The sequence below is a fragment of the Anthonomus grandis genome, chromosome 3 (genome assembly GCF_022605725.1).
Source record: "Anthonomus grandis grandis chromosome 3, icAntGran1.3, whole genome shotgun sequence".
Classification (NCBI taxonomy): domain Eukaryota; kingdom Metazoa; phylum Arthropoda; class Insecta; order Coleoptera; family Curculionidae; genus Anthonomus; species Anthonomus grandis.
Genome location: NC_065548.1, coordinates 443,865 through 732,222, shown reverse-complemented (window position 1 = coordinate 732,222; position 288,358 = coordinate 443,865). Strand labels below are relative to the sequence as shown.

At 33.2% G+C, this 288,358-nt stretch overlaps 11 protein-coding genes and 2 long non-coding RNA genes across 15 annotated transcripts in view; 8 read left to right on the top strand and 5 right to left on the bottom strand.

Moving 5' to 3' along the window:
- LOC126734495 (uncharacterized) overlaps positions 1-1,691 on the top strand; it is a 1,930-nt gene extending 239 nt beyond the window's left edge. Inside the window, exon 2 of the mRNA XM_050438150.1 lies at positions 1,250-1,691. Within this exon, the coding sequence (XP_050294107.1) occupies positions 1,250-1,549 (300 nt within the window). The 3' untranslated portion in view covers positions 1,550-1,691. The remainder of the gene's footprint in view (positions 1-1,249) is intronic.
- A 1,637-nt stretch (positions 1,692-3,328) lies between these two features.
- On the bottom strand, positions 3,329-7,836 carry LOC126734384 (exosome complex exonuclease RRP44). The gene is made up of 2 exons (XM_050437987.1): positions 6,214-7,836; positions 3,329-4,854 (listed from the first exon to the last, which is right to left on the bottom strand). The coding sequence occupies exons 1-2, from the start codon at positions 7,623-7,625 to the stop codon at positions 3,414-3,416; spliced, it is 2,853 nt and encodes a 950-aa protein (XP_050293944.1). The 5' UTR covers positions 7,626-7,836; the 3' UTR covers positions 3,329-3,413.
- An 819-nt stretch (positions 7,837-8,655) lies between these two features.
- On the top strand, positions 8,656-38,943 carry LOC126733861 (nuclear factor NF-kappa-B p105 subunit). Of its 2 annotated transcripts, none has more exons than XM_050437282.1 (15): positions 8,656-8,986; positions 18,343-18,522; positions 18,581-18,717; positions 18,775-18,941; positions 19,002-19,143; positions 19,203-19,341; positions 19,399-19,503; positions 19,564-19,678; positions 24,250-24,444; positions 28,182-28,508; positions 33,810-34,022; positions 34,075-34,391; positions 37,518-37,801; positions 37,863-38,165; positions 38,693-38,943. In XM_050437282.1, the coding sequence occupies exons 2-15, from the start codon at positions 18,345-18,347 to the stop codon at positions 38,810-38,812; spliced, it is 2,742 nt and encodes a 913-aa protein (XP_050293239.1). In that variant the 5' UTR covers positions 8,656-8,986; positions 18,343-18,344; the 3' UTR covers positions 38,813-38,943. The 2 variants fall into 2 exon arrangements, with proteins under 2 accessions (XP_050293239.1, XP_050293237.1); XM_050437280.1 differs by lacking the exon at positions 8,656-8,986 and adding an exon at positions 9,003-9,168.
- A 1,562-nt stretch (positions 38,944-40,505) lies between these two features.
- LOC126734713 (guanine nucleotide exchange factor subunit Rich) lies at positions 40,506-105,380 on the bottom strand. Of its 2 annotated transcripts, XM_050438431.1 has the most exons (22): positions 105,103-105,380; positions 104,929-105,036; positions 104,727-104,879; positions 104,485-104,668; positions 104,293-104,426; positions 104,140-104,231; positions 101,010-101,283; positions 99,150-99,320; positions 98,867-99,091; positions 93,356-93,716; positions 87,998-88,284; positions 80,466-80,613; positions 80,303-80,412; positions 80,109-80,240; positions 72,197-72,436; positions 72,027-72,141; positions 65,342-65,627; positions 65,217-65,282; positions 57,542-57,807; positions 45,574-46,084; positions 45,330-45,518; positions 40,506-40,984 (listed from the first exon to the last, which is right to left on the bottom strand). In XM_050438431.1, the coding sequence occupies exons 1-22, from the start codon at positions 105,244-105,246 to the stop codon at positions 40,660-40,662; spliced, it is 4,521 nt and encodes a 1,506-aa protein (XP_050294388.1). In that variant the 5' UTR covers positions 105,247-105,380; the 3' UTR covers positions 40,506-40,659. The 2 variants fall into 2 exon arrangements, with proteins under 2 accessions (XP_050294388.1, XP_050294389.1); XM_050438432.1 differs by lacking the exon at positions 65,217-65,282 and having other exon boundaries at positions 105,103-105,379.
- Positions 69,479-71,472, bottom strand: LOC126734716 (uncharacterized). The gene is made up of 5 exons (XM_050438436.1): positions 70,264-71,472; positions 70,151-70,210; positions 70,017-70,091; positions 69,813-69,914; positions 69,479-69,755 (listed from the first exon to the last, which is right to left on the bottom strand). Exons 1-5 carry the CDS (start codon positions 70,298-70,300, stop codon positions 69,520-69,522), a joined length of 510 nt encoding a protein of 169 aa, XP_050294393.1. The 5' UTR covers positions 70,301-71,472; the 3' UTR covers positions 69,479-69,519.
- Positions 105,381-107,067: 1,687 nt separating the features above from the next.
- LOC126734715 (cytochrome P450 9e2-like) lies at positions 107,068-114,574 on the top strand. Its single transcript, XM_050438435.1, has 7 exons — positions 107,068-107,435; positions 107,494-107,660; positions 113,038-113,203; positions 113,258-113,423; positions 113,474-113,675; positions 113,725-113,967; positions 114,025-114,574. The coding sequence occupies exons 1-7, from the start codon at positions 107,233-107,235 to the stop codon at positions 114,453-114,455; spliced, it is 1,578 nt and encodes a 525-aa protein (XP_050294392.1). The 5' UTR covers positions 107,068-107,232; the 3' UTR covers positions 114,456-114,574.
- Positions 114,575-118,277: 3,703 nt separating this feature from the next.
- LOC126734714 (protein CBFA2T3) lies at positions 118,278-191,009 on the top strand. The gene is made up of 12 exons (XM_050438433.1): positions 118,278-118,301; positions 140,696-140,777; positions 169,854-170,026; positions 173,253-173,444; positions 184,256-184,402; positions 184,491-184,627; positions 184,691-184,942; positions 189,568-189,721; positions 189,783-189,924; positions 189,982-190,073; positions 190,133-190,240; positions 190,818-191,009. The coding sequence occupies exons 1-12, from the start codon at positions 118,293-118,295 to the stop codon at positions 190,917-190,919; spliced, it is 1,590 nt and encodes a 529-aa protein (XP_050294390.1). The 5' UTR covers positions 118,278-118,292; the 3' UTR covers positions 190,920-191,009.
- Positions 191,010-191,671: 662 nt separating this feature from the next.
- LOC126734359 (uncharacterized) lies at positions 191,672-192,462 on the top strand. Its single transcript, XR_007660032.1, has 2 exons — positions 191,672-192,095; positions 192,285-192,462. It is a non-coding gene; the product is annotated as an uncharacterized LOC126734359 (long non-coding RNA).
- Positions 192,463-192,824: 362 nt separating this feature from the next.
- LOC126733918 (DNA damage-binding protein 1) lies at positions 192,825-239,229 on the top strand. Its single transcript, XM_050437385.1, has 17 exons — positions 192,825-193,181; positions 193,248-193,396; positions 193,452-193,717; positions 193,772-194,060; positions 194,120-194,273; positions 194,701-195,033; positions 203,308-203,465; positions 203,525-203,703; positions 204,771-204,937; positions 204,996-205,311; positions 221,971-222,094; positions 223,028-223,187; positions 223,244-223,408; positions 231,264-231,605; positions 234,508-234,783; positions 238,779-239,005; positions 239,067-239,229. Exons 1-17 carry the CDS (start codon positions 193,121-193,123, stop codon positions 239,118-239,120), a joined length of 3,420 nt encoding a protein of 1,139 aa, XP_050293342.1. The 5' UTR covers positions 192,825-193,120; the 3' UTR covers positions 239,121-239,229.
- Positions 228,421-230,503, top strand: LOC126733920 (uncharacterized). The gene is made up of 3 exons (XR_007659903.1): positions 228,421-228,931; positions 229,262-229,548; positions 229,804-230,503. It is a non-coding gene; the product is annotated as an uncharacterized LOC126733920 (long non-coding RNA).
- Positions 239,228-240,489, bottom strand: LOC126733919 (complex I intermediate-associated protein 30, mitochondrial). Its single transcript, XM_050437387.1, has 4 exons — positions 240,070-240,489; positions 239,775-240,019; positions 239,536-239,721; positions 239,228-239,478 (listed from the first exon to the last, which is right to left on the bottom strand). Exons 1-4 carry the CDS (start codon positions 240,293-240,295, stop codon positions 239,257-239,259), a joined length of 879 nt encoding a protein of 292 aa, XP_050293344.1. The 5' UTR covers positions 240,296-240,489; the 3' UTR covers positions 239,228-239,256.
- A 508-nt stretch (positions 240,490-240,997) lies between these two features.
- Positions 240,998-245,529, top strand: LOC126734505 (ribosome production factor 2 homolog). The gene is made up of 3 exons (XM_050438164.1): positions 240,998-241,187; positions 241,257-241,888; positions 244,226-245,529. Exons 1-3 carry the CDS (start codon positions 241,165-241,167, stop codon positions 244,477-244,479), a joined length of 909 nt encoding a protein of 302 aa, XP_050294121.1. The 5' UTR covers positions 240,998-241,164; the 3' UTR covers positions 244,480-245,529.
- Positions 245,530-256,933: 11,404 nt separating this feature from the next.
- On the bottom strand, positions 256,934-285,350 carry LOC126733745 (protein artichoke). Its single transcript, XM_050437135.1, has 14 exons — positions 285,048-285,350; positions 275,554-275,805; positions 275,235-275,495; positions 272,509-272,608; positions 272,164-272,453; positions 271,962-272,108; positions 269,408-269,937; positions 264,986-265,580; positions 264,257-264,897; positions 262,174-262,466; positions 261,830-262,117; positions 259,969-260,284; positions 259,734-259,915; positions 256,934-257,315 (listed from the first exon to the last, which is right to left on the bottom strand). The coding sequence occupies exons 1-14, from the start codon at positions 285,066-285,068 to the stop codon at positions 257,200-257,202; spliced, it is 4,032 nt and encodes a 1,343-aa protein (XP_050293092.1). The 5' UTR covers positions 285,069-285,350; the 3' UTR covers positions 256,934-257,199.
- Positions 285,351-288,358: the final 3,008 nt, after the last annotated feature.

Genomic DNA, 288,358 nt, shown 5'->3' with positions numbered 1-288,358 from the left:
TTTAGGGAACACTGTATGTCAAATTTCAAAATAAACCTCCCATAGGGAAACAGTGAAAACATTTTAATTCTATTCTTTTGAATAAAGGATTATGCTTACTCACTGTTGCCCCTGATGTTAAATAAGAAAATGCGCTGGAGACTTTTCCATGCATTTCCTGAATGCCTTTAAAGACCAGGGCCTTTTCATAAAGACGGAGATCACAGAAGCAGTAATTTCTTGTGTAAAGGAATAATTGTTACCGATTTTTATTAATAAAAATATCCTAGATTTCACTAAAAACAAAGCTATTTTCTTAAGTTGTTCTTTGAATGATTGATATTGCTGATGTAGAATTTTTTTTTGATATAGCCAAGGCATTTGATTCTATGGATCATAAAGTATTTCTTTAGAAATTAAAAAGGTACTGGTTCAGGCTTCAGAGGTTCTTTTTTTTGTTCTGAGATTTTCATAGAAGTCTCTGGGAGCTGAATCTATTGCTATAGAAGTAACTAGGTTCCAATATCACCATATTATAAATGAATGACTAAAATGCTAAAAGTGAAGACATTGAAGTAGCCAACAATAACATTCAACGCAGCAAACTATAGTTGCTAATGTAAAATGTTTATTACTGACAAACTTGACTCGGTACAAATTTGAAATTTTTGTACAAATATTTTCTGGACCATTTGATTGGATATCTATTTTGGCATTTCTCAAAATATGTACAAAAAGTTTAGAAAAAAAATTTGAAAACTTGCAATTGGAAAAAAAAAAAATATTCATAACTCACGTTGCTTTTTATCTCTGTCTGTCTTTACACTTATTGCATTCCTACTACTTTTGCTGTGTTATTAAATTTCCAGTACCTCATCAATCATCTTGTCAAAATTTATTATTCTCTTTATGTAGACTACGTACTACACATAAGAATGATAGCAGAGGTTTTGATATTTGTAATACCTCCCTTACAAAAATTAAAAAACACCTAATACCAATCTTTACTCCTTGTACTCCTATATTAATCTGTCCTCGCATTACTGTTTAATCCCCCAATATATTACCTTGTTATATTTTCATAAATATTGTTAATTTTTGTGTTCGTAAATAAGCGAATTATTGTTACCTGCTTAATACCTACCTAAAATTTATTCTCCTGCTTTGTAATTGGGGCCTTTCTGTTAAGGAGGGTAATAAATATGTATTGAAACGCCCCCTATGTTATAACAAATTGCCCAAAAACTATTACTATACAATAAAATTTCAGATAATAGCAATTCTGTTGCTTCCCAACCCATCTAGGAGTGATCCGTTGACCCTAGTGAGGGATTTGGTGCAGTTCAATGTGGCCGGACATCCGGTTTTGCACAAAGAGGTGGAGTGGCCCTTCGATCCGGAAGTGGGTATCAGACGTTCCAGACAGTATCAGGAATTGAACGGACCATTGGGCGAATGGGCCATAGAACGATTGGGCTTGGGTATAGACGGTTACGATCGCGAAAGATTGGCGAAACAACGTGCCCGAGACGAGGGACATTTGAACGGGATCGATTATTTGACACCTTAATTTTTTTTATTTATCGTTCTGTTCCTAGAGATAGTTTAGGTCATTTTGTATATATTTATATATATTTTTCAAGCATTTAGGTTAAGTAGAGGTTTAGTAGGTTAAGTATGTAGTTTGGTACTAATAAAGTCATTTATTATTATTTGAGGTTATTCTTAATATTATTTTTAGGGATCTTGTTTAGATCAAAACTAATTTTTTCAGTTTTCCATGGCCTAATGGAGCCACTGGTTTTATGGTACAATAAACCCAAATAAAGAATCTTAGGGTTTCATTGCTTTTGTGCTTTTTATGGGTATTAAATGCAATCACATATGTGAGCAAGTTATGGACAGTTTTTGGAATTTTCATGAAATAAAATCATCCTGGAATAAAATTTTTTTTTTTCAAAATTTTGATTTTTTTTTTCAAAAATCCTGAAATAGGTGTCCAATCAATTTAAATGGAGAATCTGTATACGAATTTTCAAAAGTGTAGGTTGAGTAGTTTTTGAGTTATGGACAGTTTTTGGAATTTTCATGAAATAAAATCATCCTGAGATAAATTTTTTTTTCAAAATTTTGATTTTTTTTTGAAAAACGCTGAAATAGGTGTCTAATCAATTTAAATGGAGAATCTGTATACAAATTTTCAAAAGTGTAGGTTGAGTAGTTTTTGAGTTATGGACAGTTTTTGGAATTTTCATGAAATAGAATCATCCTGGAATAAAATTTTTATTTTGCAAAATTTTGATTTTTTTTTTGAAAAATCCTGAAATAGGTGTCCAATCAATTTAAATGGAGAATCTGTATACGAATTTTCAAAAGTGTAGATTGAGTAGTTTTTGAGTTATGGACAGTTTTTGGAATTTTCATGAAATAAAATTTTTTTTTTTCAAAATTTTGAATATTTTTTGAAAAACGCTGAAATAGGTGTCCAATTAATTTAAATGGAGAATCTGTATACGAATTTTCAAAAGTGTAGGTTGAGTAGTTTTTGAGTTACGGACAGTTTTTGGAATTTTCATGTAATAAAATCATCCTGAAATAAAAATTTTTTTTTCAAAATTTTGATTTTTTTTTGAAAAATCCTGAAATAGGTGTCCAATCAATTTAAATGGAGAATCTGTAAACGAATTTTCAAAAATGTAGGTTGAGTAGTTTTTGAGTTATGGACAGTTTTTGGAATTTTCATGTAATAAAATCATCCTGAAATAAAAATTTTTTTTTCAAAATTTTGATTTTTTTTTTGAAAAATCCTGAAATAGGTGTCCAATCAATTTAAATGGAGAATCTGTATACGAATTTTCAAAAGTGTAGATTGAGTAGTTTTTGAGTTATGGACAGTTTTTGGAATTTTCATGAAATAAAATTTTTTTTTTTCAAAATTTTGAATATTTTTTGAAAAACGCTGAAATAGGTGTCCAATTAATTTAAATGGAGAATCTGTATACGAATTTTCAAAAGTGTAGGTTGAGTAGTTTTTGAGTTACGGACAGTTTTTGGAATTTTCATGAAATCAAATCATCCTGGAATAAAATTTTTGTTTTCAAAGTTTGATTATTTTTTGAAAAACGTTGAAATAGGTATCCAATCCCAATCAATTTAAATGGAGTATTTGTATACGAACTTTTAAACGCCTATGTTAAGTAATGAATTTAGTCTTGTATTGGAATTACTTACTATAATACAGTATTATTCAGGTAGCACGGATGAACATATGTGAATGTTACTTTCTATGTAATATTTTGTTGTTGCATAAACGTTTGTTTATAATTTAGTAAAAGTAAACACAAACACCTTTTGTCTTATCATATAAAACTTTTATTAAACATCAATAACTCTCTGTACAAAACCTCCCCCAACAAAGTTGAAAAATATTATTATTATTTCCTACTCTTTTTGCTCTTCTTGCTTTGCTCCTTTTTCTTCCTCTTCTCGTTGGGCGTGGCAACAATATCGCTTGCCTCCATGGCCTCCTCCAAAGGAGGAACACTAAAACCTTCGATCACCGGCTTCACCAGTTGCACCACAAACTTCTCGTGTTGCACATTGGTCGAGTCCAAATGGAGCCTTATGGTCACCGGGTCAAAAGTGTAAAAAACCACATCGCCAGCCCGTTGGGTCTGTCGCTCCTCGTCGTATTCGAAAATGCTCGTTTCCCCCTTTTTCACCAAATACAACGTGCATTCCAGACCGTATTTCGGTATTAATATTTGCAACGCGTTCTTTCTCACATACAAAATGTAACCCTCTTCGTCATTTAATTTCCCTTTGAAGAACAAGTGGGTGTTGAAGGCGACCGAGGCCCTGCCGGCGTACTGCGCCATCCGGTTCCTATAATTCAAATTCTGACATAAATCGGCCGACTTCTGTTTATCCAGCAAGTCTGGATAAGTGCTGTCGGCACCGCAGCTGACCGCCAGCAACCTATGCACGATTATGTCGGCGTAACGTCTTATAGGTGACGTGAAATGGGTGTACAACGGTACCGCCAACCCGTAATGGAAGTAATCGTCTTTTTGCAAGGTACCGCTAGGGAAATAAACCGCTTGCAACATGCACCTGGTGGCCAACATCCTTAACATGGTGTTCAAATAAGGGTTCTTATCGCTAGTGGCCTTATCCAGGGACTCCGCCAGATTCTTGCCGCTGTCTATTAAGATTTCATAACCCAAATGCCGTGCGGCCTTCACTAGAGGGTCGAAATTGGCCGCCGGTGGTGTCGGGTGTCTCCTCAACATCGCACAATCCGGGAAATCCTCCAGGATCTTCTCGGCCACACTAATGTTCGCCAACAACATAAACTCCTCCACCATCGAGTTGGTCTCGTACATCTTTTTCACTTCCACATCCAGCGGTTCCATCGTTTCCGAATCCATCAGAATCTTCACTTCCGTCGAGGCGAGCACCAAAGCGCCCTTCTCCAAGCGTCTCTTCTTCAAAATCTTCGCCAATTCATTCAAATTCCTCAAGGATTCCGCTATCGAGTCACGTTTGCTCTGGTCGTCGATCGTTATTTGGGCTTCCTCGTACGTCATCGCCCGACGGGACTTGATGATACTTTTGTGGAACCTGGTGCTCAAGATGTTCGCCTCCAGGTCCATTTCCCATATGCACGAAAACGCGAAACGTTCCTCGCCGCCTCTTAAAGAGCACAAATTGGAACTTAACAGTTCCGGTACCATGTCGATCCGTTTGCCGACCAAATAAACTGTCGTCGCTCTGGATGAGGCTTCTAAGTCTATGGCGGTACCCGGTCTGATAAAGTGGGATACGTCGGCGATATGGACTCCCACTTCCAGTTTGGTACCATCGTCGATTAACCTGGAAAAAAAACACTATTTTGGCAAGTAATAAAAAAGAAATTTTTTGTAAATAAATTCCTGGCTTTTGGCAAAAATTATGTTAGAATTATGGAAAATTTGGCAGTGAGGGGGAATTTTTTAATGATCTTATCCCAATAGCCCCCATTTTTGGAGGTATTTTTACCTTTAATTTTTATTCATATTTGCCAGATTAGAGATTACACCTTATTGGCCTATAATTGCTTATATCTTCTTTGTCCCCACATTTAAATATTGGTGTTACAAACTAAGGTCTCAAATTGTATAGGAACTTTTCCAGTTTTGAAGATTAAATTAATTATATAAACTATAGGATTCAAGAGGTATCCCCTTGAAGGAGCTTGACTCAGTCAAGGATTTGGGTGTCTTTCTGGACCCGAGTCTTACTTTCTTCCACCACTTCGAAAATACTGTAAATAGAGCTAATAAACTGCTTGGTTTTATCAAAAGATCTTGCAAAGACTTTACTAATGTGTCAGCATTGAAGACACTATATATTTGCCTGGTGAGATCTCTTCTCGAATTCTCCAATATTGTTTGGTCACCTCATTTTCTGATTCACATTGAGAGGCTTGAAAATATCCAGCACAAGTTTATCAGGTTTGCCAGATATACTCTTATGAAGTCAGGCCTGGATCTTACCTGTTCAGAGACCATGTCCTACCTGAGCATAAACTCCTTATCAAGTAGAAGGCAGTTCTTTGATGTTTGCTTTGCGTTTAAGGTTCTGAATGGTATTGTTAGAAGTCCGGAATGTCTGTGCCTTTTCTCTTTGCATGTATCTTCTTACACAACACAAGGTCAGGCGCTTCTCCACATTCCCTTTTGCAGAACATCCTATTTACTAAACAGTCCTATAAATAGAATAGCTTCTACAGTGAATAGATTTGCAAAAGATCTTGATTTTTTCAGTACATCTTTAAATAAATTTAAGTCGTCAGCTAGGGCAACTATCTTGGGATAGTGCCCTACTCCCACTCATTGGATTAGGTTTAGCACAGTATTGTTTATTAGTATTATAGTTTTTACTTAAGACTACTGTTAATTATTAATAAGTACTTGAAATGTTATATACGTTGATGAATAAATAAATAAATAAATAAATAAAAAAAGAGATACACATGCAGTTCCTTTATTATTTTAGTGCTTAGTTTATCTAGACCAGGGGAGCAACCATTTTTCAAGCTTTTTATATTATAATTTAAACAAATATATTTATTTATTTCGATACAGATTTACAGCAATAACATTACAAGGTACTTACAACTTAATTTTCACCTAATACTAAACATATTTTGCCGACAAATTTTTAAATAAACATTCTATATTAAAAACTTACCGGCAATGCAAAGCATCGTCAATATCAGTACAGCCAGGAGGATCCACTGAACAAATATCGATCCCCCTTAGGTCAACTCGCTTCTTTTCATCCTCCTCGGTAATAACCCAAGGCAACTGTGGTAAACACGCCAGCACATCCTCACTAAACTGACTATGGGGCACATCGTGCTCCAATAAAACCACTTCGTTCTCAGTATCTTGACTCCCAATACGTCCCAGAGCACGTACGAAATGTCCGTGGGGGTAACGAGAGTTCCTCGGCCAAGAATCGATCGTCACAATCAGCTTTTGAGTTCTTAGAAATTCCGCTTGTCTCGTTTCGATTCGCACTTTCGGTATTGAGCGGTTTGCCGGTACGAATATCTGATATAACCCTTCTGAGCCCCCCTGTAAAATGCCACAGTACTGTTTCCACTTGCGCCTAATTATTCCTACAACCCGTCCTGTTGGTTGGACTTCGCCAGTGCCCTTTAGCCCTTTTTCTTTCTCTTCTAAATCGTCAACAGTGGAGTCGTCCTCGAGTACAATCTCACTAGGGCTGACCCAGTTGTCCTGTTCAAAGATCTCAACAGCCACAATATCACCGTCAACAGCCCTATTCAATCCACTTCTGCCTTGCAATAAAACAGGATCTTTAAAGCTCTCGATATTCACGAAACCTTCCAGGAAATTATCTCTGGAAGCCCTAAAGGTGCCTTGATGCAAGGTTCCTTCTTTAATCGCTTTTAAAAGCTGCCCAGTTGATAAATGTGCTGGAAAAAGGTCTTTTGAATCATCATTTGTGTGGTAATCTTTGCGTGACAGTTTATCCTCTAGTACCGAACTGTTTTCTAAATTTTGGACATATTCAGTTATGGTGCAAGTAGGGATTCCTTCAGAAAGAGCCAATTGCTTATTTTTATTATCATCTGTGATAAGAACAAACTTTTTGTCAGGTAAATGATTGATGTACCAAGAAGTTGCTTTTCGTATGCACCGGTCATTATGATCATTTATTAACTCACCCTCCTCCTCTGGCAAATAACAATCCTTATGGTGGTCATTGATAAAAACATAAAAGTGCCTGCTAGGGTTCTCCAAAATGGCATTTAATCTCTTATAGATTGGTAAGCTTCGGTGCTTCACCTCATTGAAAACTGTATGCAAAATAATCACATTGGCAATCACCGGCTCCTCCAGCACGTCCATTTGGTCCAAGACAATATTCGTATCGAGGATAATAAAGTGGTTCCCGTTAAATAGGGTACATTTGTTCACGTGCGAGACGGACAAGTAACTGGAAGACTCCGCGGGACATTTGGGGCACTCTGGAATTCCGCACGATATATCGTCCCGTATATAATGTTCCCGCACATTTTTCAAGAAGTTTCCGATTTTATTTTTTTTTATAAATGACTTTGTTGTAAACATTTTTATAATAAATTAAATGTTTGTTTATTTTTTTTGAGTGTTATTAAACATGTAACGCGGTGTTATAAAGTGAGGTTAAGCATAAGTCAACCTAACCTACGATAATGGCCGTGTCGTAGATTTGACACTTTGAGCATTTCGTACCGCAACGTTGCTTAATTGCCCTATATTTTCGGAGTTGGATTATCTATGAGTTATTTTTTTGTCTCAAAAGCCTTATGATTTAATTCCTGATAACGACCACAGTTAACCTAACATAACGCCAGTGTCAAGAATTTCTATTCGATATAGGCAACACAGTGTTGCCAAATGGTTGTAGGGGGTTAATATGTGCCAGAATTTTTTTAGGTTAAGTGTTTAAAATTTAATAATAATTTTTATACTAGACTTGTAGCAGTAAAGGTGATTGACTTAGTTGTCATGATGAAATTCTATAAAGTCATGGCATCTAGAGTTTAATTTCTTGTAACAATAGTTTTTGAAGTAAAACTTCTTTACGAACGGTAATTGAGAAGGAGATATGAGTTAGTGAAGATAGAGAGAGAGAGAGAGATACGGTTTGTATATTGCTATAGGAGCAAAAGAGAGCCGTGTGCGCCCTAATTTTTTTTCTTTCTTCCTCTCATAGACAGTGATATTTTTCAGTCAGTACTCAGTAGTTCGTTTGCGAGTTTGCTAGCGTTACACGAACGCTGATTTCTTGATTATTTCGCAATTTGTTGTCTTGAATACTTTTATAAATAAATTTTTGTACATATTTTGTTAATTTGCGGGTGAATAATAAGAAATTATAGCAGGAAATAATCGTGTGGTCGTAAACACACTAATTTTTTTTAAATAAAAAGTTGCAAAATAAATATTACACATAACTTAGCTTTCAATTTTTTACATTTGACAACGTTGCGGTTGAATATGCTGTCTCCACTACAAGGTTAGTAAAGATTTGCGATTTCACACGAGCCAGTGACCTTAGATCAAAGTGAAATGTCAATGTCAAATTAAAATTGCCTAAGTTGAAGGAGAAACAAAACAATAATAAAAAAAAAACATTAAAATTTCGTTTACTTTGCAGGTTATAATGTCTAGTTTTAAATAAGATAAAAATATATTTTTTGATAATCTTTAATATTTCCCAATGGAAAAACTAATCACCGAGTGATAAGATAAGACCCGGTTGTCTTAATATTTATTTTAACAATACCGTGACATGAATAATAAGGTGACGACAGTGCGCAACAAAATTAATTCGGGGAATTTTCTGCGATCTCTTCACCTCCCACGGTCCCTCGCCCGTTTTTTATTGTCAGGGGGAAGTACCGAACTGGGAAAACCACCAGTTTAATCAACCCACTTTACTGCAGGTTAGTATTGGCCTTTGTCTGATTAGTGATTTCATTGCGTTGTGTGTATTAGTAAGGATTCTGTAGTGTAGTGCGGTTTATCTGATAAAAGCAAGGTGCAGCCATAACATTAGATATGCTGGAAGCAAAAATATTGTTTGATCCTATTGATAGTAATGCCACTGTTAAACCTGTTTTACCTAGTAAGTAAATACAATGATAAATCAATTTGAACTACTGTGATATTCCTTCAGTTAACTGCAAGGCCAAAAAGGTACTTTGTTTGCTTTATTGGTTATTATCTTCCTCCCCAACTGTGACTGCAACATGCAAACAACATGCACTTATTAATCATAATTAATATTCTATAAATGTATCATTGAAAAAAAATCATAAAATAACCTAAAAAATCTGAAATAAATGATAGTTTATAAACTTTAAAACCATTATTACAAAAATGGTTTTAGATCAGTAAGAGTCACTTTACACAGTGCTGAGGATGTTCGAAGAGTTTTGAGAAGCAGAAGAAATTTGGACAGGTCTCTGAAGGTTTTTATTGACAATGATTTAACCTCTCAACAGCGTCAATACCTAAACAATTTAAAAAATGAATTAAAGAATCGACAACAAAATGGTGAACAAAATCTGTCCATTAAATATGTTAATGGTGTACCCAAAATTACATCAAAAAATTAGCTGGATCGTTCGATGATTTTCTGGTTTATTTTCAAAATGTTAGGGGCCTCAGAACCAAATTGGACTCTCTCCTGATGAATGCTTCTTACTCCCAATATGGTATAATTGTATTGAATGAGACCTGGTTAACCAACAACTTCTCTGACAACGAGTTACATTTATATGATTACAATATTTATAGAAAGGACAGATCTACTGAGACTAGTGCTTACTCAAGAGGTGGTGGCGTACTTACAGGTGTCCATAAAACTATCAGGAGTTCATTGCTTGAGTCTGACCCTCATATGGAGCATCTGTTTGTCTTGGTTGGCTCAGGGGAGCAACAAGTTATTGTGGGCACTGGATATTTTCCTCCCAGGGCAGCTCTACAGTGTTATGTTGCATTTAGTGAATCTCTGGACAAGCTATGTGATGATCTTCTCCATTGTAGGCTATGCATTCTTGGTGATTTTAACTTGACTCATGCTGCCTGGTCTGTCGAAGGACTCAGTTCTGTTGGCACTGCTGGGCAACCTGCATCACCCAACAAAGTGGAAGCCATTGAAGCCGTCTCAGTTATGTACTCTTATCACAACTTATACCAGGTCAATACTATTAGAAATGTAACCAACTGTATGCTGGACCTGATCTTCAGTGAGGACCAGAATCTAGACATTTCCTTGGCTGAGGCAGCTATCGTAATACCTGACAGGTACCACCCACCCTTATCTTTTACTCTTGCAGTGACTTGGGCTAGGAGTGGTGAGATTATTGGGAAGGGTTTTTCCCATACTATTTCTTATCTACATAAATGATCTGGCCTTTTCACAGGGGGGCTCTGTTAGCACTGTTCTGTTTGCTGACGACACAACTTACTATCAAAGTTATCACCCTTCAAATATCATTAATTTAGATCTCCAGACCCCGGAGAATAACCTCTTTCAATGGTTCTTGGCAAATCATCTTTCTCTCAATAGTTCAAAGTCACAAACACTTAATTTTACTTTGCGGCACAATACATTGACTGAGCATCCTGCTTTTGGAAGCTGTTCAGATGAGGCTAAGTTTCTTGGTGTTCACCTTGATCCAGGATTGATTTGGGAACAACATATAGTCAAACTGTCTAGTAAACTGTCCAGTCTGTTATTCCTCTTTAGAAATCTAGCGGGAATTACTTCCTTGCAGGTCTTGCTTACAGCATATCATAGTAGTTTTCACTCACAGCTAACTTATGCCATACTGACATGGGGTCATTCCTGCCATATAGATAAAGTATTTGGGCTGCAGAGAAAGTGTATTTGTATTGTGACTGGTCAGGGTTACCGAGATGACTGTAGGGAATCTTTTCGGAAGCTTAAAATATTAACTTTGCCGTCCGTGTACATTATGCAGTGCCTGTTGCGTGTTCACCAAAATCTGGATCACTATAGAACCCACCTACATTTTCATAATTATGAAACTAGGAATTGTAATGAGCTAGTGCCTGAGTTTAGCCAGCTTGAGAGATCAAGAAATGGAACCAGATACTTTGCACCAAAATTTTATAATTGTCTTCCAACAAACATTAAATCTCTTAGCCTTCCGCAGTTTAAAAAACAAATAAAAATGCATCTTTTGAGGGGTGCATTCTACTCATTTGAGGAGTACTTCTCATCCCAATTTTAATTTTAATCTTATATGTTAATATTGTCTTAATAAGAATGTATGTTAAGTGTTTTAGGTTTAGTGCAAATATTGTGATTAGATGTTATATTTTATCTGCTTTTGGGCAAAACTTGTTAATTTGTATTTTATCTTTTATCTTTATTTGTAAGTAAGTGACTTGACTTGTAATAATGGATTGTATGTATATTATTATTAATAAATACTACTACTACTACTACTACTACTACTACTATAGAGACTTTAGCTCAGTGGATTTTAATTTGGTTTCAACCTTTCTTTCAAGCTTTGATTGGGACATTTTATTCTTAAACAGTTCTGTTAATGAAATGATTAATATTTTTTATGAAATAATTTATTTGTGCATTGATCTTTATGTTCCTTTGAAAAAATATTCAACTAAAAAATTTCCGATTTGGTTTTCCAACAGAACTTAAAACTATGATTATTGAAAAGAAAAAATTGCATAAGCAATATATGAACACCAAATTGAACTCTGATTATGTTAAGTTTTGTAATATTAGGGCTAGATGTAAATCCTTAAAAAGACAGTGTTATGATGATTATATTTATGCTACAGAGCTTTCCCTGAATAGCAGCTTGAGAAACTTTTGGAAGTTTGTGCGCTCCAGAAAGGGCAGCTCTGCAATTCCCAGTGTGATTTCTTACAATGGTACTACCTGCTCTTCAGGTGAGGGAATTGTGAACTTATTTGCAGAATATTTTTCAGAAATGTACACTGACAAACAACGCATTATTCCTCAAGATTTGACTTCTAACCATTTTCAACTCTCTAGTCTTAAAATATCAATTTCAGATATCTACACCGAACTGTCCAGACTGGATGTGACTAAGGGTCCTGGACCTGATGGTTTACCACCAGTTTTTCTAAGGCAGTGTAGTTTTTTATTGGCGAGACCTCTATTTATTATTTTCAACTTGTCTTTAACTTCCGGTATTTTTCCAGACTACTGGAAGACCAGTTTTATCACACCTATCCCTAAAGCTGGAGACAGCTCTCAGGTTCAGAATTATAGACCAATCAGTATTCTTAGTACAATTCCTAAATTGTTTGAGAAGTTTGTTTGTGTTGTCCTTACATCTTTTCTTCAGGGCCAATTATTAGATGAACAATTTGGTTTTATTGCAGGACGTTCTACGGAACTGAATATTCTATCCTTTACTGATTTTCTGTCTGAGTCCTTGGAGAGGGGGTATCGAGTGCACTCTTTGTATACCGACTTCTCCAAGGCTTTCGACAGAGTTAATCACAGGCTTTTGATCTTTAAGTTGAAAAGATCAGGGATTGGGGGTCCACTGCTGAAATGGCTTGAGTCCTACCTGGTGTGTCGAACGCAGCTCGTTAGAGTTCTGGGCTTTGAGTCTCGGGAGATTTTGGTGTCCCACAAGGATCCCACTTAGGGCCTTTGTTATTTAACCTCTACATTAATGATATATCAACATGCTTTCAGTACAGCTTCTTTTTTCTTTTTGCAGATGATTTAAAATTCTTCCTTAGAGTCTCATCTCTGGAGGACTGTTTCAGACTCCAATCGGATTTGGATGGGCTTGTTGATTGGTGTACAACAAATGGTATGGATCTAAATGCTGGAAAGTGTTACTCAATGTCCTTTAAAAGAAATAGAGACCCCGTAAACCACTCCTATTTTGTTGGTAACACCATATTGAAATCTGTCTCTCATATTAAGGATTTAGGTGTGACACTGGATAGCCCTTTAAGTTATATTCCGCACATTTCGGGGGCAGTTACCAAGTCTCTGCAGATGCTTGGATTTATCAAGAGGTGCTCAAGGGACTTTTATAATATTTCATCTATTTGTTTGCTCTATTGTGCACTTGTGCGTCCTCATCTAGAATACAGTTCCTGTGTTTGGTCTCCATACTATAATAATCGTATTCATAAGATTGAAAGTGTACAACATAAATTCTTAAGATATATTGCCTTTAAGCAAAATGGAGTACCTATAAATTATCAGGATGAGTTTGACTATCAAGCCTCATTGAATTTGAGAAGTCTTGAAACTCGTCGTAGACATAAAGATTTGAAAGTATTTTACAACATCCTTCAATCTCAAAGCTTTTGTCCTGCACTTCTTAATAAAATAGGTCTTTATGTTAGAAGTCAACAAGCCACATGAGTCTGCATTCTAACCTAACAGTTGCTATGCGGGATTTGCATCGCAAGAAGCATGAAAACTATACTCAGTGTGGGTCTCACCATTCTGACGCTGAATACTTGTCACCAAATACAAATACTTTCAGTAATTCTGCACTAAAGCTGCTTAACTACAATGTGCAAAGCTTAAACAATAAAGTTCTGGAGCTCGAGGTTCTGCTGGCTACACTATCTCCTGACATTCTCACAATTACTGAACATTGGCAAAAAAACCAGGACATAACACTTGTAAAGATACATGGGTATAACCTCTCAAGTTACTATGGTCGCTCTTGTTCAAAAGGAGGTGGCACTGCTATATTTTATAAAGATGATCTCAGTGATCATGTTAAAGTAGAGGAAGTAAACAGTCTACAGACTGGCACAGAAAAAGACTTTGAATTTTGCATTTCTAAAATTGTTATTAATAGCAATAATTCCATAATAGTTGTTTGTGTCTACAGATCACCTAGTGGTAACAACCAATTTTTTCTCCACAATCTTGCTAACCTACTTGATGAGATGTATAATAAAAAAATTTCTTTTATTATTTCAGGAGACTTTAACTTTAACTTTAGTAATCCTGATGACCATGGCGTGATGGCCTTGCTTGGACTAATACCTTACATTAACTCCAACACTAGAATCACTGCTCACTGTGCCTCTCAGTTGGATAACATCTTTACAAATATGAACTCAAGTGTTGTCATATCTTCTGAAGTCTCTGTTTCTAATCTGTCTGATCATTATCCTTAAATTTTTGTCTTTAAGAGACAGATGGAGGTTCCCCAATGTGGTATGGTTGTGAAGCAACGAAAATTCTCAACACACAACATGAATCGATTTTACAATATGCTGATGTCGGAGGCATGGGAGGAGGTCTATTCTGCTGAAGGAGTTAAAGGAAAATATAATACTTTCTTTCGTATTCTCTTCTATTATTTTGATTTGGCTTTTCCAATATGTACGACTAGGTTGAAAAATAAGAAGCCAACCTGGATTACACCAGAGATAAAAAGATATTCAAACTACATAAAAGATCTCTATGTTTGGTACAAATATACTAATTCTAGGGAACACTACGTTACATACAAACATGAAAGGAAACAATATCGACGTTACATCTCCTCTTATAAAAAGTCTATAAATAATAACAAAATCCAAAATTCAAAAAACAAGATAAAATCAGCATGGTTAATCATAAAATCTGAGTCAGGTAAAAATAAAACTAACAACAATATTGTTTTAAGGGAAGATGGTCAGTCCATTGAAAACCCAGCTTTAGTCACCGAATTATTTGCTAAACATTTTACCCTTGACCATCAACAAAGCTGTAACTCCAATATACATGACTTGCATAATGATTATCCAACCATATTTCTTAATCCCGTTAATTCTCAGGATATCTTTAAGATATTGATGAACCTTCCAAATAAATTTTCCTCGGGCTTGGATGAAATTCCGGTATTCGTCTTAAAGTTTGTTGGGATTCACTTAGCCGGACCCATTTCCAATGTGATTAATGAGAGTCTTTCTACCCAAATTTTTCCTTTTGCTCTTAAGCGGGCAAAAGTAGTGCCTGTTTTTAAGAAGGGAGAAAAAACGAATATTGCCAACTATCGGCCAGTATCCGTATTACCATCCATATCGAAGGTATTTGAAAGGGTTATCTATCAAATAGTTATGAATTATTTAACTCACCATCAAATAATAAATAAACACCAACACGGATTCGTTCCCAAAAGATCGACGGAAATGGCCATTTATAGTGCAATACAATATATTATGGAGAATCTTGAGAGAAAGGCCAGTGTAGCTGGACTGTATTTCGATTTGTCTAAGGCGTTTGACACGGTTGACCATTCTTTACTGCTGGACATCCTGGAACGGTATGGCATCAGGGGTGCAGCATCTAAATTACTCAGTTCATATCTAGAGCAAAGAGAACAAATAGTTTGTGTGACACATTCCGGCTCACCAACGTTTTCCCGCCCCCAAATTATAGGAAGAGGTGTGCCTCAGGGCTCAATCTTGGGACCTGTGCTCTTCCTATTATATGTCAATGGCTTGCCTGAGCTGTTCCCTTCTGATATGATTTGTCAATTCGCCGACGACACATCAGTTATAGTTGCCAGAAAGACAGTGGCAGATCTTTCACGGGGCTGCTCATCCGCAGTGGAGCGCATGAGGACCTGGTGTCTGGACAGTAAGTTGTCTTTGAACTCTGGTAAAACGGGGTTGATTAATTTTTCGAAGGCCAATATTGTCTCAGAATCTCTACTTGTGTGGTCTGGTGGGCAGTCAATCCCTGTAGCCAATAGTATTAAATTCTTAGGAATACACATTGACCCCAATTTAAATTGGGAGAAACATATTAAAAACCTTTATTCCAGATTAGCTAGCTTGTGCGGATTGATTAGAAGATTAAGGGATGTAGTGTCTGAGGTATCTCTTCGCCTATTTTATTTCGGACAGGTACAATCGATCTTACAATATGGTATCTGTTTCTGGGGATCTGCAAGAGGAGCTCTAGATATATTTAGAATGCAAAAGCGTATCATTCGTTGTTTATTGGGCATGACCTACAGAACTTCCTGTAGACCTTACTTCTGCAAACTAAAAATACTCACCCTTCCCTCCTTATACTTTTCTTCCTTGGTGTTATTTGTGAAGAGACACAAACATTTTTTGTTTGTTGAGAATAGGGTAATGTACGCTGAGGATGTGACTATGATTACACGACATAGAAGCGATCTCCGCATTCCATTGCATAATTCAGCTTACTATGAAAGAGGTTCTCATTATATGGCCATCAGGGCTTATAGAATGCTACCTGCTGATATTAGAAGCATTGAATCTACAGTCCAATTTAAAAAAGCTGTTTACCACTGGTTGCAGATTAAATGTTTTTATAATTTTACTTTTGGATAATAATTTTAACTTGTGTTAGATATTTAGAATATTTATTTTAAATTTTGTTATTTTGTTTATATAAGTATATTGCCTCTATGAATTCTAGATAAGAAAAATTAATGTACCCTATGGGAGCTAGATCCTCCTTTGTATGACGTTGCTTTATATATGATTTTGTTGGCAAATAAAGGATATTATTATTATTATTATTATGTTCCACCTAGGTCAACAAGGCAAGTTACTTCTTTTTACAGCCAAACACACCGCACAAATTATGGTCACAATTCTTTTCTGGCAAGGACTGTTAGGCTGGCTAATCAGTATTCTGATGTAATTGATTGCTTTGAGGGGCGCACAGGGTTCATTAAGAAATTAAATCTTATTAATTGATAATGCTGTCTTAAACTAGAACTATAAGGTGTTGCGAATTGTGATGGTAATTGTTCCTTTGTGTTAACTATAAGTATTGTCTTTTTTTTTTCTCTGAACTGATTGTTCCAAGTTATGGGTAATCTTTATATTCTAAGCTTTAATTGTATGTTGGGTTAGGTTAGTTTAATCATCCAATTATTATTCTTATATTTTTTTTGTAATATTGGGCCTCATTTTGCGATTTATCTAGGGCTTTTGATTGTGTGGAGCATAATATTCTTCTTCAAAAGCTCAACCACTACAAATTTTGTTCGAGAAGTCTGTCACTGCTACAGTCCTACTTGAGTGACCGAAGTCAGTTTGTTTGTTTTGGGAGATGTAGGTCTCAGAGTTTGTCGATTGAGCATGGAGTGCCTCAGAGATCCGTTCTCGGGCCTATCCTGTTTCTTATATTTGTTAATGACCTACCAACTTGTCACCCTGACTGCACTTTCTATTTGTATGCTGATGATACTACATCCCTGTGTACTGATACGAGTTGCGCAAACATTTCGCTCAAGGCTCAAGAATCTTGTTCTCAGTTTAGAGACTGGGCCGTTTCCAATAGATTGTGCTTAAATGAGTCCAAAACTCAAAATATAATTTTTTCCCTTCGGGACGTTGATTCCCAGCAACAATCTTTAGGTGTGTCTGTGGATTTTCTGGGTGTTAGATTGGATAGTGGTTTGACGTGGCAAGGTCACATAGATGAATTGTCAACCAAATTATCAAGGTGTACTTTCCTGATTCGCAATTTGTCTGGGTCTGTCTCCGCAGGTACTCTCAGGACAGCTTACTTTGGATATTTTCACTCTCTAATGACGTATAACTTACTAAACTGGGGTCATTCAGCGCATATGCCCAGGATTTTTGCATTGCAACGTCGATGTCTGCGAGTGATTGCGCAGATTGGATACAGGGATTGTTGTAGGGTCCACTTCAGGCTTCTGAGAGTTCTCACCTTACCAAGTGCCTTCATACTTCTGTGCCTTGTGTTCATTAGGGAAAACCTACCCAGGTTTGCGACTCATGCTAGCACTCACAGTCATGACACCAGAAATAGCGGCTCCTTGGTGGCACCATTTAGGAGACTCGAGCGTACCCGTAATGGCGTGTCTTATTATGGAATTAAGTTCTTTAATGTCCTGCCGGTCTCCGTTAAGGATTTGCCTCTTAATGCTTATAAGACAAAGGTAAAACATTTTTTAGTCACCAATGCTTTTTATTCATTTGAGGAATTCCTGAGCTCAAATTTCAGTGCTATTGCATAGGCTGGGTCTCTTGACTTTTAGTGTTAAGTGTTTTTAAGCATTACTTTTTAGGCTTATATGTGTTTTATTTTTGTTCTTAGGTAAAACGAATTTTACAGTTTAATACTTTTATTTGGAGTTATATTTTTGACTGACTTGTGTAAAAGCTTTATACTTTTTGGCATGAATAAATAAATAAATAAAGCCCGGTGATATATTAAATAAATAAATAAATAACCTAAAAAATCTGAAATAAATGATAGTTTATAAACTTTAAAACCATTATCTAGATATGGCTATGTATCCTACACCGCCATCAAGCAGTGGAGACTCACCGCAGCCAATATATTTTGTAGCTTCACCCACCTCTAACAGTTTCTCAGTGGCTTCACCTGAAATGAACCATTATGTCCAAACTCATATTTTACCAATGGACACCGCCAATGTTAATAATGTAGATGTAAAACATGGTGAGACTATAAAAACTGATTCACCTAAACTATTTAAAGTGTTCTTATCCATTTACAGCTCCATATTTACGTTTTATTGAAGAGCCCATTAATAAATTCCGCTTTCGGTATAAGTCTGAAATGGCCGGGACACATGGCAGCCTCTGCGGTATGAACTCTGATAAATCTCGGAAGCAGACTTATCCCACCGTTGAAGTGAGAAGTTTTATGTTTTTTATTAAATTCTTAAAAAAATTTTTATGGGTATTTTAGTTGGTCAACTGTCCGCAGAAAGCAATAGTCAGATGCTCAATTTACCAATATAATATTGAGGAGAATTTTAAGCCCCATCCTCATCGGTTGATTATGAAGAGGGGCAGGGAGGAGCATGATGACCCTCACGATTTACAGGTGGGTCCGGAGGAGGGATACGTTGCAACGTGAGTGCATTTTTTTTTTTTAGTTATGCTTATTGGAAAAAAATTAAATTCTTTCTTTAGATTTCATAGTATGGGCATCATACACACTGCCCGCAAAAACATTGTGTCAGAACTGGTAAAAAAGAAGAGTCTGTTAAAAAAAGAACATATTGCGACCATCGAGGGTCAAATAAGGGAACTGACTGCTAAAGAGCTCATGGAGGTAAAAAAAAATCTCCATCATATTTATTACACTTATTAATTAATTATTGTAAATTCTAGATCAAAACTTTGGCAGAACAAGAGAGCAAGTCAATTAACTTAAATATTGTTTGCTTAAGGTTTGATGCTTATATAGAAACGAATGGCATAAAAAACCAGTTGTGCCCTCCGATATACAGTACTGGCATTAATAACCTTAGTAAGCATAAATTATTTAAACAATTAAAATTATTAATTATAATAATTTTCTTTGTAGAATGTGCCTTAACGGGCGATTTGAAAATAGTGAGAATGGACCACTGTACCAGTCCAGCCAAAGGGGGCAAAGAAATCTTTTTGCTGGTCGAAAGAGTGACCAAAAGTAAGTGTTATTTTATATAATCTTTAACTTTCAATAGTAAGATGTTGTTTTTTTCCTCAGAAAATATAAAAATTCGATTCTTTGAACTTGGCGAGGATGATGAGAGTGAGGTGTGGGAGGGTTGGGGCAAATTTACCGAGCTGGATGTGCATCATCAGTACGCCATTGTTTTTAAGTGAGTGTAACTTTTTTTAATAGGCTTTTTATTGTGTTTTCATGCAGTTGAAGCCATTCTTTACTTATTCTAGGCAAAGTCTTTGAATAAAAAAATTATTATTAAAGGGATTTGAATAAAATTTTATAGAAATGTTAAGAAAAGTTCCAGTATTAATTTAAAACCAAAATCAAGTAAATCGGTTTATTAAACCGCGAGTTATAGACTATTGAATCTAAAATATTTTTTTTTAAATTTTGCTATATAGAGATGCCACTTACAAAAATTTTAATAAAAAAATTATTTTTAGAGGCATTTGAATGAAATTTCGTAAATACATTAAGGAAAGCCTCAGTATCCATTCAAGACTACGTTGTTGTAAATCCGTTTATTAAAAAGCAAGTTATAGATCAATGAACCCAAAACTATTTTTCGCGTTAGAGTAGAACATCAATTAGAAAAACTTGAATAAAACTGTCTGAAAAGTCTTGCTGACATACAAAAAACATATGCAATAATGCGTTTCTGTGCCCTAAAAACATCCATAGCGTCAATAGATGACCCCAAAAATAAAATATGTTTCTATATTTTATTTTACCATAATTCAATATTGACTGAATGTAAGCCACATAGTACAATTTAATGGTATTAATGAATAAATTGTATCTGTTATACTGAATACTGTTTAGTCTGGAAATTAGTGTCTTGCAATGCTGATTCCAATTTAGCAATGGATCAACATGCATGCCAAGAAACTTTCAAAAAATATTCCACTATTGGAATTGTTTTATTGACTCCCTTGACGTATAAAGATTCATTAAATTGGACTTTATTAAAGTGTATGAAGTTTCTATAAGTTACTCATGCACCAATTCTGCATTTCATTCACCATTCATGAACAAGCATCCCATAGACATCGTTATCAAAGGAATTTAAATGAAATTTAATAGAAATGTCAAGGAAGGTTCTAGAATCAATTCAATAAGACCAAATCAAGTAAATTGATTCATTAAAACCAAATTTATAGGTCAGTGAACGCAAAACAATTTTTTTAGTTTTATTACACTGGAATCTCAATTACGAAAGTTTGTATCAAATATTTGTTAGTAATGGAATTTGAATGAAATTTTGTAGAGATGTTAAGCAAAGTCCCAGTATTTTTTTAAGACCAGAATCAAGTAAATCAGTTCATTAAAATGCGAGTTATACTAGTGATATACTATAGTGAACCTAAAACAATTTTTTTAGTCTTTTTATACCGAGACGTCACCTACTAAAACCTGAATAAAAAATGTATTATTAAAGGGATTTAAATGAAATTTTATAGCAATGTTGAGAAATGTCTCAGAATTAATTTAAAACCCATATCAAGTAAATCGGAGGATTAAAACGTAAGTTATAGATCAATGAACCAAAAACAATTGTTCCAGTGTTGATGTACTGAAGTCATTTGTATCAAGATTCTGGAATAAAATGAAGACAAGGAAACGTTTACGTGGAATCTAATTCCTTGTATAATAATAATAATAATAATAATAATAAGACATTTTTTAGTCACCAAGAAATTACAGCAATTCAGTGGCGGCTCGTGGTAAAAATTTTAGGGTGTTCTGCAATTATTATTAGCAAAAAAAAGTGAATTATTTTTATACTCTTATATTACTTATATTTCACCTACTACCTATTTTTTATAAATTAAGTTTATTCTTCGTTTTTTCCTGGTGGTAAACTTTGTTATAACTTTTTCATTAAAATTGTTAATTTTAGAGTTAAACTTTTTTTCAATAGGTAGCATGGAAAGTGCTGTTAAACGATCTTCGGTCATTGAATTTCTAAGAAATGTTTTAACTCTTTTTAATGTTGAAAAACATTTCTCCGCCTTTGATGTCGTCATGGGAGTAGTTACCACAATTTCCAATAATTTTTTTGTCTCCTTCAACGTATCTCCTAGATTGTTGGTTACTAAAAATTTTAAAAGAGGTAGTGCGCCATTTAATGTCCTGCAATCATATCTTGAATATAGAACAGATAGTTCAGTTCGTAAACGTTCTTTATCAAGCATGGGATAAAAGGTACATACGGAAGTGAGCTTATCTTCAGGAAATTTGCCACAATATTCTCCAAAGCATTCGGAAAAGAAAAGTGATGCAACTACTAGATGTTCTTTAAATTGAAAACTATCTTTTGCGCAATTTATAATAATATCACAAACTTCTAAAGCAGAAATCCGGTGATCAAATTGTCTCTTATTTGGGCGTTTCCGTTTGTTTTCTGGTGGCTCATCGCTAATTATATTTGTTGCCTCACTAATAATGTTATCAATATTATTTCGAACTTGAATGATACTGCGTTCAAAATTTTCAACAGCGTTTCTTACTAGAGTAGGTTCGATTTTTCTTTGTTGTAATTGATTGAATAGGATATCTACGTGTGGCATTACATGATGGATAAAAGTCAGCCAAAAATTGAAAATAGGATCATTCAATGCACGATGAATAGAAGCGGCCGCACTACAAACTGTGTTATTGGAAAATTGATCTTCTATTTTATGCATACAATCAATGAGAGAGGCTCTATTTTCATACACAACATTAATGGTTCGTATATTAAAATTCCATCGGGTGTTAGAGCCATGAGGGATTCTTTTGTTCACAATTTTATTCAATACTTCTACTCGTTGAATTATTAAAAAATCCCGAAATGTCTTGTAAATTTCCAAAAAATACACGTACTTGCCTATTTGCAGAAGCAGCTTTAGACATAATCAAGTTTAACTGGTGGGCATAGCAGTGTACATAGTGAGCAAAAGGATACTTTTTTTTTATTAATGCTTGAACGCCTGCAGTGTGGCCACTCATCACTGCTGCTCCATCGTAGCTTTGAGCAATCAGTTTGTTGGGTGAATTTGGAATTAAAGGCTCAATAACGGTTAGAATTGCTTTACTAAGTGTTTCTGCATCATATTTTTCAGGAATTAAGTAGTTCCAAAATCGTTCAATTGGTTCACCATCGCAAACATATCTAAAAATAACAACCATTTGAGACTTTGCAGCAACGTCCGTTGTTTCATCCGCCATGATTGCCAGAAATGGCGAATGATTAATTTCTTCAATTATTTGTTCATGACAGGCTTTAAGCATACACTGTAATAAATCATTCTGTATTTCTTTGGAGGTGCCTTTAAATACGGAAGAATTCTTTAGATGATCACTTAGAGTTGCGTCTAATTCAGCAGAAAAGTTGATTTTGATAAATTTTGATAAAATGTATCTATTTTTTGAGACATTTTCATTATGTTTTTGTATATTTAACCAATACGCAGAATCTAATTGTGTCATTATATTAGATGATCCTAATAACGCCAATTCCATACAATTATGAAGATGGCTTTTAGAGTTTTCATGCCTTTTTATTTTCAAACTCAAATGTTCTAGATCGGTGATCCCTATTTCCGTCCAAGCTTTATCGCCACCAAAAAGTAGGCAGGGAGAACAGTATAAAGAATTCTTTTTGTTACAGCCACAAATCCATTCATTTTTTAAATAAATGTCTTCATTAAATTTACGCGTATAACTTTTTCCTCTACTTACACCAGCTTTTTCAATAATAATGTCTGTCAATGGTCTACCTTTTGCTTTTAACTCAAGTTTTTCTTCATAAGAATGTTGAGAAAATCTCTTCACATTAATTAAATTTAACACCACTTCCATAGTTAATAAATAATTATATAATTATTGTCGATTCAACAAAAACAAAATCCGTACACGAACAAAATACAAAATCACACACACACCGTATTGTTTTCAAGTTCAACTCGCCGCGCCGCGCCGAAACTACCAAAAACTGCCAAGCCGCGAAAAAAAAACCCGATCTCAAGTCTCAAATTGCATTTTCCGCCTAGAGCTGGAATAAATGCAGCGAATTATCGGGTTGTTTCAGCGTACCGCGGGTGTGCGAAGGAGCGCGTAGAGCACGATCGTGTGGACCAGATGATTATTTCGAATCGTCGACCGGGACGACGGTACTTTACTTTACTCGGCTGCTGTTGAGTCGCTGATGCACTGGAGGTGCTGGCGCTTCGGCTGTGATGACGCGAGAGGGTTTGCGCTTTGTTTAATTGATAAAATAGGTGTAAAAAATATGCGGGACGGAGATTTTTTCTTTTTTTTTGGGGTTTTGGTTTATAGATCATTATCTTAATAGATTATTTAATTTTCTTTGGAGCTCTGCAGCACTGCAGCACACATAGACCAGCCGCCACTGCAGCAATTAAACACAAAGAATAAAACTAATAAATAGGTGTATTAATATTAAAAAAATTTCAAATATTACAAAATTCCACTAAATATTGAGTATTTCGTCATTTTCCAATAACAAAAAAAAAATCGAAGAGTTTGTAACTAAATAAAAAGCTAATAATGCAAGGTGACCAACAGGCCATAATATGCATACCAACTTATAAAAAAAAACTGTTGCATTCCAGCGCTTGAGAATTTTTTTGCATCATTTTTAAAGAAGCTTTTAAATGTAAAGCACGCTATATGAAGGATCTCTAAACTTTTAGAGAGTTACACACTTTAAACTTTTTGCAGGACTCCTGCTTATGACCGGGATCCAAACATCACCCAACCGGTGGTGGTTTACATGGAATTGATGCGACCGTCTGATAACGCGCGTAGCGAGTGGAAAGAGTTTCGCTACGTGCCGAATAACGAGTTTAAACCGGGAGTGAAACGGCCGAGACCCTCGAATTACGGCAGCTCGTCTTCCTGTTATAGTAGCGGCAGGTGAGCACGATAGTTTCAGTTTTTTTTTTAAGAGAAAATGCGCTTTTAACCTAAACAACTAGTTTACATTTTCTGTACGTACATAATACGCCATAATAGACGGAGAGGCAAAGCCAAAAAAAGTCTCTGAATTTATTAAGCCTGGTTTTTTCTCAGGTGATTGTAATCATAATTTACAATAAAATGCTACGGTCAGTCAAGCGAATATTAGAACAGGTGCCTCAGGTGCGCGGTCAAACATGTCGTGATCACCGACATAATAAAATCGATTTCTTAAGGCTGAAACTTTATGAACTTTTGTTTTTTTTTATATGTAAATCAAAATTATGATAGTCAGTCAACGTCCTATAGGGACACAGGTGGTCAGTCAGCTGTGATGTGCGTAACGAGATTTATAAGGGTGCAATTCGTGTATTAAGCTTGAAAATTTTTTAGCCACTACTACTGACTATATTATTAATAAATAAAATGGTCAGTCAACCATTCCATAGAACAACGCCCGTCAGTCAGTGAATAAGAAATTTTTTTTTTCGCTCTCTGTAGATTTTACACGCGGCAACTCGTCTTTTATTTATAATTTACTTAGAATGAAATAACATGATCATACGACATTTATTTTATTAAGGCACCGTGTCGCAGTTGTTTTTAATAATCCCTAAAATAAAATTCATTCGAATTTTAACCAATAAGATTTTAAATTTTTCCACATGATCGAGCAACTAAAAAACTGTACAAAACAACCAAAAATTGAATTTTTGCCTCTTAGGGCCTTTCTCTCGTCCCGCGTCACATAAAGGGTGATTCAAATTGAGTTTCCACATTACAATTTTTTTTTTTTGAAACGCTACTGAATTTGTCAACGGCAACGTGACATTTCTAACGTCAAAATATAAACAAAACAGTCATGGAGCAATATACGACCGAACAACGTGTTAAAATTATCCAAGCCTATTATGAAAACGGCCGATCAAGGAAAAATACATTTCGTGCTTTACGTGAATTTTTTGGCGCACAAAATCGGCCTTGTGAGAAGACAATTTGGAATTTGGTACGAAAATTCGAGCAAACTGGATCCGTCGCTAACATCAAAACTCCTAGGCATGCTCGTAGAGGTCGGTCGGAACACAATATTGCTATTGTTGCCGAAAGTGTGAACGAAAATCCAAGAACATCGATTCGTCATCGATCGCAGCAACTGGACCTTACATATTCCACTACACAGCGGATTTTAACAAAAGATTTGCAGTTACACCCATACCGAGTCCAAATAACGCAGGAATTGAAGCCTAGGGACCATCAACAGCGCCGTGTATTTGCCGAATGGATAAGAGAACAAGGGGCAAATTTTCCAATGAAAATAATCTTTAGCTATGAGGCACATTTCCATCTTGGGGGCTTCGTAAATACTCACAATTGCCGTATTTGGGGATTAGAAAATCCAAGACAGATTGTTGAAGTGAAATGCATCCTCAAAAGGTGACTGTTTGGTGTGCCTTTTGGTCCGGAGGCGTAATTGGTCCATTTTTCTTCGAGGATCATGCGGAGAACGCTGTTACGGTTAATGGTGTTCGCTATCGGAACATCATAACAGAATTTTTCTCGGAACAGTTGGAAGATATGGACATCGAAGATCTCTGGTTTCAACAGGACGGTGCCACCTGTCACACATCAGGAGAAACGATCCAAGTACTGCGCGGCAAGTTTCCAGGTCGCGTTATTTCACGTAACGGTGATATCAATTGGCCGCCGCGATCCTGTGATTTAACTCCCTTAGATTATTTTCTATGGGGGTATTTTAAGAGCAAAGTCTACAAGAATAACCCGAACACCATTGCGGAGCTGAAACAAGAGATTAGACGCGAAATTACCAACATAGGTCCTGATTTGTGCCACAGAGTAGTCGAAAATTTCTCCAAACGGATTACGTCATGCCACATGAGTCATTTACATGATGTCATCTTTCATACATAATTGTAATTAACTACCTTCAAGGGGAAAATAAATATTTTTCTATAATTTTCAATTTCATCTTTTTTTTTTAATATTTTTAATGTGGAAGCTCAATTTGAATCACCCTTTATAATATAATGTAGAACGAGCGAGAGATTTTTTTTTTCCCCCACCACGAAAGATCGTTTATTTCGGAATTTAATAAAAACAAAATCTAACGTCTGTTCCGCGAAGAGCGTCAGTTTAGATTCGTCCGTGTAGTAAAGTGTTTCAAAATGAGCGAAATTTGTTTATTCTGTTTGAAAAAAGCAACAGCCGTTGACATTGTTCACGGAAGAGACATTAAATAAGTGCAAAGCGATTCTAAAAATTCGTAAGCAACATAGTTTAAGTTATGAAGGTGTAAATTTGCCGTTAACTCCAGGGCGAATTGACTGCTACCATTTGACTTGCTATAGGAAGTTTACAGTTTTACAGTTTTAGATGGCAAAATACATAAAAATATCAATGAAAATTTAACCTGCGAAGCACACGAAGAGGCTGATACTAAAATAATTTTTCATGTTTGTAAAATCGTACAAGACGTAAACGTTTTAATTAGGTGTTCGGATACAGACATTCTCGTTATTATGCTAGGAAGCATGGAAAATTTGTCAAGTTCGTCGACAATTTGGATAGAAGCTGGGACTGGAAATCATCAAAGGATGATCAATGTCAGTAAAATGCACGAAAAATTAGGAAATTCTGTTTGCAATGCTCTTCCGGGACTACACGCTTTGACTGGATGTGATTTCAACCCGGCATTTTACAAGAAAGGCAAAAAAAAGCCTCTGCAATTATTGATGCAAAGTGAAGATTTTCAAAAAACATTCGCTGACCTTGGACTTGTAATTTTTTTAGATTCAGAGTCTGATACATCCGAACTCGACGTATCAGATCACGACAGTGATGAGTTTGAAGATTCCGATGAGCAATTATTCGATGATAATAATTATTAAATTATTCCATTTTTGTATAGTTCATGAAATAAAGAAATATGTTATTTGAAAATGTGCCATGTTAAAATAAATAATCGCGCTGAATTTTAATAATATAAATAAAAAAACGAGTTGCCGCATGAAAACGTCTATAGAGAGCGAAAACATTTAATTTCTTACCCACTGACTGACGGACTGATTCTATGGAATGGTTGACTGACCGTTTTATTTATTAAAAATATGGTCAGTAGTAATTGCTAAAAAAAATTCAAGCTTAATAAACCAATTGAACTCTTATAAACCTCGCTACGTACATCACAGCTGACTGACCAGCTGTGTCCCTATAGGACGTTGACTGACTATTATAATTTTGACGTACATATAAAAAAACAAAAGTTCATAAAGTTTCAGCCTTAAGAAATCGATTTTATTATGTCGGTGATCACGACATGTTTGACCGCGCACCTGAGGCACATGTTCTAACATCCGCTTGACTGACCAGAGCATTTTATTGAAAATTATGATTACAATCACCTGACAAAAAACCAGGCTTAATAAATTCAGAGACTTTTTTTGGCTCCGCCTTTTGGACTATAAGATTACATTTTCTAAGCAAAGAGACCCTATCACTTTTCTTTACGAAATAAACAATGGAGCAATTGGTGTCAAAACAGAGTTAAGAATTTCTGACTTAAGTAATCCCACCTTCTGTGACGTGCAACGCTTTTTATTTTGTATGAAGTTTATTTAAAACGTACTGTGTTGTTTGGGAAAACTGTTCAATTACCTTAAAAACAAATTAAATTTCAGTCTAAAGAGCAACGAATTGCCGACCACGGTACGCACCGTCGCTCAAACCACCGCAGAAACTTCGAATAGTTTCTTTTCGCCGTCAGTGGCGAACAGTTGGAACCAGGTGGAGCTGATCACGAACGAGCAGTTGCATTTGGCGATGCAGGACGTCGACTCGGACGAGTTCAAGATGGTTTACGAGCTGCTGCAGACCGAATTACCGCCGACGATCGATTTGGGGAGTAACGCGACCGACGGTTACCAGGGAATCACGCAGCAGTTTGAAAAGATGCGCGTTGCTAAAGACGCCAAGAAAATACCGAAATTAAGCGGGGGAGCTACTGGGTAAGTGTAAATTAAATGACTACATGCAAAATTTATTTATCTACACAGAACCGCAATGTCTAGGGATATTTTGAATAAATTTGTATATATATTTTTTAATATGATCTTTTTTTTTAAATTTATTTGCAAGTTTAAGAGTAGTTTATAAGGTAATAAAAAAACCCAAAAAATTTTAAATAATTTATATTTTTTCTAAAAAAATGCAAAAAAATTAAAGTTGTTGAGAAACTAGGTTTTACAAAAATTTAATTCTTAATTTTAAATTAACAAAAAATAAACAAAAACAATATTCAATAACTTGTATGACCTCCACGACTGTTCACAACTGCTTGACATCGTCTGGGCATGCTTAGAATTAAATGATCAATATCATCTTGGGGTATCTCATTCCAGGCTTCTTGAAGTGTCAGAAACAAAGTTCTTCTATTGTCTCTTGGTCTTTCCATACGAAGAACTCTTCTTTGAAGCATATCCCACATGTGTTCAATGGGGTTTAGGTCCGGGGATTGAGGTGGCCATGGTAAGACATCGATATTATTCATTTCTAGAAACTCTCTAGCAACCCTTGAAGTGTGTGGTCTGGCATTGTCGTGCATGTAAACAAAGGTTTGACCAATTGCTGCTGCATACGGAATAACAACAGGTGCCAGTATCTGATCCACGTATAATCTGCCAGTTAAAAAGTTTTCTAATAAAATGAGGTCTGTTCTTCCTCCAATACTAATGCCTCCCCAAACCATGATGGTTCCGCCACGAAAAGAATGCACTTCCTGGACATTGCACAGGCGGTTTGCGTTTCCAGGCTCTCTCCACATGCGAACTCTTCTTGAGTCGGGGTAAATTCCAAACCGAGACTCATCAGTGAACAGCACATTTGCCCAACTTTCATTTTGCCACAACAAATGTTCTTCCGCCCACAAAAGTCGTACTCCTCGATTACCCCAGGACAACGGTTGCACCCTTAAAGGCCGACGACTACGTAGGTTGTTTTCATGCAAACGTCGGCGTACAGTATCGGCTGAAACCTCAACGTTATGCACTTGCTGTAGCATGATTTGCAATTCTGGTGCTGTTACAGTGGGGCGTCTTCGAGCATTTAAGTGTAAAAAGCGGTCCTGTAGAGGGGTTGTAATACGTAAGCGACCTCTATGCCTTTCCGCCACATCGCCTTCTTCTCGATACCGTGCATATAAGCGTGAAATTACGCTTTGAGTAGTGCCCATGTTCACTGCAACCTGTGCTTGCGTCATACCACCATCTAAAAGGCCCACCGCTCGTATCATTTCTTCTCTCGTTAAATGTCTGCGCTGCATGGTTAGCAAGAACTATACTGAGCTCTATGAACAAACTTTTTTCCAAAAAAACGCAAACACTTTTTTTTGGTAAAAGAATTCAAGACAATAAATAACGATATGTGTATTTGTTTATTTATTTGAGATAAATAAATTAAGTAGAAAAATGTACAGTGTGGTTTAAGCAGTCTAAAATAAGGATAAAGTCTAGATATTTTTATATTTATAGCAAGTAAATAAAATTTTAACAAATTAAAAAAAAAATTAAGAAAATTCTAAATTATCCCTAGACATTGCGGTTGTGTGTATTTCAATATACGACAAAGCCAGTTTTACAAAAACAATAATAGATAATATAATAATACAAATATAAAGATCCTTTAAAATGTCAAAGCATCAAAATAAAGCCGTCTGACTTTAAGATTAGGGATATTAAATTGGACCCTGATAGCATTACAGTTGATGTAATAATTACGAAAAATATTACTTTAGCTCTATAAGCAAGGGATCTTAAGAATCTTCTCTGTAGTCTGTACAGTCTCAAGGGGTTTAATATGAGAATCATAAGGGGACCAAATTACAGACGCAGACTCAAGCAAGGAACGTACCAAAGAGTAATAAAGTAATTTGAAACAGTAGGGTGAAAGTTGTACACTATTTCTAGTGACAAAACCAAGACAAATGTGTGGCTAAAAAGTTAGCTTGGTATCGAAAAGAACACCCACATCTTTAACTATATCAACTGACTTGAGTTCGTTATTGTTAATTGTGTATTGATAATTAATAATTTTATTCGAGCGACACACACACTTCTTTACATTCAGTTCCAGACTATTGCTATTACACCACTCAAATCTCTTATGAACAAGTTAAAAAAGATCGGTCCAATATGCGAACGCCTGAAGATACTTCAATACCATTAGAAATATAATTATTTATCCTGACCAACTGTATGTGTGTCACAGTCAAAAAACTGTGACAAAATTCGATCAGAGTTTTACCAAGGCACATAGCCCCAAACTTCCTAACCAGATGTTCATGACCAATCGTATCAGAGGCCTTTGAGAAGTCTGTATACACCCTATCGACCTGTACAGGCCTTTCAAAAGCACCAATCAAATCATACTGGTAAGTCAACAGGTTAGTCACCGTAGATCTACCCTGAGAAAAACCATGCTGATGATTACTAAGCAGTCGCCTACAGAATGAATATACACACCTCTATAGTTACAAATATCAGTTCTATCGGCATTTTTATGAATTGGTGTTGAAAAGCTTATCTTCCAGTAATCAGGTAATTTGCCTGATGTCAAGCAAAGATTGAAAAGGTGATGCAGAGGCTTACTCAGAGTGCACACACAGTTTTTAAGGAAAACAGATGGGATATCAGCCAAAAGAATTTTTGTAAGGAAGTCGTTAAAGTTCATCAAATGTGTCCAACAAAGAAAAAGAGATGCGATTTAAATCCAGACTGTAATCAAACTTATAGTCGGGAGCCTTGCTGATAGATTTTCTGGATGGACTTTTAAAATACCTAGCAAATAAATTTACAATATTTTGACTATTACCAGTAACCTCGGCTTCCATATGCATGCTATTGGGGTATGAATCAGACCTACGCAATTTATTGAAGGACCATGAAAAATTTCAGTATTTAATCTTTCAATATATGACCTAAAACATTCATCACAAAGAGTTTTGCATTTATTCCCCAAATTTATAAAATTTACAAAAAATTAAAATTTAGAGATAAGTTACTTTCCTGATCAATGGAAAACTTCAATGGGAAAACCTTTGCCTAAAATGTCTACTCCTACAACTCTTAATGACATTCGCATTATAAGTATTTTGCCTGCCGTTTCGAAAATTTTTGAAAGAATTCTTTATAATCAGATATATAACTATTGCTTATCTAATGAAATAATACCAAATTCACAATGTGGGTTTAGGAAACATTTTAACACTTCGGTAGCACTTTGTAATGTAACTGATGACTTATTTAGAGCTTGTGATAAAAACATGCATACCGTTTTAGTGCTGTTGGATTATTCTAAGGCGATTGACACCATTAACCATAATTTGTTGTGCGCTAAGCTTAAGTATTACGGTTTTAATAATAACTCCTATTTGCTCTAATAGATATCAAACGATTTTTTCCGATAACAGAAAGTCTGAACAAGTAAGTATTAGTTGTGGAGTACCGCAGGGTTCTATTTTGGGTCCTTTGCTTTTTATAATGTATACCTCAGATGTTTTAAAATCGCTTAAATATTGTAAGCTTCAGGCATTTGCTGATGATACGCAAATTTATTATTGTTTTGATTACAGCGACTATAAAGAGGCCGAATCACTCATAAATGAAGACCTGCAAGCACTAGGCTTAAACTCAAAAAATCACAATTTAAAATTAAATCCTAATAAGTCCCAGCTTATGATATTTGGTAACAAAAATCAAAAAGAGTTTTTAAAATCTAATATAAATATTAATTTCGATAATACAAGATTGGAATTTGTAAACAACGGTAAAAACTTGGGGGTTATTTTGGATGAACAATTAAGATTTAAGGAACACCTTAAAAAAATTTTTCAAAGAACTTTTATGTCCCTGAAAACATTGTATAATAACCGCCATATGTTAAATGTAAAGTTAAGAAAACAATTATGTGAATCCCTTGTACTGTCTCATTTTAATTATGCTGACGTAGTTTATGGGTTTTGTCTAGATTTGGAAAGTCGGGTAAGAATTCAAAGGGTCCAAAATGCTTGCGTTCGATTTGTTTATGGACTCCGAAAATTTGACCATGTATCTTATTTATATAGAGATATTAGATGGCTTAAAATGGATATGCGCAGGATATTACATTTTGCAGTGTTTTTATTGAAAATAATTAATGACACATCTTCCCCTGTCTCCCTTAAAGAAAGACTAATTTTTCGGGACACTGTTCATGGTTTAAATATAAGGTTTTCTAAAAGAATTACGGTTCCACTTCATCATAGTGCCATGTTTCAGAGGTCATATTCTTATAATGCGGCAAATATTTTTAATAAAGTACCAACAAACCTAATTAATTTATCAATTCAATCTTTTAAAATAAAATTCAAGGAACATCTATTTAATTTGCAAACCAATGGAGATTTTTTTTAGTGGCTTTTGTTATTTGTGCAATTTTTCTGGCAAATTGAATGTTTGTTATGCAAGTTTCTTCTAGTTTCTTCTAATTGTAATATTTAATTAATAATTTATTGTAATTTACTAATTAATTTGCCTAAGATAATTTTTTTTTTAACTACCTAATTTATTTACTGATGGTAAAGTATAGCTTCTGGTTCAGTAGAGTAGCTCTTTAAAGCTAGACTGCGCCAGTGGTTTATGCTACTTTTTTTTTAATAATATTTTTTTTTTCAGCTTTTTAATAATGTTTTTTTTCTCAGCCATGTTTATGTAATTTTAAAAATAAAAGGCATATTTATTTATTTATTTATTTATTTATTCTCTTGAAATGTTAAAATAAAAGAATTGTTTTTTTTTTAATCGGAATCGGAACTTCTATCTCATGCTTGATAATTTTTAATATGATTAAATACATGGAATTCATATTTTAATAATTAGAATAAAGATAATGTCTAATTTAGTCAACTTCTTAATTAGAGATACTGTTTTGGAAAATTACCTTTTTTTTGTCTTTAACACAATCTGAACTTATTATTGATAAGATTAACTTTAAAAATGTATGAAATAACTCAATATTAAAATATTTTTTTTTAAAGGACCATAATTTTCATTTTATACCTGTTTCAACTTTCCACCACAGTTCAAAACCCATTTTTCACAAACGTCTTTCCTTTTTACAAGAAGCCTAAACATTCTAACTTGTGATTGCGTCCTAAAATACCGCAACTAACTTATTGACAACTAACTTATCGCCTACTGGGCCTGAATTTTTATAAAATAATTGTACTATTGCCCAAAAATGTCGCAAACACTAAATTCCCAAGACCATTTCAGTAAACACCTGGCAAAATTCCTGAAGGAACAAGAAATGGAAAACTTCAACGAGACCATCATCAAAATGGAAGTGCTGTACGAGGACCTAAAGAAAGCGGAAAGGACTTACACCGAACTGCGGTCTTTTATTAAAACAAAAGACGCGGACAAACGGGTGGCGAACGTGTTGGAACATCATTTCGCCAACAACGACCCGAACATCCGGAAAAACAAGTGAGTAAATACTATTATACTGTCGAAAAAAAAAACAATCGAATTTCTTTAGTGCCCTCCACGTGTTCATCAGCCTTAACGGTAAAGAGGAGGTCACGTTTTTCCTGAAGATGTTCGTTTTGGCGAAACGGTGCGACCTGGCGAACGTGGTGAACGCGGACCAGCTGACGCCCCTACAAATCGCCGTTTTATGCCGGAACGAGGAGTTTATCAGTTATTTGATCCACTGTAACGTCGACATGGGCAAACAGGATCCGAACGGACGGACGGCCCTACATTTGGCCGTTAAGGCGAAGGTTTCGCCGAAGATTTTCGAGTTGTTACTCGCCGGGGAGAATGGCAGGAAATGCGTGGACGTTGAGGATTACGGTAAGGGTTTTTAATTGAAGAATTTTAATAGAAATTCACCTTTTTTACAATCATAAGTATGTGTATTGTGTTTTCAGTCGAAGTCGTTTTTTACTGCTTTTAGACAAAGTGAACGTAATTGCAAAATATTGAATTAAAAGTTTATTACTAAAGGGATTTGAATGAAATTTCATAGAAATGCTAAGAAAAGTCCCAGTATTCATTCAAGACCAAAATCAAGTGAATTGTAGTGTTAGAACGCGAGTTATAGGCCAGTGAACCCAAAACATTTTTTTTAGTTCTACCGTACTGGGACGTCACTCACAAAATATTGAATTAAAAGTTTATTACTAAAGGGATTTGAATGAAATTTCATAGAAATGTTAAAAAATGTCCCAGAATTCATTTAAGACCAAAATCAAGTAAATCGTAGTATTAGAACGCGAGTTATAGGCCAGTGAACCTAAAACATTTTGTCTAATTCAACTGTACTGGGACGTCACTCACAAAATATTGAATTAAAAGTTTATTACTAAAGGGATTTGAATGAAATTTCATAGAAATGTTAAGAAAAGTCCCAGTATTCATTCAAGACCAAAATCGACTGAATTGGTTCATTAAAATGCGAATTATAGTCCAGTGAACCCAAAACAATTTTTCTAGTTCTACTCTCCTGGGACGTCACTCACAAAATATTGAATTAAAATTTTATTACTAAAGGGATTTGAATGAAATTTTATAGAAATATTAAGAAACATCCCAGTATTCATTCAAGACCAAAATCAACTGAATTGGTCCATTAAAACATGAGTTATAGTCCAGTGAACCCAAAACAATTTGTCTAATTCTACTGTACTGGGATGTCACTCACAAAATATTGAATTAAAAGTTTATTACTAAAGGGATTTGAATGAAATTTCATAGAAATGTTAAGAAAAGTCCCAGTATTCATTCAAGACCAAAATCAAGTGAATTGGTTCATTAAAATGCGAGTTATAGTCCAGTGAACCCAAAACAATTTGTCTAATTCTACTGTACTGGGAGGTCACTCACAAAATATGGAATTAAAAGTTTATTACTAAAGGGATTTGAATGAAATTTCATAGAAATGTTAAGAAAAGTCCCAGTATTCATTCAAGACCAAAACCAAGTGAATTGGTTCATTAAAATGCGAGTTATAGTCCAGTGAACCCAAAACAATTTGTCTAATTCTACTGTACTGGGAGGTCACTCACAAAATATGGAATTAAAAGTTTATTACTGAAGGGATTTGAATGAAATTTCATAGAAATGTTAAGAAAAGTCCCAGTATTCATTCAAGACCAAAATCAAGTGAATTGTAGTGTTAGAACGCGAGTTATAGGCCAGTGAACCTAAAACATTTTTTCTAGTTCTATTGTACTGAGACGTCACTTACAAAATATTGAATAAAAAATTTATTACTAAATGAATTTGAATGAAATTTTATAGAAATGTTAAGAAAAGTCCCAGTATTCATTCAAGATCAAAATCAAGTGAATTGTAGTATTAAAACGCGAGTTATAGGCCAGTGAACCTAAAACATTTTTTCTAGTTCTATTGTACTGGGACGTCACTCACAAAATATTGAATTAAAAGTTTATTACTTAAGGGATTTGAATGAAATTTCATAGAAATGTTAAGAGAAGTCCCAGTATTCATTCAAGACCAAAATCAACTGAATTGGTTCATTAAAATGTAAATTATAGTCCAGTGAACCCAAAACAATTCTTATAATACTACTGTACTGGGACGTCATTCACAAAATATTGAATTAAAAGTTTATTACTTAAGGGATTTGAATGAAATTTCATAGAAATGTTAAAAAAAGTCCCAGAATTCATTTAAGACCAAAATCAAGGGAATTGGTTCATTAAAATGCGAATTATAGTCCAGTGAACCCAAAACAATTCTTATAATTCTACTGTACTGGGACGTCACTCACAAAATATTGAATTAAAAGTTTATTACTAAAGGGATTTGAATGAAATTTCATAGAAATGTTAAAAAATGTCCCAGAATTCATTTAAGACCAAAATCAAGTAAATCGTAGTATTAGAACGCGAGTTATAGGCCAGTGAACCTAAAACATTTTGTCTAATTCAACTGTACTGGGACGTCACTCACAAAATATTGAATTAAAAGTTTATTACTAAAGGGATTTGAATGAAATTTCATAGAAATGTTAAGAAAAGTCCCAGTATTCATTCAAGACCAAAACCAAGTGAATTGGTTCATTAAAATGCGAGTTATAGTCCAGTGAACCCAAAACAATTTGTCTAATTCTACTGTACTGGGAGGTCACTCACAAAATATGGAATTAAAAGTTTATTACTAAAGGGATTTGAATGAAATTTCATAGAAATGTTAAGAAAAGTCCCAGTATTCATTCAAGACCAAAATCAAATGAATTGGTTCATTAAAATGCGAATTATAGTCCAGTGAATCCAAAACAATTTTTCTAATTCTACTGTACTGGGACGTCACTCACAAAATATTGAATTAAAAGTTTATTACTAAAGGGATTTGAATGAAATTTCATAGAAATGTTAAGAGAAGTCCCAGTATTCATTCAAGACCAAAATCACGTGAATTGGTTGATTAAAACGCGAGTTATAAATCAGTGAACCTAAAACAATTTTTCTAGTTCTACTATACTGGGATGCAAACTACAAAAACTGGAATAAAAATTGAATTATCAATGTAATTTGAATGAAAATTCATAGAAATGGTAAAGAAAATTTCAATATTAATTTAAAACCAAAATTAAATAAATTAGTTTAGTAAAATACAAGTTATAGACCAGCGAAGCCAAAACAGTTTTTCTAGTTTTGTTATATTGGGACATCACCTACAAAAACCTGAATAAAAAATTTATTATTAAAGGGATTTGAATGAAATTTTATAGAAGTGTTAAAAAAAGACCCAGAATTAATTTAAAACCAAAATCGAGTAAATTGAAGCATTAAAACCTGAGTTATAGATCAGTAAATCAAAAACAATTTGTCTAGTTCTGCTTTACTGGGGGGACATTATCTATAAAAACTTATATATAATAAAAAATTTACTATTAATGTAATTTGAATAAAATTTCATATCATCAATTGTTTATTGTTCTAAAAACAACAGACGGCCTCACTCCCCTAAACTACGCCCTAGAAACGGCCAACATGGTCGCCGTGAAGTTCATGTGCCACTACGGTGCGAACGTGAACAAGAAACATCAGAAAAACGGATTCACCCCGTTAAGGATCGCCATAGAAAACCAAATTGCACCCGCGGTCCAAGTGATCCTGAACCACTCCGGGTTCAGGATGGATTTGCAGAACGATTTCCAGAACGTTTCGCCCTTCCATGCGGCCACCATGAAAGACGATAACGACGAAATCATCGATCTTTTAACCAAATATATGGTAAAGCAACGAATCTGCTTTTTTATTCCCTCTTACATCATTTTAATCGTTATAATTCTAGAGTGACCACGGAATTCCATTGGAATTAAAAAAGGAAGAAGAGGACATCGACGAGGATTCCGACGACGAAATGGAAGAGATCGACTGTAAACCGGACTTGATCCCGATAGCGAAACCGGAAGAGGTTTATCGGGGCATAAAGAAATTAACGCCAAAGTGTTTGGACGAGGTGGCGCGTATTTTGGATGAAAACGAGAAGTATTTACCGTTGGCCGAACTGTTGGATCTCGGCCATTTGATTTGTGCCGGTTTGATTTCGCATAAGGGCGGCATCAGTAAGAATTTGTTGCAATACGCCATTGAGGTAAATTAACAAAACGTTTTTTGAGGTTTTTATTCAGTTTTTTTGTAAATTTATTATTTCTCAAAAACATTTTTCTATAACGTTGAATAAATATGTATTTAAAATATATGATGTGTTGCTTGGTAGTTCTTGAATCATGTCTCTACCTAGAAGAGTAAATGAATGATCCTTTTTTTTATAAATCCTTAACATGAAAATAGTAAAAAACACAATTTGCTATTTTTCAAAAACTATTGATTTAAAAAAAATATTTGTATATAAAAGTTGGAGAATCCTATGGCGTATATGGCAGTCTTTAAATCTGGAGGAATAATCCAAATTTTTGTTAATTTTTGAAAGTAGAATAATCCAGTGGCATACATAACAGTCTTTAAGTCTACCTCCCTTCCTAAAATAGCAAATGAGTTCTCCAAATTTTTGTAAAACGTTGAAAACATTACAAACTACCAGAACCCTTAAGAATTTATCATTGCTGAAACGTTATCGGCCTTCTCCTATATTTTTCTAATTTATTTCTTTTTTTGTAGAGGGATAACGTCAGTATATTCGTCATCAGGAATTTCCTGGAAAATCTGGACGAAACGGGAGCGGTGGCAATCATGGATCGCATGGCTCAAGAGATCTATTATCAGAACGCTTTGAACTGATTTTTTTGAAAATTCCCTATTGGTACAAATGTTTGTTAATTAGTGTATGTTATTCTTTAAGAAATCCGTATTGTGTCTTTTACGTTCGATTTATATCATAGGTTTATTTTTAATATATTTTATATTCTTAATTCTTGTAGTAGTTTATTTTTGGTCCCCACATTTCGTAATATTTAACAGATTTTTTATTTTATCTTCCTTTTTTTTACTTCAAGCCTTTTTTTTTTAAGCCAAAACTTCTGGTAGAATGTCCCGTTTTGCAGTGAAATATGAATCAGAACTACACAATTTTTAAGTAAAATCTGTATTGTGACGAATTCATAATGCGTTACTTATTTTGTTGGGTATTACGTCACCTATGGTAAAAACCGATTATGGTGCAAACATTATTTATAATAATGAACATTTAATAACTGAGAAAAAGTGATTTTATTAAAAATATCTTATTACAAAATAATTATCTTAACCCTCGCCGTACCGAATATGGGTCTTCGATGACCCGAAACTTAAAAATCCTGAAATATCTTTTGCTCACTGAAAAATAACGAACGAAAACACGATCTGTATTTCCAATTTATTGCTTTGTTGTTCAGTTTACTGTCGAACGTTACTATGAGAGGGTTTTGGGTATATGTATTTAGAATAAAAAGTTGTAGTTGTTTATTTTTATAATAAACGTAAAGCAAAATATAGAAACTTTTACTATCATCGCCATATTTTTTTAAATAAAAATTTTACAAAAAAAAAGGGTCAATTTTGACCCAGTTCTGGAATCCAAAAAAATATTATTATATTGGGACGGCTAGGGTTAAAGAATTTTTGGTAAATTGCTTGAGAGAGTTTGATCATACGCATATAAAAATGAATCAACCAATTTTTACGACAAATCTTATTTTACCGTTTATTCCAGGGTTTTCTGATAAGATCAAAAGAATTGCTAAAAAATTTAACACACTATTTTTAATTTAATCGTTTTAGGCATATTTTTCATGTTACCATTTATTGTTATCGAAGATTCTATAAAGATCTATTCTTGAAACAGTAATGATTGGTTGTTCTCGGTTAATTTATTTAATTGTTACTTAACTGATGGAACATATGTTTTAATTTTAGTTTTTTAAACTGGATAGGTTAAGAGATAAAGAGTAGCTTTTAGCTAATCTTCGTCTGTTCAGGCGAATACTGTAATTTGCTGGGTTTGTTAAATGAAGACGATTTATGATCATTAAATTTAAACAAAGGGCGGACGAGAGATTAAAAAAGATAAGTATATAAGAAACGTTGGTTCAAATTATGTATTTTTATTAAATAAGTAGATTTTCTCATAGTTGTCGATTTCAATACTCATCATAAAGTTAGGCACGAATGGTACGATATTGAAAAGATGAAACGAGCTTAAAGATGGATAGATTAAACTTGAGATCCTGAGTATATAAAAAAAATCTATTGTACCTCAAGTTTATTGAACCCACATTCAATTAAATATAACGAAAGGTATTGTTAGAAGATTTAAGTTTATATTTCTTTTAAATGCGTGAATAAGTCTATTTTCTTCTTCTTTTCAATTTGTATTTTGATTTTTACTATAAGTGACGTAATACCCAACAAAATAAGTAATTCACGCAATTTTTACTGGACCATTTATTGCATTCTAGGTTGCTTTTCTGCAATTATACCAATAAAATTTCAAATACCACAGTTACGTTTTTTATTTTTTTTTTTAATAAGAACTTTCTATACAAAATATTTAAAATACTATAGTACACAACAAAAAAAAAAACGAGTATTTTCAATTATTAATTGGAGAATTACACTTGACGGTTTAGTCTTAAAAAAGTAAAAGTCACTTAAGATAGAACGCAGCCGGTGCTTTCGTTGGGTAACAGGGACTCCTCTAGGTCCGCACCGACCGACCCCGCACTTCCCTTTTCGCCACCCTTCTTAACCTCACTTATTTCGTGGTTATTCGTTTGTTTAGCGTTCGGCGCTTGTTCCGGTTGACTCTGACTAGATTTGCGCGAACGCGGGTTTTGTACCGCTTTCGTCAATAACGTCGACTGGACCGCTTGCTGGTACTCGATGATTTGCTGATGTTGGATTTTCGTTTCGAGGATTCTTGTCAGGACGGAAATTTGATTCTGGATGGCCAACATGAAGGCCTTGTAACCCAAACTGGAAAAAAATAAATGGGTTTTATGGATTGTTTTTTTTATGAAATAGTATGTTTCTTAGGCCGATATTGGAACATCGTTACGGGTTACAGATTGCGTGAATATTGGTAAAAAACTAGTTTTCAAAAAGAAATTTTCCATTATAAAAGTTGGACAATTCAGTGGCGTACATGATCGGCTTTGAATCATGTCTCTATCTGGAATAGTAAATGAATTATTCAGAATTTTGCAAATTGTTGAAAACATAAAAATGGCAAAATATTAATAATTTGCTATTTCTCAAAAAAAAACTTGTTTAAGAGGTAAACGAGGCAGCGGTTTGCATAAAAGTCATAGTAAATTCAAAAGCATAGAAATTAATTGTCAAGATTTTGTAAATTGTAAAACGTGAAAATGACAAAAAAAATTGAAAAATTACTCTTTTTTAAAAACTATTGATTAAAAAAAAAAAAAAAAATTCTCGTATAAAAGTTGCACGATCCAAGTTCCTCTATCTAGAATAGTAAATGACTTTTAGGTTTTTTGTAAATTCCCGAAAAAAATTAAAATGAGCTGTTTTTCAAAAACTATTAATTCTTCAAAAAGTGTTATTCTTATATGAAAGTTGGACAATTCAGTGGCGTACATGACCGTCTTTGAATCATGTCTCTATCTGGAATAGCAAACGAATTAACGAAATTTTTATAAATGATCAGAAACATGAATGGCAGATTTATATTCGAAAAACCTTTTGAGAAAGTAACTTTTATTAATATTTTTTTCCGGTTAAATCAATTATGCACATCTTAATCTGTATGGACTTCAGTTTCTCCAATCATTCTAATGGCCTCTTTAAAGCCTTGACCAATATACAGAGTGATTGACGTATATAGAAAACGAAACGTAGCATTTTTCTAAATACTTGATAACCATGTTACCAGACAATGCTCTATCGGTTTTAAATATTTTCAACACTGCAGCGTTGTCGCTAATATAAAGGGTGTTTTTTTTAGAGGCGGAGAAGTTTAAATTGAAATTAAACACAAAATATTTTATTGATATGAACGAATTTGCTTTTATATTAAAGAATTTTTTTTTGGCATTAATATTTAAAAATTATTTCATGCTGGCGCGTACGTGGCGTAATCTAGAGGTCCAATTTTCACATACTCTTTCCAGTACTGCAGGCCGTATTTCGGCAATCACGCGTTGTATGTTGGCTTCCAAGTGCTCAAGTGTTTCGGGTTTATCAGCGTAGACATGCGACTTAACATAGCCCCAAAGAAAATAATCTAATGGCGTCAAGTAGCACGATCGAGCTGGCCAGTTTACAGGTCCATTCCTTGAAATTATTCGTTGCTCGAATGTCTCTTGCAGTAAATTAATTGTTTAGCGCGCTGTATGGCACGTGGCACTGTCCTGCTGACACCACATTTCTGCAACGGCTTCCAATACAGGCATAAAAAAGTTAGTTATCATGTTTTTGTATCGCTCACCGTTTACTGTAACGTTCTGAGCATCAGCATTTCTAAAGACATAAGGACCAATGATTCCACCGGCCCATAAAGCGCACCAAACGGTTAGTTTTTCTGGATGTAACGGTTTTTCGCCAATAGCTCGTGGATTCTCATCCCCCCAAATTCGGCAATTCTGCTTATTTACATAGCCATTTAACCAAAAGTGTGCTTCATCACTGAACAAAATTTTCATATGAAATCGTGGATCAACAGCAATCTTTCCTTCCGTCCATTCAGCTAATGTACGGCGCAAAAGATGATCCTTGGGTTTCAACTCCTGGACTTTTATATGCTCGCAATCCGAGATCTTTGCGTAAAATTTTCCATAAAGTGGATGGACTTAAGTTCACTTGTTAAGAACGACGACAAATTGACACATTTAAATCATTATCATCACTATGCTGCACAGCAGCTATCGTTTGTTGCGTGCCCACTGTCGGGCGTCTTACGCGATGCGTATTGTCGACTAGAGTAAAAGTATTGCGAAAACGATCAACAGTTTCTCGAATTAAAATCTCTCTGAAGGACGATTATGAGCACCATAAAACTCACGTAATGCCCGATGTGTGTCTCGAATAGAACCATGTCTTGCAAAATAAATTTGAACAATTTGGAAACGTTTCTGCGGCGTGAGTCTGTTCATGATGAATTGCCAAACCAAACTAATCTAAAAATAACCCAGAACTGTCAGGTCGGCTGTCATAAAAAACAGTGTTGCCAAATGAAAGTTCTCCGCCTCTAAAAAAAAACACCCTTTAGAAAAATGGCAACACCTTTGACTTTTAAATAGAACACCCCATACACTTTTAGATATTTTGATTCCCCACTTCATTTAATCGAGTCTCTTTTAATCATAATTATCTTTAGCGGTTTTCGAGAAAATAACAAATTTTGCGAGTATTTTGGTTAAAAAACAAAGGATTACTAATCGTTTATTTCTCAACCATTTAAGTTCCTAAAAAGCTCAAATAACTAAACATCACTATAAGGGATCAGTTTGATTAACTTTCCATAGCATGATTTAAACAGCTTAATACAGAGTCTTCGATAATTAAATTATTATATTTCATTTACTAAAATGGCAAAAAGTCCATTTTTTTAAATTCAACACCGTATATTTTATCTTATATTCAAATGTTGACAGATATAACACCTTTAATTTAATATAAGATATTCCTATATCTAAGTAGCCGCGTTTTAGAACTAAATACTTATTTTCATGAAATTTGATCATTTTAAACATTTCGAAAATGTCACGACGGTATAAAAAATGACAGTTTTTCAAAAAATATACAGGGTTTTGAAAAAAAAAAATTTTGGAGGGTCGATTTTTTTTTTCAAAATTTCACAAAAGGCTCATATCTCAAAAACCAGCAGAGATAAAATTCTGAAAATTTCTGCATATATTCCAAAGATAATATCTCTAGACACCTATTTCAACGTTTTGTAAAAAACTAATGGATTTTTGAAAAAAAAAATTATTTTTGAAAATATCTATACATAATTCTGGAATAATTTGACTTAACCCTTATTTCAGGGTTTTTCAAAAACTTAACAGGATTGCGAGAAGATAAATATTTTTGAAAAAATCGTTTTTTTTTGCAAAAATTGTACAAAATGGTCATATTTCAAAAACCGGTTCAAATAAAATTTTTAAAATTTCATATATATTCCTGGAACAATTTGACTAAATATCTATTTCAACGTTTTTCAAAAAATCGACAAGGGTTTGAGAAAAAACAATTTTTGGAAAAGTCGATTTCATTTTTCAAAAATTGCATAAAATGCCCATGAATCAGAAACCACTGAAAAAAAATTTTTAAATGTTCTTGAAATAATTTAACTGAACACCAATTTCAGGATCATTTCAAAAATTTCCTATAATAACACTTTTTTGTTACTTTTACCTATAACTAAAGTATTTTGTAGTATAAATAAGCTTTTTTTAACCATTGGCTGTATATTTAGATACAATATGATAAATTTTCTACAGGTTCCTTTTTTTTAATTAAGTTTATTATGAAACATAACGGTAATACTATAATTAAAAATGTCACTATTGTTTATTAAACCATTGTGACATTGTCATAGCTAACTAAGTAATTTACAAAATAAAAATGTTTAAAATAATCAAACTTCATGAAAGTAAATATTTAGTTCTAAAACGGGACTACTTAAGTATAGCAATATGTTATATTAAATTAAAATAGTCTTTTAAAGTGATGCTTAAAATTTGAATTTTTTAGGACCTTAAAGAGCTGAGATATAAACAATGAGTTATCTCTTGGTTTTTAACAAAAAAAACACGCAAAATTATTTTTTTCTCCCGAAAACCGCTAGAGATCTTCAAAATGAAGCAGAGAATCAAAATATCTAAAAATATATAGGGCGTTCCATTAAAAAAATCAAAGGTGTTTCAGTTTTTCTATATAAGCGGCAACGCTGCAATGCTGAAAATATTTTTATACCGATAAAACATTGTCTGTTACCATGGCTACCAAATTTTCAGAAAAACGCTACGTTACGTTTCCCATCATCTATGACAAAAGATCCTGTACATCAGTCAATTTTTTTGCGGCGTCCTTCTTTATGTGCTGTGTTTTTCTGTTTACTCTTTGACAAGTAAATAATTTCGTTAAATATGTTTATAGTAGGTCATTTCATAATCCTTTTTATTTGTTGTCCTGAAGATGGTCTAATAGACCGAAAGCGCTTAGCGGATTTTAAAAATTAGATTGACATAAAAAAACGTTGTCTTATTTCATTCTTATAATTGCCTCTCTAAAGCCTTGACGAATACCCTAGTTTGAAACATAATTGTTCATTAATCATTGAAACGAAAAATATTACCACTCGTTATTGGTCCAATAATTCAAGATGAGGAGGCCCTGCCTCAATCTAGACACGCTCTCGATCGACTGCTCGTGAGATTTCGCCGCGTTTACGGTACGCAGAACCGCCATCGCGTCCCTCAGTAGCACGGAAATCAGCAGGGACCACTCTAGACAACTCGCCTCCATAAACAATTGCAACAAATACCTACAAATTTATTATTAAACAATTAATAATACTTAATATTCAAATAATAATATACCTTAACTGTATCTCAGCCCTGTGAGAACCCTTACTATCAGAATTATTCAACTGTTCGAGAATTTGCGTGGAGGGCACCTCCCAGTTCTCCATAGTGACCACGCTGCCCTCCCCACTCACCAAATCCCTCTCGTCTCCGCCCCATACCGAACTCACGCCACTCACCAAAGAACCGTCCGCCATTACGGGCCGAGTGTGCGCCTGTAACGTGGTACTCGGTAACCCCGTGACGGAACCGAAAAACGGTTCAGTCTGCGTAGGATGACGATCGTCGTTCGGCGGGAGTTTTTCGTCCGGCAACTCCATCAATTCGTCGGCGGCGATTTGACTGGACTGTTCGGGGGTGATCGGATGGGCGGCGAGATGGTGGGGCGGGCCGCCCTGGAAACTCATGTAACCGCTGTCGCCCACGCGGCTTGAGGGCGGCAGCGGCCCCGGGGGGTTAAAGTTGAACACGTCGATTTTTAGGTTCTGCAGTTGGTCTTCGAAGTGGTTCGTGGGCGACTGGGGCTCTGCGAAATTTTAAAACGCTGTTAATGTTATAGGATTATAGCGTTGATTGAATATCCTTTATTATCAATCAACGATTATAGTCCATTTCTTAATTCGTAGGAGCACACGAAAGGGTCGATAGCCATAAAACGGTCGTAAACCATTGGCGTTCCACTTGTCAAGTACATTAAGACCTGCACTGGGATTCTAAAATCACGACTCGACACGATTACTCGATATGACTGATTCTAAATAAAATTTTCAATCGTGAGTGTCTTGCGGATTGCCTAGTTTTTAACGATTTGTGGACGACACGCTTGGATATATCGTATACACCAGACGATATACCTTCTTCCTTTTTTAATACGTGCATAATGTAGCAGCATCCTTTTTTAAACGTATTTGTTTCATTTATTGTTTACCAATAGTCATACCAGGCATTTTTAGTTATTATATATATTATCTATGATACCAGGTATTCATTAGTATATCAAGAAGCTTTCTTAAACACAACAACTAATAGATTTAATTTGACCCTATTTACCACAACCTTCTGTTAATAATAGAGGCAGAGGAAATAGAGTTACCATTGAATGGACAGTTTTAGTACATATATCAAGATTTTATGCCACATATTATTACCAAAGAAGCATTGGCCAAGATTTTAAATTTGAAATTAGCGAAACTATTATTGACAATCACCTTGCTGACCGATTCATTAATTTTTCAAATATAAGATAGATTAGAAAAATTATTAAATTAACATTTATAGAGAGATCCAATTTCCTTGGTGTTCTAGGTCCTATTGATTGCACACATGTTGCCATATTAAAACGTTTAAACATACCAAAAGTGGATGAACACAACAAGCTTTTGTGATTTTCCATGAATTCAATTATGATTTTCCAATGGATAGTGATGGTTTTAAACGACAATTTTTTATTTTAAAGAAATAATATAGGCATATATTTAAATAAAAAAACACGAAGGAGAAAAAAATTAACAAAATAAATGAAAACTCTGGTGTTTATCAATAGAAAAGACAATTGACGCTTCCATCTGTCAAATATTAGGGAAAATAACAAATATATCCCAAGAAACCTAAATCAAATCGAATAAAACGAGTTTAGCCGACGATTGAAATTTAGAATCACCCTTGTCGTCACGACTGGGTCGCGATCGAATTCGAAGTCGTGATCGTATCGAGATCGAGTCGTGATTTTAGAATCCCAGCCCTGAATGTTTTCATTTGTTGGGTTTATTTAATAGTGCAAGAAATAGGCCAATTTTAGCCATAAATTCTTTGAATTACTTAAGTACCTAATGAACAAGTTCTTTTTAACCCTTATAAGTAGATATTGTCTAGGTAGGTAAATATGGAGGTATAAGTATTATAGGTACCTAAATTGTGCAATCTTAAATGCAAACAGGTAATTATATTTTATGGTATACAGTGTAGATATATCCTAAAAACTTAATTTATTTTTCAGTATTGTTGCGCATTTGTTGTAAGAATGTCAAAGTTTAGCCCCGTAGTGTATAAAGGTGTTTTAGATTTTAAAGCAAGGACTATAGTACTAAACGTACATGATGCACTTGTGCATCAAACGTCTCTATACCCTATTTCAGAAGTGTGTAGAGCAATAAAACCTCATTAGGTATGCAAAAGTGGTACCTGGTGATCCACCAATATTTTATGCCACTACCTTAGTTGGGTATTAGTTTCAATGTAAAATTCTTTCTTTTCGTTAATTGCAGGTAGTGCCACCCGGTTTTGGGTCAATTTATGAGTTTTGCCCATTGTTACCCACTGATAAACATTGAAAACGGTTCGCCAAAGGCGTGCAACTGGGACTTGTTTTTTACCTTATAATTAATGTACTTAAATGCTATTTTATTTTAGAAAGTTACTTTTGTTTAAATGGAATAATATATTTTTTTCACAAATTTATTGAACATAATATGTAGAGTAAAACAGTTGAAAATGTCACTTTTGGATCTGGCACTTTTTGAACAGTGTATACCAATTTTAAATTATAATAGATTGTAGTCTTCTTCGTCATCTGACGAACTGTCATCACCTCTTGACATTATAATTAAAGGATCGGCTGTCTGATCGATGAGGTTGTCAAGATCCCACATTTTGTCCTCTTGCTTAATTACATGCTGGACTGCTTTTCGCCAATTCTCTGGTGTCGCTTCCGTAATGGCTTGATCAAACAGTAGCTTACTTTTACCTGCGCCCATATCAGTTCTATTATATTTTTCGGCTATATCTTCCACGGCGTATTTCATGAAACGAGTTTTGTGTAAGTTTGCTATTGCCAGCAGTTCTTTTTTTATCAAATTTGCTTCAAACGCAATACCTTTTGCAGTCAGCCAATCGATAATTTCTTGCTTTCTCCAACTTGAAGTTGGCGTCTTCTCTATTCGCCGTGAATGATAGCTTGCGTTATCCATAACCACCACCGAATTAGCCGGAAGAAATTTTATCATTTCACCAAAATAGTCCTCGAAAACGTCTGAGTTCATGTCTTCATGGTAATCTCCTGTGCGAGTCGACTCAAAGGTTAGCAGACCTTCTTTTAAAAATCCCTCTTCGCTTCCAATATGTGTGATTATAAGTCTTTTTCATTTTCCCGAAGGTACTTTAATACCCGTAGACAGGCCTTCTATGAAAGCTTGGCGAGCACTGGTTATATTTTTGTCTTGCCACATTTTTTGGACTATATAACCTTCGTTAATCCACGTCTCATCAAGATAAAAAACTTTCTTTTGCTCCCTGCGGTACTGCTTGATACTTCTCAAGTATTGTCGTCTCCAACAAACAATTTCGTCGCTCTCCAGTAAAAGTGCTTTGCGGTTATGCTTTTCCCAGGCAAAATCCATATTTTTTAAAGTTTTCCATAAAAGTTTTCTACTTATCAACGGAATACTGTCATCTCGGCCAAGCTCCATTAAAATTTTGTCTAGGGTGGGTATTTCCTTTTTAAAATAAAAAGAGTGAACTTTTCTTCGAATTATACATTTAGCATTTTCATCAAGGACTTTTGTAGGTCGTCCTGGCTTTTGCTTGGGAGATTCCACTTGACCTGCTACTTTTCTTTCCCGCAACAATTTGAAAATGGTGGACTTTCCAATTCCACTCATTCGAGAACATTTTTCAACAATTTCTTGCACAGTAAAACTAGGGTAATCGTGTTTTATGCAATCATGTACATTTAAAATAATAACTTTTTCACTCAGCGATAGTGGAGAATTTTTAGTACATTTTTTTGTTGGACTGAATACCTCCATTTTTTTAAATATTGGGATAATAATATTGTGATTACACTACAGCGTAGCAGTGACTACTAACGTTTAAAATATGATTTAAAAGTATTTATAGTCTGTATATATTACCTGACCCCATTTTTGCATGTTACAAAGCGTTAAAAGATAGGTATCTATACAAAAGGATTAAAAGTATTTATTTAGTATTTAATCTCTTTCAAAATAAAGGCGTTTAATCCGTGAAAATTAAATTCATAAATATTATAAGTACCTGCGCCTATGAACTACCACGAAATGTAGCCAAACAGAACGGAATTCCCCAGTTTATTGCTCTATACACTTCTGAAATAGAGTATAAGTACTGTTAGAAATCTAGTTTCTACATGTGCCAATATGACAGGCATAAGTAAAGCAACCATTTACAGACTTCTTAGTGACAGAAAAAGTGAAAACCGTGAGAACTTGCCTAAGAAGAGTGTAAAGAAAACTGCCGGTAGGAAGCCGATAGCAGTTGATGAGACAGCAAAGCATATCATCAGGAGGACAGTACATTAACTTTATTTTAAGAATGAAATCCCAACTATCGACAAAATTTTGACACTTATAAAAGAAGACAAAAATGTACCAGAAATGGGAAGAAAAAAATTATGGAAAATTTTACACGAATTACATTTTTTTTGGCAAAAGCAAAATAGAAAATCTATTTTAATAGATAAAGAAGAAATAGTCTGTCTGAGAAGAAAGTATTTAAGGCAAATTAAGGAGTATCGAAAGGAAGGAAGAAACATTTATTATTTGGATGAAACCTGGCTTAACGAAAGACACACCGTGAGCAAGTGCTGGCAGGATAAAAATGTTGGAAGCTCCCGTCAGGCTTTTTTAGAAGGTTCATCGACTGGCTTGAAGTCTCCTTCTGGTAAGGGCCACAGATTGTTTTTACACTTATCCGGCGAAATTTAATTATCGCGTAGGAATATGTATTTCCAACTTCGAAAGACCGTAAAACCAAAATTGTTACGAAAAGGTGCGAAATTTACCTTAATTGGTGTTCTCTGTCGCCAAAAATTCGGGCGACTATATCCGCTCTCCGTTCCACCGTTGATTGAAGAGGCCTGAAGATACGCATATTTACGGGCAAAAACGTGACCCAAAAAGCGCGCGGCGGGTAGATGGCGCCACGCTCAAACGCGCGCGGAAATCTTTTTGCCGTTTGTGTCTCATTATTGTTTAGCGGAGCTCGCTAGCATCGTCTAAGGGAGTTTTTGCATGTTTGGCGTATTATTTTGTATTATTATTGTTTTGAATTATGTCAAATTCAAGCAAAATTAACGAGTGTGCTTATCGGGGATGTACTAATACTAGGAAGAGAAAAAACAATTCTCTTAGGTTTTTGAAAATTCTTTTAGTTTTTTTAAATGGGAAACTGAAAAATACCAGCAAACGAGAGAAAAAAAAACTTCTAAGAAGCCGCATAGCAAAATACGTATCGTATCTAATCAATGATTGAAAATTAAATCTTGCCTCTTCAGTCAATGTTTAAACAAATAAAATAAAAAATATTGATAAAGATTGTTTAAATAATCTTTATATGTAAATACTTTTACTACCATTTATTTATGATTATTTCGTTATGTAAAATTTTCTGCTAAAAATATATACGAGCCCCGTCTTATTTCAGTTGGCCCGCTTAGTAAAAAATGAATTTATTATTCTTTTATCGCATCTTTATTCCACAATATTACAATACCAAAAAGTATCTCATATAAACATTATGTGTTATATCTAAAATTAGAAGAACTAGCAAGAAATTTGGGATAGTTTTAATCAGGGGTAGTATCAGAACTTAATAAACCCCATGCCTCAAAGAATTGCGACTGTTTTAAAAAATAAATATATGTTCAATATAAATGAGTTTACTTTCCCATTTTGTTGTGTTTATAGAGTAAGTAAAGCTTATTATTTGTTTAAAACTATATAACACTATAAAATTTGTCTTTTTTTTTTTTGGTGTTTAAACAGAAATTATTAAGAATTTTCAATTGGGCCAACTGAAGTGGGACGGGGCTCGTATAATATGAACAATGTAATTACATGGCGATTTTTCATAATGCCCAATGCCCGGGCAATTTAAGAAATATGATGCTATTTATCAAACCAGAATATTAACCCAAAAATAATCCAATTTTACCATTTTCTTTGGTTGGATATATAGGGTTGGACTGTTTTTGGGTTATGTATGCTGCTTAAGTATTTTTGAAATCAATTATTTTCTTGGGTATTGGTAATTGTTAAAACATAAAATTTATCTTGCTTCTGTTAACATATAATTTTAATAACGTTTCGGTCTTCATATTCTTGACCTTTATCAAATCTACAATAGACATTTTTAGATTTAAAAAAAATACATTTAAAAGTTTTCAGCTAAAAACTTACCCTATAAAACATAAAAGTCAATCTAAAGGTGAGTAACATATACAGGGTGTTCCGTTGATCATGTTACAAACTTCTATGGCAGATAGAAAACGTCAAAAGAAAAACAAAAGTTCCGGAAAAGCTTCCTCAGGGAGCTAGAGCTGTTTGAAAATAACCTTTAAAAACTAGTTTTTTTTTAATAGCTCCGGAACTACTTTAGCTATCGCAACCAATTTTGGGAGGTAAATTATTGTTAGTACGTTTATTCTTTTGAACCTACTAAATAAAAAAAAAATATTTATCAGGGGCTTCAGAATCAGGATAGTATTTGGTAAATTTGGGCCCATTTCTTTAAGACTTTAATTTCTGTCCCAACATGGTTTGGACATTAGATTATGATGTTCCTATACTTTTTACATAAAAAAAGGTGCTCTTAGTAAAAGTCGGTAAATATCACCGTTTTTGTGGAAATTGACTAAAACCAAACTATGATGCTGTATCTTGAATTAATTATTTTAATAATAATAATGCTAATTCATTGCCACTGTCAGTATTTTTTACATGATATTAATTCCCTTTTTATTACGGTTAAGTAATGGATTACACTTTTGCTGAATACGCCGATATGCTTTTAATTTATGAGGAAGTTCGATGTAATGGCAGAGCTGCTTCTGGACTATATGAAGAGTGGTTTCCCGAAAGGCGAATCCCAGCTCACACACTTTTTGAAAGGGTCAATCAACGGCTCAGGGAGACTGGCTCTGTTAAAATAAAACGCCAAGATAATGGCGCGCAAAGGAACATCCGAATCCCGGATTTTGAGGAAGAAGTGCTTCAGCGATTTGAAGATAACCCATCAGTAAATACGCGAGCAGTTGCTGATGCGATGCATGTAAATCATGTTAGGGTATGGAACGTTGTTAATGAACAGCTCCTTCGGCCCTACCACCTGCAAAAGGTGGAATCATTAGGACCCAATGATTTTAGGCCCCGCGTGAATTTTTGCCAGTGGTTTCTTGACCGGTGTACAGAAGAACCTCAATTTCCAAAATATGTCCTTTTTACTGACGAGGCTTTATTTACAAAAGAAGGCATTTTTAATTCTAAGAATAATCACGTGTGAAGTGAGGAAAACCCTTGGTGGATGATGAATACCCATGGTATTCATTTTAGCCGCTATCAACATAAGTTTTCGGTCATTTGTGGGCCGGCATTGTTGGAGAACGCTTAATTGGTCCAATTATGTTGCCTCCTCGTTTAACGGGAAATATTTATTTAATTTTTTTAAGAAATGTACTGCCAGAACTATTAGATGATCTGCCCCTAAATATACGACAGAACTTATGGCTACAACACGATGGAGCGCCAGCTCATTTTCCACTTATTGTCCGCGAGCTTATAAATGAAAATTTTGGAAGGGGCTGGATTGGCCGCGGAGGCCCTGTCACCTGGCCAGCGCGCTCACCAGATTTGACACCCTTAGATTTTTTTCTTTGGGGGCATATGAAAAGTCTCGTATATGAAACTCCAGTCGAGTCAAAAGAAGACCTGGTGGCCAGAATTTCCGCAGCCGCTGAAGTTATCCAAACCACGCCTGATATTTTTAACCACGTCAACCTTAATATGGCGCGTAGATACAATAAATGTATCGATCGTGGCGGCCGGCATTTTGAGCAATTAATATTTTAAGTTTATTTTTGTAATACCAATTTTTAATAAAATTTGTTTACGTTTCTAAAATTGTTAATTTGTTGGTTTTTTAGTACACTTAAAATCATTTAAACATTTTATGCCTCAAGGTAATTAAAGTGACAGTTAATTAATTTGAGTACCAATTTAATAAAGTGGCTACCTTAACTTTTTTTAAACATTTGTTTTATATTTACGCCAGATTTTTTTTTTTAATTGTTTATTAATAATAATAGATAATTCATTTTTGTATCTCATAACTTGCTTTTCGCCAATTTTCACAAAAACGGTGATATTTATCATTTACCGACTTTTACTAAGAGCACCTTTTTTATGTAAAAAGCATAGGAACATCATAATCTAATACCCAAACGGGCAGAAATTAAAGTCTTAAAGAAATGGGCCCAAATTTACCAAATACTCCCCTGATTCTGAAGCCCCTGGTAAATATTTTTTTTATTTAGTAGGTTTAAAAGAATAAACGTACTAACAATAATTTACCTCCCAAAATTGGTTGCAGTAGCTAAAGTAGTTCCAGAGCTATTAAAAAAAAACTAGTTTTTAAAGGTTATTTTCAAAGAGCTCTAGCTCCCTGAGGAAGCTTTTCCGGACCCATGTTTATATGAACTTTTGTTTTTCTTTTGACGTTTTCTATCTGCCATAGAAGTTTGTAACATGATGAACGGAACACCCTGTATATGTTTTTAAGGTTAATTTTTTTTCAAGGTATTTTTTTTTAATTTATAAGCCGTAGGCCCAAAAGCTTAAAACACTTTACCATATGAATATTTTTGCACCTTGTATAAAAAATAACAGCCTCTGGTTCTGCCGAAATGTAGGCAAACTCTATAATATACTGTACTTTTAAAAATAACAAATTTATATTACTTATTAGATTTTATACTTAAAAATTAGAAAAAAAAACAAAATATGAAACTAAACCTTTCAATATTTTCTCCCAAATTTATACTATGGAATATGCGAATATGTCCTCAAACAGAAATAGCGCAATACGAAAACTCCCATTTCTCTGCGATATTATGTCTGGTAATTTTTAATACCAAGGCTGCCAAGGGAGTTTCATCATTCCTACGTATGGGGGCGCCACCTCTTAGCTTCTTAATTGCTAGATAAAGCAAAGAACGGCTGGCTGCCGCGGTCACGAAATTTTATACAGTATTTGCGCATCTTTTCCCGTTTCAATCAACGGTTCCACATATATTTTTGTTGGTGGGGAGCGCCAAATGGTACTGCATACCATGAAAGCCTGGTTGACCCAGGCGCAATAAGAATAGGCAAATAACAAATTATAAATAGATTGACGCGATCGCATACATACAATTATTTCCCAAACTATTGCAACAATAAAACAAACATAAATAAACTAAAGAGTATAAGGATAATAAATACAGGTCATATTTGTACGGAACACAGATTAATAATTACACATATTGGGAGCTATAAAGGATTTTTAAATGGCGGTCTGTTTGAATTCGAATCGAAGTCAACTAAGGATCACCAGGAAGAAATGAATGCTGATGTTTTTGATTTTTCCGAAATGATCAAGTCAATTATCGAAAATTCAATTATTGTTATGGACAATGCCAGCTACCATTCAAGATTAATAGAAAAATTACCATCATCCTGCTGGCGAAAAGGGGAAATAAAAAACTGGCTTACCGAAAAAGAAATACCTTTTGGAGATGACGCGGTAAAAGCAGCGCTTCTGACAATAGTTGCAGAAAATAAATCAAAATATAAAAGACACTTTGTTGACGAAATGGCAAAACAACACAATATAACTGTACTTCGTTTGCCACCTTACCATTGTGAATTAAATCCTATAGAGTTAATTTGGGCTCAAGTAAAAGGATTTGTGGCTAGAAATAATAAAACGATGTGAGAGAACTTTTGAAAGCAGCAGTGGATAACGTTACCCAAGAAAACTGGAGCAATGCTGTGAATCATGCTATAAAAGAAGAAGAAAAGATGTGGACCCTCGATAATCTTCTAGAAGAAACTGTCGAACCCTTAGTTATAACAGTGAGAATGTCTGTTTCGGATGAAAGCGATGAGTAACGAATGTGATTTATAAATTGATTTTTTTTGTATATTTCGTAAATATTTTTAATGTAATATTTGTAAATATGGTTAATAAATTAAAAGAAACTTATATTTATGTGCCTTTCTTATAAATGACAAGATATGTCTAGAGAGTTGCATTTTTTATTGGTTGGTATTAAAAAAATGAAATTTTACAACAATTTTTTAAACATTTAAAAAACAATCAAATTGCGGTATTAATCAAATTTTTATATTTCATTTTATTTACCATAGTTTTATAATGAGGCTTTTCCGCTTTTAAGAAATGTTTCTTGTTAATTTAATAAATATAGGTTATACCTACCAACCATACTTTTTCTAAAAATCTTTATCTAATAGATAATAGATAAAATCCAACATTATTTATAAAGTTTTCATAACAGATAATTATTTAACTTAAAAATTAAAATCAATATCCATAGTCGGGACGACACTGGCAACCCGTTTGTCATAAAAATTAACTCGAAACCATTGTTCCGAATTTTACGACCTATTGTATTTGAGACCATACAGGACTTGTCCACTTAAAATTGGTAAAAACAGCCTGGTTTATCATTTTGTTACATGTAGAAAAATGGAAGACTCTATATTTATGCTACTTCTGCATAAATAATGAGGCACTGTGCTCTCACCAAAAAGGAAATAGAGTATAGGATTTCTCACGGAAATCAATTGGGTTTAGAACCCATAAATTTATTTCTGGTTATACACTATCGCGAAAAGAAGGGTTGTATTTTTTTTGGTTGCTTTTATAATGTAATAATTTGGTATTGTGTGAAGATAATACTGATCGCCATCTAGTGTAAAGTGGGTTAAGGACCTTGTAAAAAAATAAGAACTCCTAGATGACGTTAGCGGCTTTTTGCTTTGAATTTTAAGCAATTTACTGAAATCAGGCTATTTCTTTCTCTCTATCTCTCACTGATTCACGTGATTTTTCTATCTGTCTGTCACTTACGCCATGCTCAAGGATCAACTTTTTACATATTGGCATTTTCGATACCAGGTTGTTGTTGCCATAGTTTTTCCTATAATTTAAATACTTTACCTTTTGGGATTAGATTGATTTCCGTACTCGCTACAACTTAAAACTAAGCAAGGCAACGTTGTATTAATTGGCAAATCTTGTAAAACTGGATCTACGTGGGATTATCTAGTTAGGTTAACTAGTTCAATTACTCGAGGTTTGGATTTGACCTCATGGCGCCACTAACCATGTAATGTGAAAAATTACTTTAATCCACTCCGACATCTTGAGGTAAGCTTGACGTTCCCGGCATATTCTCTCATGAAATAGTTTATAATAATCACGTATAGAGACAGATAATATACAATAATATCCCTATTCAGCGTACACTATTGGGGCTTTTGATACTAATTCGTTTTTAGTGGTGCTCAGGTAAATCTGGAGAAAATTAAGTTTTTATGAAGCCATTACCTTGGAAATCATTTTTTTTTGACCACAAGTTTATAAAGATGAAAATTGTTGGTAAAGTGTACAGACACATGTCCTCTGAATGTGCCAATGTTTATTTCATTCGTGAAACACCAGTAGTTTTGGAGAAATTTGACTTTATGCGGAAGCGAGAAATTCCCTGGACCAGGAGTTTATGGGAAAAAAGATAAGAATATTCTTAAAAGATGTTTGGACAGAGAAAAGGCCTTTCTTTCTCAATAATTTAATGTACGAAGGATCCTTGAACACTCTTTGAGTTAGAGGTAATTTTGTCCACGATAGTCATAAAAGTCAAATCGCAACTCAAGATTTTTATTCTTTAGCGGACGTTTTTTCCCACAACATAAAACCACATAATGAAATATATACATGAAAAATATTTTCATGATTTGTTTACAATAATCTAAAAGAGATCCCGAGGATGAATTTGAGGATAAAACCGTGATTCAGGGTCAAGGATTTAGATAGTCAGAGCAGTTTTAGTTGGAGTTTGTGTTGTCTTCTGCTAATTTTACGTTATATTACAATACAAGATTAAACTTACTAGAGAAACTCTCTCTCGGTGACAAGACGGTCGGATTTGGGTACGGCCAGGCGAACTCCTCGTGTAGCTGCTTCATCGCCGCAACGAAATCGTCAATTCTGGCCGCCCGGTCCCGCTCTTTGCCCAACCAGGCGACCAGGTGGAAATCCAAATGGGCGGCAAAATAACCCAAATCGGTCAGACGTCTGTTGGACAACAATCGACGCGCGTGTTTCTGCAGGATGACGTCGATGAAGAACTCTTCGGCCGTATTACTCGGCGAGTTCCTAAAAAGAAAATGCTGTATGTTTCTTATACGACATTCCGCGCGGATGAAAATCTGGACCGTCACCACTTTAGGAACCCAAAACAGGAATTAAACGCGTACAAATTGAACAAGAAAGTTTATATCGAAGGCTTTTATAATTATGATCTGTGAGTGTACTGACACTATACAAAGTGGATATACAGGCAGAGAAAAACAAACCACCGAGAAGCGACAAAACCCGCATTTACCGTTGATTTTCTGGGGTCCAATTTTGGTGCCCTTGAGCGGGCTTAAATGACTAGCGCTACATATAAAGTAACGGAGAAAAATCGTTTTGGCACTTTAATAGTTCCGTACACGGAGAGAAATACGACAATTAATAGATTAAAAATTTTATTGGGAATTTGAAATGAAAACTATTACATTATTTTACTGTTGGTATAGTGAAGTTACCTAAACTATACCGGGTGACACAGGAAAAAGGGAACACGCAACAACTTTTTTATTTTTCAAGATAAACAAATGTATGAAAAAATATACTGGATGTCCCATTTAAAATAAGAAAGTTCTTGTCATTTTCGGTTCAACCGTTTGGTAATTAACATACCAAATTTCATTTGTTTATCTTGAAAAATAAAAAAGTTATTGCGTGTTCCCTTTTTCCTGTGTCATCCGGTATAGTGCCAACTATAAAAATTACCATTTAGGATAAATAATGAAAAAACAAAAAATCTTCTAAAAAAACTTTCATTTTTTGAGGAAATAATATTGGCTCATTGTATAATGAAACACAAAAATACATTGGCAACAATTAAATTAAACCTAGGTACATTCATACATTCCGCAAAATTTTTAGTTTTCAAACATTTTTATCTTTATTTGTTTTTAAGACCCTATTATTATATTTAATGGTGTAAAATATTTTCAATATTTTCAACCTATTTTCAACCATAAAAAATTTTAAGATAAAGGTTTTTGGAAAATGTGCACAAGGGTATTCATAATTAATAGTTTTCATTATGTTAAATAAATTGTTAGTTATTCCCTGGTTTATGCACATTTTCTCAAAATTACAATTGAATATTTCCTTTAATTTAAATATATATTATGAAATAAACCCTTCTGGCGGAGATTGTAAGCCACCAAAATTACATATACTGGAATTATAAGCCTTAAAATGAAGAAATAATCTATTTATATCAATTTCATCACACATTTTGCCGAAATTGGTGCAGGTATCACAGTTAATATGAACTTCAAGTGCTCTTTTCATAATATAGCCACAAACATACCGAAAGGCATTTTCTGTGGGAATATGGTCGGCCTTATAACCAGAGAAAAACAAACCACCTGAACCACCAAAAAAAACCACCACACGTGGTTTGTTTTTCTCTGATATTACCGGACTAACCGACGGCTGGCAAGGGACCGGCAATAAGACAGGTATACCAAATAAGCTCGCACATGCGTAAGAAAAATCGGTCCCGGCTTTGTCCCTTCTCGGTGGTTTGTTTTTCTCTGATACAGGCATGTGCCACCTAGTTGGATCAATGGATCTTTGCGTTCACGTCACTAAACACAATTGTTTCTCATCCGCTCTCTCTAATTTCTAATTTAGACAAATCAAATGAGAAAGAGCACAGAACGTAAGTCTTCAAAATACTCGACCCACGGTCGGAGCGACAGTTATGAGTTAGACAAGGACAAACATCCGATCGCATGTCTATGATAAATTTTCAACATCATTGGCTCCCCATCGGGTTTTAAAATCGATTATTTCCTTTCGGGAGGGTGCCCGTTTTCGCAAAAATGTACTAAATATAATACATTTTTTATATAGAAGTATACAATATATAATATATGTTTTATGTTTAGATATTAAAAAAATTACTTGTTTTCTTCTAATGACGAAAGGAAACCACGGCTTGTAAATAAAACAAATTTTAATTTAGAATTTTCTGTAATAACATGTTTGTTTATGTTCTCGACTTTGCTTTGCCTTGCCAAAGAGTTTTAGAGAAATTTGATTTGTTTTGTTTTCTTATTTACTGTTCATCGTTGTGTTTTGTGTTTGGTTGAAGCTCTATTGAAATAGTTTTTTGCCAAACCTTTTTCTGTTTTACAAACAGTTCTTTTGAGAACTTATTTGGTGCCATTCGGTATTTAACCTAACATTCGAATGCCTGGAAAACGCTTGAATTCTCAAGCTCGTATGCTTGTTGGAAATTTAATCTCGTACTTTACGTCTGAAAGAGATAATAAGGGACCCCTAATTTCCTTGAATGCTATCCAAGAGGTAAATATTATTTTAATTTTTGATTAATAATTAGGAAATGTCTACCACACTATACTATATACTATATACTAAATAGACTTAAAAAATTTAATTATTATGAAATATGCTATAATGAGGATGGGTAAACATAGCCTTATAATAAAAAATATAAGTTATAGTAATAATGAACATTATAAATATAGTTAATTTTTTTTATTTTAGTAAATAAATATTTGAACTTTGCAGAGAGTTGCTGATGCTTTGAAGATAAGCCTTCGAACAGTATCAAGCATAAAAATTTCCAAAGACCGAAATGAGTTGCCCTCAACATCAGGCAAGGACCGGCCACGGAGGAAGGAAAAGACTCAAGATCTTAATGAATTTACAAAAATGGATGTTCGTAGTACATTGTATGACATGTATGCACAACATTATTACACTGCATCATTTTATAGCTAAACATTTTATTTTATCTTTTCAGAAAAACAAGTTACAATTCATATGCTAAAGGAAGAGCTACATCGAAAAGAAATTCTTCACATTAGTTATGGAAGCCTTCGAACACTCCTCGTTAACCTGGGATTTAAATACCTTAAGGATGATAACAGACGTGCATTAATGGAGACAACCAATATATCTTCAATGAGGGCAGCTTTTTTCAGAAAATATATGGAAAACAAAAACTCACCATTTGCACGTCAACTTCTGTTTTTGGATGAAACTTGGATCTTTTCTAAAGGCAGCAAGATGAGATCATGGGGGATTAAGAGTGTTCGTAAGCCAGGTGGTTTTGATGGAAAACGTTTTATTGTGTTGCATGCTGGACATAGTGGAGGATTTATTAAAAATGCCAGTTTAATTTTTGCCTCTAAATCGAAAACATTGGATTATCATGGAGAAATGAACCACGAACTATTTACGAAGTGGGTTGAAAATCAGTTGATCCCAAATCTAGAGGAACCTTCATTAATTATAATGGATAATGCTCCGTACCATTCTGTCCAGCTAGAAAAACAACCTTCATCTTCATGGAAAAAACAAGAAATTGCTGAGTGGTTAGTGAAAAATAATATACCATACAATAGACAAATGTTTAAGCCTGAGTTATTAAGCATAGCAAAAATGTACAAAAGGCCAAAGCAATATAAAATAGATAAAATATTGCAAGAAAATGGACATGAAGTTTTAAGATTGCCACCCTATCATTGTCAATTTAATGCGATTGAGATGATTTAGGCTGATGCCAAAAATTTTTACAATACCCATATTGGTGAAAATGGGCATAAAGATGAAAATGTACTGGATATGTGGAAAAAATCATTAGAGAAATGTACACCAGAAGTATGGAACGCTAAGGTTTGCCACACTGAAAAAATAATCAAGGACTGGTATGATAGGGAAGTCATTATTGAAGAGATACCCCAAATTCTGATTAGTTTAAACAGTGAAACTAGCTCAGAAGATAGTGACAGTGATTATTCATAACTGAATTTTCTATCTTAAACTTTGATATTTTTTTGTTCAATGAGAAAAAACTTGTTTTGAAAAAATGTTTTGGTGTAAGAATATTTGGGTTACGGTATAATATACGGGTTGCTCCATTTCTTTTAGCATATTATCATAATAAGTATCTCTTATTAACTAAATCTCTTGTTTGTAAAAAAAAAGAAAAATTTGAATGGAGGTACAAAAGATTCATTTTTTGTTTTTTTTTGTCAATAACTTGTTTTTAGAAATAGGACTGCAATAAAATAAATAATAATGGTTTAAAAGGCTCATGAAAACATTATAATTATGTCTCAAACCTTTATACAAAGTGTTAAAGCTTTTCATGAGCTTTAAAGGAATAAAGTTCATGGAAATTTATCGTTATATAATATGTATACTGTCTATTTTCGATGAAAATCTTTCTTTATTAAAAATTGTTATTAATATTTTATCGTGAAGTAAAAAAAAATCTTATGATAACTTTTATGAGGTCCTAAAAGACACTGTGTATGAAGTACCTTATGTCAAAAACTTAATTAAAAAAGTACCTATTGCATTTATAAGTAGAAAAGACGTGAGTAATTTAAAGAAATATTCTACCAGTAATAAAGAACAGCAGGTTGAAATAGACAGCAAATAGCTATAAATAAATTAGCTGCCCTAAAAGTGACAATATACTAAAAACAAATTTCAAAGAATCGCAGATTTCATCTCTGGCGAAAATCGCCGCCACGGAAATTGGGCATAAAAACCTATTTTTTTTTTAAGTTTAAAAATTAAATGCCGCCGCCACTGATGCTGGTTTGACAACTAATTGATTCATATAAACATCAACCTTGAACATGTGATGACGTAAACGCAAAGATCCATTGATTCAACTATAGGCACAAAAACTCTTTACCCAAAAAGGCTGGGTATCCTGTATGACGCACAGATGCGTCACAGACAATTATTGATGTTTCTCTTGAAAAAGGTTAGAGATGCACATATAATACCATATATATTTTTTAAATTATTTTCTTTTTACTGGTGATGTGAGCAATTAAAAAATAAGCCAAAAACAATTGGAAACTTTGGTTAGAATAATCTTCTAAATAATATCAAATACAGTGCGAACGTAAAGGTTGGAATAAATTCATTTAAAATTCAGGGGTATGTTCAAAAAAAAAACGCTCGGACATGTCGATTTTTATTTTTAACTGCGGGTTTTCTTACTATAATTTTATGTATACAGGGTGGCCCAAAAATAAGTTACGGTCATCAACGTAATTTTTTTTAAATGTAAACACCTATTTTTTATTTTAAATTTAGGTTCTACATCAAATTCTAAGTACATTTCATGTACCATGTCCTATACCTAAACTCGACCGTTGACGATTGAACACAATAAAAGGCTATTTTTGGAAGAGTTATTTATATCAAGCAAGAATACATAAAAATATTTTAATTAATTTATTAAGTGTTGAAAATGGCTGCCACGAACCTCTTGGCAATATCCCAGTCGATGCCGAAATTCTTATAAAACGTTATCGATAACAGAAAGTTCTATCAATCTTATTTCTTCCGTCATTCTAATTTTTAAGTCGTCAATGTTGTTTGGCCGATTAACATAAACTTTGGACTTAAGATACCCCCACAAAAAAAAAATCTAAAGGAGTCAGATCCGGCGATCTGGCCGGCCATTCAATTGCACCCCTCCGACCAATCCAACGTCCAGGGAAAACGGTATCCAGGTACTGGCGCACGGGACGAGTGTAATGGGCTGGAGCTCCATCTTGCTGATACCATAAGGAATTATCTAATATATCCGGGTCTTCTGGATCGGGGTATAAAGTGGCAAGGCATGGAACCAAGTCATTTTCTAAAAACTCTAAATACCTCTCACCATTCAAGTATCCTTCAAAGAAAAAGGGCCCTATAACCCTGTTTTCAATCACCCCCGCCCAAACATTTACTTTTTGAGGGACTTGGCTGTGGCACTCCATCATCCAGTGCGGATTTTCAGTAGCCCAATATCGGCAGTTTTACCGGTTTACACTACCATGAAGACAAAACGTTGCCTCATCAGAAAATACAATTTTTTTTGAAAATTGTGGATTAGCATGGCACAAGTCCATAAGTCTCTCACAAAGTTCTAAACGCCTATCTGGGTCATCTTCATTTAGTTCATGAACCAATTGAACTTTGTAAGGGTGCCATTTATTTATACCTAAATACTTAACGACGGATGTCTGGGATATCTGATTTTCTAACGCAATATTGCGAGTCGTTTTATGGCAATCTTCTTCAACTGCCAACAAAACATTTAGTTGCTTCTCTTCTGATATACTTGACCGACCTTTCGTATAATTATCCCTGACATGACCCAAATCCCGATATTTCTGTTCTATTTTACTGACAGTACTTTGAGATATACGTGGCCTATCAGGATACTTGGCATGATAAATTTCACAGACTTCCATCTGAGTGCGCATCTTGTTTCCATAACCAATCATCATCAAAATTTCTATTCGCTCTCGCTCACTAAGACGTACCATTTTTTGAAATTTTAATTTTATCTTTTGATAAACTTAACACAAGCAAAACTTTGCTTAGGCATCTAAATCAAACTAAATTCACTCAAAATTATTTGATGTCAACAAATTGTGACAAGTTAACAATCAAAAACACCAACCACAAATGTAAATAACCAAACAATAACTGATAGGTTGCTTGATATAAATAACTCTTCCAAAAATAGCCTTTTATTGTGTTCAATCGTCAACGGTCAAGTTTAGGTATAGGACATGGTACATGAAATGTACTTAGAATTTGATGTAGAACCTAAATCTAAAATAAAAAATAGGTGTTTACATTTTAAAAAATTACGTTGATGACCGTAACTTATTTTTGGGCCACCCTGTATACATAAAATTATAGTATGAAAACCCGCAGTTAAAAGTAAAAATCGACATGTCCGAGCGTTTTTTTTTTGAACATACCCCTGAATTTTAAATGAATTTATTCCAACCTTTACGTTCGCACTGTATATACTAATAAGAAGTGTGCAATTTTTCATATACTCATATGGCAGCTCCGTTAGGATGGTTAGATCCAAGTCTTGATGAGTTAACACGATTATTGTCGGTTGCGGTATTGCCACACCTCGATTGTGGAATAAAGAAAAATATTCGTTAAGTTAAATACAGGATATTACAACATTCGGTGCAAATATTTTAAGGGCGTATTATTGAAGTCAAAATAAGATTTTTTTCCTATAAACATGTGTCCTAAGATGCTCCTCCTGAGAACTACAGCCGAGACAATTTTCTTTTCAATTCAATTCAATAACCGTATATTCATCATAAAAACAAAATTACGTTTATGGTATTAAAATCAGCCAAATATTTATTTATTGGTTTCTAACCAAATTGAAATTAGGTTCCTAAAATTACTCTGGAAAACCCTTAAATTTTCGGTAAACATCTTTTTTATTAAGACCACTTGTGTAAATTTGACGAGGCACAAAAAGACTCTTTATAAAGTTCATAATAGCGTTTCTCGTTGAGTTAGTAAATAATAACCGTGTCAAGTAATCCTTTAGACCCTCGATATAAACCTAATCCTAAACCGGCACAAATAAGAAGCAAAATATCACAACAGACTCTCGGTAATAAACTACTCACAATCTAAAAACGTTCCACCAGTGTGAGGAAAACGGTATGAGGCTACTAAAGCGCGTTCTAGAAAAACTTTTTTTTTTTAAATTTAATTACAAAAGAACAATGGCAACAACAAAAAAATCTCTTACCGATTATTGTCGTTCTTCGGCGGAATGACGTTGGGCGCCGACTTCTTCCGGTTGGACTTGGGCGACACTTCCGGTAAAACGTTCATTTTCTCCACAGTTCCACCGCCTTTTTCCGGCAGTTTCGGGGATACGGTGGTGCTGTAGGAACGAACCCGAGAGCCTCCCTGTACGTTTCCCAAAATCAGCGAGATTTCCTCGGCGTTCGGACTGACCGGGGGCGTTTGTTTGTTGGTAAGTTTGCTCGGAAGTACGAAGGAATTCCGGGGTGATTCCACGTCGTTCGGATCTTATGAAAAATACCTTGTTTGTGAATAATGCGAATTAAGGTGACCTCAATACCGTCGTTATCGTCCGGCAGTAGTATATACAGGGTGTAAATAAATAGATGCGAAAAAATTCAAGGACTGATTCTTGGGTAAATTTTAAGAAAAAAAACTTTATATGAACGTATGTCCTAAAAGGCGTAACTTTTGAGATATCGGATGGCAAAGATTGAAGAAAAATACATGTTACTTTTGTAATACCTTTAAAACCCTTGTAGATATTTTAGTAAGATTTGGTATGCATTTTCTATGCGTTAAAAGGCATTTTTTGAGGCTCACTAATTTTTTTTATTTGTACCACTTGTGACGTTCGTGTAATCGCTAAAAAAAATAAAATCCATATACCTAAATGTATTACGTGTTTATTATTAATGTTTAGATGTGATTCTAATGTTTGTTTTAAGCCAAATGAAAGAAAAATAAATTAAATAATTATCATAAATGTTGAAAATGACCACCCCCTCTGCCGTTATGCAAGAGTCTATACGTCGCCGCATTTGTCGACGAATCCGTTAAAAAATTGCGGGAGAATTTTGAATTACGTCTCAAGTCATCAATATCCAGTATTGGAATCCTGAACACCAAAGTTTTTAAATGACCCCATGTGGTAAAATTTAGTGGATTCGTATCTGGTGACCGAGGTGGACCGGCCAAAACTGAGGAATGAAATTATGATTGTCTCGCTGGAAAAATTAGCTTCGTTGGTAAACATAATCTGCCTTAAAAACTCAGGGTTTTGCTCAATGACTTCTAACATCCATCGAGAAAATTCAAGACGCCTCTCGTGGTAATAGAGCCTGGACCCGTTGTACGTGATATGGATAAAATAATTGATCCTTTAAAATAGTCCATATGATGACATGTAGCTGCAGACCAATTTTTCTAGTACTGGTGTCGGGTTGTTCATCAATTATTAAATTAAGTACTGCTTGGTTGAAAAGTACCAGTTTCTTGTAGTCTTTGATGAAGGCGTGCAAATAATGTATGATGAGGTGCCATTCGTTGAGCGTACATTTCGGATGCTCCTTCTAGATGCTTACAATGAATTTCCGTTAGCAAGACGATAAACAAAAAGCATATCGGTCATTTCTGCATTTGAATTATTTGCCATTTTGATGAAATGGATCAAAATTGCACAAAGAAGTTTCTACTTTAGAGGAGGCAAGAACTAACAATCATCAGCAGGCATTTAACAGGTTAATACAGATTAATAAGTTAATACATTATTTGAAAGGTTAAGTAAACAGTGGTGTATCATATTTTTCATCAAAAATATTTACTTTAAACCTTACACGAACATCATTGATACAAATAAAAAAAAAATAGTGAGCCTCAGAAAATGCCTTTTGATGCATAGAAAATGCATACAAAATATTAATAAATACAGGTATTGTAAAAAACATATACTTTTTTTCAATCTTTACCGCCCGCTATCTGCAAAGTTAGGACTTTTAGAACATACGTTCATATAAAGTTTTTTTCTTAAAATGTACCCAAGAATCAGCTCTTGAATTTTTTTGCATCTACTTATTTACACCCTGTATACAGTGCCGAACGATAACGACGGTATTGTTGTGTTTACATTCATCCTAGTGTTAAGATAGCCTATTCATCTTTTCTTTCCAATCTATCTTGGATAAATGATAAAATCAGTGATGAAATCATTATTAAATGTTTATTACTTGGACGGAAAATAATGGAAAGGATCATCTGCTGAGAAATAGCGTAAGTGCGGAACATTCGGATCTTTTAGATACACTAAATTTTAATGGACTTATGCAAAGTGAGAAATTATAACAATAGAATCAAAATTACTCTATAATATTGACTATATTAGAAATATTATGAAGTGTTTTACACCCGCAGTCAAAGAGGATAGTCATCGCCCCACCCTGGAATATTTACTTCATTTAGAATCTATGAAATTTCTTAAAAATCAAATTTTAATGAAATTAATTATTAATAAATTATCCAAAATTCCGTGGAATAATATACTGATTAGTAATAATATTGATAATAATTTGAAGACATTTTGTTTATCAAACTAACGGATACCCACATTACTTTTCAATGCCAATAATTAAAGCAGTCTGAGAAAATAATAAATTTCATAAAAAATTTAAAATTTATCAACATCCTAACGATTTAATGACATTTAAACTAGTTATCTAAAGCTATAATTAGAAGTGATTTTGACAACTATATACACCACATAGAAAGTGAAATACCAACAAATTATAAATTATTTTGGAAACTTGTATCGGGTAAATAAGGTATCTGATTACTTTAAGGGCCGGTTGTATAAACAACACACTTTGAACTGTAGTTTATTGTTGAACTGCAGTTCAAAGTAAAAAAGTTATTGTATCAATAATATTTGACACTGATCTAAGTTCAAATTCGAAGTTCAAGTGAACGCCCACTTGCCGCCGTTCAAGAAGCCGAACTTTCGTTCAAGTGATTTTCTAACCTCACATTCACAAGTTTTGTGCTTTGTTTATCTCCTTCTCATTATTATTGGGTTTATAAAAATGAATGAATTTAACGACGAAGTTATTACTGATGATGAAGATTTTTTGGGTCTTGTGAATGCTGTAATGAATCCTAGAATGCCACGGACATTCAGAGAACGTCCTGATCATTTTACTAAATGGACAGATAATTAGTGAATGTGTTTCTCCCACAATCTCTTTCACAACCAGAAGGTAAAATTAGTATGTTTTTATTTATTTTACTACGTATTATGATATAGGTACTTATTATATTTTTAAGGAATCACGCTCTATCGGCTTCAGAAATGGTACTCCTAACTTGAAGGTTTTTTGCAGCAGGGTGCATTTTGCAAGCAGCTGGAGATTTTTCTGGTGTGGACAAATCTACAGCAAGCAGAGTTATTAATAAAGTGTCCCGGGCAATTGCACATATGCATGAAACCTACATATATCACTACCCGATGAAGAAATAAATAATGTTCGACAGGGTTTTTTCAACATTAGCAGATTCCCAAAATGTATTGGGGCTTTGGATTGTACCCACGTAAAAATCCAATCTCCTGGTGGAGAAGAACCAGAAACCGAAAAGGTTATTTTTCTTTTAATATACAAGCAATATGCGACTCACAACTAAAAATTTGGGACAATGTGTGCAGATGGCCTGGGTCTGCTCATGACGCAAATATATTTAGGAACTCAACAGTACGAGCTCGATTTGAAAATGGTGATTTTGGCGAAAATTTATTAATGGGTGATAGTGGATATGGTAACTTTCACTTTCTAACGCAACCATTCCTGTAGAACATTTATTCAACGAAGCACAAATAAGAACGAGAGACCCAATAGAGAGATGCTTTGGTGTATTAAAACGTCGATTCCCAATATAAGCATTAGGAATTAAATTAAATGTGCAAAAAGTGGAAGCAAAAGTTGTCTCATGTGCAGTGCTTCATAATATTGCATGCATGTTGAGAGATGACGTTCCCCTTGTAAATGAAGAAGTTGAAGCGGCTCTTGAATTAGAAAATATCCCTATACCTGTGGTACAGCCAGGTGTTGAGAATATAGCCCTAAATAATGTGGTTCGGCAAGCTTTGATAACTGAGTATTTTCAGCCTTTGTTAGATAATGTAGCACATGAGTAGAACTCAAAATTGCAATAAAAACTTTTTTTTACGGTTTTTATTACTTTGACACCCACCACAAATGCATTTTTAATTTTGCATTTCCACACATAAAATTAACAAGAATTGGTTAAATTTTAAAAACATTTTTTTATTTTATAAATAAAATACAACTTATTTTACAAATACATATTTTTAAATTTTAAAAACAGACATCATTCATTATTAGCAGATAGCAGCTAATCTTCTTTCAGTTGAAGGATCTCCAGCTCTAGTTCAGCTTTCTTAGCTTGAATAAGAATTCTTTCATCACTCTCCTTTGTTTCTAGTGCCATTTGATGTTTGTGGCGTTCCTTTATCATCATTTCTACTCTCAAAAGATGTTCTTTTTCAAGGTATTGTGTCTCCTTGGAGACTAATTCAGCTTTATTTGCAGCCCAAGAAATATTTTTATTTGACAGAACATTTTTATTTTCTTAAAATTAAAATAAATTTAAATAATTTGAAATATAATAATTATTACAAAATTTACCCTTATTAGCACGAGCCTTCTTCATAATGGTTTTCAATGGCTTCGATTTCGGAGTGCGAAGCTTTTCTGAAGTTATTTTGTTCCAGTTGGTAGGTAAAGCAGCTAAAATAAGAATAGTCAGAATAGAAGAAAGCGTCATCTAAACATATTGTTTATTAATACTAATAATTGAAACATAAGTATAGGGATGGCGTTTACCTATACCTGACAATAAACTATATTCCTCATTAGAATCTTTGCCATCTTCCTCCATTTGCTTTATGTCTTCATTAGGTAACTCTATTGAAAAAAAAATCATTGATAGACGCTATTAATTAAAAACAACGATAAAGTCTTACCTGAATCAGAAATATTAAAACGAGATCCCTCAGGAGTTTCCATCTGCATGTTGCCATATTCTGAAACAAATACAACTTTTAATTGAATTATTATTAATTTTTCTAAAACTTACTACTATCTCCATCAAATTCTGAATCAAAGCCTGTCATCTGAGTACCTATAATTTTTTTAACTTTTAAATTATTTTAGGTATTACAGGCCCTCCTCCAGTTTCTCGTAGGTATGTTTTTTCATCAGCAAATTTTTGTTTTAACCTTTTTTTTTGATTTTCATACTTGCCACGAAGAACTTTTGCATCTCTGAAAGGCTCTCCACAAATGCTATTAAATTCATTTGATAGACGCTCCCAAGCTTTCTGCTTTAAATCGTTGTTCATTTTGTCAGTCTTTCGACGTTCAATTGTGCCCTTATATTTTTGTACAAGGCTCATTAATATGCCAACCTCCTTTTTACTGAAATTAACAGTTCTTTTCTTACAAGAATCCATTTATAAAATATTCCACCACCAAACAAGAATCTACAAATAATAAATACAAAAACTAAATACTGTACCCAATAAAATAAAAGCAATACCTACTACAATAAAATTCGAAAGTATTTAACGGCTTGCAAAAATATCAATTTGTACTTACCTATAGGTATATAAAATCAAGTTTAATTAGTAGTACCAGCCACACCAAGTAGAAAATACACTTTTTATAAAAAAATAAACAAAAACAAAACAAACCTCTCCTTTTAGGTTATGTTAAATGTCAAAAATAAAAAATAAACCAAAAGTAACTAAATATTTGTAGTGCCAACCTAAACTAACCTCAGTTCAGCTGAACTAAAGTTCAGTTTACATTGAACAACAGAATATCGAATGAACGCAGTTCACATTTTGATCGGCGTTCCGTTGAACCTAAGATCAAAATTGATTTATACAACCGGCCCTAAATCTGTTCTTCTAGTTGGAGCCAACCAAAAAAATCAATTAGTAACTGTTGTAACAATAATAACGTTAAAAACAATGTATGTTTCCTGCAATTTGAATTGCAAAATGTACTCAGTGTAATACATGAGTCGGATCATAGAAAGGGTGCGGGCTCTGATGGCATTCCTTCCATATTTGGTAAAAATTCTACTAATAAACTTTCGAATCTTTTATGTTTTATTATATAACGTATCGCGTTTTAAGGGCCCGTTCCCGGACGCCTGGAAAATGTCTAATGTAATTCCAATTTTTAATGAGTGGACAAAGAAATATTATTTAATGTGTAGATAACCGTATTCAGGTTCACTTTGTATACACCGATTTCAGCAAAGGATTTGATAAAGTCGATCGTTCAATAATGCAAGAAAAATTAGCTCGTGTTGTTCTGAATTGGGTCGCATCTTATTTTACTAACAGAAGTCGTTGCGTTAATCTTATAAGCTCATAGTACACGTTATGTCTGGGGTGCCTCAAGGGTGACATTGAGGAGCTTCTATTTTTTATCATTTACATAAATAATATTTCTCAATGTTTTTGATTTATGCAGACGATCTATAAATCAATCAATCCACGAGTGCCATCTCATTCAGGAAATGATAATAATAATAGTTTATTTTTAAATACCGATTAGATAAGATTATAAAATTGATAGCGTTTTTCTTAAAAAGAATTATACTAAAAGTTATTGAAAAAACATTTTTTTTGTACAGTTTTTCATACTCATATAGGTTATAAGTGGCTTTGTAATGTATAACTAAGTTACATTTTTATTTCTTCATTATATAGTAAATTATCACAGTTATTAAATAATTACTGCTAAAAAAAATATGTGTAAATATTATTAGTGGGTACTGTACTGGGTTTTATCTGTTCGTAGCCTTAAGATAAATAAATAAACTCACCGATGGCTCTCAGGAACCGCACCAGATCCTTGGCCAGTTCCCATTTTGACTGATCCAGAGCGGTGTTCAGTAATAGGGTGGCGTACTGCCTGCTTACCGAGGAAGTCTCTAAATTCTATTAAAAATTGTATGTTTGTGGCACGGATGTTAAATATTTATAAGAAAGTCACCTGTAAAATAATGAGGTAAGAGGCGGCGGTGTCCAGTTGCCCCTTGGCCATACACTCCTGGAACAGGTTCTTCGGAGGACCTGCAGCCGAGAACAAATAGGGCCAGAGGGCGATTTCCGTTTTCCTCGCGCACTGCACCACCGTTTGCAAATAAACCGGAAATTCCGCGATGAATTCGATGACGCTGGGCAATTGGGCGTCCGGGATCGGCTCTTTACTAGTAGCTTCCTCTTCTAACACCTTTAAATAAAAATTGCCACATTACCACTAAAATAGTAAATTCGTACAAGCAGTAATCGTTTGTTGTCTCTGCCAGAAATTTTAGTTAGTTTTAAGCTAAATAATCACATCACTTATTTATACACGGTTTTTAGACGATGTTCTATTTCTTACAGAAACATGGCTCAATGAAGATATTTCTAATAATATGCTGTAAGTCCTTGAACTTACTTTTTTTTGGGGTGGTGGTTTGTGCGCTTATGTTAAACATAGAATTTCTGCAAAGACCTTGAAAACATTCGAATAAATCCACAGCTTGAATATCTAATTTTAAATATAAAAAAATGGAAAATCAACCTTTGGGATGTAAGCTTTTTGTAAACCTCTTAACATAAATATAAATAATATAATTACTAACTTTAATAATTTATTATTAATATCTACCCCTGTTCTGTTCTTGTCGTCACCTCAATTTCACTTTATTGATTAGTTTAATACTTAGTTTGATTTAGTTTAGTTCTATTCTTAAGTGCATACAAAGTATCGCTTCTTGCTGTTAATATTTTTTTGTTTTACATAATAAATGTTGAGATTTGCCTTATTTCCTCGCCTCTCCCTATATTATTTCCTTACTTGCTATTCTTTACTTTTACTACAAACCTGGTACATACCCAAATAATACGTTACACGCAAATACCGAAAAGACTGACGCGGGGAATCGAGGTGATAAACACTCGGTACTAGATCGTCTTACTGTTAATAACCATTTTTACGACCAGTGTTCGCGCGGCCTTCCGCAAAAACCTCCTGTCTTATCTTGATCCTGACTGACCCCTAGGTAAGTCTTTTTACTTTTAATTTAATTCAATCACTTTTATATTTTTCGTGCTAAGTCAGCAGGCTGTGGTGTAAAACCGTCCAAAGGTACATGAACCATCGCAACCTATAAATTTTACAGTCTATAGGGCCTCAATTCATTAGAACCCTTTTCTAATCAATGGCACCCTATTAAACAACCCCAATTTTGACCATGTCATTATCATGGGTGATCTAAGTACAATTTTTGAAATCTAAATAATCCGATATCTGAATGCTTTGAATCATACTCTCTCACCCAAATATTGAATGAACCAACCAGAATAATAGAGCACTGTAATTCCCTTATTGACCCCATTGTGAGCCATCCTGAATTTGAATATTCTCTACTAGCAAGTATCTGATTATGTATTGTTTTTTTTTTTTAGAGATTAAACTAAAATCCTTTAAGTCTCCGCTTAACCGTTTTAAAAATGTTGTCATTCAACACTTTCAAACTGACCTATAGGAGGCTGACTGGAGTTTAAAATTGTACAAACACATACAGGGTGATTTTCAACCTATGCGCATAAACTTGGGAAATGGTAGGTGAAGATCAATAATGAGTAATAATGAGAAAAAAATGTATTAAAATATTTTTGGTTTCCGAAATAAAGTTAAACAAATGTCAACAGAACGTGTATCAGACGAACTTATTTTGTTTATTAATAACTGATAGTAAACAAGTCATAATGTTTGGAATCTTTAGCAGTACTTAGTTTGTTGGTGGCTGTTTTCGATCGTTATTTTCACACGAACAAAATAAAAGCGTCAAATGTGATGGCGCACATTTTTACAAACGAAGAACTTGTCGACATGGTTTTGGTTTACGGAGAAACGCATCTGAATGCAGTGGCAGCAGCTGATCTATATGCCCAAAGATTTCCCCGGAGACGTGGGGCTTTCTTACGTGTTATTCAGCGGGGTAGAGAAACTGGCAATTTGCGGCCGCGGCCTGGACAAGATGGAGGAGCTATTAGACCTAGGCACATTCTAAATCTGGAGGAGGATATTTTAGAAGTTATCGAACAACCTGGAAGTAGCACTAGGACAATTGCAGCGCGATTTGGAATATCGCAATCTACAAGTTGGCAAATTTTAAGGCACGAATTGCTGTACCCGTTTCATGTGCAGAGGGTACAAGCCCTACTTCCAAGAGATTTGCCGCTTCGAGTACACTTTTGTGAGTGGTTGTTACATCACCAGCAGTTAAGCCCAAACTTTACCATGAACATTTTAGTGACGGATGAGGCAAATTTTACGCGCAATGGAATTTCCAACTTTTATAACACTCATTACGGGGCTTTGGAAAATCTGCATATTACACGGAGAACATACTTTCAACAACGTTTTTCGTAATAATTTACCAGTGCTCCTTGAAAATGTGAATCTCAACGTTAGGCAGAACATGTGGTTTCTTCATGATGGTGCTCCACCACATTTTTCACGACCAGTGCGACAACATTTAGATCGTGTGTTTCCCGGACGATGGATAGACCGTGATGGTCCAGTTGGGTGGCCTCCTCGCTCGCCTGACCTTAATCCATTAGACTTTTATTTGTGGGGCCATATGAAAACAATGGTGTATGTAAACGAAGTTGATACTGAGCAAGAGCTACGACATCGCATAAACGCTGCCAGTGACGCAATTCGCCTACAGCTTGGTTTGGCCCGTGCATGGATTCGACCAGCTCAAGTCTGTATCGAAAATAATGGAAACAACTTCGAACAGTTGCTTTAAATTAATCACGTTAAAAAATACACGTTTTTTATTTTAAAAAATATGGATATCTCCAAAACTAAAACTATTTTACTACATTTTTTTTTCATTATTACTCATCAGCTATCATTTTCTAAGTTTATGCGCATAGGTTGAAAATCACCCCGTATTATTGATGAAAAAATTTACATTTTTAACTAAACGCTAATAGGTTTATTCCAATGAAAAAAATTCGAATTACAAAAAAACCTTCCCTTAGTAATGAAGTAAAAATAGCACAAAAAAAACGTTTGCTTGCAAAAAAAAAGTCATAGATTAAATATAACTATATCTAACTAGAGTTATATTTAATCTTAGTGCCAGAGTCAATCAAATACAGATCGAGCAGTTTATAATCAATGTCGTAGCAATCTACTTAAAACTGTAAAGAGATCTAAAAAAGAATATATTAATTTCCTGTGTTCTCAAAATAATTCTGCTAAAATACGGCAAACATTTCTTTTAATTTTGAATTTTCTTCAATTTAAGTTATTGGTTCAATAAAAACAATTTCTAAAGGGACTGATGATATATCAATTTCTATAGACCTTATATTTGCATATTTTGCATTTGCATTGCTATTATTTTGCATAATCTATGATTGATAAAAAATAAGGTATTGATAAAAAAAATTTCCTGACTATTGGAAAACTGTTATTGAGATGTCATTAAAAAACGTTGCCAATCCATCTTCTTTATCTGATCTACTTATAATTACTATTTTATCAACACTCTCCAAAATTTTCGAGATTGCAATTGAGATCAGTGTATATTCTTCTGAAACTGAATATAACATAATACTGAAGAACCGGTGCATTTTTTTTAAATAACATTATCGAGACAAATAATAAAAGACTCGCCAGCCTTTTAATTTTATTGAATTATTCTAACACTTTTGACATCTTATGCTCTAAATTTCCCTACTATGGTTGTAATAAGTTCTCTGTATATATTATTTCATCTTTTCTAAATAATCGTTTTTGAACAAAAAAAAATTATTATTACGAGTTTTTGCTAATGTCTAAGTATTCGGCCCGGTGTTCAACAGAGCTTCATCTTGTCGCCTTTGCCTTTTTTATAATTTATTTTTATTACACCGGCAATATTCTGTTGTCTCCAAATTATTGTACAGCTACAATTTTGTTGAGGCCACGTAACTTGTTTATAACTTTAATACATCCAAACAACAGAGCGTGTCAATCGAGATTTAGAAACTGTTAGATCATTATCTTACGAGTACAACCTATAACTTAACTCAAGTAATTTTAATCAATGGTGTGTAGAAAATTTTTTGAACCTTAATGTTAAAAAATGTAATGTCCTTTCACCGGAAAAAAGTTCCTTATAGTATTACATATACATTAGGCGGATGTTTGCTGGAATCTGTAGACACTTTTAATGATTTCGGCGTTATTTTTGACCATCAATTGACTTTTAATGCTCATGTCGATAACATCACGATGAAGGGTTTTAGAATGCTAGGTTTTATTGGGAGACTTTATATTAGAACCATAAAATGTTTATACAATAGTTTATTTCGTAGTGTTTTAGAATACAACTTTATTGTCTGGTCACCATTTTATAACATACATATTAATCGTATAGAAAGAGTTCAAAATAAGTTTCGCAAATTTTTACTTTATAAACATAGGTTCCCTTACGAAACATTAGATGTCAGCTAGTTGGGCTGCAAACTTTGAAAATTAGACGAAATAATGCCAGAATCTATTTTTTGTTTAAATTACTTAACGGTAAAATATATAGTTCTTATGTTTTAAATAGGATATTATTAAAAGTCCCAAATAGGGTTACACCTCAAAGGATCCTTTTCTATGAACGATCTCACCGTACCAATTATGGATTTAGAGGGGTAACAGACCAACTAATAAAATTGTATAATACGCACTATAGTTCGTATGATCTATTTACGGGAGAGTCTTGATGTAATAGTTTTAAAAATAAGGTTATAAGAGAAGCAGGGAGATAAGTTAGATAATATATGTAGCTACTTTATTTTCTTGCTTTTTTGTATGATTTATAAGCTTATTGCATATTATTTGTGTGTTTTTTTTTTTTAAATTTACATGTAATTACCTGTTAAGGTGTTTGTAATTGAATATATAAATAAATAAATACAAAATTTTATGTATCACAAACAAAAAAAATAACACATGATTAAAATATTATTATCTTTTAAAAATTTAGATTAACATTTTTATAAGGCATTTTATATAAAATATCCGCAAAATGTCTACATTTAAAACAATGTCAATTAAAAGATCATTTCTAAAATTTCCTGCTTAAGATTTTGCGGTCGAATAAGCAGCACCAATATTTTTTTTAATTGTCATGTTTTTTTTTTCATGCAATTTTCTTCATAAATTTGATTTAAAACGTTTGAATTGAGGTTACTCTGGCTATAGAACCAGGAAAAATGCATTTTCCTTCGAATTTTATCTGAAATATGTAAGGTCCTTCAAAGGACATGCCAGAAATGATCACGTCAGCAATTTCAATATACCGAATTCATTTCTCTTTCTGTGAATGACTTAGACATTTATCAAGTTCAAAGTTCTCCTAAGCTTTTTAACTTTGGACCATATTTCCAAAGAAGTGCCTAATCCCAAAATTATATGATGCCCAGACCCGAATTCCCTTAGCTCGTTTAGTGGGCTGTGTTGCGGTCGAATAAGCAACATCAATAATTTTTTTTTTTATTTTCTTCCTTTTTTTAATGAATTTGATTCAACATGCTTAAATGGAGATTATTCTCAAATGTGAAAATGCATTTTCCTTTTAAATTGCTGTAAAAAAAATTGAAAAATGGAAAAACAAATTTCTTGGTGCTGAATATTCGACCGAAAAACCGCTCAAAAATTGAATAAACGCAAACGAATTTTTCGATGGAATTTCAAAGGAAAATAATTTTTTTCAGGTTCTAGCGTGAGAATAATTGCAATTGGAATATTTTAAATCAAATTTACAAACAAAATTGCCTTAGAAAAGTAAGGAAAATTAAAGAAAAATAATTATTGATTCTGATTATTCGACCGCAAAATCCAGCAAAAATACAATAAAAAAAAATATTTTTTTTGAAAAAATGTAAAAGAAAAATCCACTTTTTTATGTTCTACAGCGAGGATAATTTGAATTTGGATTAAATTCATTAAGAAAATTTAAAAAAAAAAAACAATTTTTGATGCTGCTTATTCGACCTCAAAATCAACTAAAAAGTAAAATAAAAGAAAACGGTTTTTTCGATGAAATTTGAAGAAAAATTCATAGAAAAAATAAAATTGTTAAAAAAAATTATTAGTGCTGCTTGTTAGACCGCAAAATCGAGCAAGAGTAAAATTAAAGAAAACTATTTTTTTTTTGATGAAATTAAAAGATGAAAATCAATATTTTCAGGTTCGAAATGAGTATAATCTCAATTTGAGTCAAATTTATAAACAAAATTCGTAAATACAATTCTTGGTCGGTTTTGCGGTCTCAGGCCGTCTCGGTGCTAACATTTACATGCTCATAACTGTCTTCCTGATCCATTGCTATCTATAAAAATTGGTAGTAATAAAGCCTATTCTATGACCATTAGAACAAGTATAGCTGCCCCAATCTAACAATAACTCTAACGCCATTTAGAGACTTAAATACATTAACTGATGTTCATTTCAAATAAAGATTCGTTTCATTTAAATCTTAATCGATTTTGCGGTCGAATAAGCAGCACCAATAATTTTTTTATAATTTTTCAATTTTTTTCCAAGGCATTTTTTATGAATTTTAGACAAAACGTTCAAATTGAGATTATCCTTGCACAAGAACAAATTTCATTAAAAAAAAATAGTTTTTTTTAAATTTTCTGCTTAATGGATTTTGTGGTCGAATAAGCAGCACCAATAATATATTTCTTTATTTTCCTCTTTTTTCTAATGCATTTTTTTTTATACATCTGGTTCAAAATATTCAATTTGTCTCCTTTCAAAATCCTCGCTGTAAAACCTGAAAAAGTGGATTTTGCTGTCAAATTTTACCGAAAAATTCGTATTTTTTAATTTTATTCTTGGACCATTTTGCGGTCGAATAAGCAGCACCAATAATTTTTAAAAAAAAATTTTTTCATGCAATTTTCTTTATGAATTTGATCTAAAACGTTCGAATTGAGATTACTCTGGCTATACAACCAGGAAAAATGTATGTTTCCTTCGAATTTTATCTGAAATATGTAAGGTCCTTCAAAGGACATGCAAGGAATAAACTCGTCAGCAATTTCAATATACCTGACTCATTTCTCTTTCTGTGAATGAGTTAGACATTTGTCAAGTTCAAAGTTCTCCTAAGCTTTTTAACTCTGGACCACATTTCCAAATAAGTGCCTAATCCCCTGCTGCATGTATTTTACGGTGAATATCAATAGCAATTTCACCAGAAGCTCTAAGAAACATTCCAGAAATACTTCTTCAAGCTTCGAAAAATTCAAACATTGGTAGAACCTTGTTTCTTTCTTTGCTTTTTCAATTTTTATGAAATTGTTCAGAAACTGAATCATACAACAGATTATTTCCTCTATATATTTCTTTTTACTTCTCAATATGGGGTATGTAACCTTTAAGAACGTGTTTCCCATATAAATTTTATCGAAAAATTCATGTTATTTTACTTTTTTCTTGGACGATTTTGCGGTCGAATAAACAGCACCATTTTTTTTTTAATTTTCCTATTTTTTCTAAAATAATTTTTTATTAATCATTTCAATTAAGATGATAGATTCTTATTACATTGTTTTTTTTTTTGTTTAATTAGTTTCTAAGTAACCCTTAGGGTTAGATTTTTATTAAAAATGTCTATAAACATATAAGTTCTCTATTTAAAAAAAGTCTTTATTATTATTACATATAGGGGTATGTCCGTGCAAGTTTTTATTGGGAAATTAATTCTAAAAAAATATTTTGTCCATGTATGCCGGACTTACTATCTTTGATAGATGACGTATTAAAAAAAATGACACACACAAGTAAAGGCAACACTGCTTTATGACGTTTGTCAAACAAATGACAGAAATCTACTCTATTTACTTACCTCATGTAAAAGCAGTTCTAACGAGTGCGGAAAGTACGGTAGACCCATGCAACTCCGAGCGATCTCCCATGCGTGGTAACCCAAATTCCTCCTGATAAGTTGCCTCAAAATTTGATGTAAATACACTTGACTCTAAAAGACAAAACACTCCCCAATAGCTGCTCAATAACCGCCACTTTAAACCGTCAACTTACCGTACGCTGTAGGACACTAAACGGTAACGAAAACGGCGAGTTTAAGTCGGTCGTGTATAAAACCGTGTCGTTTTCCGCTCCCAGTATGATGGCGTCCTCGAATAGAATTGCTAAAATTTCAAAGTATTAAAATCTCTTGAATTTGTTTGTTTTAATTGCTTGCCTAATGGGTAAATTTTCAGTTGGAATGGAAGCATGATCCTCTTGGACATAAAACTGTGGGGTTTGTCGCCGTCCCTGGGGTACAGGGGGAGCCACACGCGCATACCGTGGGAGCCGCAGAAGAGCCACAAGGCTTCGGTCAAGTGGGCCTAGAAAAGTTGATGTTCTTTTACATTTTTGAAATTTAGTCGAGGAATGTATGTACCTACAAGTTTTTAAATGTCTACAACGTGTAGCTTTTGAGATATGGACGATTTATGAACAAACAAACTTTTTCCAGGATTTTTTTTTTGGAAAATATTGAAATAGGTGTTCAATCAATTTAGTCAAAGAATACGTATACAAATTTTTAAATATCTGTGTAATGTATCGTTTTTGATTTATGGATAATTTATGAGAGTTTAATAAATTACCAAATGATATAAAAGTTTGTAATAGTGTTAACCTCTTCAAAAGGCTACTAAGGAAATACGTCTTAATAAAATATTAATGTTAGTATAACCACAAAAAAGTAATTTTTCCCGATTATGACAGATTTTTATTTTCTGTAAATAGGTAATATGTAAGTGATTGTTTTGTACTCTTAATTATACTGTAAAATTGTCTTTAATTTTAAATATTTAATTTGTATGCATCCATATGCTAGGTCATGGTCTGACGCACTAGGGTGGTGTGTTTCTATGTTGCCGGGATGTCGTCATTGTCCTGGTGACCTGGATAAAACGTGCAGCCATGGAAACAGCGCACACAGGCGAAATTCGAGGAAAAGCCGGCCATAAATCGGAAATACCAACTTCCCAATTAAGGCCTATTCTGAGTATAATTCAATTATCTAGTTACCTGGGTATAATAAACAATTACCCTTTTGTTTTTCGTCTTGTCACTTGCAGAAATATTTTAGTTGAAAGTTGATGTTCGTGGAGACTATTTCATTGTGATTCAAAAGCGCCTGTAAAAAGTAGTAATTTAAATTTAGTTTTTCGGCAAAGTGTGGGTGAAAACTTTGTAAAGCAGCAATGGAGCCTATTGCTAGTGGTAAGTAGAATATTAAAAATTATATTAATTAAAAATATTTCTTTACTTTTTTTTATTACTGATTTTTTGAAAAGTTAACAGTTAATTTTTTTTTAAAATTTAAATTTCTGATCTTCTGCTAAATTAAAAGTATGATTTCGCGTAATTTCCCGAATTTAAATGAGTTTTAAATTATTGCTTAATAAGTCCTTTGTAAGATCCAATCTTAAGTTGCTGCGATAATTTGCGATCTTGACGAAAAAATATCTTTAAAGATTTGTAGTCCGGGTCCAAATTCGTATAAAATGCTAGTCCAAAACGCAAGAAATAATTTTCTGCTACTAACTTGAAGAATAAATTAATTTTTATAAAATAAAACATCATTTAATAGAAAATTTAATATAGAAATAAAAAATTGCCATATGGGTTTAAAATTCAATATGGCAACCAATTTTAAATGGCAAAATCTTATGAAAAATAATTAACAAAATTACTTATTATTTCAGGGACAGCAACAAAATCTGCTTGGTTTAAAAGAAGCCAACTGGTCAGTTGGTTAGGAATTTGTCAGTCCAAGAAAAGAATGGAGCAGTGCCGTTATTTGGCAGAAAAAATGACCTCTACCATGCGAGTTGAACACTTGTCAAAAGAGTCTTCAAAAGTCATATATAAATTCATCGAGAAATATGACACAAAATGGTCATCAGCATCAAGAAATAAAACTGCATTTGAAAATAAAAATCGAGATTGGTTAAATATTGAGTTGGAATTTTCTTCTGCAATGAATGAAGCTCAACCAGCCGAAATGCAGGATACAACTCTATCGAGTAGAGGAAGGCCATTCACATTTAAGTGACCGATCAAAAAGAAGAAGAACTGAACAGATGCGAGCAGATCGAAGCCCTGAAGAACTAACATTTGCTGCTCAAATGAAGTTTAGGTCCGAAGGTAAACTGGATAAAGCAGATGTGTTAAAAAATGTTGCATTCTCATCACCAACCCGTGCATCAAAATATAAAAAATCTCTTGAAAAAAAAAAAGGAAAAAACCATTTTCAGCGGACGAAGCCTTATCGCTTTTTGTAGAGGCGAAATTGACAAAATTTCAATACAATCTTATAAGAAATTCGGCAAAAAGCCATAGGTCAACGCTTTATCCTAATTATGAGTCAATAACTGCCGCAAAAAAAAGGTGCTACCCAGAAAACCTAAACATTTCTGAGGATGTTGCTGAAGTGCCTCTTCAAAGTTTGCTGGATCATACATCTTTAAGGTTATTTGAGTCCCTAAAAGAAGTTTTAAATTCTTTAAACCAAGAAAAATATAATAATTTAAATTTAATTTGCAAATGGGGGTGTGACGGGAGTTCTGGGATGAGTTAATACAAACAGCAGTTTGCAGAGTCCAATATTTCAGATGCTAATATCTTTTTAACATCAATGGTACCAATTCAGCTCATTAACGGTGATCCGAAATCAAAAGATAAGTTTGTAATCTGGGAAAATCCCAGAACTTTCTCCACACGATTCTGTAGACCTCTTAGAGTCCAGTTTAGGCATGAAACAACAGAGTTATCAGTGAGAGAAAAGCAATATTTTGACCAACAAATTTCAGATTTGCAACCAACAAAGCTTGATATTCAAGGAAACAATGTATTTTTAAAACACATTTTATATTTTACAATGATAGATGGCAAATTGTGTAATGCTGTTACTAAAAATACTTCAACTCAGAGATGCTATTTGTGTAATCTAACATCCAAAAATTTTAACAATATCGATAGGGTTTTAAAACAGAAAATTGCTGACGAATCTAGATTTCAATTTGGTTTGTCATCTTTACATGCTTGGATTCGTTTTTTTGAGTGTTTGCTGCATCTATCTTATAAGATGGAATTTAAGCAATGGCAAGCGCGAGGCCAGGAAAACAAAGAAAAACTTGCAAATGCCAAAAAACGAATCCAAGACTTATTTTTTAAAGAAATGGGACTATTGGTTGACCGACCAAAACCTGGTTTTGGAAGTACTAATGACGGCAACACTGCTCGCCGTTTTTTTGAGAATGCTGCTAAAGCTTCGGAAATTACAGGCATTAATCAAGATTTGATATTTAGATTCAGAGTAATTTTATTAACAATTTCTAGTGGTTTTCATATTAAAATCGATAGTTTTAAGGATTACTGTCATGATACGGCCAGAAAATTTGTAGAATTGTATCCGTGGTACAATATGCCAACTTCCGTGCATAAAATCTTAATGCACAGTTCTGATATAATATCATATTTTTTCCAATGGGGTTCCAATTGGGCAACTTGGCGAAGAAGCCCAGGAATCAAGAAATAAAGATATTAAAAGATTCAGAGAATTTCATGCACGGAAGTTTTCAAGAAAACAAAACATGGAAGATATATTTTGTAATCTCTTAATATCTTCTGATCCTTTAATCTCCAATATGAAAAAATCATCTGCTAAAAAGCTTAAACAGTACCCTTTAGAAGTTTTGGCATTTTTTGATGAACCAACAATTTCTGCTGATAAAAGTGATAGTGAAGATATTGATTGATTTCAATTATTATTAAGATAGGTTAGGCTTTACTATTATTACAAAGTTATTGTTAAGTAAGCTCTGTATATACTTTACATACTTAAATATATTACTCTTAACATGTATTTTAATTGCTTATTTTTGCACACAAAGCAAAGGTTACTTATAAAATTAAATAGCACAAAAACAAACAAATCACAACTTTATTTAGTAATTTATAATAAGAAATTTTATTAAACTCAGGTACTTATATTATCAAAAGTCTCAACATTTTGAATTTTATTTCAAAAATTTTCCGTATTATGAATTTTAAACTCTTAACTGAAAAATTGTTGAAATAATAACATTCTGACATTTTTTTAAGGAAATGCGTACTTACGCAGCGCCTCTGTAATGCAATAAATGAACCCAAGGGGGGCGGGGGGGATTTAAAAAAATGTTTAAAATGAACGTGTTATCTTAGTTTTAACATTTTCTTATAATTAAATATGTTTGTGGTTCATATCAGCACTACTACTATTTATGGCCGGCTTTTACTATTTATTTTCGCCTGTGTGCAGCGTAGGACCGCACTATTTTGAGGTTTGTTGTCACAGCAGTAAGAAACAAGTTTTCGACAAATAAACATACGCAATAGAGTAAAATGCGTTCGCACAGGAACTTCTGATCGGTTTCAAATCAAAAGTTTGATGTTCTTACACAAATTTCTGATCGTCATCTGATAGTCAGACTTGTTTTCGGATTTATTTCAAGCAAAGTGTCAGAGAATTCGTGTAGCCAGTCAATGCCGATCTTCGGAATATGAACATAACCTCTAAATTGTTGTTTGTATTTTGTCGTTATGTATACTCCTTGATATTCGTTTTGAAAATTGTATTTTAAATTGTTGGATTAGTCTAAAAATAAACATTAGGGAAATAAGTGATTTTGAATCGTCGGAAGAATCTGATCAGAATTTTGTTGATTCCGACACAGACTTTTAAAGAAGATTTAATTGAAGAAAGGATAAAGCCCAAAAATCAAAACTATTTTGATGAAACCGTGCCCAATTTAATAGAATAGAATTTCTGGACTATTTTAGAGTAAATCTTGAAGTAGCAAATAATCACACAACCTTAAACTATATTAATAATATACAGCTATTTCAAGGTTGTAGTATAATTTTTTTTTGTTTATGTTTGATTTATTTTCCCATTTCCCATTGGCATTAAAAAGTGAGGTTATTTTTCTTCTCCACTCAACCCGTATTTGATGTTCGCACAGACGGTTTCAAATCGATCAGAAGTTGTAATATTTTACGCATGCTCATCAAGAATGGTTTGGAAACAGTTTCAAACTTGTAAGAAATTTGCAGTGAGAACAAACCTTTGGAGTCAACAAAGCCGCAACCCGACCCAAGCGCAACCAAATCAAAACATCAAACATCGATTGTGGAATTACGTGTGTGTGTGTGTATGGATGTAAATTAAACTAAACAAGTTTTGTATTTTATATTTAATTTTGATATGTCATGTAGCATTTTTTTTCTAAATAAAGATTATTATTATTATTATTATTAAAAATGCTGATATATGTATGTTACAAAAATTAATATTTTCTTTCCAGGTTTTCGAGATGTAATATGTATATTTATATTTATAAAAAAAAAAAATTTTGCAATTAGTTTTTAATGCGAAGCATTTCATCCATTTTTCAAGTTATCAACGTGTGATATTTAACCATTTGTTAAGTAAATAAAACCAACCATTTTTTTTCTTCTTAAAAAAAATATCGGTTCAGGAAATTTCCGCTTATGATAGACACAGCAGACTACTTTTAGTCCACTTTAAGCAAGGTTCCATTATAAATGGGTACATCTTGTCCGAGGATTTTACATGTGTTTAAGCCGGGACTTCAAAATTCGTTCATTACATGCGAGTTTCCATTATAAGCGAGTTCATTATAAATGGATTATACTGTATATACAGGGTGTTTCACTTTTTTGTAGCAGGACTTTAACAGTATTTAGAAAAATTAATTTTAAGGTAGGTTTCTCATATAAATATTGATCGTCAAACTTTTTGTTTCTGAGATACAGGGCGTCAAAGTTTCCCAAAAAAAAAAGTTTTTATTTTTTAATATCCGAACTATCAAAGATATTGAAATTAAAATTGGTATAAACAATTCTAGGATGAAGGGTCATAATCGTAAATAATGTCATGTTTCTACGTTGGCCAGTGGCGGAGATATGACTAATTAATAATGTTAATGTGACTAAAAAAGTAGCACGCCACTGGATTAAGTCGATTAAACGATCATTTCTAAATAGTGCATTTAATTGTAAACAAAAATGCCCTCTTGATATTTTTTCGTATCTGACTCCGTTTTCTCCTCAAATTGGGTTCTAAAAATCACACTTCAAAAGATTTGAAGATAAATTTATTTCAACAGTCTAATAAATCGCAACATAGAACAATACCACAAATACTTATAACTTATTTATAACAAACAACAGATTACAAGAACACAACAAACAATTAACAAATTTAAAGAAGGTGTTCGAAATGTGAACCATTTTCTGCAATACATAATTCACATCGACGAATAACCGAACGTGAAATGTTATTTATATTAATTTATTTTAATAATTTGAATAGTGTGCCATAAAATAAAAATAGTGTCATAAAATGTAAATGTCATATTAGTATTATCGTGTCAAATTGCAATTGCGTTCTCAAAAAGTGTTATTTGTTTATTTCCTCTTATCGTTTTTGTGTCAAAATGCCATTTATGTTTTCAAATCAAGAGTTAGCGGATATCCACTTTATTTATGGGGTTGCAAATGGCAACTCCGCAGAAGCAGCCCGGGAATATATGCGCAGATATCCGATTAGAAGGCATCCACATCCTTCTGTATTTGTAAGAGTCCATCGACAAATTATTGAGAATGGTTTAGGCAATGTACGAGGAAATGAAAATAATGGAAATTTTCGAATAGAGAGAAATAGGCAACAAATTTTGCGTGAGTTCAACAGAGATCCTACAACAAGTATTAGAAGAGTTTCCGCTGGTTTAGGAATTTCAGCTTCCTGTGTTTACCGAGTGTTAAGACGGGATCATATAGATGTCCTTATCATTTGCAGCCTGTTCAGGGATTACAACCAGGACATGAAGAACAAAGAACTGCATTTTGTTGTTGGATTCTTAATGCAGCTAATAATACTCCAGGTTTTTTAAATAACGTGTTGTGGAGCGATGAGTCGTGCCTCACTCGGCGTGGAGTGGTCAATTTCCATAATCAGCACATTTGGGCGCATAAAAAGCCACATGGAATTCGACCAAGAAACTTCCACCACGGGTAAATGCTGCAGCCTTCTTGGAATTTTTAGAACGGGAGCATGCGAATATGTGGGAAGATATTCCTTTAAATTTAAGGAGACGGAGTTGGTTCCAGCTTGACGGTTGTCCTGCGCATTATGGGAGAATTGTGCGAAACTGGTTGGATACCCATTATCCAGAAAGGTGGATGGCTCGTGGAGGGCCAGTAGCGTGGCCTCCACGATCCCCAGACTTAAACCCCTTAGACTTTTCAGTATGGGGATTTTTAAAAGAAAGAGTGTATGCGACACCTGTTCCAACAAGGGATGACCTTATAAATAGAATTAGGATTGCTTGTAATGAAATAGTACCATTTTTAAATAACATTTCACGTTCGGTTATTCGTCGATGTGAATTATGTATTGCAGAAAATGGTTCACATTTCGAACCAAAGAACTCTCAACGCCATCAACCCCAACATCATCAAAAGATGCAATAACAAGATCCAGAAGAACACCATTACTGTTTCTGATTTAGTTTACCAAATATAATAAATTGTTAAAAGAAATAAATGACTTGAGAGCATTTGAACAATCGCTGCCGCACATAGGGTTTATTACATAACTAGGAATGTTAAAGTCAAATGTTAATGGTAAATGTTAAAGTTAATGATACTTACTTTATCCTGTCGCCTCCTGGCTGGTACCCACACGTTCTCCACACACCCGGCCAACACGGTCGGCATAAGACACGCGTACTTATCGCCGTTTCGCATTTCTCGCTGCACCAGAAAGAGACGCCCGCTCACATTCAGTACCATACTCTCGGCCGTCTTTAGACTCGCGCTTTTTACACTCGCCGCCTCGGTCCTCAGTGACGTCAAAGTGACCGATACTATGCAGGCGGGATGTACGGCCAACGCGGACACGTCTATCGCTTGCAGTTTTGTTAAGGACACGTCACCGACTGGAACAAAATTGACTTAAAAAATATAAATGCACAAAGCCATCTGTACTATTTTTATTGACTTTAATAATTATTAATTTCGTTCATTTTTGTTACTTTTTTGACGTTTTTATATCAAATTATTGGGAAAAAGAAATCGCATTTTAAAAGTCGTTGTTTCCAATAATGTGCTATTTAAAAGAATAATGTAAAAGTCATAAAATGCAATGAAAACTATTTTTCCATGATTACTTCATTAAAAATTAAAACATTCAACGCAATCATCCTATTTGTTTTCAGAATATTATTTTCTATTGAAATACGTAATAATATACGAATTGTCCCATTTAAAATAACAGGGCTAGTGTCACTTCCTACTAAACTGGAAGTGATGGAAAACAATAGAATATGTCAAAAAATGCTCTCATAACTATTCTATCGATATACAAAATTTCATTTGTTTATCTTGAAAAATAAAAAAGTTATTAAGTGCTTTCTGTTTTCTATGTCACTCGATAAATAAAAGAGTATAATCTGAAATACTAGAAGTAAGATAAAGAGACAAGATTAAAGTTATAAGTATATATAAAAACTAAAAAAAAAAACAAACAAAACATTGAAAAAACACACATAAAATTAAATTATATCATGATAAAAGTAACACTTAATTTCCAAGTTATTATACATTTTTTTATGTTTGTTGTATGTTTTTTAGTCAAGGTACCTCTCGAAATGCACAAGCTCAAATTAACGCTAACTAAAAACCCTTTCAAAAAACCTGTCATTTTTAGAGCTTTTATAGTTTTTGTGAATCATTGTAAGATTATAAGTCAATGTAAAAATTTGCTGCCGATCCTACTTTACAAAACAATCGAACAGCCCTCTTTTTTGTAAAACGAAATCTGGGTAAATAAGTTGATTATTGGTAAATCCTTAAAATTAGATGCTATATCTGAAGTGCGACTCTATTTTATTCGTTCCTGACCACAAGATGTTGTCAATCATCCGCAAACAACGTCATCCATCCATTTATGCTGATATGAGCACAAAAATCATTAATGTAAATTAAGAACAGTTAAAGTCTGCCCAACCAATCTGTAGCTAAGCGGTATCGGTGCGGGGAACGTGGTTGTAGACTAGACCCGCCTCATTTCATTCATGAAATGGCTAGTGACGTGCGAAATTTTATAAACCGATTACACAGATTTGAATGTATTAAATATTAAAAAATATGGTTTGGTTTTAATTTTAAAATAGGTATTTGTAAGTAAGATATTAATTTGGAAATTAAGGTCTTCTAAAATATTTTATTTGTAAATATGTAATAAAAAAATGACAGACAAGATTAGGGAAGTTTGAGATAGAAGTAAAGTAAAGAAAACACAAAATTTGTAATACACCTACTTAGTTTATTCACTAAAAATAAGAGTGCCGTACTCGATGCCTGGATATCGCGAGGGAAAGAGGACGGCAGATAATCCCAATTATGCTGTTTAAACATTAAATTTACTATATAATATGTATAATTTAAATTATTATTTAAATAAGTATAATCAATTTGTACCTGTTGAAGATATATTGCTAACCACTCCAGTAACAGTCTCACTCTGCCAGCATTTTTTAAACGTTAGGTCATTGTCTATCCAAGTTTCATCTAAATAGGCAATATTGCGACCTTCGGCTTGGTGTTTTTTTATTTCTCTTAGGTATTTATACCTTAAAGATGTTATTTTTGGAAATTTTTTTTCTTCTGGCAATTTTTGCAACAGCTTTTTGCTAGTAGGCACAACTTTAAACCCATATAAATTCGATTTATTAGGTGTTTAACTATTTGAAAATGAAAGTTGTCGTCTTGTTCCACCTTCGTCATTCGCGGTCTTTTTTTGCCGGGACTAGAAAGCATTTTGTTGGGGTCCGTCCGCATTCTTTCTTCATCTTCTTTGTGAATTTTTTTCACCATTGAAATGCTTACGCCAGTATATTGAGATACTCTTTCAAGTTTGCGCTTTACTGGTAGATTAACGAAGTTATTAGTAGCTTCTTCATTGCAAACCCTAAGAATTTGTACAAGAAGTATATAATCCTGATATTCGATTTTTTTTAGTCGTCGTTCCAATTCATATTACTTATATTTATAGACATTTTATATTCAAAATAACCAACATTAACTTTAAATCTTTTTTGTTTGTAAAGCAATCGAGCTTGGCTTTATTTCATTGAATATGATTTTTATTTATTACAACATTAGGTACATAATTTTTGAAATTTAGTGTCGCATAAATTATGATTTTATTTTAATGTTTTTTTTTTCATAACTGTGCTTAGGCTTTATAATTCTCTTATTATCATTTTACTTACCTATAAACATTCGCAATCACTTCCCTTACCTGGCTATGAATAAAGTTATTCATTTTAACGTAAATAACACAAAAACTGTTAAAAATTATGAACTTTAACAACAAAGAAACAAATAACACAAAACAACAACAAAACAGCAACAACAATAATAGCAAATAAACTAAACTATGCTACACTACTTAAAAGTCATAGGTCAGAAATTAAGTAGGTACCTAAAAATACAGCAATAAAAACAGTTTAATAGCTCAAAAGTATTAATATACGCCGCCGCCACTGAATCCGCAAGAAATCGATATTATTCCGAAAATTACACAAAACCTGGTAGGATGCGATCCAATAAGATAGAGAAAGACAGAGAGCTGCATAAAAATAATAAATTAATGGCCGCGATGTCATCAACCAATCACCTGTCCCCAAACAGCGAGATGCTTCCGCGAAAGCACGACGTTGCCGGCTTTGTAAGTTTTATTAGGAATTTCGGATAAATGTTAGTCAATATTGGATTTTATAATATGCAAAACATTAGCAAATAGAACTAAAAAATACTGCATTACATTATTTATTATCTTTTTTATGATTAAATAGCTTAATTTTACCATTATATTTACTTTTCATTCAATACTATTTCATTTTTGCAATAAGACGTGACAACGCTTCAAAATTTCGCCCGCATTCTTTTCGTAGACACAGATCCGATGGTCAAACTGTAGTAGTGGTCCAAGTATTAAGTCCTGTGGACTGAAGCCAGCTCAATCTGTTCGTCCTAAAGCCTTAATGTAAACACGTTTTGAGCAGTATTTCATTATTTTAGTAATCAAATGCTTTGGATAAATCGCAAAATACCGCCGCCACTATCTCTCATTGATTTAAGTCAAGACACAGTTTATGAAGAAAATTGCATAACAATCACTTTTCTTTTCTTAAAATCGAAACTGGTTGATATACCAACTATGCTATGCACTCGCCTGTCACTGTTTATTAGGCACTCGCGCCTAATAAACTCTATTGGAATTGAAGTTTTGGGAATTTCCCTATTGCATTTTAGGAGTCTTATTAAGGGTTTGTAGGATTTTGTTTTTTTCTTAGCTAATTTTGCATTGTTAATTGTTCAGATTTTGAGAGATTATTATTACTACTTGTAAAAACAGTTTAATTAAGGTGGTATTAAGATTAAGTCTAATAATTATTATTAGACTTAATTAATTAGTGGTTAGGTAGTCTAGCTTTTATTTCTTTTTCATAATTATATATATTTTTTGTAATGGGGTTGATCACGTGTATTGATTAAATAACTAAATAAATTAAATAAATAAATCATTTGTGACTTTGACATTCTGAATTGAACAAGTTTCTCAAAAAGAGAGAGTCGGCATTAATGATATAGGGCGATAACACGATGGATTATCAGTGCTAGCGCCCTTAAAAAGAGGTTTCACCCGAGCAGTTGGCAGACTTTAATAAATGTAGCAAGAATCTGATGTACGCGGTCACGTAATTTGCTAAAAAATTTTATAGAAAGATTATTGATTCCTGATGACTTTTTATTTTTTGGAAGGAATTTGCCACTGAGATGTTCTTACGATAACTTGAGAATATCTCAGTGGCGTGAAATCTGTGACACCAACTTATCTGGTATTGAGCAATAAAAATTATTAATTTCCTCAGACTTTTCATTCTTGCCTCTCAAGCCGTTCGTTAATAATGTTCCAAAATTTTCTACTCTTATTTTTTTTGCATTATAAATTCTGATTAAAATAGAATATCTGAAATAGTATACTAGGTGGTGCGTCGCCGAGCGGAACATGTAAATTTTTAAGGAGGTCAATTAATGGCAATTATGGCTTCCCTGTACATTTTACAGAAAAAATGTAAGATAACTTTTTGAAGAGACCAATCTGGCAAACCCTCGTGCAAAGTTTCAAAATATTTTAATAAGCGAATCTTGAATTATTCAATTAAATGTAATTGCAAAATTACCAAATTTTCGGTTCAGGTAAAATCAGACACCAGCAATCAATTTGTTATAAATAAGGCTTTGTCAAATCTGACGTACAGCCGAATACAAGAATTGTGTTTTTTTTCATTTTCTTCAATCTCACAACCATACATTCAAAGTAAGACACGTTAACATTACTATTTTACCTAAACTTTTATTTAATATAACGATGAAGTTATATTAAGTATTTATATCTATTTTTTCGTCGATTGAATAATTCATACTTGTTTTCAAATATCGATTGTCACTGATTTATTGACACTTTTCCTCACGTCAGTGACAATATTCATTTTACTGGTGGCCGTTTGGTTTTACCTGATCCGAAAATTTGGTAATTTTGCAATTACATTTAATTGAATAATTCAAGATTCGCTCATTAAAATTTTTTGAAACTTTGCACGAGGGTTTGCCAGATTGGTCTCTTCAAAAAGTTATTTTACATTTTTTCTGTAAAATGTACAGGAAAGCCAATAAATTGACCCCCTTAAAATTTACATGGGTTTTCCTATGTTCCGCTCGGCGACGCACCACCCGGTATATTTGATTAGGCTTACATTTGTGATTTTTAATTTAATTTTAAATGACAATGCCCTGATATAGGGCGAAACACGTGTAATCAACTTCATACACCCCTTTGCCTTTTATTTTATTCTGTATTTACTAAGCCACTTAGAGAACAAGGACTATTTTGGCGAAATTGACTTTATACTAAACTTACTGATCGTTACACTAACTTACTGTTATCATTTTGGCGCAATAACCAAATGGATATTTGAGCGTCCGACCCGAAAGTGACCAACTGATCCCCCAAGATGTTGATCAACAAAATGGGCGCCTGGACGGACACGATTTTGGCGAACTTATTGTCCAATTTCGCCTCTTTCGAGTAAAACCTCAACTCGTCCGAGTTGTCCACTATACTGTAACACCCCAAGACTATATAGTCCCGCCACCAGAGCAATCCGCCCGCGACTATAAAGTCTTTTTCTTGGCTCTCGTTGCCGAACAGTTTCCAACGTCTGGTTTGCATCGAGTAGTGGGCCAGACCGGTACGACCTGCTATCGCTAGATTTTGCCCTTCTACATCTATGGCCGAGTACTACAATAGAAAATCCATGTGACTAAAGCTATTTTTACGAAATATTAATAAATTAAATTCCAAGTCTATTTACACCTGTACTAAGCAACATCTGATTTTCTTTTATAGTCACTAATAAAAAAAAAGCAGAAAAAACAACGCTACATTATACAAGTTACATGTATGTATATGTGGTAACTAGTTTAGTAATTTTAACTTTTAATTCATTTGTATCATATGTTGTTGTTTTTTTTGCGTTTTTCTTTTTTATTAGCGAATACACCAGAAGAACTGATGATGCCTCGTACAGGCGAGACACGTATAATCCTTTGGCCTTATATTCCAATATATTTATGACCTTGACTGTTTTAGGCTCTGCATTCACCATTTCTTTAAAGCTAAGTTTTAACACCCAATAAAATTTAAATTTAATGACGGATTTTTATGAAGATTGGTGATAACGAAGCTGGGTCTTTCCTTTATCTCCCTCTATTAGCAAATCCGCCAAAATTCAATTCAAACCAAATTCACCAGTTGGTAATTTGTCTATAAAACCTAGAAATATTAACATGAAAATTGATGAAGATAAACGTAGATGTTCCTTCTGCCATCCAGTATCAAAAAATAAATCAAAAATTTGTCTTCACTTACAAATTTAAACTAAATAGCACTGTAGTGGAATATGGTAAATTTAATAATAATGAATTTAAGAATAGTAAATTTAAGAATAATGATAAATTTTCACTATCAAAAACTTAGCCAAATTTTAAGTTTAAAATCATATTAACAGGGTGAAAGTGCCTCCATTCTTCATAGACAATTTTCATGTAAATAGAAACCGTTTAATTAGCAAACAATAGGCTTGTTTTCAATTTGCTTGAAATCTTTGGATTCATAGAGAACTAATATGATCATTCTTTAATTAAACATAAGAATTGAGAAAATAGAGTTTGTTATGTAGGCAGCTGTTAATATCCCAATGAGATTAACAGTCAACTAAGTAGGAATCATTTAATTAAAAACTTAATTATTTTAAGTGATTTAGAGATCCATAGAGAAGGCGCTAAGTAAATTGGTAATTTTCAGTCATGTGGGTCCTTTGATTGTCCTTTATGATTGTTTTTTGCTATTTTTTTCCAGTATTTGTTGTCTTGTTTCCAGGCATATTAAATTTTTACATTTTATTCTAGGAATTTTGTAAAAAAATGTTTTATTAAAGTCAAATCTATTGTATTTTACCCCTTATTAACAAATCAGTTCAAATGTAATTGGTTAGCAATATTAACTGGGAAAACTTACTTAGAATACGCGCATTCACCATATCTTCAAAGCCAAATTTCAATAGTCTATAAAATTTTGATTTATTAATGGATTTTCATGAAAATTGATGACAATTGAACTGAATCCTCCTTTTACCAACAACTATCAATAAAATAACCAAAATTCAATGGTAAGGGCATCTTAACTATGTCAAACTAACTCGAGTTTAATCGCAACTAATTTTTAACACCCTATAAATCCTAAACTTATTAACCAATTGTTATGAAAATTACGGATAATGATGCTGGATCCTTCCTTTATTGCCACCTATTAACAAACCAGGCAAAATTTAACTCTAAAGCCATATCAACAGTGTACAACTAACTTGAGGTTATCGTCTTCAGCATTTTTTCACCTGCCTATAAAACCCAAACGTATTAATAAATATTCAAGAAAATTGGTGATAATGACAGTCATCCACTAATAATAAATTAGCTAAAATTTGACTTCAAAAATGAGTAAAACTATTATCGAGCACGTGACTCACCATTTATCCAAAGCCAATTTTCAACACCCTAAAGAACTTAAATTTATTAATGGATTTTTATGAAAATTCGTGATAATGGAGCTGAACTTCCCCTTATTGCTTACTATTAACACTGAAACCAAAACTGAACTCCAAGGTCTCCTTAAGAATGTAAAACAAACTTGGGGTATCTGCCGTCACCATTTTTTTCAAAGCCAACTTTAAGAAGCCTGTAAAATTTAAACTAATTAATCGATTTTCGTGAAAATTGGTGATAGAGGAGGTGGGTCCTTATTACTATTAACAAACAAACCAAAAAATAACTTTAGGGCCATTTTAAGAATGTGTAACCAATTGAAAGTGCGTGCTTTCGCCATTTCTTCAAAGTTTTAACAGCCTTTAAGACTTAGATTTATTAATGAATTTTCATAAAAATTGGCGACAATTAAGCTGAATCCTTCCTTTTCCAGTAACTATCAATAAATCAACAAAAATTCAACTCTAAGGGAATATTGACTATATAAAACTAACTCGAGTTTAAGACCTTCACCATTTTTTTACGACTTATTTTCAACAGCCTATAATTCTTAAACTTATAATCAATTTTCATGAAAATGTTTGACAATGAGGGCAGATGTTCCTTGCATTAACCGCTATCAACAGATCAGCCAAAATTTGACTTACGTTATAATTGTCGCTTACTGAATTTGTGCGATAACAAACTAATTGTTTTTATTCTTGGAGGTTATTGATTCAACTCTTAGTAAGTTTAGCAAAAATGAAAATTGCACGGAACCGGGGCACACGGTCGAACCTCACCGTTAATCCTGAAAAAACTGTACTTATTCCGTTTATGAAAAGAAGAAAGATAAAAGATCTGGCCAATCCAACTCTCTTCTGTAAATGTCTTCAGTTTTCCCGGGAAGGTAAATACTTAGGTGTCATTCTTGATGTAAAACAAATCTGGAAATCGCATATTGAAATCACCAAGGAAGTAATAGGAAAAAATTTGAGATTTTCACCGCACATAGTTCAATCACTATACACTACTGTGGTAAGATCCAAATTAACCTACGGCGCGGCGTAACAATTGGTAGCCAAAAGTTAAAGAAAGCAGAGTAAAAAGCATAGTCTACACAAGTACAGACTCACCTATTAAAACTCTAAAGACTTGACTGCTTATACATTCCAGGAGCAATGGGTAGCACTCCAACTGTTGCCATGGAAAGCCTGCTTAATCTTCCATCTATCATTGCTAGGGAAGAGGCTAGAATGGGGGCATACAGACAATGAAATGGCAACTGGTATGAAAAAACACACTACAGGTCATATAAGAATATTAAACACCTTAGAGATCACTCTAACAGTGACATTATGACGACCAAAATCAGCATGAGTTAGTATGGTATACTGACGGTTCAAAAATGAATAGTGGAACAGAAGCAAGAATATAACGATTTTTAATCAAGAGTTAACTTGCTTGCTCACTCAGACAACATACCACAGTATTCCGGGCGAAATTCATGCTAAAGAGATGATTGTGCCTAAGTGAAAACTTGGAAAGAGGCTATGTCAACAAGAACATAATAATCTTTACAGACATTAAGGATCAATAAAAGCTCTTAAATGCTCAAATATAGTGTGGAAAGTAATGAATTAGTGTGGAACTATTTAGTAATCCTTAGTCTAGCAAACTCAAACAGGGTAAACCTTGTCTGTGTGCCAGGACATATATGTGTGGAAGGCAATGAAAAAGTAGCCTCCCTAGCAAGAAGGTCGCGAGGGTCCGAAAAAAGTACAGTTTTTAAAAAATGGAGTAAAGAGACTCACGAAAGCCACCGGAATACCAGGGCTGAATCATATCAAAATATTGCTGAAAGGCCTATCAGCCACTTTTACCTTCGTGTAGTGTCAATTATCGATTTCATAGTAGTTCAATAAACACTTAAAAACGTTTAGAAAATGAATGCAATATATCTCGTGAATAATGTATGGTACAAAAATCAGTTGTACCTCAATTTAGTGAGTTTTCTGCATTTTTTTTAATTTCAAAAAACTTGCGATAGTAAAAAATAATTTATTGTCCCCTGAAACAAAAACGGCAAACGCAAGGGAACAAAAAACGCAAAAAACTTCGTTTTGGCGGCCTCTATTGCTGTTTCCGTAGGTTTTATAGCTTTGTTACATGAGATCAAAATTGTAGAGAATTAAATTCTCTACAATCAAATCGAATCAAAAAACGTTTGGGCGTTTCTCAAAAACGGAAGGCAGAGGAGATACACATCTCTGAAATTAAATTTTTCTAATGGAGCACTTTCAACTCTCAAAGTATGAGACCAGGGACCATTTTTTTTTCGCTTTCAAATTCTATATTGACTGTATTAACAATAGAAAATTAAAGAAATAATTTCTTCCGAGTCCTTACTAAAGATCAGAATAGTGACGAGATTACTCACTGGCAACTGCACTAATGTAAACTGAAGTATTCCATAAAGAACTTTTGCGAAGACTTTGCGAAGATCGCTGCACTTGATCGCTGAAGGAAACAAAACCTACTGGAGGATCCTCAGAAGTAAACTCACAGAAAAAACTAATAAAGACCTTACTGCGTCTAGCAAATATAAGTGACATTTTCAATTAGGAAAACTGCAACAGGGGATACAATAAGCGTTTGGCTGCAGTGTCAGAGATTTATTAATACCTTGCCCTGTTGCAAGAATAAATTAATCAATCAATTAAGGTTAGGATTTTGGTGTAGAAAGTTTAATGTCATGGGGTAGATAGGTTTTCTAAATGCTATAAAGATTTAATGTTAACCACTTCTTCTCATTAAGACTAAAGATAAGTGAATTGAATACTGTATTGTGTATTGAATTGAATTGAATTAAACAACAATGTCTTTTCCATGTTTCCAAACTACAAACATGGAAGACTTACACGTGATATTAGTGACATTTTCCCAAGCATTTCCATAGAGAGAGGTATTGTAGAGCTGAACGGGCTACTCATTGAGCATTTCATGATTTCCAATATCTCGAGGCATGAAAAATATCGGCTTTTATATAATATTCTTATATAAAAGCTCTCTGCAGCTAGTTTGAAAAGAAACTTTTCTCTTTCGAACTAGGCTAGTTAAAGTGTAGACTATAACTAATATACTAATATCCTCGTCTGATAATTATAATATCAAACTATTTTAATCGAATAAAACTGACGTCCAGTACGCGCCTTCACCGTTTCTTCAAAACTAATACAATAGCCCACAAAATTTAAACTAATCAATCGATTTTCACGAAAATTCCTAATCATAAAGCTAAACCCGCCCTTTATCGCTTCCTATAAAACAAACCAACGCAAATTTAACTCTAAAACTGTCAATATTTACCCTAATAGGCCAATTGGTGGCGGAATAAGTAGATGGTACAGGTATAACCAGCCACTGTCTCCCTTCAGCCAATGTGGTGGTCAAAATGGCACTTTCGCCAAAAACCGCGTCCTCTCTACTATTGGAGTTGCAACAATTCCGTTCCGAGAACGTTTTTATTAAATTATCGGCGGAGTTTACGTAGAGTCGATCCTCGCCCTGGAGATACAAATGACTCTGGTGGCTCTAAAAAGTTTAATTAAAAGTTAACATCTAATTAGGAATCTTTAAAAAAAGCACTTACCATACAGGGATTAATGGTGAGCGCACTCTTAGCGAAATCTAACTGGATTAAACTGGCTTTCGAGGTCTCCAGTGTTACTTTGTTGCCATTCTCGGTCGGCTCGTTATCAGATGTGGAACTTCCGCCATCTTTTCTAATCATCCACAGTTGATAACCTTCGGTGGCAAAATCCTGTTAATATAAGCAAAATTCTTTAGTCAATTGGATTAATAAAACGCTGTTAGAGGTTTTGACTTCTGTATAAAGTCTTCCTCAGGGGTCTTTACACCATCAATTGCCTGCAAAAAAACAAAAAATGTCAAATGCATATACTCAAAAATTCCTTTAATTGCCCTGAGGATGACTCCTTTTGTCTAAGAATTTATTCAAAAATCTCATCCATTCTTCTCTAAGAGACCAACATACAAAATTGACGAAAAACAAATAAAAACACAAAGTCACGGTCTCACAACATGTAATTAAACGGGCTACACATGTTTCGCTCTAGTTAGAGCATCATCAGGCCTAAAATAAAAATACTACTTAAACAAAACTAAAAACTTACATAAAACAATAAAAACCCTTAGAAGCCATCCACACACTTCACAGTACATAAATAAACAATAATTTTAAGGTTATAAATTGTACAAAGCAGAAAATAAAAAATAAAAAGTGGGCCGCAACAACGTAGACTCAACGAGAATCGAACCCGGTACAACAAGGTTATAAGTATAAGTGTAAAACCTATCGGCTATACGGACCTAATGCTAAAACAACTTAACACGTTAGCCAATGTAAATTGAAGAAAGTGACTACAAGGAAAATGTTAAACGATACTTAGCTAAATTAAATTGTTAAAAATTAAATTAGGTTCGAAAGTAAACCCGTCATTCACACACACGAGAACAGGACTCTTCCATTTTCTCCAGAAGGTCAAGCTTCTTACCTTTAGGGCATTCATGAAGCATTTCAGCTCCCACCCCCGGAGAAAAATTATGAGTAGAGGCCAGCAAATGATTCGCAAACGCTGATTTGGTATCACTGACATTGGTCTTTTTAAATTTTTCAAAAAGCGCTACGTGTTCTTTAATGCGTGTAGAGATTTTTCTTCCTGACTGGCCAATGTATACTGCGTTGCAATCGTCACATTTTAAAGAGTAAACTCCTGATTTAGAAAGGATGCCTGCCTTGTCCACTCTACTGACTAATTGGTTCTTTAAATTATTGACTGTCTTATACGCGATTTTTACATTTAGGGATTTAAAGAATCTTACTAAATTTACGGAGATAGAAAAAAGAGAGAGAAAAAAGGTCAAGGATCTAAAGGAACTTATTGAGTCCTTATTATGAACAATATTGTAGGTCAATTTATATTTCTTTAAAAATTTAATTTGTAATAAATTTTGTCTATTAAATGAAGGGGAAATCCGTTGTTGAGAGCAATATGTTTTATAATATTCAATTATTTAGCGAAAGCTCCTTTTGACAAGGGGATATTAAACAATCTATAGAAAAATGAATTAAAGGAGGCAAATTTATATGAGTAGGGAGAATTTGAAGAGAATACTGAATTACATTATCGGTAGTAGTGGGCTTACGATATATTTCAAAAATAAGTTTATTGTTACATTTCTTAACTAGAAGGTCAAGAAAAGACAAACAACCATCTTTTTCTTCTTCGATTGTGAATGAAATGTTAGGGTGTAAGGAATTATTTAATTATTTATTATTTTAGGCCTGATGATGCTCTAACTAGAGCGAAACACGTGTAGCCGGTTTAATTACATGTTGTGAGACCGTGACTTTGTGTTTTTATTTGTTTTTCGTCAATTAAGAGTTTATTTATTTTGGTTCATTCTTGACCTGCGAATGATGACTTACCATAGATAAAACCCTCAAAGGATTACACCGTTGGATGTCGACGTTTAAGCCGTAATCCCAGCCGAGGGAGCACATCAGTAGGGCGCCAAAGGTGGACCACATGGCGATGCCGCCTTGCACCCACGCGCCCACCAGGGCGCACCCGTCCGGAGTCCATAGGACGGTGCCGATGGCCCCCGGACATCCCGGATAGTCTTTGCTGCCCAAGATGCAATTGTGGGAGGTTTCCAGGCCGCCGGTACTGTCGTCTACATAGTAGACGATGCACTCTGAGCTGTAAGAGAGGCACTCTGGAATTTTTACTGTAATAGTACACATTATTGGGTTTGTGTTTATATCACGGCGATTGAGTGGACTGTATTATTTATATGAGCCGTTCAAAAGTGGTCTAACTCCCTTAAAGTAGACATTTAGAAAATTGATATTTTGCATCTGGATGAATTAAAAAATCACAGTAACATATTCTTTACTTTTTTGTACATATTTATAATAACCCTGCACTAAAATTTCATATGGTAAACATTTTTACTGATTCCGCCCATTAATTACATTTTGGCCGCCCAATGTCATTCTTCCAGTAAGTTTTTTTCAAAAACATAGCGGAAAAGTGGTATAACTTGGAGAGTTATAACATTTTTCCTCGTAAAAGTTAACCAAATTTCACAAAACTGATGAAACAAAGAAAAATAATAGCTGTAGTATGTTTACTATGATATCTATTACTGATAAAAGTGTTCAAAAAATATAGAGCTTGAAGAGCAAAACATTACTACTACTTATCTTACATACTAAACTTACAGGAAGGAGAGTAAGAACAAGTTATTAAACAAATTAATCTTCATCAGAATCGGATAATGGACCACTGTCAACAGCATCTTCTTTTTTCAGTAAGTCCAGGAAGAACTGATGCTGAATCGGGGGAATCCACTGAAGAAGTTCTATCATATCTTTTTTCTTAGCTACAGTAACTGATCTACACACTACGTACCATAACACTAAAAAAAACTGACTAAACAAGAAAAAGCGAGTTTAATAGGACCTGGCACGACATCGGAACAGCGTGGTGCCTTGACTTATACCACTATTCCAGCGAACGAATCCATTATGTTGAGAGGAATAACGTTAGGAAGCTCTTATCTTAGCTAAGTTAAAATTTTGACTTGAATGACTGAATATATTAGACCAGTAGAAACATAATTAATGGTATAACTGAAAAATTAAAAAATACTGACATATACCACTTATCCTCTGAGCGGCTCATATAGGCAAAGGTTCTTTTTTCAAAATTTATTTATTAGTCTTATCTCCTTGCTGCTCATAATCTCCAAAATTATTGAAAAATGTATTGCTGCTCAACTTGTGAAATTTTTTGAGGGTAACAATCTTTTTACATTGATCCAGTTTGGTTTCAGGAAGGGTAAAAGTACCACTATGGCCATTTTAGACTTAGTTGATTACTTGTTAAATGCTTTTGATAGCTTGCAATATGGCAGTGTCTTGTTCTGCGATCTGAGCAAGGCATTCGACTGTGTTCCCCATAACATATTGCTGCAAAAACTTTCTAAATATGGACTCAGTCCCAACAGTGTTAAACTTCTCGCTTCCTATCTGGCCAATAGAGATCAGATGGTGTCTTCAGCAAAAAGTGGGATAACCATAGGTGTTCCGCAAGGATCTGTTTTGGGGCCTATCCACTTTTTGATCTATATAAATGACCTACCATTAACTGAACCATCTGGTAAATTCACCATTTTTGCTGATGACACAACAGTGGCATGTGCCGGAGATACACTTGAGACCGTAGAGAGGAAATTGAGAGTATTGCAGGGGGGAATTCAGGAATGGTTTAACATGAACCATAACCATTTAACAAAGTTATTTTTACTCTGAGACCAACTGACATATCAAAGGATTTTTCTGTTAAGTTTCTGGGAATTTTATTGGATCCTCTACTTCACTGGCATACCTACATTAATATTGTTGCTGGAAGGCTAAAAACATCTATATATTATGCCCTTCGTCGCCTAGCTGGATGTTTATCTGAATCTGGCTTAAGAACAGTCTATTTTGGCACCTTCAATCCCTTAGCCACATAATATGCTATTCTAGCGTGGAGTCATGCCCCACAAACAAAAAGGTTGTTTTCACTACAGAGAAGGGCAATCAGAATTTTGGGTAGGCTGGATTTCAGGGAGGACTGTAGATCTGTTTTCTCTATGAAGGGAATACTTACCCTATCTTCCGTATATACAGGGTGTTTTCTAACTACGGTACGAAACTATACAGGTTGAATCGTTAGGTCGTTTTATGAAAAAAAGTTCCTATGAACGTATGTCGGGAGTTGCTTTGTTTCTAAGATACAGGGCGATGAAGGTTCAAAAAAATAACGGTGTTTTAAAAATACTATAACTATCCTTAAACCGATTTGGTTGAAATTTGGTGCAGTTATTTGAAGTTATAAGACGCTTATTTAGTTGTAACTAGATTGAAATTATTAGGTCCAGTGGCGTGTCAGTGGGCACCACATGCTTATTGTTGAGAAAAAAACAAGGCCAATAATTAATTGTTTTGCAGCTTTTTATTTATTTTTGTATTAAAGCAACTAAAAATACAACTTTTTCGTATCTTATCTTATTATCTTCATATCTGGCTTTGTTTTCGAGAAAAAAAATTTAAAGTATCTTTAACTCATTCTAAAAATTATCCATGGACGACATCAATTTTCCAGGCAACTGAAATGATTTTTAATTTTCTTCTTAAAAAAATAATTTTCCAGTTTCCCAGGCTTTCTGAATAAAGGCTATAATAATAATAAATTATTGCAAAGACCTAATAAGCTTTCCTAAAATCATCACACCAAAATTTGTCTTATATATATAATATAATATTATATGTAGTTAGTATTGTAATATCTATTATTAGAATTGTATCTGTAACTAGTCTTTTTGCCATAGAGACATTATAAAAAAAAAAAATATGTAATGCCTGCTTTAGAATCAATAGAGCTATACAGAAGATTCTAATTAATATGTTTTCATTAAACAACATGATAATAACCTTTCTCCTCCCAGACAATATTGCTCAATTTGCAAGAATTTTATAATAAAATAATATAAACAATTTAACTTACTTGGCCCTGCCGAAAGTGATCAGTCTATATTTATGATTAATAGTGGTACAAGTGGCATCCTCGATACCTTGAGCCCAAATTCCTTGCACTTGCTACAAATTAAAAAAAAAATCAGAACCTCAAATTCTGTCGTAAACATTGATTAAAACCTACATTAGGATCAAACTTTAATGAGGAGGCAGTCAAAAAGGCGGCCCTACCATCATTTAAGACTATTGAAAAACCCCCAACCAATGGAGAGTATTCAATATCAATTATGTGAATGGTCTCTTCCACAATGGGTATTGCTAGAAGAAAGAATTAAAATAATAAATTGGCTTTGGCATAAAAACTCCTTAAAAATACCTTTTGACACTTGTTGATTAATACAAAAAGGGATTCTCCTAAGGTCTAAAGTGTAATCACGATTTTGGGTGCCATCCCATCTGTACCTCAAAACGTGATTTTCCGTAGTGGAAATCATGATTTCTTGCATCGTTATGCACACAATACCAGTGATTTTTCCATCCCATACTAAGGCCTCTTCACTCTTATATAGAAATAAGTTTTTAAATTACACTAAGAAACTTATTAATTTTCTGACTTACAATTTCTAAAGATAATGGAGGGATAGTTTCTTTAATAAACAACTCGGCACTGTCCCTTCTAAGGTTGGCATGGGGCGAGTCTGTTTGTATGTACAGCCCTTTTTGGTTTGATATGACATTTAGTTTATAGAAAATAAGATGTCCCTCAGAGGTCTGAAAGTTGTCATGTACATTCAGATTATAAGCTACTAATCAGACTTACAGCTATAACAATTTTGCTTGAATCAGGTTTCCATTCTGCTGTGATGTTTGTACCAAACTTTTCAATAGACTTTGCATCCCTTCGGTGGAATACTATCGGGACACAGGGCTAAAGTAGTTTTAGAGAGTCATGATGAGTATACAGCTCCGGAGGATACATTTATTGTACTTTTACCTTACAAAACCAAATAGCCAAGCAATCATCAGTTAAAATAGCCACCAATATCCTGTCCCTGTTACATTTGATCTGTTTCAAGGAATAACTACTAGAATCCGGGGGGATTTGGACCACTTTAGGCCACCCTATCGGGAAATACATTTTCGCATCTAAAGGCTGATCATTACTGGGACTTTAAGTGGATTTCTCTAATTAAATTAAATCTAAAAACACACTTTCACACACAAAATTAATGTTTTGGTTTTTTTTTGTCATGTTGTCAACAAATGACACGAGGTGGGGCGAACTGTCAACCGGTGACGTTGACAGGTAAACAGACGTGAAGTTCGCTTTAACATTCCTGCTAAGGCCACTTTTAAAATATATTTTACTGTACGTCAGCCCAAAGATAAAATAATGTCCAAATAATTAATGTTTGCCGCACGTAAGTTCGGCTTCCTTGAATGGGTTTCGCGAACGTCCTATGCTTAATTTGATTTTTCGCGGGTTTATTAAGCCAATTTTTGTTATTAAAAGTTGAATAATTAAATTTAATATTGTATTAAAGGGTTTTAATATTATATGTGACTCAAAAGAGTGAGGGTAAGTTGATAAACAGTCAATGAAAGTCACCAAAGAGGGTGCTGATTTAACATTAACACAAGGGTGCCATTAAAATGTGCGCTTTTACTATAACCGAAGTAGTGGCGCTTTCTTTTTGTAAAATTAAAAAACGAGGTTATAAGTTAAAATAAGTACTAATTAATTCAAAATATAATAATAAAACTTAACTTCGTAATATATTATAGAGAATAGAAAATATAAAACTTCTTGTAAATCAGTTATGTTTACCATATTATGTCTTGTGGATATATGAGAAAAAGGGCGTCATATGACAGTGATCCTCTATCCCAATTTTTGTTTGTATTTATTTTGTACCCTATATAATTGTATGCATTGTATTTTTTATAATTACATACTTGTTTCATTAATTTTAACTTAATTTAATGTTATGTAATTCAATATTTAAAAGCATCAGTGACGTTACAATGAGTTGCTTAATCTCGTAACGCACCTGAAAACAGATTATGACCTTTGACGTTGACAGATGTCAAAATTGAAATAAAACGAAATCTTTGGTGTGGATTTGTTTGAACACGTAGTCATGGCACGCCATATTAATATTTTATTCAATTACTATATAAATAATATATATTAGGCACGCATTAATTTACGAATTAAAAGAAACACGGATTTAGTACCAGAGACAATTTTTAGACTTGACATGACATAACCTAGAAATATGACGTCATACTTATAATAGGCTACTTGACCGACGGTGATGACAGGCGGGGTTGATTCAATATTTTCAAACCCCCTCTGACCTTGACATCCCTTTAACAATTTTTCTTCTCATTTTCAACCATAAAAAACATTCACCTACGGTTATATATACCACGCCCATAGAGCTGGCAAATGTATACCTTTTTATTAGGAGTTAGCCTTAAGAAATTAATATTAAAGTCTATTTTGAATGGCCTTTAAGAGGATAAACCAAGCGAGCGTTTAACAATCTTATATAAAAATTATATCCGGTAGATTGTGCTTATAAGTCAAGTAAAGATTTCAATTTCGTAAGTACTTATGTTCAAATAAACAAAAAATTTAATATATAACAATTTAATGGAATATATCCTCTTAATATAGAGCCTTGGATATTATTCCGAAAAGATTTTCTTATTCGGGAGGACATCTGTTCCCGTGGCGCGTCACATGCCCGGCTAAATATTAAAACCGCATTTTTACTACGGAAAAAAGGTTAATTTGAAGGAGAGAGAGAGAAAAAAAAAACATTAGGTTTCCAAATTGGGTTAAATCATCAAAATAACAGCCGCCATCTGTCATTAATGTCGCTTGTCAAATGTCATCTGTCAACGTCAATTGTCATCTGACTGAATTTTGTAATTTTCACGGTACCATTATTGCGTCCTAAATCAGTCCGAATACCCCAATAAATTACGGATTATATGGTATCATCAAAATAAAACCATCAGTTGTATTAATATACTTCAAGGTCATATTCATTATCTCTCGCTGCCGATTGCATTAATGCACCGTCAATCGTAAACACAATTTACTAGTTCAAGGATGTTTTGGATCGCTGTTATCGTTGTGCTCCTGGGCCTGATCACATGGAAATTCTACCTGAAGCCCTACAGGGTATGGAGGAACATGGGAGTGCCGCAGACCAACCCCGTCATATTTTTCGGGGACACCTGGGCCACCTTTTTTAAATTCATGAGTTTGCCGCAATGGATGTCTTGGATTTATAACAAACATCCAGAGAGCAAGTGAGTAATATCTCACCATATAAAACTTATAGAAAAAATGGCGATTTTATTGTTCCAGATATACCGGCATGTATCAATTCACTATTCCGGTATTGGCCGTACGTGATCCGGCAATGATAAGGCAATTGGCCGTCAAGGATTTCGATTACTTCACCGATCACAATAGTTTCACCATCTCTGACGATATCGATCCCTTGTGGAGCGGCAATCTTTTTTCTTTAAAAGGTAATATTTTTTAAAATTCCCGCGTCGGTGCTATAGGTTTCTGTAATACCGACTTAGAGTGTCAAAAATAAAATGGCGGCTTATTTGAATTTTGCTTGCGACAGTAATTTTGTACCCGATTTGTAAAATGTACAGGGAGGTTCCAGTTTCAAAAATGCATTTTGCAATATTACGATTTAAACATAAATCAAATTTAAATAGCAATATTGTCGTTTTATTGATTTTTTTATAGCACAGAGTGATTGAGATATAGGCTTATATGACATAGAGCATGTGAAAGAGAGAGATGGAGAGAATTTTTTTTTCCCACACAAAGACAAATTAAAAAAACAGTACACCTATCTTTGTCCAATATATCGGTTTTTCCTATTATATTTTAATATGAAATTTAAATTAAAACGCTCGTTTATTGTATTTGCTTGCATCACAGTGAATAAGACAGAGATAAATTTATGGAGAAACATTTCGACAGTGTTCACACTTACCGTAATAAAATAAAAAGAGGTCGAAGCATAATTTCTCTGTTTTAGAAAGTTGAGCAGTAGAAATTTTAAAATTTTAGGCGTTTTAATTTAAAATATGTTTCAGCTCTTGGTTAATGAATTAATATATAATTAAGGCTTAAGTTAAAATAATTTTACAATGGCAGGCAGTTGAGCTAAAAAATTTGAAGGGCTTTAAGTCAAATTATGCCTCAACTGCCTGAAATAATTAATTAACTAATTTTTAACTTAAAATTATTTCAAAGTTCCATGCAATTGAGTTTCATTAAATAATCATTAATCATAAATTTCGAGCATTTTAATTAAAATTACGCCCCAACTGCTTGGAATAATAAATTAATTAATTAATTAAATTGTAATTGACCTTTGAGTTTTAAAGTTGCGAAACTTTAATTAACATTATGATTGGAGCAATTCAGAAATATTCCTTAATAAAATTGATTAAACACAGGTTTTCTAAAAAAAATCCAAAATTTAAAAAAAAAAATGTTTTTTGAGAGTATATTTTTTTTTTCAAAAAATTTACAGAATCCTTCATAACTCAAGAACCGGCCAACGGAAATATTTGAAAATTCATATACAGGTTGTTTAATAAAATTTATTGGACACCTGTTTCAGAGTTTTCTAAAAAAAAACGAAAATTTTGAAAAAAAAAATTTTTTTTGAAAGAATTTTTTTTTCAAAAAATTTATAGAATCCTGCTAAATCAAGAACCAGTTAACAGATACGTTTGAAAATTTGTATAGAGTTTCTTTATTAAAATTTATTAGACTCTTACTTCAAAATTTTCCAAAAAAATTCCAAAATTTTGAAAAAGAAACATTTTTTTGGGAGAACATTTTTTTTTCCAAAAATTCACAAAATGCACATAACTTAAAGCTAAGCGACAGATTTGTTTGAAAATTTGTACATACATTCTTCACTAAAATTTATTAGACACCTGTTTCAGGATTTTCCAAAAAAATTGGAAAATTTTGAAAAAAAATTTTTTTTTCGAAAATCTTTTTTTTTCAAAAATTCACACAATACTCATAACTCAAAAACCAGCCCACAGATTTGTCTGAAAATTTGTACACGGATTCTCTAATAAAATTGATTGGATACCTGTTTCAGGGTTTCCAAAAAAAAATCGAAAATTTTGAAAAAAAAAATTTTTTTTTCAAAAATCATTTTTTTTTTTCAAAAATTCACACAATACTCATAACTCAAAAACCAGCCGACCGATATGTTTCAAAATTTGTACACGGATTCTCTAATAGAATTGATTGGACACCTGTTTCAGGATTTTTTAAAAAAATCAAAAATTTTGGAAAAAAATTTTTTTTTCAAAAATTCACACAAAACTCATAACTCAAAAACCAGCCGACAGATATGTCTGAAAATTTGTACACGGATTCTCTAATAAAATTGATTGGACACCTGTTTCAGGATTTCCAAAAAAAATCGAAAATTTTGAAAAAAAAAAATTTTTTCAAAAATTCACACAATACTCATAACTCAAAAACCAGCCGACCGATAAGTTTCAAAATTTATACACGGATTCTCTAATAGAACTGATTGGACACCTGTTTCAGGATTTTTCAAAAAAATCAAAAATTTTGGAAAAAAATATTTTTTTCAAAAAATTTTTTTTTTCAAAAATTCACACAATACTCATAACTCAAAAACCAGCCGACAGATATGTTTCAAAATTTGTACACGGATTCTCTAATAAAATTGATTGGACACCTGTTTCAGGGTTTCCAAAAAAAATCGAAAATTTTGAAAAAAAAAATTTTTTTCAAAAATTTACACAATACTCATAACTCAAAAACCAGCCGATCGATATGTTTCAAAATTTGTACACAGATTCTCTAATAAAATTGATTGGACACCTGTTTCAGGGTTTCCAAAAAAAATCGAAAATTTAAAAAAAAAAAATTTTTTTCAAAAATTCACACAATACTCATAACTCAAAAACCAGCCGACAGATATGTTTCAAAATTTGTACACGGATTCTCTATTAAAATTGATTGGACACCTGTTTCAGGATTTTCCAAAAAAATTCGAAAATTTTGAAAAAAAAAATTTGTTTTTCAAAAATAATTTTTTTTTTCAAAAATTCACACAATACTCATAACTCAAAAACCAGCCGACAGATATGTTTCAAAATTTGTACACGGATTCTCTAATAAAATTGATTGGACACCTGTTTCAGGGTTTCCAAAAAAAATCGAAAATTTTGAAAAAAAAAATTTTTTTCAAAAATTCACACAATACTCATAACTCAAAAACCAGCCGATCGATATGTTTCAAAATTTGTACACGGATTTTCTATTAAAATTGATTGGACACCTGTTTCAGGATTTTCCAAAAAAATTCGAAAATTTTGAAAAAAAAATTTGTTTTTCAAAAATCATTTTTTTTTTCAAAAATTCACACAATACTCATAACTCAAAAACCAGCCGACAGATATGTTTCAAAATTTGTACACGGATTTTCTATTAAAATTGATTGGACACCTGTTTCAGGATTTTCCAAAAAAATTCGAAAATTTTGAAAAAAAAATTTGTTTTTCAAAAATCATTTTTTTTTTCAAAAATTCACACAATACTCATAACTCAAAAACCAGCCGACAGATATGTTTCAAAATTTGTACACGGATTCTCTAATAAAATTGATTGGACACCTGTTTCAGGGTTTCCAAAAAAAATCGAAAATTTTGAAACAAAAAAATTTTTTTCAAAAATTCACACAATACTTATAACTCAAAAACCAGCCGACAGATATGTTTCAAAATTTGTACACGGATTCTCTAATAAAATTGATTGGACACCTGTTTCAGGATTTTTCAAAAAAATTCAAAAATTTTGAAAAAAAAAATTTTTTTTCAAAAATAATTTTTTTTTCAAAAATTCACACAATACTCATAACTCAAAAACCAGCCGACAGATATGTCTGAAAATTTGTACACGGATTCTCTAATAAAATTGATTGGACACCTGTTTCAGGGTTTCCAAAAAAAATCAAAAATTTTGAAAAAAAAAAAATTTTTCAAAAATTCACACAATACTCATAACTCAAAAACCAGCCGACAGATATGTTTCAAAATTTGTACACGGATTCTCTAATAGAATTGATTGGACACCTGTTTCAGGATTTTTCAAAAAAATCGAAAATTTTGGAAAAAATTTTTTTTTCAAAAATTCACCCAATACTTATAACTCAAAAACCAGCCGACAGATATGTCTGAAAATTTGTACACGGATTCTCTAATAGAATTGATTGGATACCTGTTTCAGGGTTTCCAAAAAAAATCGAAAATTTAAAAAAAAAAAATTTTTTTCAAAAATTCACACAATACTCATAACTCAAAAACCAGCCGACCGATATGTTTCAAAATTTGTACACGGATTCTCTAATAGAATTAATTAGACACCTGTTTCAGGATTTTTCAAAAAAATTCAAAAATTTTGAAAAAAAAAATTTTTTTTCAAAAATAATTTTTTTTTCAAAAATTCACACAATACTCATAACTCAAAAACCAGCCGACAGATATGTTTCAAAATTTGTACACGGATTCTCTAATAAAATTGATTGGACACCTGTTTCAGGATTTTCCAAAAAAATTCGAAAATTTTGAAAAAAAAAATTTGATTTTCAAAAATCATTTTTTTTTTCAAAAATTCACACAATACTCATAACTCAAAAACCAGCCGACAGATATGTTTCAAAATTTGTACACGGATTCTCTAATAGAATTGATTGGACACCTGTTTCAGGGTTTCCAAAAAAAAATCGAAAATTAAAAAAAAAAAAAAAATTTCAAAAATTCACAAAATACCCATAACTCAAAAATCAGTTAACAGAAACATTTGAAAATCTGTACATAGGTTCTTTATTAAAATTCATTTGACACCCATTGTCTCAGGGTTTTCCAGAAAAACTCCATAATTTTAAAAAGGGAAAATTTTTTTTTGAAAGAATTTTTTTTTTTAATTTTTTGAGCATTTGTACAATGGTTTTTTATTAAAACTGATTGGACACTTGTTTCTGGATTTTCCAAAAAAGTTTCAAAACTTTTAAAAAAAAATTTGTTTTACAGATATCAAAAATCAAAACAAAAACCGTAATCAAAAACTAGCCAACCGATACGTTTGAAATTTTATATACAAGTTTTTTAATTAAAATTATACCCCAATTGCCTGAAATAATTTATTAATTAATTTATTATTGAGACGGGTAAGTTAAAATTATTGTAGAAAGTTGAGCAGTAGAAATTGTAAAATTTCAAGCATTTTAATTAAAATTATGTCTTAGGTCCCTAAAATAATAATTAATGAAATAATTTATAATTGAATTTTAAATTAAAATTATTTTACAATTCCAGGCAGTTGAGTTAAAATTACATTAAAATAAATTCCCTTTAACCATAAGATAATGTGTTGGAGAGAAACAGACTTATGCCAATAACTTATTTTTTCAGCTGTTTTTAACTTTTTATTATCGATTCTTGTGATAGTTTATTGTTTTTAGGGACTCAATAAGTGCCAACAAATTATTATTTAAAGGTCACTCAGAGCCGAAACGTCGAGTTCTAGAAGAAAAAAAATCATGGCAACGAGGCCAATTAAAATTAAAAATGTTCTCAAAAAAATTTTTTTTTTATTCTACATCAATTATTTATTAGAGAAAGACACTGTTATGCCAATAACAATAAAAAAGACAAAAAACTCGTTATTTCTTTACACTTCATTTATATGCATTTATCTAAATTAATAGGTATCAACGGCCGAAATATACGCTTGTAGGCCCGCCCGCCTCCCCAATTAACACGGCGGACCTACGTTTAAAACTCTCGGCCGGAAGTTTTTCAATTTTTTTTTATTGTTTAGGTCAAACCTGGAGGGATATGAGGGCTCTCTTATCCGGTTCCTTTACCAGCAGTAAAATGCGCGCATTGTACCATTTGATCTACGAAGAGGCCGTGAAGTTTTCCGAGCATTTTAAGAATAAAAATGAGCAACTGATCCGGTTGGAGCTGAAAGATTCTTTTACCAGGTTAAGAGGTATTGCGGCATTTACAATTTTAGTGTTTAAAATGGGTTTTTGAAGGTTTACTAATGACGTGATTGCCTCCACCGCTTTTGGCATTAAAGTGGACTCTCTGGAGAATCCTGACAATGAATTCTACAAAATGGGCAAAGTTATGACCAATTTTAATGGCTTTTGGTTTCTGCTTAGGTTTATTGGGATTATACTGTGCCCCTGGTTGTTTAAGGTTAGGATGAATGAATTTTTTAGTTCGGAAATTGATTGGAATATTCTTAGATCTTCGGCATAACGTTTCTTCCTGGAAAAGCCGAAGAGTTCTTCATCAAAACCATCAAGGAAACCATTAAGGTACGCGAGGAGCAAAAAATCGTACGGCCGGACATGATCAATTTGCTGCTGGAGGTGAAAAATGGACAATCCACTAAGGAGGAAAACGATCTGGTGCCGGATACAGGGTTTGCAGTTGTCCAGGAGCACGGTAAGGCTTGACATGGCTAAAAATGACAAAAGCTACATTTGATATTTAGTTAAAGCTAAGAAGCAGGTGAATATTACCGATATGGATATCGCCTCTCAGGCCGTGATATTTTTCTTGGCTGGATTCGATACCGTATCAATGGCTATGTGTTACACCTGCTATGAATTGGCCATTAATCCAGAAATCCAGGACAAACTCAAAAAGGAAATTAAGGAGACTAACGAGAGAGCGAATGGCAAGCCTTCCTATGAAGATATTCTTGAGATGAAATATCTGGATATGGTTATTTCTGGTAAAATTTACGCCTAATAGGTTCAAGGAACACCTCCAAAACTATGTTCTTTGTTAGAATCTTTAAGGAAGTGGCCTGTGGCCCCAGCAGCCGACCGAGTCTGCGTCAAGCCCTACACCTTAGAACCAACCGAACCGTACGAGCGAAAAATCCACTTTGAGGTCGGCATGAGCTTTTGGATCCCGGTTTACGGCCTCCACCGTGACCCCAAATACTATCCGGAGCCGGAAAAGTTCATTCCCGAACGTTTTTCCGAGGAAAATAAGGGAAAACTTACGCCCTACACGTATTTCCCGTTCGGGGTCGGACCGAGGGCCTGTATAGGATCCCGATTTGCCCTATTGGAAGTGAAACTGGTCCTGTTTCACTTGCTGAAGGAGTTTTCTTTGGTTACAACGGAAGAAACTGCCGTCCCGTTGAAGTTTGATAATGCTTCGCTTAATTTTATTCCTGACGGTGGATTTCCACTTGGGTTGAAACGTGATTGACATTGAGAGAGAGAAAGAGCAGTAACTCAGTGCAGTAAGATGTCAAATAATATGATTAGTTGTATCATAATTAGTTGTAGATAGTAATAAATAAATAATGTTTGAATTTGATCCATTAATTTTGGCTGTTTTTATCAATATCCTTCAAAGTTATTTGGGCTAAAAGAAGGAGCATTTCATGCCCCATAATTTATTTATTTATTGAATACAAGAAATAATCTACAGACTAACGTCCAATTACAGAGCGATCAATAATAAAGCTTCTTAATTGTAAAACCAAAAAAAAATATTTCAAGTGTCTGTTACATGAAGCGTAAATGTTTTTTCTCTTAAATAGTACTTCATGCAAAGATATCTAATTTCTAAAGTAAGTAGAACGTTGGGTTGAAACAAAATAGGTATTGCTTGAGGACCAATAGAAGCAATTGTGGAAAATCAACTTTATTACTTAGTATTTTATTTATTTGTTTATTTATTTCATATATCCACATTCATAAATATAATGCATAAAGTCGAAGTCAAAAGTTTATTGAAAAGCATTCCTAAATTTACAATAAACATATAACAAACAATTACAAAGTGTACTTAGAGGTACAGTAGAAATAAAATAAAATTAACCTAAACATAAATGCACGCAAATTACACGTGATTAAGGATCCGCAACATAGGTATAGATAGGTCAAGAAATTCTGTGAAAGAATAATTAGCAGATCTCAATAAAACTTTTTTAATGAAAATTTTTAATTTAAGGCAATAAATTATACATGCTTTTTCCATAGTGGAAAATAGTATTTCTACTTAAAGTGCTCCGAGACCGAGGTACCTGAAGGTTTTGTCTAGAACGTGTTTGGTAATTATGTATATTAGTTGAAAGGTATTAGAATGACAGTGACGAAATGTTTCAAACAAAATAAGATCATATAGAGTTAGTATTTTGTAGTGTTGAAACAGAGGCTTACAGTGGTCCCTATAGTCTGCACATGATAAGACTCTAACAGCTCTCTTCTGCAGAAGAAACAGAGAATGTAAGTTAGTAGCAGTACAGTAACCAAAGAACAGGATGTCATACCTCAGGTGAGATTCAAAAGGGGCATAATATACTTCTTTTGAGTAGTTTTGAGATGCCTGGATTATCAATCTCCATAGCTACTATTCTTATTGCGTAAATAGCTGATGATAGACTTTTTAATAGCTTATTAATGTCAACATCCCACTTTAAGTTTTGGTCGATCATTAGTCCCAGGAACTTATACTCACCCACTCTCTGAACGAAACTATTGTGAATTTGTAAGGATATTCTAGGAGAGAGTGTGATTAAAAAAACCATAAATTTAGTTTTAGAAGTATTTAAAGCTAACCTGTTTTCATCGAAACAGCATTTTATTTTGTGCTGGTACTCGTTAATAACGCTCTGCGGAAGAGATGGATCCCGCGCTGACGAATTAGCTTCCCTTTGAGGTTGAGAGCGGCTAGATCATTAATATAATATAGTATAAACAGGAGGGGGCCAATACAGATCCTTGAGGAACCCCATTCCTAATGATCTTAAATCGAGAGGACACCTCAGTTCCGCAAGGGCCTCTAACGCAGACACACTGCTTCCTGTTCTCTAGATAGACATACGAAACTTTCGAATTATGCACCTAGATTACCGAATATCTGCATGTGCTCCTTATTGCTTTAAAAAAAATGTTAAATAAAATATATGTTAAGTATTATAACAAAAAATGAACTACACTAACAAAATATACAAATGAATACACATCATCCTACCCTTAGCTCCCTAATTCATTTACACAAAAATCCATAGCCTAGATGAATAATTATTTAAATTTTCCCAAGCATCATATATTATTATCGTTAAATATGTATTTATTGTTACATGATTTTTTTAGTAGATTTTTGGTTTTGGTATATTTTTCAACCGTATATGGTTAAGGCATATTTATTACACTGTAGAATATACGTATATCGTTTACGATTCTGTTTACACAAGGGAGAAAATATCGACATTTAAAAAAATTGATAGGGAATTAACATATTCAGTTTTTAAACTCGATTACTACACCTCAAATATTTGAAGAAATTCTTCTAAAAAATCACTGTTTTTCGTATATACAGGGTGTCCCGAAATTACATCGCAATATTTTACCAGTCGCATCTTTGTCTAAAAATAAGACAAAAACTTCATATAAAGGAATCTTGAAAAGTGAATCGTTTTCATGTTACAGGGTGTTTTATAATTCTTATTGAAGATCGTTTTTTGTTAATATTTTCAAAACGCCTGGTCGTTGTTTTTCGAAATTTTTATCATATACTACTGTTATTATTACTAACTGATTTTATAACATTTTATGCTAGAATGTATACAGGGTCGATTAAAACTAATGGTCGGCAAAAATAAAAATGTCATAATTTTTTTTCTGGTTACTTTTTAATTATTTGGATAGTAAAATTAAAAAGAACCGACATTTTTACATAAAAAGGGTACTCTTGTCTTATTGCATTAGAAACCTAATGCATTTGACACCTGTGACTACTTCAATCAAAGTTGTCATATGGACTGTTATTTGGGGTAACTCGGCTGACTGGCAGAGAGCATTTAAGTTGCAAAAATCGGCACTCAGAATTCTAGAAAACAAAAAACCAACAGATAGTTGTAGACCTTTATTCAAAAATTTAAAAATCAAGACAATGCCTGGCCTATACATTCACCAATGTCTGATATTTGCCAGAACATACTCTTTTAGATTTAGCACAGTAAATAGTAGGCACTTATATGACACCAGACATGGGGGAAATCTTTTACTTCCACAACACAGGCTTAGTCTGACCCATAAGGGCTATATGACTAATGCCATAAAACTTTTTAATGCAATACCCGAAACCACAAAACAACTACATTTAAATAGATTTAAGCAAGTAACGAAAAACCTGATTTTGGAGATCTGTCCATACTCATTGGACGAATTCTACAATAGTCTTTAACCTAGTCTATCAAAATTTATCGAATACTATACTTTTATACCTGTATAACAAATGTTTCATACATACTTGTGAGCATTTCTGATGCGAACCAAAATTGTATTTTGTTTAATTTTTTTTTTTTTATTTGCTATGTTATGTAGGTAAAACTCTGATAGATTAATGTCTCCCTTTGTGCACTGTATTATTGGCGTTTGACAGTCTATACCTTTTGACGATGCTAAGCTGTTGGATGTATTTGAGCAAATAAAGAAGTATTATTATTATTATTATTACTTAGACTTTAAGAAAGCATTTTTTAATATTCCGTGAAACATTAAAAATTCCAATATAACGTTCAATGACGTTTTATTGGCTCAGTGTATATGATTCATAAATTACATATAGGAACGATTTTTGTACTTCAAAAACTGTCTTAAGTTAGAGCCAATTTTGTTCGCCAAGGTCCAAAAACGCTTAAAGTGCCCCATCAAGAATTTATTCTTTGACATTTTTGGGCATTACTCAGGAATCACTCAAAATATTTTGATAGTTTTTTACACCATAATAGAGCATTTCCTGAGGATGAATTTGAGGGTGAGAACGTTGTCCTAGGTTCCCTTGTTGGCTGTACAAACAGCTGATCCGAAAAAATGTAAATTAACTGTACCAGACATGCGTATACGGGTCGGATAAGACGCTCAAATAGGAGCGTCGCGACGCTGTACAGTTGTCGTTTCGACGTCGGTCGCCACACATCGTCCGTCGTTTGTCTCTCTTCTTCTCGTGTATATTATAAAGTTTCGAGCGGGAAATTGAGTTTTTCTGAGCGGGAAATTCTTTGGATTTTCAGGTCGGGTTATACGAGAAAATATGAGAAAGGTAAGTTTTTTAATTAAAAAAAAACAATTGTTGTATCTTTGATCGGAGGGTGAGTAAATTTATGTGGGATTATGGCTATAATAGGTTAATTTTTGTTTATTTGCTTTTAATAGTTTCTATTCAAATTTACAGGAAAAAAAGTAACTTACGCATTTTCGCGCGAGTTTTTGCGAATTGTCCATCATCGGGGCGATCCGGCGTTCGTCAAGTCAATCGCTTATTTCACGTTTCAAACAGAAAAAATACATTTTCCAGACTTTTCATTATGCTTGCGTAAATTACATTAATAGATCGGTAAAACTATTATACCTAATATTATACAGAGTGAAATCGGGATATAATAATAATACACTTACTATCATACCAGAGATGGTTAATATTTACATTGTATATTATATATTATATATACTGTTATATATTTTTGAAGAGGTAAAAAACAGACCAATTTTATGAACTATAAATATATAGTGTTCCATTTAAAAAAACATAAGTTTGGGTTATAACTCAAAAAATATTAATCAAAAAAAAAATATATCTATACCACTGGATTCTACGGAAAAAAATCTATAAGAATGAGTTTTCACTTTTACAAAAACTGTAAAAATAACGAAGGTACGACGGGGGTTCCGAAATGCAAAAATTTCAAAGATGCCCTGTATCTTAACAACTAAAAGGGCTATGAAAATTTTGTGAACGGCATCTTTAGTTTTACAGTGATTTCTATCTCTAAAAATAACGGAGATATCCTGCAAAAGTACCCAAAATGAAACACCCTGTACATGTTTAATAACTCTTGCGCAAATTCCATCCTTTCCTGGGGCACTGTCATTTTTTAATGTAAATATTTATTTGATAAGTTCGTTTTTCGTTACTGGCTTTAAATATAAAGGGTTTTTTCAGGCGTTTTTTTACAGTTTGTGGGTAATTTGTGTTTTTTATTTTTTTTCTCCATTTCCACACCAATATGTATTGCAGTAATTTGCCATTTTAGGAGTACTTGGAAAACTGTGATTATTTTCATTTACCAACGCATGATACGGCACCCTATAGATTATTTAATTTTTGAATTAGACATAGTTGAAAATTGTTTTCTATTCAAAGTTAAATACAGTCTTCTTCCAAACATCATAACCTTTAATTTGATTCTTTTTTTTATTTAACCTAAATCTTATCAGGTCTAAATTAAATAAGAGAACACAAGAGCTGTGAAGTTGAAAATGGTGAATGACTCATTTTTTATTCACCCTGTATATTGTTCTACGTCATTCATATTAAACCGCTTCATAATAATTTATTTTAGAAAAACTATTTTTTTATTAACAACCGACATCCTATTTAGGATAATTCGTGGATAATATCGGACTCTAGGTATAAAGGTCTTAAAAGGAAAAATCAATTTCTCGAAGGGGTCGTAGCTGTAACACCTGTAAATTCCCGTTCGTTTTCCTGGATGCCAATATTCCCGAGCGGGCTGCTGCAGGTTAAACAGGTGTGCGATCGCCTCCCGGTTTCCCAATATATCGCCCCCTTCCCGCACTCCTATCCTTTAACCACATTTTACCAGGATACACACACACACCTGCGGTCTCATTCCACGGGAATTTATTCTTATTTTTAATAGCGTTATTCGGCAAACCCGTTTAACATGATTTAAATTGTCCTAATGGCCCTCGACCCCTTCCTCTAATGTGGGCAATTTCGTTAATATATTCCGGTCCATACGCACCCCATAAAATATAAAATCACAACGACAACCAACCAGCCTCCCCCGCCCCCCCATCAGCGCGGTCGGATTGAAACAATAGAAAAACGTGACGTCCATTTTAGGGAATAATTGGGGAAACATGGCCACCGATTCGGGCAATATGGCGCCGTCAGTAGAATGTTTTTTCCCATGATGATGATGATGGTGCCGCCGCAGACGATGATGGAAATCGGCGAATTCACGTCGAACCCGTGTTGACGTTTAATTAATTTATAATGGCGTTCTGTGCGTAGAACTTATATATACGATAAAAGGGGTGAAGCTAGTTGTAATAATAAACGTCATTATTTTAAGTTGTTTGCGTAGATTATACCAACAAAAAAAATGGAACGATCTCTAGCAAAAACAAAATTTATGGACACACCTACGGATGTGATGGTGTAGCGAGTGATACAGTTATGGTCAATATGGCCAAATCATCAATGGTTCAGAAGAGATTTCCGTTGAATTAATCAATTATGGGTGAGAAAAACTATTTCGACAACTCACTTGGTGCATCAACCAATACTTAAATGAGGATCCTGTTTCTGCAGAATGGAAAGAGATATATATATCCTCTGTCCATGAGAAAGGGATTAAACTGGAATGTTCAAACTACTAAGTCATAGGAGAATTATGTAAGAAGAAAAATAATTAGAAAGAAGGTCAGCCGTCAAGCAAAAAACTCATTTTATTTTCATAAATCACTAGAAGGTCTATGATAGAGTCAGGATGATATTTGTTTGTTAGTGTCGATTAGATGTTTTAAAATAAAAACTAAACACGGATTAATCACATGTTTAGGAAATAATATATCTTGATTTTATCAATGTAATTTTATTTCATTTTAAAGTCACAAAATGTCAAAGTTCGTCACGGTCTCTTTCTTAGTTGCTTTCATACTATCATGATTTTTCGTTAAGGAATTGTTTTTTACTTAGGCTTTACTTAGATAACTAAAAAATATTGATTTAATTTTTAACTTTTCGCCTATAGGAAACACGTCTTTGCTTTTCGTATTTATTAAATTCTTTCAAAGTATTGTCTCTAAAAAATATGTCAGGTTCGTCACTACTATTAAGAAAGCGTAAAATTCTTATATGGACCAATTTACTATTTCCAGTTAACCACCTGCTTGCTAAATGAAACCATAGTGTCGCTACGCAGTGTAAAGAAAGTGTTTTTTTAGTTAAATACTGTGTTTAAAAAAGTGTTTTCTTGTGACTTTAAGGTGAGTATGTTTATTGCTTGTCAGTTACGTCACGCAAATAACTTTAAATTTCTTTATATTTTCTTAAAACTAATTATTGTATTTTGTTAACCAAAGCAAACTAAAAGTTAGGTTATGTTTACAATAAAATACCGGTCGCCGGTTATAGTCAAATAGTCTTATTTTTAATAAAATGTCAGGTTCGTCACGGTCAGCTGCGTTACTATTCTTTCCTAACGCAGCTGACAAGTTCGTGACGAACCTGACGTTAAAAGTAGTAAAGTAGACATTATTTTCAGCAATGCCGTTAACACCGGCTGAACGTGCAAGGCGTTATAGAGAAAAACTGAAAGAAAACCCCGAAAAAAGACAAGAATATTTGGAAAAAAGCCGAAAGAGGGCAAAGAAGTCCAAAAAGTCTATAGAAGAACTTTCCGATAGGGAGCAGCGTTACCAAAGAAAAAAATGGAGATTGTACCAACAGAAAAGTCGGCAGATAAAAAAACATGAACGTGAACAGGACCAATTTCTTCAGCAAAATACTCCACCGGGAAGTCCGATACCCCTGCCCGATCATATTCCTATGGAAGATGTTGGAATAGTAAATGAACCTCCAAGAAATCAATCTTACTTAGAGGCTAACAGGTCTTCCGGAAGAAAGAGACTTCGCAAGGACAGAACTGCTGCATACAGGAAAATCAAGCGTTTGGAAAAGGACTTGGAAAAAACAAAGCAGTCTTTACGGAAGTATAAGAAACGTTGCCAGCGATACCAGAAAAAGAATGTTGTGGCAGGGAGTCAGAAAAGTGAAACAGCTAGTCCTTACAGTAAAGCCATCCAAGATACCAAAGGATATAATGTTCCTGAAACTGTAAAAAAAACTCTAGTTTTTCATAATGCACTAGTTGCACAAATAAAAGACAATTACTCAAAAACAAACAACGAAAAAGAAAAGCAAATTATTTCTAGAGCCACTAGTGGAACTATTGTCAAAAAATATAAATTTTTAACAAGAACTAAAAAGGTACTCCAATGTCATTCTTCAACTACAATGTCAAAAGGGAAAGGAAGATGTCGACTTACTTTACATCCACTTCATAAAAAAATACGAGACTTTTTTAATAGAGATGACATAACTACGTTAACACCGGGAAAAAAACAAACAGTAACACGAGGCAAGATCAAATATCAGAAAAGATTGCTAAAGGAAACCCTTAAAAATCTTTATGAAAAATTTTGCAAAGAGTTTCCTTGTAGTAAAATTAGTTTTGCGACATTTTGCAGGCATAGACCTTGTTGGGTTGTGAAACCAAAACTTTCCGATAGAGATTCTTGCTTGTGCAAAAAACATTCCAATATACAGCATAAACTGGATACTTTAGTAAAAGAAAAAATATGCACAGAACGCAACATCGAAAACGTATGTAAGCTGGTTACGTGTGATGTAAAATCAAAAGATTGCATGAAAAACATCTGCCCAAAATGCCAAGATCAGGCCGCTATAATCCTCGCGGATATTAAAGATCCAAATATATTAGTTAATTGGAACTTTTGGAAACTTGAAAAAGAGGAAAGGAGCAAATCAGGCAAAACATTTTTTGTTAATAAAACAAAGCTTATCCGTGAATCTGGAATGCTAAAGAACCTATGCACAAATTTTAATGCAGAACTAAAAACAATGTTCTGTTGGCATGTCTTTAAAAAAAATCATCAAGCCAGTCAAAGGCAAAAATGTATTTCTGAACTAACTTATGAAGAGGCTGCTGTACATATAGATTTTTCTGAAAATTACTCATGCAAAATGAGTTCAGAAATACAGGCAATGCATTTCGGTTCCTCACACAACCAGGCCAGTCTCCATACCGTTGTAGTTTACTATGACAATAAACCTCCTGAAAGTATATGTACCATTTCTTCCTGTACTCGGCATGACCCTCCTGCTATTTGGGCCCACTTACGTCCTGTTTTAGAAGAACTAAAACAAAATGGTGTGCAAACTGTTAACTTCTTTAGTGATGGCCGAACATCACAATACCGCAACAAGGACAATTTTTTTTATTTGAATACATATTTTAGAGATTATGGATTTTCAAATGCTTCATGGAACTTTTCAGAGGCTTCGCATGGTAAGGGTGCTCCGGATGGTGTTGGGGCTGCAGTCAAAAGAGTAGCTGATGGACTTGTCTGTAAAGGGAATGACATTCCAGATGCAGAAGCGTTATTTAGGATTCTTCAAGGAAAAGTAAATGTGAAACTTTATTGGATCGATTTAGAAGATGTCATTAACTTTGATTCCAAAAAAGAAATAAATAATCGTTACAAAATGACTAAAGGCATTATGAAAGTAGGTCAAATTATTTTGAAAGATTCTGAGTCCGATTTATATGGACGCGAATTATCGTGTTTTTGCAAGAAATTGCCTACAACATGTGATTGTCATTCATTGCAACGGATGTATTATCAAGACTGTGAAACTGTAGATTCAGACGATAACCCAGAAGATACCACTCCTCAACAACAGCTTCAACAACAACAATTTTTACCTGTGACCTTTGAAAATGTAAAAATTGATCAATGGCTGCTTGTTAAATATAACAATGTGATATATCCGGGCGTTGTTACTGATACAAATAACGATGAATCCTGTGAAGTTAAAGTTCTGCATTCTGTAGGAGTCAATAAATACATTTGGCCAATCAAGGAAGACAAGATCTGGTATAAATTTGAAGATATAGTGGGTTCTATTGAAGCACCTACTAATGCAACTAAACGAATTTTACAGTTTAAAACGCCGTTTTGGCTTGAAAATGGGGAAGGCATCAACTAATTTAACCTAAGTATTTTATTATTTGTTATGAGTTACTTAAAATTTAGAGTTTATTTTGTTATGTTTGGTTAAATTTAGAATTTACATTTTTGGTTAAACGTTTTTGTAATTGGAGCCATTTAATAAAAAAAAAAAAACAATTATTATTTAAATGTGTTTGTTTTCTATCAATTTTTAGCATCATTGTCAGGTTTGTTACATCAGTGTCAGGTTCGTCACTATTTAGAAAAACACATAAAATATGGTATTGCTTTTTATAGAAAAATAGAAACTAAAAAAAATAAATTACCCATCGGCTTCTTGCAATAATTAATGTTTTAAAAAGAATTCTTAACCTGGGTCTAAGGCTAATTTTCTGACTTTTAAGAAATAGTGACGAACCTGACAAAGTTCAGTAAGCAGAATCACTCAAAAATGGGTAAAATAAAAAAAAAATTGCACTGCTTTTGCCAAATTGTGTTATAAAACATGATTAGAAAATGATTTGTTTGTTTTTTTGCATAATATTAAATATTTTGTAATGAACGATTTTCACTATTGGTTTGACGACTTTAAATGAGAATGACCCATATATCGCAAACAACACATTATATATTATTATCGTTAAATATATATTTATTCAACGATTTTTTAGTAAATTTTAGGTTTTGGAATATTTATCGACCGTATATGATCAAGAGAAAAAATAATAAAAAACTCCAAGTCTCGGTCTCAAAACATCCTTTTATATGTCACGAAGGTTACATGTTTCGCTAATAAAGCATCATCAGACCCACAATAAACAGAAAAACACACGTAATTACAATAAAATTTTTGTTTTATTATAGAGTTTTATTGCAGTTACGTGTGTTTTTCTGTTTATTGTGGGTCTGATAATGCTTTATTAGCGAAACATGTAACCTTCGTGACATATAAAAGGATGTTTTGAGACCGAGACTTGGAGTTTTTTATTATTTTTTCTCTAGTTACGTAGGTCTCTTTGAGATCATCGACGAGTTCTTTCAAGTATATGGTCAAGGCAAATTTATTAAACTATATACAGTATGTTGATATACAGGGTGGCCATTTGAAAACGAAGCAGAGCCTATTTTGGGTCCCTCAGAACATCCTTGGACCCATCAATTTTTGATTCAAGGGGGAATCATTTTTTTTGCTAGTTTCGCCCCCCTGAGGGCAAAGCGTCAACAGAATTCCTCACAAACCACTAGAGCTAGGAAGACAATAGGGCAACATTGTTTTACTTATCTTCTTGCCAGATGTTATAATTTTTTAGCAGTAGAAATGAGAGGTGTTATTCTAGGTAGCAACTCATTGGGATTGGTAAAAAGTAGGATCAAAAAATTTATTATCCTTCAAAATAGACAGCTTATTGATGGTTTGGTAAATATTAGAAATTAACATGTCCACTTATATGGCCCTTTAATTTTAATCTTGATCTGTGTCTTGCTTTGGTGCAGTACGGTAATAACAGTTTTTCAAAGGACTACAAAATACAGTAGGTCTTTAGTTTGGTAATCCTGTTATAAGAATGTTTTGTTGAATTGTTTGATTTTTTTTTTGTTTTGATTAGTCTTATGAGTTTTAATTAATTTTTATGCGTTGCAAATAGCATTGCAATTGCAATAGATTCATAGTTTAGATTGTTTGTTTTGTAACTTAGTTTAGTTTTGTTGTTGTTGCAATTTAGGTTTATATTAAGGCGAAAAAAAATACCAGCAAGTCCTCGCACAGCGTACTAGCTCCTGAGGGCTGGGGGCATTATGTATTTATTGCCGATGTTTATTAAATTTACTTGTATTTCTTTTGTTATATTGCATTTGAAAATAAACTTCCATTAATTTCTTTGAGAACAATGAAAATGCTAATAGAACTGCCCAGCTCTTTAACACACTACAACACCCTAATCGACAGGTCCATCGCAAGTACATTTTGGAATTGGTTCAAAAATTTAGGGAAACCAAATGGATAATCCAGTGATGAATGAAGCTTCAGAAGTAGCTATTTTAGGCCATATTGTGCAAGATCCTACACTGAGCACAAGGAAGTTCTCAACCGTGTCTGGTATTAAGAGAAGCAGCATTCAGAAGATATTAAAAAAAAACAAGTTTCATCCGTACAAAATGCATCTCGTACAAGAACTAAACGAAGACGATTTTGATAGGCGAGTACAATTTTGTGAAACTATATCTGATCAAGCCGCCAATGATCTACACTTTCTATTTAATGTATGTTTTTCTGACGAATGCTCCTTTTTTCTAAACGGTACTGTGAATCGCCACAACTGTCGCTATTTGGCTGATTCAAATCCCAAAATATTTCGTGAGGTGCATACACAACATCCTGAAAAATTAAATGTTTGGGCTGGCATTTTTGGTAAACATATCGCAGGCCCCTTTTTTTACCTGACAATTTAACAGGAGAGATGTACCTGGAGTTATTAGAGAATAAAATTAATCCAGCATTAGTGGAGATACTAGAAAATAACAACGAGTACTTGGAAAATCGTCTAGTATTTCAGCAAGATGGGGCGCCACCCCACTATGCTGCAAGGGTTCGTCAATATTTGGGCCAAACGTTTCCAGGACAATGGATTGGAAGAAGAGGAGCTATTGAATGGCCTCCTCGTACCCCGGACTTAAGCCCGTTAGATTTTTTTTTATGGGGCCATTAAAAAACTAAAATTTATGCTAGTCAGCCAACATCGCTAGACCATTTGCGACAATTACCTGATTGATTTTATCTTTAAGCCCTTTATTTAAAATTTTACTTTTTAACATTTTTTTGTAACTTTTAATAGCCCCTGTATCGACTAAGCAAATAGTAACGATTTAAAACTTTAGGGTTATAATCCACATAAAAATACCTTCAAAATAAGGTATCACTCGACCCCCCGTTTCGTTTAAAATTTTGGGGGCCCTTGTCACCCCCGCTAGGACTTTGCCCTCAGAGGGGCGAAACTAGCAAAAAAATGTTTACCCCTTGAATCAAAAATTGACGGGTCCGAGGATGTTCTGAAAGAACCAAAATAGGCTCTGTTTCGTTTTCAAATGGCCACCCTGTATATACGTATATCATATACAATTCTGTTTACAAAAAGGAGAAAATTTGGCCATTTAAAAAAATTGACACGGGATTTACATATCCAGTATTCAAACTCGATTACTACATCTCAAATATTTGATGAAATTCTTCTGAAAACATCAGTTTTTTTCGTCCATGTTATCCAATCTAATAACGCTGTTTTTATACTAAATAATTATATATAAAATTATATCAACATTAAATAAACAGTGTTATTAAATCAATTATTGAATATATTTTTTGTGCAAAAACATTGTTTTTCATCAAAACAACCCTTAGCCCCCCACCCACCCCAAACGTTTGCCCAGTAAGAAATTCTCTCGAAAAATCACTATTTTCCGTCCATAATATATAATTAATTTTTCAGGCAGCTGAATTAATTTCTAAATATTCATTAATTAATTAATTTTTTTCCTTCCAGGCGCAGTTGAAATGTTTTGATTTTTTTTTCTTCAGTCAATTTAATTGTATCATTGTTTTTAATTAATTAAATTATTTTTGTTTAATTAATTAGTTTCCCTTCAATGCAGTTGGCTTATTTTTTAACTTTTTCTCTCAATAAGTAGCCCAACTGATCAACCTTTCTTAATAATTTCAACAATTCGAGAAAGTGTCGAGAGAAGACCTGGTTCAGTGAGATAACAGATAAATAGGAGATCGCTAGGTCTCTTTTTTCTGAATTTTAATTAATTCGTTACTTTATTGTACTGAGAATTTTTATCTCAAGTAATTGAACATTATGTATGTATGTATTGCAGGCAGTTGAGTATTATTTATTTCAGGCAGTTGAATGCAATAATAGTGATGACATACTATCTGTTCTCTCTTTCTCAACACTTCCTGGGAATTGTTGAAACCAATAACATGCTAATATTGGGAACATACATAGAAAAATTTTTTTTAAGCAACAATGTTTACATTTTATAGTTGAAAATTTAAATTTGTTTCTGGTCTTACTGCAGTTGTATTTTTATACTAAATATATTTAAACTAATTTTTTCTTCTCATTCAAACATTTACTGATTTTATTTAAATTAGCTACTAATTTTAGAATATTAAAATCTATATAGTGATTATAACGGCACATACAGATATTTATATCTAGGTGTAGTGTAGATATTAAGACAAATGTAATTAATTCTAGAATTACCTATGTAACATATTGTAAATTATGTCAGTAATATATTCATTCATTCATTCATTAAAAAATGTTAATCAATTGGATTACGTATTGTGTGCCAGAAAAAGGCAGAAGAAATTCAACGTTGTTTCAACTGCATAAAAAATTAATTTGCAGTTAATTACAAAAATTCAATTAATTAAGCAATAGTTATAAGTTAAGTCACCTATCAGGAAAAAAAAATCAAAATTAGTTTAATAGCCTGGAAGACGAGCTGAATTAATTAGCTGAAAAATCGTCGGAAAGAATAACATTATTTCAAGCTCTTGGAAGGAGAATATAATTAATTAGGAAACATTTAGTAGCAAAAATTGCTCCAAAGGTCTTACAACAATACTTATGACAATATTTAATTATTTTTAAAGTCCAACATTTTATCAACTTGATGACTTTTTTATGCCAAGCTGCTGAGAATTATTTCTCTACGTATATACTCCAGGCAGTTGAGAATTATTTATTTTAGGTACATACCTAATTAAATACAATGATATGCCAAGTAGTTGAAAATTATTTATTTAGGAATTCCGGGCAGTTGAGTCCAAGTGAAGATATTTAATATATACCTATCGTAGATATTGAAATTAATTTTTGTCCAGACATTTTGGACATTTTCCAGGCACTGGAACGATGATTTTCTCAGGACTTTTGAGAATCATTTTTTCTTTTGTGCCAAGTATTCGGGATCATTTCCATATTTTCTTAGGATCTTCAATAAATTCTCAATTTTTTAAAAACATTTCAAATAAATTTAGATTTTATTACGGGCATTTGAAAATACATAGAGGGTAATAGAAAAAAGGTGTTATATCATTCTATTAATTTTTTTATTATACCCTAACAAGAATAGCCCTAATGCAACAAACACGACAGAAGTTTGTGTAAAAAAGTATTCGGTCGGAACATAAAAGACAGCTGGCGCTTAACAGGACGCCATATGGCGCTCGTCTCATGGAAAAGAGACTCTGGATGGATTCTGGCACGTCGGAGCTGCTCCCGCCGCGATACTGTAGCCAGTGTGTGTGTATTTGAGCAAAAACATGGATGATGCCGCTCTGCTCTCTCTTTTTCACTAATGGGATCAAATTTGGAAACGTCTGGACAAAAGAAATAAATTTAAAACTGTACATTAAATACTTACATATAAGATTAGTGAACAAACTTCTACGTGAGCCGCTGAAGTCTCTTCTAAGTACTTTCAAAAAGAAACCAAATTTACCTCACTTGATTGAATCGAAGACTGAGCCTGCTATTATAATTTTCTGAAAGAAACAAGTTCGGACCACAACTGCTTGAAAGAAATGAACCATGATTATAGCCTCTTAAGCGATCCCGTAATAACTGCTTACAGGAAGTAAATAAAATTTAGTTTAACTTCCTGAATCGAAAAAACACACTAAAACTCCTACTTCCTGTAAGAAGTAAACCATGATTTCTTTCTCCTAACTGATCTATTGATATCTCTTGTGGTACCTTTAAGTGTTCAACTGCTTCTAAAACATTTAAAATTACCTCAACTGAGACTTGGAAAAAAATGACTTCAACTACTTGCAACTAAACTTAAGAATGTTTTTTTGATCTCTTTGAATATTGCTAAACTTTCGTATGCATCTAATTTTCAATTGTTCTTAACTGGTTTAAATAATTTTAAGTTGTCTATCCCTACAAAGTTAGCAGTGTTCAAAACATGTTCAGCCACACTTGACTTTTCGTTCGACTCTTCCATATTTCACATGAACTACATGTTCTTAAAATCTGACATTAATTAACTTTCTGGTTTGTTCTTGGTACGTTCTATCACAATCGTTGCAATAAATCTCATAGATCCCAGACTTTTGATTGGCTTTATTTTATCTTTTAGGTTTCCTAAAAGATTTCGTAACTTGGCCGAACTTTGATAGTCCATTCCAAAAAGTCTTTGAACACCTTATCAAAGCCTCTCGTCAAGATAGGATCGTATGGTATTGCAACAAAGGTTTGCTTATTTTCATCTTTTTGAAATGTGCTACAGTTTTTAAGATTATGGCGAGAGAAATCCATTTTATCACAAACATTTTTTTTTTCAATTTTTTGTATTTTTTTTTAAAAACCCTGAAATAGGTGTCTAATCAATTTAAACAAACAATAACTGTACAAATTTTCAAATGTGTAGCTTTGATAGTTTTCGAGTTATGAGCATGTTGATGAAATTTTTGCCGAGAAAAATCCATTTTATCACAAAAAATTTGTTTTTTTCAATTTCTTGTACATTTTTTAAAAAACCCTGAAATAGGTGTCTAATCAATTTAAACAAACAATAACTGTACAAATTTTCAAATGTGTAGCTTTGATGGTTTTCGAGTTATGGCCATGTTGATGAAATTTTTGCCGAGAAAAATCTATTTTATCACAAAAATTTTTGTTTTTCAATTTCTTGTATATTTTTTAAAAAACCCTGAAATAGGTGTCTAATTAATTTAAACAAACAATAACTGTACAAATTTTTAAATGTGTAGCTTTGATAGTTTTCGAGTTATGGGCATGTTGATGAAATTTTTGGCGAGAAAAATCCATTTTATCACAAAAATTTTTGTTTTTCAATTTCTTGTACATTTTTTAAAAAACCCTGAAATAGGTGTCTAATCAATTTAAACAAACAATAATTGTACAAATTTTCAACTGTGTAGCTTTGATGGTTTTCGAGTTATGGGCATGTTGATGAAATTTTTGGCGAGAAAAATCCATTTTATCACAAAATTTTTTTTTTTCAATTTCTTGTACATTTTTTAAAAAACCCTGAAATAGGTGTCTAATTAATTTAAACAAACAATAACTGTACAAATTTTTAAATGTGTAGCTTTGATGGTTTTCGAGTTATGGGCATGTTGATGAAATTTTTGGCGAGAAAAATCCATTTTATCACAAAATTTTTTTTTTTCAATTTCTTGTATCTTTTTTAAAAAACCCTGAAATAGGTGTCTAATTAATTTAAACAAACAATAACTGTACAAATTTTCAAATGTGTAGCTTTGATAGTTTTCGAGTTATGGGCATGTTGATGAAATTTTTGGCGAGAAAAATCCATTTTATCACAAAATTTTTTTTTTTCAATTTCTTGTATCTTTTTTAAAAAACCCTGAAATAGGTGTCTAATTAATTTAAACAAACAATAACTGTACAAATTTTCAAATGTGTAGCTTTGATAGTTTTCGAGTTATGGACATGTTGATGAAATTTTTGGCGAGAAAAATTGATTTTATCACAAAAAATTTTTTTTTTCAATTTCTTGTACATTTTTTAAAAAACCCTGAAATAGGTGTCTAACGAATTTAAACAAACAATAACTGTACAAATTTTCAAATGTGTAGCCTTGATAGTTTTCGAGTTATGGGCATGTTGATGAAATTTTTGGCGAGAAAAATCCATTTTATCACAAAATTTTTTTTTTTCAATTTCTTGTATCTTTTTTAAAAAACCCTGAAATAGGTGTCTAATTAATTTAAACAAACAATAACTGTACACATTTTCAAATGTGTAGCTTTGATAGTTTTCGAGTTATGGACATGTTGATGAAATTTTTGGCGAGAAAAATTGATTTTATCACAAAAAATTTTTTTTTTCAATTTCTTGTACATTTTTTAAAAAACCCTGAAATAGATGTCTAACGAATTTAAACAAACAATAACTGTACAAATTTTCAACTGTGTAGCTTTGATGGTTTTCGAGTTATGGCCATGTTGATGAAATTTTTGCCGCCAAAATCCATTTTATCACAAAAAATTTGTTTTTTTCAATTTCTTGTACATTTTTTAAAAAAGCCTGAAATAGGTGTCTAATCAATTTAAACAAACAATAACTGTACAAATTTTCAAATGTGTAGCTTTGATAGTTTTCGAGTTATGGGCATGTTGATGAAATTTTTGGCGAGAAAAATTCATTTTATCACAAAAAAATTTTTTTTTTTCAATTTCTTGTACCTTTTTTAAAAAACCCTGAAATAGGTGTCTAATCAATTTAAACAAACAATAACTGTACAAATTTTCAAATGTGTAGCTTTGATAGTTTTCGAGTTATGGGCATGTTGATGAAATTTTTGGCGAGAAAAATCCATTTTATCACAAAATTTTTTTTTTTCAATTTCTTGTACCTTTTTTAAAAAACCCTGAAATAGGTGTTTAACGAATTAAACAAGCAATAACTGTACAAATTTTCAAATGTGTAGCTTTGATAGTTTTCGAGTTATGGGCATGTTGATGAAATTTTTGGCAAGAAAAATCCATTTTATCACAAAAAATTTGTTTTTTTTTAATTTCTTGTACATTTTTTAAGAAACCCTAACATAGGTGTCTAATCAATTTAAACAAACAATAATTGTACAAATTTTCAACTGTGTAGCTTTTATAGTTTTCGAGTTATGGGCATGTTGATGAAATTTTTGGCGAGAAAAATCGATTTTATCACAAAAAATTTGTTTTTTTCAATTTCTTGTACATTTTTTAAAAAACCCTGAAATAGGTGTCTAATCAATTTAAACAAACAATAATTGTACAAATTTTCAAATGGGTAGCTTTTATAGTTTTCGAGTTATGGGCATGTTGATGAAATTTTTGCCGAGAAAAATCCATTTTATCGCAAAAATATGTCTATATATTATTCTCGTAAGAATATGTTATTAAGACTTATTTCACAATATAATGCCCTACGTTTATATTTCGTTAATTACTCATCACATAATATTTCGCAAGCCAATACAATCTTTTTTAATTTTTTAGAATAACCCAATTAGTAAAAAGTTAGTAATATATTCAATGTATGTATAATATTTTTTTAATCTAGTGTCTTTGGTGTTTGAAAAGCGTATCAATAAATAAATGTGTTAGAGAAAGACAGACTTCTGTCAATAATAGTGTGTAAAACAAAGACGAGTACATTGCTAAACAAATTCAGTCCTAACACAGGTAAGGAAATATTTCTCGGCGATTCTTAAACGAGGGTCCGAGCCAATTTGAAATACCCGAAATTTGTCCGGCGCATTCTCCAATTTTTAAGAATCATTCTAAATTATTTATAATCAATCGTATTGAAAACTATGGTTTAAGATTTCGCATTCTCTGAGATCCGTGCTGATGATGCTTCAAACGCTTGGAATGTCGCGTAATTTTATTGAGTTTTTTTTTTACTAATATTTTTACCGATTTTTATCCACTGTATTAGCAAGCGGCAGCTGCAGGAGTCTGGCAACATCAGGAGCTTTTCATAGCGGCAACTTGTCTCGGACAGCAATCGAGTAATACGCCGCCACCGGGTGCAAAGCAGCAGGAGCCCACGAAATCTTTGATTATTAAAAATTCTCAATATGAATTAAAATCGTATTGCAGTAAAGAACCGTTTACTCTAGAATTTCCCTATTAAACTAGGAAAATTACCATAAATACGTTCCATGTATAAACGGGTGGAAAATAAGGGTAATCCGGGCGCTCCTCGCCTCGCGGAAATCAATGTGCAGTCACGAACTGCCATTTCCATGAAAAATTCAACTTAATTATAAGCGGGTGGAGGGCCCTTTAAACATTTATTTAGAAAAGGGGGTGGAGGGCGAAACTGTTTGTTGGGACATCGTGGCGGGTTGCCACGCTTATTTTTTATTAAAGACGTATTTATTCAGTTGTTTTCCTAAAGGAAATTTATGATTTTCAGGAATTTTCTGGTAAACATCTTGATAACGTTATTTTATTCTATTCATGAATTTTTTGGACAAAAGTGAATTTTTTCAGTTTCTACCGTACTACAGCCAAAATCATCTTGACACTGTGTTTTGTTTACTGCACTTGTCTCTCTTAAGCAGTGAAGTAGCATTTCATTAAGGATGGTCCCTGTTCCATGGCCTTCCTACAAGTTTTCATATTTTATAATTTTTTTTTAAGTTTTGGTAGGTAGAGTAACCCTGTATCTACTCCATTTATTATCTAAGTATATGATATATACACAAAAGAAAAAAAAATTAAAGCTTAACTAAACTTATATATCCAAAGTGTTTATCCCAATCAAGAAATTTACTATAAAATATTTAATACCCAGATAAGTTTATAATATTCCAAATTATTAAATAACAGCGACTCACCTAAATGACTTAACACTTGTATGTGTAGCACTGTTATCCAATAAACAATAAATGAAATAAAGTTATAAGAAATATCACAATTTCCAATAAAAATTTAATCAAATTTAAATAAATTACCTAATAATATACCCAAGTTATATAAAAATAATTTCTAAAACCATCAGGCTTTAAATTCGCATACCTACTTAATTAACCACTTGCAAACTTAAACTTACATCTAAAAGAGTTTTTTTAAACTTTCTATGTTTTCAAAAATATATGATCGACATTTTTTCCTTAAAAACATCCATTTTTGGGCAATTTTCAATTTCAAGGGGAATAAGATTATATATTTTTTCTACTGCAATAGGGCTCAATCAATTATTGACCTTACTATCTATTCACCTAGTACTGTGAACCTTTTCAGCTCATGGACAGTGTCCCTTGAGGTCACAATGTCGGGTGCACTGACTGGGACCGCTTTCGAGAGGAACTAGTCGGTGGTCTTGCGGACATGCCTTGGAGAATCTCAAATTTGCATTAGTATTACTTTTAGGTAATTTTATAAATTTATTGTTTGTTTTATTTCTTATTTTATGCGTTTGATTCACATATTTCTTCAATTCACAATTTCTATATAAAAAAATACTTATCTCCCAGATGTATAAAGACCGTACATCAAAAATAGTCTTTACAAACTCGTAGGGTAAAGCCTATTTTTTCTATAAATTACTTTAAGTAAATATTTTTGTACAACATTCAACGAACTCAATGTACTCTCATGCATACCACCCCATACAATAATACCATATCTTTATAAGGATTCTACAAGAGCTTTATATACAGATAACAAAAGGTTTTTATTTAAAATGTCCATCCGTCAGATGTTAGTCCATCTGTCACATTTCGTTCGTTGGTTTTATGGTTCAAGATTTTGCAAAAAAGATTAAAGCCGTGTCATCTGCGTAAGATATTATTGAGCCATTTTTGAGTTTTAAGTTAGTTAGGGTATTTATATACTTATGTTAAAAACAAAAATATTTGACCCAACACTGTGCCTTGTGGTACACCTATTCTCATTTTTAATGGATCACTTAACGTTTCTCATATTTTAACAAATTTCGTATAAATAGCTTTTAAAGTAGCTTCTTCTTCTCGAGAGTTTCTAAAAGCAGATCATGTGGAACTGTGTCAAATGCCTTTCTTACAAAGCCAAATTGCTTATTAAACAAAATTGGGTTTGATTGTAAAAAATCAAGTAATCTGTCTCTACAGCACTTTTCAAAAATTTTGATAAAATTATTAATTAAATTAATGGGTATATAATTGTTTATTTTTGTCTTATCATCTGATTTATATATCAAGGTAATATAACAGATTTTTTAAATTGATCGGTACAATACCATTTCTAAAAAATTAAATTGATTATGACCCTCTGATCTGTTACAGAGGATCAAGTAAAAACATACCAGGACACCTACCATTGGTTTTCAACGAATTAATCCTTTCTATAATTTCACTTTTATTTACTGGCCGTAGGTATATAGTGAATGTAATTGATTACTGCTTGTTATAAACTCAGTATCGGGCTTCGGGATTTTTTTCAACATTGCTACACCTATATTATTAAAAATTTTCAATTTTATTATTTATTTATTTATAACATCATATTATAGTTACACAGTTATAATAAGTTATTACAATATCCCCATACAGATGCTTGCATCTAGATATTCCCCTAGATGCAAGCATCTGTATGGGAAGTAATAAATGAACAGTGTACAATAAACATTTTTCTTCTGTTCAACTTATTTAAAGAAAAAATTATACATTAATATGAGCTCCTAAGTATATTTATAAAATAATAACAGTGAGGTAATAAAGTACCTAAACAATTTAACAAGGGAAGGCATCTACTAATATTAGGATACAACAGACTTAAACTTATTAAGATTGTTTACAATATATCCCCTCACTATCTTTTAAATTTTTTTATTTTTGATGTTTCTAATATGTTTAGGTAATAAATTGTACAGTTTTGGTCCTATAAAGTTAATGGATCTCTTTCCGAACTCACTATAGCATACAGGAAGAATTAGTTGATTATCTTCATTAGATCTAGTGTTTTGGTTATGGTTTATTGGATATCTAATATTTTCACGATTGTGTATGAAGCAACAAACAGTTATACAGAATAAAGTTCTTATGTTTATATAGGTTTCATTATAAATTTCTTTAGTAGGGTATAAGAATGATTTTTTAAGGATTATTTTTAATATTTTATTCTGCATTATCTGAAGCGGATTTAAAGAATTGTAATGTATACTGCCCCAGAGTAATATTCCATATCTTAGTATTGATTCCACTAAACTTTGGTATATGGTTATAAGCATATTTCTGTCTAAAATATTTCTAATAGTCTACAAATATTTCTAATTTGTAGACTAGGAAATTTAATTTTTTTGTTAAATGTGCAGTATGTAAGTCCCATTTCATGTTACTATCAATGATAATTCCCAAATACTTTACATTTGATGCTTCCTGTATTTTATCTGGTAGATTTTGAATATCTAAGTGTGTGAACAATGGTCGATTTATTTTAGCCTTTGATAATGCAATATAGTTGGTTTTTTGGACATTTAATGTTAATTTGTATATATCAAGCCATTTTTTTACAAGCATAATTCCGGTTTGAGCACATTTTTTTACTTCCTCCCACGTATCTCCGTCAAAAGCAACAACAGTATCATCTGCGTATGAAATAATTATACCGTTTATGTTTAAAGTTGTAAGTGAGTTGATGTACAGAATAAACAACAGGGGTCCCAGAACGGTCCCCTGTGGAATCCCAATTCTTACTGTACATGGTTCACTTAAAGTGTCATCTATTTTAACGTACTGTTGCCGCTCCACAAGATAGTTCGCAAAGGCCTGTAACACGGGACCCCTCACCCCGTTTTTCTCGAGGACATCAAGAAGCTGTTTGTGGGGCACCGTGTCAAAGGCCTTCGCCAGATCCAAAAATACTGCTAAGCACTTTTTGCCAAAGTCCAATTTATACCTTACATGTTCAATGAGTTTGTGCATGGCATCGCCAGTACTCAAGCCCGAAGAAAAACCAAACTGGTTTTCAGACAAAAGTCCATTTTTATCCAAAAACCCGGCTAGTCGCTCCCTTAAACACTTTTCGTACAATTTTGCGAAATTAGAAATTGTACTGATTGGTCTGTAATTATCAATTAAACTTTTGTCTCCAGATTTAAAAATGGGGGTTATAATGGATGTTTTAAAAGGCTTAGGAATAATTCCGGTTTTAAAGATTAAGTTTATTATATATGTCAAGGGTTCAATTAGATAAATGTGAAGTTTTTTAATTAGTTTTGCTGAAATACCATCATGTCCCGGAGCACTGTTACTTTTTAAAGAGTTTATATGTTTTATTAATTCATTGTGATCTACTGGCCTTAAGAACATTGAGTTATTTGCATTTTTTAATTGAAATATATTTGACGAGTTTGGTATTTTGTTTTACATATCGAGGCCTATCTTAGAGAAGTAATCATTACAAAAATTTGCTTTTTCTTTTAAATTGCAATTATTTTTAGCTTCCATGGGAATTTTAATAGGGATTTTATTTTGTTTTTTATATTTATTGTTATATTCAGATAATATTTTGTATATTTTTTTTAAGTTATTTTTATTTTCATTAATTTTTGTCTTGTAGTAAAGGTTTTTTGTGTAGTCAATAATTTTTTTTTAATTATTACGGTATCTTTTATACTCTCTTTCTTTTTCTTCTGTAAAGTTATTTTGTAATTGTTTTTTTAATCTATCTCTTTTTTTTATTGATACAATAATGCCATTTGTGATCCAGGGTTTAACTTTTTTGTTAGTTTTATTGTAAAAAATTGATGTTGTTTTACATTTTAAGTAAAGTTCTAAAAATTTGTTTATGAAAAGTGTATAGGCTTCTTCTGGATTGTTTGTTTTAGACACGTCATTCCAATTTTCATTCTCAAATAAATAATTTAGTTTTATATAATTTATTTTATTTTTAACATCAGTTTTTACAATATTTTCTATTCTCTTAATATTTAAAGCATGTGAAAAATTTAACATTATTGGAAAATGATCCGTTATATCATAATTTATTATATACGGTTTTGTGTGAATGTTAATTATTTTATTATTGTTCTTTACAAATATATGCCTGATTCTGGCCTGGTGATTGAGTTTATATGTGATTGAAAACCATATGAACTTAATGTTGAAATGTAATTTACCACGTTTAAATCAGTATTATTTAAGAGGTTAATATTTATGTCTCCAACTAAAATTTCAACATTATTTGACTTGTTTCCTGACTTTCCTGTAAAATATACATTAAGATCCTGTACAAAATTTTCAATAGATGAGTGAGGAGATCGATAGATACAAGAGATTTCATAGTGCACATTTTTATGTTCCAAAGTTATTCGACCCACCTTTATTTTAGTGGAATCAAGTTCATGAAATGCCACTTTAGCATTTAGATTGTCTCTTACCATAAGAAGAACACCATCATTTCGTGTGATATTTCCATTACTATAGTGAGTGGTAAAGCCTTGAATAGTAAATTCTAAAAAAGAGGTGAGTTGAAAACATTCACTTAGGACTATAACATCACAGAAAGAAATTTTGAAAGTCTCTAAAAATAGTAACAGTTCATCAAAGTTTTTTTTTACACTTCTTATGTTAACATGCATTATATTTAAAAGTTTTTTATCTGTGTCTATTTTACCACAGATCTCTACAGGCTCCACAGTTTCACTAAAAATTTCACTGGATATCGTTTCAAGCAGCTCCACTTCTTGTTGTCTAGCCATAATTTATTTTACTTTTTAATACTTCTAGATGGTATAGGTTTGTGGGGCATTCAGAATCCGTGGCATCATGTTTGAGATTATGGTTCGTTTTATATTTTTTATTTGAATGTTCACAATTCACGCATTTCCTATTTTCTTTATTTTGGGTTAAGTGACAGTCCTTTCGATTATGTTCTCCTCCACAGTATGAACAGGTGGTTTCATTTGGACAGTCTGGACTTTTGTGGTAATATCCACAACATTTAAAACACTGTTTTACTGCTAAATTTTCATATGCAGGGTATCGTTCCCATCCAATGTATATTTTTTTGGTCCACATGATTTTTTTAAAGAGGTTTGGGGAACAGTCGGCGAAGATGGTTAATTTATTTAATTTAGTAATTTAGTTTCTTTCATAAAGGTAATTTTAAATGAATCTTCATTATTAAAAAATGTATTTTGCATTCTTATAGATTTTTCAATTTCTTCAGTTGCTGATTTATTCTTGGCAGGATATCCAACTATTTTGACCTGCGGATTCCGTAATTTTGTTTCCTCTACCTCATAGTAATCACCCAGTTTTTTTTAATTTCCTTTTTAGTTTCGTAACACTCTCTGTGTCATTGCATTTAATTATTAAACTTCCGTGGTGTGAAGATCGGGTTTTATCAATACTTACATTAATATCTGCAGGTTTGATGTTCTCCACTATATCGGTTTTTGTTTCTTGAGAGTCCTGTGTGCCCTTCGGTTTTATAATTAAGTTTGGCCGATTTTTTGTTTTTATTGGTATGGATGATTTGTTGTTTACAACCTCTGCAAATGATGGTATTGCTGGTGCTTGGATGGCTTCGATTTTTGACTTTAAGTCTTTTACTTCTTGCTTAAGAAGTGAGATTATTTCATCCTTACTTAATATTATTTCTTGCTTGCTTTGTACAAGATCATTCAAAAGTTTAAGTCCGTGAAAGTCATTGCAATTTTTGCAGAAGAACTTTATAACACGATCTTTTAATTCTATCACTTTTACTTCAGAGGACGTTGCACAACCCTTACACAATCTCTTCAAACAGTTGTCACATTTAAATATTCGCGTAAGTTGCTTGCAAACATCGCACTCCATTTCGAAATTTTCGATTTTAAAATTGGAACGTAGCTACTTCATTCCATTGTTAATGCATTCTTGCGCGGGTTCAACACCAACATAAACAATGATAATTTTGCAGCAAATTGGATGTTTTTGGTGAAAATAATTATGTTTAGCTAAGTAAGGCACTATCTATTTTATAGATTCACTGTTTTTCAGAATTTATATGCACTCGGAACACTTTTATTTACGCCGTTTTACGGAGCAACATTTCACACGTTATATATCGACTCGAATCGAATATGAATTTATTGTCTTTAGCATTATTTTTTTCTTAATTTCTAGGGCTTGGATCCCAAGGGCATCAAAGAAGAGACCGCAGAGAAGGACAACTTTCCCGAACTCCCTAGGATAAAAACACCTAAAGGTAGGAAAAGCCCTTTCGTGTTTAAATCAGTGTTGTCAACTCTATGAACTGGTATATCCTATAAGGACGGACGAAAATTCCCTTTTTTTTCCCACGAACTTGCACCGGCTGCACTGAGTGCAATTTTTATTGTTATTATCCTTTTCTTTTATTGAAGGCTTTAAAAAAATGGATAGAGATACACTGAGTGTAGTCATTGCAAGCAATTGCTCGAAAACGGTATAAAAAAACAGACAGAAAAGAGGGAGAGGGTTTGGAGTCTGCAGTCTGGCCATTTTCATTTACCGACATTTAATGAAGGCTTAAAAAAGCGTAAAAAGTGTTAAAACACTTAAATTAAATTAAAGGCTTAAATCCTCCTTAAAAATGTTGGTGAAAATGGGCATTAAACAAACAAATATAATTCTGGAAAAATGTTATTTTATTTTTTAGTTTTAAAAGAGTACAAATTTTGATTATGTAAATTCAAATGTGCTTTAGTAACTTGTAAATTTGTACAATCAATATTATTTGAGCTTCGAAAGACTGTTACAGCATTTAAGGTATCATCGGATAAAAGGTCTCTTTTCTTATTATTTTTTACATCTGTTACTATAGAAAAAATCCTTTCAGCTTCTGCATTTGAATACGGCAGGGACAGTATTAATTTAGCGACAATACTTAAATTACTAAATACAGGTTTTTTATCAAAATCCGTTGCTTCACTAACTTCCTTCCGAAATATTTCTATGGGTAACTTGACGAGATCATCCTTTTTATTTTCAGGAGCCACTCAAAATCGAATTTGTCAACATCAATTAAATTATTGTATTGCATAATCAATAGCTCTAACATCACATCTTAACCCCTTCCATCTCTCTGCGCTGAATATCTAATGAAACATCAGGTCTTAAAAATTGAAATTCTCTTAGTATAGGAGTTTTGTACCGGCATGCTTCAGTTCTTGAGTGGCAGTTAAATAAAAATTCAGATATTTAAGACGAAACTCGTGAACTAAATCTTTGGGTTGCTGTTTTAAATGTTCCCAAACAAATATTTAAGTGTTCTGGGTGTTTCAAATTAATGGTTACACATTTATAGACAAATTGGGGTTTTAAAAAGTCTTGCGATAGTTGCCTTAAAATTGTGCAACACCGTTCGTACAATTGATCTATCAAAGTATCACGACTTTGAAAGAGCGCGTTAAATGAATTAAAATAATTTAACACAAATGCTAAAAATAATAAGTAACCCTTAATAAAAGGATTCTTCATGCCCTCTAAAATAGTGTATTTATTTAATATCTCAATTAACAATAGCAACTATTGTTAATTGACCTTCGGCAACTGCTAGAAGGAAATAATGTTCCAGAACGTCCCAGTTTTCGAGAATTCTTTTGACGCACTCATACAAAGAAAACCATCTCGTTGAAGATAGTTTTAATATTTTATTTCTTTCTTTGTGAAAAAATTCTTGAAATTCGCATAAAACTGCGCAACGCTTCGCGCTGCCAGAAATGTAGTTGGCAATATTGCGAATTAAATCCCCTGGACTCGCTTTGCTAGCCGCAATTGCGCTAGTGTGGCATATGCATCTCAACAATAAAGCATGAGGAAGTTCCTCTTTTACCCTTGAAAAGAAATAATTCTTTTTTCCTACCATTACTGCAGCTCCATCTGATGCTACACCAATAATATTATTAAAAGGTATGCCCTTGTCAATGAAGCAATTTTTTTACTGCTGCAAACAAAGCAGCTGCAGAGCAATCCTTAGCAGTTTTATTAATTCCAATAACCTTGTACAGACTTTGAATTGTTCATCTACATATCGTACCTCGTACCTAAAATAGTAATAATAAAATTAATTAAATGAGAAGAGCATGTACATATTTTTTATTCTTATTTCTTTTTAACAGATTTATATTTTGTAGAACAACAGTAGTTTTTTATGTTTATATAAAAACATTAAATTGACCTTTGGCAAAAATATTGTACTTTTTAACACTTTTTAATAAATAAATAAAAAAATACATTTACAGATACCTATACGTATAAAAGATAATTTTAGATAAATATTAAAATTCGTAGATAATACTTACCAAAAGGCATAATCAGTTGATTCGTCACGAAGTATTGAAAATTTCTGCTTACGTAAAATTTCAATAAGTTCTTCAGAGTTTTTTTTTTTTTTTTTTTACAAATTTCTTTATTTTCAAACATATTACAATCATATCTTTACAAAACCAAAATCCTTAAAACATTGCCATTGCACTGGTACCAAGGATATGTAACGTTCAGAATGTACAACAACCTTAACCATATATACAGATATATTAAATATACTATAAACCTTTCAAAAAAAAAGAAAACAAAACAAATCAAAATCTCTGACGATGTCAATTACATCACTACCCTTATAAATCCAATTAAATCCAATTAAATACCTGCAATAAGTGTAATTTTAGATATTTTTCTTTAAGTATATTTATAGCAACCAAGCAAAACGAAAAAAAAAAAAGAAAAACTATTCTAATATATGACTTAAAAGTTTCGCTGTGAATTTTTCACCGAGTCCATGTTCTTAATGACTACTGGAAGACTATTATATACTATTATAGCCTGATAAACTGGATTACGTAAACCTACATTAGTCCTGATATTATTGTCCCAATAGATGTCACGTTGAGCCCTGGTATAATGATCGTGAATATTTTCAGTAGAGACCATTCTCACATTAGTCTTTTGGATGTTATTAGTTACTTTAAACATATATTTGCCCTGTTCAAATATAAGTAACTCTCTCAGCATTAAGTTTCTACTATACACAGTACATTTTTAATTATTTCCGTGCCCTTGGTTTGATGGAGAGTTGCATCCTTTATAATTTTGGAATCTGGTATATATGCTTTAAGAGTTTTAGTAAGGTGGTCCACATTTTGAAATGCTAGATTATGCTCTGCAAAAAATTAAGATATTGCTATTTTCAATGATTTAACTTGGTCATTATGGGCATCTGGAGCTTTGATAAATGTGGAAACTGAAGGTGTACACATTGCAGAATTCATTATCTTAATGTGTTTTTGGGATTTCTTATGTTTATCGAGTTCGGATTTTCCGCACAATAAATAACATTACATGCTGAACATCTAAAAACTATAATAATTACATAAGTAAAAAATAATAATTTTGTGAGTCGTACATAAAATCAAAATGGTAAAAATCACCTACCTGTATTTTTCATTATTTCTTTTAACTGGTTTTAACCAATTTTTTATAATCTGGATTTTCCAACCAAGAATTTGTATTTTGTATTTTTTTCATTGCGATGTTTTCATCTTCATCCGACGATCTGATTATGGCAGGAATATTCTCAAATAAACTCAATTTACAGCTGAGAACACCGTCAGTTAATTAATTAAATTAATATGTATTATAACAAATCACAATGCGTAATCTAAATGCAGAGATTGCATCTAGATGCAATCTAGTTGCGAGTTTAAACCCCCCCACTATATCTTAACTACCGCAACCTCATCACTATAGAGAAATGAATATTATACTTTTAATTACTCTATGCTCAAATTGCTCATCACAGTGTTCACTGTTCAGAACACAGATGTATATAGCTCCGCGCTATTTACATGTGCGGAGCTATTTCCATCTGTGGTTCAGACTCTTATAGATGTGTTCTAGAAAACTGATGTTCTGAAACTTTTTCAATTTTAATATTTTTGTCAAATTAACCCTCCGGAAGGTCCTTATATTTTTACGTACTATTAGACTCGAAAATTTGAAATTAAACCAGAAGATAACCTACAGTCGGACTTAAGTTGACCGAACGTGAGAATAAAAAAAAGCGCCTTTTCCTGCCCATAAATTGTCCAGGAAACGTTCCAGTTAACGACTTAAGCCATTAAAGCGATAACGCTAAAACCGTGAACACGTGGCGTGCGGTCACAGTTTGCTGCGACACCCCCCGTTTCCTCACTTCTGTGCCCCTCGTTCCCTCTCGGGGGAGCGACATAAAGATTCTTGGACCATCTGCCGGGACACACTCGGATATCGATGCTGTTACTAATTAGAAAGTCTTTTATTTGTAGACAGCACATTGTGTAACTATGTTGGTAATGTAGTTTTCTAATCTAGTTTACGTGACTAGGATAACTCAGTCTCAAATTCGTTTTAGCAATAATTTCAATAAAAACATTTAGAGGAGAATTTCATTGTAAAAGCATGGGAATCGAACCTCAGCAATACCACTTAATCAAACGTCTGTACTCACCCGAATTAGCCTAAGAAAATCTTTAATATTAATTAATTGATATTATTTAAATCAATGAGACAACAATAATTTTATAATAATAATAATAATAATAATTAGAAGGCGCAACCAAACACCTGATGCTCTAAAATTTAAATGGGAGGCGATAAATATAAGCGGGGAAAACGGATGCGAAATGCGAATATCGTTGCAGAAGGGTCTCGCGGGTTAATAAATAGGCGAACGTCGGACGAGCCCTAAATCACCCCTAAAAGTAGATGTTTATGTTAAGGATTATCCGGGAATTTATTGATATTAGCCTGGAAGCTGGGACGTACACAGTTTCCGTGTGAGGCTGTTAATTGCCACGTGGGACACCTGCGGTCCTGCAAACCTTCGCTTTTGTTTTATTTATTTATTTCTCTTCTAAATTACAAAAAATATGAAACATTTTACAAGAGAAGAAAAACCTAATAGTACCTACGTACAAAGTATAGGTAGGTACAATTAATAAAACAATCCAACTGATACCGAGTACTGGTTACCAAGTTTGAATTATTTCCATAATTGGTTCGTTGGGATGAAGGTGACTGACGAGTATATAGTAAACTATAAGAAACATGCAGATTAATCTGAACAGCAAAATCTAATAATACCATGATGGGGCGAAAAAATTCTCTGAAAACTCATTTATCAAAAGACATTCCCCATTTATTCATTATGAAATGTAATTGCCATTCATTAGCACTATGTGCTTCTTATGCGTTTGAGAAGTTACCCAATGCATTAGAAAGGTTTGTTAGAAATACTCTTATTTTCAGCATAGTTTTAAAGAGAGTTCTTGAGCAATATGAAGAATTAAAGCTTTACTTTAGAAGTGAGGTATTTGAGGCATCATCCCTTGGTGCTACAAAAATTAATGATATGCTAAACGATCCCACCACTAAATATTACTTACAGTTTGCCAATTTTTAATGATTTAAACTTTGAGTTTCAATCAGAAAATCCTAAAATTTATTTTTTCTACTCAAAAATCAGTGCTGCCTATGAAATGTTACTGAGCTATTATTTCAGACCTGAATATTTAAAAAACACTGATATAATACAAATCCAATATCGGAATCCTGCATACTATCTCCCTCTCGAAAAAAGTGTATATGGGACCCAAAATAGCAGTAGCATTTGAGCAAAATATATTAACGGAGCAACAAAAAAAATCTTCCAGATTAAAGTGTTTAGAGTTTATTACTAAGTTGCACACAGACATTAAAGCAAGCATTTTTTTGTTTAAATCTAGTAATACATCTTTAAAAATAAAGTTTTTAAATTTATGGTGATTTTTTTTAAAATCTGGTGATTTTTCATTTTTTTTCTGGTGAATTTTATTTTTTTCACCTGGCAACATTGAATTCCTTGGCCGTAAATCGGTTAATAAATCGCACGTACACGTATCCACTGTGAGAGAGCTTTTTTTAAAGTTTGACATCCACCGGTGATATGCTGAATTGACTCCATACATCCATCATACTACCATCATCAGTCACTTTATACCGTTGGGTCACCTACGACAAAAAATTTTATTTAATTAAAATTTTATTATTATTATTTCATATTAGTTCGAAAAAAAAGTAAATTTCCGTTAATTGAACCTTTTCACCTATCAGGAGTGAAACAACAGGGACGAAAAGAGGGTGTACGAGGGAGCGGCAAAAACTAATTTAAACCTGCGAACGAAAGGGCGGACGACGGAGGGGGGTTAGAGGGCGTCCGTTGATGAGAAACGTCAACGGCACGTGTTTGCCTCGCGGAAATTCCGACTTTATATTTGAATTATATTAAATAGCGGCTGCTGCTGCTGCTACTGCTGCTTCCAGAACACCTGTTCCACGCAGGAAATAGGAGCCCTTTATATGGAATAATTCGCTGCCGGTGCCGCCTTCACTCGACGACTTTTTCAAAATAATAATTTCCGAAAATAATCGGGAAAACATTATTTTATTATTACGTCGCCTTCGGGACTTATATAATTGGGAAAAGTTGATGGGAAATTGGCCTTGTTGTCAGAAGAAAGCCCATGTTAAATCTATGAGCGATGGACGATTATAATAAAGTGAAATTGTACGACTCCTTAGAGGAAAATTACGCGAGAAAAATACAATTTAATAATGATTTATATTGTATATGAATAGTGTCACAGAAAGTCTTAAGTTTCAAAAAGCAAATAGTCATAACTTTTGACACGTTTATGCATTTATCTGAAATCCATTTATGGTAATGAAATAAGAAAACTTGTACAATTATTGTTCAATTAAATTGATTGGACACCTATTTAAAAAATATACAAAAAAGTGAGAAAATTTTTTTTTTGTAAAAAAATGATGTTTTTCCATTGTTGATCAACATGTTTATAACTGAAAAACTAAGAAAGTTACACTTTTGAAAATTTGTACAATTATTGCTCGGTTAAATTGATTTTTTTAAATAAGAAGGAACATTGTTTCTTGAAACAATTACTTTCGTTGGAAAAAAAATCTTATCAAGTACTGTAACACTTGCTAAATCCCTATCCAGGACGAATTTAACGGAGTTTACGGAGATTAAATGTATTTCGAATTCTCTTCATCATTTTCCAACGATCTTAAATAAACTAAAACGCAGTGAAAAGCGCCCAATCAACCAACCATATCGCCCCCCCCCCCCCCTCCGGAATATAAAATTTAAATAAACAACCCGCGAGGGGGGCCCTCCCCCGTGTTTATCTTCCGGGTGCGGAGCGCGATTCCCGGTGGGAATCGTCCAGTTGCATCCACAATCGTTTCCCGGATCGTGCCGGATGCGCCGACCGGAGGATTCCGGTTCGGGCACGTTCCCCAATTACGTTTTTCTCGTTCCTCCTCCCTATAACCCCGCACGGTAATACCCCAAGGGATACACTGGGAATTGTTGATATTTTTAAAGGGTAAAACGTTGGATGTGTCGTATATATAAACCCTAAGGAAAGATGGATGATGTCCCGGAACCGGATCAGTTGATACTTTCCCACGGGAATTACGGCAACCGATCCTCCATGGGAGGATTTCCTGTTTTATCGGGAACGAAACATGCTGCTCCGGGTGCTGGTTTTGGGGTTTTTGCACGGTCGGGATAGTAATAATCCCTCTTCTTTTCTTTTTTTTTGTTCCATAACTTGTCAATTTTGATAATCCGGTCTGCTTAGGAAATTTTTGTTTGCCTAGCAACACCTTTGAGCATTCCTTCCCATTTAATCAGTGCTGGATCCAGGGAATTTTATTCACCATCTTTGGGACGAATATTTATAAATTAAACACTTAAACTCCCGATGGTTTAATTGATGATCTTGGCTTAGTAGAAATTAAGTGTCATTTTTCCGCTAGAGACCTAACACCCGACGAAGAGATAAGGCAAAGAAAAATAACTTTTTGTCTTAAAACCGGCGATATTAATGAGAAACACAAATGGTACTACCGAATACAGGGGCAGTTACGTATTACCAATAGATCGTACTGTGTTTTTGCTCTATGGACTCCGCACGACATTTCTTTGCTAAATTTATTGTTTGTTGTCAGAGTTAGTGGACTCTAAAAGAACCCGAAATTTGCCCATAAAAGACCCTGACTATACAGTTACAGCCATTCACAATAGATAAAAAATGTTTCATTTAAAATATACAGTTTGGTAGTAATTATAATTTTTATTTTGCTGATTATTATTACTTTCTCGGTTCTATCTCCTTTTTATTATATAGTACTTTCATTTCAAAACGATCCACCCTTAATAACTGTCTTCAAAAAAAAAAAAAAAAAAAAAAACTACGTCAAATTAGATATACAGGGGAACGTTTAATTATGCATTTATTGAAGTTCTGTCAATCACCTCCTCACCTCCAGCTAACCTCACTTTAATATGTCAAATGGGAACCCCCATCGTGTTATACATCGTAGTAAGCAGCGTAAAATTCTCTATTCAACGGTACCAAAAAAAATGAAATCGGTAAACGTGTAAGCAAATAGTTAGCGAAAATGTCTAGAACTAATGAATATTTTATTTACGCCAAACTTTGTTATGTCAAATGGCTACCCCATGGTGTGATACATTATTTTAAAGGGCATTCATTATGCTATTAATGGTTGTAAAAAAAAAATTAAATTGATTGACCAAGAAGCAATTAAAGTGTAAATCGGTAGGGTAATAAAACAAATTTAATTAGTTTAACAAATTTATTTTATTAAATGTTCAAAATGCGCGCCGTTATTAGCAAGACAATAAAAGAGCCTATTTTCAAACTCCTTACGAACATTGGCAAGGGTCTGCCCGCTAATTTCTCTGCATTCTTGAAATATTCTATTTTTTAAATTCTCAATACTCTCAGGTGGGGTTTTATAAGCTTTGCTTCTTAAGTAGCTCCAAAGAAAAAAGTCTAGTGGGGTTAGGTCCGGAGACCGCGCAGGCCATTCGATGCACCACGTCTGCCAATCCACTTTTCTCGAAAATTTTCATCAAGCCACTTTCGAACTACCAAAGTGTAATGCGCGGGAGCTCCATCCTAACTCCATTTTAATTTCTAAATTGCTTGTATTTTTTTTTGATGATCTATTATAAAAAATGTAAGAATTTTAAAATGATGTAGGTACCACACTAAAAGTATTCATTTAAAATACCAAAGTTTGGCGTAAATAAAATATTCATTATTTCTAGACATTTTCGCTAACTATTTTCTTACACATTTACCGATTTCATTTTTTTGGTACCGTTGAATAGAGAATTTTACGCTGCTTACTATGATGTACCACACGATGGGGGTTCCCATTTGACATATTAAAGTGAGGTTAGCTGGAGGTGAGGAGGTGATTGACAGAACTTCAGTAAATGCATAATTAAACGTCCCCCTGTATTTCTAATTTGACGTGTTTTTTTTTTTAAGAAAGTTATTAAGGGTGGATCGTTTTGAAATGAAAGCACTGTATAAGTATACAAAATATTTTGTAATTTCGAAATATGCAGCGGCAATCTCAATTAATATTCAGATTTAGGCTTAAGAATTATTTTTAGAACCTATTTTTTGTAAAAAAAGCAAAAAAAGCAAGGTTTTCTCTTCGGCTGTTTATAAGGAAAAAAAGGGCGTCACAAGCATTCTCCTCCTCCCCCTCTCCCTTTTTCCCTTATAATCAACCGGATTTCTTTTTTTTTTCGCTATTATTCGGTGAAACAACAGATCAGGCCACAGGCATTCCTCCTCACCCCCCCAAAAAACAAAACTAAAATAATAATTAATCTGTCAAAATCACGCACGTAACATCATAATGCGAAAATCGCGCAAAGCGTTTTCCCTGTCAGGAACAAACGTTGCGGTGTAGAGAGAAATACGGGGTGAAGGGAGGCGGGAGGTTAAAGGGCGGCCGATACGGGTGGGGTCGGGGGGAGGCTTGAACATGCCCCCCTTGCACTTGATGGGTAAATTTAAAAGTTTGTGTGTGTGTCGGAGATGGTTTTTTCGGTACACGGGGTTGGTGGGTTTTTCTTTTTTTTTCCGTTTTTGTGTTTTGTTTTCGTTCGTCAGTTGTTTTCGAGAGGCCCTTTTGTTTTTGACCTATTGAAACGCTTATCGTATCACGACCGATTTGCATGCGAACATTTTTATTTTTCAATTTTTGTCCCTTTTGCGGGAAAATAATGTTTAAAATCAGTTGTTTTTCCATGAACCGGGAAGATCTCCGAAATTTTTAGCATAGGATAGTAATACTTACAATGTTGAAAAAATCTCAGAAAAAAAATTAAGAAATGTAAAAAAAATCCTTGGCAATGTTAAAACCTTTAAGAAATTCTATGAGAAAATCAAATAGAAACTTGAAAATTCCAAAAACCTACAATACAGCAAAATTTTTTTTTATTTTATTTTAAATTTAGTTACGCCTTAAAATTTAACTTTTTTTAAACAAAAGGTCCATATCTGAAATTTCCATGCACCCATTGCCCCAACCAAAACTGATACTCCAGAAAGTTTCACCAAAATATTTAATAACAAGTAGACGCTTCACATCTACTTTAGTCCGTGGGGACCAGTAGAAATTTTTAAAATTTTTGTTAGTACTAAAAAAAAAATCTCCACAATTATCCAAGGAGTGCCCTAAACACGCAGTGGGAAAGAGACCCTTCCGTATCCTCATATCTCTCGTATCCTCTTAAATAAACCCCTTTATTTAAGAAATAATTATTGACTTTTAACAAAATTTTTAAAATATTGAGGTGCTAAGAGATCATTTTTTCATTTCATTCATTTATACTTATTTCTTTCTATATGTATCACTTACTGATTTATTTGATACTACATATACAATAGAATAAGACAAGTCAGGAGAAAGAACCTGATAATCCTAATTAACTTATTTAAAAAAGTAAAACCTTTATCAAAAAAAAACCTAATTACACACATCTAAAACTTAGAAACTATAATAACCACAAAAGTACCAACAAACAGTACAAAGTACAGACACTGACTAGACAGGAGTGACTTTTCGTTGATATCATAGACAACAGAACTTAATAAGACGTTTTAGTCTATTTTTAAATATGTTGAAGTTATCTATTTGTTTTAACGAAGCAGGGAGTTGATTAAATAAGCTAATTCCATCATAAAAGGGAGTCTTTTTAAAATAAACAAAGTTAAATTTTGGCAAATAAAGAGCATCCTTACATCTAACATTATTTTTATTAAAATCACTTACGTTTTATATTTGCATATCCTGATCAGCAAGTCCCTACTGCTAAAACAATTTATAATATCTGGCATAAGTTTGAGTAGTCGGGATGTGTAAATCGGTGTGCAAAATGTTCTAGTGGCGATCAGGAACCTCGTCGAACACCTGACGCTAGGATTGAAAAGGAGGCCAAGGTGTGTGCTTTTGTGGAAGTAAGTGAAAAATATTGAGTTTTATTGTCACGTGACTATTAAAACTTTTTTCCTATAGGTCCGATTTGATTGAAATTTGGTATTATTTCCTAAATAAACCCCAAATACAAAATTGCAATCAAATCGGACCTATAGGAAAAAAGTTTTAATAGTCACGTGACATTAAAACTCAATATTTTAAAAATTTGTTAAAAATCAATAATTCCGATTTGATTGCAATTTTGTATTTAGGGTTTATTTAGAAAATAATACCAAATTTCAATCAAATCGGACCTATAGGAAAAAAATGTTGGTGACGTGACCCTAAAACTTAATATTTAAAAAAATTTATAATTATACCCTAAACTAAACCCAAATACCAAATTTCATTCAAATCGTGCAAGTAACAAAAAAGTAAAAAGAAAAAAAAATTCCACATAAAATAATAATACATATTAAATCCCGATTAGATTTTTTTTTTATCATTAGGACCCACTGTGTTGTAATTTTTGTCTGGCAAAATACCTTGTATAGACCACTGTGTCGCATGAATATTATAATAATACACGGAAAATGCTAAAACGTCAAAACGTTGCCGAATTATCACGGCTAAAAGAAGACGATTTGGTAAAAGATATGCCTATATTTAGATTCTCCAGAGTCTCTTGAATAATTCCATACCAATTTCAGGAAGTTCTGACCTATTTTAAGCATTTTATCAATGAAATTACGAAGCAAGTCCGAGCCAATTCATCCAGGTTGATGCCATGTTGTCAAAACCGCCGTAAAAGTCGGCATTAATATCGCGCGTAGACGTCAAAATCAACCATTTCCAGACGATGTTTTAGGGTATAAAAAAAGGTTTTTAACATATGATTTGTACATGGAAAAATAGTATAAAGCCTTAGGAACAGATTAACATCAATTCTGGACCGATTCCAATTGATTTTAGTAGTTAAATTTCGATTATAAAAAGGGTCTTTTCTCGGCGGAAATCGCCGTTTTCGTTGCCATGGAGACGCGACCATAGGCTTGTTGACACGGACCTTGTCCCTATACTTTTACATTGGGTGCTGGACCGCTTACTATATTGTACCATGCGTTGGCTCCTGTGGTGTCGACGGTATGACTGGTTGATTGGAACGGCTTTTTTTTTTGGGTTTTTCTTAAATAACAGCGCGTTGCGGAAAAACGGTAACATTTGAAGAAAAATGGTTTTTACTGGATTATAGCTAGATAGTGTCCGGTGGTTTCAGAAAAAAAATGGTTTTCGCAGGTGTCATAGGTATGCCAGTATTAAGCGTCAAAGTTAAAAAAAGGTGTAGAGTAAAAGCTACTCTACGTAGAAAGTTGTAGACTATGTCGCGAAATAGGCTTTAAAAAGTTCTTAAAACGCTGAAAGTTTGAAGTTTCTAGGTGCCGCCAAAAAAGAGTTTTTAAGAAAAATAGAAAAAATCGGTTAAAAAAAGGCTCAAAACGGAGTTCACATTTCTTAACACAGCTCACCCTGTATAATACCTAGCTTCATGAGTAATACCTTTATTTAATCCTAAAGGATTAGGCTTTCAAACAGTGTAAACAATAAAAATCAAAAAAAAAATTAAGAAGTAAAAAAAAATTTAAGTTTAAAAAAAAAAAGAAATTTAAGTTTGAACTCGTTTATCTCAGAAGCAGTTGCTTTTTGAAAAAAATAATTTTGATAAAAAAGAAAGCTACATTTACGTAGAAAAGCGCTGTTTTGTCTGCGTTATCGGGAACATTTTTGTTTAGGCCCCACAACCGGTTAAGTCCGCGACGTACCGCGTAAAAAGTTCAAATTTCATTCACAGAAAAATCCCACTTCCAAAGGGTTTATCTCAAAAAGCGCTTTTTTTGCACTGCTTCCCGTGGAGAGCTTTGACGTCAATGAGTTTCAGAAAATTCGGCTCAGTCAATTTTCCCCCGCCGATCAAAGACCCTGTTTGCACGAAAAAAGCGGTTTTTTGCCAGGCCCAAAAAAAATCTACACCATCACGTAGCCCCAACCTTCCCACATACAAGGGTGAAAACCAGGAAAAAAATTCGCCATAGAAGCAAAGTTATTAACGTTTATGTGACGCAGGGTCCTGAAAATCCCTCAAATATTATGTTCTTACAATACAATAAAATACGCGAAGCGTATTGGAATAATAATAATGCATTTATTTAGCATAATGCTCCAAGAACACAATATAAATCGTATAATGTAATAGCATGCATGAAGATCTAAAATATTTAATTATGAGATAAAATATGGAATAATAGAGCAAATATTATAATAACAATAATGTATCCTTGACTATCAAATCTACACAATATAATTAAATAGTTAAATCGTTCTGCTCCACTTTCTTTGCGATATATCAACATTCGATGGTAAAATATAGTATAATAATATATATTATAAAGTAAGGAGGGCACTAAATCATAAACATTCTTTCTTCTAATTTCTTTAATTTTTTCTAGAGGTTATGAAGGGGTGGCAACTATCTTAACTTATGTTAGTGTATACCTAAAAATGTCCCAAAAATTTCTAATATAAGTAAACTCCTGAACTCCGATTTCCATAAAAATAGGAGGGCACCAAGTAATACAAAATCTAGAAAAAAACTGGATTCCATTCAAATTTTATTTTTATTTATGTGATAGAATTTAAATGTATGTATATTTAAAAGTATCGAAAGATATCGAAGGAACAGGACGAAACAATCCGGAGGTAAAATACCCTCTCACTCGGATCTCCGGGGGAGGGTGCCTGATCGAACGAATTATCAGAAAGACAACCACAAACGTAAAACCAAAAACTTATCCTTAGCTACCTGGAACACCCGCACCTTGCACGACTCGGACACTGCTACTCATGCACAACGAAGAATGACAGTTATAGCAGATCAACTAAACCGCCTTAATGTGGACATAGCCGCCCTTTCTGAGACCCATCTACTCGGTGAAGGTTCTTTAACCGAACAGAACTATACCTTTTTCTGGAGAGGTTATCCAGAGGATGGTAGAAGGCTGCACGGAGTAGGCTTCGCGATAAAGAACGATATAGTCAAATCACTCTAACAACTACCTTATGGCATCTCCGAAAGACTTATGCTGCTCAAATACCAAGTGGCTAATGGTAATTATGTTACCATCATATCGGCTTATGCACCAACACTGGACGCAGACCTTGAAATAAAGGAAGTATTTTATGAAGAACTCAACAACATCTTAGAAAGAATACCAAGGAAAGAACATGTTATTCTCTTGGGAGATTTCAATGCCAGGGTTGGTAAAGCAGCTGATATATGGCCAAAGGTTATCGGTGCCCACGGAATCGGAAAAGCAAATTCAAACGGAGAGTTGCTATTGGAACTGTGCACAGAACATGACTTAGCCATAACAAATACCTTCTTTCAAATGGATGATAAATTCAAAGGTACTTGGTGTCACCCTCGATCGGGACACTGGCTTATGCTGGACTACATAATAGTACGCCAGAAAAATCTGAACGAAGTGCAAATTACTAAAGCCAGAGTTGACGTAGAGTGCTGGACGGATCACCGCCTGGTCCTGGCTAACTTAAAAATCAACTTAAAACCAAGGTATAGGCGTGGCAACTGTAAGAAAGTCAACAAAAAGCTTTGCCTAGAAAAACTCAAGGATACAGCAGTAGCTTCGCATTTTCGTAGCGAAATTAGGGAAAATCTTGATGCCGATAATTTCCCACAAGATCTAGAAGAACACTGGGCTTTAGTTAAACAAAATCTAATGGACACTAGCAGCTCAATTCTGGGAACCATGCCGCGCAATCATCAGCCAGACTGGTTCAAAGAGAATGAACTCCTGATAAAACCTCCATAAGATATCAGAAATTATTAAAATGAAATAACTAATATTAAACTTTAAAAATATTATTTGTTCTCAGGTACGCTTGTTTTTTAAGATTAAATTTATTTTTTAATGCATAAAAAAGATAAAAATTAGTACTATTACGTAATTTCTTACAGATGGTGTTCATTTCCGTAGATTTTGAAAAATATCCGGCCTGACGCAAATAGTAGGCCGGTCACTCGGAGCGGTAACTTTATGCCTGGTATTTTATGGATAACTTCATACAAATTCATTTATAGAGAATAAACAAGAATGGCCCTGATGTGATGAACACAAGACGAGTCCGGGTTCGGCGGTTTCCCGTCAAAGAGCCGAAAAGTTGATAATTAATCCTTCCGGTGTATAATGGCACCCGGAAGTTGAAAAAGTCAAAACAAAAGACGGGCAAAAGGCGCGTTTCCTTTGTTTCCTTCCCGGAGCAATAATTAAAACAAAACTTCGGATCGGGGGCCAGATGGCGCTGAGCGCCGCGATTGTTTTTTGTGATGGATCGTCTCGTGTCTGGTTTTGTGTGCAGTTTTCCTTCTGTTTTTCCGGGTTTCCCCCGTCCCCTCGACCCCCTCCGTTACCCGAAAAGGTGAATTTATAACTTACCGCCTTTGCAGCGGTGATTTCTATATTGGCCCCGCCGTGGAAATTTATCGGGAAAACTTCATTAATAATAAACCAGATTTATCCAGAAGGAGGTGAAAGGTTTTCGTTTTTTTATTTTAAATTTGTGAGGAGAAACAAAAAATTAGAGAATGCTAAAAAAAAAGAGTTAAAACCCCTTAAGCCCGCGACATTCGAATAAAAATAATATAAAATGGAAAAACGTTTCATTCTTTCATATAAGACGTTGAGGAATAAAAAGGGAGTCGAAGAAAGTCGAAAATTGCCGACATGGCAGGAAATAACAGTAAAAGCGAATTGTCCATAAACCGTTTGCATATTTCCCGGTCCGGTTGCAGCAGCAGCCTCCCTCCCGGAAGAATCATGAAAGTTTAATCCGGAGGGGCGACAATATTCATGTGTGACGTAAGCACTTTCGGGAATCCCAGATGGCCGTAATGAGCCGCCGAATGCCAACACTTTTTATCGTTATTACAGACATATTTTTTTATTCTTTCTTTTTTTAACATAATTTATAAAAAGTTTCTTATTTTTGTCCGATTTTATATGGTTTTTGAGTGAGATTATTTGGCTTTAAAAGTGAACGGGGGTAACGACTTCGGAATCATACTGTTAACGGTTTAAGGAAATAACATATTTAATTATATATTTTTTTCTCATCTACCTGTACATTTTTCAAAAAACCCTGAAATAGGTGTCCAATCAATTTAAGCAAACAATAACTGTACAAATTTTCAAATTTGTAGCTTTGATAGTTTTCGAGTTATGGACATGTTAATGAAATTTTTGGCGAGAAAAATCAATTTTATTACAAAAAAAATTATTTTTCAATTTCTTGTAAATTTTTAAAAAAAACCACAAATAGGTGTCCAATCAATTTAAACAAACAATAACTGTACAAATTTTCAAATGTGTAGCTTTCATGGTTTTCGAGTTATGGACATGTTGATGAAATTTTTGGCGAGAAAAATCCATTTTATCACAAAATTTTATTTTTTTTTCAATTTCTTGTATATTTTTTAAGAAACTCTCAAATAGGTGTCTAATCAATATAAACAAACAATAACTGTACAAATTTTCAAATGTGTAGCTTTCATGGTTTTCGAGTTATGGACATGTTGATGAAATTTTTGGCGAGAAAAATCCATTTTATCACAAAATTTTATTTTTTTTTCAATTTCTTGTATATTTTTTAAGAAACTCTCAAATAGGTGTCTAATCAATATAAACAAACAATAACTGTACAAATTTTCAAATGTGTAGCTTTCATGGTTTTCGAGTTATGGACATGTTGATGAAATTTTTGGCGTGAAAAATCCATTTTATCACAAAAAAATTTATTTTTCAATTTCTTGTATATTTTTTAAAAAACCCTCAAATAGGTGTCTAATCAATTTAAACAAACAATAACTGTACAAATTTTCAAATGTGTAGCTTTCATGGTTTTCGAATTATGGACATGTTGATGAAATTTTTGGCGAGAAAAATCCATTTTATCACAAATTTTTTTTTTTTTTCAATTTCTTGTATATTTTTTAAGAAACCCTCAAATAGGTGTCTAATCAATATAAACAAACAATAACTGTACAAATTTTCAAATGTGTAGCTTTCATGGTTTTCGAGTTATGGACATGTTGATGAAATTTTTGGCGAGAAAAATCCATTTTATCACAAAAAAATTTATTTTTCAATTTCGTGTATATTTTTTAAAAAACCCTCAAATATGTGTCTAATCAATTTAAACAAACAATAATTGTACAAATTTTCAAATGTGTAGCTTTGATAGTTTTCGAGTTATGGACATGTTGATGAAATTTTTGGCGAGAAAAATCCATTTTATCACAAATTTTTTTTTTTTTTCAATTTCTTGTATATTTTTTAAGAAACCCTCAAATAGGTGTCTAATCAATTTAAACAGACAATAATTGTACAAATTTTCAAATGTGTAGCTTTGATAGTTTTCGAGTTACGGACATTTTGATGAAATTTTTGGCGAGAAAAATCCATTTTATCACAAAAAATTTTTTTTTTCAATTTCTTGTACATTTTTTAAAAAACCCTCAAATAGGTGTCTAATCAATTTAAACAAACAATAATTGTACAAATTTTCAAATGTGTAGCTTTGATAGTTTTCGAATTATGGACATGTTGATAACATTTTTGAGGAAAAAAATCAATTTTATCACAAAAAAAAAATTTCTTAATTTTTTGTACTTTTTTTAAAAACTCAGAAGTAGGTGTCTAATTAATTTAAACGAGCAACAATTATGCAAACTTTCAAAAGTGAAACTTTATTAATTTTTGATAAATTTGTTTTCCCACCTCATACAATAATTTCTGATTTTACCTAACTAATCTAACTTAAAAAAAAAAAACTAAAAAATTCCAAATAGTTGCACCGAAATCACATCCAGATCCAGTAAACACTCCTAATTGCCTTTTATCCGCAATAATTAACCTCTCAAACGCCTCATTTTTCCCCGATCATCGTAATGACGAAAAGCAATTAACCTTATGTAATGGAAATCCGTGGAAAGCCTTAAAACTGTTTTCGGAAATTTAGGACAAAAAGCTGCAGTTGACACCAATCGGCGTCTGGATCGAAACGGGAGCCCCCGTATCCATCGGGAACAGCCGGGGCCGCCCCTACGACCCTCCCGATTTATTTTAGGTCGCACCGGGATAGTACACTCAATCAGGTTTCTTCTTTTTCTTTAGTGGTTAGGGGTTGTTACGGCTTTAGCTAAACCGTAAGTCGTACAGAAAAATTAATAAGACAAAAAATGAAGATCATTAAATTTGCAACAATTCACTTTTTAGAGGTGAAACTGTATAACCAACAGGAGCATAGTTAAAGGGTTTTTCTTTTTAAATTTGTCAATATTGACAAGGGCAGTTTTGGTTAATTGTCCTGCTGCATCCTGCGGAGGGACACGAGGCCTGGATGCGCCCTCTCGGTCCTTTGAATCCCCGATTGTCAGATTCAGGGAGGCCGAGAGTGTCTATGATAAATCGGCGATTGTTTTCTTGTTTTGGTGCGGACGTAGTACGAGGGAATTTCCGATGTTTTTAGGTTAAACATGGACGTAACTGAAAAACCATTAAAGCTATATTTTTGAAATGTTGGAAAATATTTCAGGATTCTTCAAAAAATTTACATAAAGTTAATAAAAAAAAATATTTTTTTTTCTTAAAAAATCTTATCAGCTTGCCAAGACTTTTAACATTGATACTTAAAATTACAAAAGTTATTCTTTTGAAAATTTGTATAATTATTGCTCGTTTAAATTCATTAGACACCTATTTTAGGGTTTTTTGAAAAATGTACATGAAAGTGAGAAAAAAAATTTTTTTTGTAAAAAATTTTTTTTTTCCAAAAATATTTCATCAACATGTTCATAACTCAAAAACTAACAAAGTTACACTTTTGAAAATTTGTACAATTATTGCTCGTTTAAATTCATTAGATACCTATTTCAGAGTTTTTTGAAAAATGTACATGAAAGTGAGAAAAAAAATTTTTTTTGTAAAAATTTTTTTTTTTTCCAAAAATATTTCATCAACATGTTCATAACTCAAAAACTAACAAAGTTACACTTTTGAAAATTTGTACAATTATTGCTCGTTTAAATTCATTAGACACCTATTTCAGGGTTTTTTGTAAAATGTACATGAAAGTGAGAAAATATTTTTTTTGTAAAAAAATGATTTTTTTTTCAAAAATATTTGATCAACATGTTCATAACTCAAAAACTAACAAAGTTACACTTTTGAAAATTTGTACAATTATTGCTCGTTTAAATTCATTAGATACCTATTTCAGAGTTTTTTGAAAAATGTACATGAAAGTGAGAAAAAAAATTTTTTTTGTAAAAATTTTTTTTTTTTCCAAAAATATTTCATCAACATGTTCATAACTCAAAAACTAACAAAGTTACACTTTTGAAAATTTGTACAATTATTGCTCGTTTAAATTCATTAGACACCTATTTCAGGGTTTTTTGTAAAATGTACATGAAAGTGAGAAAATATTTTTTTTGTAAAAAAATGATTTTTTTTTCAAAAATATTTGATCAACATGTTCATAACTCAAAAACTAACAAAGTTACACTTTTGAAAATTCGTATACAGATTCTCCATTTAAATTGATTAGACACCTATTTCAGGGTTTTTTGAAAAATGTACATGAAAGTGAGAAAATATTTTTTTTGTAAAAAAATGATTTTTTTCCAAAAATATTTGATCAACATGTTCTCAACTCAAAAACTAACAAAGTTGCACTTTTGAAAATTTGTACAATTATTGCTCGTTTAAATTCATTAGACACCTATTTCAGGGTTTTTTGAAAAATGTACATGAAAGTGAGAAAATATTTTTTTTGTAAAAAAATTATTTTTTTCCTAAAATATTTGATCAACATGTTCATAACTCAAAAACTAACAAAGTTACACTTTTGAAAATTCGTATACAGATTCTCCATTTAAATTGATTAGACACCTATTTCAGGGTTTTTTGAAAAATGTACATGAAAGTGAGAAAGTATTTTTTTTTGTAAAAAAATGATTTTTTTCCAAAAATATTTGATCAAAATGTTCATAACTCAAAAACTAACAAAGTTACACTTTTGAAAATTCGTATACAGATTCTCCATTTAAATTGATTAGACACCTATTTCAGGGTTTTTTGAAAAATGTACATGAAAGTGAGAAAGTATTTTTTTTTGTAAAAAAATGATTTTTTTCCAAAAATATTTGATCAAAATGTTCATAACTCAAAAACTAACAAAGTTACACTTTTGAAAATTTGTACAATTATTGCTCGTTTAAATTCATTAGACACCTATTTCAGGGTTTTTTGTAAAATGTACATGAAAGTGAGAAAATATTTTTTTTGTAAAAAAATGATTTTTTTTTCAAAAATATTTGATCAACATGTTCATAACTCAAAAACTAACAAAGTTACACTTTTGAAAATTCGTATACAGATTCTCCATTTAAATTGATTAGACACCTATTTCAGGGTTTTTTGAAAAATGTACATGAAAGTGAGAAAATATTTTTTTTGTAAAAAAATGATTTTTTTCCAAAAATATTTGATCAACATGTTCATAACTCAAAAACTAACAAAGTTGCACTTTTGAAAATTTGTACAATTATTGCTCGTTTAAATTCATTAGACACCTATTTCAGGGTTTTTTGAAAAATGTACATGAAAGTGAGAAAGTATTTTTTTTTGTAAAAAAATGATTTTTTTCCAAAAATATTTGATCAAAATGTTCATAACTCAAAAACTAACAAAGTTACACTTTTGAAAATTCGTATACAGATTCTCCATTTAAATTGATTAGACACCTATTTCAGGGTTTTTTGAAAAATGTACACGAAAGTGAGAAAATATTTTTTTTGTAAAAAAATGATTTTTTTCCAAAAATATTTGATCAACATGTTCATAACTCAAAAACTAAAAAAGTTGCACTTTTGAAAATTCGTACAATTATTGTTCGTTTAAATTCATTAGACACCTATTTCAGGGTTTTTTGAAAAATGTACATGAAAGTGAGAAAATATTTTTTTTGTAAAAAAATGATTTTTTTCCAAAAATATTTGATCAACATGTTCATAACTCAAAAACTAAAAAAGTTGCACTTTTGAAAATTCGTACAATTATTGTTCGTTTAAATTCATTAGACACCTATTTCAGGGTTTTTTGAAAAATGCACATGAAAGTGAGAAAAATTTTTTTTTTTGTAAAAAAATTATTTTTTTCCAAAAATATTTCATCAACATGTTCATAACTCAAAAACTAACAAAGTTGCACTTTTGAAAATTTGTATAATTATTGCTCGTTTAAATTCATTAGACACCTATTTCAGGGTTTTTTGAAAAATGCACATGAAAGTGAGAAAAAAATTTTTTTTTGTAAAAAAATAATTTTTTTCAAAAAATATTTCATCAACATGTTCATAACTCAAAAACTAACAAAGTTACACTTTTGAAAATTTGTACAATTATTGCTCGTTTAAATTCATTAGACACCTATTTCAGGGTTTTTTGAAAAATGTACATGAAAGTGAGAAAAACATTTTTTTTGTAAAAGAATGATTTTTTTCCTAAAATATTTGATCAACATGTTCATAACTCAAAAACTAACAAAGTTATTCTTTTGAAAATTTGTACAATTATTGCTCGTTTAAATTCATTAGACACCTGTTTCAGGGTTTTTTGAAAAATGTACATGAAAGTGAGAAAAACATTTTTTTTATAAAAAAATGATTTTTTTTTCAAAAATATTTGATCAACATGTTCATAACTCAAAAACTAACAAAGTTACACTTTTGAAAATTCGTATACAGATTCTCCATTTAAATTGATTAGACACCTATTACAGGGTTTTTTGAAAAATGTACATGAAAGTGAGAAAAACATTTTTTTTTGTAAAAAAATGATTTTTTTCCTAAAATATTTGATCAACATGTTCATAACTCAAAAACTAACAAAGTTACACTTTTGAAAATTCGTATACAGATTCTCCATTTAAATTGATTAGACACCTATTTCAGGGTTTTTTGAAAAATGTACATGAAAGTGAGAAAAACATTTTTTTTGTAAAAAAATGATTTTTTTCCAAAAATATTTGATCAACATGCTCATAACTCAAAAACTAACAAAGTTACACTTTTGAAAATTCGTATACAGATTCTCCATTTAAATTGATTAGACACCTATTTCAGGGTTTTTTAAAAATTATACAAAAAAACCTCGAAACCTTCAAGAAAAACCCTAAAAAAGACATAAAACTACCCCCGGACCGTTCCGCAGAACAGTGGCGAAAACTGTCACCGACAGAATCCGCGATTGTTTGATCGTCTCTCCCGGACGTCGCGTCACCACCAGACGCACCGCGACGCCCGCCGTCGTTCTTCGAAATTCCCGAACCGACGGCTGCCGTCGACATCCCATTTAACTCTCTTCGCAACTTTTTGTACAACTATTTCCACATAGTATATATGTTCAGTAACCAGTGCGAAAACAGTCATTATCGCACTTAAAGTCTACCAGTGGCGCCATCTAAATCTCACCCTTCAAATTACGGATTAAGGTCACTGGATCTGAAACGGTAAACAATTCAAACAAGAATAATTCTAAGCGCCGTTTTTTATTTGTATATTATCGATGTGCAGGACCCGCATCGACGTGCCGCCCTTTTATTTTATTTATCGGGGCGTAAAATTTTATCATTCGGTCGGTACCAGCAGCCGCGGTTTTCATCAAAAGCGTCGCGACGCCCGGAAAAATCGAGCGTCGCGATGTGCCCCCTGCCCGCATTTTGTTTTATAACTTTAATCTTGCTCGGCATCATATATATATATATATATATATATATATGTATATGCATAAGTACATAAGGGTATAAGAGCGATCAGGATAAATTCGGCAATGAAAATTTCCAGTGCCAAACATCGAAGAACTTCTGGGTAAATTGGGCAAATCACAATATTTTTTAACATTTGATTAATAAAGAAGCAGTTTTCACCAAATTAAAATAAATGCTAATGGTATTCAAATACTGCATATTTTCTACAGATTATGATAATTATGAATATCTTCAAATGCCGTTTGGGCTGAAAAAGCTTTTCTAATTTTAGGGCTTAAAGAATGCCTGAGAGAAAATATAGACTTCAGAGCAGAATATCAATTTCTTAACTAAAAAGTGACATGTTCTTTAAATCTTAGCTTCAGAATGATATACTGGAGGATATGTTGGAGATCATTGATATGAGATGATACGATACTAGATACCTAAAAGGTAAAAAGTACCTGTGAGCAAGTATTTTACTCTAGTTATTGTGAATGTTCAATAAAAATAAAGTAAGTCTACACAAGGCCATTTCAGTTTTATAGCATATAATGCATATTATATCAATATAGCATATTATGTATATTTTATGGAAATATTGCAGGGAGAGCAAACACAATAATATATATGAATTTGTGATTATGTGTTACTGAAAAGTAATTTATTTGTTCCTGTGAATATAAACAGGAATTTGAGACATTCAAATTAATTAGTTATTTGCCCATTTCCAACACGAGCTTTGAGTTTACGAACATCTACAGATCGCCAAGTAATCAAGACCAAATTTTGATGGAGCACAAATCTGAATCAATGTTCCCCACGCATACAATATGCTTCAAATATCATAATTATCGTTTCGATGATCGTTATTATGTGCCAAACGTATGTGCATGTTCTTGTTAATTTTTTCCATGACTTCACTTTCACAGGTTCGGGAAGACCACGTAAGATTCGCGAAAACATTTTAAACGCTTTAGTGAATTTAGGACGACAAAATACGATCCGATCAGCATATTTAGAAATTAGAATTTTTAGAATTAATCATATCAAATACTAAATCTGTGCTTAATTTGCTGGTTTATATCCAGTTCAGTGGTGTAATTGGAGTTAACATTAATGGTCACTTCTAGCATAAAATTTTGCATGTTTTTTAATGTTTAACCTGAAAGATGTCTAGTGAACAAATGAAATGCTATGTTTGTGGTGTCTGTTGTGTGGATCGGGAAGACAAACAGCAATTATTTGGGTGTAAATGTGATATGTGCTGTAAATCAATATGTAGGAATTGCTGCGGTGTGAAAACAACAACTGAAATAAGATCAATTCTGCTTCAAAATCGTGCTACCCTTCTTTGGTGTCCCAAATGCAAAGAATCCATTGTTGGGCAAGTAAATGGGAAAAAAGGTCAAAAGACAACTCATTAATAACCAACAGAGCTCTCGAGGTTGAAATAACATATTTAAAAATGCTTTTAAAGGAGGTGGAGGAGAAGAATGATCTCTTGAAGGTAAATAATGAACTGCTTACTAAAAGGGTTACTTCTTTGAAGCATGAACTGGAGAAGACTGTTGTGAACTGCGGTATTGAGACGAATTCCAATCCCACTGTGTCTAACAGTAGTGTTGATATTGAACAATTTATTGTAGAGCACCATGAACGGGAAGGCAGAAAAAGGAATTTCATGTTATTTAATTGCCCCGAATCAACAAAAGATATTAAGCGGGCAGTCACATCAGTGATCAGGGAGTGTGTGGACTCTAACATTTCTGAAGATGATTTTAGGGTTTACCGAATGGGGAGGCAGGTTGATAATAAAATAAAGGCCGTCAGACTCAAAAAAAGTACTAATTTGAAACACCTGTCTCTAAGTATGGATAAAACACCGAGGCAACAATAGGAGTATCGAAATTTGAAGGCAGAACTTCAGAGGCGTACGGAGACTGGTGAGTCAGGTCTGAGAATTGTCTACTCCAATGGATCCCAGAAGATTGTGTCCTTGGATAACAATCGTAAACAAAAAAACCAATAGCCTTGTCCAACGGGGATATCTCTGCGATTTACCAGAATGTTCGGGGACTTAATAGCAAAACACCCGAATTCTACAAGTCAGTGTCCGGTGGCGATTATCAACTTATATGTGTATCTGAGACTTGGATTCAGGATGGTGTACGGGATCGGGAACTTTTTGAAAATAACTGTTTAGTGTATCGTAAGGACCGAAATCTCGAGGCTCTTGGAGTCAAAAGAGGAGGTGGAGTTCTTGTTACTGTTAGACATGACTTGGCATCTGTCAGGGTTGATTTGAAGGACTTGGAGGTCATACTACCATCTATGGATATTGTGGTTTGCAGGGTGTCTGTAAACAAGACAAGTGTTTATATTTTTGTTATGTATATACCACCAAACTCGCCTTTAGAAAATTACTTGTCTCTCTTTGATTATCTTTCCTCTTTTAGGGCAATTCAGAACCAAAATATTTTGTTGTTGGGGGATTTTAATATGAGGTTTATACAGGATAATGTTTATGATTGTAACACTAAACTTGCTGGCCTAAGGGATCTTATGGCGTTTTTGAATCTCTCTCGATTTAACAATGCCCTTAACTGCAACAATAATTTGTTTGATCTAGTTCTCTCCAACTTCCAGTGTTCTGTGGATAGGGACGACCAACCCCTTGTCACTGAGGATGCATATCACCCTGCTATTAATATCTCGTTAAATCTTGTCAAATTCGAGAGTGTTACAGATTTCCCCTCCAACAATGAGAGTCCTAAGTATAATTTTCGGAGGGCTAATTTTCCCTATCTTTACCAGCTTATCTCTGATGTGGATTGGACTTTTATACACACCCAGTCAGATGTTAATGAGGCAGTTAAAGCCTTTTATGACAAAATCCATGAAATTTTTTGTCTAGCTGTTCCTCGTTTTCGACCCTCTAATAGTAAATACTCATATCCTGTGTGGTACACTCATGAAATTAGGAAATTATTAAAATTAAAGTCTAGGCTACATAGGAGATGGCTTCATACACGGTGCTCTGCTGCTTATGAGGATTTTAGAGCTGCTAGGAGGGTAGTAAAAACAAAAATGGATCTTGCTTATCACGAGTATATATCCAGGACTGAGTCAGCTATTCGGAGTGATCCAAAGCAATTCTGGAGATTCATTCACCTTAAACGAAACAACTCTCGCATTCCAGGTTCTATGAGCTATAAAGATACCACTGTTGTGGGTCCTAAAAGTATTGTAAATGCTTTTTCTGATTTTTTCAGGAGTGTTTATATTGAGTCCTCTATTGCTCAACCCAAAGAATCTGATACATATACACGTTCAGACAACATTTTGGTCCAATCTTTTGTTGAGGCAGATGTAAGAAAAGCTTTACAGAAGTTAAAAAACAAAGAAACTGCGGGTCCTGACCAAATACCTTCATTTCTTTTGCGTGACTGTGCATCGGCCCTGGCCATACCACTCTTACAAATCTTCAACTTATCACTCAAGACCAATACATTTCCGGAAGAGTGGAAAAAGGCAAAAATATGTCCAGTGTTTTTGAGAGTGGCGACCATGGCAGAATAGAGAACTACAGACCGGTGTCAATTCTCTCTAATTTTTCGAAGGCCTTTGAGATATGTGTGCACGATAAATTGTCTCCCCAAATTAAGCACATAATTACAGAAAAGCAGCATGGTTTCTTTCAGAAAAGATCTACTGTCACTAATATGGCTTGTTTCTTGGAAACAGCATATCTAGCTATAAATCAGAAAAGCCAGTTGGATGTGCTGTACACAGACTTCTCGAAGGCTTTTGATCGGCTGGATCACGGTTTGCTGGCACGGCTGGATTTCATCCTTGTCTGGTGGAGTTCTTCATCTCATATCTGACTGGCAGGCTTCAGTATGTTGAATTTAATGGTAAGTAATATGTAGAATTAATAGAAATTAGAAATTTAGAAATCAACGATGGGGGAAATATTTATTTAAATAACGTTTCATATAAAAGGATTGAACTTCATAAATTTATTTGATGATGGTGATCTTTCAATAGCATGTAGCGGTAAGTAATTAATGTAGCTCAATGACTATACGACTAAGAGATGTTTTTAATAGGAGAACACTAATTTTAAACAGTATTCGGGAGGTATGCTGGGAAAAAGATTTTTTTACATCCATGGAAATAAGTTTAGATCCATGAAGGATAATAAGATTTTTCAAGCTGTCGGTTAGATCAACAGAATTCTTTAATTTAGTCGAATAAATACTTTTAAAGTTGGTCACCTCCCTGAGAACGTTATTTAACCAAGAGGAGAGATTATAGCATGGGGAGTTAACAAAGGAAACCACTGGTTTTATGGGAAAATTGTTCTTATGGATTAAGGATCGGAGTTCTAGGATTCATAGGATACAGTTTTTCTTTTTTAATGTTAAAGAAATCGAGAGTTAAGCTACATCTGTCCAATGTTTGCTTAACTTTCGTAAAATACGAATTGGTGGGGTCAATTTTCTCACCTAGTTTAAGGCCCCTTTAGTGTTAATGAATGTTTTTTAAAAGACAGTGCGTCTATATCCAAATTTAACTGGCGCTACGAACACGATAATGGAATTTACCCTTTATCGATGTTTCATCAAGAATCTGAAGACATCGACCAACCTTAAATATGCGGTATTACGCGCAGTACCCCTAGTACTGCGACTCTTTTAGACAAGACTAAGCCAAGAAACTGATACGCCGCCTACCGTGTTGTCAGGAATCTATAGCCGATTCAAGTGCTGCCTTCCCAAACGTCTCATCTGGACCAAAAGAATTCAAGCCACGTATTTATAGGGACTTCTTTAGTTATAAACCTCTACTGTACACTAAAAAAAAATTTAAAATAAGTTATATTATTTTTTAGTACATTCACCTGCACAAAATACCATAAAACTATCAATAAGACTAACATTCTTTAAAATATAGATATCAGCAGTAGACCTTGTAGAAGAATTGTGCTCCAATCTCTCAACTTTGTAATTTGACAAGTATAAATAGTTTAATAAAGGCAGTAACCTCAACACTATGGAAAAGTTACGGGAGGACAAGTCGACACTATTGCGCGATTGTTTTCGAGTAAAATTACCGTCGAACTGAATTTTACAAGAATCCTGGTAATTATTTGTCATCGCCTATGCGTTTGAGATTTTGTAGAGGCCAACATTCCTAAACATTATAACTTTCTCAGAAGTGACCTTTTTACCTAGATAAGTGCTACTCCTGCTTATTTTATCCCTGAAGAACCTCTTAAGACATAAAACTTAAAGATTCTCACAGGCACCTTTAATATTACCATCGGTTATCGTTGCCTTTTTCAATTAATTTTTATGGTCGACAAAAACCAAAAAAAATATAATAAATAAAACAAACTATATAACAAGGTATTCCCATAAGACAATAAAATTTTGAATTTTAAAAGTTGATAATAATCCGGAAATTTCAGTTTGCAAATAGACAGTATCGCGTAGGTACGTTATCTCACCACCACTCCATGGCGGGATGAAAAGCCACGTCATCAATAAAATAATATTCCTGTGGGAACGTGCGAGTTTTGGGGAGGTCGAACTTCGGCCTCTTCATATTGTGATAAACCGGAATGTTGACAGGGTCCACACTGCGCCCCGTTGATAAGAGCCGCTCGCCCGCTGACTGACGCGGGATTTTAAACTTTTCCGTGCCGCCCCCCTCTTACCCTCTCACCGTCCCCCCCAGTGCCGTTTAGGAGCCCTTCCGAGAGAAGGCTTATGTTTGCCTTAAAGGGATTACGAGGAGTTGCTTGTAAGATCATTTTGTGTAAATCGTCGCAGTGTCCCTGGATGGGGTGAGGTTTTATTAAGGGTGATAAATATTGGTATTCTTAATAAATTTCTTATCGTTACGTATCGTTATTGGGCCCAAGTGGGGTAGAAAAACTCGCGAAAAAATTTTTTTCGCATTCAAATTAATATAAATTATTACTTTATAGACCATAAAAATTTTATTAAAGAGTAGTAAATTTTTTTCATTACTAAAACCAACCGTTCCTCATTTTCCAGGCTTATGCAAGGACCGTTGCAAAACCCCGGATTCTCCGGAGGGTGCCAGACAGGCCACCACCCCCCTCTCGCCCTCACAGTCCTCACCGCCATTGAGATGCGCCTCCTCACCGGTGATCAATAGCAACCCGGACAGTGTGACACCGCCTCCTACCAATTTACCTTCGAATACGGTAAGTACAGACCGAATCTGGACCATATAGAAATTGTTCAGATATATTTTGAAGATGTCACTAATGTTAGCAAAAAAACCTGGTTGCCTTTAGCAAGTAATTCATTTACCTTCTATTTACAACATAGCACCTCTTGTTGATTAAAATTTAATTTTCATGAGGAAACTCAACAAGAAATTCATAGTTCGTAGCATTAAACAACCTAAAAAAATAACAGTAAAGACCTTCAATATTTAACGGTCTTCAATAAATGCATACAGCAAGAATTTATTATGTACAGAACAGTTCATATCTTTGGAAGTGGCGAACAAACATCTTCATCAAATTGTAGACCTATTTCCTGTTTTTAAAACAAAAAAATTGAGGCCCTTGAAGGATTAACTTGAAGGGAATGATCTGCTGATAAAAGAGCAATTTGGTTTTAAGAAAAAAAATTCACCAACGGAGCAATAGTCAGCCATTTTTCGAGTATACGAATTTTTTCAGAGGGTGCTTGATCCTCTGTTCGCGTCAAGTCATTTAAAAATTTTTATTCCTGGCGGGAGATCCACCAGAATAATAATTGCTATGACTCTCTCTGAGCAGCTTTTCTGATGAGAAGAAGGACCTGAAGGCTGACAGATCTGCTTCAACTTCAGTTGGACCAATACCATAGGCATCATGGTACCGAAAGTAGAGCCTTCGCAAAGAGTCCACGTCACCAGGAAGTCCCTTTGATGCAAGTGCCAATCGGATGCTGGTGTTGGTATGTCCTTCAAAACACACACTGGAGGTTTGATCATGCAGATAGGCAAGGAATAGCCTAAGAGGTTTTAAGATGCAAGGCCAATAAATAGCAACCATCAGTCGCATCTGAGTCTCTTGATAGCCGCACTATTAATGGAGTCTTATTATCGATGACAAAATCAACCCCTAATAATTCTGTTGCAAGGGATTTAGAGGCAGCAATGGGCTCCCTATCAGAACTAATTTTCAAAGATTGAACCTCTCTGGATATTATAGCAGATGTTGATGGAACTGAGCGATGTGGCAGGTTATGGCTGTCTGGAGAGTGAGTCTTAGACCTAGACTTGAAAGGCTTAGATTTGGGCGAGGTGGTACTATTTATTTGGACTGGCGCTTTAGAGGTTTCCAAACATGAATTTATGAGAGTGCCCGGTGGCCACATACTAATATCCTTCAGCCGCTTTAAATGATTTAAGTTCTGCACACCAATTTTGAAGTCGGAATGTGCAATGTCCTTGGTTTTTAGCATTGGGAAACATCGGATAAAGTCCGTCGTTCCCAGTTTTTCTTTGATGAAGTGTGCAAGCTGATTTCCGGTATACGGAGGTGGGATATTTGATACAACCACGTAATGCCATTCATCTTTGTTCATTGTATTGTCCTTCGGTGACGTCGGAACCTCCGGGTCTGGTTTTTCTGTATGATCAGTCTGGCAGGCTATCGTCCTTTTAGTTACAGGTTGGTAACTTTTATCATTAGATTTTTCTTTAGCTAATTGTTCTATGGTGCGAGCCATTTGTTTAACATCTTTCCTCAGATTCTCTACTTCACTTTTTAACTCTTCATGGGAAGAAACATGGACCTATACCTTTACCGTCTCACCATGGTTGTCCATAAGAATTGATGACAGGTTGAAAATTTCCTGTTTCATATCTCTGAATAAATGGAAAAGAGATTCTTGTCCATTTTCAGAGACAGTATGGAGGCGATGAATGTCATCAATTTTGTCATAGAGATTCTTCCATTTAGAGTCAGTCTTCTTTAGACAGGGTCCCAGAGCATTGACATTTTCTAAAGATATCTGAGAGTTTTGCAGCTGCGAAACTTTATCATGAAGTTATTTTAATGTTGGTGAATCGCAAACACTGCAGAAAAATTTAATATTGTTGTATTTCTGCTGATGAAGGACCTTTGTAGTTACCTTGGACAGATACTATGAATCCAACGACCCTATCCGCAAGGTCGTAGCTCGATTTCGAAAAAAAATCAATTTTTGCTGTGTATTTTCCAGTTCCCACGTATGATGATTATTTCACCAATTAAACACATCTCGTCTGGTGAAGGTCGCTTCATCCGTAAAAAATATTTTTTTAATAAATGTGGGATCCGTGACTGTGATCTTGAAGCAGAAATTGACAAAAACTGAAGCCTGTCTGGTAAATCAGTTGGTAATAAATATTGAACGAGAACTTCAATCCCAGTTCAGTTTATTTTTTCATTGTGTAAATTTTCTTAAATTGCATCCTAAAATTATGTTTGCCTTACTAAAATTTCTTCTTGATCCACAGATATTCCTTTAAGACGATCAGCACAACTATCTATAGTATCCGTATTTATTGTTTTTGACTGTGCAACAGTACGTCCAGATGCAAATATTTCGAAAACGAGTTATTTAATTGAAATAAATCCAGTGTACCTTTTTTTCTTAAAAATCATCATTCTATCAGTTACTTCAATAAAAAATAATAAAATTGTACTAATAAGAAGTTTATGGCATGAAACGGCGTGTGAATATGGTGTTACTACTCCCCTCTACAATTTATTTTAATTTATTTTAAAAGAATAGAATAAAATTAAATTTTTCGTTCCCAAAAACCCCCCGATTCCCCATTTTTATATGGATATCTCGAAAACCTTTTAAAAAATTGAACCTAGAATTGCTTTTTGCCGCATTCATTACCGACCACCTGGAAATAGAATATGCCTGGAATAAAATTGAAAATTAGTCCTAAAGCATTAAAGACAAATATAATACAATAACTTGAACAACATGAAAAGTGATGTCTTAGGCAGAGACATTCAGATGACGTTTGAGGCTCAAACACCGCTCCTAGGAACTAAGATTTGGCAATTTTGGATCCAAAGAATGAAACCTTCATTTGTTCTGAAGACCCTCGGCCGTGCAGAAGAAAAAAATCAAATCTAACATTTTCCTATTCGGTTTTTCCTATCCGGAACAGTCTAAGGCCCTTAAAACAAATTGGTAAAATCGTGCAACTGACAAAAAGGAGCGTGAAAGAGAGAGCGAAAGAAGTCCCTGCGGTTGAAGGGCGGGCGGTGTTGCCGCGACAGCTTATTTCTCTCGAGGGTCCTCCACTTTTTCACCGGGAAAAACCTGAAGGGGGGGCCTGCAACTGACGATTTTTCGGACTTTTCCCCACATCATAAGAAAGCTTTTTCCCTTCGTTCGTTATAAAAAGTGTGAATTATTTCATTCCAGGCACTGTCACTGGCACTGGACTCGACTAGTTCACGCACGTTCTCCGATCTGCCCTATGGAAGTTTCGGAGGTTACACGTGCGGACGGCAGCTTAGTAAAGTGAGGAGGTTCCTGGGGACTCTGGTGCAATTCGGGAACGACATCAGCGCCGATGTCGGAGAGAGGGTTAAGAATTTGGTGCTTAATTTGGTGGTAAGTAAGGAGGAAGAAGGAGAGACGAGTGGTGTTCGCAAGAGACTCTCCTGCGATGTTTATATTGAAATTAAATTGAAATGTTTGAGGAATTTATAGTGTTTGAAAGACTATAGCTCTTCCAGGGTGTAAAACCTACTTGGATATCTTAAAAGCAACCTTTTTTTGGTCAACTTAAACGTTAAGAAGGATATTTCTTTAATCTTAACTTTTTGAACACAAATTATCAATCGGGGGGGGCCAACGAAAGAGAGGACCAGTTGTTGGGGTATCATGCTTCAAAGGACCATAATGTGTTATATAGTCACGTTGTATGTCAATATAATATGTTATATATCAAATATCTGTCAAAATGTATTACTTTCGTATCCTAAATAAAGCCCAAATAGCAAATTTCAACCCAATCGGAACCATAGTAAAAAAGTTACAATAGTCACGTGACCCAAAACTCAAATGTCAAATATCTGTCAAAAATAGTAATTTCATCCTAAAGCCATATTTTAGCGCGTAAGCGTCTTACTCGGTTGCCTTACAATGTCTTAAGCGTTACGTGATCATATGGTTGTGCTCGAATGACGTCATGTCTAACAGCTGTCAGAGTCTAAATATTAGTAAATATTAGTTGCATTCGCTTTGGAGACTAACCTAAACCATGAAAACACCCATTTGTCTAAGTTTTTAAAACGTTTTGAGTCTAAATGCGATCTCATACATTTTAAGAATCAGATCAAGAGGAAATACAATAAACAAAAAAGTTGTACTGGCATAAACTCACTCATATTTTTTTTCACAAAGAAATAAACACAAACTAATCAAAAATCAATTTAAAAAAAATATCCGCGCAACCTCACCTTTACGTTCTCCACTGTATTTTTTGCAAATCTATTCGCTCTTTTGATAATTTATTATTTTCTGCATTTTTATTTAATAATATTAAATATTAAATAATATTTTATTTAATAATAATACTAAGAAATATAATGCTTCTACTCTAAAAAAATATCAAAAAATTGATATCAATATTTATTGTTATTATTGTTTGTATAGCTTCCTTTTGACTTTGACACATCGAGTTTATTAGCGATCTCGGAAGACCGCTAACGGACGCTTATAGCCGTTTACTCGCTAAAATATGACTTAAATAAAGCCCAAATACTAAATTTAAATCCAATCAGACCAATAGCAAAATAGTTGCAATGGTCACGTGACCTGGAAGTCAAATGTCAAAAATCTATAATTCCATCCTAAATAAAACCCAAGTACCAAATTTCAAGCAAATCAGACCAATAGTTAAAAAGTTACGGTAGTCAAGTGACCTTAAAACATAGTCATGTCAAATATCTGTGAAAATTTATTAATCTTATCCTAATAAAACTCTAGGTACCAAATTTCAACCAAATCGCACCAAAAACAAAAGAGTTATGATACTCGGCTTAAAAATCAATAATTTCGATAAATTTTTATTTATATCCCAAAAGCATTGTTTTAAAGAGGCCCTAGACGGTCAATCGTTTGAGAAAAAGATTGAATCAATCATTGGCGGTCGCTTCAATTATCCATGAATTTTTTGATCAAAGTTTCATTCCCAAATTCAATCATCAAAAGATGTTTCGTTTTAAACGGTACTGTTCCCGATGTTTTCCTATTTTTGTGAATTTTTAGTGATAAAATTTCAAATATAGTGTGTTGAAACGATGGTCTCAAGTGCAGATTTAGGCTTCCTTGCTTTGACTTTAGCTGCCGTCAAGTCAAAAAAACAGAAAAAGAAGAGGACGCGAAGGTGGTCAAAACAGTGGTATAAATTAAGAAACCGCTTCACTCATGAACATTTACTCGATGTTTTGTGCAAAACAGAACCTGAAGATTACAAAAACTTCCTCAGGATGGACCAAGAAAGTTTTGATTTTTTATTAGAATTAGTGAGGCCTAGAATTAGTGAGGCGAAAAAAAAGACACTAATATGCGTGATGCGATTCCTGAAACTCAGAGACTTTCCATCACATTGAGGTACCTAGCTTCTGGTATGGATTTGGAAGACTTGAAGTTCATGTGCGCCATTGCTCCTCAGACTCTGGAACTTATAATAATGGAAACTTGCTCAGCAATTTTCGAGGCATTAAAAGATAATATTCAGGTAAGTTTTGAAAATGTTTTTATTACACATATAAAAAAAAAAAAAGGAAACATAAAAATAAATTAAAGTGTCTAATTCACATTGACAAAAATGTTGAAAACAAGTCCGCCGCACTTTCTTCTTGCAAATTTTCTGCACTGGGTTGTGGTGAGTGCATTACAGAAGGGGCAGAGCCTCGGGAAGAACTGTCATTGGCTTCAGGTGGAGAGTGTATTGATTGTTGTGACGGAGATGGAGAGCACATTGGTTGTCGTGACAAAGATGGATACCACATTGTTTGTTGTAACGGAGGTGTATATGGTGCGGTGAGACAGCGCTGCCAACTATAACCTGACTGTGGTGACGCTGGAGGTTGAGAGGGTGACCAACGTGGGTGCGTTCCAAAACGCAATCCATCCCTTGTTAAGCTACCCATTTCTGCTTCAAAAAGCACATCATTTATAATTTTTTCGGCGAACCGCTTTTGGTCTGGAAATAACTTTTTCAGTTTTATAGCCCAACCCTTAGCTAGTATGTCCTCTTTTAGCTCAGGTCTTCTAAAATACTCTGAAGCCAGTTCCACTAGGTGCTCAGTTGGATCTGGCTAACCTTTTTTTTTCTTTCAAAAAGGCTGTGGAGTTCGGGTATGAGTGATGGAAGCTAGTGCAGTTTCATTAGTACGAGTAGAAGCAGTACTTGAAGCAGGAAATTGCTGCGAGTCTTCAAGCAACAGTGACTGCAACAAAAAACAAATAAATTAGTTAAAACAAAACTATGGAATAATAGTAAAGATGTTATGCTGTCCTATGAGTATTTGATATATATTTTTCTTTTTTTCAGATTCCAAAAACTAAAGAGGGATGGACGCAGGTTGCACAGGAATTTGAAGAAAAATGGAACTTTCATAAATGTGTAGGAAGTGTTGATGGCAAACACATATTAATCCAAAAACCCTCCCATTCGGGGTCTTACTATTATAACTATAAAGGTTCGTTTAGTATTGTGCTTATGGCGATTGTAAATGCAAATTATCATTTCATGATGATCGATGTCGGAGCAAATGGCCGGGTGTCAGATGGTGGAGTGTTGAAGAATACGTTATTTTGGCGCAGGTTGTCTGAGAATCGGCTAAATATGCCAGATTCTCGACAGTTACCAGGTACTAATAAAAAATTTCCATATGTGTTCGTTGGCGATGAGGCTTTCCAACTGCTTCCTAATTTTATGAAGCCCTATAATAGAGCTGTTTTAACAGATAAGAAAAGGATCTTCAATTACAGATTATCCCGAGCACGCAGGATAGTCGAAAATGTGTTTGGAATACTTACAAAGAGATTCAAGGTATTCCAAAATAACATTAAATTTCAACCACATAAAGTTAGAAAAATTGTTATGGCATGTTGCCATTTGCACAATTACTTGTGCTTAAGAAATAGAAGGAACTATTTGCAACCACATGACGTTGATAATGCAAATTCTTCTACCGGTAGTGTGGAACCTGCTTCATGGACACAAGGAACTCAACTACTGCTACAACTTCAAAGAACCAAAGGTAACTCAATAGTTGAAGCCAAGAAAATAAGGGATAACTTTTGCGAATTTTTCAATACCTCTGGGTCAATCCCATGGCAACAAAATTGTTTGAATAATTGAAATAATTTAATTAAACTTATCAACCTTTATGTAATGACACCCTATATATAATTATAATGTATAATAATAGATATATATGTGATAAGAAAAACTCTTACCTCTGAAGTTTCTGTTGATGCAATTTCAATTTGATCTTTTATAAATAAAAGGTCGTTGTAATACCAGCGCGATGGTTCAGGAACATCATCCGCTGACGCCCCAGACACTTTTTTTGCTTCAATTGCCTTGTATTCCCTGTTAAAATTAGTTCTCAAAGTATTAATTTTTTGTTTTAATTTTTGAATAGTGAAGTCCCCGCTTTTTTTATTTCTATTAAAGTAGTCCTTGCTTTTCACTTTCCACAGCTCTGGAGAATCTCGATATAAATCTATTAACAAGCTTGGAAACTCACGTTCCGATTTTGCTTCGTTGTTGTCGGCCTGCGAAGAGTCATCCATGATTGCTTCTGAGCGTCTGACTGTTGGAAAAGTTGATCAAAACGCTCCTAAACGGTCAAGCGTCCTCTTCAATCATTTGCGTCATTCAAACTTTTCATCAATGACCATCAATGATTGACTCAATCGACAAACGGGTTTCTAGACGATCAATCATGCTTAATTCCATCAATTGGCGCAATCATTAGATCAAAATGATTGACCGTTTAGGGCCTACTTAAGAATTGAACATTTATTAATAATAAACTAAATGGCATAGAACTCACCTAATACATATTTTAAATTAAGTAGATCATTACGACTGACCCGTGTATATATTCGAATAATTTTAATAAAATAATAGGACACATTTCATTTTGACTCACCCCGGTATAAAGACACTGACTTTTCAAAAAAACGGCATTTTTCGAAGACGTCTAAATGTTTGCCGAATTTTTCTGGCCGCAATACACAATTTCCCCAATTGATATGCACATATCCGGAAAGTCCATTCATTTTCTTATTAGGTGCTTCCTTTCCCTGATCGTTTTCCGTTCATTTTCATTGATAATTTTACAAAATACCCAACCAAGTCCCGGTCACCTGTCACGAGAAAAAAATGTTCCCACACCAGGCGTCAAAGTATTGTTCCCACTCCATTTCTTTAGAGTTTAGATTGATACCTCCAATTACCTGTAAAAACGTGACTTTTTTTATAAAATCGCATTTTTTTGGTACTATCGCTGGAACCCGGAAATTTTAGTATGTATTGTAAAATAAAATTTCGGATCTTTTAGAACTTACTTACATCAATCCATAATTACGTTTAATTTACCACAACACTAAATTCCACCCGAATAAAATAAACCAAAGCCGCTTAGCAAATACGCATTTTAACTCTCGAATAACAGAAAGTTCCTGTTAGTAATTCATCATCGAGCAGCAACAGAATCTAAAAACCCTAAACCTATATGCCAGCAACAATTTGAAATAATAATACTAATAGATTGGCGAAGGCGCGTAACACCTCGGTGCGATTTAAAATAATTGTTAAAAATTGGCGAAAACGCCGGCCATATTTCAGATATTTCAAATATTTCAAATTGGCTCGGACCCCCGTTTAAGGAATCGCCGAGAATTATTTTACTCTAAACGCTGAAACCGTCGACAACGGTGCCAATAGAACCGCATTCGTCAGTAATTCAATTATTTTTCACGGTCTTATCGGTGCGTTTTTAATAATTTTATACTAAATGAGTTTAGGATGCGGCAACGTTGTATCTTTTCGTTTGAACGCGTGCATCGAAGTTTGATATACTGAACGTAGACACTCACCTGCACGGAAAACGGAGCACTTTATGTATAATTTCTTTGAAATTAATATAAAAAAAATAAATGTTGCGTTGCATTTTCCTAATAACAATTTACCCACATAGCAAACATATATTTTATGTAAATGCTATATATGTATATTCATAATATCCTGACGTATATATACATACAATGTCTATTTTCAATGCTCGGTTTATTTTATGGATATGAAATAAATATCTAATTGTCACACACTAGGTAATACATGGATACTATATACATACTATATACATGGATAATACTATTGGTATGTACAGTGTATATTCTAAATATACTAGATATTGAAACTGTATCCGAGGGTTACATTTTATAGATCTCCCATAAACATCTATTATATTCTATGTATTTATAGAATATACAAATACATTTTTATTATTCCAGGATATATAGGGTCTACCAATAGAAGTGATAGAAGTTTAGTGGGCCATGTACGCAAAATGGTATGTGTCAAAACGCGGATCAAGCGTCAGTTGTGTTAAGAATACTTTGACATTTCATCATGAATCTTTTAAGTCAAGAGCAAGGTATAGATATCGTGAAAAGGTATTACGAAAATGCGCAATCGGTTAGAGCCTGTTATCGTGCTCTTAGAGAAGATTTTGGCCATCGTGGACGGCCTTCTGAGCACAATTAATAAGTTTGAACGGGAGTACACTCTTCTGGATAATAAGCCACCAACGCGACATAAAAGTGCGAGGCCGCTGCAAGAGAAAGTGTTGACGCGAATAACAATGTGTCTGTTTTGCGCCGCTCTCAGCAATTAGGCATTTCATCAATGTCTCTGTGGCGCATTTTGAAGAAAGACTTAGGCCTACATCCATATAAGATGGTTCTAACTCAAGAATTGAAGCCTGCTGACCATGGTTTGCGAAGAACGTTTACCGACTGATTGCCGATTTTAAAAAACAAATCATCTTTTCAGATGAAGCCCATTTTTGTCTTAGTGGCGTTGTCAATACGCAAAATTGCCGCTTCCGGTGTCAGAACAATCGCCAGAAATTAGTACAGGTGCCATTACACCCGTTAATAGTGACTGTGTGGTGTGGTTTGCATGTCGGTGGAATTCTCGGTTCATACTTTTTTGAGGATGCAGGGGACCGTACTGTAACAGTCAACGGAGAGCGCTACCGCGACATGATAACAAACTTTCTTTGGCCTGCAATTGATGGTGGAGACTTCGAACAGAATTGGTTTCAACAGGACGGAGCAACATCACACACCGCCCGAGCCACAATTAATTTATTAAGAGAGCGTTTTGAAGATCGAATAATTTTGCGACATGGCAACCAAGGTCCTGTGATCTTACTCCCCTGGACTTTTTTCTTTGGGGATATGTGAAGTCAAAGGCGTATTCTAATAATCCTCAAACCATCAATGAGTTGCAAGTTAACATAACTAGGGTTATTCGCGAAATTCAGCCCAAGTTGTTAGAAAAAGTGATTGAAAATTGGGTTCATCGTCTAAACGTCTGCCGCCGTAGCCGAGGTGGACATCTTAATGATATTTTGTTTAAAACATAATAAACTACAACATGAAACATCAATCATAGAAATTAACCAATTCGTTTTTATATTTTAGCAATTTAAACTTTTATCATTCTTATTGGTAGACCCTATATAATAAATATTTCTAAGGTATATAGGTACCTACATCCATGAAACATGTTCTGGATTTACCATATATGTGCATAATTTCATAGGTAACAAAATGACGTCTTGAATACGTAATTTTTCGTACTTTCTGGTTTACATGACGTACAAATGTGACATCCAAAATGAAGTCCTAAATAAAGGCTTAAACGTAATTGAAAAACGCTTCTGGAGGACGTCAAATATTTACATAGGATGACATTTAAAGACTATTTTAGGTCATTTAAAATGACCTTAGTAAAATAGTAAGTAACTTTAAGGTCTTAAAATAGTTTTTGAGGACTCGAATATCGAGAAAAAATATTTTTACTTAATATATATATTTATTTATTCATTTGTAAGTATAACAAAATAAAACAAAAATTCGTTGGTCAAGGAAACCCTAAAAAAGAAGGAAACATTTGGCAGAAAAATACTGAGAACTTTTAATTTAAATAAATATAAGTTCGCGCCCATAAAATATGCCATGTTTTCCTGTATTTTTTTTAATCTATAAACAAGATTAGATCGAGATGTAAACGCTGTATAAAACAAAACTTTTTTGTATAAAACCGGTATGTTTCGGGCGGCAGAACATTACAAATAGAAGTAAACATTACATTTTAACAATGTAGCTTTTTACATTCACTTATATAATAAATATTTAAAATTATATATTGTTCTTAATGCATTTTAATAGGATTTAAGGATTTTATTGCTTAACTTAAAATTAAATCAAATAAAAAAATTAATTCTCGTCGATATTTAAAATCTTAAAATATGAAACAATATTCTTGATCTAATCCAATTTGTATACTTAATTAAAAAAAGTCAATTACATATCTTATTTTAGTCACGTGATAGTTTAGTTAAAGTTAATTGGCTTTGGTTTAAAAAGCAAGCGCCTTAGTACGTATTTGTTGTACAACAGGTGCAGGTAATCCCGGGTAGAATTCTCGACATTGTCTGTTCTTTTTTATTTTTTTACTACTTTTATTACTTTAAAATTTTGTTTTTTTTTTACCAATCAGGACGACATAAAGTCCTTGTCCTTGACCTAGTTGCCTAAAAGATAACAGAAAATGCCTGGACGAAATAAAAAATCGTTTCAAGTACTTAGAATAAATGGCTCTAAGACACTGAAACAACAGAGAAAACAGTCAAATTAGATAAAATATATAGCAGTTACTATTCAAACTAGCTCCCATAAGTCCAGATTAAATTGACTGTCACTCACATAATGGATTATAGATGCTATCACTCGAACTCCTAAAAAAATTGTTACTACGTTAGAGACTATTCTGCTTTTTGTTTCATAAAAATATTTCAATTATTTCTGGAGATTTAGGACTTTGAAGTCGGACATCGCCTTGAAGCATAAATAAGCCTGTTTCACCGCCACCACTTCCAAAGAAATTCGTTGCTTCAAAAATTATCGCTTGTACTGATTGAAGCTTTAAAGAATATTCAGTCAATATACGTTAAGGAATATTTTGCTTTTTGTTTCATAACGATGTTCCTATTATCTCTTGAGATTCAGAAGTAAGTCATCACTTTGACACATGAACCTGCTCCACCGCCACCACTCCCAAAGAAATTGACAACACCATATCTGGATTCTGAACTATGTCTTTTAAAGCACATGTGAAGCGAAAACTAGATATTGCCTATATGCGTTTGAGGAAACTCTGGAGCATCAAGAAATATATACCGTCAAAGACAAAATATTTTCTCTGTAACAGTTTGGTCTTGTCTATATTATGGATTACAGAGATGTTGCGTTTACGGAAGTTCATTAACAACGGAAACGGCAAATTCATTTCAAAAATTACAGTTTAACTCCTGTTGACGTTTTTTCCTTTAATATAACATACAGAGAACACATTACGCCTCACTTGGATAGGCTTTCCATTTTATCAATGACTAACAGGCGAAAATGTCATTCGCTCAGTTTTAAAAACTGGTCAGCCACCTTATTTGCGTCGGTTATTTTACTGCAATCGACATAACCATGATATAAGGCAGATAAATAATTTCTTAAGTCCGCAACATAAAACTGCGAATTTCCAAAAATCATTATTGGCTGGGCATATTCGTCTTTTAACGTATGCTGGCCGCGATACCCAAAAATGACCACTGCCTAATGGCCGCCATTTTTATAGTGGTTGTGTCCTTTTGATGTTGGTCACTCTGAACATTTTCAGTGCTGCCAACAAAAAAAATTAAATTGACGTTTGACGTGTGTGTATAGCGGATTGCCTAGTTTTTGGCGATTCGTAAACGACGCTTGGGTATATATATCTTCCTCCTTATTTAATAATCCTGTCTTAAATTCTTAACTAAACGTAACTTTCTATTTTGTATTTTTGTAAACATAACCTCTCGAAATATTGTTTTGTTTCCCTACAATTGGCACCACTGAAATTTGTCAGAGTGACCAACATCGAAAGGACACAATTACACAAAATGGCGGCCCCCTAATAGTGGTCATTTACTTTTCATTGAATTAACAGTCCAGGTATATTTATTAGGTTCGTGTGAATACTATGTTTTAAAGCAAAATTGACAGATGAAAATGTCAACATGGCTGTTGAGCGCCATCTTGGAAAAAAAATGAAATAGAAAGGGCACATCATTTTAAAGCTCCTGACAAGTACTTTATAACCCTAGAATATAAATTCAATATCTTTACTTACTACAAAATGGTGGTACATTTAATAATAACCTGAATACATAAACATTTACCTTGATATATCGAATAAATACATTGAGTTCAATTGAGAAGATGCTGGAAATTGTTGTATTGAATTTCTTGACACAGGGACAGTCGGTCCGAAATTTCTCACCGAACATTTTCAAATACACTAACATCGATATATTTACAAATATTCGTTATTTTCTGTCGTAAATTCAATACTGAAGCAGGTTCGGTTTCGTACACCTTCAAATAGCCCCATAAAAAAAGTCTAGAGGTGTCAAATCTGGCGAACGAGCTGGCCATTGCACAGGTCCTCGACGGCCAATTCAACGACCGGGGAAATTGTTATCTAAATAGTCACGAACTTGTCTGAAGCAGTGTGGTGGAGGTCCATCTTGCTGGAATACAATATCCATATCAAGAGTTTCGGTGATTAGAGGGTTAATAGTATTTTCCAGCATATCCAAATACAGTTCCCCTGTTAAATTTTGTTCGATGAATAAAGGCCCCACAATATGTAGTAAATAAAGATATTGAATTTATATTCTATGGTTATAAAGTACTCGTTAGGAGCTTCAAAATTATGTGCCACAAGACCACCCTTTACATTTAATTTTTTTTTCAAGATGGCGCTCAGCAACCATCTTGAAACTTTAATCTGTAAATTTTGCTTTAAAACATAGTATTCATTCATCAATTGCATTACCTCAAGTTTCAATATCTTGAATTGATCCGTTCAGAAAATAAAGAGGGAGGGGGGACATTAAAGAAAAGTACTGTACTATATGTTACATCAAGAACAAAATTTTATGCTATTTTCGCTTTCTTATTGATGGTACCTGAAAAGTCTATACTAAGTTTTAAGTACTTTTTCAGTTAATTATAAGCTTCCATTAATATTCTTTCCATTAAAATTTCACTGAATTGATTTCCAGAGTTCCAGTCTAAACATCGAAGATTTCCATCATTCCTTGCAAGACGTGACGAATTTTCCCCTGAGGCCGTTCGTGCTCCCCTTTTTAAAAGCCCACATCCCGATGCTCCAAAGGGAGATCCACGCCCTGGCCAGACTAAATAAACAAGTAAGTCCCTCGGGATCTTCTCTATCTAATGGGGATTTCATTCGGAAATTTAATGAAAAATAAATACGAACCTCTGATCATTTTTTAGCCGTCGTTGCAGTACGTGAGAACGCACGACCACGTCATCCTGGAACCCACGCATTCGCCCTCAGAACCCTCGGAGATTTTTATGCCCGTCAACGAGGGTCATTTAACGAACGGAGTGAAGAGACGCTCGCCGGAAGGGTGAGTTTTTTTCCCATGATTTATACATTCAAATTTTTCACGTTTTTTTCTCCTCCTCGGTAGACCCTACGAGAACGGTCTGAACGGCTCCCAATTGGAGGACTACCCTACAGCCAACAAGCGACCCTTCATCTTCAACAACCACCAGCAGACCTTCTTGAACCCCACCAACACCCACGTGTTTGACTATCAACCCCCCGGTCCCACCCCCATCAAAATGGAGGAGCACCCTCTGAACACCAAAGGGGACGAGGAGTGGAGGAACATCCACGTGATGCTCAACTGTATCTTGTCCATGGTGGAGAAGACTAAAAGGTAAGTGTGTTTCCTTTCAAGGTCAATGCGTTTGTTGTTTCTCTACGGCGCAAGTCCAAAATTTACCACTCATGCGTCTTGGTCAGTGCACTTGATTTCTCATTGACACTCAATCACACATTCATTTCTCAAAAAAACAATCGGAAATAAATTTTGTCTAAAATTAGTGTAAAATGACCAAAAGTCACACTATGATTTTAGCGTTTCCGAATTATCACAAGTTAAACCAAAGTTTATGGATGATAGTGCTTTAACCTCGAATTTAAAACCGAATATCTCAAGACCTGCTAAAGATATTTGGACCAAATGAACTGTTTTGAAATCAGAGGAGTTTTCCCAAACATTTATGTATAGTACTTAAATAGAACCCCTTGGATAAAGCATTTCCAAGCTATCATGAATTAAAGGGAAAATTATAATCGGGTCTTGATTGACCTTGAACCGAACTACTTAGGTTTAAGCCCATTATAAGAGCTTTAATAAAGCAATAATTTATTCCAGGCAGTCATTTTTCTACAGTTTTCTGCATTTTTAACTGATAGAATTTTAATTTGATTTTAACTGAACTTGATTTCTGGATCATTCCAAGACTCAAAGAAGAAGTCAACACCAATTGCCTGGAAAAAAACAATAATTTATTACAGGCACTCCTTTTTGTCCTTAAAATGCAACTGAACCCAACTACTTGGATTTTAAAATTTAAAGTATAACTGAAATTTTTAAAACTAACGATTTTGAGCTATGACTGACTTTAACGAAGGATACACTTGGATCATGCTGATTTTCGACGGGATTCTCGAGTTCAAAACCAAAAAACTATTAGAGATATTTGGACAAAATAAACTATTAAAGGTTCAATAAAGCAATAATTCATTCCAGGCACTCCTTTTTCCTTTTAAAATAGAGTGTCAACTGCTTGGATCACGATAGTGCTTTAACTCGAACACTCGGATTTAAAACCGAATATCTCAAGAACTACTAAACAAATTTGGACCAAATGAACTGTTTCGGATTCAGAAGAGTTTTCTTAAACATTTATGTCAAGAAGTTAAAATGCCTTGGATGAATCGTTTCCGAGCTATCATGAATTAAAGAGAAAACTTTACTTGGGTCATACTTGACCTGGAACCGGACTACTTGGGTTTAAGCCCAATAATCTCAAAAACTATTAGAGATATTTGGACGAAATAAATTATTAGAGCTTCAATAAGGCAGTAACTCAGTCCAGGCAGTTATTTTCTTACAGTTTTATGCCTTTTTAACCTGATTTCTGAATCATTTTGACACTCGAAGGAGAATTCAACCCCAACTGCCTGGAAAAAAACAATAATTTATTACAGGCACTCCTTTTTGCCCCTAAAATGCAACTGAACCCAACTACCTAAATTTTAAAATTAGTATAATATAACTGAAATTTCTAAAACTAACGATTTTGAGCTATGACTAACTTAAACAAAGGATACGCTTGGATCATGCTGATTTTCGACGGGATTCTCGGGTTCAAACTCAAAAATCTTGAAAACTATTAGAGCTATTTGAATAAAATAAGTTGCTATGAATTTAGTAAATGTCTCTCTAATATTTGTACAAAGTGAGTAAAATCTCTAAAATTAACCATTTCTGAGCTATCACCCACTTAACCTAACACAAATCGTAATTGACTTTCAAACGGACTACTCGGATTTAAACCCAAGAATCTCGATAACTATAAGAAATATTTAGACAAAATCAGTTGCTATAGGTTCAATACAGCAATAATTTAGTCCATACAGTTTTATGCCTTTTTAACCTGATTTCAGTATCATTGCTTCTCCAATAAAGCAATAATTTATTCCAGGCATCCTTTTTTTATCTTTAAAATAAAACTGAGCTCAACTGCCTGGAATAAATAATTTATTAGCGTGTTTTCTGGACGTTACTCACCCTCAAATTACAGTTCAATCCTAAAATTAATCCATGAATTTAATCCGTACAGTCATGTCTCTATAGTCTTGTGAGCTTTTAACCTGATTTCTGGATTATTTCTACCCTTAAAGAAGAATTCAACCCTAAGTGCCTGGAATAAATTAATAATTTAGTCCAGGCATCCCTTTTGTCTTTAAAATACAACTGAATCCAACTGCTTGGGGTTATGCTTGAACCATGATAGTGAAATATTTTAATTGAAAACTGAATATCTCAAAAACTTTTAATGATATTTGAATAAAATGAGCTATTTTGGATTCAAAAGAGTTTTTTCTAAAATTTATGTAGATCACTTAAAACCCCTTCGATGAACAATTTTCGAACTATCATTAATTAAAGGGAAGAACGACTATTTGGATTTCAACTATAAAATATCAAAAACTAATAAAGATATTTAGACGAAATAGGTTTAATAAAGCGATAATTTAGTCCAGGCAGTCACTTCCCTCCAGTTTTGTGTTTTTTTTTAACTTGATTTCTCGCTCATTTCAACCCTCAAACTTAGTCAACCCTAAGTCCTTGAATAAACAAATAATTTACTCCAAGCATCCTTTTTTTACCTTTAAAATCCAACCGAGCTCAACTGCCTGGAATAAACAATTTATTAACAGGATTTCTGAATGTTTCTCACCCTCAAATTACAGCTCAATCCTAATTGCCTGGAATAAAGCAATAATTTATTCCGGGCACTTATTTTCTTGTATTTTTGTGCATTTTTACCAGATTCCTGGAGTATTCCTTACCTTAAAGAAGAATTCAGATTCAAGTGCCTGGATTAAGGCAATAAATTGTTCCAGGCTTTTTTTTGCCTTCAAAATACCTACAACTGAGTCTAACTGTCTGGAATTTTGAATTAATATAAGATAGATAACTAAAATATCTAAAACTAACGATTTCCGAACTATGAGATACTTAAGCGCAGGATACACTTGGGTCACCTTCAGTCAGACTACTCGGGTTTAAACCCAAAAATCTCAAATACTACTAATGGTATTTGGACTAAATAAATTGTTATGTATTTATTAAACATCTCTCTTAAATTTGTATAAAATAAGTAAAATCTCTAAAATTAACCATTTCTGAGCTATCACCCACTTAACCGAAGAATACACTAGAGTCATAATTGACTTTCAACCGGACTACTTGGATTTAAACCCAAGAATCTCTAAAACTATTAGAAATATTTAGACAAAATCAGTTGCTATAGGTTCAATAAAGCAGTAATTTAGTCCATACAGTTTTTTGCCTTTTTAACCTGATTTCAGTATCATTGCTATCCCCGAAGACCAATAAAGAAATAATTTATTCCAGGCATCCCTTTTTTATCTTTAACATACAACTGAGCTCAACTGCCTGTAATAAATAATTTATGAGAGTGTTTTTGGGAAATTACTCACCCTCAAATTACAGTTCAATCCTAACTGCCTGAAATTAATCCATGAATTTAATCCGGACAGTCATGTCTCTATAGGCTTGTGCCCTTTTAACCTTTTTGATTTCTCGATCATTTCTACCCTCAAAGAAGAATTCAACTCCAAGTGTCTGGTATAAAGCAACAATTTATTCCAGGCATCCTTTTTTGCCTTTGAAATATAACTAAGCTCAACTGCTTGAAATAAATAATTTATTATCCTGATTTTTCCAACTGCCTGGAATAATGCAATAATTTAGTCCAGGCAGTCAGATGTCTATAGTCTTGTACACTTTGAACCTGGATTCTGGATCATTGATACCCTCAACGAAGAATTGAACCGCAAGTGCTTGGAATAAAACAGCAATTTGGCATCCCTTTTTGCCTTTAAAATACACCTGAACCCAACTGCCGGGAATTGAAATTAGTATAAAATAACTAAAATCTCTAAAGCTAACTATATTTGAACTATGACGCACTTAACTGAAGGACACACTTGGGTCATGATTGGCCTTCAACGGGATAATTTGGGTTTAACCCCAAGAATCTGAAAAAACTGTGAGAAATATGTAAGCGAAGAAGAGTTGCTATAAGTTCAGTAAATAATTATTTACAATTTAGTATAAAATAATTAAAATCTCTAAAACTAACGATGACACACTAAACCGAATGATACCCAAGAAACTCAAAAATTACTAGAGATATTTGGATGAAATGAGTCACTATGGGTTCAATAAATGTCTCTAAAATTTGTATGAAGTTAATAAAATCTCTAAAGCTGACACTTTTTAACTGAAGGATTTACTTTATTTATGATTGACTTTCACTCACCAATAATTTAGTCCAGGTAGTCTCGAATCTATAGTTTTATGCCCTTTCAACCTAATTTTTACCCTTAAAAAAGAATTGAACTCGCAAGTGCCTGGAATAAAGCAACAATTTATTCCAGACAAATTTCCTTGCCTTTAAAACCGGACTACTCGGATATAAAACCACATATCTCAAACGCTATAAGAGATCTATTCGTAAATTGCCTTGGATTCAGAAAAATTGTCTACTGAAAACCCTTTTAATGAACCATCTTTGAGTTACCACCCTATATATGAAAGAAAGATAGCAACTTAAAGGTAAAAAGGCACCTGACGAAATTTGTCAAATGTTTGACACCCTCATAAGAATTTGATCATCATGTGAGTGTAAACCTTCCTGAAACAACCCCCTCTCCAATAACCTCAAAACTCATTTGTAGGGCCTTGACGATTCTGCAGCAGAGAAACGCCAGCACCCAACCGGATCCGGCGACCGATTGGCTACGTAAACAGGATGTTAGCCAAGACCTGAAGAAGGTGGCGAACGAAATTATCAGTACGGCCATAAGGGCTGCCGAGGAAAGGGTGGCTGAGGTACCAAACAACATTCAAAAAGAAATTAACTTTGAATTTAATTAGAGGGTTTGCTTTGTAGGTGCGTAGAAGGGCAGAAGAAGCTGTCGTAGACGTGAAACGTCAAGCGGTCATGGAACTACAGAGGGCTGTAGCTGCCGCGGAAGCTCGAGCAGGCGAGCTGTTGGCTGTAGAACGGGCTAGAGTGGAAAAGGCTCTAGGAGGTGTGAAGTTTGTTGTGATTTTCAAAAAGTTTCTTGGTTAATCGAGTGTCTTTTTAGAGGCGAGGAAGCAGACTGACGAGTCTACCTCAGGAGAGTTTGCGGAGGGCGCTCAGTCCCCTTCTAGTCAACCGGCGCCCTCACAACAAAACGTAAATTTATTGGAATTTGAAAGGATTTGATAAGAAATGGATTTTTTGTTTGTTTTTAGGCTTGTTGGAACTGTGGAAGGAAAGCGAACGATACGTGTTCGGGGTGCAGTTTGGCCCGGTATTGTGGACCCTTTTGTCAACATAAAGACTGGGAGAATCATCATCAAGTAAGAGTTTTTTTTATTAAATGACGTAAATGTAGTCCCAAAATGATATTCGATGGATGTTCCCGACAAGCTATCCCAAAGACATCCAAATGATGTTGTACAAATGATGCCCAATGAATATTCAATAGAGAGTCAAAAGACACATTATTAGATGCCCATTTGGAATCCGTTATTTGTCCTATATTGTACACTTAGTTGTACCAATTTTGGGCACTGAATTTCCTTTTTGAAAGAAAAAACATTTAAATTAAGTAAATGCAATTGATTTTTTATTAATTTTTATCATTTGTTTACATGTCGGAGTCATTTCTATATTTTTTTCTAGTCTTGTTTAAAATAATAATTTAAAATAATTGACTAAAAATAAAGACTCTGACAAATGCATGTCCAAAATTGGCTATCCAATATTCATTACTTGAATGTACTGGATAAAAATTGAACTAATTTTGGTGTCCATTGAATATACTGGACTTGGGAGTCTTGCTATCTGTGTTCTGGACATTTGCACGAATCTTAACCTCAACTTAGTTTGACAACTTTGACAGTTATTTGACAGTTTTCCCGAATGTTTTCTCAGGTATGCAACAAGGAAAAAAGACCGACATCACTAGCCCCAACCGTGCCCACCCAACTAACAGTCGTGGCGCCCCCGGTGGCAGACACCCGCACCAAAAAGTGACACCCACGTAAAATGCGACGTATTAGGAAATCTTTTTAATTTATTTATTACTATTATTATTATTTATAATAAACTGTATTAATATTGTTACGTTTGTAAATAATTGTTATGGTGGCCCTCTGCGTTATATAGTATAGTCGAATTCAATGTAAATAGTTATTTCTCTGTAAGGTTCTGTTGTCCGCCATTTTGTTGTCAATCGCAAACAAAATGGCGGATGTGATGTACTCCGATTTATAGTATTTCTTAAGGGCGCGTTCATGCCCTTATGGTAATAATTGTATAAGTACTGAAAGGTGATTATCATTATTATAATAGTCAATTGGTATTATTTTGTTAATATTTTATTTGTTTATTTATTGTCGTATGGTTCGGTGCAATATGATGACTCTGTTATTAAAAAATTAAATAAGAAAATTTTTTGTGTCTGTGTTTATTCTCCCCTATAGATGAAAATTTATAAATAAAAAATCAAATTTACCCCACGTGCCTCTACCTAAAGCTCCACCTATTATAATAAAGTGCTACTTAACGTTCGTAAAATATAAGGCAAATCAACACAAATTATCATTATTTAAAATCTTTGCTATTTTAAGTGTACTATTAATTATGTTATCAAAACATTAAATTTAATAAAAATAATTAAATCAAATTTACTTCATGTTCCTCTACCAATAGCTCCGCTGACACAGATTACCTTAACTACACACACAGATTAGACAGATTACCTAATGTTTAGGTAATCTGTGCCGCTGATCATTCAAGTTCTGCTAAGCGTCAGTGGAATGTAAGGAAAATCAGAACAAATTTATTTATAGATATTATATATTAAATTGAAGTGAAAGGGGGCCGGCCCCACAGATGAACATACGGGGGATTCTTACATATAGTATTATGTAATTAGTTACTCTCGGGCGCGAGCTTATGTTGTTAACGTTATACTAGTGAAAACAGATGAAAAATTGTTATTTTATTATAAATAAACAAGGTAATTTACAATAATAATTGTGAGGAATTCAAGGATGTTCGGTTATAGATCGCACTAGTCGTGCTAGCTATATGAGAGAAAGAAGAAAACATTCCGTGTTTAATATTATATAATTTTGGTTAGAGATAATGAATAAAAGTACCGAACTGTTGGATGCTGACAAGGATGAGCCTGTATTTGAGATGCAGGTAAACCACTACTAATAATAAATATTAATTTAATCACTAGATAATAAGCTTTTCTAATATGCAATTTGTATATGCAAGCTGTCAAATTATAGTTAAGTCGTCCGCCATTTTGGATTTCGAAACGTCAGAGAATATTTCACCATTTTGACATTAAAAACTTTAAAAGAAATTTGTTCTTTGCAATTTCAGATCATCGATCCGTACTTACCGACGAAAAAGAAGACCAAGTTGCACATTATCGCGTGGGACCACAAGAAAACCTACTTCTTAGCCATTTTCGCGGCCAGTTTCGTTGTGTGGGCCGCCATATTCTTTCCTTTGTTATTTTATATGAACAATAATCAATAAATTGAAAGAGAAATCAAAAGACGTTTTTTTTATTTTGACCCACTCACTATGTGACGTCATCAGTAGGTGTCCAGATTTAAAACATTTTCGCTTGTCAGTTGTTTGAATGTCATTCTGACAGCTGTCATACCATAATACCATTTTTCTTTTCAATAATTCCTCTAAAGAGATTACAGCATATGAACACCAGTGCCAGTTAGTAACCTCGAAAAAGGCCGCTGTTAATCAGTAGAATTAAAGAAAAAATTGAAATGCAGCATTTGGCAACACTGATGACAATTTGATCTGTCAATTCAAATGTCAAAAAAAAGTAAGGTTAGTGTTGCTTCCTTCGTATTCCCGAAACTAATAATTTCTTACATTTGGACACGAATTATAGTGAATTGAATTTTATTAAATAATTTACCTTTTTACGTTACCCGTGTCAGCAAGTTAACATCACAAAGGGCCTAACAACCTACATCAAAATGCAACATCTGGCAACACCAATGTCAATATGATCTGTCAAATAAATATCAAAAAAAGAGTGAGGTTAGTTTGACTGATGCTCCTTGCTTGAAAAATCCATTTTAAAATAGACCAGAATCCAAATAAAAACGTAGTACAGGAAACCTTTTGTTTACCGAAATTGGATGTTTGAACTGCGTTTTTCATAATTTTACACGGCATAAGGAAAAATGTCGTATCATTACGTCGTCACGGCTCATAAGCCGACCGCGGTGACCGCTTGTGTTACTGGTAAGTTCATATTACTCCAAAAAAAGAAAAGGAAAGACTCGAACTTCAATTAAACCATATTTTAAGGCAACTTTACCTCTCCGGCCGATCTAAACTTAATAGTAGCAAAGAACAGCCGGTTGGAGATTTATTTGGTCACCCCGGAGGGCCTGAGGCCCATCAAGGAAGTCGGTTTGTATGGCAAAGTGGCTGTTATGAAGTTGTTTCGGCCTCAAGTAAGTTATGTTAGACTTTAAAAGCATCTTAAAGGGAAATTTTTGTAATTTTTAGCATGAAAAGAAAGATTTACTGTTTATATTAACATACAGATACAATGCCATGATTCTTGAGTGTGTTAAAGATGGCACAGATAGCTTAGACATAATTACGAAAGCATTTGGTGATGTCTCTGATAGAATTGGAAAACCTTCTGAAACAGGTATTTTGGCAGTAATTGATCCTAAGGCTAGAGTTATCGGGTTGAGGCTCTACGATGGTCTATTTAAAATCATACCTTTAGATAAGGATAATCATGAGTTAAAAGCAATAAACTTCAGGTAGGACTGTAACTTTTAACCTGTGAACACACTTTAATTCAATTCAATTTTTAGAATGGAAGAATTGAATGTAGCAGATGTAGAGTTTTTACACGGTTGTGCTAATCCAACATTGATTTTAATCCATCAAGATGTTAATGGTCGTCATGTGAAAACTCACGAAATTTCCCTGAGGGAGAAGGAGTTTGTTAAAATCCCTTGGAGGCAAGACAATGTTGAAACAGAGGCCTCGATAATTATTCCTGTGCCATCCCCCATTGGGGGAGCCCTAATAATTGGTCAGGAGAGCATTTTGTACCATGATGGGATTACTTCTGTTGCAGTGGCCCCGGCTGTTATTAAGGTAGAATACAATCATTATTGATTAGAAGGTGAAATTGTGCAATAAACATTTTTTTTTAGCAAAGCACCATTAATTGCTATGCAAGAGTGGATCCTAAGGGACTTAGGTACTTATTGGGTGACATGGCCGGTCATTTATTTATGTTATTTTTGGAAGTAACCAGTCGGGGGGATGGGCAAGATGTAGTCGGTGACTTGAAGGTTGAAATGTTGGGTAAGTATTACATTTTATATGTAAATTAGAATATTTCTTATTTTTGTGTTCCTAGTTAATTGTATTGAATTGATGAAAATAGGAAATGAATTTAATAATTATTTTTGTAGTAGGAAGTAATTGAGTGTGTCATTTTCAATATTTTTCATACGGTTGAAGTGATTTTTTTCGTTAATGTTTATGGTTACTTTTGATATTTTCCAGACAATTTAGATAATTTTCTTTCTTTTGCCAGATAGAGGAATTTTGTGATAAAATGGGAATTTCGGTTCAGTTTATCTGGATTAAATCATATCATTTAAATTTTGACTCTTAACAACTATCCCTGTGTCATAACCCTAATACCTCTAAAATCATATTAAAAATAGCTATTTTCTTCTATACTTTACCGAATACAAATAAAAACAATCCTTACTTACATGTACAGGTGAAATTGCTATCCCGGAATGCATCACTTACCTAGACAATGGGGTGTTATTCATAGGGTCCCGCCTAGGGGACTCTCAGTTGGTAAAATTAAATGTTCGACCCGATGAGAACAACTCTTATGTGACGGTAATGGAGACGTTCATCAATTTGGCCCCGATTCTGGACATGTGCGTGGTAGATCTGGAGAGACAGAGCCAGGGGCAACTGGTCACATGCTCAGGTGCTTTTAAAGAGGGCTCCTTAAGGATCATCAGGAACGGCATTGGGATTCAGGAGCACGCCTCGATCGATTTGATGGGGATTAAGGGGATGTGGGCGTTGCAGGCCAATGGTGAGTGTGTTTTTTTTTGCTTTTAATACATATTGTTCAAAATGTCATAAAAATTAAACAGAAATTACACCTAGATGAGTAAACAACATATGTATGTTTGTGCTTAATATAAAAAAATTAAAATTTTAAAAAACTACTATCAATAAACTAGCTGACAATAATATCATTTTTAACTGAATTATGGGTACATATAACATTCTTAAAGGCTTAGACAGTAAAAAAAAGCAACAATAAGCAAATTACTTCTATTTATTCAAAAAAAAATAGTATTTATTAACATTAATTAATATATGTGATAGATTTTTAAAGGAAGTTGATGAGGTTAATTCTGTGTTAGCAGTATTTTTAGATTTCGTAAGGGAAAAAACTGAATTTTCTTGGTACTGTATGAATGGCACTGTAAACTGGGGCTACTTGCACACATTTTCAGCAGATTTCCCAATGTACATTGTAACTTTACAACTTTGCAAAAATTAAATTGTACCGACCTATTTAAGGGCTACCCATGGCTGGTATAAAAATTGGAAGAATGCAGCCATTGATCCCAAAAAAAATTTGTTTGTGGGGTGTGCAAGTTACCCCATAGTTGGAGCAACTTGCACATCCATGAAAAAATGTTTATAAATTGCATTCTAAAGCATATTCTGTGCATGTTACCCCTTAATCATATAAAAAAAAAACGTATAACAAGGGCCACCATTACAACCAATTAAAAATATATATTTTTAAAGAAAAAATAATATATTGTCAAAATATATGAAACTTAAAAACAAATTCTGTACCTATAAATGCTTAGAAATATTAATAAGAAGTTATTAAATAATTAACAAACTTTATCTAGCAAAACTTTGGTAAAATAAGGTACATTCTTTGAAAAAATCAGAAGTGTGACAAAAACAAAACATTGGCTAATTATTATTGTCAACTAGGAAGTCGTTGCCTTGTCGGCATCACTGTCATCGACTGGAGATTCATTGTCTTCCGAATCCTCACACCATTCACATTCAAAATAAGGGTCTTTGCTGTCTTTATTACAGGGCCCACAAATCCAAGCTCGACACTTCGTGCATTGTATCCAATCAATTGCGCCTCTGTAGTCTTTCCAATTAATCTTGCAGATACCACACTGGCAGTTATTAGTCTTTCTTTCTCTCTTGCTTTTCCTGGTAGGGAGTTGCTGAGTGCATGGCAAAACGCTAGATGAAGAGAGTCCGGGTTCTAGGCTGTAGTTCGAAATTCCTCAGGAACGGTTAGAGGTTTTTCAGAAATATTAGGGTCTGTAACAGTGCGAGACGCATCACTTCCAGGTTCGACTTTTTTTCCCTTTTGCGTTTTTTCTCAACCCCTGTTCCACGGTGCTCTTTCAACAAATCAACCAAGCTGTTGTCTAAGACTCTTTCAATGTCTGCATCTTCTAGTCCACCAGGAATGCGCTTCAAAACTTCGTCGGGATTTGCAGGATGCAATCCAGTTGCTCTAAATCCTGATTTGAGATTCTCTGCTACATTTTGACTTACCCCTTTCCACAGTTTGTCCAGTAGGTTCGGAAATTGTTCTTTCGGGATACAGCCTTGAACCGCGACTCCTTTCTTCAAAGAAAGAAAGAAAGAAAATGTGCTATATTACGTAAGAATAATCTTGTGTACAAGCATCCTACAAGCTAAAAAAACAAAACAAAAATACAATTAAAAAATTGACAAAACAATGAACAAAATTAAACACAAGAAGACAAACCTTTTTGAACATACTTGAATTAAAGATAACTAAATAAAACAATCAATTACTAAAAAAAGGTAAACTTAACAAAACAAGAGAAGTTTGACAAAACTAGAGAAGAAAAAAGGAAAAAAAACTTTCCAACATGTCTAAGGTTAAAACCTATCGTTAAAAAAGTCATCCAGGTTATAATATGCGTTAGCCAATAAAAGCGTCTTTAATTCTCTTTTAAATTTCTTAACATCCGATAAATGTCTAACACATAGAGGAACATGATTGTAAATTTTTTTACTTATGTAAATTAATGAGTTTTTGGTAAGGGAAGACGTAGGAATAGGTAGGGGAACATTTACACGACGAGTCAAATGGCCAGTGTCAGAGGGTAGTTTGGGAATTTTGTGAATAAGAGCAGCTGTTTCTAAGATAAAGAGTGAAAAAAGAGTTAGGATTTTTTCAGAAATGATGAGGGGTTTGCAAGAATCTCTTAACTTAGCAGAACACAGGTATCTAACTGCTGTTTTTTGAATAATAAAGGCAATGTTAAGTAGCCCCTTATTGGTTAAACCCCAAAAAGACAAGCCATACCGAATATGAGATTCAATAAGCGAAAAGTACACTGAACGTGCAACCACCCCTCCCAGCTCTTGTTTTGCCATTCTTACTGCAAAATATCCAGAAGATAATTTCCCAGCTAAATGTAAAATATGATCTTCAAACCGCAGGCGACCATCAATGGTAATTCCTAGGAACTTGCAGCACTCTTTATTCTGCAAGAGGGAATTTTCGTCAAACATCAGATCCTGAACATCGCACTTAAACCCCATAATAGACGTCTTTCTTACATTAAACACGAGCCTGTTGGAAGCACACCACCCTGATAAAATCTGAAGGTCTTCAAGGATACAAGTCTTAATATAATCAGAATTTTTATGGCTCCATAGTATGGTGGTATCATCAGCAAACTGAACCACCTTGCCCTGCAGTTTCAATGAACTCAGTAAATAATAACAGTGGTCCCAACACTGAACCCTGGGGAACGCCGCATTTTAGGGATCTAGAAGCAGACAAACGCCCAGACATTGTAACCTTCTGAGTACGATTTGATAGATAGAACTCAAGCCATCGCAACGCTACGCCCCTAAAACCATATTTATCGAGCTTAGATAACAGTATTCCATGATCCACACAGTCAAATGCTTTGGATAGATCACAAAACACTGTCGCCGATGACTCTCCAGAATTCAAGGACACATAGACGCTCTCTAAAAAGCTAAAAACAGCATCATGAGTCCCTTTACCGGCTTGAAATCCAGACTGATTTGCAGACAAAATGCCATTATGATGTAAAAAGGACAAAATTCTGCTTTTTGCAAGTTTTTCAACTATCTTAGAGAGGGTAGGCAAAATAGAAATGGGACGGAAATTACAAGGCTGATCCAAATCTCCACCCTTATGAAGAGGGAAAACCACTGCCTCTTTTAAACATGAAGGAAAAATGCCATTATGTAAAGAATTGTTTATGGCAGAAACTAAAGCATTTAAGGCTGAATCAGGCAAAAAGAGTAACAACCTCGAAGATATTGATTATTATATAATAATCGGCACATTCTTAACTACTCGTTGAAAAAAAGTTTATGCGACACATTAGTACTCTCACATTTCAACTATGGTGACTTTATATACGGTCCATGTCTTACTGCTCTCGATAAACAAAAAATACAAAGGGTACAGAACGCATGCTGTCGATTGATATACGGAATTAGGAAGCGTGACCATATTACTCATAAAATTGTAGAATCTAACTGGCTAAATATGGAAAGCCGTAGAAAACTACATCTTTCAAATTTTGTGCATAAGCTTCTCAATACCACTAACACCTCGAATACTCTTAAAAATAAATTTCTGCCAAGGACAAGCATGCATGGACAAAATATTAGAAAAAAAAACAAATTCTCCATCCCGTTACATAAAACATCTATGTATAAAAGATCCTTTTCATATAATGCAATCACCTTATATAATTCCATACCTGATAATTTTAAAATATTTAATATTAACAAATTTAAATACAAAATGCGTTTGTTTTTATTTAATCAACAAATTCGCCATGAATAAGAAAGGATTTTTTTCTTTCTTTCTTACTAAAGACAAAAAGACACCTAAAATGAGCATGTTGAGGCAATACTTAATAAAAAAAAAAATAAAAGGGTAAATTAGAAAAAATGGGAGAATAACCAGGAAAAGTGTATCAGACTTGTGTAATAAACCAACCTTATAATATATTTGAAGAATTTATAAACAGGTATTGGCATTGTATGCTGAACTGGACTAGGCTTTGAAATTATTTCAAAATATAACTATCTACTTTTTAAAGAAAATCTCTACCTGCTACTGGATAAAGCTATATTACGGTCTTTTGTATCGCACAGTTTGTCGTTGTGTATTATAATGATTCTTTAAGTAACTTTTCTTTTCTTTCTACAATATGTGCGTACATTTAAAGAGCTATTCGCTAATAAGTTGCATGATATTATTTTATTTTCACTTCAAAGGGATTAGGTAGGTTAAGTAAGAGTAGCCACATGGCTAGACTTCGCCTTTCTTATATCTCTATAAAAATGTATGTATAATAATCACAACTGTAAACTATTTGTTTGTTAAATAAAAGACGTTTATTATTATTATTATTATTATTATATCCCTTCAGCTCCAGATGATTTATGGTTTTTTAGGCGTTTGATTTCATTTTTTTACTTCGGTAAGTTCGACAGGATGAAAGAAAAATGAATGCTCAACCGATACTTGTTGAAGATAGTGTAAGGGATCAATGTTACTACGAATGCCCTTGAGCAAGATATTAGGTATATCACAATAATAGTCGTTTAAAATGTCAGGTCTTAACTCCAGTTCCGATACTTTTCTATGGCAATGTCTAAAATGATTAATAATCGACCAACACTCTCTTTGCCTATTTGATGACATATTTAAGCGATCCCTATAATAATTAGATTTTGCTGCTTTAATTGTCTCTCTGTACAGACTACGGTATTTCTGATGATATACAAGGATATTTTCATTTGTGGTATATTTGCACAATTTAGTCAAAAAACGGAGGTTTTTAGCTGAAATTCTTAGGCCTCTTGTAACCCATGGTTTTCGTTTCTTAGTTTTAAGCCTCATTTTAAGAAAGCACTGATTGATCTTATCACACAGAACTTGAAAAAATAAAGTAAGTAGGTCAGAAGCCGTTTCAAGTGCATTCCAATTTACCGAAACTGTAGCAGCAGAAAAAGCATTGAAATTTCTCCTGCTGAAAATTCTTCCCATATAATTAGATGAAGATGATACAGTATTATATGGCATTTTAGCAAGAATAGCTTCATGGTCGAAAATACCAGATGGGAGTACTGTGCATAAAGCGTCATCAACATTTGTACAGAAATAGTCAATTGTAGTTGCAGATGAAGAAGTTATTCGTATGGGAGAAAGAACGTGCATTTTCAAGTCGTAAGAATTTAAAATAAGAATGGCAAGGTTTCATCAGTGTAGTTGATATTAAAGTCACCAGCCAATATAACCTTAGAGTGTAGGGACAACTTGGATAAAAGAGAATCAAGTTTGTCCAGAAACATAGCAATATCTCCTGTAGGTGGCCTATAAACACAAAGAATATATAAATTAAAACGCTTACAAAAAGAAAGACAGAATTCAAAAACATTCTCTAACAGAAGATTATCATACTTATCAATATTACAAAAAATCGTTTCAATTGTTTGCCTAGCCAAGATTGTTCAATTGTTTGCCTAGGAACATAATCGGATATTAAAAAACATTCACTAGGCCTCAACCAGTGCTCAGTCAGAAGTACAATATCAGGAAAATCGAGAATCTTTTTCCATTTTCTTTTCATAGGCGCAAATACGGCCACGTCAAGGGGCTGCGTTAAATGCGTGGCATTGGCTGCGAAGGGAGTTATGTAGATGTTATTTGTACCACATGCCTCTATCACCTGTGGTGAAAAGTGGCTTGCCAGGTTGTCACCAACGAGAATCATCTGGTCGTTATTTTCTCTGGTGGATTCGACGTGAGACAGGAAAAGCTGGAAGAACCACATTTCGAATAAGTTCATGTCGAACCACAGTGTTGCCAGTTTGATTTTGCAAGGGGTAATAGAATGTCCAATGAAAAGGTAACAGATTTGAAAAAAAGGTAATAAATTTTCAAAAAAGTTGTGTTTGTTGGGTTAGGCATATTCTAGGCTCAAATCTATATTTAGTTTAAAAAATAAATAAATTTTGACAGTTTAACGGATGCCGATATGAAAGGGAAACATTAAACCATCATGCGCGAAGAAAAAGACTCTGTGGAGAGCTATTTACATCTGTGGTACTACCATTCAGTTTTTGCCTCGCGTGCGAATTTCAAATAATCAGGAGTCGAAATATGAACTCAATTCATTATGTAGGTAGAGCGCTTTTATTTTCTTTTTAAAAGGTAATAGGTAATAGATTTTAGCAAATGGTAACAAGGTAATAAAAGTTTTGAAAAAGTAATAGATCTATTACAATTGTAATAGACTGGCAACCCTGTCGAACCATCCGCTCGCACTGCTCTCATATTTTGTTCCTCGTGGTCCACCTTGCGTCCAGTTGTCATAAAGATTCAAAGCTTTATATACAACCATTGGTGGTAAAAGGTCTCCATTGGCATTTCCACAAACCATTAAACTGATCGTAGCCCGGGAATGCTCCTGAACTCTTTCCACTCTCTTCGTGTTCCTTGGCACTACCACTTTCCTGGACCCCAGGATCATCTGTAACGTTGGTTTCATCATAGTTATACAAATTTGAGCTTTTCACTTCTCTAAAATTGCTAAGTCAATATTATTAAAGAAATTTAAAACTTCATTACGATCCACTGATGCTCTGGATCTCTTTATGTTTGAAGCCATTCTAACGCTTAAATGGTTCCTTTTTATAAATAATTGTAAGAAATCAGGTCCAGGGAAGTTATTTTTGAATATTCGAAAATTTTTTCCTTGTTTGCGAATATCAACTTTTGTGAGAGGAAATCCCTAATTTGCTACAACACCCAATGTCTTTGAAATGAGAGCTTCTTCTTGATCACTTAAAACCATTGGACGACCAATTGATTTCGAGTGTGCACCAAGTCTTCGACCTAACGTAGTCCGTTCTACTTTGAAAATTTCGGCTGCTAATTTCCTCGACATAACCGCATCTACCGCTTGGCGCAAGGCGTTCTCTGAGTAATTCCGGTAATTTCTTGCTCCCGGAGTTTTTTTGTCCGTACGAACCATTTTTATACTTTATTTACCTGTAACAACAGAAAGCCGGCGATAAAACACAAAATAACAAAACCTAAAAAAAAAGTAAACAAAAATACATGGGGTGTACAAGTTACCCCGGGGTGGGCAAGTAACCCCACATTACGGTATTAAATCGTATTTATCAGAATTTAAAAATCGTGTTTCAGAGTCATTAAATGCTGTCTTGGATCCTCTATTATTTCTACTTTAGATAAATGATACAGTCAAAGGTGTTACTGGATGTTTGATAGAATAATTTGCTGATGATATAATGATTTATTAGTCAGGGTATGATATAAATAATATGCAAAAGATTGCAAACAATAATCGAAAAGGCTTGAAACTTCTAATGGCTTTGCAATAAGAATCTTATTATACTTACTAATGCAGTTAAATCGATTAAGATTTATAAATATTTTAAAATTACTTGATTTATGTGAATAATGTTTATAGAATGTATATTAAAAATATCTTCAGGATAGGGTAATCGAGTTGAGTATCTTTGTTGCTTTTTATATATAACTCTTAAAATATAATTTTGTACCACGTTATTTTTATATACTTAAACCTCCTCAGATAATGACTCCATATCTCGGTAATGAGTCAATCAAGGATCACACAAACATTTATCAATGAGTTTACGAATATTCGGTGTTAATCTTATGTGTTGATCCCACTTTAAAGGTTCATCAAAAATGATACCTGACAAATGGAACCTTTTAATCTCAGTTGATTGCAGTTTAAAATTTTAAAAATTTGGGTGATTGACTGATGTGGTGGAAGATGCTAAATAATTACTTTATTGTCCTTTTTTCTTTTAATGAAAATATGGTCAATACAAGTACGTGTAGGATGATTGATAAAGGCACAGTACCCATGGGACATTAACATATATAGGTAATTGTTTGTCTCAGCAGAATGAAATTAATATAAGTATTTAATTTTGTTGGTTACATACATTTTTTGTAAATGATTTTACGATTTTAAAGTCCTCAAAAGAGCACTGTCGAGGGAGGCCTATATATATCCACAGTCATAATAAACTGAACGATTGTAATACCTGATTTTGCCTACCTTGTTTTAGCCATCATACTAATGTTCTGAAAATAACTACTGCATTGTTTTTTCAATATTAAAATTATTGGTAACAAACTGCCATGTTTTAATATGGATTAATTGAATATTAACTCTTTTAGACACAAAATCAAATAAATAATTTTTTTTTAATTTAGGTGGTACTTTAGATGACACTTTGGTGCTGGCCTTCGTAGGCCAAACGCGTATTTTAAGCTTAAACGGTGAGGAAGTGGAAGAAACTGAAATCGGTGGGTTTACTTGCGATCAGCAGACATTCTTTTGTGGCAATGTAGTACACGAGCAACTACTACAAGTAAGTCAAGTAAAAAAAAACTGTTAAAAAAAAGGTGTTGGCGTTTATTTACTTTTTAGATTACACCGGTTTCGGCTCGGTTAGTCTCGATCCAATCGAAAAATATGGTGTCGGAATGGAAACCGCCTACCGATAAAAACATCGTGGTCGTTTCCAGTAATTCGTCCCAGCTGGTGGTTTCCACCGGGAATCAATTGTATTATCTGGAAATACATCCCAATCAGCTCATCTTGAAATCGTAAGAGTTTATTCATTTTTCACCAGTAGTTTTTAATTTTAGTCTAGGAATAAGAGGTTCCTTTAAGAACTAAATGATTAATTCTATTTGCTTACTTTTCATGTATTTTAAATATTTTTGTTCGACACGGTTAACGTTAATGTTTACCGATAGCTGTTGATAGCTGATGATAGCTTTTATGTAATTTTGTACTCAAATCTTGTTACCTCAATTTATAGCAATTTTGGTCATTTTTAACGTTTTAAAGACAATTTTTCTTGGCTCCTCTTGCTTGGATATCTCGAAAGTTCAATTATTGAAAAGAAGAAGGAAACAGATATAATATACAGGGTGTAAATAAATAGATGCGAAAAAAAATCTTGGGTGAATTTTAAGAAAAAACTTTATATGAACGTATGTCCTAAAAGGCGTAACTCTTGAGATACCGGGTGGTAAAGACTGAAGAAAAATATGTTTTTTTTATAATACCTGTAAAATCCCTCACATTAGCAGACAATACTATATTATTACTTAAAAAGACATCATTAAATGCACATTTGAATTTCAAAATATTTGTTTTATAAATACTAAAGAATAGCTTATTAGCGTCACACCATCTTTTTACCTTTGTATAAAGATTCAACACTCTCCTCGTTTCTACCAAAAATCGTAATTAGTTTACTTAGATGGGTTAATAGGAAGATTATGACGATTTAAAAATGATAACAAAGTATTTAGATCCTCGTTTATGACTTTCTCTGCATTAATATATTCAGATCGAAGAAAAGAAAAATAAAGTTGTGTATCATCGGCATATTGGTGCACCTTGCAGAATTTTAGACAATTAATGAGGTTATTAGTATAAATATTAAAGAGCAAATGGCCCAAAAATTGAGCGCCTTGTGGAACACCACAACTCACCCTGCCATATTCTGATCTGCCATCTAATGTTTCAACAAACTGAAATCTATTTGAAAGATAATCCATTAAAATTTCATTGATTGAAGAAAAGAGTTCAAATCAAACCCGTGTAAAACATCTTATGAAACGAGAAACATTTTACATATTATTACTCGAATACTTTCTAGGGAAACAACTTTGGACGTGGAAGTGTCTTGTTTGGACATCAGCCCTTTAGGCGACATGAATTCCGCCACTGCCGACTTGGTGGCGGTCGGTTTATGGACGGATATTTCCGCCCGAGTGTTGAAATTACCGAACCTCACTGAGGCACACAAAGAACTATTGGGAGGAGGTAAAAATGAGATATTAAAAAAAAATTAAATGTTACATCTTGCTAATTTTTTTTTTAGATATAATGCCTCGCTCGATCCTAATGACAACATTTGAGAACCACGACTATTTGTTGTGCGCCTTAGGGGACGGTTCCATGTACTATTTCACCCTGGATAAGGAGTCGGGGACGTTAAAAGAGAAAAAACGGGTCACTTTGGGTACCCAACCGACCATTTTACGCACGTTTCGCTCTTTAAATTCGACGAACGTTTTTGCATGTTCGGATAGACCGACGGTCATTTATTCATCCAATCACAAACTGGTTTTTTCCAACGTGAATTTAAGGGAGGTGAAGCAGATGTGCTCCCTGAACGCCGAAGCTTATCCGGACAGGTGAGAATCAGTTTTTAATCAAAATATATATTTAGTAAATGCATTAAAATATGTACAAAAAAGAGACATCCTTCAAATAAAATTGTTATTAAGTGTTTCATGCAGAGATCTATTTCTTCAAAAGTAGGCTTGTTTCTCACGACACTGGCAGTAAAACTGTCTAAAATTTCCTTCCTTCTTTTCTGTTTAACAGAATATTTATTTAACATCAACAAGAGTAACTTAATATTATGAATGCGATGAAGTATGTTCAAAGGAATTTCCTTGTCCTCTATACCAATTTATTTTATTTAATACGTAGCAAAACCCCATTAACAGTTACACGCATTACAAAAAGTTAGGTGTCAATACTTAAAAATTATTAACGTAGAATAAAACTAGACGAGAATAACAAAAATCTTATTCATAAAAAGAAATACCAACATTAAGATAAAATGTACAACAAAGCAAGAGACCTTCTAAAAAGGAGTTAAACTAATATGAAATATATAAAAAATTTTACCTATTTAGTAGCTCCATATGTATCTGCCAGTTGGTTGTTCTGTGGAAAGGAATATTATAAATCCTGTGCTATTGTAAAATTTGATGAAAATAATTAAAAAAAAAAATGTTTTCATTGTTTTTTCAAAAATTATTTTTTTCAAAAAAAAATTGTTTTTTCAATTTCTTGTGCTTTTTTCAAAAAACCCTGAAATAGGTGTCTAATCAATTCAAATGGAGAATCTGTGTTCGAATTTTCAAAAGTGTAACTTTCTTAGTTTTTGAGTTATGGGCATGTTGAGAGGATTTTTGATGAAAAAAAATATTTTTTTCAATAAAAAATTGTTTTTTCAATTTCTTGTCCTTTTTTCAAAAAACCCTGAAATAGGTGTCTAATGAATTTAAATAGAGAATCTGTGTACGAATTTTCAAATGTGTAACTTTCTTAGTTTTTGAGTTATGGGCATATTAGAGAAGATTTTTGAAGAAAAAAATATTTTTTTCAATAAAAAATTGTTTTTTCAATTTCTTGTCCTTTTTTCAAAAAACCCTGAAATAGGTGTCTAATCAATTCAAATGGAGAATCTGTGTACGAATTTTCAAAAGTGTAACTTTCTTAGTTTTTGAGTTATGGGCATGTTGAGAGAATTTTTGATGAAAAAAAATATTTTTTTCAATAAAAAATTGTTTTTTCAATTTCTTGTACTTTTTTCGAAAAACCCTGAAATAGGTGTCTAATGAATTTAAATGGAGAATCTGTGTACGAATTTTCAAATGTGTAACTTTCTTAGTTTTTGAGTTATGGGCATATTAGAGAAGATTTTTGAAGAAAAAAATATTTTTTTCAATAAAAAATTGTTTTTTCAATTTCTTGTCCTTTTTTCAAAAAACCCTGAAATAGGTGTCTAATCAATTCAAATGGAGAATCTGTGTACGAATTTTCAAAAGTGTAACTTTCTTAGTTTTTGAGTTATGGGCATGTTGAGAGAATTTTTGATGAAAAAAAATATTTTTTTCAATAAAAAATTGTTTTTTCAATTTCTTGTCCTTTTTTCAAAAAACCCTGAAATAGGTGTCTAATGAATTTAAATAGAGAATCTGTGTACGAATTTTCAAATGTGTAACTTTCTTAGTTTTTGAGTTATGGGCATATTAGAGAAGATTTTTGAAGAAAAAAATATTTTTTTCAATAAAAAATTGTTTTTTCAATTTCTTGTCCTTTTTTCAAAAAACCCTGAAATAGGTGTCTAATCAATTCAAATGGAGAATCTGTGTACGAATTTTCAAAAGTGTAACTTTCTTAGTTTTTGAGTTATGGGCATGTTGAGAGAATTTTTGATGAAAAAAAATATTTTTTTCAATAAAAAATTGTTTTTTCAATTTCTTGTACTTTTTTCGAAAAACCCTGAAATAGGTGTCTAATGAATTTAAATGGAGAATCTGTGTACGAATTTTCAAATGTGTAACTTTCTTAGTTTTTGAGTTATGGGCATATTGAGAGGATTTTTGAAGAAAAAAAATATTTTTTTCAATAAAAAATTGTTTTTTCAATTTCTTGTCCTTTTTTCAAAAAACCCTGAAATAGGTGTCTAATCAATTCAAATGGAGAATCTGTGTACGAATTTTCAAAAGTGTAACTTTCTTAGTTTTTGAGTTATGGGCATGTTGAGAGAATTTTTGATGAAAAAAAATATTTTTTTCAAAAAAAAATTGTTTTTTCAATTTCTTGTACTTTTTTCAAAAAACCCTGAAATAGGTGTCTAATCAATTTAAATGGAGAATCTGTGTACGAATTTTCAAATGTGTAAGTTTCTCAGTTTTTAAGTTATGGGCATGTTGAGAAGATTTTTGATGAAAAAAATAATTTTTTCAATAAAAAATTGTTTTTTCAATTTCTTGTACTTTTTTCGAAAAACCCTGAAATAGGTGTCTAATGAATTTAAATGGAGAATCTGTGTACGAATTTTCAAATGTGTAACTTTCTTAGTTTTTGAGTTATGGGCATATTAGAGAAGATTTTTGAAGAAAAAAATATTTTTTTCAATAAAAAATTGTTTTTTCAATTTCTTGTCCTTTTTTCAAAAAACCCTGAAATAGGTGTCTAATGAATTCAAATGGAGAATCTGTGTACGAATTTTCAAAAGTGTAACTTTCTTAGTTTTTGAGTTATGGGCATGTTGAGAGAATTTTTGATGAAAAAAAATATTTTTTTCAATAAAAAATTGTTTTTTCAATTTCTTGTCCTTTTTTCAAAAAACCCTGAAATAGGTGTCTAATGAATTTAAATAGAGAATCTGTGTACGAATTTTCAAATGTGTAACTTTCTTAGTTTTTGAGTTATGGGCATATTAGAGAAGATTTTTGAAGAAAAAAATATTTTTTTCAATAAAAAATTGTTTTTTCAATTTCTTGTCCTTTTTTCAAAAAACCCTGAAATAGGTGTCTAATCAATTCAAATGGAGAATCTGTGTACGAATTTTCAAAAGTGTAACTTTCTTAGTTTTTGAGTTATGGGCATGTTGAGAGAATTTTTGATGAAAAAAAATATTTTTTTCAATAAAAAATTGTTTTTTCAATTTCTTGTACTTTTTTCGAAAAACCCTGAAATAGGTGTCTAATGAATTTAAATGGAGAATCTGTGTACGAATTTTCAAATGTGTAACTTTCTTAGTTTTTGAGTTATGGGCATATTGAGAGGATTTTTGAAGAAAAAAAATATTTTTTTCAATAAAAAATTGTTTTTTCAATTTCTTGTCCTTTTTTCAAAAAACCCTGAAATAGGTGTCTAATCAATTTAAATGGAGAATCTGTGTACGAATTTTCAAAAGTGTAACTTTCTTAGTTTTTGAGTTATGGGCATGTTGAGAGAATTTTTGATGAAAAAAAATATTTTTTTCAAAAAAAAATTGTTTTTTCAATTTCTTGTACTTTTTTCAAAAAACCCTGAAATAGGTGTCTAATCAATTTAAATGGAGAATCTGTGTACGAATTTTCAAATGTGTAAGTTTCTCAGTTTTTAAGTTATGGGCATGTTGAGAAGATTTTTGATGAAAAAAATAATTTTTTCAATAAAAAATTGTTTTTTCAATTTCTTGTACTTTTTTCGAAAAACCCTGAAATAGGTGTCTAATGAATTTAAATGGAGAATCTGTGTACGAATTTTCAAATGTGTAACTTTCTTAGTTTTTGAGTTATGGGCATATTAGAGAAGATTTTTGAAGAAAAAAATATTTTTTTCAATAAAAAATTGTTTTTTCAATTTCTTGTCCTTTTTTCAAAAAACCCTGAAATAGGTGTCTAATCAATTCAAATGGAGAATCTGTGTACGAATTTTCAAAAGTGTAACTTTCTTAGTTTTTGAGTTATGGGCATGTTGAGAGAATTTTTGATGAAAAAAAATATTTTTTTCAATAAAAAATTGTTTTTTCAATTTCTTGTCCTTTTTTCAAAAAACCCTGAAATAGGTGTCTAATGAATTTAAATAGAGAATCTGTGTACGAATTTTCAAATGTGTAACTTTCTTAGTTTTTGAGTTATGGGCATATTAGAGAAGATTTTTGAAGAAAAAAATATTTTTTTCAATAAAAAATTGTTTTTTCAATTTCTTGTCCTTTTTTCAAAAAACCCTGAAATAGGTGTCTAATCAATTCAAATGGAGAATCTGTGTACGAATTTTCAAAAGTGTAACTTTCTTAGTTTTTGAGTTATGGGCATGTTGAGAGAATTTTTGATGAAAAAAAATATTTTTTTCAATAAAAAATTGTTTTTTCAATTTCTTGTACTTTTTTCGAAAAACCCTGAAATAGGTGTCTAATCAATTCAAATGGAGAATCTGTGTTCGAATTTTCAAAAGTGTAACTTTCTTAGTTTTTGAGTTATGGGCATGTTGAGAGGATTTTTGATGAAAAAAAATATTTTTTTCAATAAAAAATTGTTTTTTCAATTTCTTGTCCTTTTTTCAAAAAACCCTGAAATAGGTGTCTAATGAATTTAAATAGAGAATCTGTGTACGAATTTTCAAATGTGTAACTTTCTTAGTTTTTGAGTTATGGGCATATTAGAGAAGATTTTTGAAGAAAAAAATATTTTTTTCAATAAAAAATTGTTTTTTCAATTTCTTGTCCTTTTTTCAAAAAACCCTGAAATAGGTGTCTAATCAATTCAAATGGAGAATCTGTGTACGAATTTTCAAAAGTGTAACTTTCTTAGTTTTTGAGTTATGGGCATGTTGAGAGAATTTTTGATGAAAAAAAATATTTTTTTCAAAAAAAAATTGTTTTTTCAATTTCTTGTACTTTTTTCAAAAAACCCTGAAATAGGTGTCTAATGAATTTAAATGGAGAATCTGTGTACGAATTTTCAAATGTGTAACTTTCTTAGTTTTTGAGTTATGGGCATGTTGAGAAGATTTTTGATGAAAAAAATTATTTTTTTCAAAAAAAAATTGTTTTTTCAATAAAAAATTGTTTTTTCAATAAAAAATTGTTTTTTCAATTTCTTGTCCTTTTTTCAAAAAACCCTGAAATAGGTGTCTAATGAATTTAAATAGAGAATCTGTGTACGAATTTTCAAATGTGTAACTTTCTTAGTTTTTGAGTTATGGGCATATTAGAGAAGATTTTTGAAGAAAAAAATATTTTTTTCAATAAAAAATTGTTTTTTCAATTTCTTGTCCTTTTTTCAAAAAACCCTGAAATAGGTGTCTAATCAATTCAAATGGAGAATCTGTGTACGAATTTTCAAAAGTGTAACTTTCTTAGTTTTTGAGTTATGGGCATGTTGAGAGAATTTTTGATGAAAAAAAATTATTTTTTTCAAAAAAAAATTGTTTTTTCAATAAAAAATATTTTTTTCAATAAAAAATTGTTTTTTCAATTTCTTGTCCTTTTTTCAAAAAACCCTGAAATAGGTGTCTAATGAATTTAAATAGAGAATCTGTGTACGAATTTTCAAATGTGTAACTTTCTTAGTTTTTGAGTTATGGGCATGTTGAGAAGATTTTTGATGAAAAAAATTATTTTTTTCAAAAAAAAATTGTTTTTTCAATAAAAAATATTTTTTTCAATAAAAAATTGTTTTTTCAATTTCTTGTCCTTTTTTCAAAAAACCCTGAAATAGGTGTCTAATCAATTCAAATGGAGAATCTGTGTACGAATTTTCAAAAGTGTAACTTTCTTAGTTTTTGAGTTATGGGCATGTTGAGAGAATTTTTGATGAAAAAAAATATTTTTTTCAAAAAAAAATTGTTTTTTCAATTTCTTGTACTTTTTTCAAAAAACCCTGAAATAGGTGTCTAATGAATTTAAATGGAGAATCTGTGTACGAATTTTCAAATGTGTAACTTTCTTAGTTTTTGAGTTATGGGCATGTTGAGAAGATTTTTGATGAAAAAAATTATTTTTTTCAAAAAAAAATTGTTTTTTCAATAAAAAATTGTTTTTTCAATAAAAAATTGTTTTTTCAATTTCTTGTCCTTTTTTCAAAAAACCCTGAAATAGGTGTCTAATGAATTTAAATAGAGAATCTGTGTACGAATTTTCAAATGTGTAACTTTCTTAGTTTTTGAGTTATGGGCATATTAGAGAAGATTTTTGAAGAAAAAAATATTTTTTTCAATAAAAAATTGTTTTTTCAATTTCTTGTCCTTTTTTCAAAAAACCCTGAAATAGGTGTCTAATCAATTCAAATGGAGAATCTGTGTACGAATTTTCAAAAGTGTAACTTTCTTAGTTTTTGAGTTATGGGCATGTTGAGAGAATTTTTGATGAAAAAAAATATTTTTTTCAAAAAAAAATTGTTTTTTCAATTTCTTGTACTTTTTTCAAAAAACCCTGAAATAGGTGTCTAATGAATTTAAATGGAGAATCTGTGTACGAATTTTCAAATGTGTAACTTTCTTAGTTTTTGAGTTATGGGCATGTTGAGAAGATTTTTGATGAAAAAAATTATTTTTTTCAAAAAAAAATTGTTTTTTCAATAAAAAATTGTTTTTTCAATAAAAAATTGTTTTTTCAATTTCTTGTCCTTTTTTCAAAAAACCCTGAAATAGGTGTCTAATGAATTTAAATAGAGAATCTGTGTACGAATTTTCAAATGTGTAACTTTCTTAGTTTTTGAGTTATGGGCATATTAGAGAAGATTTTTGAAGAAAAAAATATTTTTTTCAATAAAAAATTGTTTTTTCAATTTCTTGTCCTTTTTTCAAAAAACCCTGAAATAGGTGTCTAATCAATTCAAATGGAGAATCTGTGTACGAATTTTCAAAAGTGTAACTTTCTTAGTTTTTGAGTTATGGGCATGTTGAGAGAATTTTTGATGAAAAAAAATTATTTTTTTCAAAAAAAAATTGTTTTTTCAATAAAAAATATTTTTTTCAATAAAAAATTGTTTTTTCAATTTCTTGTCCTTTTTTCAAAAAACCCTGAAATAGGTGTCTAATGAATTTAAATAGAGAATCTGTGTACGAATTTTCAAATGTGTAACTTTCTTAGTTTTTGAGTTATGGGCATGTTGAGAAGATTTTTGATGAAAAAAATTATTTTTTTCAAAAAAAAATTGTTTTTTCAATAAAAAATATTTTTTTCAATAAAAAATTGTTTTTTCAATTTCTTGTCCTTTTTTCAAAAAACCCTGAAATAGGTGTCTAATGAATTTAAATAGAGAATCTGTGTACGAATTTTCAAATGTGTAACTTTCTTAGTTTTTGAGTTATGGGCATATTAGAGAAGATTTTTGAAGAAAAAAATATTTTTTTCAATAAAAAATTGTTTTTTCAATTTCTTGTCCTTTTTTCAAAAAACCCTGAAATAGGTGTCTAATCAATTCAAATGGAGAATCTGTGTACGAATTTTCAAAAGTGTAACTTTCTTAGTTTTTGAGTTATGGGCATGTTGAGAGAATTTTTGATGAAAAAAAATATTTTTTTCAATAAAAAATTGTTTTTTCAATTTCTTGTACTTTTTTCGAAAAACCCTGAAATAGGTGTCTAATGAATTTAAATGGAGAATCTGTGTACGAATTTTCAAATGTGTAACTTTCTTAGTTTTTGAGTTATGGGCATATTGAGAGGATTTTTGAAGAAAAAAAATATTTTTTTCAATAAAAAATTGTTTTTTCAATTTCTTGTCCTTTTTTCAAAAAACCCTGAAATAGGTGTCTAATCAATTCAAATGGAGAATCTGTGTACGAATTTTCAAAAGTGTAACTTTCTTAGTTTTTGAGTTATGGGCATGTTGAGAGAATTTTTGATGAAAAAAAATATTTTTTTCAAAAAAAAATTGTTTTTTCAATTTCTTGTACTTTTTTCAAAAAACCCTGAAATAGGTGTCTAATCAATTTAAATGGAGAATCTGTGTACGAATTTTCAAATGTGTAAGTTTCTCAGTTTTTAAGTTATGGGCATGTTAAGAAGATTTTTGATGAAAAAAATAATTTTTTCAATAAAAAATTGTTTTTTCAATTTCTTGTACTTTTTTCGAAAAACCCTGAAATAGGTGTCTAATGAATTTAAATGGAGAATCTGTGTACGAATTTTCAAATGTGTAACTTTCTTAGTTTTTGAGTTATGGGCATATTAGAGAAGATTTTTGAAGAAAAAAATATTTTTTTCAATAAAAAATTGTTTTTTCAATTTCTTGTCCTTTTTTCAAAAAACCCTGAAATAGGTGTCTAATCAATTCAAATGGAGAATCTGTGTACGAATTTTCAAAAGTGTAACTTTCTTAGTTTTTGAGTTATGGGCATGTTGAGAGAATTTTTGATGAAAAAAAATATTTTTTTCAATAAAAAATTGTTTTTTCAATTTCTTGTCCTTTTTTCAAAAAACCCTGAAATAGGTGTCTAATGAATTTAAATAGAGAATCTGTGTACGAATTTTCAAATGTGTAACTTTCTTAGTTTTTGAGTTATGGGCATATTAGAGAAGATTTTTGAAGAAAAAAATATTTTTTTCAATAAAAAATTGTTTTTTCAATTTCTTGTCCTTTTTTCAAAAAACCCTGAAATAGGTGTCTAATCAATTCAAATGGAGAATCTGTGTACGAATTTTCAAAAGTGTAACTTTCTTAGTTTTTGAGTTATGGGCATGTTGAGAGAATTTTTGATGAAAAAAAATATTTTTTTCAATAAAAAATTGTTTTTTCAATTTCTTGTACTTTTTTCGAAAAACCCTGAAATAGGTGTCTAATGAATTTAAATGGAGAATCTGTGTACGAATTTTCAAATGTGTAACTTTCTTAGTTTTTGAGTTATGGGCATATTGAGAGGATTTTTGAAGAAAAAAAATATTTTTTTCAATAAAAAATTGTTTTTTCAATTTCTTGTCCTTTTTTCAAAAAACCCTGAAATAGGTGTCTAATCAATTCAAATGGAGAATCTGTGTACGAATTTTCAAAAGTGTAACTTTCTTAGTTTTTGAGTTATGGGCATGTTGAGAGAATTTTTGATGAAAAAAAATATTTTTTTCAAAAAAAAATTGTTTTTTCAATTTCTTGTACTTTTTTCAAAAAACCCTGAAATAGGTGTCTAATCAATTTAAATGGAGAATCTGTGTACGAATTTTCAAATGTGTAAGTTTCTCAGTTTTTAAGTTATGGGCATGTTGAGAAGATTTTTGATGAAAAAAATAATTTTTTCAATAAAAAATTGTTTTTTCAATTTCTTGTACTTTTTTCGAAAAACCCTGAAATAGGTGTCTAATGAATTTAAATGGAGAATCTGTGTACGAATTTTCAAATGTGTAACTTTCTTAGTTTTTGAGTTATGGGCATATTAGAGAAGATTTTTGAAGAAAAAAATATTTTTTTCAATAAAAAATTGTTTTTTCAATTTCTTGTCCTTTTTTCAAAAAACCCTGAAATAGGTGTCTAATCAATTCAAATGGAGAATCTGTGTACGAATTTTCAAAAGTGTAACTTTCTTAGTTTTTGAGTTATGGGCATGTTGAGAGAATTTTTGATGAAAAAAAATATTTTTTTCAATAAAAAATTGTTTTTTCAATTTCTTGTCCTTTTTTCAAAAAACCCTGAAATAGGTGTCTAATGAATTTAAATAGAGAATCTGTGTACGAATTTTCAAATGTGTAACTTTCTTAGTTTTTGAGTTATGGGCATATTAGAGAAGATTTTTGAAGAAAAAAATATTTTTTTCAATAAAAAATTGTTTTTTCAATTTCTTGTCCTTTTTTCAAAAAACCCTGAAATAGGTGTCTAATCAATTCAAATGGAGAATCTGTGTACGAATTTTCAAAAGTGTAACTTTCTTAGTTTTTGAGTTATGGGCATGTTGAGAGAATTTTTGATGAAAAAAAATATTTTTTTCAATAAAAAATTGTTTTTTCAATTTCTTGTACTTTTTTCGAAAAACCCTGAAATAGGTGTCTAATGAATTTAAATGGAGAATCTGTGTACGAATTTTCAAATGTGTAACTTTCTTAGTTTTTGAGTTATGGGCATGTTGAGAGAATTTTTGATGAAAAAAAATATTTTTTTCAATAAAAAATTGTTTTTTCAATTTCTTGTACTTTTTTCGAAAAACCCTGAAATAGGTGTCTAATGAATTTAAATGGAGAATCTGTGTACGAATTTTCAAATGTGTAACTTTCTTAGTTTTTGAGTTATGGGCATATTAGAGAAGATTTTTGAAGAAAAAAATATTTTTTTCAATAAAAAATTGTTTTTTTGAATTTCTTGTCCTTTTTTCAAAAAACCCTGAAATAGGTGTCTAATCAATTCAAATGGAGAATCTGTGTACGAATTTTCAAAAGTGTAACTTTCTTAGTTTTTGAGTTATGGGCATGTTGAGAGAATTTTTGATGAAAAAAAATATTTTTTTCAATAAAAAATTGTTTTTTTCAATTTCTTGTACTTTTTTCGAAAAACCCTGAAATAGGTGTCTAATCAATTCAAATGGAGAATCTGTGTTCGAATTTTCAAAAGTGTAACTTTCTTAGTTTTTGAGTTATGGGCATGTTGAGAGGATTTTTGATGAAAAAAAATATTTTTTTCAATAAAAAATTGTTTTTTCAATTTCTTGTCCTTTTTTCAAAAAACCCTGAAATAGGTGTCTAATGAATTTAAATAGAGAATCTGTGTACGAATTTTCAAATGTGTAACTTTCTTAGTTTTTGAGTTATGGGCATATTAGAGAAGATTTTTGAAGAAAAAAATATTTTTTTCAATAAAAAATTGTTTTTTCAATTTCTTGTCCTTTTTTCAAAAAACCCTGAAATAGGTGTCTAATCAATTCAAATGGAGAATCTGTGTACGAATTTTCAAAAGTGTAACTTTCTTAGTTTTTGAGTTATGGGCATGTTGAGAGAATTTTTGATGAAAAAAAATATTTTTTTCAAAAAAAAATTGTTTTTTCAATTTCTTGTACTTTTTTCAAAAAACCCTGAAATAGGTGTCTAATGAATTTAAATGGAGAATCTGTGTACGAATTTTCAAATGTGTAACTTTCTTAGTTTTTGAGTTATGGGCATGTTGAGAAGATTTTTGATGAAAAAAATTATTTTTTTCAAAAAAAAATTGTTTTTTCAATTTCTTGTCCTTTTTTCAAAAAACCCTGAAATAGGTGTCTAATGAATTTAAATAGAGAATCTGTGTACGAATTTTCAAATGTGTAACTTTCTTAGTTTTTGAGTTATGGGCATATTAGAGAAGATTTTTGAAGAAAAAAATATTTTTTTCAATAAAAAATTGTTTTTTCAATAAAAAATATTTTTTTCAATAAAAAATTGTTTTTTCAATTTCTTGTCCTTTTTTCAAAAAACCCTGAAATAGGTGTCTAATCAATTCAAATGGAGAATCTGTGTTCGAATTTTCAAAAGTGTAACTTTCTTAGTTTTTGAGTTATGGGCATGTTGAGAGGATTTTTGATGAAAAAAAATATTTTTTTCAATAAAAAATTGTTTTTTCAATTTCTTGTCCTTTTTTCAAAAAACCCTGAAATAGGTGTCTAATGAATTTAAATAGAGAATCTGTGTACGAATTTTCAAATGTGTAACTTTCTTAGTTTTTGAGTTATGGGCATATTAGAGAAGATTTTTGAAGAAAAAAATATTTTTTTCAATAAAAAATTGTTTTTTCAATTTCTTGTCCTTTTTTCAAAAAACCCTGAAATAGGTGTCTAATCAATTCAAATGGAGAATCTGTGTACGAATTTTCAAAAGTGTAACTTTCTTAGTTTTTGAGTTATGGGCATGTTGAGAGAATTTTTGATGAAAAAAAATATTTTTTTCAATAAAAAATTGTTTTTTCAATTTCTTGTACTTTTTTCGAAAAACCCTGAAATAAGTGTCTAATGAATTTAAATGGAGAATCTGTGTACGAATTTTCAAATGTGTAACTTTCTTAGTTTTTGAGTTATGGGCATATTAGAGAAGATTTTTGAAGAAAAAAATATTTTTTTCAATAAAAAATTGTTTTTTCAATTTCTTGTCCTTTTTTCAAAAAACCCTGAAATAGGTGTCTAATCAATTCAAATGGAGAATCTGTGTACGAATTTTCAAAAGTGTAACTTTCTTAGTTTTTGAGTTATGGGCATGTTGAGAGAATTTTTGATGAAAAAAAATATTTTTTTCAATAAAAAATTGTTTTTTCAATTTCTTGTACTTTTTTCGAAAAACCCTGAAATAGGTGTCTAATCAATTCAAATGGAGAATCTGTGTTCGAATTTTCAAAAGTGTAACTTTCTTAGTTTTTGAGTTATGGGCATGTTGAGAGGATTTTTGATGAAAAAAAATATTTTTTTCAATAAAAAATTGTTTTTTCAATTTCTTGTCCTTTTTTCAAAAAACCCTGAAATAGGTGTCTAATGAATTTAAATAGAGAATCTGTGTACGAATTTTCAAATGTGTAACTTTCTTAGTTTTTGAGTTATGGGCATATTAGAGAAGATTTTTGAAGAAAAAAATATTTTTTTCAATAAAAAATTGTTTTTTCAATTTCTTGTCCTTTTTTCAAAAAACCCTGAAATAGGTGTCTAATCAATTCAAATGGAGAATCTGTGTACGAATTTTCAAAAGTGTAACTTTCTTAGTTTTTGAGTTATGGGCATGTTGAGAGAATTTTTGATGAAAAAAAATATTTTTTTCAAAAAAAAATTGTTTTTTCAATTTCTTGTACTTTTTTCAAAAAACCCTGAAATAGGTGTCTAATGAATTTAAATGGAGAATCTGTGTACGAATTTTCAAATGTGTAACTTTCTTAGTTTTTGAGTTATGGGCATGTTGAGAAGATTTTTGATGAAAAAAATTATTTTTTTCAAAAAAAAATTGTTTTTTCAATTTCTTGTGCTTTTTTCAAAAAACCCTGAAATAGGTGTCTAATCAATTCAAATGGAGAATCTGTGTACGAATTTTCAAATGTGTAACTTTCTTAGTTTTTGAGTTATGGGCATATTGAGAGGATTTTTGAAGAAAAAAAATATTTTTTTCAAAAAAAAATTGTTTTTTCAATTTCTAGTTCTTTTTTCAAAAAACCCTGAAATAGGTGTCTAATCAATTTAAATGGAGAATCTGTGTACAAATTTTCAAAAGTGTAACTTTCTTAGTTTTTGAGTTATGGGCATGTTGAGAAGATTTTTGATGAAAAAAATTATTTTTTTCAAAAAAAAATTGTTTTTTCAATTTCTTGTACTTTTTTCAAAAAACCCTGAAATAGGTGTCTAATCAATTTAAATGGAGAATCTGTGTACGAATTTTCAAATGTGTAAGTTTCTCAGTTTTTAAGTTATGGGCATGTTGAGAAGATTTTTGATGAAAAAAATAATTTTTTTCAAAAAAAATTTGTTTTTTCAATTTCTTGTACTTTTTTCAAAAAACCCTGAAATAGGTGTCTAATCAATTTAAATGGAGAATCTGTGTACGGATTTTCAAATGTGTAACTTTTTTAGTTTTTGAGTTATGGGCATATTGAGAGGATTTTTGATGAAAAAAATTATTTTTTCCAATAAAAAATTGTTTTTTCAATTTCTTGGACTTTTTTCAAAAAAACTTGAAATAGGTGTCTAATCAGTTTAAATGGAGAATCTGTATACGAATTTTCAAATGTGTAACTTTCTTAGTTTTTGAGTTATGGGCATATTGAGAGGATTTTTGAAGAAAAAAAATATTTTTTTCAAAAAAAAATTGTTTTTTCAATTTCTAGTACTTTTTTTAAAAAACCTTGAAATAGGTGTCTAATCAATTTAAATGGAGAATCTGTGTACGAATTTTCAAATGTGTAACTTTCTTAGTTTTTGAGTTATGGGCATATTGAGAGGATTTTTGAAGAAAAAAAATATTTTTTTCAAAAAAAAATTGTTTTTTCAATTTCTTGTGCTTTTTTCAAAAAACCCTGAAATAGGTGTCTAATTAATTTAAATGGAGAATCTGTGTACGAATTTTCAAATGTGTAACTTTCTTAGTTTTTGAGTTATGGGCATGTTGAGAAGATTTTTGATGAAAAAAATTATTTTTTTTAAAAAAAAATTGTTTTTTCAATTTCTTGTGCTTTTTTCAAAAAACCCTGAAATAGGTGTCTAATCAATTCAAATGGAGAATCTGTGTACGAATTTTCAAATGTGTAACTTTTTTAGTTTTTGAGTTATGGGCATATTAATAGAATTTTTAATGAAAAAAATTATTTTTTTCATAAAAAAATTGTTTTTTTAATTTCTTGTGCTTTTTTCAAAAAACCCTGAAATAGGTGTCTAATCAATTTAAATGGAGAATCTGTGTACAAATTTTCAAAAGTGTAACTTTCTTAGTTTTTGAGTTATGGGCATGTTGAGAAGATTTTTGATGAAAAAAATTATTTTTTTCAAAAAAAAATTGTTTTTTCAATTTCTTGTACTTTTTTCAAAAAACCCTGAAATAGGTGTCTAATCAATTTAAATGGAGAATCTGTGTACGAATTTTCAAATGTGTAAGTTTCTCAGTTTTTAAGTTATGGGCATGTTGAGAAGATTTTTGATGAAAAAAATAATTTTTTTCAAAAAAAATTTGTTTTTTCAATTTCTTGTACTTTTTTCAAAAAACCCTGAAATAGGTGTCTAATCAATTTAAATGGAGAATCTGTGTACGGATTTTCAAATGTGTAACTTTTTTAGTTTTTGAGTTATGGGCATATTGAGAGGATTTTTGATGAAAAAAATTATTTTTTCCAATAAAAAATTGTTTTTTCAATTTCTTGGACTTTTTTCAAAAAAACTTGAAATAGGTGTCTAATCAGTTTAAATGGAGAATCTGTATACGAATTTTCAAATGTGTAACTTTCTTAGTTTTTGAGTTATGGGCATATTGAGAGGATTTTTGAAGAAAAAAATAATTTTTTCAAAAAAAAATTGTTTTTTCAATTTCTTGTACTTTTTTCAAAAAACCCTGAAATAGGTGTCTAATCAATTTAAATGGAGAATCTGTATACGAATTTTCAAATGTGTAACTTTCTTAGTTTTTGAGTTATGGGCATATTGAGAGGATTTTTGATGAAAAAAAATATTTTTTTCAAAAAAAAATTGTTTTTTCAATTTCTAGTTCTTTTTTTAAAAAACCCTGAAATAGGTGTCTAATCAATTTAAATGGAGAATCTGTGTACGGATTTTCAAATGTGTAACTATTTTAGTTTTTGAGTTATGGGCATATTGAGAAGATTTTTGATGAAAAAAATTATTTTTTTCAAAAAAAAATTGTTTTTTCAATTTCTTGTACTTTTTTCAAAAAACCCTGAAATAGGTGTCTAATCAATTTAAATGGAGAATCTGTGTACGAATTTTCAAATGTGTAACTTTCTTAGTTTTTGAGTTATGGGCATATTGAGAGGATTTTTGATGAAAAAAATTATTTTTTTCAAAAAAAAATTGTTTTTTCAATTTCTAGTTCTTTTTTCAAAAAACCCTGAAATAGGTGTCTAATCAATTTAAACGGGCAATAATTGTACAAATTTTTAAAAGTGAAGCTTTCTTAGTTTATGAGTTATGAGTATATTAATAAGATATTTTAGGAAAATTATTTTTTAAGTTTTTTTACATTTTTCAAAAAACACCGAAATAAATATTTAATCAATTTAATACTAATTAACACATTTAATTTTCGACTACAATTTCTCTGAAACCTTAAAGTCACCTGATTTGATATTTTATCATAAAATAAAGCTTCAGTATTCGACTTCTTTCGTGTCTTTACGAACAATTTTTTTATTTAAGAATTTGTTTGATAAAGTGGTTACGAATTTGTTCGGATGGTTGGAAAAAGAGTGAATTACACTATCAGTTACTGTAGGTTTTTGGTAGATCTTGAATTCAAGTAAATTGGTACTTGACCTCATAATCAAGAAAGAGTAATGAACCTTCATTTTCTTTTTCACGAGTAAAATTAATAGAACTGTGAAAAGAATTAACATTTTATAAAATATCCTGCAATTCATCTTCAAATCCGGTAAAGATTGTAAAAATTCCATTCACGTATAAACTCGCAATTATAAGTAAAATAAAACCATTTAGTTGTCCGCTAAACTAGCAAATAATGCTTTATTTCTCATGGCACCGTTCACACCTGAAATTTTTACAGATATAAAGTCCAGTGCAACGATATATTAGAATGGTCACCCGTTAAACCACCAGCATTTTACTTCTCAAACAATGTAAATAGATAAGGTGAATGACATTGTTTGGCAGGTGGAATGCTGGTGTTTTGACGGGTGACCATTCTAATATATCGTTGCACTGGACTTAACAAGTTATCATTCGGCATAAGAAAGTTTGTTGAGCCAGTAATTCTTAAATTAAAAACTTGCAATTGGCTTCGTTCGGCCGTCTTGTTTCACAGGATAATAATTAATAAAAATCCACCATATACCTGTATACAATGAAATAAAGTTTAGAGCAGATGTTATCACCTCCTTGAATTCTAGTCATTAGTTTGACTTTGTAGAAGCAGAACAAGAAAACTCGAAATTTCTTTTAGGAACAAAAAGGTTTTGTTATTTTTCTTTTCGTTTTTACCAATCCGTCAATTATTTTTTATCTATGGTTCACTTATATTCATTCACAATCAAGAGACATGAGATAAACAAGCCTCTATTACTTGTAATTAGTCAATGCAGCGTACCAACTCGGCTGCGTATTGATACTAGATACTGTAAAACTAATTGAAGAAGATTAAATGTTTCTACATTTAACGAATCATTTTTGAATGATTAGTTTGGCACTGGCGACGGCGACCTCGGTGACGATAGGAACAATAGATGAAATTCAAAAGCTGCACATAAGAACGATTCCCTTACAAGAGTCCCCGATGAGGATCGCTTACCAAGAGAGCACACAAGTAAGCACCAATAAAACACTAAAAAAAACCCTTTCCCACGCATTTAAATCTCCCTTTTTAGTGTCGCAGGCTTAGGACTTTAAAAGGCTATCTTCAGGAGGCTATTTCTGTTTAAAATATCAGCCTATGATGTAACAAGCAAACATTATGAAGTGCTGCGCTTTACATCAACGTTAAAAATTTTTAAAAACATCACAATATTAGCGACAAAACAAGTTGCCGTTGAGTTTTTTTTACGAGCTGTTTTGTTTTGTCCCTTAAATTGTGATGTTTTTAAGGTTTTATAACGTTGACGTAAAGCGCAGCATTTCATAGTGTTTTTGGCTGATTTTTTAAACAGAAATAGATATAGCCTAAATAAAAGCCGAAACAACGGCAATCCTTTTGAAATAAAATGAGTATTATTTAGGTATAATTTAGATTCTTCTTTTTTAACTTTTTGAATGGTTGTTTTCTTGAGTAATTTATTACAATTTTTCGTATTGGGATCATTTTATTTATTTACTTACTGTCTGTAATATTTTTTTTATTTTTTGTTATTTAACAAAAAATTTAATCTGTCTGTGTGAATTGTTTTGCTTGATATTATAAATTGTCAAATTTAGAATTTAGAACTTTTATATGTAGGTTTATTAGGTATATGATTAAAGAAAAAGCTGTATTTAATCAGTTACTAAAATTACCATTTTATTTTAATGAAGTGTGGGGCCACAATGATGTTAAAGACCAGAATCTGCCATGGCAGAATTCTGAATTTATAGGCCTTTTATTTGCGTAAATTTATTACTAGATTTTGTAAACTTGTATTTTTTTTCTTTCTATGCAAATAAAAAATATTTGTTATTATTATTATTATTTGAAGTCCTAAACCTGCGAAACTTTCTTTCCATTTCACACTAAGGACGCTAAACTTTATTGATGACCCCTTTCCAGTGTTTCGGTGTGTTAACTTCAAGAATAGACATCCAGGACTCTTTCGGTTTAAATCCGGTGAGACCGAGCGCCTCTACGATGACCCAAGCCATCACAGTGTCCAGTAGTGTGGCCGGATTAGCCGTGGGCAAGTCTGGATCTACTAGTAACATAGTCACGAGTAAACGTAGAAATTTGTTGATTAAATGATTGGTTTTGCATTTAATGCGGTTTTAGGCAGCAGCGCTGAGTACGGGCAAGAAGTGGAAATTCATAATCTACTAATAATCGATCAGAACACTTTTGAGGTGCTGGCGGCTCATCAGTTTATGCAGAACGAGTACGCCCTATCGCTCATATCGTGCCGGTTGAGTAACGATACTAATACGTATTTTGTCGTAGGTAAGTCAACTATTTATTGTAGATATTATTCATCTGCGGTAACTGTAATCGCTACAAAACGGGGAAAGCCATAAATACTGTAAAAACCCCATTTCCGACGCATTGGTGTCTCGAGGCATTTTCAGTGGCGCACACTATCAATTAAAAAAATATTGGATATTTTACCTTTTTACTTTCTATTTAACTATTTACCTCGTTTTTTTATTTTTATAACCAAGAATAAAAGCGATTGATTTTGTACACCTATATTAATGGAGGAAATTTCTTCCTAAGTCATATGATTTTTTCTTAATGCGATTTGAAGTAGATTTTTTAAATCCGAATCGTCTAACTCATCAAAGCTATCATCAGTTTCATCATCATCATCCTCTTATAATTAATTTTTCAGGGATGTCCTCTATTATCTGGTCAGTTTTCCGATACCTATTCTCTATATCTCTGACGTCTAATGTCTGACGTTATTTTTCCAATGATTGGAACTGACAGACTCGATACCCTTATATAATAAATCTAATAATTTGGTATAACTGTTAAATCACCAGTATTATAATTTCTTATATATCGCTTTACTTCGGCCCACACTAATTCTATAGCGTTTAATTCGCACATGTAGGATGATATTCTTAGTGGAATATGTCCATGTTCTTTCAATAAGTTGTCTATTTTATAATTTTAGTGGTCTTATTAAGCTTATACGCACATAATAAATCGTAAAGCTGAAATTTTTTGATTTTTTTGATTCGTTGTCTTTGAGCCAATTTACTATTACACCTTTTATCGAGGATTTTGTAGACACTACTTGCTAATACAAAGTGATATTTCGCTAACATCTTTCCTAAAGTTGGTACTAATTTATATTATGTATAAAATTTCTCAATAATTCTTCTTAATACGCCAAAATCAGCATCATCAATTTTTTTCAGTACTAATAATCTCTTACGTGTTTTTCCTGGAGACGATAAAAGCTCTGTAGGGTCAAACTCACGTCGATATTAGTCTTATTTTTAATTTTAATTATTGTAGATCGCCCTACTCCACAATACATAGATACTTGTTCTGTTTAATTTTTTAAGGGTCGCTTAAAAGCAATATTGGCATTTTCCTCATTACCAATTTTTATTACATTTGCAATAACCTCACAAGTCTGATCTTTCAAAACTTTATTTTTTAAATGTTCCTTATTACTAATTAAAAAACCACGATACCACACAAAAGCTAATGTAAACGCCAAGGAACAAAATTAACGCGATATCACAACATTATCAATAAATGAAAAATTAAACAGATACTTGCACACTTTCAGAAAAAGATGGGCGGTTCTAAAATAGTAAGTAAAAGGCTACATTGGCAGTGGCGAAGCGTGAACTTTTTTTTCGGGTAGCCAAACAATAAAAATCGCTAATTAGAAAAAAAATGTGTATTTCATATTATTCACTTTAGTGAAATAGGGAATGAAAGCGCATTAAAGGTTAACTCAAAGAGAAAAATTATGCAGTGATATAAAAAAGAAAAAAATAATAATAGATAGCATAAAAATAAATACTACTTACAAGAAAACATAACATATATTATAAATATTACATGTATATACTTTACATAAATATTCATATTGCTTTATAAAGAAGTTCAATACGACGCGATTTGCTCATAGCAAAATTGTCAATGACTTTTTCTTTAAATTGTGAGTGTCGATTGTAATCTGCAACGATATATTTTTCTATAGATAGCGTGGATAACGCTGACAACCGTTCGTTCTTCATCGAGTTTCTCAAATATGTTTTTATTCGTTTTAAGGTACTCATAGATCTTTCTGAGGAGGCACTGGTCACTGGTATAGTAAAAATTAGCCTCAATAATTTTATACTTTCAGAAAAAACATCATTTAAATCATTATCATAAATATAATTAGATTGAGAAGGGAGTCGTTTCGGCTGATCCGCCGCTCAGCACTGCTACCTGTGAGATATTTTGTGCATAACTCTACTTGTCTTAGTTTGTCTCTAAATATAATTAAATAATTGTAATGGTTCTAAATGTTGTTTAATATCACAAGCATATATAACTGATAGTTCATTTTCTAGTTTTAATAAATTAAAAATTTTTGGATAGGTACTATCCAATTTTTGGTAAAGGTATTTTGGGGATTATTTTAAATAATCGGGATATTTTTCCCTTTCAAAAAGATTTATAAATGATAATTTGTGAATATCGCTAAATCGTTCCTGCAATTGAATAATAATTGTATCAATTACCTTAAATGCAACTCTTTTAAAATTCATCTTAATATTCTCAGAAATCGCGTCACCTAAAAATTCGTCACATTGGTCTACACAAGAAGCAATAGTTTCATCTTTACGTAAATCAGATGTATTTTTAATTGTTTGTTCTTCTTCTTTAAAACAAATTGCAGGATTTGAGTATTTTTGATTGCAAAATTGAGTATAAATGATTTGAAAACACGAAAATGTTATAAAAAAGACATAACATAAGAACAAATTTAGGTTGTTTTAATATTTTGATTAAACCTATAGCCAAATTAGTACTTTCTGGATCGAATTTATCAGAATCTCCTATGAATTTTTAATAGAGTGTGATAGTTTCGAAAAATAGAGAATACTGACCGAGAATGGAAATTCCATCTTATGTCAGACCCACTTGGAATATTAAAACCTGATTTTCTTAATTCATCTGCTCGTAAAGGAGATCTTGCAAAAAAGTTTTAAAACTACTTAAATTACAAATAAACAGTTTAACATTAGTAATTCGCTTGGAAGAATGTAAACGAACTAAATTTAGTTGGTGAGCATAACAGTGTATAAACAGTGCTTGTGGACAGATTTTTTTTATTATAGTTTGTACGCCACCCTTAGTTCCTGATATGATAGCCTGATATACTAGCCCCGTCATAAGTTTGGGATACAAGTTTTTTTTCGACTTGGCATAATTTTAACACTTCCAATATTTTATTACTAAGACCTACGGCCGTCTTATCACCAGATACATCATAAAATCCAAGAAATCTTTCTACTATCTCATTTTTACAGACATGCCTCAAAATAACACTAAATTGCGCACAACACGAATTGTCTGTAGTAAACAAATTCGGTGTTTTTTAATTCTTCTAAGATTATTTCCTGAACTACACATGTGATAGATTCAACAAGAGAGAGAAGATATTTATATTCAATGCTAACATTTTAGCAATTAAGTTACAATAACCTACCTTTATTTCTTGACTCTCCAGTCTCATCATGGCCTCTAAATGCAAGTTCTTGCTTCGCCAAAAAACATACAACGTCAATTAATCGGCCTACTATCTGTCTATTTTTTTTCACTTTCTCATTGTGTTGAAGAGCATTAATTTTTCGCGCCTCAATAAGAGTGTGATCAATGCGGACTTTTCCCAACATGCAAAAAAATTCATTACATGAAATGTGTTTTTTCGAGGTAGCATGTTTGTTCGCTTTCTGAACAAAATTTTTGATTACATTGATGCCATCTTTTGCCCAAGCTTCTTCTCCGCCAAATAAAACACAGGGAAAGCAGTACAAAGCATTCAAATTGACACTTCCCGTCAACCAGCTGAACGACTCGTACCAGGTTTTTTGGAATTTCCGGATAGTTTTGCCGTCTTTTTGTGAAATATTAAGATCAGGTCGTTTTTGAGAATTTTTTAAATTAAGTTTTTCTTCTAATGATAAAGAAGAAAAGTTTCGTTCTTTAATGTATGTAATTGGATCTTCAATATTCATTATTTTAAAATTAAATAAGACAAATAAAAACAGTCATTCATAAATAACCACTAAAATTAAAATATCCACTAAAAAAACGTTTTTTATACACCCAAAAATAAAAATACTACTAAATATTAAATTACTAGAGCACGCGCCCGCACCAAATGCCAAATGCAGATTCATCAAAACAAAACAAAACTGAAGATGTATTGCGGCCGACCAGATCAATTTAAATTGTTGAATTTTAATTTAAATTCAACAATTACATGAAATAATTAGGTGATAAATTAATGATAAATAACAGGATAATTTTGGGTAGACAGTGTCTACCTTGTCTACTCGTACGCTTCGCCACTGTACATTGGCAGGTTCTAATAAAAAAAAGCGATTAATAACCCTGGGCCCAAATCATTTTCCAATTTAAATATATGTTATGCATAATTAGATTAAGACATGTTTGGTTTACCTACTGTTATCAGATGAGACCAAAACAAAGGTAAGAACACAAAGTCGCGGTCTCATCAAAAGATTCTGCTGAGACCGTGACTTTGTATTCTTACCTTTGTTTTGTTTTCGTTTGGTCTCTTAGAGAAAAATGGATGATACGTTTCCAGTTATCAGATGAGCCCTTTAAGATACAACTGGTAGATAATAAAAAGACAACTCGAAAGGTCCTATAAAAAGGATTAACGGTAGGTGCAGGTCATAAATTATTAATTATTTTATAAATATATATGTATTAAATTTCTTTTTCCTTGATAATCCAACTATTATAATACACTAATAAATTGATAATTAAAATAATATAATACCTGCATATATAGGTAGAAAAGTTTATAAAGAACCGGCTGCTCAATATGCGCACAAACCCATTTTTCAACACAAAATCGATAGAAAATCCGGTGGCAGAGAGAAAAGACGACCGCAATATATTTTCTCTCGCTTCTTATTAAAGAAACCACAAGAACAAAGCAGCCGCCGTACTTCGTTTCTTTGTACCTGCCGGGGATTTAAAGCCTATGACGTAGCCTGAAGGCCTACTCAGTGTCGGCTCGTACGGGAAGTGAGTTAATCGTGTTATAAGGCATTTAAAATCTGTTGTGTTTTTTTTTAAGTATAATAGTGAAATAGACTATAGTTTTTTAGTTAGACTATCCAATTTTTATTGTAAAAGGTAAGTAAAATTGGTTTAAATTATTCAATTGTCTAATAATTTTAAAAAATAAATGAAAATTAATTACTGTTAAAAATTATATTATTTTAAATATACTATATGTACAGCCTAGAGTGTGCATGTGTATATTAATTTTTTTCCTTTCTAATTTTTTTTTAGATGTCACCTAAGAAAGTAGGTAAACAAGGACAAATAATTCACAGCCAAGAGAGAGATTATTTCTAACTTGGCAGCTTTTATGAAAAAAGAAGCAGAGCAAGGAATTACTATTCCTTTGAAAAATGTTAGGTAAGTGAACAATATAAATTCATATTTTATTGTAGGATGTTTTCAAATTTTAATTTTTATTGTATTGATAACTTACAATAATAGTATATAATTATTTTAGACAACGTACGTTAGCTGCCACTCGAGTATCCCAGTCAACTTACAGAAGAGTGGTCCAAGAGTCAGAAGATATAGAAAATATACCTTCCTGTTCCTTTACCAGTCCAAGGAAAAAAAGGTTAAGAAAATCTCAGAAGATTGGTAACATTACTTTGACCCAAATTAAAGATATAAAACAAATAGTGTATGATTTCTACATATTTGAAAAAAGAAGACCTACTCTAAAATGTAAGTACAGTGTATTTCAGTTGTAAAACCCAAGTAATTTACTTACCCTACATTGCAATATAACACCAGAATATTTTATTATTTAGACAAAAGTGGCACCTGTTAAGTATTTTTTTGGGTTTTGACATAAAATAACCATATGGAGATTTATTTATTTACATATTCTTATTTGGAAAGTACCTGCCAGAGTACCTATCTTAATATTCTTTAATTTATTAAGCTTTTTATTTTATTAAGTTACGTCTTTGCTAATTTTATTTTTAAATATCATGAGAAATTTGTTTAATACATTAATATGTCCCTTTAATTACATATAAGTTTTTTTTATAGATGGACCAAAACGGACGATAACAGAAAAGCTCTTATGGAATCTTACGACATACGATTGAAAAGGATCAAATATTTAAAGCAAATTTTTAAATATAAAGAGGAAGGCCGTAATATTGTATATACTGATGAAAGTTACATACATAGCAGTCATACAAAGGACAAAGGGTGGTTTGATGAAAGTCGACATGGAATTAGAAAACCCATTTCCAAAGGACAGAGACTGATAATTCTTCATGCTGGGGGAAGAAATGGTTTCGTAAATAATGGGTTACTGATTTTTCGCTCAGGTAAAATTTTTTAGTTATTTCTATATAAAGTAATACCAAACATGATATTAAAATGTAATACGCAGAAATGATACTCTTAGTTCGTTGATTGGATAAGCGGGTACTTATACTTTTCAGTCCCAGTTCCCTACCCATATTTTCACCTATAATATTTAGTCAACCTTTTACCATTATCAATATTGATATTTTGATAATTAATACCACACTGACAACTTTATAAGATTATTTTAAAATCTTTTATTCTTCTCTTTTTAGGGTCAAAAAACGGAGACTATCATGATGATATGAACCATCACAACTTCATGAAATGGGCCGAAAATCAGTTAATTCCAAATTTACTACCTAATTCCGTCCTAGTATTAGACAATGCAGCTTATCACAATGTGCCTGTAGTCAAGAATGTTACATCTGGAAGTAAAAAGCAGGAAATAGTTGACTGGCTCAAGGAACGTAATTTTACATTTGATGCAAAACTCACCAAGACAGAGTTATATGAAATAGTGTCTGAAAATAAAAAAAAGTATCCTGTAAAAACCAAGTTGGACGACCTAATGGAAAAGCATAAAAGCATGGACACATTGTGTTACGTTTGCCTCCATACCACCCAGAGCTTAATCCGATAGAAAAAATTTGGGCAACTGTTAAGAATTGGGTGGCAAGCAGAAATTCCACTTTTAAATTGGCGGATGTCGAAACTTTGACAAGGCAGAAATTTCGAATGATGAGTGGATAAATATTTGCAACCATATAGACAACATAGAAAAACAATATTTCGAAAGTCATCACCTTTTTGATGAAGCATTGGATTTTTTAAAATTTACAGTAAATACAGGCTCATCTGATGAAGAGATCGAATGGTCTTCATCGGATGAATCTGATTTAGGTTATAATACACTATCTGATAGTGAATAAAAATATATAATATGTAAAATAATGAAATAAAACTTTAAGCTTATACCAATTTGTTTCTTTACACAAGTCGTTTAAAATACCTAATCCTGAAAAAAAAATGCGAATAAAGAATAATTTTCAGCTACCTATTTGAAGTCATGTTTTAAAAATAATTAGCGAACTGTATCCTCCTGTAAGTAAAACTATTTTTTATTAGATTTTTTATGGGCACATCACAATGCTAAAAAATATAATTTTAATTTATCTACATTTTTTTAAACGAATCTCGGAGCAATTAAATTCAAATATATGCATTCTTAGTTGGTATTTCAACTAAATCAAACGCACTTATAATATCGCTAGCTACACCTACTAAAAATCTAGGGCTATTTAAACTCTAGTACAAATAAATATTAATAATTCCAACAAGTGCGCCGCCTCCACTGTCTTCAGACCTCGACATAGTCATCTGACCCGATCGATAGAATAACGAGATGCGCGGATTTTGCCGCCTGTTGATGTCACCGGTTCTTTATAAACTTTTCTAACTATACATATTCCATAATTTATGGGTAATTCTCAGTTGGAGTATTTTTTTCTTTTTAACCTATTGAAAATGTTACGGCTCTCGCGATATACTCGTAAAAGTGCATTGTTATCAGTGCTAATTTTCTTCTTTTAAGATTCAAATAGAATAAAGTAAAAAGTATGCATAACATAGCTAAAATTGGCAACTCGGTTAAACCCAACTAGGTTATGAGTGACTCAAATCACCCACCTTAATAACCAACAAACGCATTTCCATGATTTTTTTTTTTATTTAGGTACGTCGACAGTAAACCCAGAAGAATCCGAACCGAAACAGGGCCGTATCTTGGTGTTCCAATGGAACGAGAACAAACTGGTCCAAATATTGGAAAAAGAAATTAAAGGCGCTTGTTACTCTTTATCAGAATTCAATGGGAAATTGTTGGCGAGCATAAATAGCACCGTGCGACTGTTCGAGTGGACCGCAGAAAAGGAATTACGATTGGAGTGTTCGCATTTCAATAATATCGTTTCCTTATACTTAAAAACCAAAGGGGAGTTCATACTGGTCGGGGATTTGATGCGGAGCATCACGTTGTTACAGTATAAAACTATGGAGGGCAGTTTCGAAGAAATCGGTGAGTGAAACAATGATTGAACGATGAAAAACGACATTTGACAACTGTAGCGTTTTATTTTTCTATTCCTTATTTTCACTAACGCTTCATTGATATTTCATTAATTTCAATAATTATATTAATAATTTCAGTCAACTTCTTTTATTGATATTTCTTTAAATTCACATTGTCAATGACACATTACTACTGTAACGCATCACTCTCCTGGTTTAATTATTCATGCTTTCTGTTGACGGTCCATCACTCTTCTGATTGATCTTAATTAATGTTTTCTCTGATTGGCTGACATTGACAGCTCAGGCGAGAGGTGGGGTGGTTACTGATTTAGTCGGTACTGCATCCATTTTTCGAGGACTTGTTCCCGTGTCGCAGGTAGAAACGCACGTAAAAGGCCAGTTTTTTATTTCCGAAATTTGTGAAGCAGGAAGTGGCCAATATGGTTTATAATTTATAGTCCTTAATCTTGTTCCTTTAGGGAACTGTTTATTTCATAATTCTGGTGCGGGATGCACAAGATTTTGATGGATAGATAATGAAACTTAGCAAGGTGAGTGTGTCACATTTGGAACGCCATTCATTTTTATCGTCAGTGAATACAATGGCAACCGTTGTTTTAGGGTTTTACTTTTCCGTTTTCCTCTTTATTCTCCTTCAATTGTTGATGGCTGCAGGCTGTTGATTTCCCCGAGCAATTGCTGAAAGCTGTGGAGCTGGAGCCAGAGTTAGAGCTAGTATTAGAGATTCCCAGTCCAGATAGCTAAGCTACAAATGGCATACATTCACAGCCTCGATTTTGAAGACTTTCAAAGTTCATTTCTTGGAGGAATATACAGGCCAGTTTATTCCATTTATTTAAATATTACTAACCATAGATTTGTCTCACTTGTTTAAATTTTTATTAATGTACCTTTATTGCTACAAATATTTAATCAATATCATAATTAAATACGTCAATTTCTTATCTATAATTTTAGTTATTTTTTGTTCAGTATTTTTCAGTACCTTTTTGGTAGTTAAGTAGATATAACTCGGTTAAGGCTGATATGCCTTAGGTAAAAAGGTTCATGAACTTTCCCCTGCGTACTACAAATATATATTAAAAAGTTTAATAATTGCAATTTATTTTTCAAGTGCTGAAATCTACCTAGTAGTGAAATCATAATTTAAATGTTACTTTTGTCAAACTTATTTTAATCATCTTAACATTATTCATATTTTAATTCATAATAAATTATTAACATTTAACAGATTAGAACATGAGGTGTATACAATTCTTTGATGTAAATATAATTTGGTTGTATTGTTAAGATATTTTTTTTGTCTCTTTAAATCTACTTTATCCAGGGTCATTTAATTGTTAATTGAAACTTATATACCAAGTCTTTTTCTTAGTTTTGATTCATTAAAAAAAAAAAACTAAGTGGCGCCCTCTTATTTAATAGTTATAATCAAGATTATATTTTTTAATAGCCAGTCATAAGTGAACCTTCGAATAATCCCAAGCCTCCAATAATTCTTAGCTACCGTCTGCAAACTCTTGGCAAAATAGACTTACTAAAAATATTTCTATTGGCCGCAATTGTGTACTTTGGCAACGTAAATTTAATGCCAAAGTATTGATGGTCCACGCCTATTAGGTTAATGGTTATTGACATTTGACAAAAATCTTACCCTTTTTGCACCCAAAATCGAAAACGCGAGTAAAAAAATGGCCCTTATTAACAACTAATTTTTATTAAGGAATATGCATGACAGAAACCTAAAATTGTTAATGTTTATATGCTTTTCAGTCTTCCTCTTCTGAGTCACTGTTTTCTCTATTTGTTGTGGGATTTCTGAGAATATTATCATAAAAAGTCCTGTAGTCTTTTGGTATGAAATTTTTTATTTTGGCAACATCTTCAAGCTTCTTTGGTGATAGGAAATTTGCCATTGTATGCTTTCAAATTGGGAAGGTTTAAAGGTTTGTCTTGTTTCTTCACGTTAAAAAGGCCATAAGTGAAATCATCAATGAATTCAGACGCCTTGATGTACCATTTATTGTTTGGGTATAATATGTTCAATTTCTGTATTTTCTTATGGTAAAAGACTGTCTTTTTTCAACATCTTTGGCCGTCTTTTTAAATTATTGTGGCCACCAGCCTTTGAAATCCAGTATATTGGTATTTGTTAGCCGATTTCATTGTATTGATCAGGAGAATAAACCTTATTATATTTTTTTAAAGAGAAGAATTGTGACTGAAAAGTTTCTATCACAATGCAAAAAACTTGTCCTCCGATTAGTTAGTACAGTAAACAACTTGGTTAAATTACGATTATCGTTTTGTCCTGCGCATGCATCACTAAACACATGCAAGATTTTTTACTTCTTTAAGGATTTGTTTGCCAATGAAGTCCAAAACTGACGTACACACTTCCTTGGAGCATCTCCCTCTGTGTATGTGTAGAACATTGATATATCATTACCAAGGCTATGAACATTAAAAATGTACCTAATACCAAATTTTACGTAGGTAGTAGAACATCTCCTGAACCGGCATTAAAGGAAGGGAAAGGTTTTGCATACAATCAAAAACTATTGCACCAATGTCATTTCTTTGCTTACAGGTCTTTTTGATTGCCTGGAATTTTTTGTAAAATTTAGACGCTCTTCTTTTACATACCATAAGTTCTACAACTGCACACCTTTTTGCCGTTTCAAGAGCTGTTAAAACTGCAAAACAGCTGTCCGAGACTCTAAAGGTTATAAATGACACCGATGTTACATTGCGTGGATGAACGATAACATTCCAGTAATGTTAGCTCAGCAAAAATGTAGTTATACGAAGGTGGTCTGCGATTTAATCGTGTTTTTGAAATGTTATCCTTTTTCTAATCACCCATTCATTTATTTGCTGATTAGCGCGGGATTATAACCCGAACTGGATGACCGCGATCGAATTCCTCGACGACGACGTCTATTTGGGCGCCGAAAACTCGTTCAATATGTTCGTGTGCCAAAAAGACAGCGCGGCGACGACCGACGACGAGCGCTCCTCGATGAATCAAGTGGGCCACTTCCACGTGGGCGATATGGTCAACGTGTTCCGGCACGGATCCCTGGTGATGCAGAACATCGGCGAAACGTCGACGCCCACCAGGGGATGCGTCTTATTTGGGACGGTTAGCGGGGCTATCGGTAAGAAACTCTTTGTTATGATGTAAATTGAACTTCAAAGTCCAAAATCCCAGAAGCTACCGGGAAGAATATTCTTATGAAATTAGAAGGAACAAATTTAACAATACAAGCTTTACAAATGTCGCTTAGACCGAAAATGATCTGAACAAAAGTTACAGATTTATTGAATAATTTATGTAAAAGTATCCAAGTATACTAACACAAGCTTAAATGGAGCGCAAATACAAAATAAAAACAGTATTGCCAAATGTAGTCTCGGTAAATTTGACCTAGACTTTGTTACATGCAGATTTTGCCCTAAGCATGTAACATGGGATTTCATATAAATTCGGGCAAAAGTTTATGGGTTTTGGTATCGGCTTGAAAGAGTTGTGTGATTTACAGTTTTATAAATGGAATTTGGGGTTTGATAGCAATGCAATTTATTTTTTTAGGCTTTTGGGGTTTGATTATTCTTAGGAATGTATTTACCTACCCTATCCTGTCAGCACACCTCGGTGGAGTTAGTTGTATTATATTTCCTTAGTTATTCATGTACCTGGTGTTGGGAACTTTCTGACCTTTGATTTATTTGTCAAGAGTTTCTATGAGGCCGGTATATGTCTGGGGTATGGAGGGACTTCTAGAGGGTGCTGTTGTGCCACAGATTGCGCTATGAGTGGAGTAAATAAGACCTTTTAGATGGTGATCCGTTAGTGTAGGAAAACTTACAAATACTTTCTTCTGTAGCGGAATCATGTTGGGCAAGGTATCCTAATTGATTTGAAATTGGCCTCCCCAGTTTTGCTTGCTATATTTCCCTTCAATTGTTCAAGTTAAGTTTTGGTAAATAAACATTCCTTGACTTCTGGTTTCTAACCCTACTAGCCGATTGACAGTAATGACTATTGACACACTTGTTGTGGAGGTTTGGCAGCGTTCCTGTCTCTCATTAAGGTGTGGTTTCCATTTGGCGGATGACGGAGCGGCATAAATCAGGCAGAGCGACGTAAGAGGAAAATTGGAATTTCGTAGCCCCGTTGGGAAAATTTTGTTAGTTTTCCATGTTTTAGTATCCGAGCAGTATCATTTTGCTATGGTATTGCGGAATTTCTATTTTGATAGAGTGAGGCTCCGCGTAGTTTGCACCAAGAGGCAGGGTCAGATCGTGTCGAAGAGAGAGAGTGACAAGTTCACTGCCAGTGTCCCTGTCACTGTCTGTCAGTTCCTTGTCCAGCCTGTAGCCATCCCCTTATCAGAAAGAACAGTCGACATTTTTGTGTTTTTAAGGAAAATTTAAATTCATCTTGCCGAGAATTCGGTTGAACGGAAAAATATTCCTCCCAAGTTTTGGGGTTTAATTTGATGAACCTCTAGTGGGAAGTTGTAGCCGAGAGGATTTCGGATTGACCTGATATTTTTGGATTTGGTCGGCTGCTCCCACACCATTTATGGGATTTTGAAATTTTCTAACCACAAAACGAGACTCTAGGCCTCGCTCACCACCTTAGGTATGTAGCAACATGTTGGTAATTGCCATAGAATTGATTGTGTGTTTATTTTACTGATTTTTTTGTCCTCTATTTTAGAGGTCTTTCCTTTTTCTTATTCTCTCCTCTATTCTCTGGTTTCTTCTGGTCATCCCAACACTGTTGGCAACCGGCTGAAGTGAGCCTCAACACAGCCTGAACTGAGCATTGTACTGTGGCTCTGCGATTTTGGATTGGAACTTGCCTGAAATCGACTTGCCCATGTGGTCGTTACCCTGGTTGTAGCTGACTGGTTCCAGAGCTGTCGAGTTAAGCTACCTTAGCCAAAATACACAAGAGATTAGAGGACACGCAAGTTTTTGCACATTTTATTTTATTTTTCTCTTATTGAACGGTTTGATTTGAGGTTGGGGGTTGATTTATTAATTTGAAATTTATGGGTTTATTTTCTTGTATGTAAAACAAAAACGTTAAGGGGTTCTTGCTAAGTCTATTAACATTAACCTGAGGGTTTTCATTTGAAACGAGCATCGACATAATTGATTTTGACATTGAGCCTGGATCACCTTGTAAGGGATCGGCTATTTGCTACAAATAACCTATTTAGTCATAATGTTGGTTGTTGGTTAACAGGTTGTATTGCACCAACATACCATTAATAGGCTTTTAAATTCGAACCTTACTATTTAAAATTTTTATTTAGATTAATGTGACTTGATTAGAGTTTGTAAAAGGTATTTTAGGGCCAGTGAGGTATTGTGAATTAGGCTCCAAACATATACTTCTTGTAAACAACACGTGATCACGTTTTGGATTTTCCCCTTGAACAGTAGTTCAGTGCGGATTTGTTTTTTTTTACTAATTCCTCGCCTTAAGCATACCTCAAGTAACTTTTAATTCTTTTATCAATTTTTTATTTATTTAAAATTACTACAGTATTACATTTTGAATAATTATCTAAATTTAAATATCTCAGTGGAATTTAATTTTTTTATACAAATGGAAGTGACTATGAGTTCTCTTATTGAGTCCCACCTTCGTTATGGCTTGCCTTTTTGGGGTTTAAGCAACAAGGGATTATTAAACATAATTTTTGTGATTCAAAAAAAGGCAGTTAGATACCTATGTTCCGCTGGGTTAAGAGATTCTTGTAAACCTCTCTTTATATCTCAAATGACTCGCCAGGTTAACGATTTTCCCTTACCAATCCCTACATCCCCCCTTACCAAGAACTCACTTATATACCTTAGCAAAAAAAATTTACAACCATGTTCCTCTATGTATCAGACAAATTTTAGAAGTTAAGAGATTCAAAAAGGAATTAAAATCACTTTTATTATCCAGGGCATATTATAGCCTTGACGATTTTTTTAATGATACCTTTTAACCTGTGCTCTGACATCATTTTAGTGTTTTAGTTTTGTTTCCTGTTAAATAATTTAATTTACTTCTTCTAAATTCTGTTTTATTGACAGCTTTACTTATTTTTTAATGAAATTTATCAAAAAGATGCTTTTTTTTCTCAATCTGTTTTGTTATGATTAATTTTGGTAATGTGTGTAAATTTTATGGTAGTGTTTTAGATGTTATGTTTGTTTGAAATTTGAAATTTAAAGTGAATTTGGAATTTTTTAGTTTTTAGGATGCTTGTACACAAGATTTTGTTGTCTTACGTAATATAGCACATTTTCTTTATTTCTTTCTTTCTATGTAAATTCTTGGATGATTATAACAATCTGGTGGACCTATGGATTGTTATTTGAGTTTTTCCCAAATTATTTTCAGGTTTTAGGATCTAGGTACAAGCATAAATATAGGTCATCATTTTCTTGATTAAGGGGGGCTTATATTACCATCATAATATATCAGGGTTTGGTGTAAAATATTTAAATCAAGTGGCGCTCTGATTAAAATTTCTCCCACTACCTTTTCCACTGTCTAAAAGCTGGCGACCACCAAATCTCTGAATCTTTTAAAACAAAATTTGCTTGTCTGGACTTGTTGTGGCTCTTTCTTAACAAAATCGACGAAGAATGTTTTTCCACACAGCCCCAAAAGTCCCTTTGCATATATTTTTTATGCTTTTACTGCCTGTCAATGAAGTTGTTCTGTGGATTTTCAGTCACTTTAAACACAAATATCTCAAAATTTGCTGGGAATATTCGCATGAAATAAAAACAAGACTATTCCTGGAAATATTTTTGACAAATGTTGTAATAGGTTCTGAAAATTATCTGAACAAAACTTTCACTTGCCAATAACAGATAGGTAGTCTTTTGCTTCTTACAGGCACTCCTAGAATAAGAATTCTAATATCTTGACTTTAAGTGTATCGATTTTAGTCATATCTTCAAACTGGTCTATAAATCAATAATTTGTTAAACTTTAAGTACAAGAACCCAAAATGATCGTTTTGGGTCCAAGACCGTTAGACTTCAAACCCCAATATCTCGAAAACCACTGGGAATATTTCAACCAAACAAAAAGCAAAATAGTCCAAAGAATATTCTCTACATGTGTCTGTAGGTCTGGTAACACAAATCTCCCAAGAGTTCTACGAACAATTGTCGGAACTACAAACGAAACTTTCGACAACGATCCGATCGGTGGGTCAAATAACGCATCAGTCGTGGCGGGCGTTTCACACCGACATCAAGACTGAACACAGCGAGGGATTCATCGACGGCGACTTGATCGAGAGTTTCCTGGACCTCAGCCCCGATAAAATGAAGGAAGTCGCTGACGGAATCGGGGTGAGTAACCCATCGTTTGTTTTTTCTTAATCATATTTCGATTTTTTTTTCTTTTTTTTAGGTTACAGTGGAACACTTAATAAAAACCGTCGAAGACCTGACGAGGATCCACTGAGGCGTTCTCTTGCATCGTGTGTGTCTGTACCATAATAATAATAATATTAGTAATATGCCCCCCTGTAAATACGTTTTGTTAGTTATTATAAACATTCGTAAAAAAGAAACATTTCAAGGTTTTATTTATTTACAACTCAATCAACAATTCCGGTTTCCATTTTGTACTCTTCATAAGCGAACTCTTCGACATGCTTGGGGTCGTACTCCAGCCCGATATAATCGATTTCCAGTTTGAAATCCCCGCCGTGTCTGTCCTGTGCAGTGATGCCAAACGAGGCAACTTTATCCAAAGTTATGGGGAATTGCTTGTCTTGAATTCGACCCTTAGCCGAAAAAAAGAATTTTGAAAAGGGAATCTGTAAGAAAATGCCAAAATCCCATTAATTACATTAATAAATATCTCAGTAACCCACCTTAGCAATTTGCCAATAAGGCCCTCCTCTAGTATACAACTGATAATTATAAACATCATTCCAAGTAATATCATAGAACCCTCGGGTGGAAATACTTAACAAATAAGTTCTGCCGTCCCCTTTGACCTTCATCACCATGGTGTTATACGGAATCCAGTTCAAATATGTTGCCCTTTTAAAAGATTTCTAAAAAAAACAGCAAATCATTAACCTCACTTCAATAAAATGCACTCCCTTACTCGAGCCCTCATTGTTTTAATATTACAATAACCGGCCCGCTTCACTTGACCATCTTTAGGCACTTGCAAACTAATATGTCCACTAAACACCGCGTTTCCATACATGTTTCTTTCTAAGGTGCAATGGCTGGAACCTTCGTTATGGTCAGAGTCGCTCGTAACAATCCATTTGTCTAAAGAATCCTCGGATTTAAAACGCCATGCTATATCAGTCTCTCCTGGGCGCCAAGCCCGTATTGGATCACCTAATTAGGCAATTGATTACAAGAAAATTGATTTTAGTGAAATATGTTACCATCCAAAAGTTCTTTTACTTCGCCACACCATATTTTTACTTCTTTCTTAAGCTCCGACCAGCCCAGGCTCATTCTTTCGTTAAAGGGGGGCAACGGTCTAGTCGGGTAGCCCCCTCGATCATCTTTTTCATGGAACAGATTCAGTTTATTTGTGGTGCAAATGGCCCTAGTTGGGGTTTGTTTTATTAGTGTTTTTGTGGGGCCAAACAGTCGAAACAGGTTCATAATGTGAGGTTATGTTTGTCTTATGTGACGTTTATCGTTATATCTATATGGTCTTAATGTTAATACAATGAAAAGTTTAAAATTAAAACTATCATAAAGATTAAAACATTGAAAGTCTTTTAATGTTCTAAGAAGAGAATTTTTTTAATTTTCATAACAATACACTTTGACATTTTACATAACCTTACTTTCATGTTGGACAACGTTGCCGGATTACCATTTTGTAAATGATAATAGAATTTACGTTTTATAGCATAATATAGATAATATACCATAAGAATCATCTATTTTGAATTATATGAGAGTAATTAATTAAATGTTTTTTAATAATTTATGATATTTGACATTTTAACAGCAGTTTCGATTTGATGCACTGGTGTGCACTAATCCCGGTTTTCGAATTCCAGTTGATTGCACCTTTTAAGTTTTTACATTCCATTTTAAAACCAATGCATGTAATATTACACTGAGTGCACGTTTTGTGTTTGCCAATGTACCAAATTATGATTCGGTAACTAGTAATAAAAATTAGTATTACTGAAAGTTTTTCAATATGCATTACGATAAGTTAATAATCAAAAATAAATGTTACAATACAAGAACAAGTTTCTTTGACAACTTGGCACCTCCGCCAGATTTAATTGCTTTCTCGATAATTCTATGACAAATGACACATTGACATTAATGGCAGTCAAAGTCGTCTGTCATTAGTGTCATCGGTGTGCAAAAACACAACACGTGTTGTACATCGCAAAAAAGCTTAAACAATAATTTAAGTGTTTTTTTACTGAATTTATTACCTAACCGAGTAAAATTCGCAACATTTAAATCCCTATACCCCAAAATTAGTTCCAAGAATAACCGGGGGAATGTCAGTGTTGCAACGGTTGGTGTAAGTTTATTGGCCCCCCAACGGGTAAGTACCCATAACCCTTATTTGAATTTTTCCGTATTTTTTTAGGAAACCCACCACGCACAAGGGCAAGAAAATCTTACTCAAAAAAGAGCCACAAATAATCGAGGGTACAAAAGCCCCGATATTCCTTAAAGGCCGAAAAACATCGGAAAAGGTACGGCGAGTGCTGAAAGACATTTACGATCTCAAAAAACCCGATGGCCAAATGCTACATAGAAAAAACGATATCACCATCTTCGAAGACGCCACTCCGGTCGAATCCTTGTGCAAAAAACATGATAGCAGCTTATTTATGCTGGGCAGTCACAGCAAAAAACGACCAGACAACTTGGTGGTGGGGCGCACATTCAACAATTCAATCCTGGATATGGTCGAACTGGAAATTAAAGACTACGAAGGCCTAAGGGAATTTGCAGCTTCAAAAGTCACCATGGGAATCAAACCGTGTCTTTTATTCAATGGTCCTCAATGGGAACAATCCGAGGAGTACAGACAATTAAAGTCAATATTTATAGACTTTTTCCATCGGGAGGAGGTGGAGGCTGTGAGACTGCAGGGTTTAGAACACACTATTAGTTTTAATGTTACTCCCGATGGAAGTATTTGCTTAAGGTCTTATAAGGTGTTGTTAAAGAAGTCTGGGCAGAGGACACCACGGGTGGAACTAGAAGAAATTGGTGAGTACTGCTATAATACACTCTAATTAAATTAAAGTAATTGGTTGATAATCATCAGTAATCACTTAAAAAATCAATCTGATTTATATGTCAGGTAATTGAGGGAATTTTATCTTATAAATTATTGCCTGAGTATTATTTTTAGAAGTTTATGTCCTACCTGAAATTATTTATATATTTATTATGTATGAATGCAAATGTGAACACAGTTTTTATGATTACATTTATTTATTTATTTACTTAGAAACAGGCGAAGTCCAATTACATTATTTGTGTAAAATTTTTAAATTCACAAAGTAAATGTAGTACCAGAAATTTTAATCATAGTGCCTTCATTAAAACATTATACTTTGACATTGTTACAACCCACTTGAAGTATGTCTCCTCTGTATGGATCTCAAACTATATATTTCATATCCATAAACTGGAAAAAATTCACTGTAAATTTTGCAGGTACAATAACTATAATAGGTTTTACAACAATCGAGAATTTCATTATAGGACTTTCTGATCAATACTTGATCTTAGACCTTATCAGCTAGAAGAAATCAGAAAAACTTCAAAATTCTCTGTAGGTCAGCCCATTCAACCATAGATTATCCATCTTGCAATACATGTACTGTCCATCTACCTTTTTAGAGGACAAATTATGTCAAGAATTCATTCTTTCCTGGAACATTAAAATGTAAGGAATGAGCTGCATATACTTGATTTTGAAGGCTTTTCTGGAAGCTTTATTTGGCCTTAATTTTATAAATTATGTTGATGGTCAATGAATCTTTGTATCTTTTTTTTGTTGTTTAATTTTGATTTTTGTTATTTGAGCTTGTATTTACTTACATATGTAATTTTGTATTGGGCTTGGCCCGTTAATAAATAAATAATTCAGAATCAAGAAAATTATTAGGTAATAATAAATTATAAGTTCTAATTAATGTTTAATAAAAGTTGACGCAGGAATTTGCTATAAAATGCAAAAAGGTGTTATAATATTGGTTTGCTAGTCTGATTGTTCTACTGAGGAAATTATTAAGACCATAGTTAGTATGGTGGATTAATTGGGTAATGAAAACTATCAGTAGCTCTGAAGCTCCAAATTTTCCATGTAGGATATTGTAAAAAGTGATAAGATCCCTTCTCTTATGGTGGATAGATAGATCAATATTGTTAGATTTTATGATATATAACTTAATATATATAAGCCAAAAACCTCTGCTCTGCATGAAAAAATGACAAAGTATGCTATTAACATATCATCACTTAACACATCAGCATGTATCTGCCGATACAAAGATTTCTGAGTACATACAGACCCTTGTTGAGTTTCTCTGCACGCCAAAAAATATGCTTAGCACACTGTAGCTTTGGGTCCAAAATGACTCCAAAGGTGAGAAAACTCACCTTTGATGTATTTTCTACATTAATCAATATTTTATAAGCAGTCTGTTTATGTAGAAGATGGGACATCTTCAACATCAGTTCCAGATAGATGAGGATTTTCTAGAGTCACAAGCTAGAGCAGAAAAATGGTTTGCTGCAAATAAACTTTTGCTAAACACTGACAAGACTGGAGTTGTATTTTCCGTAAAGGACCTTTTTTAATTTGAACAATGGTGTGGATGAAATTGGTATAAGGATCTTGGCTTTTAATTTGATATCTACAACTTCTTTGGAGCAAAAAACTTGTTCTTTGAAATTGTTTCTCTTCTTCACTGTCTATATTTCACTCTCATCTTTCCTATTCCATTCTAGCCAAAGATGTAGGACATTTTGTCCTTCAAAGACATTTGAATATTGGAGGATCTTGATTTTGGTGATAATTGTTGGCAAGGGTTTATAAATTTAAACATACTGACTGTCCTAGTCCAATACATTTTTCAAAGTCTCTTATATCAATGAACATTCTTATAGGTAGGAAATCAGACACAATAGGCATATTGGAGTCTAAAATGATGCCAAACTGGTCCAGGGTACTAGACCATGATAAGATCCATGGAACCATATCTTTTGTTGTCTAAAGATATTTTGTTTGAAAATTCTTATTTTTAAAGAATCTTTTAATTTACCTTTAGGTTTCATTTCACTCAAAATAAGTCAGACTTGTTTTAAATCTGTATCGCTTTAGTAGATTCTTTAATTTTAAGTGTGTCTTTATCTTTTATATTTATTTGATCTTAGAAATAAGTTCATATTTTATTGTACTTCTAAATTTTTTAAAAACATTTAATACTCAACACTCTTTACTCATGTTACTTCATGAAGTAACGTGAGTAAAGAGTGTTAAGTACTAATGCATACTTTTACTTGATCTAGTCAGAAGTTTAATTTTTTTTTTAGGTCCCAGAATAGATTTTGCCTTAAGACGTACCAAACTGCCGACCCCGGATCTAATGAAAGAAGCCTGTAAAAAACCAAAAGAACTTAAAATCACTAAAAAGAAGAATATTTCGACAGATAAACTGGGCTCGACCCACGGTCGTATCCACATGGGCAAACAGGAAATTAACAAGATTCAAACTCGTAAATTCAAGGGGCTTAAAAAGCAAAAAGTTAAGGGAGGCAGGGTTGAGAAAAAGAAAATTTCTGTTTAAAGTTTTTTTTTTAAATCTCCAGTGACAGCAAACAATTGTTTAATAAGAGGAGAAAATTGTTTATGATGAATTTATGTTTGTTATGTCATTTTTATAAGTGATTTTCTTGGTCTTCTCAAATTTTGTTTATCTAGGATTGTATGATATGGTTCAACATTATTATTGTACATAACAGTTATATAGTCCTATTTTAAGTAAGTAGGCTGTAAGTTTATTATTTACTTTTTTTGTAAATAGCTTTTTAGGTTTTAATTATTAGGATAATGTTGTCGATTTTTTTTTTTTTTTGGTGATTTTGCCCACTAGCGGTGTTAATCACTTATTTTTTTAATACAAGTTGGTTGTATGTTTAATATGAACCGATTTAAAAAAATTAATAATTTTTTTTTAAAAGCATACTGTTTTATGTTTATGAAATTGTTTGGAAAGAATTGCCTCTCGTCTTTGACCTTTTAAGAATATTCAAATTATTTTATGAAAATATTCTTAGAAATAGTTAAAATTTTTTAAAAAAATCAGCAAAAAAAGGCGCAAACTAAAACTGCTATAACTAATTAAATTATTAACCTAGCATCATGTTTTTACCCTCAAATCCGTTCTAAGGAATTATTTTACATTAATGTGAAAAAATATCTTAAATGATTCTAAAGTTATAGCTAAAAACTTTTTAAATTTTCAATTTAATCGCACCTGGACCTCGATGGACAACATTTTTCTGTACCTCGAGAATCTTTTCAGTTACAAGAATCGTCCGAGCAAGGAATAATGTTTTCAAGCACAGCCTAAAAACGTTACGAAAGAGGGAATATTGGGAAGCATTAAAAATTAACTAGTGACATTCCTAGACCTTGCAAGCCTAGACAATCTTATCTATTCTTTTGTCTAATGATACAGTCATAACGCAGTGTCTAATAAAGCTTTTTAGTTTTTAATAACACAATTTTAGATAGTATAGACAGATTTTGAATTGTATGTACTTCGTACCTTTTGTATTGTCACTTGTGTAAGTACAACTTTATGCGTTTACTTTAATAAAGAATTTGAAAGGTTTTAATGTTAACATAATATTTACTTATATAATGTACACAGTGGAGGATTTTTAAGAACTTTCATCCAAAAATTCCTAGGTGCTTCTTCTAATCTACTTAGTTCGAATTCGACAAAAAAAAATTTTGGTGAAAAAAATCGATACGGGGGGGTATACCCGAAAAGTGAAAAAACCCAAACTTTGAAGGTCGATATCTCGGCTTCTATGCGAGCTATCGGGAAAATTCCAACGGTTTTGTCTTAGTTTCGTCGTTCTGAATCCAACGAGACCATCCGCAAGGTCGTAGCTCATCTAATAGCTGAGATATGGCATTTTTGATGCCCATTTTTGGCCTCAAAAACGGACGTCGAAAACGACTTTTTCAGGATTTTCAAAGTGCTCTCATTCCCTTAGTTCTGCTCGGATCCTGTTATAACCCGGTGTTTTCGTGATCTAGGTGATCAGAATAAGACGTTGGTATACTTAGTTTGATTTCGAAAAAAATCAATTTTTGGTGAAAAAATTCGATACGGGGGGGTATACCCGAAAAGTGAAAAAACCCAAACTTTGAAGGTCGATATCTCGGCTTCTATGGGAGCTATCGGGAAAATTCCAACGGTTTTGTCTTAGTTTCGTCATTCTGAATCCAACGAGACCATCCGCAAGGTCGTAGCTCTTCTAATAGCTAAGATATGGCATTTTTGATGCCCATTTTTGGCCTCAAAAACGGACGTCGAAAACGACTTTTTCAGGATTTTCAAAGTGCTCTCATTCCCTTAGTTCTGCTCGGATCCTGTTATAACCCGGTGTTTTCGTGATCTAGGTGACCCAAATAAGACGCTGGTATACTTAGTTTGATTTCGAAAAAAATCAATTTTTGGTGAAAAAATTCGATACGGGGGGGTATACCCGAAAAGTGAAAAAACCCAAACTTTGAAGGTCGATATCTCGGCTTCTATGGGAGCTATCGGGAAAATTCCAACGGTTTTGTCTTAGTTTCGTCGTTCTGAATCCAACGAGACCATCCGCAAGGTCGTAGCTCCTCTAATAGCTGAGATATGGCATTTTTGATGCCCATATTTGCCTCAAAAACGGACGTCGAAAACGACTTTTTCAGGATTTTCAAAGTGCTCTCATTCCCTTAGTTCTGCTCGGATCCTGTTATAACCCGGTGTTTTCGTGATCTAGGTGACCCAAATAAGACGCTGGTATACTTAGTTTGATTTCGAAAAAAATCAATTTTTGGTGAAAAAATTCGATACGGGGGGGTATACCCGAAAAGTGAAAAAACCCAAACTTTGAAGGTCGATATCTCGGCTTCTATGGGAGCTATCGGGAAAATTCCAACGGTTTTGTCTTAGTTTCGTCGTTCTGAATCCAACGAGACCATCCGCAAGGTCGTAGCTCTTCTAATAGCTGAGATATGGCATTTTTGATGCCCATTTTTGGCCTCAAAAACGGACGTCGAAAACGACTTTTTCAGGATTTTCAAAGTGCTCTCATTCCCTTAGTTCTGCTCGGATCCTGTTATAACCCGGTGTTTTCGTGATCTAGGTGATCAGAATAAGACGTTGGTATACTTAGTTTGATTTCGAAAAAAATCAATTTTTGGTGAAAAAATTCGATACGGGGGGGTATACCCGAAAAGTGAAAAAACCCAAACTTTGAAGGTCGATATCTCGGCTTCTATGCGAGCTATCGGGAAAATTCCAACGGTTTTGTCTTAGTTTCGTCGTTCTGAATCCAACGAGACCATCCGCAAGGTCGTAGCTCTTCTAATAGCTGAGATATGGCATTTTTGATGCCCATTTTTGGCCTCAAAAACGGACGTCGAAAACGACTTTTTCAGGATTTTCAAAGTGCTCTCATTCCCTTAGTTCTGCTCGGATCCTGTTATAACCCGGTGTTTTCGTGATCTAGGTGATCAGAATAAGACGTTGGTATACTTAGTTTGATTTCGAAAAAAATCAATTTTTGGTGAAAAAATTCGATACGGGGGGGTATACCCGAAAAGTGAAAAAACCCAAACTTTGAAGGTCGATATCTCGGCTTCTATGCGAGCTATCGGGAAAATTCCAACGGTTTTGTCTTAGTTTCGTCGTTCTGAATCCAACGAGACCATCCGCAAGGTCGTAGCTCTTCTAATAGCTGAGATATGGCATTTTTGATGCCCATTTTTGGCCTCAAAAACGGACGTCGAAAACGACTTTTTCAGGATTTTCAAAGTGCTCTCATTCCCTTAGTTCTGCTCGGATCCTGTTATAACCCGGTGTTTTCGTGATCTAGGTGATCAGAATAAGACGTTGGTATACTTAGTTTGATTTCGAAAAAAATCAATTTTTGGTGAAAAAATTCGATACGGGGGGGTATACCCGAAAAGTGAAAAAACCCAAACTTTGAAGGTCGATATCTCGGCTTCTATGCGAGCTATCGGGAAAATTCCCACGGTTTTGTCTTAGTTTCGTCGTTCTGAATCCAACGAGACCATCCGCAAGGTCGTAGCTCTTCTAATAGCTGAGATATGGCATTTTTGATGCCCATTTTTGGCCTCAAAAACGGACGTCGAAAACGACTTTTTCAGGATTTTCAAAGTGCTCTCATTCCCTTAGTTCTGCTCGGATCCTGTTATAACCCGGTGTTTTCGTGATCTAGGTGACCCAAATAAGACGCTGGTATACTTAGTTTGATTTCGAAAAAAATCAATTTTTGGTGAAAAAATTCGATACGGGGGGGTATACCCGAAAAGTGAAAAAACCCAAACTTTGAAGGTCGATATCTCGGCTTCTATGGGAGCTATCGGGAAAATTCCAACGGTTTTGTCTTAGTTTCGTCGTTCTGAATCCAACGAGACCATCCGCAAGGTCGTAGCTCCTCTAATAGCTGAGATATGGCATTTTTGATGCCCATATTTGCCTCAAAAACGGACGTCGAAAACGACTTTTTCAGGATTTTCAAAGTGCTCTCATTCCCTTAGTTCTGCTCGGATCCTGTTATAACCCGGTGTTTTCGTGATCTAGGTGACCCAAATAAGACGCTGGTATACTTAGTTTGATTTCGAAAAAAATCAATTTTTGGTGAAAAAATTCGATACGGGGGGGTATACCCGAAAAGTGAAAAAACCCAAACTTTGAAGGTCGATATCTCGGCTTCTATGCGAGCTATCGGGAAAATTCCCACGGTTTTGTCTTAGTTTCGTCGTTCTGAATCCAACGAGACCATCCGCAAGGTCGTAGCTCTTCTAATAGCTGAGATATGGCATTTTTGATGCCCATTTTTGGCCTCAAAAACGGACGTCGAAAACGACTTATTCAGGATTTTCAAAGTGCTCTCATTCCCTTAGTTCTGCTCGGATCCTGTTATAACCCGGTGTTTTCGTGATCTAGGTGACCCAAATAAGACGCTGGTATACTTAGTTTGATTTCGAAAAAAATCAATTTTTGGTGAAAAAATTCGATACGGGGGGGTATACCCGAAAAGTGAAAAAACCCAAACTTTGAAGGTCGATATCTCGGCTTCTATGGGAGCTATCGGGAAAATTCCAACGGTTTTGTCTTAGTTTCGTCGTTCTGAATCCAACGAGACCATCCGCAAGGTCGTAGCTCTTCTAATAGCTGAGATATGGCATTTTTGATGCCCATTTTTGGCCTCAAAAACGGACGTCGAAAACGACTTTTTCAGGATTTTCAAAGTGCTCTCATTCCCTTAGTTCTGCTCGGATCCTGTTATAACCCGGTGTTTTCGTGATCTAGGTGATCAGAATAAGACGTTGGTATACTTAGTTTGATTTCGAAAAAAATCAATTTTTGGTGAAAAAATTCGATACGGGGGGGTATACCCGAAAAGTGAAAAAACCCAAACTTTGAAGGTCGATATCTCGGCTTCTATGCGAGCTATCGGGAAAATTCCAACGGTTTTGTCTTAGTTTCGTCGTTCTGAATCCAACGAGACCATCCGCAAGGTCGTAGCTCTTCTAATAGCTGAGATATGGCATTTTTGATGCCCATTTTTGGCCTCAAAAACGGACGTCGAAAACGACTTTTTCAGGATTTTCAAAGTGCTCTCATTCCCTTAGTTCTGCTCGGATCCTGTTATAACCCGGTGTTTTCGTGATCTAGGTGATCAGAATAAGACGTTGGTATACTTAGTTTGATTTCGAAAAAAATCAATTTTTGGTGAAAAAATTCGATACGGGGGGGTATACCCGAAAAGTGAAAAAACCCAAACTTTGAAGGTCGATATCTCGGCTTCTATGCGAGCTATCGGGAAAATTCCAACGGTTTTGTCTTAGTTTCGTCGTTCTGAATCCAACGAGACCATCCGCAAGGTCGTAGCTCTTCTAATAGCTGAGATATGGCATTTTTGATGCCCATTTTTGGCCTCAAAAACGGACGTCGAAAACGACTTTTTCAGGATTTTCAAAGTGCTCTCATTCCCTTAGTTCTGCTCGGATCCTGTTATAACCCGGTGTTTTCGTGATCTAGGTGATCAGAATAAGACGTTGGTATACTTAGTTTGATTTCGAAAAAAATCAATTTTTGGTGAAAAAATTCGATACGGGGGGGTATACCCGAAAAGTGAAAAAACCCAAACTTTGAAGGTCGATATCTCGGCTTCTATGCGAGCTATCGGGAAAATTCCCACGGTTTTGTCTTAGTTTCGTCGTTCTGAATCCAACGAGACCATCCGCAAGGTCGTAGCTCTTCTAATAGCTGAGATATGGCATTTTTGATGCCCATTTTTGGCCTCAAAAACGGACGTCGAAAACGACTTTTTCAGGATTTTCAAAGTGCTCTCATTCCCTTAGTTCTGCTCGGATCCTGTTATAACCCGGTGTTTTCGTGATCTAGGTGACCCAAATAAGACGCTGGTATACTTAGTTTGATTTCGAAAAAAATCAATTTTTGGTGAAAAAATTCGATACGGGGGGGTATACCCGAAAAGTGAAAAAACCCAAACTTTGAAGGTCGATATCTCGGCTTCTATGGGAGCTATCGGGAAAATTCCAACGGTTTTGTCTTAGTTTCGTCGTTCTGAATCCAACGAGACCATCCGCAAGGTCGTAGCTCTTCTAATAGCTGAGATATGGCATTTTTGATGCCCATTTTTGGCCTCAAAAACGGACGTCGAAAACGACTTTTTCAGGATTTTCAAAGTGCTCTCATTCCCTTAGTTCTGCTCGGATCCTGTTATAACCCGGTGTTTTCGTGATCTAGGTGACCCAAATAAGACGCTGGTATACTTAGTTTGATTTCGAAAAAAATCACTTTTTGGTGAAAAAATTCGATACGGGGGGGTATACCCGAAAAGTGAAAAAACCCAAACTTTGAAGGTCGATATCTCGGCTTCTATGAAAGCTATCGGGAAAATTCCAACGGTTTTGTCTTATTTTCGTCATTCTGAATCCAACGAGACCATCCGCAAGGTCGTAGCTCGTACGATAGCCGAGATATGGCATTTTTGATGCCCATTTTTGTCCTCAAAAACGGACGTCGAAAACGACTTTTTTAGGATTTTCAAAGTGCTCTCATTCCCTTAGTTCTGCTCGGATCCTGTTATAACCCGGTGTTTTCGTGATCTAGGTGACCCAAATAAGACGCTGGTATACTTAGTTTGATTTCGAAAAAAATCAATTTTTGGTGAAAAAATTCGATACGGGGGGGTATACCCGAAAAGTGAAAAAACCCAAACTTTGAAGGTCGATATCTCGGCTTCTATGCGAGCTATCGGGAAAGTTCCAACGGTTTTGTCTTAGTTTCGTCGTTCTGAATCCAACGAGACCATCCGCAAGGTCGTAGCTCTTCTAATAGCTGAGATATGGCATTTTTGATGCCCATTTTTGGCCTCAAAAACGGACGTCGAAAACGACTTTTTCAGGATTTTCAAAGTGCTCTCATTCCCTTAGTTCTGCTCGGATCCTGTTATAACCCGGTGTTTTCGTGATCTAGGTGATCAGAATAAGACGTTGGTATACTTAGTTTGATTTCGAAAAAAATCAATTTTTGGTGAAAAAATTCGATACGGGGGGGTATACCCGAAAAGTGAAAAAACCCAAACTTTGAAGGTCGATATCTCGGCTTCTATGCGAGCTATCGGGAAAATTCCAACGGTTTTGTCTTAGTTTCGTCGTTCTGAATCCAACGAGACCATCCGCAAGGTCGTAGCTCTTCTAATAGCTGAGATATGGCATTTTTGATGCCCATTTTTGGCCTCAAAAACGGACGTCGAAAACGACTTTTTCAGGATTTTCAAAGTGCTCTCATTCCCTTAGTTCTGCTCGGATCCTGTTATAACCCGGTGTTTTCGTGATCTAGGTGATCAGAATAAGACGTTGGTATACTTAGTTTGATTTCGAAAAAAATCAATTTTTGGTGAAAAAATTCGATACGGGGGGGTATACCCGAAAAGTGAAAAAACCCAAACTTTGAAGGTCGATATCTCGGCTTCTATGCGAGCTATCGGGAAAATTCCAACGGTTTTGTCTTAGTTTCGTCGTTCTGAATCCAACGAGACCATCCGCAAGGTCGTAGCTCTTCTAATAGCTGAGATATGGCATTTTTGATGCCCATTTTTGGCCTCAAAAACGGACGTCGAAAACGACTTTTTCAGGATTTTCAAAGTGCTCTCATTCCCTTAGTTCTGCTCGGATCCTGTTATAACCCGGTGTTTTCGTGATCTAGGTGATCAGAATAAGACGTTGGTATACTTAGTTTGATTTCGAAAAAAATCAATTTTTGGTGAAAAAATTCGATACGGGGGGGTATACCCGAAAAGTGAAAAAACCCAAACTTTGAAGGTCGATATCTCGGCTTCTATGCGAGCTATCGGGAAAATTCCCACGGTTTTGTCTTAGTTTCGTCGTTCTGAATCCAACGAGACCATCCGCAAGGTCGTAGCTCTTCTAATAGCTGAGATATGGCATTTTTGATGCCCATTTTTGGCCTCAAAAACGGACGTCGAAAACGACTTTTTCAGGATTTTCAAAGTGCTCTCATTCCCTTAGTTCTGCTCGGATCCTGTTATAACCCGGTGTTTTCGTGATCTAGGTGACCCAAATAAGACGCTGGTATACTTAGTTTGATTTCGAAAAAAATCAATTTTTGGTGAAAAAATTCGATACGGGGGGGTATACCCGAAAAGTGAAAAAACCCAAACTTTGAAGGTCGATATCTCGGCTTCTATGGGAGCTATCGGGAAAATTCCAACGGTTTTGTCTTAGTTTCGTCGTTCTGAATCCAACGAGACCATCCGCAAGGTCGTAGCTCTTCTAATAGCTGAGATATGGCATTTTTGATGCCCATTTTTGGCCTCAAAAACGGACGTCGAAAACGACTTTTTCAGGATTTTCAAAGTGCTCTCATTCCCTTAGTTCTGCTCGGATCCTGTTATAACCCGGTGTTTTCGTGATCTAGGTGACCCAAATAAGACGCTGGTATACTTAGTTTGATTTCGAAAAAAATCACTTTTTGGTGAAAAAATTCGATACGGGGGGGTATACCCGAAAAGTGAAAAAACCCAAACTTTGAAGGTCGATATCTCGGCTTCTATGAAAGCTATCGGGAAAATTCCAACGGTTTTGTCTTATTTTCGTCATTCTGAATCCAACGAGACCATCCGCAAGGTCGTAGCTCGTACGATAGCCGAGATATGGCATTTTTGATGCCCATTTTTGTCCTCAAAAACGGACGTCGAAAACGACTTTTTTAGGATTTTCAAAGTGCTCTCATTCCCTTAGTTCTGCTCGGATCCTGTTATAACCCGGTGTTTTCGTGATCTAGGTGACCCAAATAAGACGCTGGTATACTTAGTTTGATTTCGAAAAAAATCAATTTTTGGTGAAAAAATTCGATACGGGGGGGTATACCCGAAAAGTGAAAAAACCCAAACTTTGAAGGTCGATATCTCGGCTTCTATGCGAGCTATCGGGAAAGTTCCAACGGTTTTGTCTTAGTTTCGTCGTTCTGAATCCAACGAGACCATCCGCAAGGTCGTAGCTCTTCTAATAGCTGAGATATGGCATTTTTGATGCCCATTTTTGGCCTCAAAAACGGACGTCGAAAACGACTTTTTCAGGATTTTCAAAGTGCTCTCATTCCCTTAGTTCTGCTCGGATCCTGTTATAACCCGGTGTTTTCGTGATCTAGGTGATCAGAATAAGACGTTGGTATACTTAGTTTGATTTCGAAAAAAATCAATTTTTGGTGAAAAAATTCGATACGGGGGGGTATACCCGAAAAGTGAAAAAACCCAAACTTTGAAGGTCGATATCTCGGCTTCTATGCGAGCTATCGGGAAAATTCCAACGGTTTTGTCTTAGTTTCGTCGTTCTGAATCCAACGAGACCATCCGCAAGGTCGTAGCTCTTCTAATAGCTGAGATATGGCATTTTTGATGCCCATTTTTGGCCTCAAAAACGGACGTCGAAAACGACTTTTTCAGGATTTTCAAAGTGCTCTCATTCCCTTAGTTCTGCTCGGATCCTGTTATAACCCGGTGTTTTCGTAATCTAGATGACCCAAATAAGACGCTGGTATACTTAGTTTGATTTCGAAAAAAATCACTTTTTGGTGAAAAAATTCGATACGGGGGGGTATACCCGAAAAGTGAAAAAACCCAAACTTTGAAGGTCGATATCTCGGCTTCTATGAAAGCTATCGGGAAAATTCCAACGGTTTTGTCTTATTTTCGTCATTCTGAATCCAACGAGACCATCCGCAAGGTCGTAGCTCGTACGATAGCCGAGATATGGCATTTTTGATGCCCATTTTTGTCCTCAAAAACGGACGTCGAAAACGACTTTTTTAGGATTTTCAAAGTGCTCTCATTCCCTTAGTTCTGCTCGGATCCTGTTATAACCCGGTGTTTTCGTGATCTAGGTGACCCAAATAAGACGCTGGTATACTTAGTTTGATTTCGAAAAAAATCAATTTTTGGTGAAAAAATTCGATACGGGGGGGTATACCCGAAAAGTGAAAAAACCCAAACTTTGAAGGTCGATATCTCGGCTTCTATGCGAGCTATCGGGAAAATTCCAACGGTTTTGTCTTAGTTTCGTCGTTCTGAATCCAACGAGACCATCCGCAAGGTCGTAGCTCTTCTAATAGCTGAGATATGGCATTTTTGATGCCCATTTTTGGCCTCAAAAACGGACGTCGAAAACGACTTTTTCAGGATTTTCAAAGTGCTCTCATTCCCTTAGTTCTGCTCGGATCCTGTTATAACCCGGTGTTTTCGTGATCTAGGTGATCAGAATAAGACGTTGGTATACTTAGTTTGATTTCGAAAAAAATCAATTTTTGGTGAAAAAATTCGATACGGGGGGGTATACCCGAAAAGTGAAAAAACCCAAACTTTGAAGGTCGATATCTCGGCTTCTATGCGAGCTATCGGGAAAATTCCCACGGTTTTGTCTTAGTTTCGTCGTTCTGAATCCAACGAGACCATCCGCAAGGTCGTAGCTCTTCTAATAGCTGAGATATGGCATTTTTGATGCCCATTTTTGGCCTCAAAAACGGACGTCGAAAACGACTTTTTCAGGATTTTCAAAGTGCTCTCATTCCCTTAGTTCTGCTCGGATCCTGTTATAACCCGGTGTTTTCGTGATCTAGGTGACCCAAATAAGACGCTGGTATACTTAGTTTGATTTCGAAAAAAATCAATTTTTGGTGAAAAAATTCGATACGGGGGGGTATACCCGAAAAGTGAAAAAACCCAAACTTTGAAGGTCGATATCTCGGCTTCTATGGGAGCTATCGGGAAAATTCCAACGGTTTTGTCTTAGTTTCGTCGTTCTGAATCCAACGAGACCATCCGCAAGGTCGTAGCTCTTCTAATAGCTGAGATATGGCATTTTTGATGCCCATTTTTGGCCTCAAAAACGGACGTCGAAAACGACTTTTTCAGGATTTTCAAAGTGCTCTCATTCCCTTAGTTCTGCTCGGATCCTGTTATAACCCGGTGTTTTCGTGATCTAGGTGACCCAAATAAGACGCTGGTATACTTAGTTTGATTTCGAAAAAAATCACTTTTTGGTGAAAAAATTCGATACGGGGGGGTATACCCGAAAAGTGAAAAAACCCAAACTTTGAAGGTCGATATCTCGGCTTCTATGAAAGCTATCGGGAAAATTCCAACGGTTTTGTCTTATTTTCGTCATTCTGAATCCAACGAGACCATCCGCAAGGTCGTAGCTCGTACGATAGCCGAGATATGGCATTTTTGATGCCCATTTTTGTCCTCAAAAACGGACGTCGAAAACGACTTTTTTAGGATTTTCAAAGTGCTCTCATTCCCTTAGTTCTGCTCGGATCCTGTTATAACCCGGTGTTTTCGTGATCTAGGTGACCCAAATAAGACGCTGGTATACTTAGTTTGATTTCGAAAAAAATCAATTTTTGGTGAAAAAATTCGATACGGGGGGGTATACCCGAAAAGTGAAAAAACCCAAACTTTGAAGGTCGATATCTCGGCTTCTATGCGAGCTATCGGGAAAATTCCCACGGTTTTGTCTTAGTTTCGTCGTTCTGAATCCAACGAGACCATCCGCAAGGTCGTAGCTCTTCTAATAGCTGAGATATGGCATTTTTGATGCCCATTTTTTGCCTCAAAAACGGACGTCGAAAACGACTTTTTCAGGATTTTCAAAGTGCTCTCATTCCCTTAGTTCTGCTCGGATCCTGTTATAACCCGGTGTTTTCGTGATCTAGGTGATCAGAATAAGACGCTGGTATACTTAGTTTGATTTCGAAAAAAATCACTTTTTGGTGAACAAATTCGATATGGGGGGGTATACCCGAAAAATGAAGAAACCCAAACTTTGAAGGTCGATATCTCGGCTTCTATGAAAGCTATCGGGAAAATTCCAACGGTTTTGTCTTAGTTTCGTCGTTCTGAATCCAACGAGACCATCCGCAAGGTCGTAGCTCTTTTAATAGCTGAGATATGGCATTTTTGATGCCCATTTTTGGCCTCAAAAACGAGGTCGAAAAATAACTTTTTCCGAATTTTCAAAGTGCTGTCATTCAGTTAGTTCTGCTCGAATCTCGTTATAACCCGGTATTTTCGTAATGTAGGTGGTCTAAAGAAGACGCTGGTATACTTAGTTCGATTTCGAAAAAAAAACTGTTTGATGTGATGCTATATAAAGAGGTTATAAGATGGAGAAGCAATATTTTAGAAAAAGGGTAGTTATTTCATTTGGGTTTCACCCTTTGTTGGGGTCAATAGAAGTTAATCATCTTATGTCAAATATTTTATAAGAAAAGTTTTAACTTTACCCGAAATCCTTTTAAGAATATTTCAATTATATTGTGTATAATATTTCTGGACCATTATTTAAACGCAGGAAACATTTAAACCTTTTTTCTAGAATGCTCCATGTACCCATCTGGACCCCCTAAAGGGTATCACAAAGAAAAATAAAATACACAATTTAAACGTTAATTATATATTTTATATTTATTTCCATTTTAATTACATAATATATAAAAAAATATGTACAAAATTTTCTACTAAACTAATTATTAGCTTATAACATATATACCCGAGAACCCCCAAACATTTTTATAGGACCAATATGGTCCAACAGAGATTACCTCCCACTCCGCCCCTGGCGATAACGTGTCACTTTGACCTGTAAACTATCGCTTGCATGTCAAACTGCCACCAGGGCCGGAGTAAAAAATAATTAAATATTATTATTGATGATACATTTTTTCATCGCCTGGATAAGCGGCGATAAAGTACGGTTGTACGTTATAAGGATCCCTGCCCATAGTCGAATAGGCTGCAGTGGGGGGCATTCGCATCGGCACTGAAAATGATTATCATAAAATTAATAAAACGAAAAAAATCACTATTACGTCATAAAAAGAGCAATATATGATAAATTTTATAACTCAAACAAAACCTAGTAATAATATCATTTAAAAAAAAGCGAAAAACAATTTATAACAATTGTGAATAAAATTTTCCTCATATGTATAAAAGGCATTTTCTACTAGTAAGTTCTTTACTGTATTCTTAAAGCTAGCAAAAGATTCATTTGTTACTATATATGCCATAATATACGGGGTGTTTTGTTTTGATCCCGCCAGGGGGTGAATAACTCTTTAAATGTAAATGAGGGAATAAATAATGGTGACCTTGAAAATTGAACCTGTGATGAGAGTCAAGGTGATTTTTTGACATGGAACTTCAGGAAAAACATAAATATTTTACGTGGAAAATGGTTGTTTTGTGCCCTTGACAAGGTCAAATAAATTATGAGTGAAAAGACCTTTGTATAAGTGACCGACGTTAACAACGCATGTGTTGACGTTAAGATCATTTTTCAAGGTTATTATCATTCCTCACGGTTATATCAAACCCATCACGTAAATAATATATAATAAAATAATTAATATCAAAAGTTAAAGGAATTTTTAAAACAGTTTTGTTATAACGGTACTTTAACAAAAAAATATTGACGCGCCTATATTTTTAGAGATATATTTATTTTACGTTATATACATATGAGTTAAAAACGTAGCGTCCATGGTATTATTTCAAACGTTATTAACTGAAATATCTCGGATATGTTGCGTCGTAAACGGATCACCACCGCTAAAAAAAAGGAGAAACTTTGTTTCACTTTACTACACAAAAATGTGGATATTTCCTAAACTATTAATTGGACTGGTTTGGACCTTGAACAACATTGGTAGCACATACTCTAGTGAACATTATGCTTTTTGTTTCATATGAATACTCTTAGTAGTTTTCCAAATATCAGACTTTGAAGTGGGTCAACAGTTTGAAGTATACACCTGCTTCTCGGACATCACTACACAAAAATGTGAATATTTCCAAAAGTCTTAATGAGATTGGTTTGGACCTTAAACAACATTGGTAGCACATACTCTAGTGAACATAATGCTTTTTGTTTCATGGGAATAATCCGAGTAGTTTTCCAAATATCAGACTTTGAAGTGGGTCAACCGTTTGAAGTATACACCTGCTTCTCGGACATTACTACACAAAATTGTGAATATTTCCAAAAGTCTTAATAGGATTGCTTTGGACCTTGAGCAACATTGGTAGCACATAATGTAGTGAACATTATGCTTTTCATTTCATAAGAATACTCCTAGTAGTTTTCCAAATATTAGACTTTAAAGTGAGTCAACAGTTGGAATTACAGACCTGCTTATTGGACATCACAACAACAATAACGTACAACTTTAAACATAACATAGAGGTTTCTTACATATCACATCTATGTAATTTAGAAAAATCGCACCTATTAGTATTAGTTTTATTATTGACCTATTATTGTCCTAATTATGTAGTTTAGAGTTTTTGTAAATCCAAGTTTTGTCCCATTCTCATGTATCTTAATATGCCATTTGTAGTCATTTTTAACCTTGTCTGAGGCATAGAACTATAAGATGTATTACAGATATACAGAACCCCTTAATTTGTTATCCTTGATGATGGACATGTTATATGTACGAAACATGTCGCATTAATATTTTTTTAAATAAATTTAATAGAGGATGACCGAAATACTTTTAGTTACCCATTGATCTATTAAACTCCACTGCAATAATGGACTACTTCTTCAACTCATATTTTAATCTATTTACGTAGTTTACTTTTCTGCGTTTTAGGCTTATTTTAATTAGTAAATTAAAGAGACTGTATTGTGTTTTTTTGATTTATTTTATGCTTTGTTTATGACATCTTATGGGTGTTAAAACAATAAAGCAATATTTAATTTGATTTGGTGTGAATTCTTCTTTTCAAAGTGATTATTTCTGTTTGAAGCTTTTAGTCCTGTGGGATTTTATCTTGATATCCTTTTGTTGGCAATAAAATTTAATATTTTATACTTAGAAAATAAATAAGAAAAAGCCAAAGACATCCAATTTTTTCATGGATTTCTTCTAAAATCAAAGTTTTGGTCTCTTAGTGCAGGCATTTAAATTAAAATACTTAGAAAATGTTTAAAAAAAATACTTTTGAACAAAATTTATGTCAAAATAATCAAATTTCTTTAAAGTTTCAAACTCAAAAAAATTAGAAATTTCTTCCAGATATTTGCCTCGAAAGTAATCAAATATCTCATAATTTTCGAGCTTCAAAACTTCAAACTTGCGAGGCAAGAACTGTACCAAGTTTCATTTTTTCCCTTACTTTCGATTAACTATTAAAACGTAATCACTTAGAACATTGAAAGAAGTTTAATTACCTTGTGTGGTCATTTTACTATGCGGCAACGTCGCGGTATAACTGCGCGGCACCGCGTACAACGGCGGCGCCCCCTTCACGCTACAGGCGCAACTACTTCCGGACCCGATCATGTGACCGGGGGCGACAATCGAACCGGAAGTAACCGCCCCACCCCTGTACTGATTGCTGCTCATTTTAAACCTAAAAAACGCACAATTTTCACTCGAGACATTTTTAATTCGCTATAAATTTACCTGATGATGCAAATAACGATGATGAGGATGGCTATGAAGGCCACCACGCCGCCCACGATTCCTATAATGAGGGTGTCGTCGTTATTGAAGGGTTGATGGGAATTGCCCCCGGCGTTGCCGCCTCCAATCGAGGCGGTTTTTGTGATCACTTGGGATTTTTCGGTGACGGGCGGCATTGACCAAATAATGTCGGGTTCCGTCGATTTCTTTTTCGGTCTGGTCACGTGGGAGGTCGAGGAGGGTTCCGTGGTGAATCTTGTGATTTTTTTTGGGTCGCAAGTCAATTCGTCATCGCCGATTTCCGACAGGAGTTTACCTTAAAATCAAACAAGAATTTCCAAAGCCATTCCGTTGAGTAAAATAGTAAGTTGGGGTATTTTCACACATATTCCCTATCTGTTCCTATGAGCGTATTAAACTTCACATAATTATTTGTGAAAATAAATGTTTTCCGATAAAAACCTTAAAAACGAAAACAAAAAAAAATTGGATTACCAAGGGTCTTAAGGTGTCTGCTAGAAATCTTATAGATCACTGCACTATATTCGGAAATGTTATATAAATAACATTGCTTTTATTAACTATTTTAACAAATATAGAGCACTGTACAGACTAACAATTAAGACTGCAAAGCAAAAATACTTTAAGAGTCGCTTAGGTAATTCAAATAATGTTCAGGGGGAGGCTTGGAAGATAGTAAATGAACTAAGAGGTAAACGGGACAATATTGTAAAGGTAAATATTGAACCTGATAGGCCGAATAACTTCTACTGTACCATAGGTAGTAACATAGCAAGTCAAATTCAGGGTTTTTCCAACTATGAACAGTTTTTTGAGTATAGGGCTGGACCAGATTCTTTCTTCTTTTTGCCAACTGATCTAGTTGAGCTTAAGTCTACTCTAAAGGAGATAAAGAAGAAAAATACGTCTGGCTATGATGAACTTAATTTTCAATTCACCTGATTCGGCACTGGAGGTACTTGTATCTGCAATTAATCATTCTTTCAATAATGGCAATTTCCCAATTGTCTTAAAGTAGCCAGATTCATGCCTTTGTTTAAGGGGGGAGCTTCAGAATCACCCTCTTCTTACAGACCAATAGCATTGATTTCCACCCTCTCAAAAATCATCGAGAAATTGGTTAAAAAGCGACTTATGTCATATTTAGCTGAAAAGCAAATTATAAGATCGGAGCAATTTGGGTTTCAAAGTGCCAAGGGAACATCAGATGCAATCTTTTTATTCTTTGAGTCTTTGTTTTTGAGCTTGAACGGTGGTGATATTGCTGCAGCAGTGTTTTGTGACTTGACCAAAGCATTTGACTGTGTTTGTCACGCAATACTGCTGTGGAAGCTTGAGCGGTATGGATTCAGAGGTCTGGCTCTTCAGTGGTTTGGGTCTTATTTGCATACTAGAATGCAGAGTGTTTCTGTGGATGGTGCCTTTTCAAGGGAGCAGCTTGTGACTCATGGTATTCTTCAGGGTTCAGTTCTTGGGCCACTTCTATTCCTCATTTATATTAATGACATGGCCAATCTTAGGATCTCAGGTAAATTCATTCAGTTTGCGGATGATTCAACAATTTTATGGCATGACACGAGTGTGATGAATCTAAATACCACAGTCAACAGAGATATTGTTGAAATCAAGAAATGGTGTGATTCCAACAAACTGTGTTTAAATATTTCAAAAACTAGTGTTATGAATTTTAAATGCAATTTAAATAATGTGTTTTTGGAGAATTACATTCTAAACAACTTAGACGAAAATAAATTTTTAGGTTTATTTACTGATAATAAACTAATATTTGAGAATGGTCTTTCTTGAGAACTCCAGATTTTTAATAAATGTACACACAAACCTTCAAAATAAGACGGTCCAGAACAGCGAATCATGACCATGTGACTGGGTAGCCACCTCCTCAAAGCCCTCGAATTACAATCGCAAATAATCGGGTTCGTTTCTAAGCCGAGAATCTTCAAATCGCCCCGTCTGTCCTCCAAAGTGGTCAAAAACTGCACTGACAAAGTGGTCAACTGGTTATCCGACAAGTCCAAGGTGGTCTTGGAGGATCTGGGCATCGGGAAAAAGAGCGCGGGCGGTAAGGAGGTGAGGGAGGTGTTCACAAACCTTATTAAGATCTCCGGAGCTAACAGAGAAATACTTTAGTAAAACAACGTAATTACATAATTATACCCAAAATACCTTTTAATCCCGATAAGGTTCCCGAAGAAATGCTCTTCAACCTCAGCCCTCTGACGGTGAGTTCCCGTAACCGCGGGTGTAACATGGAATGCAACTGGTCCTTGCCTATGGCGGCGTCTTTCGTTTCGATGTTCACCGTTTCCAGGAGCGGCACATTCTGAAGCACTCCGTCCAGATCCAGGTAGCCCACCTTGGGGTATCCGTAGGCTTCCAGGTGGGATAAATTCGGGACCGATTTGAAGGCGCTTTTCTCGATTTTGGTGCATTTATCCAGAGAGTGAATGCTGAGATACCTGAGGAAGATGGTGGAACTTAACGAATGAATGATCAAAAGCAATAATGACATTGTTCTTGCAAAAATAGTTAAAATTACTTGAGAAAGAAATACTTTTGAAGTTTGAAGCTAATTATACAAAGTCCAGTGTTTCCTGAAGCCAGACAGGAGAACCAATGGACTGAGAAAAACAGCATCATCTTAAGGTAAAGGCCTTACAAAAAGAGATATCTTAATATTAATGTTGTTAAATGGTTTTGTTCTTCATTTGATATTTTATAGAATTGCGTAATAATAGTATAATTCTGCTACAAGATTTAGTATATGAATTTCGAATTGAGACGAATATCAATTACAGTTTTCTTTGTTTTGCATATCATGCCTTGAACATCACCCTTAACCACCTCCAATTAAAAGTTGGACTTTTGTGAGAATGTTTAAAATTATTAATAATTGAATAAAACTCTCTCATCATAATAATAATTAGTCACTTAAATATTTTGTCTTTGATTAACATAATCGATACAGAAAGACAGTTCGGCTTTAATTGTCTTTCTGTATCGATTATGGTATTCCTGATGATAAAAAATAATGTATTGATTAGTAGTATCTTTGCACGATTTATTAGTCATGAAACGAAGGTTTTGACCAAAAATCAGAAATCCTAAGACCTTCCAAATATCATATATTATTGTCTGTAGAATATACGTATATCATATACTGTACTGTTTACAAATGGGAGAAAATTTCGGCATTTAAAAAAATTGACACGGAATTTACATATCTAGTTTTTAAATTCGATTACTAACCCTCAAATATTCGTCTAATATATAATAAAAATAATAAAATTCGTCTGAAAAATCACTGTTTTTCGTCAATAATATCCAATCCAATAGCACTGCTTTTGTATTAAATGTTTATTAATATACACATAATATAATTATATGAAATTTAAATAAACAAACTGTGTTATTAGATTGGATATTAACAATTAAACCAGCTGTTAGTTATTCATGGGTATTATTTTGGAGGACAATGATTTTTGAAAACAATATTAATAGTCTTGATGAATTTATCAATGATGATACCTTTTGACCTATGTACTAACATCATTTTCATATTTTGTAATACCTTTTTGTTTTATTCTTTTTGTTTAATTTACATCTTCTAACCTTTGTTTTTCGCAGCAGTTTTACTTACTTCTAAGCCTCTTTTGTTATTTTTTGTCTTACGTGATATAGCACATTTTCATTCTTTCTTTGCTTAAGAAAAATGTCTATTAGAGAAAAATGCTCCAACTAATCTACCCTAACTACAAAAATCCTTAACTCAAAATTTCGTTTTCCCTCTAAAAATCATCCACAGATATCCCTTATTTTAGAGTAAACAAATTATTAAAATTTCTTAAGTGGTTCCCAAATTACGACCAAAAAGATCAAGTAAAAAAAAAAAATCTTATTTTGAATTTTAAAAACTTCAAATTCGATTACTCTTGGACCCCAATGGATATAGCTGCCTCTAACTCAAAAACTTTTTAAGGCACAAAAATCGTTCTGATATGAAATTCTTAAGGAAAAAGCGCTCTTTTTTTCAGTAAAGCCCTTTTAAAAATATTTTAATTAGTTCATAAAATATTGAACAAGTATAATGATAACTTGCAAGGGAAATTAGCAAAAAAAAATGCCACAACCAAAACTGTCCTAAAAAACCAAATCCTTAATCTAAAATCACGTTTATACCCTCGCATTCATCCTCAGACGCCAACGCCTCTAACCTCTAACCTAACAACAACAGATCTACTTTTCTTACCTCAATTTACTCAATCCATAAAAATCGTCATGCTCAATAGCCTCAATGGGGTTCAAAGACAAGTTCAGCACTCGCAAATTCTTCAAATGTTGCCAAGGCATGTTCCCCCCAATGGAATTATTGGACAAATCCAGACTTTCCAGTAGAGTGGTGCGTTCGAACGCGTCCTCACTTATCCTCGAGATATTATTACTTGTCAAGTTCAGCCGTTTTAAAAAGGGGGTTTCCAGGCGAGGAAGAAAAGCGATCCCGGTTCCAGCCAAATTCAAGCTCCTTACAGTCTTTGGTTCGTTAAAAATGTTGGAAACGGCTTTGGGCGTTAAGGGATTATAAGACAGATCCAGCTGCTTAATGTTCACCATCATCTGATCCTCTTTTGGCACCTCTTCGATCCCGTTAAAAGACAGATCAAGGGTGTTTAGGAAGAAGTACTGCCTCTGTAAGGATTTCAAGGGGGGAATGGTGAATCTGTTCCTGGATAAGTTGATGTTTTCGAGCATTTGCAGGCGGATTCGTTCGAAAATGTTGTCCGGCAGATCAGCGAGGAGGTTTCCCTCCAAATTGAGCAGCTTTAGTCTTAGCAGGCTTTCGAAAGTGCGCTCACCAAGACGCTCCAACTTATTGTAACTGAGATCCAAAATCTGTGAAAGATTTATAGTTTATGAATGTTAATTTATCTTAAACCTCTCTAATCATAAAACAGAGACAAACAAACATCCAACTTCTTACCTGTAGTTGTGTGCTATTATGAAAAGCCATCTCGCTCACTCCTTCTAACTCATTGTGACTAAGCAATAAAGTGTGCAAACGTGGCAACCGTGCATAATCCAGCTCATCAACGTTCTTCAACTGATTGAAACTCAAATCGACCACCTCCAGAAACTGTAGATTGCTGATCAGCTCCGCAGGGAAGAAATTAAACTTGTTTCCTTTGGCGATGATTCGTTTTAGTCTCGGGTGGATTTTGAAGGATGAGGGAAACAGATAACTCAACTGGTTGTCGGATATGTCCAGGATTTCCAGGCTAGTGCCCGTGTTGAAATATTCGCCTTTAAAGGAGCTCAACTGGTTCCCTTTGAGGTTCAGTTGTTTAATGTTCATTATAAAGGCGAATGAGTGTGGTTTGATTGTCCCGATGTTGTTGTAGGATAAATCCAAGATGGTCAGGTTGGGCATGTTCACGAAGGTGTTTTCCAGGATTTCAGTCAGATTGTTGCTTCTGAGGTGGATCTGCTTGAGGGCTGTTGTGGTGAGAAAGAGATCAGGTGGTAAGGTACTGAGACCGCATCGGCTGAGATCCACGATTTCCAGTTTGGATGATTCCCTAAAAATCAATAAGAATTTGTAATTTTTTTTCTAACATTAATTAAATATTGTTGGGGATCTGCCTCTGGGATATTATGATGCGAAACAATGAACACATATCAAGCAGTATAAGAAAAACCCTTTTTTATACCTTTTCCACTAAATATACAAAAATTCGAAATTCACCTGAAACTTAGGCTGTGACTCCAAATTGACGAATATTAGCCTCAAAAACATTTTTTTTAATTAATTCTTTTGTTTTCGAATTGTCACAGTCAAAGAGCATAAGACTAAAAAAGAAATTTTTCAAAAGAAGCAACTTGAAATGCATGTTGCTTAGACTGTGACTAGAAAAATAAAAATCTTAATTGTGGAGTTAAAAATGGAATTTTTCCAAAAATTCTTTTACTTTTGAGTTGTCACTGTCCAAAGGCATAAAACTAAAAAAGAAAATTTTCAAAAGAAGCAACTTGAAATGCATGTTGCTTAGACTGTGACTTGAAAAATAAAAATCTTAATTGTGGAGTTAAAAATGGAATTTTTTCAAAAATTCTTTTAGTTTTGAGTTGTCACTGTCCAAGGGCATAAGACTAAAAAAGAAATTTTTCAAAAGAACCAACTTGAAATGCATGTTGTTTAGACTGTGACTTGAAAAATAAAACTTTTAATTGTGGAGTTAAAAATGGAATTTTTTCAAAAATTCTTTTACTTTTAAGTTGTCACTGTCCAAGGGCATAAGATTAAAAAAGAAATTTTTCAAAAGAACCAACATGAACTGCATGTTGCTTAGACTGTGACTTGAAAAATAAAACTCTTAATTGTGGAGCAAGAAATGGAATTTTTTCAAAAATTCTTTTACTTTTGAGTTGTCACTGTCCAAGGGCAAAAGATAAAGAAAGAAATTTTTCAAAAGAACCAACTTGAAATGCATGTTGCTTAGACTGTGACTTGAAAAATAAAACTCTTAATTGTGGAGCAAGAAATGGAATTTTTTCAAAAATTCTTTTACTTTTGAGTTGTCACTGTCCAAGGGCAAAAGATAAAGAAAGAAATTTTTCAAAAGAAGCAACTTGAAATGCATGTTGCTTAGACTGTAACTTGAAAAATAAAACTCTTAATTGTGGAGTTAAAAATGGAATTTTTTAAAAAATTCTTTTACTTTTGAGTTGTCACTGTCCAAGGGCATAAGACTAAAAAAGAAATTTTTCAAAAAAACCAAATTGAACTGCATGTTGTTTAGACTGTGACTTGAAAAATAAAACTCTTAATTGTGGAGCTAGAAATGGAATTTTTTCAAAAATTCTTTTACTTTTGAGTTGTCACTGTCCAAGGGCATAAGACTAAAAAAGAAATTTTTCAAAAGAACCAACTTGAACTGCATGTTGCTTAGACTGTGACTTGAAAAATAAAACTCTTAATTGTGGAATTAAAAATAGATTTTTTTCAAAATTTCTTTTACTTTTGAGTTGTCACTGTCCAAGGGCATAAGACTAAAAAAGAAATTTTTCAAAAGAAGCAACTTGAAATACATGTTGCTTAGACTGTGACTTGAAAAATAAAATTCTTGATTGTGGAGTTAAAAATGGAATTTTTCCAGAAATTCTTTTACTTTTGAGTTGTCACTGTCCAAAGGCATAAGACTAAAAAAGAAATTTTTCAAAAGAACCATCTTGAACTGCATGTTGTTTAGACTGTGACTTAAAAAATAAAACTCTTAATTTTGGAGCTAGAAATGGAATTTTTTTAAAAATTCTTTTACTTTCGAGTTGTCACAGTACAAGGGCATAAGACTAAAAAAGAAATTTTTCAAAAGAACCAACTTGAACTGCATGTTGCTTAGACTGTGACTTGAAAAATAAAATTCTTGATTGTGGAGTTAAAAATGGAATTTTTCCAGAAATTCTTTTACTTTTGAGTTGTCACTGTCCAAAGGCATAAGACTAAAAAAGAAATTTTTCAAAAGAAGCAACTTGAAATACATGTTGCTTAGACTGTGACTTGAAAAATAAAATTCTTGATTGTGGAGTTAAAAATGGAATTTTTCCAGAAATTCTTTTACTTTTGAGTTGTCACTGTCCAAAGGCATAAGACTAAAAAAGAAATTTTTCAAAAGGACCATCTTGAACTGCATGTTGTTTAGACTGTGACTTGAAAAATAAAACTCTTAATTGTGGTGCAAGAAATGGAATTTTTTCAAAAATTCTTTTACTTTTGAGTTGTCACTGTCCAAGGGCATAAGATTAAAAAAGACATTTTTCAAAAGAACCAACTTGAACGGCATGTTGCTTAGACTGTGACTTGAAAAATAAAACTCTTAATTTTGGAGCTAGAAATGGAATTTTTTTAAAAATTCTTTTACTTTTGAGTTGTCACTGTCCAAGGGCATAAGACTAAAAAAGAAATTTTTCAAAAGAAGCAACTTGAAATACATGTTGCTTAGACTGTGACTTGAAAAATAAAACTCTTGATTGTGGAGTTAAAAATGGAATTTTTCCAAAAATTCTTTTACTTTTGAGTTGTCACTGTCCAAGGGCATAAGACTAAAAAAGAAATTTTTCAAAAGAACCAACTTGAACTGCATGTTGTTTAGACTGTGACTTACTCTTAATTGTGGAGCAAGAAATGGAATTTTTTCAAAAATTCTTTTACTTTTGAGTTGTCACTGTCCAAGGGCAAAAGATAAAGAAAGAAATTTTTCAAAAGAACCAACTTGAACTCCATGTTGTTTAGACTGTGACTTGAAAAATAAAACTCTTAATTTTGGAGTTAAAAAGGAATTTTTTCAAAAATTCTTTTACTTTCGAGTTGTCACAGTCTAAACGCATAAGCGTGTAAAATGAATTTCTCAAAAGAATAAACTCGAGCGGCATGCTGTTTAGACTGTGACTTCAAATCAATATTTTCAGAGCTAAAAATTGGTATTTCTTTAGCTTCGATGTCGCAGTCCAAACGTTTGCGGTAAAATTATTTTTATTGGGAAAGGACATAGGAGTAGACTGTGACGTCAAATATTGTAGATGAATTTTTTTAATTAAAAACACATATAGCTCATAATATATAACAGAAATAAGAATAAAATGAGGAATTTATAAGTATTCTTCATTCTTTTTAGTAATATAAAGTCGCGTCATTGTTGAAGAATTTCTGAAACCTAACCTAACTTTTCTCACCGACAGAAATGAAGTGTAAATCCGGCCGGTAATGGCCATAATCCAAGAAATAAGGAACGAAATCCATGAATTCTCGTCGAAACTAGCACTAATTCGCACTTTACACAAACACATAATTGCCCTTTCATATTTTAAATCACTACATTACACTATAAGAAGACGAAATTCGCGCGTCACGTCAACTATACAAGCGTTCGATTATACCGATCCCGTAGCACTAACTTGTTCTGACTTGCAATTACATAAATTCCTAAATATTTGGCCCTTCATTTGTAACTCGTGAAATAATTATACGGCGTAAAATAGAGCGATGCAATGTTGCCAAAGCGCTCGGTTCGCTATCACTGACGTTATTTTATTTAATTATTTGTTTGTTATACCTTGTATATACAATGAAATTATGACGTCATATCGTTTATTTTTTTATATTGGGGCCATTGGTGGATGCTTTTAAAAATCTCTAAACAATTTTTTATTTTTCAAGGTCATTGTTGACGTCATCCCGGTTAACTAGAATAATAAGGAACCCTGATTGGTCAAATCTTTACAGTGGGTGGGAGGTCGATTCGCGCGTAATTTAAATTACTTATTAACATATATTGTCAAATTGAAGTTAAAAATGACAAAATAAGTGTTTGATTTTATACAGTGGTATAAAAAAAAAATTGTTGTTTACCTTAAAAGCTCTCCAGGAACTTTAGTCAGATGCACGTTATCGCTCAAGTTCAGACGTTTTAATGCTGGCAAAAACTGCATTGATCCCACCGGCAAATCCGTCAAATGGTTACTACTCAAATCCAGACTCTCCAGAACTTTCAAGCTAATAGGGGGCTGCGGCAACGTCATTATCCGATTCTCCCCCAAATCCAACTGTAACAAACTGTTTTCCAGCCCTAGAAAAGCGTCGCTACTCAAACTGGTGATCCAGTTCCTCCTCAAATCGACCCGATCCAGACGAGTGAAAAACTGGAAAGTTCCCCCTGGCAATTCGCGCACCACGTTCGTAGACAAAACGAATTTCTGCACTTTATCAGCGATCGAGTGTAAAATGTCGCTGGATAGCGCAGCGATGCGATTGTAATCCAGCTGCAACGAGGTGAGGCGAGGCAATCGTCCCAAAGCTGAAGCCGGAATTAGGAGGATGTTGTTGTCTTTTAGGTTGAGGTGTTCCAGGCTATCCAGACCCTCGAAGGCATCGTCCTCTACCTGGAATTAAGTTTGTACTAACGTGTTCTTGGGTTAGTTGTATGCCCGATTTTACAGGAAGTTTGATGGGTAACATGTTGTTTTTTGAGACGCTTTCAGTTCCAGGAACAATCTTGTATTTTTACTTTGATAAACAAATTTATAGTCTTATACCAGGAACTTGAATCACTTTTGAGTGTCTTACACCTCTTTCAAGAAATTGAAGTCATGAGTCTAGGAATCAAATTGTTTGCTTAATTTTTTGGTTCCGATAACCTTGATACCTAAATAATTTGAAAGTCTTAGTCCAGGAATCTGAGACACTTCAAGTACCTGGAATAATGTTTCAAATGCTTTTGCTCTTTAACCTTTACAAACAAGTTGATCCTGAATCTCTTTGGAGGTCCTGGAATAATTGTTTAATCAGTCTTAGACTTCTTCCAGGAAATTGAAGCTAAATTATGAGTCTTAGATTACCATTATTAGCTCTAGTATCGGTTTTTGGCTCTAATAACATTGATAAGTAATTTGAAAGTTTTGAGTTTTTGAGAAAATTTTTCTTTGGTCAGAGGTTTAACACTTTTATTTGGATTACTAGATTTTATTGGGCATAACTTAAGAACCACTGGAAATATTTTCATATTTTTTTTACATTCGTATTAAGGAATTTCTGAGTAAGGATTTGACGTAAAAGCGCAGTTCTAGGCAAAGATATATTAGGATGGTTAGGGCAAGTTTGCTTGGGGACATTATTTTAACTAGTTTTCTTAACAAAATTTTCAGAATAAATAATTGAAATAATCTTAAAAGTTATTTACTAGAAAGTAGAAAGAGCAAATCATTCTCAAGAATTTAATATATGAACATTTCTTGTACCTCAAAAACTTCTTGAGTTAAAAACAATTATGTCAACCAAGGTCCGAGAACCATCAAATTTGAGGTTATTTATACTCAAATTGCAATATCAATATTTTTGTTTATTACCAGACATATTTGGATATAACTTCGAAACTGCTTATGATATTCTCATAATTTGTTCACATTATTATATAGGAATTCCTGAGGAAGGATTTGAGGGTAAAAACATGGTTCAAGGCCAAGAAATTGGATAGTTAGAGCAAGTTTGCTTGGGGAATTTTTTTTAACTAGTTTTCTTTAAAAATTTCTCTTAGAAAATTTATTAAATATTTTCAAAAAACCTTACTCAAAAAAAGAGCATATCTTTCACAAGAATTTCATATACGAATGATTCTTGTATCTCAAAAACTTTTTGAGTTAGAGGCAATTTTGTCAACAAGGATCCGAGAACTAACAAATATGAAGTTTTTGACACATAAATTGCAACTTTCATATTTTTGTTTATTAGCAGACATTTTAGTGCATAATTTGGAAACCACTTATGATATGTTTGTAATTTTTTTACATTAGTATATAGAAGTTCCAGAGGACGGATATACCCTCATATCGTACCCTCATATACCCTATATAAAACATGGTTCTAGGCAAAGGAATTAAATTGTTAGAAAAATTTTGCTTCGGGTTTTTTTTTAACTAGTTTTCTTATCAAATTTGTTCCAGAATATTTTCAAAGAATTATTAATATATTTCTAAAAAGGTTTTACTCTATAAGAAAAGGCATTTATTTCCAAAGAATTTGATATATGAATCATTCTTTTACCTCCAGAACTTTTTGAGTTAAATAGAATTAAGTCAATCAAGGTCCGAGAATCATCAAATTTGAAATTTTTGAAACACAAATTGCCACTTTAATATGTTTATTTATTATTAAACATTTTTAGGCATAACTTCAAAACTACTTATATGATATTCTCATAATTTTTTCTGGTGGAAAAGGGTGGATTTAAAGATAAAAGCATGACCTCGAGTACAAAAAAAAAAGACTTTCAACTGTTTACAAGTCAAAAACCGTTTGATCAAAAACAATCCATTTGATCCATCAAATTTCTCAAATATTCACAAAGAACACACGGAAGTTACATTTAAAATTAGTTCAAATTCGATTACCAAAATCCTTCCCTACTTACCGTCCTCAAAGAATTTACACTGATGTCAAGTTTCTTCAGATTCCTCAAGCCCAAGAAAGTACCTGGCACAATATTAGTCAGGCTATTCCTACTCAAATCCAGCTCGTAAAGGGATGATAAAAAGGCCAGATTTTTATTATCCAGACCCTAAAAACGGCAATAAGTCACATTAATACACTCACACCTTCATTAATATACTTGCCCCGATCAAATTAGATGACAAATTCAAGTATCGTAGACCCTCGAAAACCTTAAGGGCAACCGAAGGGAATTCCGGCATAAAATTCTCCGACAAATCCAAATAAGTCAACGATTCCGCCCCAATAAAAACGTCACTGTTGAACTTTGAGAGTCGATTATGGGCCAACTTAATGGTTTTGATCCTTTTTAAATTGGAAAATGAACCGCTTTCTATAGTGGATATCAAATTGTTTGTTAAAATGAGGGTCTCTAGGTGGGGTTGCGAGTTAAAACATCCAGTTTTTAAACTCTCTAAAAGAAAATGTTACTATGTGTAATTTTGCACCTTGAAACATGCTAAACTTACCGATATTGTTGTTTTGAAGAGAGATTAACTTTAAGGAGCCTGGGCCGTTTAGGGACGAATTAGGAATAATCCCCAAATCGTTATTATCCAAATACAGTTCCTAAAATCCAAGTTTTGTCTAATGTTAAGAAGGAAGAAAGCATTATTGTTTCAACAAACAACATTTTAATAAACAAAGCACAAACTAGGTATAAACTAGCATAAATATAACAAAAGCATAAATTATTAAAAAAAAAATACAAGGTGTAATAAAATATAAAATATTATTAGTATTAGTACAGTGACTGAAAATATTTAGTCACTGTACAGGTTTGGATTTTTGATATGTTACTCTTCACACCTTGGACTAACTTTTTCTTTATTAGATAATTTTTATAAATGTACAGGGTGTCCCAGGAAATCGGGACAAAGTTACCACAAGAAAAAACATGATAACTCCCATAAAACCACTTTACAAAAATTAACAATAAAAATATTTAGAGCCACTGTACAGGGTTGGATTTTTGATATGTTACTCTTCACACCTTGGACTAACTTTTCCTTTATTACATAATTTTTCATAAATATACAGGGTGTCCCAGGAAATCCGGACAAAATTACTACAAGAAAAACATGAAAATTCCCATAAAACCATTTTACAAAAATTAAAAATTGAAATATTTATAGCCACTGTACAGGATTGGATTTTTGATATGTTACTCTTCACACCTTGGACTAACTTTTCCTTTATTACATAATTTTTCATAAATATACAGGGTGTCCCAGAAAATCCGGACAAAATTACTACAAGAAAAACATGAAAATTCTCATAAAACCATTTTACAAAAAATAAAAATTGAAATATTTAGAGCCACTGTACAGGGTTGGATTTTTGATATGTTACTCTTCACACCTTGGACTAACTTTTCCTTTATTACATAATTTTTCATAAATATACAGGGTGTCCCAGGAAATCCGGACAAAATTACTACAAGAAAAACATGAAAATTCCCATAAAACCATTTTACAAAAATTAAAAATTGAAATATTTATAGCCACTGTACAGGATTGGATTTTTGATATGTTACTCTTCACTCCTTGGACTAACTTTTTCTTTATTACATAATTTTTCATAAATATACAGGGTGTCCCAGGAAATCCGGACAAAATTACTACAAGAAAAACATGAAAATTCCCATAAAACCATTTTACAAAAATTAAAAATTGAAATATTTATAGCCACTGTACAGGATTGGATTTTTGATATGTTACTCTTCACTCCTTGGACTAACTTTTTCTTTATTACATAATTTTTCATAAATATACAGGGTGTCCCAGGAAATCCGGACAAAATTACTACAAGAAAAACATGAAAATTCCCATAAAACCATTTTACAAAAATTAAAAATTGAAATATTTATAGCCACTGTACAGGATTGGATTTTTGATATGTTACTCTTCACTCCTTGGACTAACTTTTTCTTTATTACATAATTTTTCATAAATATACAGGATGTCCCAGGAAATCCGGACAAAATTACTACAAGAAAAACATGAAAATTCCCATAAAACCATTTTACAAAAATTAAAAATTGAAATAGTTAGAGCCACTGTACAGGGTTGGACTTTTGATATGTTACTCTTCACACCTTGGACTAACTTTTTCTTTATTACATAATTTTTTATAAATGTACAGAATGTCCCTGGAAGAAGGTATAAAGTTACCACAAGAAAAAACATGAAAATTCCCATAAAACCATTTTACAAAAATTAAAAATTGAAATATTTAGAGCCACTGTACAGGGTTGGACTTTTGATATGTTACTCTTCACACCTTGGACTAACTTTTTCTTTATTACATAATTTTCTATAAATGACAAAATTGTTCACTTTTCTTAAAACACTAAACCTTGGCCAATTTAAGACTACTAGGAAACACACCCAGATTAAAACTTTGATTTATGGTTTCTGTCGCAGCAGTATTAAGAAGTGCTTGCAGAATTTTAATGGAAATACCATCCTATCCGGAAGAACTTTTATTTTGAATCCTTTACATTACACTTTCCGTTGTATCAGTGGGAAAGAGAAAAAAAAGATTGCGAGTTAAGGTTATCCATAAAATTTAACGGGTCAACAGTGCCTGAAGATTATAACATAGAGTTTCTCACATAAGCAGCAATGGAGATGTAAAAATCATTAAATGAGCCTTTAAATTTGTATATGGACAATATCCATTGTCACCCGTTAAATTTCCTACAATACACCAGCTTTCATGCTGTTTAATTTTAGCCCCACTCAAAGGGTCATTAAAATATCTTGGCAAACTTAATGGTTCGTCTTCATCTATAATATAATTTTTATAATATGCCATAAAAGTCAAGGAGGAAATACATAAAGTACTTTCTAAATGTGTGCAAACATCTCTTATTAGGAGAAGATGCTTTTAAACCTCAAGTTAACCATTCTTTACCTACAATGCTCTTGTAAGATCTGTGTGGAAATGCTTCCTCGAAAGCGTGAGTCAGCATTTGATGAAAATGACCTAAAGAAGAATAGAAGGGCAGAATTCCATGTAGTAACATTGCAAATGCTGGCAAACGTTTGAAAATTAGCCTTTGTAAACATTCTTTGTTTAATCCTTCTGATGATGTTTTGAGGCAATATTAATATTTGCAATAAGAGTCTCATGAGCCGGGAGACCTGAATTTGCAATGTTGGTGTCCCTAAATGACGTTATTTTTTTTTACCTTAAGGTTATCGCATCCCTCAAAAATGCCCTCCTCAATGGCCCTTATCCCGTTCCCGCTCAAATCGAGCAAACTCAAATTTTTCAACCCTCTAAACTCGCTCGTGGAAAATATCGGGTTCAAGGTGTCCCCCAATAAATTATTTGCCAGCAGCAGTTCCGTTAACGTTCCCTGGATATTTTGCAAAATCCTCTCGTTCAATTTATGCAACGAGTTATAAGAAAAGTCGACTTTTCTCAAGGGTAGACTGGAAGTGAAAATCTACACGAAAAAATATTTCTTATATTATTAGATTATTTTCTTTTTGTAGTAAACTTACGTGGCTAGGAAGCGATTGATGTCCAACATGTCTTTGTACGAAAGACACCACTGGGGCCCCATAAGGTATCACGGGGGTCTCCAATGGTAACACTATGCCGTCACAATCGACGGACAAAGCGGGATTTCCATCTAGGGCTTCTTCTACTGGCCCCAGGGTGCACGCACACGGAAATTGTAGCTCTGAGGAGATTTCTTGGCATGGCACATAGTTTGATCTTGCGTATGTGATGAGCGTGATCAATAAATATAACTATAAATAAGAAATAAAAAATTCTTATAAAGGGACATTTATTTATATAGAAGTTTATCTAGGTATAATAATAATAATAATAATAATAATAAGAGTCAACCCAAGAGTCAATCATTTGCCCTATATGGACGATCTAAAGCTAATGGGTGCCACTAGTAATCAACTGGATCAGATGCTGAACATCGTGGAGGAATTCTCTGCTGATATCGGAATGAGGTTTGGGCTGGATAAGTGTCGTATTAACAACATTGTACGAGGTAAGATGCAGCCGGGATCCTTCGAGATGCAGGATGGCCAAACTATAGATGCCATGGAAGAGGGTGATAAATACTAAATACCTGGGAATGATGCAGGCAGCGCGAATAGACCACCGAACAATGAAAGATAAACTCACTGCTGAGTTTACAACAAGAGTAAAGCACATAGTGAAAACGAGCCTCAACAGTAAGAATCTGTATCTGCCTGTACAGCACTAACATATTCCTTTGGAATTGTGGGATGGAGCAAGACGGACATCCAGAACTTGCAACGGAAGGCACGAACATTATTGACTAAGGCTCGAAGTGCCACAGAAAGAACTACGCTACCAAGACATCAGAGAGGTCTGAGAGGATTGGCAGACATTGGCAAACAGTTAGACCGACAAATTTCAGTTCTGAGAAATTTCTTTCATGAAAAGGCTAGATCGTCCGCTCTGCACCGTGCTATATGCGAGGTCGATGACTCTACACCTCTGAAACTGAAGAATCGCGAAATCGAAAGTCACCACGTCACTGATGAAGAAAAACATCGATCATGGGCACAAAAACCACTGCACGGGAGACACGTCAACGAGGTTGGCCACTGGTTAACTTCGGGATAACTGTTTCCCGAAACGGAAGGTTTCCTCTTGGCCATACAAGACCAAGTTATTCCAACTAGAAACTACTTGAAGTGCATTATCTCGGATCCTTCAGTACAGAGTGACAAATGTCGATATGGATGCCAAGTGACAGAATCCATCCAACACATAACGGGAGGATGTCAAACGTTTGCCCAAACTGAGTATAAGGCACGTCATGACGGCGTGGGAAAAATACTGCACCAAGAACTTGCAGTTAAACTGAACCTCTTGAGGACGGACAAAGTTCCATATTACAATTATACTCCAGAGCCAGTTCTTGAAAATGGCGAGTATAAATTCTACTGGGACCGAACTGTTCTCACCGACCAAAGAACTGTCAACAATAGACCAGATCTTATCCTGGTGGATGAGCGACTAAGGAGAACCACGCTGATTGACGTTGCTATACCTAATAACAATAACCTCCAAGGAAAATACAACGAAAAGATCATCAAATATCGAGATCTTGAAGGGCAAATCAGACGGCAATGGGAGATGGAGCATGTTCAAACAATTCCGATAATAATCTCGTCAACTCGACTTATATATACCAAAAACCCTTGTAGAGAACCTCAAACAACTGGGACTAAGTGAGCACCTCTACAAAAACATGCAAAAAGCGGTGCTACTGGGGACAGCACGGGTCGCCAGAAAGTTTATAGGTACAGAAGACCGAACACCATCCAGGGCCCGACAACCTGGAAAGGGTCCCCTCAAAGCTTAATCCTTTTGATATCTTAGATATCTGGGATAAGTGAATGTTCCCCGTAAGACGGGAGTGTGATTGCCGCAAGGCAAAAATCATAATAATAATAATAATAAAATGTCTTTACTCAGCAAATGTTACAATAATGCATATTTGCTTACAAAGACGAAGATTAGCTGGAAGCTATTCTTAAACTTTTAACCTTTATTAAATTAACTAAAAATTAATTAATTAATTCAATAAATAAATAGTAACTGCAACTGTACTTATACATTATAGTTCACTACAAGTACAACAACCAATTTCCATACTGGCAGTCTTCCAATAAACAATAATTGATTCTTCCAAAAATAAATGTATACAAACTGTCATTAAACATAGGTTTTTGACCATTATAAAAAAGAACAATATTATACGTAAAAGAACGGGTAAACAGAGCAGTTGAATGGTGTGGCATAGTAAAGGTATTATGTCTAATATTTCGACCATGTACTCGATTTCTAGGTAAAAGTTTTTCATACAGATATTGGAGGCTTCGGGTATTATACAGGGTGATTCATTAAAAATGGGCAATTTCTAAACTGGAGATACTACACACCAAAATATGGCGATTGAGCTTAAAATGTTTTATACAAATGTTGCAGGTTACCGAGATACAGGGTATTTAAAGTTGGAATTTTAATTTGAAATTTCTTAATAATTTTGTGATTTTAAGCAGTATCGTCTTGAAAATTGCTGACTTTATATGTGTTTTGACATCAAAAATTACGATTTTTGTGGTGAATTTAGCATTATTTATACAGGGCGTTAGTAACACCCTGTTACTTACGTAAATTACGACATAACTTTTTTACCTAATCAGTTATGGCTAAAACGACTAGAAAATCTAAAAGGCAGTTCAATTTTAAATAAAAAACGTACTCTTGTTTGTAACTCTATCAGTTTTTAAGTTATTTGCATTTTAAACATTCAGTGTAAAAAATCCTAAGCCACCGTTATTACATTGGCTTAATAGGAATTTATTCTTTATTATGTAAACGCTCAAAATGCCCGCTTTCCACTTCAATACACTTTGTAAGTCGTCTCCTTAAAGATCTTTAAATATTAAATATCATTTGTCGATTATTTTTGATAATATTAGCAACTTCTTGAATTTTCTGTCGTAATTCTTCGATGTAATTAATTGTATCTTTGTAAACTATGTCCTTCATGTGTGAGAAGTCTAGAGGGTTTAGGTCTGAACTTCTAGCTGGCCAAACAAATTTACTGCCACGCCCAATCCACCGGTGAGGAAAATGTTCATTCAGGTATCGTCGTACTGGCAGAGAAAAATGTGGCCGGTCCCCGTCTTGCATAAACCACATGTTCCGCCTTATTGTTATAATAATAAAATAATTATTATATTATATAATATTAATAATATAATTATAGTGGTACAACTTCTAGTAGTGGATTTAACTGTTGTTCAAGGAAGTTTAAATAGAGGGGCCCGTTCAGATTAGGAGGAAGTTCAAAAGGACCAATAAAAAAATCAGATATCACACCAAATATTTACCTTGAATTTATGCTGAAAATGTCGTTCCTTTAGAGCATGTGGATTTTCGGAGTCCCACAAATGATTGTTTTTTCCAATTAAAAACTTCTCGTCTAGGCAACGTCGCCTTATCGGTGAAAAGAAGGTCATTAAGAAATTCCTAGTTTTCAGATTGTTTATCTAGCATAAATTGAGCAAACTGTAGACGAACTGGTAAATCTTGAGGTAGCAAATTTTGGACAGGAGTATAGTGATATGGACGGAGATTCTCCTTCTTTAAAATTTTCAAGATAGACGATTGGCTTATTCCTGTTGCCGTACTTAGCCGACGAGTACTGAGATCTGGATTTTCCGAAATACGAGCTAAAACCTCTTCTTCATCATCGATGTTGATATTTTTTGGAGCACCATTTAAGATTTTTCGACCAAAACAGCCTGTTTCGCCTAGGCGGGTATAAATACGTCTGAACAGTTTATGATTGGGTTGTCTTCGATTTGGATATAATTCTAAGAACCTTCTGGCTGCACCAAGTCCACTATAATTTGACTGAGCAAAAACGCACTGTTGGAATATTCATTATGCGTGGCATTTTAGAATTTGTACTAAAAATAATACACTCTTACTAATTAGTGACAGTAAAATTGTCATATAATTTCTGTACACAAAAAACTGGTAAGTGCTGGCACAAGTCTACTTGAAAAAGTCAATGTAATAACGGTGGTTTAGGATTCTTTACGCTGAATGTTTAAAATGCAAATAACTTAAAAACTAATGGAGTTACATGAAATAAACAAGAGTACCTCTTTTATTTAAAATTGAACCGCCTTTTAGATTTTCTAGTCGTTTTAGCCATAACTGATTAGGCAAAAAAGATATGTCGTAATTTACCTAAATAACAGGGTGTAACTAACGCCCTGTATAAGTAATGCTAAATTCACCACAAAATTCGTAATTTTCATATCAAAACACATAGAGTCGCCAATTTTCAAGCCGATACTGCTTAAAATCACAAAATTATTAAGAAATTTCAAATTAGAATTCCAACTTTAAATACCCTGTATCTCGTTAACCTGCAACATTTGTATAAAACATTTTAAGCTCAATCGCCATATTTTGGTGTGTAGTATCTCCAGTTTAGAGATTGCCCATTCTTAATGAATCACCCTGTATAAACGGTATACAATTGTAGACAATAAAAACTTAAATAAATTCAATATTTTATGCGATTTTAAATGCCTTGACACGATCAAACCTTAAATTAAAAATAAATCGGCAACTGGTGTTTTGAACACGTTGTAAACGGTACTGTGCATCAGTATCAAACAATACTGGATAATGGATAAAACAAAAGCTTCAGTAAGTTTTTTCCTAGTCTTATAACTTAAAATTAATTCGTTAGCATGAAACATACGCATTTTCAAATAACACCTTTTTAGCAGAATACTGATATGTTCTCTGAGCCGCAAAGAGCTATCTAAAGTCAATCCAAGAACCTTCATATTATCAGAAAAAGGAATTGATGTGTTATTCAGTTGAACTTTAACGGATGAAACAATATTTTTATGAGCAATTTTATTTGAAAATAGTAGATATCATTTTAGTTCTGGTTGGATTAATAACTAAGTTATGCTCCTTTGAGTAGATTGAAATTGAATTAAGTTCATTTTCATTTAAATTATATTCAACTACATTATCATTGGGATCGAAGTAGTGGAGAACGTGCGTATCGTCGGCATACTGGTAAATTTCTGATAAATTTAAAACCTCCGGATGTATGCGTACTTTTTGTGTACGATTCCACAGAATGTTTTAAAAAAAGATAAAACTATATCGTTGCACCCATAATACTTTTGGCAATAAGTAAGTCATGGTATATTACGTTAAAAGCCTTTGAGTAATCAAGAGACACCCTAATAACAGAAAGTTTCTTGAAAAAGTTTACTCAGTTTACACTTGATAACGGTTGGAGATACTTACCAACCGAAACGTCGTGTTACATTAAATAAATAAGACAATGCAAGTTCGACAAGATGTTTTCACTGTACCATTGTCTACCACCTTCAAAAAACAGAAAGTTTCTTGTCAAGCTCTTGAATTATATTATCAGTAACATTTAAGAGTGCACTAGGAGGAAGTATATTATTGGCTGTCAGGTAAGTAGCAAACTGTATATAGACCACTCTTTTCAGGACTTTAGAAACTACACTCAATAAACTGACTGGATATAAATCTTGTAGACTTTTAGGATTGGAACTTTAGTAATAGGAATGATAGTCGACTCCCTCCATGTTTTAGGGAAATAACCCGTTAACCATTGAAAGAGTAATATTGTCCGGTCCAACAGCATTAGATTTAATGGTGTTAATTATCTTTTTCACTGAATATTGATCAACAAGAAAAAGGTCAAAACTAATATTACTAAAAGCTTGTTATGCTAAACTTGTAAAGCACTTATTTGACTTATTAAATACACTAACGAAGAATTCATTAATTACATTTGGGTCAATTAAATTCGATGGAAGTTCAGAATCATTTCCAGAGAATCTAATATTAAGGTGTCTTAAACAACGCTAAAGCAATTTACCAGACCACTTTCAGCATCTTCTAGATAAGTAGCTTTTTCTCTTCTAAACGAGGCAAGTGCAAAATTTCGGCACTCCTTATAATAAGCTCGATAAATGTCTGGTGGATACTTACAAACAATTAGCAAAAATGCAAATACGTATTAATACTAGTACTATAAACAGAAAGAATAGCGGATTTACTATTTAGCACAAAACAAGTATAGTAGTATAACTATTATCACAAATTAAAAACCAAACACTTCCATTATATTGGTTTATTTTCTCAGGACCTTAGACCTCAGGATATTCATAACCCTAATCTATCTTTTTTTTCTTAAGAATTAAGATTATTGTACGGGCCACAACAATTACGTTGTTGTCAAACTGTAAACCTTCTGTTACTTAACAACAGGTTAAAATTTGGTTCATAATCCCTCCTACAACTACCGGTAAGTTTATCGAGAGGATAAAATTTATCTGCCTGATAACACACGGGAACTTTACCAACAGATCCGTAATTTGGCCCTTAGTGACAAAACAACTGCATCCATAATTTAATTTGGGAGAGGTAAAATAACCATAAAAACAAGCTGCTTGTCATGTTTGGTCTGTCTATCATGAACATGAAGTCCAATTTTATGTGGAATAGATCCAGAGATGAATTATTGGAATGGAGAACGTCATAGACGACGGTAAAATCATGATGTTTTTGACGAGTTACTGTTGAAATATTGTTCACTTTGAATAAATTAAACTTGTGCTGGACTTGGTCAATTATTTGTGTGAGGTTGTTATAATGTGATGACCATCCTCATCAGGATCCATATTCAAGGTGAAGACAAACCAAAGTATAGTAAAGGAGTTTTATGGAATTTAAATCTTGAAAGCACTCTGGTGCTTCTCTTGATGAATCCGAACATTTGTAGATCCTTGGACACTCCTGACCTATATAACATGGGAGGAAAAATTGATCTGGGAGTCTAATATAATACCCAGATCCTTCACACTAGTGACTATAAATAATAGATTGACATTTCTTAATATTTAGGTCCATACAGATAATTTTATACCATGCAACTTCAACTTGAGATCGTCAGCAAACAATAGAAACATACAGTATTTAAAGCTATAGCAATGTCATTTATAATGAATAATAATAATTGAGCAAATAACTACAATATGACATTTATTAATAAAATATTTGCTCTTCGACAATAGTTCGTAACCGTTGAAAGTCTTTCTTTCTGCAGGTTCTTATTTCGTAGAACAAGTTACGGTCACTTACATAACAGAAGCAAATAATATACACCGTATGATGCGTACATGTGCAAGTTTTTCTTAAATATTGCAAGACCGAAGGCGCAAATCGTTTACAAAAAGAAAGATTTTTTTAACCTAATTTTAAATGCGACGTTTTCAATATAGTACATATAACAACGCGTTAATTGGCTGGTTATTGGTCAAAAAAATTAATTTGCATATATGTCCATCTCGTACGTCGGCACTGCCCAAACCACATTCTTTCCTATGGTATCATATATAATGGTTCTTTTTACCTTTGACATTTTTTTCTTGCCAATGAATGATTCAATTATAACCTTCAGTTTTTCTGAATCCTTAAGATTTAGTTACTAAATATAAATATGACGAATTATCAGCATTATGCCGGGTCCACACCAAACCAACAAAACAAAAACGCCAACAAATCAGCAACAAAACAAAATTGCAAGTTTTCGAAAATAGGAACAAACTGGCAACTGCCGTCCACATAGGAAAACGTTAACTTGTCAATTTGTGATCTCCGACAGAAAATGTGGCGTGCTCGAAATTTTGAATTACAAAGGAACAATGACTTATTTACTATGGCATGTGGTTTTCTATTCCTAAACCGAAAAAAGAAAAAACGTTTTCGGGTTAAGCCGAGCTTAAAGAACCGACAAAAAAAATACGTTGAGGAATTATTGGAAGATTTACGAAAAGATGATATAGGTATTACTGGAGAAATGCGATCTAGCTTTAAAAATTTTTTAAGAATGACTAGTACTGATCTTGAAAATCTAATACAAATCATTGGACCTACGATACAGAAGAAAAATACAAATTTTCGAAATGCTATTAGTGTATCAGAACGTTTAGTGATTATTTTAAGATTTTTGGCAACTGGGGAGTATTATCAGAGTCTGATGTATCTTTTCAAAGTATCCAAACAGGCAATATCATTAATAATTCCAGAAACCTGCGATGCTCTCACAAGTGCACTAAATACATATGTCAAGGTAAAATGTTTGTTTTTTTTTTATAATCTTTATTTTGAATGTGTATGAAAACTACATGAATGACTGAGCCGATGCATTTGTTGTAATCTGCGAAGCTGACCAGGACTCATTAATCTGGGTGGTGTGTGGATTCGATGAGCAGGACGGACTAGTGAGAATCTCGTACGTTGGAGCACTAGGTGGATTTGAGTAAGGCAGAACGCTGGGTGGGTTTGAGTAAGTTTCAACGCTAGAGGGATTTGAGTAAGTTTCAATGCGAGGGGCACCTGTGGAGGACCGAATGCTATGTGGACTCATATAACTGTGGTTGTTTGTATCCATAGAACTATTGTGAACTGAATTTGCAGATCGAAAATGAAGGAACGGAGTCAGTTGCTCTTGAGCTTCTATGTTTTTTGGTTTGTCATACTCTCCAATTTCTGCTTTGTAGAGAAGATCATTGATTAAATGCTGCACAGTAGCTTGTGCATACGGAGTGGGAATATATATATCCAGGCTTAAAACGACTATTAAGAACTGAGATGAGGATGTATAAATGAGAATCCGACTTTTCCACCAATTTTCTATATCATGGTTTCATTTCAATAATAGTGTTTGGATCGTCTGGAATTAGTGTTTTTCTGACGTATTTTAATTAATTACACCAGAAAAATATCATTTTGTTCCTATACTCTTCTATTTCTCAAACTAACGTAATTTCCTATTTTTTTTTTTTTTTAGATTTCTTTGTGTATGATATTCCATTATACTTATACTATAAACTATGCCTTGTCAGTTATTTTAAATTCTGAAATTTTCTACTTTGTGTAAATAGAATCGTATCTGATATACGTATATTATATAGTTTCATAAATATAACTTGACCATATACGGTTGATAAATATACCAGTAGTTTTAATTTAAAAACTGTATTTTTGAACCTAGATAATGTGAAGTTGTCTCAAAACCGTTTTTCATTAACCCTAATGTCGTGTCAATTTTTTTTTAATGTCGAAATTTTCTGCTTTTTGTAAACAGAATAGTATATGATATACGTAGGTATATTCTCTAATTTATTAAACATACTTAACGATCATAATATATGTTGTTAATTGCTTGAAATGTTATAACCCTTGCAAGGGTGATAACCACAACAATAAAAGTTGTTTTCTTCGGCAGACTTTCCCATTGAAGATTTACGGCGAGCGAAAGCGTAAATACACCACGACATTAAAAATAGACAATTCATGCATTTAACACCGCACCATAAAAGAATTACTTCTCTCGTTATTTACTTACTTTCTTAATACCATAATTCATTTTCTCGAGGTCCGTTATGATTAAGGTGCGCCCCGCTAAAACACATACATATACACAGGAAAAAACCCCACTTTAGAATAAATTTAAATTCTTAATCGTACTGGCGCGTTATATTTTAAAATCTAAACGAAAAATTATATGCGGAAGGTCACGCGAAAAGAATCGAGGGACGTTTGAGCGGTCGCGTTCTCAATTCGATACTGACATTATTATTCCGCGGATTCTGGGTAAAAGAAGAGATAGATCTCAATTTTGGTCAAAGACATACGTACGGGACGTAGCGTGTACAGTGAGACCAGTCTCTGACCCCAAAGAATGTCTTTGATTAACAGTAAAAGTTCCCCGTTCAGTTATTGTTTTGTAGTACCGCAGTACCTTTCTCTTTGGTGCGTATGAAACTTAAGACCTGTTATTATATTAATGAACATGTTTTGAATTAGGAAAAAATTTGATTTTTGGATTTATAGTTGAATTTCCACAAATTAATGAGTGAGATCCACGGTTCCAGTTCCTCAATTGTTAGAGGCATGTTAGCAAATAGTTGCATTTTCACGAAGGAAGCTTGATAGCGTATACGCCGTAGTCGTCTACACATAGTAAATTGACTACACTGTCATTTCATTTAATTTATTTAAAACTTACAATCACCAGGTAACAGATATATAAAAATACTAACTAAGAATAACACCAAACGAAAATGAAGATGAAGAATAATTTTTTTTCTTATAATTAAATAATACAAAGTGTTCTTAACTCAAAAACTAGAATAGATACACTCTTGAAAATTTGTATACAAATTATATAAATAAATTCATTAGACACCTATTTCAGCGTTTTTCAATAAATGTACAGGGTGTTGAAAAAAATTGAATTATGTGTGAGGGATAATTTTTTTTCTATAAATACCACAAAGTGTTCATAACTCAGGAACTAGAACAGATGCACTCTTGAAAATTTGTACACAAATTAAATAAATAAATTCATTAGACACCTATTTCAGCGTTTTTCAATAAATGTACAGGGTGTTGAAAAAATGGAATTATGTGTAAAGGATCATTTATTTTTTCTATAAATACCACAAAGTGTTCATAACTCAGGAACTAGAATAGATACACTCTTGAAAATTTGTATACAAATTATATAAATAAATTCATTAGACACCTATTTCAGCGTTTTTCAATAAATGTACAGGGTGTTGAAAAAAATTGAATTATGTGTAAAGGATCATTTTTTTTCTATAAATACCACAAAGTGTTCATAACTCAGGAACTAGAATAGACACACTCTTGAAAATTTGTATACAAATTATATAAATAAATTCATTAGACACATATTTCAGCGTTTTTCAATAAATGTACAGGGTGTTGAAAAAAATTGAATTATGTGTAAAGGATAATTTATTTTTTCTATAAATACCACAAAGTGTTCATAACTCAGGAACTAGAATAGATGCACTCTTGAAAATTTGTACAGAAATTATATAAATAAATTCATTAGACACCTATTTCAGCGTTTTTCGATTGATATACAGAGTGCTGAGAAAAATGGAATTATATGTGAAAAATAATTTTTTTTCTTAAAATACCACAAAGTGTTCATAACTCAGGAACTAGAATAGACACACTCTTGAAAATTTGTATACAAATTATATAAATAAATTCATTAGACACATATTTCAGCGTTTTTCAATAAATGTACAGGGTGTTGAAAAAAATTGAATTATGTGTAAAGGATAATTTATTTTTTCTATAAATACCACAAAGTGTTCATAACTCAGGAACTAGAATAGATGCACTCTTGAAAATTTGTACACAAATTAAATAAATAAATTTATTAGACACCTATTTCAGCATTTTTCAATAAATATACAGGGTGTTGTGAAAAATAGAATTATGTGTGAAGGATCTTTTTGTTTTCTATAAATACCACAAAGTGTTCATAACTCAAAAACTAGAAGAGATGCGCTCTTGAAAATTTGTACACAAATTAAGTAAATAAATTCATTAGACACCTATTTCAGCGTTTTTCAATAAATGTACAGGGTGTTGAAAAAAATTGAATTATGTGTAAAGGATAATTTATTTTTTCTATAAATACCACAAAGTGTTCATAACTCAGGAACTAGAATAGATGCACTCTTGAAAATTTGTACAGAAATTATATAAATAAATTCATTAGACACCTATTTCAGCGTTTTTCGATTGATATACAGAGTGCTGAGAAAAATGGAATTATATGTGAAAAATAATTTTTTTTCTTAAAATACCACAAAGTGTTCATAACTCAGGAACTAGAATAGACACACTCTTGAAAATTTATACACAAATTAAATAAATAAATTCATTAGACACCTATTTCAGCGTTTTTCAATAAATGTACAGGGTGTTGAAAAAAATGGAATTATGTGTAAAGGATAATTTATTTTTTCTATAAATACCACAAAGTGTTCATAACTCAGGAACTAGAATAGATGCACTCTTGAAAATTTGTACACAAATTAAATAAATAAATTCATTAGACACCTATTTCAGCGTTTTTCAATAAATATACAGGGTGTTGTGAAAAATAGAATTATGTGTGAAGGATCTTTTTGTTTTCTATAAATACCACAAAGTGTTCATAACTCAAAAACTAGAAGAGATGCGCTCTTGAAAATTTGTACACAAATTAAGTAAATAAATTCATTAGACACCTATTTCAGCGTTTTTCAATAAATGTACAGGGTGTTGAAAAAAATGGAATTATGTGTAAAGGATAATTTATTTTTTCTATAAATACCACAAAGTGTTCATAACTCAGGAACTAGAATAGATGCACTCTTGAAAATTTGTACACAAATTAAATAAATAAATTTATTAGACACCTATTTCAGCATTTTTCAATAAATATACAGGGTGTTGTGAAAAATAGAATTATGTGTGAAGGATCATTTTTTTTTCTATAAATACCACAAAGTGTTCATAACTCAGGAACTAGAACAGATGTACTCTTGAAAATTTGTACACAAATTAAATAAATAAATTCATTAGACACCTATTTCAGCGTTTTTCGATTGATATACAGAGTGCTGAGAAAAATGGAATTATATGTGAAAAATAATTTTTTTTCTTAAAATACCACAAAGTGTTCATAACTCAAAAACTAGAAGAGATGCACTCTTGAAAATTTGTACACAAATTAAGTAAATAAATTCATTAGACACCTATTTCAGCGTTTTTCAATAAATGTACAGGGTGTTGTGAAAAATAGAATTATGTGTGAAGGATCATTTTTTTTTCTATAAATACCGC

Excerpts from the sequence above, each read along its gene's own strand:
- LOC126734713 (XM_050438431.1), bottom strand. The coding sequence starts at position 105,246 with ATGTATTTCCCGATAGGGTGGCCTAAAGTGGTCCAAATCCCCCCGGAT. Across the intron at positions 65,283-65,341 it reads CCGAAGAACGACAATAATCG|TTTTTCTAGAACGCGCTTTA; the intron begins GTAAGAGATTTT and ends AAAAAAAAAAAG. Across the intron at positions 46,085-57,541 it reads ACCGAGAGAGAGTTTCTCTA|AGCCCCAGTCGCCCACGAAC; the intron begins GTAAGTTTAATC and ends AAAATTTCGCAG.
- LOC126733918 (XM_050437385.1), top strand. The coding sequence starts at position 193,121 with ATGTCGTATCATTACGTCGTCACGGCTCATAAGCCGACCGCGGTGACC. Across the intron at positions 203,704-204,770 it reads AATCAGCTCATCTTGAAATC|GGAAACAACTTTGGACGTGG; the intron begins GTAAGAGTTTAT and ends AATACTTTCTAG. Across the intron at positions 223,188-223,243 it reads TACTAGTAACATAGTCACGA|GCAGCAGCGCTGAGTACGGG; the intron begins GTAAACGTAGAA and ends ATGCGGTTTTAG.
- LOC126733745 (XM_050437135.1), bottom strand. The coding sequence starts at position 285,068 with ATGAATTATGGTATTAAGAAA. Across the intron at positions 275,496-275,553 it reads ATCAATCGCTTCCTAGCCAC|ATTTTCACTTCCAGTCTACC; the intron begins GTAAGTTTACTA and ends TTTTTCGTGTAG. Across the intron at positions 262,118-262,173 it reads AACCTTATCGGGATTAAAAG|CTCCGGAGATCTTAATAAGG; the intron begins GTATTTTGGGTA and ends TTTCTCTGTTAG.
- LOC126733919 (XM_050437387.1), bottom strand. The coding sequence starts at position 240,295 with ATGAACCTGTTTCGACTGTTTGGCCCCACAAAAACACTAATAAAACAA. Across the intron at positions 240,020-240,069 it reads AGTAAAAGAACTTTTGGATG|GTGATCCAATACGGGCTTGG; the intron begins GTAACATATTTC and ends TTGCCTAATTAG. Across the intron at positions 239,479-239,535 it reads CTTATTGGCAAATTGCTAAG|ATTCCCTTTTCAAAATTCTT; the intron begins GTGGGTTACTGA and ends ATTTTCTTACAG.
- LOC126733861 (XM_050437280.1), top strand. The coding sequence starts at position 9,102 with ATGCTGGAAGCAAAAATATTGTTTGATCCTATTGATAGTAATGCCACT. Across the intron at positions 18,718-18,774 it reads AGACTTATCCCACCGTTGAA|TTGGTCAACTGTCCGCAGAA; the intron begins GTGAGAAGTTTT and ends TGGGTATTTTAG. Across the intron at positions 34,023-34,074 it reads CCGAACATCCGGAAAAACAA|TGCCCTCCACGTGTTCATCA; the intron begins GTGAGTAAATAC and ends GAATTTCTTTAG.
- LOC126734715 (XM_050438435.1), top strand. The coding sequence starts at position 107,233 with ATGTTTTGGATCGCTGTTATCGTTGTGCTCCTGGGCCTGATCACATGG. Across the intron at positions 107,436-107,493 it reads AACAAACATCCAGAGAGCAA|ATATACCGGCATGTATCAAT; the intron begins GTGAGTAATATC and ends TTATTGTTCCAG. Across the intron at positions 113,204-113,257 it reads CTGAAAGATTCTTTTACCAG|GTTTACTAATGACGTGATTG; the intron begins GTTAAGAGGTAT and ends GGGTTTTTGAAG.
- LOC126734714 (XM_050438433.1), top strand. Across the intron at positions 140,778-169,853 it reads TAGGATAAAAACACCTAAAG|GCTTATGCAAGGACCGTTGC; the intron begins GTAGGAAAAGCC and ends CTCATTTTCCAG. Across the intron at positions 173,445-184,255 it reads ATTTGGTGCTTAATTTGGTG|AGTTCCAGTCTAAACATCGA; the intron begins GTAAGTAAGGAG and ends ATTGATTTCCAG.
- LOC126734716 (XM_050438436.1), bottom strand. The coding sequence starts at position 70,300 with ATGACAGGCTTTGATTCAGAATTTGATGGAGATAGTA. Across the intron at positions 70,211-70,263 it reads AGAATTTGATGGAGATAGTA|AATATGGCAACATGCAGATG; the intron begins GTAAGTTTTAGA and ends TATTTGTTTCAG. Across the intron at positions 70,092-70,150 it reads TTTTAATATTTCTGATTCAG|AGTTACCTAATGAAGACATA; the intron begins GTAAGACTTTAT and ends TTTTTTCAATAG.
- LOC126734505 (XM_050438164.1), top strand. The coding sequence starts at position 241,165 with ATGTCAGTGTTGCAACGGTTGGT. Across the intron at positions 241,188-241,256 it reads TCAGTGTTGCAACGGTTGGT|GAAACCCACCACGCACAAGG; the intron begins GTAAGTTTATTG and ends GTATTTTTTTAG. Across the intron at positions 241,889-244,225 it reads GGTGGAACTAGAAGAAATTG|GTCCCAGAATAGATTTTGCC; the intron begins GTGAGTACTGCT and ends TTTTTTTTTTAG.
- LOC126734384 (XM_050437987.1), bottom strand. The coding sequence starts at position 7,625 with ATGTTTACAACAAAGTCATTTATAAAAAAAAATAAAATCGGAAACTTC. Across the intron at positions 4,855-6,213 it reads GACGATGCTTTGCATTGCCG|GTTAATCGACGATGGTACCA; the intron begins GTAAGTTTTTAA and ends TTTTTTTTCCAG.